Below are 283,352 nucleotides of genomic sequence, written 5' to 3' on the forward strand. Positions count from 1 at the left end.
CTACCCTGGGAGACTCCCTGGAGGAAGAGTCAGGCTTAAGAATGGTGGTGAGTCATCCAGGGAGAGAGGGGAGGAGAGGAATGAGAGCTGAGCGGTGCCTCCAACCCTCACAGCACTGTCCCCCACTGGCTCCACACACAGCTGGCCCCACCACACACACACACACACACACACACACATTGGCCACACAGATTCCAGACCTGCAGCACTTACAGGCTGTTTACCTCCTGTGCCCGTTTCTTCACCAGTGAAGTCCCTGTCCTGCAATGTGGAGCTCCCAGCCCTCACGTGACTTCTCCAACAGGAGACCCGCAAAGGCAAACTGGTGGGTAGGTGGGCTGGCATCTTCCTCCCCCAAATGGCCGCTCACCTCCGTTTACACCACAGCTGGGAGTGCAAGGTCTCAGCCAAAGCAGGTGTCACTTCTGCCTGCTGTTCGGTGCTGAGTGAAAATGTCTTAGGGTATGGTCACAGGGTCCCACCCCTCAGGGTCAGCGACACTCAGGCTGGCCTCTGCTCCCAGCAGGGCCATTCCCCACCAGGGAGAGGCCTGAACCTACTGTTCACACATCACCCCCAGGCCACCTGCTCCCCCCATTATCTTCATCAAGCCAGCTTGGGACCCCGCATTGCCGACAGCCCTCCAGACACCCCAGGGGAGGGACTGTCCTCCGGCCTGGGCTCAACAAGCATGTGTTAGGACGAGAAGGATCAGACCTGAGAAACATGGCCTTCAAACCTCACACTGCTGGTACGGTGCACCTGCCTGCCCATAAAAACCAACACATACATGCAGTTTGCATATGGTGAGTCTCTGCAGGCATGTGTACATTACTGTATATAAAATATTCACCAAAAAGCCAGGTATGGTGGCTGTGGTCCTAGCACTTGAAAGCCTGAGGCAGGATCGCTGTGAGTTTTAGGTCAACCTGGTCTTCACAGTATGTGCCAGGCCAACCGTGTCACAGGGCGAGATTCTGTCTCAAAGAAACAAGCAAAACCAAAGGCATGTGCCTCGGCAGTGCACAGGTTGAGAGACCGAATTAAGTAGGGTGACCAGGGAATGAAGAGACACAGACACACGGACACAGAAAAGCCAAGATCTAGGGCACTGAGCTCTGGTGGAAGAAGCCACAGCACCCCAGAAGCTTGACTTTTCTTTTGTAGACAATTGAACAGGGAGGCTGGTTATTGTCTATACATGAACACGGAGGCAGGGTTATTACATACAACTGAACAAGGAGGCGGGGTTATTAGGAGGCAGGGTTATTACACACACATGAACAAGGAGGCGGGGTTATTACACACAGCTGAACGAGGAAGCAGGTCTGCTAATTTCTGTAGGAGTGGTCTTCAGATGGTAAACATGGAGGTTGCAGAGAAAGTATGGTAGGTATTTTCTGCACACACTGCCAACATTCACTCTGGAGCCCGAGGTAGGCTTTGCCGTCCCTCTGAGCCTCATGCCAGAGAAGAATTTGCCATTCCCATGTGACCGAAGCATTGGTCCTTGACATGTAACCCATGTCCAACAATACACATTTCACTCAGGACTTCACCTGCTTCTGCAGCCTCCAGCCTACGGAGGTGACGCTAGGTAGGGACTTGAAGATTGTTAGTTACATAGCAAGTTTGAGGATGGACTGGGGTATATAAAACCCTGTCTCTGCTCTCCCAACAGCAAAATAAAAATAATAGGAATAAAAATTCATCACGATTAGCATTAGGAGACTATCACTGGGCTGGAATGGTGACTCATCAGTTGAGAATATGGTGTAAAGGCTACATGAAGAATCTGGAGTTTGAAGCCTGGCTCTGGGGTAAATGATTGCTGGAGAGCCTAGAGTTAATATCCCACAGTGGGTAACCAGTAGGCAGTATTCAGTGCCTAGTAGGTTCTGACACACAATAGGTGTTGGTGAACAGAAAAGGTGGGGCACAGTAGGTGTTGGGCACACAGTAGGTGTTGGGCGCACAGTACGTGTTGGGCGCACAGTAGGTGTCCAGCTCTTGGGAGACATTATACTTGTCCTTCATGCACAGTGGCTATGATGACCCATCTGACCCATCGTAAGCATAAAGCAGCAGATGGGAACACCACTGCTAAGCTCTGGAACATCCCAGCAGGAGCCACAGTCACAGTGGGGTGTGCCCTTTCCCTCACGTGACCTGTTGATAGTCTAGGAAAAAAAATAGTGCAAGAACCGTTTCTACCTACCGCATTTTGCTTCACACAACAGTAAAGTCGTCCAGACAGTATGAAGTTGGGGACATCTGTGAGAACACTGCCCCTGAGCAAAGCAGAACCTGACTGTCCAAAGACTCAGGTCCTAGGTGGGGGCTACATGGATGTTTTTACCCACATTCATTGCGATCCGAGATGCCAGTGTACACTAGGGAACCAGAGTTGACAAGCGGGCTGGTCCTGCCCATCCCCATCTCCAGCAGACCCAAAGCCTCGAACACATCCACACAGATCTGTCCTTCTCCCAAGCCTTCCCACGCTCACCCACTGAGCTCTGGCCTCAGGCTGCAGAAGCAGGGAATTCAGGGAACACAGGATGGTCTCCAGAGAGGCACGTCTTGTAGGTCCTCTGCTAAACCCACAGGGGCAGAGGGAGGAACTACATCCTGAGCCCCGGGGCCAGAGTCCTCTACTGCACGCAGCACTGGCCCAGTGGCTAATGTACCAAGCAAACCTGTTCCACAGCTGGCCACCCCTGCCCCAGAATCTGACCCCTCTCTCTTCCTGTCTGCCCTGGGGCTCCAGAGGGGCGAGGATCTCCTCAGCAGGCAGGGTGCTGACCCGGCACCTCAGCCCCAGCTCAGTAGCAGGAAGCTTGAGAGGCCCAGAAGCCAGTAAATGAGATACGAGAGATTAGAAGCCTTGCTGCCTGATCAGAAGCTGCCTGAAGTTAGAGGACAAGTTCCTGGAAGAAGAAGGAAGTTGCACAGTAAATAATGTCAAACGCGGTACTGCCCAGGCCCCAGCTGACAGGAGCCAGGCTGCCAGGCTGCCCTGTGAGCAAGGGAGCGTGGCCAGGCCGCCACGTGGGCAGAGAGCTAGGGAGCTGGCCTGGAGGGAGGGGTAGGACCCAGAAGGGAGGAGCGGGCCTGGAAAGAAACAGGTGTCAGGGAATACCAAAAGCTTAGTCTGCTGCCTCCTGGAACTTGAGGCACCCGGGAAGGTGGGCGCCCTCACAGCCTCTAAATGCAGCTGGCAGGGGTCAGGAGGTGGGCTTCTCTCAAACCCTGCAGGGGAGCAGAGGCTGCAGTACTCAGTGCCCAAACCGGTCACGACATCCAGCCTCTCAGGGAGACCCTGAGTGGGGGGAACTGGGCTGTCTCAAGTACCTCCCCATGCTCCCCTCTGCCCCCATCCCAATCTGAGATTCCTGGAGGCTGGCTGCCTCCCAACCACACACAAGAGCAATAGCCCCCACAATCCCCCAGGGTGCCCTCCCCTCTTCCAACCCTTTGTCTCTGTTGGGTTCCCAGGTTCCAAAGCTGCCCCTCAAGTTCTCTTTAAGGCAGATCCTGATGGTTTTGTCCCAGGGGACCTCCAAGGACAGGTACATCAGCCAGATGCTGCAGTTCCAAGACATCTAATCTCAGTCTTTGTGACATCTGGGGAGCGGATGGTGCTGGAGGTGGCCAGAGGGGACCTGGGCATGAAATGGAGCTGGCTCATAGCAGGAAGTAACGGCAGGCCTGATCATGAGCTGGTCATGACTGTAACATGTGACCACTTCCCTGACTGGAAAAGTAACACTCATGACCACCTCTCCAGTTGGGCTGAGAGAGTTCACATGGTGAGATGGTCTCCTCACTGGCCTGGCAGGAAAGCTCAAAAGTCTCTGTAAGGCCACCTCTGTCTTGCCCACTCCTGTCATGGGACCTTCCCTCTTCCATGAGTTCTTCCTTACCGCTCCTTATAAGTCCATGTCCCTCTGTCCCTCCGATATGCTTGCCCCTCATCTGCACACCATCACTCTTCTTAGATGCAGGACAATGAGTCCAGAAGCTCCAAGCTCCGAGCAGGTTGGGTGACTGTGGATTGTCCGGCTCCCTAGCTCACCAAGAGCCAAGAACGTCTCCAGCCCCTTTTAGAATCTCATTGTCATTGCTGGCTGTATGTGTGGGGCTCCCAATCTGCCCAGCACCTCTGAGTCCCCTGCACTGGTTTTGGTGTCCCTGGCCTCCACGGCCCACTCATCATCTCTGGTTGTTCTCTAGATCCATCTGAACTGCTCTTCCTTTGGGTCCAGTCCCCTCCGATCCCCACCTTGTGTCCTATAGCCTGTCATACAAGCCCTGTAGCCTGTCAGTCATACAAGCCAGGGCAGGACACGATGGCCATCTTGAGACCCATAGGACAAGTGGAGGCTCCAGAGAAGGGACCAGACAGCTCTCCTCCACACTGCCGCTCCTCCAAAGGGGCAAGCCCAGCAGGTGGTGGATACGTGTACACACACTGAAGATGCACACAGCACCGTGTCCCCTGGCAGAAACCCACGTCCACGAAGTGCTGAGGGGAACTTCATAAAGCCAGGCAGATTTCTAAGAGTTCAAGGACAGCCTGGTCTACCTTGAGAGTTCCAGGGTAGCCAGAGCTACGTAAAGAGACCTTATCTCAATAAATAAATACATAGATAAACAAATAAATAAAACAAAATAAATAAATGCCTTACAAGGTAAGAGCAAACCCTGTGGGGAGGGCGTGCATTTCCCGGCTAGGAGAGTAGGTTGCAACATTTACAAGCTAATCACTGGCTGCCTGGTCCTCAGGAAGACAGACCCTTTCCTTAAAGGGAGTACAAATGGCCCAAACACAAAGCAAGGTCCTGAAAGTCCCAAGGACACACACAGCACAGGCCTGCCTGCCCAGAGGGCTGGAGTAAGTCTGGTGACGCAAGCAAGCGTCTGTTTGTCTGTCTGTCCAGATAAACAGGCAGCAGGGAAGTGGGAGAGCACACCACTTCCATCCCTTGGGGAGAGGGCTTACGAGGTAGCCCACGCTGACTCACTGGCTCCACCCCCAAGGCCTGTGCGCCACAGAAGTGAAGGTTCCTGGAGCCAGGAACAAGGATGCTCCCAGCAGCACAGCTCACAAAGCTAAACAGACACAGCTGAGGGTATCTTGACTGGAACTGCATTCTAGGGCCTGCGAGACAGCTCAGTCAGTAAAGGCGATTGCTACCAAGCCAGAAGAGTTGAGTTCAAGACCCAGCGCCCATGGGGGAGAAGGTGAGAACTGACACCCTATAGCTTAGGTCTGGAGCAGAAAGGTATGCGGCCACCACAAAACAGGAAGGACAACTGAAAGGCGGATGGCTCTCAGGAAGATTGTGCCAAACTACAAGAATTTCACATACACAGTTCCAAATCCAACAACAATCCACTCCCCTGAGAGAAACACGGCATGCTGGCAAAACAGGCGGCAGTCAGAGGGAGAGAGTGGATGGGAAGGAAGTTTCTAGAACCCCGGCCGTGGTCTGTCTTTCTTTCTTTCTTTTTTTTTCTTTTTTTTTTTTTTTTTTTTTTTTTTGTTGGTTTTTCGAGACAGGGTTTCTCTGTGGTTTTGGAGCCTGTCCTGGAACTAGCTCTTGTAGACCAGGCTGGTCTCAAACTCACAGAGATCCGCCTGCCTCTGCCTCCCGAGTGCTGGGATTAAAGGTCTTTCTTTCTTTCTTTCAGATAGAGTTTCACTCTGCCACCCATGTTGACCTCAGACTCATGGGAATCCTGCTGCCTCAGCCACTGCTCAAGTGCTGGGAATGCAGGCCTAAGCCACCACCACAGCGAGTTTCACTGTCCCCTTCTTGATGGGAGTGGCCACAACACGGAGTTCATTTGCTGTTCAGATTTGTTTGTGACATGGCACAGATATGCCTCGTTTGCTTTTCTGTGAGAGAGTTCGATTTCATCACTGCAAAAGGAAAACAGGAGACTCTGTGCTGAGCCCTGGGATCCGGCCATATCCAGCTCTCACACAGCCCGTGTCGAGGCGAGCTGGTGCAAAGGGGACAGGCGTTCCTGGCCTCATGGAACCAAAGCCCACTGTAGCCTGTCTGCATAGCAAGCCTGCCTGCGGTACCCCTCCTCAGTCCCCACCCTCAGGGCACAGCACTGGGTTTGCTCAGCTGTCTCAAGGCAAAAACCTTCCAACCAGTGGGGTCTTCTCAGAGGGGAGGTACAAGGACTTGGAGAAACTGCTTTCCCGTTCCCAATTTTTCATGAAAACAGGAGGCTATGGTATAATGGGGCTACATGGGCCAAGTACTTGCTCACTGCTCACCAGCCAGCAGCCCCCATTCTTCTAGCACCTGCCCTTACCCCTCCCCCTGCTGGGAATGGTGACGTCCTGGTCTCTCAGGGTGGTGGGACTGGGTTGGACCAGTGCCGTATAGAGGGGTGGGTAGAGTGGATGGGAAAGACACTTCCCCGTGTTTACTGGGGCCCAGCTGCTATCTACGGCTCCAATCTGCTGCCTCTCTTTATCTCTGAGGGACCGCCCGGGTTCCCAGCAGCCTCCCCGCTGCTCACTTCCTGCCAGTGGCCCAGTATTACAGGAATAAGCACACGCAGCACACTGAACTAACCCAGCATGTGAGAGAGTGTGTGTGTGTGTGTGTGTGTGTGTGTGTGCACGTGCGCTCATACCCCACAGCCTGCACCAACCTGGCCAGGTGCCAGGGAGTCAAAGGTACCCCCAGAGGAAGCTCTCCCCCAGAAATCCTGACGTGAGCCTCTGAGAATCCTCCCTCAAGTGGCTGGAGGGGGGGGCTGATCATGCTCTCCAGATTGTCCTCAGAGACGGGACAGACCTTGTTCTCCGTGTGCACAGCCAGTGACCAAGATCAAGGACCACTGAACCAAGTGTCTCTCCCTTCCTGTCAGCCACTCAGCTGCCACCAGCATGACTTGACCTCAGGGACACACATATACGCAGGTTGCCCCAGGTGTCCCTCCTTCACCTGCCTCTCAGCTGTCATTCACCAAGTCCCAGAACTGGGCACTGGGCTAGGCACACAGTGCATGACACAAAAAGCCCCAGGTGGCCTTTTGGGTTTAGTGCATCAGCTGCACAGAGCAAGCAAGAGAAACATGCACCCATAGCCATGGACAGAGGGAAGAAAGGAACTGTGCGGACCCCAGAAAGAGGGCCCACTCCCTCCCTTGTTGAACTGAGCCAGGGGCCTTCCTGGTGGAGGAGTACTTCAGCTGAAACCCAGAGATTGAGGAGGTGGTGACCAGAGCCATGTGCTGATAGCTGGGTGGTCCCGACAGAGGGGACACAGGCCTGAGACTGCAGGAGGAAGCACACTTGGGGACCAGAGGCTGCAGTGCTAGTGAGAAGCCCCAGAAAAAAAGCTACATCAAGAGTCTGGCTGGATGAGGGGTAGCTGGAGAGAGGGCTGTGTTGGTGATTACTGTGTTGCCAGTCTTGTGAGCACAGGGGCCTGAGCGCCGTCCCTGCATCTGTGTGAAAAGCTATAATCGCAGCCAGCTTTGAAATCCCCGCTCTGGGACAGGGGCAGACAGGACATATTCCAAGGGCTGTCAGGCTAGCCAGCCTACCCTAGTCGGTGAGTCTCAGGTCCGGGGGAGAGACTCTGTCTCAAAAATAAGGTGGACGGCACCAGAGGAAAAACACATGAAGTTGACCTCTGACCTCCATGTGGACGTGCACACCTGTGCACGGATGCACCTGCACATGAACACCAAATAAAAGGTCCCACGAGGGAAGGCACTCAGGCCATTTTGCCCGGTGTACTGGCTGTGAGGAGAGGAGACCTGGTGACCTCTGCCATGGGGGACTCTTTAGTGTTAACTACTGCATACAGGCCACAGTTAGAGAGGACAAGGGATGGGGTCAGCCTGGGGACATGGGAAAAGTCAGAACCCAAAAGGAGCTGGTGTAGTAAGAGATTCCCTACCCCTCCCAGGGAGGGTGGCTGGTCCTCGGCTGTCCCCAGTGATGCAGTCTACAAATGATACAGTCGAAGAGTTAAAAGGCAGGAAAGGTCTGGAACACGACCAGTAGCAGCAGGGAAACCTCCAACATGGCAGACAGGATCAGCAGGTAAAGGAAGGCGTTTTCTGGAGGTAGAGGGCACATGCATGCTCCCTCTGTAGAACAGAGTGGCCAAACCCCCAGTGTAAAGCTAGGACAGTTGCCTAGCCCAGAACTGTTGTGTCCCATGTCCCGATCCAGCCTTGCCCATGAGCGGGATGCCAAACTGTGGGAGAACAAAGCTGCCAGCTTTTGTTTCAAGTCAGGAGGTTGAGGAAGAGGATGGCCATGCTGGAAATTTGCCACTTTTATTACCTAGTTATGATCCCCTCTTCCTGCTGCCTGCTTAGCAGGGGGCCTGTGTACCTCCTGATCTCTCACCAGGACGACTCAAACCTCAGGTACAGTGAGGGAAGCCTGCAAACGTGTACACACAGAGATGCACACAGACCCATGCATAATCATGCACATGCTAGCATACACAATCCATTCAGATACACACACACACACACACACACACACAATCCATACGGATACACACTCAGAAACATACACACAACACACACACACAACGGAGAGAAACACACACACACAGAGATTCCCAGTCTCCTCCAAACACTCCTGGTTGTACACATATCCGGGCACCAACCAGGAAGACCTGGCCATAGAAACTGTTTGCCTCTGTAAGGAGACAGACTCAGTTGCGAGAGACAAAAGCTAGTGGTCCAGCTGTGTCCACTGGGTGGGGTCCTCAAGCCTTGTGCCCTGTTCCTCTTCCCCATAGCTGCTTAACGATGGACAGGGAGCCCCCTTAGGACGGCCTTGCAGCCTCTGAGAGGGTTACAAGCAGGTGGTCATTCTCTAGTTCTAGTCAAAGGGAGGTGGCTGCTCTTTTGTCCCATCTCTCCCCTGAGAGCTCCTGTGACTGCTCCCAGCCCATTCACCCCCCTTCCCACGGAGTCTTCGCTCCCGCCCCCCACTTCCCAGCAGAAGGGCTGGAGCCAGACAATGAGATAAGGGCTTGTTTTCTACGGCCTGGAATTCGGGAATTAGGCAGAGCTTGTGGGTCAGGGCCAGAGCACCCCGCTATGGGGAGGGAGGAGCCTTTCTACTAGGTGCAAGTCCCTGGGGCCCCAGGCCTACAGGGACTTGACCTCTGCACCCTTTGAGGACGGCTCTGCTAGGAGCTGGGGAGAGGGGAAGAGTTGCTTAGAGTTGGCTCTGTCCCTGCAGGTGGCCTCTGAGCCTCATGGCCACTCCTCCTCACTCCTCCAGCCCCCAGGACTTCCAACAGGGTCTGCTCCCTTACTGTGGCCCATGCTGCCCCTTCCCTGTCACCCTCCCCTACTCCATCACCTGCTTAGTACACTTCCCTGTCTTCAAAGACTATTGCTTCCTCCAGGAAGCCTGCCTGGCGGCAGACCCAGCAGGAGGATGGCGAAGTGACAGAGAGGGGGCAGGGTCAGCATCTGAGACAGGCTGGAATCCCTGAGGGGTACCTTGTTAGACTGATCTGTGAGGCCCACTCAGACCAGTTTGCTCTCAACGCACCACAGACAGACAAGTAGGGCTGAGTTCCCAATCTCCCTGTATGAGGGGGTCACCCTTTGGTCCTGGTGAGTCAGTGAAGCACCGAGCTCCGCAGTCTTGCAGCTCCAACATTAGGGTAAAGAGCAGAGTCTCCGTGAGCCAGGCACAGGGTCAGTACAGCCTCCCAACCGCCCTTCCTGGGTAAACTGGCACACAGCTGGGAGTGGAGTGGGGGAATCTTCTTTTCCTTGCGATTTTGTTTTTGGTTTTTTTTTTTTTTTTTTTTTTTTTTTTTTTTTTTTTGAGACAGGGTTTCTCTGTAGTTTTAGAGCCTGTCCTAGAACTAGCTCTTGTAGACCAGGCTAGTCTTGAACTCACAAAGATCCGCCTGCCTCTGCCTCCTGAGTGCTGGGATTAAAGGCGTGTGCCACCACCGCCCGGCTGCGATTGTTTTCCCGGCTGCGATTGTTTTCTTTTTTCTGAGACAGAGTCTTTGAGTCCCGTGTAGGCTGGCCTGGAACTCTCAACCATCCTCCTGCCTCAGCCTCCCACAGGACTGGGATTACAGGCATGAGCCACCACATCTACCTTTTGCAGTGCTGGGAATCAACCCAGGGGTCTCCTACTTGCTGGTAGGTGGCTCTGTCACAGCGTTCTTGGGCATGACTTCCATGGAAGCAATGGTGTAGGAAGGAGGGGGATTCCTAGATACCTCTGTGGCTGCTCCAGGTGAAGACAATCCTTGTGTCCCCTGCCTGGAATCTAGCTAGTGCTTGGTAAAACCACACTGAAGGCTGATCATGGTGGCGTATTCCTGTAATCCCAGCACTTGGGGACTGTGCAGAATGAGATCTATGCGTGAGAAGAAACAAGCTACCTTAATACAGGCACTAGAGAGACGGCTCAACACTAAAACACGCATACCACTCTTGCACAGAGCCTGAGTTTGGGTACCAGCACCCACACCTGTAACTCCGGCTCCAGGGTGTCCAAAGCCCTCTTCTGGACCCAATGGGTGACTTCATGTGTACACACAACTTTAAAGGTTTTAAATTCATTTTATCAAAAAGGAGAGCGAGGGGGAGAGCGAGCTGGATAAGTACCGCATTGGGTAGAGTGTTTGCCTAGTATGCACCAAGTCCTAATTCAGTTCCCAACACAGCATAATCTGGGCATGGTGCTACACACCCGTCACCCCAAACTGGTCAATCAGAAGTTCAAGGTCACCTAGGTTACACAGTGAGTTCAGAATGAGCCTGGGATACATGAGACCCTGTTTCAGAAGGGAAAAATTAAATACTCCAACGGTGGAAAGCTACTCTTTAGGGTCAACATGGTACCACATGTGATTCCTGGACATCAGGGACTGCCAGCAGCGTCTGCAGTCTGTTTCCTCTGGTGTGAAACAGGGGCCCTGAGGGGCTGGAGAGATGGCTCGGCGGTATTCCAGGCTAGTTAGTGGCAGGGATGCTTAACTAAGTTAAATCTGCAGTGTCGGGAGCAGGGCCAGGTACACGCTGAAAGGCACTGCATAAAAGATTACCCTTGCCCAGCAGTGGTGGTGCATGCCTTTAACCCCAGCACTTGGGAGGCAGAGGCAGGTGAATTTCTGTGAGTTCAAGGCCATCCTGGTCCACGAGAGCTAGTTACAGGACAGGCTCCAGAGCTCTTTCCAAAGAGAAACCCTACCTCGAAAAACCAAAATAAATAAATAAATAAATAAATAAATAAAAATTACCCCTTCAGCAAAGCTCCCAAATTCTCAGGCTGCACAGCGAACATGAACTACAATTCCCAGCATGCTGCAGGAGTCACAATGTTTAGCGTTGCAGAGAGGACTCCAACTCCCAGAGTGCCCCCGGCCTTCCCAGCTCCTGTCTGCACGGGGTCAAAGTAGCCCCAGCCTCTCGGATCCCCCGCACTCCCGGAAGAAAGTGTCCACCGCTCCTGCGGGAGAGGAAGGCGAGTTTCACAGCCATGCTCCGCAGAGTGGCCCGGACCGTGGTCCCGGGGCTCAAGGTGCCCTGGGCGCGGTGGTCTAGGAACTGGGCGGGGGTCCCAGACCAGGTGGTAGACCTGCGCAGCGACACGGTGACCCGGCCAGGGCCGGCCATGAGGCGCGCCATGGCCGAGGCGGTCGTGGGAGACGACGATTACGGCGAAGACCCTACGGTCCTCGGTGAGCCGGGAGAGCAAGCCCGGGGCAGGGGTCGTTGAGGTGACCCCGGGGCGCTGTCCGCGGTGCTGAAGGGAGGACAGCGTGGACGCAGAGCTGTGCCTGGTGGCATTTGAGGATGCACCTATGCTCCCTGTGCCCCTGCTCGTTTTCTGGGAGAGCCTTGGTAATGCAGATTCTTGGGCTCCACGTTGGACTCAGGGAGCCAGAATCTGCATTTTAACAGGGCCACCGGGTGGCTTCTGTCCACTGTCACCCAACTCCCCAGATGGGTGTTGTCCAATCTGGCAAAGAAAGGCCCTGAGGTGGCCAGAGAGGAGCTCAAGAACCCACGTCAGGAACAGGGAAGAACCAGGGTTTGAGGCAGGCCTGACTGAAGGAATTACTCTCTTTCATTCACTGACTGACTTCACCAAGACAAAACCAAATGGGGGGGGGAGGGGTTCTGAGCTTGCTGCACCTTCCCAGGGGCAAAGTTTCATAGCCTAGGGAGTGCTTTAGGGAGACAGCAAACCAAAGCCCACCCGGGGTCGGTAGGCACTGTTAAAGTGACCTCTAGTGTTGCTGGGGTGTGTGGGTCCAGACATAAACCGCAGATCACCGCTTTGATCCCCGGAGGCCTGTTTGTGGGCCCAGGGATTATTGTGGCTGTTACCAGGAACTTCAAAGATGTTGAGCTTCTCTGCTCAGCCCACACCTGGGGTGTAAACAGGTCCCCACATCAAGGCTGGGGAAGTGCTGGCCTTGGGAGTCTGGGCAGACAGATGTCTTTTGAACCTCAGGGGGGCTAGGGCTGGGAGGAGGAGAGTGGCAGCATTCAGGGTGCAGGGAGACACCTGTGTCTTCTGGGGACAGGATCTAGATTGGGAAGCCACCACAGACTTTAGACAGGCCTTGCGCTCGCTCACTAGATGCACCCTTTATGCCCTGCCAGCTCCCCAGAGACTCCTCCGTGGTGCTGTGCAGAGGAAGTCTGCAGGGAAACCGCAGGGCCTCACCTGCTGGGGCTGATGGGAAAAGAAGAAAAACAGGTGTGAGGTGGGGTGGGAAAGGAGGCCCAAACCACAAGGGAGTTTCGGTGGCCTGGGGCAGGGCACTGCGGCCCAGGAGGAGGTAGCACACAGAGGATTGACAGAGGGCCGGCCCTCTCTGGACATGGCACGTGGTTACCTGACCACAGACTACACAGATGGTGGATGGGCTCCAAGCTCTGCCCCTAAGACCCCAGGCTCTCGTCTGAGCAAATTCACTTTCTTTTGGAGGGAGTGGCTTACAACAAGGTCTTGCTGTGCGGCTCAGGCTGCCCTCAAGCCGCTGTCCTACTTCAGCAGAGTGCTGAGTGACGGGGTACGCCATCACACCCAGTATCGGGTGCACATTGAACTGGACCAGGGCACAGCGGCTCTGAGCAATTGTTGATAGGCATTCTGGCCCCGCCCTCCCTTCTCTCTTCTCAGAACTGCAGGAGAAGGCTGCAAAGCTGCTTGGGGTGGAACAGACCCTGTTTGTGCCAACCAACACCATGGCCAACCTCATCTCTGGTGAGTGTCCGCCCACCCTCGGAGCTGGGGTCTGCAGCTCTCTGGTAGACACGTCCCTGGGTTTCTTTTGGGTGCAGCCAGTGAGCACCCGGGCAGAAGGCAATGGGAGGAGTAAGGTCTGCAAGTCTCTGCCACTCCCAGCTCTTCCTCCTGGGTGCTGCTAGTGCCCAGAGCTGCCCGATCCAGGGCCAGCACCCCAGCACTCTCCCCTGTTGGAAGTGTCCTGTAGTGGGCCACGGTGCTCTGATGCAGTGTTAGCGCGCAGCATTCACGGTGAAGCCCCGCCAGAGTTGTGCAGCACCCCAACCTTTTTAACACACGACAGGGAAGCGTCTAGAGGGGTGCTGCTTCCTAACTGACAGTCTAAGCTCACTGGGGCTCCAGGTTCAGCCTGACCACACTGAGCAGGGGCAGTAGGACCCTCTTGGACCCAATTCCAAGTCCTGCCCTCCTCCCATCTATCTCAGTGATGGGTCACTGCCGGCGCCGGGGTTCCCAGGTCCTCCTTGGGCAGGAATGCCACCTCCACGTCTATGAGCAGGGCGGGGTGGCTCAGGTAAGGACCAGGCACCACTCCCCTGGGACTTTGGACATCCTCCCGCCAGTCAGGATGCCAGGGTAGGAACCTGCTTCCCAGGCATCAGGCAGAGAGGAGAAAGGGAAAGGCACAGGGAAGCAATCAAGAGGGATGGGAGGGAGGGCCTGGGCCCAGATTTGCTCATCTGCCTCGGTGCCTTACTGTCCCCTAGTGGGAAGATGGAGCACTAGCACTCCAGAAAGAAGTTTTTGAACTTTTCTAAGCAGCAAGGGGCAGGCAGCCTCCCCAGCTAGGACGCTGTGTGCTCAGAACAAAGACTCTGGGCCCAGAGGTGGCCCCTGCTGCAGAGGAAACTTCCTGTCTGGAGGTACCACTCGACCCATATGATCCAGTGTCCTCTCCTGCCTGCAGATCGCTGGGGTGCATTCCCAGCCCCTCCCAGACATGCCCCATGGCACCTTGGACCTGAACGAGCTGGAGAGGGCACTCTCTCGGGGTTTCAGGAACTCCTACCATCCAGTCTGTGAGCTTGTGTGTCTGGAGAACACACATAGCAGCGCAGGGGGCCGGGTCCTTCCCATCGACTACCTCTGCCAGGTAGGCTCCTGCCCAGCTGGGCCCCGTGCCAGGGCACTCTTGACTTCCTGTGCCCTTTGAACTGTCCCTGTCCCTAGGGATGAATCCCCTCTGACACATGCTATGGGTGCCCCTCAGGGACCTGACTGTCATAGGTCCTAGGTTGAAAATGGCCAGGATTTATAACTCTGGCTTCAGGATCCTGTTCTACCTGGGGATAGAAAAGTTCACATGGGTGGCATATGGTGACTCCTCAGGTCCCAAATACACAGAGCCACCAGGCTTCTGACTCTAGACCCCTTGTGGTTCCTCAAGAGCTCTGGGGAGACTGAGAGATGACTCAGTGGTTAAGAATGGTTGCTGCTCTTCCAGAGGACCTGAGCTTGGCTAGATCAAACCACCTGTAACTCCAGCTGGAGGGCATCTGTACCCTCTTTTAGCCTCCATAGGCACACCGCCGCACATGGCGTATACCCACATACATACACCTAAAATAAAAATAAATCTTAAGGCGGCTGGAGAGAGGGCTCAGTGGTTAAAAGCACTGGCTGCTCTTGCAGAGGACCTGAATTTGATTCCCAGCGCCCACATCAGATAGCTCACAACCATCTGAAACTCCTGGGACTTCAGTGCCTCCGGTTTCCACAGGAGTTTGCAATCATGCAAATATCCACGTGAAGAAGCATCCTAGACTAATTCACAATAGGAATAATAATTTTAAAAAATCTTAGCGCCTTTAATCCCAGCACTCGGGAGGCGGAGGCAGGCGGATCTCTGTGAGTTCAAGGCCAGCCTGGTCTACAAGAGCTAGTTCCAGGACAGGAACCAAAAGCTACGGAGAAACCCTGTCTCGAAAAATCCAAAAAATAAAAAATCTTAGGATGCCAAGCCCAGATGCCCTCCCTACCTGGCCCCTCTGACCTTTGCTCCCAGGTGCGCCTCCTGGCCCACGCCTACGGAGCACAGGTCCACCTGGATGGGGCGCGACTGATGAATGCAGCTGTGGCTCTGCGTGTGCCTCCCGCCCGCCTGGTGGAGCACTGTGACTCTGTATCCTTCTGCTTCTCTAAGGTAGGCAGACCTTCTCGAGGCAGATGGGGTGTGGGTACCCTACTGAGGATACAGCTGGACCCCTGAGCCTAACAGACCCGCTGGCCCTGGGCTGCGCAGCCCCCACCTTCCCCACCTCCAGGATGGGCTCCAGGTTCTCTCCTCTCTTCCCTTAGGGTCTTGGTGCACCAGTCGGGGCGCTGGTCGGTGGAGCCAAAGACTTCATTGAGGAAGCCTGGCGCCTCCGCAAAACCCTGGGTGGAGGCATGCGCCAGGCTGGAGTACTGGCTGCGGCTGCCATGGTGGGACTGGCTGAGGCAGAGGAGGTGCTGCCAAGGGATCATGAGAATGCCAGGAGATTCGCTAAAGGTGCCTGGACCAGTCCCCGCCCCACTCCCTTTCTCTCCCTACCGTCTGGGCCTAGATGTCCCCAGCAGCAGAGCTAGGCCCCAGCAGATCTGCACCCCAAAGCCTCTATTGAGCTTCTAGGATGGGCCCTGGGCCCTCCTGCCTCACCAGGCCCTACTCCATGGGCACTCTCGGGCACTCACACAGGGATGCAGCCAGCTGAGTCAGGAACCAAGACAGACCGGAGCCTCCAATGTGGGTCTTCCGTGCATTTTTTAAAAATTTCAAAACAATCCTATGATGTCCCCACATCTGAGACCCAGAGAAGTGGAAAAGCAGGATCCAACTCATGTTCTCAAATGCCACATCAGCACTCAGGCTCTATTTCCCCACAAGATAATTAATTGGGCTGCTCTCCTGCCTTCCCTGAGGGGCGGTTCCAGCGGCAGCCGAGGCTGGGCCCCCGGGGTTGGGGTACTCACCGCTGTGTCTGGCTCCAGGACTCCGGGACCTGGCATCACCCATTTGCTCCGTGGATCCCGACACTGTGGAGACCAACATGGTGCTGGTGCAGGTGGCGGGGCAGCCTCCTGCAGAGCTGTGCCAGCGCCTACAGGCTGTGAGTGCTGAGGAGGTGGCTCAGACTGGCCGTGCTGTGAGCGTGCTGCTCTTTCCCTGGACAGAACACGCCGTGCGGGCCGTGTGGCACCGGGATGTGTCTGCTCAGGACACGGAACTGGCGCTGAGGAAGTGGGAATTTGTGCTGAGGCAGTTGAGGCCCTGAGGTCAGGGGACCAGGAACCCTGTGCCCTGGCTAGGATTGAAGTGTGGAGTAAGCTGGTCCAAGCCATTAGCCTAGTGGAGGCCTGCCCTTCTGGGGGATGACGACACCACTCCGGCCTCTGAATTCCTCCACTGACACTCATGTGATGGCCTCATCCAGTCAGGAACAACCAGGCACGGGCTGGGATAAGAAGGGGCTGAATATCAAGAGAAGGGAATGAATTCAGGAAGCAGACCTGGGGCTGGGACATGCAGCGTGACTGCCTGGTGTGTGTAAGCCCCAGATCTAGTCCCAGCACTGTATAAACAGGTGTGTTGACTCACACCTGTAATCTTAGCAAGCTGAGAAATTAGAAGTTCAAGGTTGGACTGGAGAGATGTCTCAGGGGTTAAGAGCACTGGCTGCTCTTCCAGAGTTCCCAGCAACCACATGGTGGCTCACAACCATCTGTAATGAGATATGGCACCCTCTTCTGGCCTGCAGCCATACATGCAGGCAGAGCACTGTATAGATAATACTTTTTAAAAAAAATTTCCAAGTCATTCTCAGATACAGAGTTTGATCCAACCCTGGGCTACATGAAACAGATCCTGTGTGACTGGCATAGTTATTAGAGATGGACTGTAAAATAATCACTGTGTGCTGTGATTACCATTAATGAATAAACTGCTTTGGGCCTGGGCAGAACTTAGATAGGTGGGGAAAACTAAATGGAATGCTGGGAGGAAGAAGGCGGAGTCAGGGAGCCCCCATGGAACCACTGCCAGAGTCAGACATGCCGAAACTTTGCTGGGAAGCCACAGCCACGTGACGATACACAGATTAATAGTAATGGGTTAAATTAAGATGTAAGAGTTAGTCAATAAGAAGCTAGAGCTAATGGGCCAAGCAGTGTTATAATTAATATAGTTTCTGTGTGGTTATTTTGGTTCTGGGCAGCCAGGATGAACAAGTGACCCTTCCCCCAATAAAATAAAGTATTGAAGGAGCTGTATTTGTACTTTTATGTCCCAGCTAAATACATAACAGAAGCAACAGGTTCAATTCCCAGCACCCACACAGTGGCTCACAACCATCTCCAATTCCAATACCAGGGGATCTGACACCCTCTTCTGGCCCCCACTGGCACTAGGCACGCATATAATGCATAGACATATATGCAGACAAAACACTCATATACATAAAAAATAATTTCAGTATTGGAGCTGGAGAGATGGTTTAGCAGTTAAGGGCACTGGCTGCTCTTTTAGAGACTCTGGGTTAGATTCCCAGCACCCACATGGCTGCTCACAACTATAACTCCAGTTCCAGGTAGAGGCAGCTAAGAAGCTGCCATTGTGTGCAGGACGATGGAGGCACAGGTGGGGACATCAGCGTGGTGGACAGTTTGGGCTGCAGAGAAGCTGCTGTGGTGTGCAGGATGATCCAAGGCGCAGGCAGGGACATCAACGTGGTAGACAGTTTGGGCTGCAGAGAAGCCGCCATGGTGTGCAGGACAATCAGAGGTGCAGGCGGGGACATCAGCGTGGTGGACAGTTTGGGCAGCAGCGAGTACACTGGAAAAGAGGAGGAGCCTGCAGCAGAGGACTGTCTGTCTTTCCCCTCACCCCTTAGAAGACTCCAGATATCTCTGGGCCTGGTGTTGGGGTCCCCAAGGCCCCAGAGCTTGTCTCCTGAGGTGCTGGTATAGCACGAAGCCCGTGCCTTCTCCTTTATTCTCCCACACGCCTTCAGGGACAGGCAATAAGCACCAATCCACTGCTGGACAAGAACTTCCACAGACAAGCTAGTGCCTTAAGCCAGCAGGAATCCCTCACTAGTTCTCAGAGTTTCTGGGATTAGGGACTGGAGGGTTAGTTTAAACTCTGTTTGGCCTTCCCAATCATTGAATGATCTGCATGGGTCATCTGTCTCCATGGTGGCTGGTTGGTACCCGTGCCTTATACCCGTCTGCCTGGGCAAGCCTCTTCTCACCCAGCCTCACTGTGGTCGGCTCCCCTGGCACCAGCGACTGAGAGACTGAGACAGGACCTGCCAGGTGTCGTCTGCTTCTCCCCGTGTGCCCCCAGGAGTGAGGGGAAAGCCCATCTCCCAACCATCTGGAGGCTGCTGTTATAATGTGTGGACGCTGGCTGGGGTGAGGTCTGCATCCAGGAGACACTGAATCCTTATGGAGGCATCAGAGGAGAGATGGCCAGAGGCAGCCATGGCATGGCAGAGGGCAGGGAAGAGGAGAACATTTGCAGGCAGGGTAGTGAGCCCTGTGCTGCCATGGGGCTTCCTAGCTGGCCCACGTTTGGCTGCAGGAACTGAGGCACACTCACACGGAAGGGTGAGTCCGCTGTCTGGGGGGCTTGGCTGGCTCTTGTCTATGTGGGCAAGCTCCCCACTTGTCTCTCTTCTCTCCATGTAAGACACATGGTACCCCTGGAGCCTGCTGTCTGCTCGCATCAGCTCTGAGCTGCTAACGCCTCCCTGGGCAGCACAGTCCAGCTGCCCAGTGAACTGTGAAACAGGACACAAACCCTTGGGCCAGTTACTAAGGAGACTGCCCTGTCAGAGCAAAGGCCTCGGCTAGCTTCAGTAAGTCCATGCCCACGTACACAGGCGCATCCCCTCAGGCAATTGTGGAGGTCTTTGCAGCCACGGTGTGAGTCTTCGCCAGTGTCACCTGGGACCCTAAAGCCACCACACCAGTGGGGCTGGACTTCACAAGCTAACTTCCAGCAGGCAGACACCTCAGCAAATGGTCACAAAGCCCAGCAGGGAGAGGCGGTAACTTTGCTCTAGCTCCCCGTGAGCCAGCCCACACCCTGCTAGGAAGGAGGCAGTTACAGCTGCAGGGCATGACAGACTGCACACACACACGCACATGCACACACACACGCAGGATGTCTGTGACATGCATGCACACACGCATGCAGGGCACGTTACTGATGGCCAGAAACATGCACACTGGTGTGTATTCTCCCTTCTACACAATGAGGAATGAGTATCTGTTACCTATTTTGAAGAATCCTAGGCTGGCCCTGGTGATGCATACCAGAAATCTCAGCACCAGAGAGGCTGCGACAGGAGGCATGGAGTTCAGGCCTACTTAGTAAGGCTTTGTCCCTGTGCCTCCCCCCCCCCCAATAATACACATTGCAGCTGGTTTATTCGGACACTTGGCAGTGCTCTTACATGGAATGGCAAAAACCAGAACACAAACTGGGAGGGAAGTTGTCATCAGCCCCAGTCCTCCGCCCTCAATGGTCACATTAAACCCTGCAAAGGACTCCCCTGCTCCCTGCAAGCTTCCCACATCTGTAGAAGCAATCAGTGGCTTGGGGACACTGCTAAGACCAAGCCTTGAAAAGCACTCCCTTCCTTAATACACATCCCAGACTCAGGAAGAGCTGCACCAGGATCAGGGCTGTTTGGGGCTGCGCAGCCCCTAACCTACAGCTGTCCACCGTCCAGTAAATAAACACAGGTCTACCCCCTCTTACGTGGCCAGAGGTGATTCAGCTCCCACCTCTGTTGTCCCAGTCAGGGAGTGGGCTGCAGAGGCCTGTGAGCTGACCCATCCAGCTGCAGCCAAATCCCCAGGCCGAGCTTCTGCCTCCAGAAGTTCCTCTATGCAGGCAACCCAGGGGCAAGCCAGGCATGGCCCCAGCTCACCCAGCTGTGGCCAGTCTCAGACATGCTCCTGGCTGGTGCTGTAAAGAGGAAGTCCCAGGCCAGCAGGGCAGCAGCCCCTCTTCTTCCCTCCCTCCCCCCATCAGAACAAGGACTGAGACTTGACCATCCACCCTGCCTGGAAGCACTCGTAAGTGACCCACTTGGTGGCTGGACAATGAACCTAGACTATACCCTCCCACCCAGCCCTAAGCCTCCTCCCCATCAGCCTCCCCTTGGGAGAGGGAACAAAGCAGAATCCAAGGGGTCCGGCCAAACTGCAGTATCACCGGGATCTGCCGTCTGTTCTTGGGTTTTCTGGCCTCAGTTTCCCACTCTGTGACGGGAGATGAGTGATTACCGTGTTTCAGACTGGGGGGGGTGTAGCGGTACGGAAGCCCTTGGCCAGCTCCTGACAGAATAGGTCTGTGTCTCAGCTCCCAAGGGCTGGAATGGGCTACACCCCTCAGAGCAAGAGTACCCCCTGGACACCCAGAACCCTGAGGCACCCCACCAGGGCAGTGCCTCTCCTTCTGCCCCCCTCTTGTCCAGCTGGAGTGAAGGTGGGTACTTCCCCAACACGCCATCCCCCGGGACACCTTCCCCGGCTAGGATTCCAGCAAATGCCAAGGGTGCCTGAGCCTTCCTGCTCCCCACCTCCCTGCCACACTGGAACTCAGATGACCACAGATTGGGGCGTTCCTGGGCGTTGGCGCAGGCTGAGGAACCGGGCAGCTATGAGCAAGAGCGCACCGCTGAGCACCTCCGAGGCGCAGGAGCCCCAGGCCAGGGCCAGCGACCAGCCGAAGCTGATGTGCACGCCCTGGACGTGCTGCGCGCCGTACACGCGGGCCGTCTTCACGAAGGCCAGGTGTGAGTAGCTGATGTAGATGCTGACTCCTGCCAGGGTCAGGGCACCTGGGGAGAGAGGCCCAGCAAGACTGCTCAGTGCGGCACCAGCAGACCCAGCATTAGCTCTCCATTACCCCCCTCAAACACCACCCTGTTCATAGGAGTTCCGATCCAGCCCTCCATCCTGAGACCTCACCAGACAAACCCCCGTGTAAACAGTCCCAGGACTCAGTTATGCCAGAAAAGGCACAGCTCTGTGGCCCACACTATCTGGCCTCGGTTTACCCTGGTGTCGGGGTGTGGCAGGAGTGGTTGGATTTCCAACTGCCTGCAGCCAAAGCCACGGGTTTAATCTGGGGAAGGCTGAATTTAGTGTGTTGCAGTGTGGGAGAGGCAGGGATGGGGCACGGGATTGGAACGGCCCCACTCTCCGGCTTCCCCAGGCGCCCACGCAGCTGTTGCCCATCTCACCTGCAGCTCCCAGCTCCCTGGAATGGCGACCTGTCTCCCAGCCTGACCCCTCTTACAGCCTGTTTCTCAGTCGGTCCCTGACGCCTCGGCTGACAGCTACAGATCCCTCTACCTCCGCTCCCACATCCGGACTCAGGGGACCCCAACACCCTCCTCTCATTTCCCTGAGGGCGAAGTACACTCTGCTCAGGACAGGTGTGGTCAGCCTCCCCTAGAAGCTGCCTTCTGACTCTCTTTGCCTCATCCACGTCATCAAGGAAAATGCAGAGGCTTCCCCATGACAGCATGGAGTTTCCCAGTCAGAATCCCCAACCCCATTACTGTTGCCAGTGGCTTCCTGGGTCTTCTTAATTGGATTTTGCACTCAGTCTCCTGGGTCAAGGCTGTCACAGATATTTTGATTACCCTGATTTCGTTCTCTAGAGACCTGGGTCTGAACATTTGCCTGTCTCATTAGTTTGTGGCTTTGGGTTCCCCATGTCAGGCCCAATCCACTCTTAACAAAGGTCTCCTGAAGAGCCCAGTGTCCCCTGGAGGGAAGCTGGCTTGTCTGGGAGATCTCACCATTGTGATCACAGCCACGACAGTACAACAGACCAGCACAGGCCTGAGCCCAGCAATAGAGGCTGCTGCAGATGGACCCCTACGGGGCCACCTGCTCACTTTGATGACAGCTAGCCTAGGGTTGCTATAGCAAACCTACACCAAGAAGCACTCAAGGGGTCCTGAGCATCAGTATCTTTCTGGCTCTGGAAGCCTTGGGGGTCTAACCTGCTGATGAAGTGGCCCTCAGCAGCCACCAGGGAGCTCTTGGCCTGATGCTAGTTATAGCCTGGGACTAGGAGAGTCAGAGCCAAGGAGGATACGCCCCTGCTCGCCTTGCTCCACTTCCACCCTCACCTAGTAGGAGAGAGGAGCAGATGGGGTCAAGACCCGCACCCCTCTTCTTGCACCTGCCCACAGAGCTAGTCCTGCAGTTACCATGGAGATGCTGAAGTCTCCCAGGCCAAGAAGCTCCACCCTGGTGCAGAAACCCCGCCCCTGGGCCAGCCCTAGGGTATCCCTGCTGGGGTGGGGTGGGTGGGTGGAGGCTCTCCAATGCTCAGAGGGGAATAGGAACCAAGGCAGACCTCTGACTCACCCCCTAGCAAGAAGTAGCAGCCGGTGAGCAGCAGCAGAGGGATGCTCTGGGACAGGGAGCTGAGCAAGCCGCAGACCCAGCCACATACGATGAGGATGAGGCTCAGAGGCAGGACTACCATGACGGTGCGGTGCAGCGCTGTGGGGAGAGGAGGCTCGGGGCAGGCAGAGGAGGAGCCAGAGACAGCCATGCCTTCACCTGCTCGGGTCCCCAGAAGGGTTGAGCATCTCCACAGTAACAGGAGACTCTTCCAGTGGCCATCCCTCTCTGAAGCCAGGCTGAGAGAGGCTCTGCCAATGCCCTCCCCACCCCACCCTCAGGCCTCTCAGGGGTGGAAGGTTGTCTACGGCCATCCAACTAGAAGGCTGACTTGTGGGCCCTGTGAGATTTCATCACTCTCTGAGCCGCTCGCGTCCTCACTGAAAGGGAACTGAAGTATGAGGAGGAGTGGGCAGACTGGGATTCCGGCATCTGTGGTCAGGAGGCTGTGATGGCCAGACCCTTCGGGTCCCCGAGGCCTCAGAAGCAGTTGGATGGGCTGGGGGGAGGTGGCTGGGATAGGGTGGTTTGGTCCCAGACCTTGAGAGCAGAGATGGCACCAGCCCAGGACTCACAGAGAAGATGCTGTAAGGAGGGAGAAGTCTCCAAGCTGTCACTGGAAAACGGGTCAATCAGCGGCACACAGCTGTTCTGCCCTGAAAGTCAAGGTACAAATGGGTGCTGGGCAACACGGGTGCCATAGCCTTGAAATCTTATTTAATTCTTGACTGGCAGCTGGACCCCAGCCTCTGGTGTTCTTCCTTTGACCTCCATGGAGACACCTAGACCTGGGCTAAGAAGTACAAACTGTCAAATTCCTCAGAAGCAAGGTGCAGAGCCCTGGTTCACCTGACCAGTTATCCTCCAATGACACCTTCCCGCCAGGCCCCAGAAGAAACCTTTTAGGAACTTAAGGAAGCATAGGCCAGCCCCCCTCTACTTCCCACCCATGGCCATAATGGCAGAACTCTGTCTTTGGGCTTCCTCAAATCCTCGCAGCCCAGCTGTCACCCAGCAATTTGAGGGGCGACTGTGATGGGGTTGGGACTGAGAGACTCCCTGAGGAGCAGACCAAGATGCCACAGAGGCTTAGGAGGAGGGAGTTACAGGGGCAGGAGGGCGGGAATGGCCGTGGATCAGGTGGGAGGAAAGGGAACGGGAGGGCCGGGCAAGTCTCCAGGAGCGGCTCACCTTCGCAGGTGCGCCAGAGCCCAGAATGCGAGGAGAGCTGCAGCGGCGCGCCGCCACGGGAGCCGCCGGTGTTCGCCACCTCCAGGATGTACCAGTAGTCGCTGGCGACCGCAGCTGCCAGCAGTGCAAAGCTGAGCAGGGCGCCAAGGGCTGCGCTCAGGAACAAGGCGGCCAGAAGGGCCATACCGGCAAGAGCAGGTCAGCCGCCGGGTAGGGATGCAGGGTCCAGCGGAAATCGGATCTACGGATGGGCTGTGGCGGGTGAGGGAGCCAGGGACAAGGAGAACTATGGGTTGGGGCAGTCAGGGTTCAGGACAGAATTGATCCAGGCTAATGAGGGTTTAGGCGGTGGGAGTAGAAGTCTCAGCAGGAGAGGGCGTGGGAGGGGTGACGAAGGGCAGGCTGACTAGGAGCAGAGGTGGGTGGAGGGCAGAAGCGGGCAGGGGGGGGGGGGGGACGCTGTCCGAGGTTCTTCAGCTACTGAGGCTTTCCTGCCACTGTGACTGGCCAAGTAGGCAAGGAAATGGATGTACCTTTCTGTGCTGGCCAGGCAGTAAGAGAAGAGAAGGGGAAATCTAATGTCGTGGCAGAGCTGGGGACAAAGCTGGGTTCAAATCCCAATGTTGCCACAAACTGGTCGACACAAGCCCACCCCGTGGTTGGTGCTAATAGGACCAGAGGTCAGCCTGAGACTGCCCCCAGGAGGATGAGCAGCCGCGGCCAGTGCCTGGACCACTGCACCAATCACCAATAGCTCCTAGAATGGCGGGATTGGGGTGGGGTGCAGACAGGCCCGGGTGGGCACATTTAGGGACGACTCGGGATGTGCCGCATCTCAACTTCAAGTCCTGATTTTCATCAATTCTGAGGATTAGTGGGATAAGCTCCCCACAGCAGGGAGAAAAAGCATTGTTTCTGTGCAACTTGCTTACAGGGCATACACACACCTACAGGAAATGCACCTACAGGACATTCATTCACAGGGCACTAAACCACAGGGCACACACCGGGTACACACCGGGCACACACCTACAGGACACTCATTCACAGGGCGCACACCTACAGGACACTCATTCACAGGGCACACACCTACAGGGTACTCACAGAGAACACACAGGGCGCACACCTACAGGACACTCATTCACAGGGCGTACACCTACAGGACACTCATTCACAGGGCGCACACCTATATAAACACCCCTGGGATGGCCAGAGCTGCAGACACAGGAGCTGCGTGACTCAGGTCAGCCAAGCCCTTACTTGGACTGTTTAGAGATACATATTTCTCTATTAAGCTTTTGGCTTGAAGAACATATCCTCAGATAAAAGCAATCTTACCAAAGTTATTAAAACAATATTCCCAGGGCTGGAGAGATGGCTCAGTGGTTAAGAGCATTGCCTGCTCTTCCAAAGGACCCGAGTTCGATTCCCAGCAACCACATGGTGGCTCACAACCATCTGTAAAGAGGTCTGGCGCCCTCTTCTGGCCTTCAGGCATACACACAGACAGAAAATTGTATACATAATAAATAAATAATAAAAAAAAACAATATTCCCAGTGGAATTCAGACAGAGCACAGAATTCTTCCAGTATTTTGTGAGCTGTTCTTTCTGCGTGCACACCAGGCCATCCCTGCCTGCATCTGCTGTGTGACACCCCTGCAGCTGGCCCTGTCCTGTAGACACCCCTGTTCTGGCATGATGACTGGGAAAGACTGAGAACCCAGTGGGTGCTCAGAGAGCAGCAGCCTTCCCAAGGCAGAAGGAGAAGGGAGACTCTCCCGCCCAACCCAAACTCTGATTACAGCCGAGGAGGAAGCACAAATCATGCAAACTTGAGGCCCCTTAGCTGTCATCCCACAGGGCAACGATACAGCAGGAACCAGTCTTGCTTTCTGTCTGACAAAGGCTTCTTTTCTAGAAAATGTCGTTTTATGGACACGGTGGTCCTGTCTCCCTCCCATCGAGCCCCCTGCCTTTGAGCTGCTTTGCAAAGGTTCATGCTCCTGCTCCATCTCAGGTAGGCAACAGCCATGCCCGGGCCACTGCTACCCCGGGGAAGTGACAGTAAGAGGCACCCACAGCATCCCTGAACTATTTCCCTCAAGCTGAAGGGGCTGGAAGCACCCTGCTGGGCAGTCCATACCCACTTCACTTCTAACCCTGGGTTCTGTGCAGCGGAAGTCACTGATTGTCTTCAGGGCAGCAGGCACTGGCCCCTGAAGGACGGCTCTAATGAATCTTGCCAGCGTACTTTCCCAACTGGACCCAAGAGACACCGGGCACAGTCTGAAAAGGTGCTGCTTTAGAACGACCCAATATTTGTTACTTGTCTCATCAAATGTGTAAGCCATAGAAGGCAGGCCATGCGCCGGCCTCTGGCTGCCAGAGACTCTTCGAAGCCAGCAAGATCCATCATCGCAGACATCAGACAGGTGGGCTTCTGGGGGAAGACGTCCAATCTTGAGTAACAAAAGCAAGGCTGTATCCAAGCCTCTTAACTAGGTCACATTCACAGCTGGAACAGGAGTCTGTTTCTAGGGGTAGCCATCTGGCTGATGAGCCTCCTGCCCCAGGCTAACTCTGACTGTTGTCTTCAGCCTGAGTTTGGAGAAGCAATCAGAACTGTCAGCTAAATGACCCTCCAGCAGCTGGGCATCAGCTACACGATAGCTTATTTTACTGAGCTTGGCAAACATCCTCCCTCAGAAGAACCTCAAATTACTGCCCAACGGGCCCATTCTGCAGGATGCAGCTGGCTAAGCCCAGAAGATGCAAAGGCTAGAAACACAGCTTTTCATCTTCCTTAGATAAACAAGACTGCAGCTAAGCCTCTGCTCACACACGCTAAGGAAGCACTTGGCTGGATCCATTGAGATGTGACCACAACCAGGGGACAGTAACTGGGATGGGCGGTCCCAAACCAAGTGGAACCCACAGGTCTGTGAGGCGCCACTTGCTGAGCTGGCCAGAGGAACTGGAAGAGTTAGAGAACAGAGCCAACAGCACAGGTGTGAGAGGCCAGGACCCACGTCTAGACAGCTGCCCAGGGAGCCTGCCGCCAGCCAGGGCTTTGCTGTGGGAAAGATGTTTCTAGCACCTCCTTGGTATTCAGAAAGCGAGTAGGAACTTTGTAAGCTGACTTCAGGAGATGGGGTCTGATCCCTCCCTGCTGAGATCTGATGAGCCCCATCGACTGTGCCAGTGGGCAGGAACTATGTAGGTGTGCGGGCTCCAGAGACAGAAGGTGCTCAGTGCTGAGAGAAGTGGGGCTGGCCACCCACCAGGCTGTGCTTGCCCGTGGCCTTCATGAGCTCTCACACCTTGCGTTAGCTCTGCTCCCCTCTACTCTCCAATTTCTGTGTGGTGAGGTGGGAACAGACAGAGACCCAGCTCCTACTGTGTGTCACAGTCCCCTTATTTGCACAGAGCTGTCCTAAGGCCTCGGGGAGGTCACCAGAATGGATGTCTTGATGTGTGGAAATATTCTGATGAAAGCACTCGAAGGGAGGAGTTTCCTGTGCTCACAGCTCAAGGTGCAGTCCGGCAGGTCGGGAAACGGAAAATGATGAACCTGATGCTCAGCTCTCCAGGACCCCACATCAGTTAGTGTGATCACAATGATGCCCAAAGGCCCATCACCTCCTGGCCGACTCCAGACCTGCCAGGTGGATAACACAACCATCGCACCTTCCTTGCAGGGGCTTCATTAGGAAAACAAAAGCCTACCGACTGGAATCACGCTGTAACCCCAGTGCCTTTACAACTGTCCAGCTCTGCAGCTCAAGCAGGGACTGCAGCTTAAACACCACTGAATTTATAAGCTCCGAGTGCAGCGGTACCTGGGAGGTAGGGCAGCAGGATCGAGTTCAATAATGCCACAAAAAAACAAACAAGCCATTTTCCCAAGACAGAGTTTGCAATCCGCTTTTTGATGATTTTATTCCATTACCCTGCGGTAGAAAACTCACATCACAGGACAGATGAATCTCCAGCACAACACATCACCACACCTATGGCACACAGTCGTGCTAGCTACCAGTATGGAGACGCCAAGACCAGACCCCCCCCCCCCCCCCCCCCCCCCGCCATAGGTCCTGTTACTGGAGACTGCCTGCCTCCTCACCCACTCCTTTCCTCACTGCTTCAGTCCAGGTGACAACAGAGCAAAGCGAAAATATCAAGAGAGGCAGGCACACGGGCTGAGCCACTTCCCAGCTTTAAAATACCAGCTGGGACACGTGGCTCCAATGTGGCATGTCACTCGGGCCCAGGTCTCCAGCAAAGGCTCACTGCCAGGCAGCCAGCTGCTCAATGGAGTGGCGGATGGTCTTTGCGGTTTCTTCAAATTCTTTCTGCTTGCTGTTGGTCTCCTTTGCCTGCAATAATGAACATACACATTGGCCTGGAGTGGCCTAGGGGGAGGGGCTTGTCAGACAAGAGTGAAGCCCTCGTTCCATTACCAGCGTGACAAAATTAAGTACAATAATTACTAAAAGGAATGTTACTATTTGTGTATAGCTTGAAATTGAACCTAGGGTCTTATGCATAATAAGCAAATACCCCCAAGTTCTGTCTTGCTTTATTTTTTTAAGAAATAGGGATTCATGTTGCCCAGGATAGCCTCTAATTTACAATCCCCCTCCTTCACCCAACCAAATTAGTGGAGACTGCGCCCTAGAATTGTCCCCTATACCACCAAGCCAGGGTTAAAGAGAACTTAATTTAAAAATACTAAACTGACAACAAAAAGTCCTGGAAAATGGCTGTGCTCCTTGTGGTGGGCACTCCATAGCCCCACAGGGAGCTGCAGAGGGCTCGGGTAACGAGCACTGGCTGGTCTTCGGAGGACCCAGATTGGATTCCCGGTACCATAGGTAGCTCCAGTTCTAGTGAAGCCAACGCTCTCTCTGACCTCCACAAGCAAAACACCCCCCCACACACACACACATAAAATAAAGTCTAAATAAATAAATGGCAGTGCAGGCCTTTAATCCCAGCCCTTGGGAGACAGAGTCAGGTGGCTCTCGGAGGGTAAGGCCAGTCTGGTCTAAACAGAGAGTCCCAGTGCAGTCAGGGCTACGTGGTGAAGCCTTATCTCAAAAACAAAAAAACAAAAAAACAAAAAAAAAAAAAAAGCCCAAAATAACCCAAAACCAACAAAAAACAAAGGTTGAGTTGGAGAGACAGTTCCGAAGTTAGGACACTGGGTGGTGTCTTTTCTTCTGAGTGCCTTTCTCTTGACTCTGTGCCCAACTTGTATTAAATATCTTTATTAAACACAACTCTACTTCAGAAAAAAAAAAATCAGTAACAAAAATGAATACTAGGGAGTAGGAGCTGCATCCCCAGAGTGTCTGAGCATGCTCCAATCAATCCCTCCTCCTGACAACAAACTGTCACCAGCTATTTCATAACGACCTCCACCAAGGAACACAGCTTACGAACTGAAGAGAAACTTCATAACCATCACAGCAGGTCCTAGCCTCTGCCTTGCAACACAGAACAATGCCAGGACCAGGGCCAGGGCTAGGGCCAGCTAGCAGCTGGCCTTCCAGCATCAGGGTCAGGGCAGAGCATCTGGCTCTTTCTCAGTGCTCTGCCAGTAAGCCCCTCCCAGAATCTTCCCCCTAAAAGGCTGCCAAGTGTAACACATAAGGACACGGGCTACCTGGTGAAATTTGAACGTCAGATAAGCAGTGAACCATCTAAGCAAACTATGGTGTGTTCGCACGGACTCTGGCCAACTGAACTCTTCAGGCTTGGCTGCACGGGAGCCTCCTCCCTGTGGATTCACGATGCCACCTGCCCTCCCAGGGACTCCACATGAATGGACAAGCAGCAAAGCTCAGCTGGTCCTCTGCTTCTGCCCCCTTAGCCAACTCTACCCACACTGCTGCCACCACAGGAGGGTCAGCCTGTCCCCACAGCTTCCCGCAATGGTTGCCACTCAGGGGAGGTGATCCTACTCAGGTCTTCTGACTGCACAGCCCCTGTCTATCTAGCTGCACATGCTCCCCAGGGGTGGGAGCACTTCCTGAGGCAGGGCCTGCAGGGCTTTGGGGGAAGTGGCTTTGTTCTCTGTCCTTACTCTCAACCATACATACAATTTTGTTCTTGGCTCTTTCTTTCTCCAGTTTCAAGAATTCACTGAGGGTTAGTTCTTCAAACTGCTTCTTGACAGTCAGGAAGGCACACCCAGGCGAGTGCTTTTTATGCTCCTCTCTAGAAAAATCAATAAACCATCATGTCAGAAGAGCCAGTGGCTGTGCATCACTGACAGCCCATCTCCCATCATCATGGCTGTCCTTGGCACACCCTGCTCTGTATCAGGTCCAAAATGTATCCCAGGAACACCCCGCACAACCTAGCTTCTCTTCTGGAGTCTTTAGCAATCAGTACAAAACGTTGTATGATTCAAATTCAGAAGAAAAGCTGGAGAAATGGCTCATGGTTAATAGCACTGGCTGGTTTCCCAGAACCTGGGTTTGGATCCCAGCACCTGAAGGGACTGTAGCCAGCCTGATCCTGGCAAACATGGCTCTGGCAGGACTTGCCCTTCTCCCCCATCCCTCTGCCTTGCTAAAATCCATTAGATTACATCTCTAAAGCTGGCCCCCAAGCTATTCCCTCATTTAACCACTTCCTCCTCCGAGGCAGACCACCGAAGTCCAGCTATCAAAAGTCCCCTCTGGCTCCCCTAATTAACTTCCCAATTTTAAACCCCTCATCCTAACACCGAGTGCCCCTTTACCTTTATAAACTGTGCCCGACAGTCTCCTCCCTATCCAGGCAGTCCTTTGTCCCGCGCAGATACCCCTGCCCTCTGCCTTTGCCCCTTTCCCTTCTCCCTCTTTTCTATCTCCTCACCACTACATCCTAGCCCTTTCTAACACAGACCTCCCCAGGCGGTGGTGGCGTACACCTTTAATCCCAGCAGAGACAGGAGGATCTGAGTCCAGGGCCCGCCTGGTCTATAGAGTGAGTTCCAGGACAAGCTCCAAAGCTACAGAGAAACCCTGTCTCAAAAAACCAAAAAAAGAAACAAACAAAAAACCCCTGCAAGGTCATTTGCTGTTTTTCTGCCTAGTCAGAAAGCAGCCACTGTAACTTCTCTTCTGTTTAATAAAGGAGCTCCGTGAAAACAGGTGGTATGGGTGTGGTCTGTGCCTAATCCAGGGTCTAGGAAGACCCTGTTGTGTGGGAGTCCCCTTCAGCTCTCACCATCTGTAACTCCAGTTCCAGGGATTTGCCCTCTGAAGGTACCAGGCACATACATGGTGTACAGACATACATGCAGGCGAAACAATCATATGCACAAATTTAAAAATTAAAAAAATAAATAAAAATTAAATAAAAGGAATTGCATGTCAAATCCCTTTAAAATCTGGGCCATCCAAATGGCTCAGGAGGTGGGGATGCTTGCTGCCAAACCTGCTCGCGTTCAATCCCAGGGACCCACACAGTAGAAGCAGAGAACTGACTCCCCAAAGTTGTCCTGACACCCACACTCACCATGACACCAGCATCCAAACACACATGAAACAAAACATAAAGTAATAATAATATATACAAAAATCTGTGGCTGGAGAGGGGATAGCGGTTAGGAGTCCTTGCTGCTCTTCTGCAGAGCCTGTCTTTAGTTCCCAGCACACCACATATCTCGTAACTGACTATAACTCCAGCTCCTAGGGCTCTGACGCCCACACCCAGAACAGAAACTAAGACACACATGTGTGCGCTAACCAAAACCAAACAAAACAAAAAAAACAAATCTTAAAATATCTCCTGCGGGCCAGGCAGTGGTGGTGCACGCCTTTAACCCCAGCACTCGGGAGGTAGAGGCAGGTGGATCTCTGTGAGTTTGAAGCCATCCTGGTATTTGGAAGGAGCTCCTGGATAACCAGAGCTACATACCCCTCAAATATACAAATATCTCAGCAGACAAAAACCATCCAAGTTGGCAGTACTAGAAAAACTTAGGCAGAAACTGAAAATTCAAGACTAGTCTGAGCTATGTAACAGGTTCAAGAACAGTTTGGAACACACAGCAAGTTAGAAGACCATGCTCTCCTCCTACTAAATTAAAATGTTTTTTGTTTTTACCCCAACTCCAGTTCAACTCAAAAGGTTCCCAATGGAACCAGGGCACCAGGAAATCCATTGCGAGTAACCTGCTGAGACTTACAGAGGGTTGTCATCTGGTTCCCAGCCTTCCAACTCCTTAAAGCAGAAAAAACACTGGGCCAAGTCAGGCTCATTGTCGGTAGGGCAGTGGATGAAGCCAGCTTCCGCCATCTGAAAACGACAGCACAGCTCGTGAGTACAATCAACAGCCTGGCTTTAATCCTATCATTCCCAGAAGTCGTTCCGGGCCGAGAGCTGGGGCGGCCTCTTTGGAGAGAGTGGAAAGAGGCCGTGTCTACGGGACCTAACGACAGTGGGGCCCACAGCCTTAGCGGCTCAGACAGAAGGAGAAGGATGGGGAGAAGTGGGGCGGCCTCGCCGAGGACAAGGCAGTTGTCCCGTGTCCTGGGCAGAGCAAAGCAGCTTAGCCCACAGTGCGAAGCGAGGGTGGGGCTCCTGACCCGGGGCCCAACCCTTCCCGCCGTCAGGCCCGGGCAGGAGTCGCTCCAAAGCTGGGGCACTGGCGTCCCGAGGCGGGGCGAGCTCACCCGCTCCGGGGTGCAGGAGCAGCCCTCCAGGAACGGCCAGTTCTTGAAGGTGGACACGCGGTGGTTCATGAGATACAGCTGCCAGGTCGGGGGCAGAGCCGGAGCGGCCATGACGCTGCCCCTGCAGCCGCCGCCGTGAACCACCGCCCGGACGCCGGAGAGCACGATTCAAACCCCGCGGGCGGCGGCCGCCGTAGAGCACGCCGGGAGCGCCCCGCCTCCCCGTCGCGACGCGCGGCCTTCTGGGAGTGGGCGGGCGAGGGAGCCGTACAGGCCACGCCCTCTACGCGGCCTGAGCCGCCTTCTGGGCGCGGAAGGCGCGCGCGCGGCGAGCCGAGAAGGCCCCGCCCCTTGAGCGGCGGCGCGGGGCCTTCTGGGAGTGGCCGGCGCGGGGCGTGCTGGGAGTTGTGTCCTCTGCGGCTCTGGCTGCTTGCTGGTCTGCCCGGGAAGTGTGAGCCGCCACTGCTCCGCTGCCTTCCGTTCGCTCTGCGGGCTGTCTGTCCTGCCTGCAGCCCACTTTCTCTTTGCAGGCTCCGGCTAGATAGATACGTCCACAGCCCCCCCAGCTCATCCCGGAACGGAGAAGAGACCATCGGCTAGGCTCAGACTAAAGGGGAGCGGCCACACACGTCCACAGCGAGTCCGGGCGCAGAGCAAAGCTATGGCTTCCTGAATACGACTGCTGGCTGAGCTTGGTGCTGATGACGCGGCCTGGCAGCAGGCCCCTTTACAGTGTTTCTGTTCCGGTTAGGCCGCCTGAGGTTGCAGTGGCTTCTAAGGAGCTGCTGGCTGGGCAAGTCCGGAGACACAGACCTCTGGTCTACAGGTTAACCTCTGTAGGCCCCCTGCCAGTGGAGCGATGTGGGCCCCTCACAGATGGTGAAGGAGTACAGGACCCCCATATGTACGACCAGACAGCAAAAGCGGTGTTTGTCAGGCTCCAAAGAGACCTGGGACAAGTACCACCTGTGGCTGCTCCCGGTTCTCCTCTCCCTACCCTGAACCCAGGGGCTGAGCTGAGCGTCCCCTAGCTTCTCTTTTCAGCCGCATGCTCTCTTGGTCCTAGGCCCTCTGTTCCTCCCTTGCCCTCTCTTCCTCTCTCACTCTCTCCTTGTCCATGGCCAGGTTCAATCTGGACTCTTCCAGATGTTCCCTGAGCGGTCGTGTCCTCATTTTCACTCATGTTTAAAGGTCTCAGGCACTGCTGTATGTCACGAGCCGTCGTGGGCCACGACACAAATGCAGCAGATGGTAACTGATAATTCAGATGCCCACCCACCAGATGAGTAATTCTCTGATGGAGAGAACCCTATGCAAGCAAGGCTTTCGGGACCATTGGCTCTGGAAACCACCTGACTTATGTGTGTAAATTCACATGTGCAAAAACAGCTGTGGAATCTCCCCATTGCCACGCATTTTCATGTAGTTTGTACATGTCATCTCATAATTGCATCTCAGTCTTATGGGCACATCTATCTGTGGGTAAGTCAGGAAAAAGACTTCTCATTAAACTGTATAATTTTGATATATAGAAAATATACTAGGATATGCTTCATAGCCAATCTATTATTCCATGAGGACTGTAGGACACTTAGGCCCTGCTTTTTATCACCGGTTCAGACTGGCATAGAGAAAAGAGCAATTTCTCAGTCCCAAGACAAGTCACATACAATTTATCGATTCAAAACCTCAAGAGCAAATTCAAACTAGACTCCTCATCTTCATAAAATCTCGTAGTTAATAGCTTTGATTTAGTTCACAGAGCATTGCCTTTTCCCTCATTTCTTTCTTTTTGGTTGGGGAAAGGCAGGTTGAGACAGAGGCTTGTTGTGTGGCCTAGGCTGGCCTCAGATTCTGTTTTCCTGCCTCAGCCTCTCTAGGGCTACAATTATCGACCTTCAATATCATACCCAACTGGAGTTAAAACAGGGAAAATCCTAGTCGGGGTCCCATGTGGCCCAGGCTGACCTGGAAGTCACAATATACCTAAACTCCTGATCCTCCTGCCACCGTTTCCCGGGTGCTGGGATTATAGGCATGCACCACCATACTGCGGTTCTGCAGTACCAGGACTGAGTACAGGGCCTCGTGCATGCTAGGCAAGCACTCTAGCAATGGAGCTATCTTTGTAGCCCAAGTCAAATGTGTTTATATGTGGGATTTGTTTTTGATTATGTGCGTGTGAGAGACAGAGGTGTTAGCGCACACTCCTAAACATAAATGTGGAGGCCAGAGGAGTTCACTAGGTATCCGCTCTGTCACTCTCTATCTTATTCCCTTGAGACAAAGTCTCTCACTGAACCTGGAGCTGGCCTGGCAGCCAGGAAGCCCCATGATCCTCCTGTCTTGACCCCACAGTGCTGGCTTAGGGATACAAACGTGGCCATCCCTGGATTTTAACACATGTGCTAGGAATCCAAACCCAGGTAAGAACACAGTGAGTGCTCTTACTGAGCTATCTCTTCAGCCCTCAGTCAAATGCTTTTAGCATCACAATTAAAATTTCTTGAATTTTATACTTATTTTAGCAAAACATTTGCCTGTAGGTGGAGATTTTCATCAGGCCTCAATTAGCTCTGTTCTGCCAGCTGCTTCCTGAATAACTACTCAGAGACTTATTAAGTGCTTGGCCAATAGCTCAGGCTTATTACTAACTAGCTCTTACAATTTAAACACATTTCTATTACTCTATGAGCTGTCACGAATCTCGTGACTTTTACCTCTCCTGCATGCCCTGTCCTCTTTTCATCTGTCAGGCAACTCCTCTGACTCTGCTCTTCTTCCCAGAATTATCTGCCCAAAAATCCTGCCTAAAATGGTCGATCAGGGGGGCTGGAGAGATGGCTCAGTGGTTGGGGGCATTGCCTGCTCTTCCAAGGGTCCTGAGTTCAATTCCCAGCAACCACATGGTGGCTCACAGCCATCTGTGGTGGGGTCTGGTGCCCTCTTCTGGCCTGCAGGAATACATGTAGATAGGGTGCTGTATACATAATAAATAAATAAATATAAAAAAAAAAAAATGGTCGATCAGCTTTTTTTTTGGTTTTGTTTTTGTTTGTTTTTCAAGACAAGGTTTCTCTGTGAGTCCTCAAACTCACAGAGATCACCTCCTGGCAGCCAGTCAGCTTTTTATTCATGATGAGAGCATATTTACAGCATACAATGATTGTTGAGCAGCCTTCGCCAGGTGCAATTGCACTGTTATCTGATAGGTTTTATTCGTCTCTGACAGCAACCACCATTCTAAGCTGGGTAAGAAGATGGCAGGCTGGGTTTCTTTCTCATCTTAATCATAAGAAAATTATGAGGAATTTTGTGACACAGAGTTGGGAAAGGAAAACAGATTAGCTAAGGGTCAACTGGGGTCAGAAGAAAGGGCCAGGTGTGCCGGTGCTGTCAGTCAGGCCACTTTGACGTCCCAAGAGTCCCTGTTCTCTAAAACTGCATAGTGTCACAACACTGTGAGGTCAAAGCATTTGGGTCTTTGCTCACCTGAAAGTGTAAAACACCTGAGCGACTTATAATTTGTGTCTGTGCAAAAGGTGCTTATTAATTTTAAATTTTTAGACCAGGCTAGCCTCAGACTTAGAGATCCACCTGCCTGTGCCTCCTGAGTGCTGGTCATTTGCCATCGTCACCTGACTTCCTCGGCTCTTCTACAGTTAAGCAACCCTTGCTAGCCAGACCTGCCTGTCCTTCACCATACTTTTTTTTTTAGACTTAATAGGTGTTTTGCCTACAGGTATGTTGTTGTTCCTTTGCAGAACTACAGCTCCCAGCGTTCTCCTGGACCACGAACACATTTCCCAGAAGCCTTTGCATTCCTCGTTAAAAAGCAAGGGTCGCTACGACCTCTCTTTTTCCCGCCTCTCCTGTTGTGTCAGCACACCTTTACCTGCCCGTTGTTACCCCTCCCCCATTAAAAGTGCACCCACGTGGGACCTCCTTGTGTCTGTGTTTTCTTCCCTGTGTAACGTCTTTACCCTCTAACCCGCAGACAAGAAAGCCAGTCAGAAATTAGGAACATATGTTGCAATGCCCACAGAGGCCAGAAGAGGGTGCTGTGTCTACATGTGTGTATGCAGTGCCCGCAGAGGCCAGAACAGGAGTTAGATAGTTGTGAGCTGCCATGTAAGTTCTGGGTACTGAACCCAGGCCCCTGCAAGAGCAGCAAGTGCTCTCTTCACCACTGAGCCATGGCTCCTGTCCTATTCCAAGATGATTTTTGGTTTTGTTTTGTTTTTCAAGATAGGGTTTCTCTGTGTATCCCTGACTGTCCTGAAACTCATTCTGTAGACCAGGTTGGCCTCCATCTCGGAGATGGGACTGCCTCTGCCTCCCAAACTTAAGTGCTGGGAATAAACGCATGGGCCACTACTGCCAGGCTGTTTGGGTTTTTTCGGTCAGTGAGAGAGCTGTGTAAAGGTTTGTGATGGTCAAGGTCTGGCCAGGCATTCCTACCCCCACCCCGATTATTCAGTAACCAGCTTCAAACCTCCCAACCCTTGTCAGTCACTTATGTAAGGGGACCTGTCTACGCAGCCCCGTCTGCTGACCCACCCGTTCCTGCTCTAGCCAGGTTATTTGAGGGGTAAGTGGAGACTTGGAGCTACTGGGAAAAATCTGGAAGGTGCCTGAGTCCAGGTGAAATCAGATTCTGGAGTTAACTTACAGGCAACTACTGGATGCTAGGCAACCAGACAGACCCAAGGGAGGTCCAGCCTTCCCAGGCAGAGTCAGAGCAATTCAATAGGGCCTCCCTGCTAAAAAAAAAAAAAAAAAAAAAAAAAACCAAAGCTTTCAAACAAAACCCCCAACAGTCCTAAGTGCACATGAAGGGCCAGTGGCCAGGGCAGGACAACTGGGGGGAACCAGGAAAAAGACCATTATCATGTAGGGGCCTAGTCAGCGGGTCAGCTCTCCACCATTTTCAAAGCAAGGAGACCAAGGAATGGTAAACCCTTCAGTCTTAAATAATTTCATAAAAACCTAGCCAGCTGATGGTATCATATGCCTTTAATCCCAGCACTTGGGAGGCAGAGACAGGCGGATCTCTGTGAGTTCGAGGCCAGCCTGGTCTACAAGAGCTAGTTCCAGGACAGGCTCCAAAGCTACAGAGAAACCGTCTTGAAAAAAAAAAAACAACAAAAAACTAAAGAAAAAGATAAATAAAATAATCTGCTGCCTGGCCTGTTGTAACCGGCTGCTGGACACAGACACTGTCTCTCCCGGCCTGTGAAGACGAGGCCTTCAGTCAGCCCCCAGGCCTTCCGCTGGCTTCTTTTAAACCAATAACTTCTTGGGGGGGGGGATTTTTTTTTATTTTAAAAATAATACCTTTAATTTTAAAAAACTATTGTTATTATTAGTGTGTGTGCTTGTCTATGTCCATGGCACCTGTGTGGGAGCCAGAGGAGTTTCTGAGAGCTGGTTCTCTCCTTCCATCTTGGTTTTTTTTTTTTTTTTTTTTGGTTTTTCGAGACAGGGTTTCTCTGTGGTTTTGGAGCCTCTCCTGGAACTAGCTCTTGTAGACCAGGCTGGTCTCGAACTCACAGAGATCCGCCTGCCTCTGCCTCCCGAGTGCTGGGATTAAAGGCGTGCGCCACCACCGCCCGGCTCTCCTTCCATCTTGGGATCCAGGCTCGGGACTCACATGGTCAGTCTCGTTCAGCAAGTGCTTTTACCGGCTGAGCCATCTTGCCAGCCCTTCTTGGATTTTGGAGTTTTGCTAGGGAGCCCTGAATGGCCTAAAGTTCACTATGCTGAGCTTACTGCTTCTCCTGCCTCTGCCCGTCTGCTGGGATTACCAGCAAATATCCTCCCAGCCCTCTTCTCTATCTTTGTTTTTACACGCAGCATCTTGTATATAAACGAGCATTCATTTATGTTTTCTCTCGCCCGTCTTTGGGGATAGCCTAGGGAGCGGCTCCCAGGCCATGTGAGCAATACCCAGGAATGTGGTAGACATCAGGGAGCCCTCGGGCGCGTGAGTCACCTCCTTTGCAACTCCAGAGTGGATTCTGGTCACAGCCCTCATATTCCCACACTGACGTCCCCGGTCCTCCTTCAACTCTTACTGTAAAGAATTCAGACAAAGCAAACACTCCTCCACGTCTTCCCGGCACCACGCCACCCAGAGCACAGAAACCTTCCCCGTGAATCTTACTAGACTTCTCCTTGTCTATTCATTGCTCTGTTTACATATAGAAATTCTCCCAAGGAGGCAGAGGCAAGCTGACCTCTGTGAGTTCGAGGCCATCCTGGTGGAGGCCAGGCAGGGCTACACAGTGAAACCCTCTCAAAACCATAAAGAGATGACAGATGGGACACATGGAAGCCCGTGACTGTGTGGCCTCGTGGATGACATTCTGAGACTGTGCTGCATTGCGTGGTTGACATCTCACTTTCTGTCACTAAGAATGTGTCTTGATTTCCTTTTTTCTTTTCCCCTTGGTATTTCGAGACAGGATTTCTCTGTGTAGCCCTGGTGGTTCTGAACTCACTATGTAGACCAGGCTGGCCTCGAACTCACAGGGATCTGCCTGCCTCTGCCTCCCGAGTGCTGGGACTAAAGACATGCACCACCATCATATTTTGATTTTCTGTGGCACATGAAGATTCTCCAGTGGTCTTGTGGTAGGTGCCACTCAGACGTTCGGGTGCTCAGTGACTTAGGACCCCCTGTGAACTGAAATTACCCCAAACAAAAGAAGCATCTAATAGATCTGACCTCCTCCAGCATCGTGGCTTAGCCTAGCCTCCCTTAAAGCTGCTCAGAAAGCCAGGCATGGTGGCTGGAGAGATGACTCAGCTGTGAAGAGCGCTTCCTGTGAGGTTGTGGGGAAAAGGGAACACTTCTGAATTGCTGGCGGGAATGCAAGCTGGTACAACCCCTTTGGAAGTCAGTGTGATTTCTCAGAAAATTAGGAAACAACCTTCCTCAAGACCCAGTAATACCACTTTTGGATATATATCCAAAGTATGCTCAATTGTGCCACAAGGACATGTGCTCAACTACGTTCATAGCAGCTTTGTTTGCCATAGGCAGAACCTGGAAACAACCTAAATGCCCCTCGACTGAAGAATGGATAAGGAAAACGTGGCACATTTACACAATGGAGTACTACACAGCAGAAAAAAAAAAACAACAACTTGAATTTTGCAGGAAAATGGATGGAGCTAGAAAACGTTATTTTGAGTGAGGTAATCCAGACACAGAAAGACAATTATCACATGTAATTACTCATAGGTTGTTTTTAAACATAAAGCAAAGAAAACCAGCCTACAAACCACAATCCAGAGAACTTAGACAACAATGAGGACACTAAGAGAGACTTACATAGATCTAATCTACATGGGAAGTAGAAAGTATAAAAAGACATGATCTCCTGAGTAAATTGGAAGCATGGGGACCTTGAGGGAGGACTGAAGGGTGAAGGGGAGAGGCAGGGAGGGGAGCAGAGAAAAATATAGAGCTCAATAAAAATCAATAATAAAAAAAAGTGCTTCCTGCTCTTTCAGGGGACGAGTTCTTCCAAGCACCCCTGCCAAGCAGGTCACTATGCAGCCCGGACTGGCTTCAAACTGGCTGTGCTCCTTATGCCTCAGTCTCCCCGGTGGTGGGGTCACAGGCATGCACGCCCATGTTTGCATTTAAGACTTGTGTGGAAATAGGAAAGATTCATATTTGAGCCACAAGGCTCGGCTCAAAAGAACCATACAGGAGCTGCAAGGCCTGCTCCAAACTTATTGAAGCAGTAAATAAACCGAGACCAGACACAGCCACGTGCAGTAGCCCCAGGAATAAAGCTCTGTGAGTTGCTACCCATACCGCAGGGGTGTTTCAGGGACACAGTTGCCCGAGAGGCAACCACACTCCTGTGGGTGACCCAGGAAACTCACCGGGTCACTAGGCTTGGTGGGGTCATCTTTGTTTTGCTGGTGGTGGTGCCCTTTCTGGGGTGAGGAGACATCTGTCCATATGGCCTCAGGAGCAGTCACATGATACAATGATGCCTGAACAAAAGCAGACAGAACTGAAAGTAAACAGCGGGGCAGCAGGGAGCACTGTCCCCAGTGGGTGACAGAAGGCAGCGGGGCTTAGCTTGTCCGCCCAAAAGGGAACTGGCTCACACAAGGCAATGATTCTGAGAGAAAGAACGTGCGGATTGTCCACTCTGCGTGAGCCTCCAGTGTAGCAGAGAAGGGTGAGAAGGGATTACAGAGAGTACGGGTTCGTTTCTTCCAGCTGTCAGGATATGAGATGCCATAGCTAGCGTCAGCAGTCAACTTCACGCAAGTCTAGACACATGCCCGGGTAGGGAAACTCGGTGGAGGAATTGCCCCCATCAGAGCACCTTGTGGCCTCCTCTGTGGGATTCTGTCTTAAATGCAACGTAAAAGCGAACTAGACAGAGAGAACCAGAGTCTAAATTAGATGTGTATCCAAAGACCCTCTTGCCGCTACAGCTCCTGGCATGCCCCACCATGTCCGGTTTGGGGAAGCTTTGAAAACGAAGCAGAAACACCCACATCAGAAGTTCCAGTGGCCACGGGGCAGGCTGCAGGAGTCAGGTCTGGCAGAGCCTGTCGCACACGGGTCTTCGTGCAGGTGGCCTCTCTGGGATCGCTGCAGGTCTAAGTAAATCCTTGTGTTCGTCTGTACAGCAGGCACAAGCACGGGCTTCTTATTACTGTCATCTTCATGTATGTGTAGGTGTGTAGCTGAGGTATACACACATAACAGTCAAAGGGTAATCTGGAGGCGCTGTTTCCTTCCACATGGGTCCCCAGGGCCAAATACAGGCTGTCAATGCGGTGCCAGCACTCTCCCCTGCTAGGCCATCTCAGCAGCCCTTTTTCTTTCTGAGACAGGGCCTTGCTAGTAGCCCAGGCTGACCTTGAACTCACATGCAATCCTCCTGCCTCTGTGTTAGGATTCAGGTGAACATGACCACTCTGGGTATGACTCTTTATCTCTCTGTCTCCCCCCCTCCCCCCGCTCCTTTATTTTTTCCTTGTTAATACCAGGGATTGAACCCAGGATCCTATGCATGCTGGTCAAGCATTCTACCATTGAGCTGTGGGACCCAGTGGTTGGTTGGTCTCTCTTCATTCCTTCTCCAGACCCTGCCCTCTTTTGTAGTGGGAGATAGGGGCTGAGTGACAGCCCCAGCCCCAGCCAGTTCACACTGATACCGCAAAATGCATAGCCAGCAAGCCAGAAGCGGACTGTCACGCCCTGTCAGCGGCAGCAGGGCAGACTTGGCCAGGTGGTGGCTGTGTGCATGTCCCAGTGCCAATCTGCAGGCCTTCCTGGAGCTCCATCCGGGTGGGGGAGACGAAGCAGAGGTGTGTTCACAGCAGGGTGTTAGGTGGCAGTCAGCTCTTTTCTGGAGGTTTTCTGAGGCACACACAGGATGGAGACCAGGTATCCTCAGAGCGTCGGGAAGATTGTTTTCAAAATGATCTGCAGCAAGAAGAGAAGATGGGAAAGCCCAGGGCTGATGGCTACCCGGCCGAAGAACATCTGCAGGTGCTACGCCTTTGACCCCAACACTCAGGAGGCAGAGGCAGGTGGATCTCTGAGTCCCAGGCCAGCCAGGCTACATAGTGAGACCCTGTTTTGAAAGAAAAAAGAAAGCAAAGCAAGTCTATGTAGGTTACTTAGAAAGATCCTGTCTCAAAATTTAAAAGTAGGGGACTAAGAGGCAGCTCAGCTGGTGAAGTATGCGACAAGCATGAGGGCCTGCATTCAGTGTCCCAGTGCCCACAGAAAGGCCGGTATAGTGCACACACGTGACCCCAGTGCTGGGGGGAAGGGCAGAGACAGCTGGGTCCCTGGAACTCATTGGCCAGCAAGTCTAGCAAAGCTCTGGTTCAGGGAGATGCCCTGTCTCAAAAAATAAGAATAACTGAGGAAGATACAGCATGTCAATTTCTGCCCCCCAACACGTGTACACACTCACAGGTTCAGTTCCCAGCACCCCAAAATAAAACCAAGCTAATCAACTCCATTCCCTACTACAAAAGAGGGAAAAGAAAAAAAGATTATTGTCTGTCAGAATCGTGGCAACAATTTTCTCTTTATTCTTTGCCTTTCTTATTTTTTGATTTTTGAGACAGGGTTTCTCTATGTAGCCCAGGATATCCTGAAACTCGCTCTGTAGACCAGGCTGGCCTCAAACACAGAGATCCACCCGCCTCTGCCTCCTGAGTGCTGGGATTAAAGGTGTGTGCCACCACCGCCCAGCCGGCTTTCCTAAACACAGGCCAGTGGCTTCCCTCTGCCCTGTCACCCTGGTCATAGCAATGCAGAATTCCCACCTGGCAGATCCCTCCACACTGTGGGGATAAAGTGGGCTACAGAAAGTCCAAGATGGGTCCTCAACCTCTGGATGCCAAGGTAAGCCAAGCCCCCCACATAGCCTTGATCCCCACCTGGGTGAGTTCATCATCCTCCCGGGTCAGGTTCTCTATGATGTCAAAGTGATCCATACCACGCAGCCGCTGGAAAGAGGCCTTCCACCCCACGCGGCACAGCGTCTAGACGGGAATGAGAGGTGTAGTAGGCCTAAGAGTCCGGCTGGGAGAGGTAGGGCTCTCGGGGTCCAGGGTATGGCAGGTTCATTTGAATGCATTTGTTGAATGAATGACCGTCTTTGAGTCCAGTTAGATAAAATACGCCGATTTATCATTGCCCTGGGGATCGTACCAGAGCCTTGCGCATGCTTGGCAAGTATGTCACCACCGAGTAGCATATTGCCTTTCGTTTTAAAACTTGAAACAGGGTCCAAGTTAGTCAGGCTGGCCTTGAGTTCACTTTACAGCACATCCAGACCTCATGGTCCTCTTGCCTCAACCTCCGGAGTAACTGTTATCAGGGTGTGTACCACCAAGCCCAGCTCATTTGGGCAGAATAACAAGGAAGACGACATCACATGACCCTCAACCAGCCGCCATTAGCTAGCCATTGGCAGTACCTCATAGAACTCCCTGGACTGTCGGTGGAATTCTGGGGACTCATGCTGACCCACAACTACCAGCACAGGACAGGCCGCACCCACAGGCCTCGCTGGAGTCACCTCCAAGCGCCGAAGTGGGCTGTTTCTCTGAGCATCTTCCCTGGGGGAGAAAGAGTGGAGGAGTCAGGATACGGGGGACACAGGCCTCAGGCTGGGGCTGGACATGGGCAGAGGGCAGACAACTCACAGGGTCATGTGCAGAGGGGCATTCTGGGAGGTAGCTATGATGGGCTCCAGGTCATAGATCCCGCTCACCAGGAGAAAGCCTGTGTAGGTGAGAAGTTCAAGCCAGGGGCCAAGCCCAGAGAGATGGACCCACCCACCCTCCAGGTCAGCACCCTAAGTCACTAGCCTTTCAAGCAATTGCTCAACCCTCCACCCTTCCAGCGAGGGGAAGAGTTGCCTGATCAGGTCCCAGATCCTCAGAAACCTTAAGGGATGGATGCCAGCCAGGGCTACGTGATATCCTGTTTTGACAAACAGTAAGAAACCTTGGAGGTTGGGCACGACGCCATGCTTCGTCCAGCTGGCAAGGAGCACCATGGCAGCCAGGTGAGCTCCTGCAGAGTGTCCACAGACGTAGATTCCCCTGGGTCAGACGGAGAGCCTGGTTACATCCACTTCCCTACGGCAACAGGAGTCCCAGGCTGCACCCGGCTCCACAGCTGCCCTCCTGTGGTCCACCAAGGGCATCAGCAACAATACCTACTCGTTGCTCGGATACCGCCTCTGCAGAAACACAACGCTGCGGGTCACCTGGTCCACCATCCGGTCCAGTGTGCCTGAGCAGAGGAAAATTCAGGGTGAGAATCCACCAGGGGCTCTACCCTCACAAAGCTCTGGCCCCCAAATCTCCAGAAGCTACCTTTGGGTGCAATGTCATAAGCCACTACAGCCACGACCACCCCTTGGGCTGTCAGCGGGTTCACCATGAAGGCCGAGATGTCCTTACTGTGGAAAGACAGAGATGGAGGCTGGAGAGCAGGCTCTTCCAGGACAAAGGTTTAGTTCCTAGTTCCCACCTGGAGGTATACAAACATCTGTAACTCCAGTCCCCTCTCCTAGCTCTGCATCCATCAGGCATGTACGCGGGGCACATACATATATGAAGGCAAGACACTCAACACTATATAATAAATAATAAGAAGAAACAAATGTCAAGGAGTGTGTATGTAATGTTATACTTGGGAAGGAGAGGCAGGAGGATCAGGAGTCCAAGGTCGGAGGATCAGGAGTCCAAGGTCATCCTCAGGTACTTACCGAGTTTGAGGCTAGCCTTGGCTACTTGAGACATAGTCTCAAAAAACCCAAACAATATAAAAAGAAAGATAAAGGCTGGGTAGTGATAGTGCAGGCCTTTAATCCCAGCACTGGGGAGGCAGAGGCAAGCAGATCTCTGTGAGTTTGAGGAAAGCCTGGTCTACAAAAGCGAGTTCCAGGACAGGCTCCAAAAGCTACAGAGAAACCCTGTCTCAGAAAAAAAAAAAAGCTAAGGAAGTGACAGCTGGAGGTGACTTGACCATGATGCTGCTTCCCTGCGGTCCTGAACACACCATGTGGCTGGTTTCCCATGCACTCAGGACACTGTGTGCTGAGAGAAAAGAACAGGCTGCCCTTACTCTGTCATGCTAGCCACAGGAGCCTGGGGACTTTAACCTCGAGCTGGCTCTGTCTGTTGGGAAGGAGAGACAGTGTTCCCTCTCTTAGCAAGTTGTGAGCACCGGAGGTTAAAGGTGTAGTGAGTGTTAAATAGAACAAAACAGTGATGAATAACTGAAAAAATAAAAAACTGAGCCTGCTGTGGGAGGGGCGGGATAGATCCGAAGAAGAAGACGGACATCTGTGAGCCTGCTAGGGGAAGGGATAGATGCAATGGCGAGCATCTATAGGATAGTCCTGAGAACAGCAATGCCCTCCATGATCCTCAGTGCCCGTCTTCCCAATGCCAGAGCACCTACTGTGTGCACACAGTATGTGTGTGTAATTGTGTGTATCCCATGTATGCCAGGCTGGCCTCAAACTCTCTACATAGCTGAGGAGAACCTGGAACTTCTGGTCGTCCGTCCTCCACCACCGGATGGCTGGGATCACCAGTATGTACTGCCACGCTCAGTGTGATTCAGTGCTGGCGAAGGAACACAGGGTTTAGCGCACACCACAGGAATTCTACTGATCCAGCTACATCCCAAGTTCTTGCTTTGTGTCTTCTGAGACAAGGCTGGCCTCAAACTTGCAGGAATCCTCCTGCCTCAGCTTCCCTGTTCTTAGTTTCCAAAGCACTGATATTTTGTGTCCTATTGGTCCCAAACAAACCTGTGTAGTTGGTCACTCTGACATCTTTGACAAGTTGACCAGACACACTTTTCAGTACATGTAGAGACTTGAATTCTATCTCCTGAAAATGTATGACCAAATCCTGCACCCAGGAGCTCAGGCTATGGTCTTACAGGGAAATAGCATCTTTGAGACAGAACTGGTAATCTTGGTTTATTTAAAAAAAAAAAAAAACTTAGCAGAGATGGACTGGAGATATGGCTCAGCAGTAAAGAACACTGGCTGCTCTTACAGAGGGCCTGGGTTCAGTGTCCAGCACCCACATGGCAGCTCACAACCACCTGTAACTCCAGCTCCAGGAGATTGATGCCCTCTTCTGGCTTCCTTGGGTACTGCAAGCATGTGGTGCACAGACATACATGCACACAAACATGCATAAACAGCTGCGCAGTGGTGGTACGCGCCTTTAATTCCAGCACTCAGGACGCAGAGGCAGGCAGATCTCTGAGTTCAAGATCTGATTTACAGAATGAGCTTCAAGACAGCCAGGTATACACAGAGAAACCCTGTCTTGAACCTCCACTACCCAAAAAAGATGTATCACTTATTTTTATGCATGAGTGTGTGTATGTGCACATGAGTACAGTTCCTGTGGATGCCAGAAGAGGGCATCAGATCCCCTGGAGCTGTTGGGTGCTGGGAACCAAACTCAGGTCCTCTGGAAGAGCAGTAAGCACTCTTTAACGCCAAAGCCATGTGCCCAGCCCTAACGCTGTCTTTAAGAGGAGAGGGAGCTCTGGGACACAGGCATCAAAGACCATGTGAAGGCAAAAGCAGAAGCTGGAGACACAGCCATAGCAGAGGAACACTGCACCTCCAGGCTGACCCCGGAGCACCATCGCTCTGACTTCCTACCTCACAGAGGTGAGAGGTCACACTTCTCATCTTGCAGGTGGACCTCATGGTAATGTGTCACAGCAGCACGGGAACACCAATTCCCTGTTACCCAGATCCCACTCACCTTCCGCTCTGCCAGTATCCTCCATGAAAGAACAGGAAGAGGGGGAAAGCTGTAACAAAAGGCAGGGGGCGCTGGTGAGCCGGATACCCGGCTGCCTTTGCTGGGGACCAGGAGCCCTGCCCATCTCACCCTTGGAATCCTCATCAGGAAAGTAGATGTCCATTTTATCCCCCTCGCCATCGCCATAGGGGACATCCAGCTGATTTCTCCTGGTGGCCCGGGCTTTCCTGGTGGCTGGAGATGCAGACAAGCTGTTGTCAGTTAAGCCCCGCCCAGCAATTCCTAGGCGGCTGTGATAATTGGTCAGTTGAGGCTCTCCCAGCCCTGACTTGTGGTCACCTGCAGACCCGTGGTCCCCGCAGCCACTGTTTCCCTGTATTCTTGTTACATACACCACCAGAGAGCACACAACTGTCTAAGCCTTTGGAAAAGCTGGGGCTGGAGAGGTGGCTGCCCTGGCAGAGGGATTGAATTTCACTCCCAGCACCCACACTGACACTGAGGAACTCATCTGTGGCTCCAGCTCTGGGGCACTGGACACCTCTGGCCTCCTCGGGTCAGAGTCTACACAACGTGGAAGACTATTGGACCCACATCCCCCACCCCGACTTTTGTTTTGTTTTGTTTTTTTGTTTTCGAGACAGGTTTCTCTGTGTAGCTTTGGAGCCTGTCCTGGAACTCTGTAGACCAGGCTGGCCTTAAACTCACAGGGATCCACCTGGGACTAAAAGCGTGCGCCACCACCACCCTGCAACAACCCCCTTTTCTGAGTAAACAATGTTTTATCGACAGCACTGGGTTAGTTAAATATCTAAATTATCCCTACCTCACACCACAAAGATCAACTCCAGATATGTCAAATAAAAACCGACTTTTAGAAAGCCCCAAAGGAGCTGGAGAGATGGCTTAGCAGGTAAAGGAGCTTGTCACCAAGTCTGAAGATCTGAGCTCAGTCTCTGGGACCCATGGTGCGAGGAGAGAAACGGTTCCTGGAAGTTGTCCTCTGCTGCACACACGCTACAGCACATACATGCCTTCACACACCTCACACACTCCTTAGAGGATGACGGCAGAACAGGTCTTCATGACCCTGAAGTCAACAAAGGCCACACACACCCAGGACCCCGGGAATAATATTCAGAAAAGAAATAAGAGATTTGGCTGTGATCTGCCAGCACTTGGGAGGCCAAGGCAGGAGGGTCTGAAAGCCAGCCTGGGCTACACTGAAAGAAAGACTCTTTCCCAATGAAACAAAGTATTTCCTCATGTAAAGAGCCAGCAGAGGTCACAGATCCTATATGGAGGGTCACGGTCATATTGCTGTGTCCCCGCTGCTCTGGCCACGGCTCCTCGGCTGCTGAAGACTCTCCCTCCACCGCCTATCCACATCAGGGCCCCTCTCCCATCAGCACTGAGACTTCTTGGTGGGCTCTGCCTTCTCTTGTCCGCAGAAGGCAGTGACAGCCCTCTCTACTCTTCCTGCTTCTCCCTGGACCCCTGTAGCCAGCCGCCAGTGTGCACCTGTCACAACGGGCACCCCACGTGGGCACTCCCTCACTGAGATCCATCCTTGGCCCTCTATGGGTTATACTGGGCTGCCATAACAACACGCCCTACCCCAGAACTTCACTCTCCCCAGTTCTGGAGGGTGGAGGTCTAGCAGTTGGTGTGTGGTCAGGACCCTCTCTCCTTGGGCTGCAGTCCTGCAGGCAAGGCTTCACTGTCTCTGGGACGGTCCCATGCCCAGGCTGTCGCAAACCACCCTGCTGAAAACAGCCTTGTCCATATGTGTTGACCCTGGGAACAGCACCCACAGGAAGTGTCACTTCTAGGTCAGAGGGTGGACTTGCTTGTCATCAGGAGGATCCTGCCAGTACCCTCCATAGAAGCTTCCAGCAAGAGAACTCTGTGTGCCTCGGGGTCATCAGCACGGCAGCCAATCAAAAGTTAGCGATTTCAGTAAGAGCCCTTATAGCTTGCCTGACTGGGTTAGATTACATAGTGCTAAAACTACATTTTTTGTTGTTGTTGTTCAAGACAGGGTTTCTCTATGTATCCCTGGCTGTCCTGAGGCTAGTCCAGGCTGGCCTTGAGCTCACAGAGGCTCAAGAGATCTGCTTGCCTCTGCCCTAGCCTGCTGGGATTAAAGGTGTGCACAGCACCGCCCGGCTGAAACCATACTTTTGTTCTCAGCTGAAGAGAAGAAACAAAACCACTGTAGGTAAATGGTGTTAGCTCACAGAAATCTCAGACATTCAAAACACCACTGGCCAGGGAACAAGAAACTGCCCCTGGCCAGGGAGTGGTCACGCATGCCTTTAATCTCAGTCTGGTCTACAGAGCAAGTTCTAGGACAGTCAGGGCTGTTGTACAAAGAAACAAAACAAAAACAAAAAAATAATAAAGAAAAGAAACCAAAATAAAAGAAGGAAGGAAGGAAGGAAGGGCCTCTGACTGGGACATTGTTCAGCGAAGTGCTGGGGAACAATCTTTTTGTACACTGAACATGTGTTTTAACAACGAATAGCTAGGCAGGTAGAGGTTGGGCAGCACTTTTGGACAAAAAGAGAGCATGGGGAAGAAGAAGGGCAAAGTCACCAGCCAGACACAGAGGAAGCAGATGAACATGCCATGCTGAAAAAAGTACTACCACATGGTAGAGCGTAGATAAGAAATATGGGTTAACTTAAGTCGTAACAACTACTTAGTGACAAGCCTAAGCTATTGGTCGAGCATTTATAATTAATAATAAGGCTCTATGTGGTTATTTGGGAGCTGGTTGCTGGGACAGAGAAAGTCTGCCTACAGAGGGCAGGGGGTCATAAAGGTCAGGTGATGTACAGCCACCCCCAGAGTGTGAATACCACCTGAACCCCTAGGTGGGCACACCAGAGGGCTTTAGCAAGACATCTCAGAATAACAAAGCCAGAACTGAACTTTAATTATCCAAAACCCAAAGTGTCAAAATTCTTACAGATAAAACCCCAGTCTAGAAATCATAGAATGTCGCTAAGCTGAGTTCTGTGTTAGCGGGCTAACTAGTGGACGTGGAGGCCAGAAGCCGTGCAGATGAAAAGGGTGCCTCAAACTTCCAATCCTCCTACCTCCACATTCCGATCCGCTTGCTGAGAGCATCGGAGGCATACCACACCGCGGCTTTGTTTCGCATTTTTAAGACCCATTCCTCGGGCTGACCTGGAACTCACTATGTAACCCAGGCTGGCCTCGAACCTCCTGCTTCAGCCTCTTGATTGATTGCTAGGATTCTAGGTTTTTTGTTTTTTTTAAGATTTATTTTTTTTACTTATGTGTGTATATGTGCATCTGTGTGTACACACCTCTGCATGTGTCTGTGATGCCAGAGGAGGGTCTCAGAGCCCCTGTGTGCCACCTAACATGGGGGCAGGGAACCAAACTCTGGTCTAATGCAAGATCAGGACAACCACTGAGCCATCTTTCCAGGCCTGGGATTCTGGTTTGTTTTGACTTTTTACTTCATTTAGCAAGTGTTTGGGTTGTTTTTTTTAACTAAATTTATTTTATGTGTATGAGTATTTTGCCTACATGTATTCCTATGTACCATGTGCATGTCTGGTGCCCAAGAGAGGCCAGAAGAGGGTGTCAGATCCTCTGGAACTGGAGTTACAGACAACTGTGAGCTGCCATGTGGGTGCTGGGAATTGAACCCCGGTCCTCTGGAAGAGCAGTCAGTGCTTTTAACCACTGGGCCATCTCTCCAGCCCCTGCAAACATGTTTAAATGGAAGCAACAGCCATGAATTGTAATGGACTCTCTATATTTGTGTTTGTTATTGAGTGCAGAAGAGGGAGCCCTGGGGTTTGAACACATGGGCAGGGGCTCGACCACCAAGCCCTTGTTATAGAGGCTGGGAACAAATAATCAAAACACCAATTGTAGCTGGTTGTCACCTATAGTCACGGGAAGGTGAAGGCAGGAGGAGAGGAGCAAGCGCAGCGTCGTCCTTGACAAGTGTACAGAAGGAGGCCTGAGGCTCAGACTCAAAGAATATTTAGTCAAATCCAAGGACCACACAGAAAGGCTAGAGGAGCAGGGAAGAGAGGCAGAACAGTAGGGGGAGGAAAGGACAGGACGGAGGAGCTCTAAGATAGGAGGGAGGGAAGGAGTGAAGGAGGGCCCTCCCCTCCCCTCACTCTGTGTGACACCCTTCACAGAGCAGCACAGGCCCGTGTCAAGAGGCCCAGGCATGCTTGTGGTGCCCAGACATGCATGCAGGCAAAACACCCACATGCATAAAATAAAAATAAAATATATTTTAAAAAATAAAATCAATCTTTAAATAGTAACCACAAAAAGGATTTGCAGAAGGAACTGGAGGGAGAGGCTGGATTCAGGCACCTGCCCTCCCACTAAAAACCTTAGGAAAGACCAGCAAGATGGCTCAGCCGGCAAAGGAGCATGCCGCTATAGCAGTGATTCTCAACCTGTGGGTCGCAACCCCTTCAGGGACCACATATGGGGTATTTACATCATAATTCATAATAATGCAAAATTACAGTTATGAAGTAGCAATGGAAGACTTTCACAGTTGGGGGTCACCGTCACATGAGGAACTGTATTAGAGGGCGCAGCTTCAGGAAGGTGGAGAACCACTGTACTACAGTGTGGTAAGGAACCTGCATTTGCCGCTGGCCCACGGCGAGCAAATAACAAAAAGTCAAAGCAAAACTTGCAGAAAACACCCAGCCTGGTGAACGCTCATGGGGCACTCCCAAGAGCCAAAGTTAGAAACCACTAGAGAGTGTGTAGATCAAATTGTGGGGCACAGTGGAATATTCCCGTACCCAAGGGTCGCAAACCTGTTACCTGCCGCGACATGGAACCATCTGAGACAAGACCTAACTAATGTACCCTCTGTTAGGGAGGCAGCTTCAGGGGGGAGGTGCCGGGGGCTGGAGGAGCCAGGATGGGGAGCCACTGCTGACGGACAGGGTACAGGGTTTCCTCTACTGATGACTAAAACATCTTTGAACTAAAGCTAGACATGTTCGTTTGTAGTTCTTGTGCTTGAGAAGCTGAGGCGGAAGAATTTCAGAGTTCAAGGCTGACCGGGCTACACACCAGCACATCCAAGGCTATAAAGCAATAATAATGAAGGAAAAATTGGGGCTAGTGTTTTCTTCATCTTATCGCAGAGGGAAAATCCTAATTGTAAGGTAAGGCCTACGAATCAGTCAAGGGGGAGAGCCTGCTGTCAATCATAAAGCCCCACCTAGCTATTCACGGAGCTGATTGGTCCTTTGAGAGCCAAGGCACGCCTTGAGCTACAGGGAGCAGGAAGTGTACCAAGCAGCAAGTTAAGGCTTCTGGCAGCTAAGCCCAGGCTGCTGATATATCCAATGTCTCCCTGCCCACCCAGAAGACAAGCAGCGTTTGTGTACGGCACACCTGAGTCCTACTGTGGCCACTCAGCCTACAGACCAGGTTCTCTGAGGTGGCTGGAGAATGGTTTCCAGTTTTTCCCCAACAGCGTGAGATTACACCCCTCTTCCATGTCCTCTTTCCTCACAATGAGATAACCGCTGAGCCTCGCAGGCAGCTCTGAGGAAGCCTTGGGATAGCCTAGAAACTCAGCTGAGGGAAGTGGTTTCTGGTTAGTAGCTGAGCGGGCAATTTGACCTCATCGGGCAGGGAAGTGGAGCATACCTGTCAGACATAAATTATAAGAAGGCAGAGAGAGAGAGTTGGCTTCTATCAACACAGTAATTAAGAGCAACATTTCAATGCAAAAGCCTGTTGGCTTTGGCCTGGTTTTGTTGCTGAGGCTAGGAGCATGTAGAAGTAGCTGAGGATGCCCAGTGCTCCCATTACCAATGACATAGGACGGGATTACAGGTATAGATTTAAAAATAAAAAAGTAGGGCCAGTGTGATGTCTTAGCAGGGAAAAGCCGCCTGCTGTCAGTCAAGACTGACCACCTGTCCCATCCCACATGGCAGAACAGAATGAGAACAGAGCATGTTGCCCTCTGACCTCCACATGGTACTTGTGCCCACATATATACACTCAAAACAAATGCACCCTACAGTGGTGGTACATGCCTTTGATCTCTGTGCATTCGAGGCTAGCCTGGTCTACAAAGGGAATTCCAGGACAGCCAGAGATGTTATGCAAACTCTGTGTCGAAAAACCAAAATAATAATAATAATAATAAATAATCCTTTTTTGAAAAAGACATTTTAAAAAATGCCAGGGCCTAGGGACTGGCTCAGATGGTAAATGTGCTTGTCTTGGAAGCACAAAGAGGGCAAAAGAGGAAACAAAACTGAAACCCAAGCCCTGCTAGGACAGGGCTCACTGTATAGCCCTAGCTGGCCTTGAACTCACGACCCAGACCACACTGGCCTTGCACTCACAGAGATCTGCCTGGCGTGCTGGAATTAAGGGTGTGCACCACCAGGGCAGCCCTGCTAGCATCTCTTGACAGCTGACCACAGAGGCCTGTGTGCAAGTACTGGCTACTCTGAACTCTGACCTTTGGCTGGTGATGTCCTTCCTCCACCCCTGCTGGCCTTTTTACCCCTCTAGACAAGACAGGCAAATGGATTTGCTCTAACCCCATTTATTAACTGAGCCGGCCACAGCGAGGACCCTTCAGAGCCCAACCCAGGAAACAGCTCCAACCCACACTAAAAGGACAAGAGAGAACATGTGGATTGAACCCCAAAAGCCTGATCCTGCCCCAGTTATCTCCATTGAGGAAACTGCCCAGGGCAGGGTTCTGAGACCAGGCAGTCGGCCAGCATCCAGTTCCCCGTTTGAGTGAACAGCTAGCTGCCCCCACATCCAAGTTCCCCTCTGAGTGGACAGCTAGCGGCCTTCACATTCCAGTTCTCCATCTGAGCAGAGAGACAGCCTCTGCCCTCCAGCTCCTCAGCACCACAGCACTCTGGGGCAGAGGAAGACCTCACAAGCACAGGCCCCAAACTCGGATTGCTCTAAAGGAAACCAAAGTTCAGTTTCCTTTCCTTCCTCCCCTCTCCCTTCCTTCCCATCTTCCTAGACATGGTCTCCTGTATCCCAGTCTGGCCTGGAATTCTCTATGGCACTGAGGATAGCCTTGAACCTCTGCCGGCCTCCTGGGCTAGAACCACAGGCATGCATGACCATGCAGGTTCATGTGCCACTGAGAATTGAACCCCGGGCTCTGTGCACGCTGGGCAAGAGTCCTACCCCCCAGTCTTCCTCCAGCACCCCCGCTGCTTTCTGTACAGAGCAACGATATGACCTGGGCATAGTGATTGGCACCTGCAACCCAGCACTCAGGAGGCCAAGTTCAAGACCAGCCTGGGTTACATAGTATATTGGAGGCCAACCTAGGCTACACAGAAAGACCCTGTCTCAAAGAAAATAAAACAATCAAATTAAAAACTGCTGGTTGGTGGTGGAGCATGCCTTTAATCCCAGCACTTGGAAGGCCGAGGCAGGAGGACCTCTGAGTTTGAGGTCAGCCTGGTCCATAGAGAGAGTTCCAGGACAGTCAGGGTTGCTACACAGAGAAACTTGGTCTTGAAGAACAAAACCAAAAAGAAAAAAAAAGAAGAAAATTTAAAAAATAGCAACAATAGCTTGCTTTTTTTCCTCTTTTCAGCTTCCATTTCTGTGCCAAGCCTAACCCAGCCTTGTAGAGCAGAGCTCTCGGCCTTCCGAGGGCTGCAACCCTTTAACACACTTCCATGAAATCCTTTCATTGCTACTTCATAATGTAAGACTTTAAGACAATTCTGAAGCCATTTCTGACAATTCTGAATCCTCTCAGCCTCCGTGCCATAGTGCTTCCCCTCCTCCCCTGGGAACCAAGGACTTAACAGCTACACATGCACGTACTCAGTTCCTGAACAATTACCCATATACGTATGTTTTGATTCAGTCCCCTGGGAAACGGGTCAAAATGACCTCTTACCTCATCTGATCTGGCAACCACTCTCCAGCCAATTATTGGTAATAGCCCTTTTGAATAAGCCAATCATAATAGTCAAAGAACTACCCCCCTTGCTTCTGTGGCCTTCTCCTTTAAAAGTAGCCTATGCCATCATATTCGAGGTCTCTCGGCTTCCCGAATGCTGAGGGACCCTGTCATGACAGAATCAATAAAATCCTCATGCTTTTGCATCGGCTGTGGTGTGTGAGGTGGTCTTTGGGGGTGACTCCTCCTCGGTGTTTGGATGCTAGAGTCCAACAATAACCGTCATCTTGCTACCATCTATTATGAGCTATAACGTAAATATTCAATATTTCCAATGATCTTAGGTAACCCCTGTTCATGACCCACAAGTTGAGAACCTCTGCTTTAGAGCCTGGAAGCCCTTGCCAACCAGGAGGGAGAGGAGACTGTGTCTCATAAAGCCTGGCCTCACCCAGGCCTCTCTGCCTCCAGCTCTGTCCCCACCTCCTGCCCCAGCAGAGGGGGCTGGTACAAGGGAAGTGTCCCTCAGTGCTCAGTATCCGCAGAGGGGTCCCGCAGTACCCTGGATTCCAGTCTCCACGAAGGCGTTGACAACATCCTCTGCTTTCATCCGGACGACCCACCTGCTGGGGGAGTACTGCTTCTCCAGCTCCTGTGGGCAAGACGGGGCTTGTGAGACGCCCACTCTCAGCTGGGCATGTCGACACACCCCACCCCCCGACAGACGTTCCCCTCAGCTCTTCTGCCCTGAAAAGATCCTCTGTAATATGCTCAGCTTCCTCCAAGTCTTTTCTTTTCGTTTTTTGGTTTTTCAAGACAAGGTTTCTCTGTAGCTTTGGAGCCTGTCTTGGAACTTGCTCCAGTAGACCAGGTTGGCCTCGAACTCACAGAGATTCGCCTGCCTCTGCCTCCAGAGGGCTGGGATTAAAGGCGTGCTCCACCACCGCCTGGCTCTTCAAGTCTTTTCAGCTTCTACTCCCCACGCCCTCCACCTGCTGTCCCCAATTAGGTATTTCAGAGGAGCACCTAAGGTGCCCTTAGGTTCGTGATAAAGGGGCACCCCGAAGGCAGCCATGCCTTTAGCCAGCTAACAGCCTTAATGAGAGATGAGGTCTATAAAGGTGTTCAGTTAACAACACTGGGGAGCGGCACAGTCCTGCAGAAACTGCAGAAACTGAGGCCAAGCAGCTCCGTGGCCATTGGTTCTGGGGTCAAATGGCACGACTCCATTTTCCTGGGAGGACAGTGTTCTGATGACAGGTAGACACAGGGTCACAGGGACAGAGGTGAGTGGGAGAGAAGAAACCAAAGGTCAGTTTGCAAATAACTAACCAGCCAGATGGCTAAACATGGGGTGTGGGGAGGCTAGGCAGCTGGGGGACCACAGTGGAGGGCTAGGCAGCCGGGGCATGGTGATGCTCACCTGTAATCCCAGCACTGTGGAGGCAGAGGCGGGAGGAGCAATGCAACTTTGAGGATAGCCTACAACTAGCAAGTTCCCGGGTAGCCAGGACCTGGCCTATAAATAGTAAAAAGAAGGGATGTGGATCAGTGGCAGCACCATGAGTTAACACAGGGAGTAAGGAGGAGACTGATCCCAGCTAAAGGACCCTGAGCCAACACCATGGGGCTCTATTTGGAAGACAGTGTGCTGGGGCTGACCCTCGTCAGCTTTCATTGCTTACTGGCTGTCTCTAGTCTCGGTATCCTCATCGGTATAACGGGGATCAGCACCCCCATTACAGGGCTAAGAGGGAGAAGGTAGAGAATAAGAGAAATAACATTGACCACTCAAACACAGTGGCCTCCTCCTGTTGAGTGGCACTCATGGTCAGAGGTCTTCTGAGCTGTAGAACCCTCTCATTCAGGTCGATACCCGTTGGATGTTAGGGCTCCACTTGGCACCCCAACTATTATCATCTTTATATGTAGCCGGAGCTGGCCTTGAACTCCTATCTTCTGACTCGACCTCCCAAGTGTGAGATTATACCCACATGCCAAAATCTTTTTTTTTTATTTTTAAATCAGTGTTATATATGTGTGTATGTGTGTGAATGTATGTATGTGTGTGTGTGTGTGTGTGTGTGTGAATGTGTATGTGTGTGGTATGTGTACATGACTGCAGGTTTCTCAGAGCAGCCTCCTGGAGCTGGAAGTTGTGAGCCATCTGATGTGGATGCTGGGAGTCTGACTCAGGTCCTCAGGAAGAGCAGGGCATACTGAGTATCTCTCTAGCCCCTTGCTGTCATTTTTACTACTAGTATTTATGACTAATACTATTTATCTGTTTGTTTTGTTTTTTGTTTTCTTTTTGTTTGTTTGTTTTCAAGACAGGGTTTATCTGTGTGCCCCTGGATCTTGCTCTGTGGTCCAGGCTGTCCTTGAATTCACTGAGATCCTGCCAGCCTCACTGCCTCTCCAGTGCTGGGATTAACAGTGTGCGCCACCACCGCCCGACTGTTTTGTTTTTTCAAGACAGGATTTCTGTGTAGCCCTGGTTGACCTGGAACTTGCTTTGTACACCAGGTTGACCTCCAACATAGAGATTAATCTGCCTCTGCCTGGGATCAAAGGTGTGGGCACCACGGGGCTGACAGATAGTTGTGAGAAGGGCAACAAACAGTGTCCCTAACTTTCAACAGATTCTGAGATGACTGTGACCCAAACAAAAACTTTGTTTAAATAATACACCCTAACCAGTCAAGAAATCATAACGGAATAGGAATTATCGAATGCCAAAATGTGCCGTCATGTTTTGTGTATGCAATTAGTAACTCTTGCAATAATCCAGGGTAACCAAACACAAACACAGTGCAAAGAACGCTTCTAGTGGCTGGAGAGATGGCTCAGCAGTTAAGAGGACTGACTCTTCTTCCAGAGGTCCTGAGTTCAATTCCCAGCAACCACATGGTGGCTCACAACCATCTACAATTTGATCTGGTGCCCTCTTCAGGGGTACAGGTACACATGCAGGCAGAGTATTGTATTCATAATAAATAAATAATTTTTTTTTTTTTTGGTTTTTCGAGACAGGGTTTCTCTGTGGCTTTGGAGCCTGTCCTGGAACTAGCTCTGTAGACCAGGCTGGTCTCGAACTCACAGAGATCTGCCTGCCTCTGTCTCCCGAGTGCTGGGATTAAAGGCGTGCGCCACCATCGCCCGGCAAATAAATAAATCTTAAAAAAAAAAAAAGCTTCTAGGCATGCTAAGTGAGCCACAAAGACTTTTAGCTGAAATTAAAGGAATATTCTGAAGACGCTTAATACTGTCTGTCCCTGAAGATGCCTGTCTTGCTAGCGACTCACAGTAAGGACCCCCAATTTTTAACATCTTCCAGACTGGTTACATAAATATAGACCCACATTACACAACCTCAGAATAAGTTTCAAACCCTCAGTGCCTTAGTTCTGCAGGACTGAATTTAGTTTTCGCTATCTTGTCTTCTAACCTAGGTTAACAGGCTAAACCTGCCCTGATAGGAGAAAATGAAGAAATCTGGCGCTCAAGCCTTGCAAATCTGATAGGTGGGCACCAGTCCGGGTTCTGGGCGGCTGTTCATCACCTACCTCTGCAGACAGGGTCTTCCAGGTCGCCTCCCCCGCGGAAAGCACAGGGGCTGCCATAGCCGGGTGAGTGCCGAAAGCTCCAAGCTCCTCGCGACGCCCTGACTAAAAGAGAGGGGGCGGGGCTACATGCGCCTTGGTTTCGCCAAACTCCTACCCTCGGCTGCGATTGGTCGACTCATTCATTTTTAAAGGAAGGCGCGAACTGGTGGACATTTCCCATTCTCGGACCCCAGAAGCTAAGGGTTGCTTGCACAGCCGCCATGAATTACATCAATCTGCCCACCGTGCTGCCCGTCTCCCCCAGCAAGACCCGGGGGCAGATCCAGGTACGGGGTCCGGTTGGGTATGTGGGGGTCGGGGTGGTGGCTGGTGGCTGGCCCGGGCGTACGCGAGCAGGGACCCCCTAAGATGACTTCTCTCCTAGGTGATCCTCGGGCCCATGTTCTCAGGAAAAAGGTACTGCATGGGCCTCCGGGGCGGATGGGCCTCCCCCTGTCTGCAGACCCTGGCTCTTCGCTCTCGTCTCCCCTCCTACGGACCTGGCTTGGCCGCAAACTCCGCCGCCCAACCTCTGTGCTCGCCTTCCCGCCCAAATTCCTGGATGTCTGCCTCCTTCCCGCCCAAGCCACAGCCCCTTTTCCGGGCTTCTTCTGTCCTTGCTGAGGCGAATCACATCTGGGTACCATAGAGACCCCCAGCCCACATCCCCAAAAGCCCGCTGGACAACCCCGTGTGACCGCGGTGGTGGCTGGGAGGAGCCTGGACCCCCTTTCCGCCAGTTTCCGCATTCATCCCCTCCCCTGTAAGCTCTCCCGAAGCCACGGAGCCCAATTTGCTCTGAGATGAGGGTCCCTCCTCTGGGAGTCCCACCTGGAGTAAGTCTGCACTGCTCGCAGTTTCTTGGTTTTAGTTTTTTGGGTATTTTTTTTGTTTTTGACTCAACATTTTTCTATGACCCTGACTGGCCTGGGGCTTGCGCTATAAACCAGGCTGGCCCTCGAACTTTGAGATCCCCCTGCCTCAGGGGTGCCCACCATACCAGACACCCCCACTGTTCTTGAATGGCCTGGTGTCACCTGAGTTTTGTCCCTTGCTCGGAGGGTAGGCCCAGAGGCAAGCGCTTTGGCGTTTCTTTGAAAAAGCTCTGTGAAGTTCATTCATAAAACTGTTAAGTTTGTTCAGAACAGCTGGGGGTAAGTCCGGGCTAGGGTAAGGGTCGGGGTGGCCTTACTAAGTGGTGGCAGCAAATCGCCTTTTGCATGGGCCTCACCTGCCCTGGTACCGCTTGCAGCACGGAGCTGATGAGACGCGTCCGGCGCTTCCAGATCGCCCAGAATAAATGCCTGGTCATCAAGTATGCCAAAGACACACGCTACAGCAGCAGCTTCTGTACGCATGACCGGTCAGTCCCATCCCGTGCTGCAGAAACCCCTAAGGCATGGGACATTCTGTCAGATGTATGGGGGGAGGGAGCTTTTCCAGAACCTTCTTAGGGATGGGATGATACCGGCCTCTAAGGGACAGGGGGATGAGAATTGAGAATGACCAGTGCCCAAATGAACATTGTGCAGGGAGAACCTGGTTTCCACTTGGGTAGATGCTGCGCCCTGCAGCCCTCATGATTGACCTCACGGGAATTTTCTCCCTGCCATCGGGTGTCCATCCCCACTAAGAACTGTATGCCAGAACACTGGACACTACCCTTTGCAGCCGAAGGGTGGGTGGGAGCTTCATAAAGTGGTGGCGAGCCTGGGGATTGGTGTCCTGAGACACTCTTTGCTGAGTGTCCTGGGCTCACCCCAGAGCCAACGCTGACCACGAGGCTGGAGCTGCAGGCCAGGGTTGCTGTAGGCTGGGCCGAGGTTGAGCAGCCTCTTGTAGGGCAGGTTTCTGAAGCAGAACAGGAAGTGGAATGTCCAGGACTTGGAACTGGGGCTGGAATTCAAGCCATGCTTCCACCAGGCTTTATGCTGTGATCTTTACTTCCTCGTGTGTGTGACCACGGTGTCTACCACACAGGATGGGATGAATATCCCAGAAAGCACGGGGGTGGGTGACCCAGGCAGTTCATTGCCGTCCTCTGGTCTGCTCTACTGGGGGAGGAGGGAGCACAGCAGAGTGCGCAGGACAGCCTCAGGACAGGTCTTCACCTTCTTTTCACTCAGCTTTGTGAGTTTCAAACTCACAAAGGTTGGTTGGGCTTTGTTTGTTTTGAGTTTTGGTTTTCTGAGGCAGGACCTCTCTACAGAGCCCTGGCTTTCCTAGAACTCACAGAGATCCGCCTGCCTCCACCTCCCTAATGCTGGGATTAAAGGCGTGCACCAACACGCCTGGACTTCATGCTTTCATAGCAAGCCCTTTACCCTTGAGACATCTCAAACCCGTTTTTGATTCGTTTGCTTTTAAAAATGCTCTTTGGTTTTTTGAAACAGGTTTTTCTGTACAGCTCTGGCTGTCCTGGAATTCACTCTGTAGACCAGGCCGGCCTCAAATTCACAGAGATCCCACCTGCCTCTGCCCCCGAGTGTGGGATTAAAGGCGTGGGCCATCCCTACTCTGCTAGTTTTAAAACCTTTTTATCTTGTTTGTGTATGGGCGTTTTGCTTGCAGGTAGGTTTGCGTTCTGCTTGCTTGCCTGATGCCTGAAGGAGGTCAGAAAAGGGCATCAGATTCCTTGGGACAGGAGTTATAGATGGTTGTGAGCCGCCATGTGGGTGCCAGGGATTGAGCCTAGGTCCTCTGCAAGGAAAACAAATACTCTTAACTACAGAGCCCTCTCTCCAATCTGTTTATTGAGACATTGTCTCATTATGCAGCCTAGGTGGGCCTTTTAACTTGTGACCCTTCCTCCTCTTCCAGGAATTACACACATCCAGCTCCCCCCCCCTTAATACTAGGATTGTAGACAAATTCTGCCACGCCCAGTTTCCCAGATCTTGAAGATTGTGAGGTTGTAACTGAGGCCAGAAGGTGTTTAAATCTGTCTGCCTGCCACTGCACAGTGCTTGTCTGTGTTTGGGGAAACAGCTTTTTCTGCGTTTGTTTTGAAAGTGAGGTAGACACAGGGAAGAGGGCAGGCATTGGACACAGCCCAGCATTCCTCTCTTTAGAAAGCTAGCAGACAGCGAGGGTGGGTTCCCGGTGTCCTTTAAAGGCATTCTGGAGCATTTCCAAACTGGCTCTCTGAGGCCTGGGTGGGTTCTTCCTTGACGGGAAGCGGTCTGGGCCACAAGGCCTGTAATCTCTGTCAGCAGGTGGTCATGTGACACGGAGTGTCCTTTAATCTGTGGAGGGCAATGAATGGATGGGGGATCCAGGGGGCCACTCTGCTGTCTGGCTTCCAAGCTCGCACACCGTTCCGGACACTGAGACCAGAACACTTCTTGTCTAGTTGCTGCTCATAGGCTAACACACAAACCTGTTACAGCTTTCCTGTGTGCTGGGCTCTCTTGTGGGACCAGAGAGATAGACATCTCAGTGGTTAAGGGCGCTTACTCTTGCCAAGGGCCCCGGTTCAGTTCCTGGCACCCTCAGGGTGGCTCCAGTTCCAAGGGAACCTACACCCTCTTCACCAGATGTGCCCCTGATACACAGGCATAAATGCAGGAAAAACACTAACAGACATAACTAAAATCTTAAACTTTTGCCAAGTGTGGTGCACACCTTTAATCGCAGCCCTTAGTAGACAGAGGTAGGCTGATCTCTGTGTTTGAGGGCAGCCTGGTCTACAGAGTGTCCAAATATCTCAAATACCTTTTGGCACTGACAACAGAACTCTAGGCGTGAGTTACCAGGTGCTCCACAACTGGGCTGTAGTCCAGAATCTCCCTAAAATTTTAAATTACATCTTACCGTGTCAATGATATAGGTCGGTGATATCCCAGTTTGTTTTGAATTTTAAATAAATAAAACCAGTTTTTGCTGCTCAGTGTATTGTGGACCCTGGGGACTGTCCCTCCTAAAGACCTTAGCTGGAGTTGTGGCTCGGTAGTTGGGGGTTTCTGCAGCACACATACCTGGTTCCCTGGAGGATTAGTTTTTGAGGTTTTGTTTTGGGTTCAGGGTTTGTTGTTGTTGCTGCTGAAACATTTCGTAGACCAGGCTGATCTGGAACTCACTTGCCCAGGCCTCCCGAGCTCCTGAGTGCTTCAGTTGCAGGGATGGATGCATTACCGCACACACTTTAGGCCATGGGTTAGAATCTTGTGGCACTGGCTTGCTTAGTGCCCTCCTGTTGGCAGAGGCCCAGCCGGACTCCTTGGGCATGGCCTTGCATGGCCTTTTCTTCTCATTCTTGGTGGGTCACCCTACAACCTAGGTCAGGCTCCTGATGACCAGTTTGCCTGTGCATCCTGTTTCCCATTCTAACCAAAGAAGAGATTTATTTCTTTTTTTAAAAAGATAAGCATTGAAATCCCACCTGTATCTCCAAAGAAAACTTTGGAATTTTTGTTGAGCTTGGCTGTTAATTTCCAGTTAAGGGAGGTAGCCTGTATTAAGTGGTTCCCCGCCCCTCCCCCATAGAAACAATACCACAGGTTGCTCTGCCGGACCACGGTATCACCCTCTCCCCTGCATCTGGGGCTTAGGGATGCTCTGCTGATGGCCTTGCTCATCCTCTGGCCCTTCTCTTCCCAGGAACACCATGGATGCACTGCCGGCCTGCCTGCTCCGGGATGTGGCCCAGGAGGCCCTGGGCGTGGCTGTCATTGGCATCGACGAAGGGCAGTTTGTAAGTGAGCTCAAGCTTCAAAGCGTAACTCATACCCACACCCCCAACTCCTTCCCTGATTCTGAAGTTTCTCTTTCATCTTTGGGAAGGTCGGGAGTCTAGCATGTCCTTGCTGGTGTGTGAATTCCCTTGACCATGTGCCATGTAGAGTATCTTCTCCCAGAAAGGCTTGGGATAGAGCTGGGGGAGAGCTCCACTCTGGCTTGACCTCTGCAGTGGCTGGGCCTCCAGTCCATTAACACCGGCCTTGGCTGGGTCTGGGGGTTTGTCTGTATGGTTTTTATTTCTAAAAGATATTGCTCTACTTCTTTCTGGCCAACTGCATCCATGTTTGTTTGTTTTCCAGGGTATCCTCTGACTGGGGTGGGAGTTGTCTTTTGTGGTCTTAATTTCCCTCCCAGGCTTTGAAAGTTTGGACTAGAAGTCCCTGTCTGAACGCCTGAGCAGGGCTGAGGATGTTCCAGCGTGCGTAAGGCCCTGGCTTCTGTCCCCTGTCATCCTACTGCATGACGGGGCGTGCTAACAAGCCTACAATTCTAGCACCAGAGACAGGCATGGGGATCAGTTCACAGTATCCTTGGCTGTATAACCAGTTTGAGGTCAACCTGGGCTTCGTGGAGGCCTGTAAACCAAAAGGGTCTGGCTGCAGTCGAGGCTTAACAAATGTGCGCTTGACTCCAAAACTCAACACCCTCAATGGTTTCAGAAATATTCGTTGGCGGGTAAGGGGTGCTGTAGAGTCTCCTGTGTTGGGAGACTAAGGTAGGAAGAGGATCAGGAGTTCAAGGCCAGCCTCAGCTACAGGATAAGACCTTGTCTGAAATAATCTAAAATCGGGCCAGTGAGACGGTTCAGTGGGGAAAGGAGCGGCTCAATGGGAAAAGGAGCTTGCTGCATAAGCCTGGAGGCCTGAGTCCCTGGAACCCACGAAACGGTAAAAGCAGAGAACCACCTCCACAGAGTTGTCCTGTCACACATGGGTTAAGGCACACGTGAGAGGACACACACACACACACATAATCATGTGTAGACAGATAAATGGACCGGAGAGAAGCCTCAGTCCCTCAGTCATTGAGATCACTTGCTGGCTTTGCAGGTGACCTAAGTTTGGTTCCCAGCAGGCACACTGGACAGCTGTCTGCTTATAACTCTAGCCCAGAAGATCTGAGACTCCTGACCTATGTGGGCACCTGCATGCACGCACACACGCATGTGCCCTCACATAGACACACATAACTTAGCATTTTTTAAATAGTTGTCAAATAGAGATGGAATGTACCTCCCTAGCATGCAACCAGGTGACATAATAAACTACTCAGTAGGAAATAATTTCTCCCTGTCCTGTGGCTCCTGAAGGCTCGCTCACAAAGCTGAATGGATGTTCTGCAGGCTAGACTTTGCTGTGGCTCTCTGGCTGCCTGCTACTCTCACATTCTACTGTGGAGGAGGCCAGGCTGACTGGGGGGTGGGGGTCCCAGTCTGCTCCCTGTACACCCCTGATCCCCACCTCAGAGTGAGGCAGCTCTGGCTGCGATGCTCCCCTGTACCAGCCCTCCCTCCCCATGCTCCGGGACAGCTCTGAGTTCATCCCACCGTGAGATGCATGCCCAGCGGTTGGCATCCGTCCATCACCTGGACATGCCAGATCTGCTATTGTCCTCAGAGGGAAACCCTGAAGCACAGCCTTGCAGACATTGCCTGAGAGTCAGGACAGGGTACGGCCGCTCCCCTCAGGCCTGCTGCAGTAACCTGCAATTAGCTCCGCTCTCCTGGTGTTCCCAGAGGCCCAGGTCTGGCCCCAGTGTACCAGTTACCCCAGTCTGTTCCCTTCCTAACCTATAAGAGAGATTTATTTATGTGCTCCTCCCACTTAGGATTAAGAAAAAATTAATGTGGTGGATACTTTGCTTTTTTTAAAAGATTTATTTATTTATATATGTATTTTATGCATGAGAGCTCTATCTGTATATATGCCTACGTGCCAGAAGAGGGCATCAGAACCCTTTATAGATGACTTCTGAGTCACCATGTGGTTGGGGGAATTTGAACTTGGAACCTCAGGAAGAACAGCCAGTACTCTTAACCACTGAGCCATCTCTCCAGCCTGATGCTTTGAATTTGGAGATGGGGCCTTGTGGTCCAGGCTGGATTAGACTCAGCCTCCTGAGTGTTGGGATTAGAGCCCTGGACCTCATGACGGCTTCAGTGAGTGTTCATTGTGCAGGCTATATATAAATACCACAGCTATTCCATTCTACCCCCAGCTGCCAGGGCCCTGCTCGTTACAGAATTCAGGATCTCCCCATTCCTTCTGTGTCCTTGCCTTGGACAGTGGGTCGAGGGTTGTCTAAGGCCATTGAAGTCACAGCTGAGAATATAGAACCTCCCATGTGTTCATTCGCCAGGGCCAAGTCCCACAGGCTTCTTGGCAAGAGTAGAAGCTACGCGTCCTTAAGAACTTTGTGTTTCATTTCTGTTTGATACAAGCAACGACAGGCACACACTAGGAAAAGGAAGTTTCCACAACAGCGTCTTTGAACCAGAGACCACTGAAACCTGTCGCGGGGCAAACAGTAGTCACGGAACAGGGGGACTCTAGAGGGGACAGGGCTCCCTTGGGTCCTTTGGACCAGGAGGACCAGGAAACTTCAGGAACCTGCACCCTTAGTGGTGGGAGAGGCCTGGAAGGAGGGTGGTACCTCCTGACTGGTTCCCTTTGGCAGAGACTGAGCTGTGTTTTGTTGATGCTCAGATGTGACTGGGGAGGGGTCTATACCCATGGTGGCTAGGGTACCTTGCCTGATGTTGGCCCAGGAGATTATATTCAGCCCGTGTGAGTGCCAGCCCTGCCTGGATGCTTCTAATTATAAGCATGTTTTTATAGAGCAGCCCTTGTCACATGCTGTGACTATTGTGGGAATAGCTAGGTCCAGGGACCAATCACATCCATTCCAAGTCCCTGCCCTTCAGCTGTGGCATTCTAGGCTCTGGAGACAAAACTGGAACTTCCAGCTCACCTGTGTTGTTGGACTACAACTGGGAGGGACTAAGGAGGAGGAAGACGCGGCGGGGGGGGGGGGGGGGGAGGTGGAGTGGGGGGGTCAAAAGTAGGGTCTGAAGAACCAGGCACTGTGGCAGCACTTAGAAGGCTGAGGCTAGCCTGAGCTACACAGTAACAATTAATCAAAAAAAAAAAAAAGGATGGGGAGAGAATTTGGTTGATAAGGCACAGGTCCTAGCCCCCTGTAAAACACTGGTTATAGCCAAGTGTCCATAATCTTAGTATTAGGGAGGCAGGGGCAGGCAGGTGCTGTCCAGCCAGCCTAGCTGAATCGTTGAGCTCTCAATTCGGTGAGAGACCCTGTCTCAAACACAAGGTAGAAAAGGCAGGCGTGGTAGCATATACCTTCAATCTTGAGAGGCAGAGGCAAGTAGATCTCTGAGTTCAAGGGTAGCCTGGTCTACATAGCTTGAACAGGAGACAGCAAGATCAGGTGTTGAACAGGACAAGGGCCACCTACAGCTGTGTCAGGAGCAAGTTGGGCAAACTGCACACATGCCTCTTGCTTCCCGTTGCCAAGAACCATCCCCCCCCCCGCCCCCCGAGACAGGGTTTCTTTGTATTTCCCCAGCTAGGACAGGGAACTTGCTCTGTAGACCAGGCTGGTCTTGAACTCAGCCTGTCTCTGCCTCTCGAGTACTGGGATTAAAGGAATGTGCCACCACTGCCCAGCAAAGGGCAGATTTTTTTTTTTTTAATGCGCTGTACGTTGTGCCCATAGAGGCCAGAAGAGGGCAATGGGCTCCTGGAACTGGAATTGATAGATGGTGTGAGTGACCACATGGCTGCTGGCAACTGAACCAAGTCCTTTACAAGAGCAGCAAGTGCTCTTACCTGCTGAGCTGCCCAGCCCTCCCTGGAAATCTGTTTTATTTATTTATTTATTGTTTTTGTTTTTGTTTTTCGAGACAGGGTTTCTCTATAGCTTTGGAGCCTATCCTGGAACTCCCTTTGTAGACCGGGCTGGCCTCGAACTCACAGAGATCCTCCTGCCTCTGCCTCCCAAGTGCTGGGATGGAAATCTGTTTTAAACATAAGTCAAAATGGGCTTTAGGCACAGGCTTTGTTCACTGACAGTTCGAGAAGGCAGGAACCCATGATTGGCCAGTTCCTTCAGAGGACTGTAAGGGAAGCTGTGGCCTCTCCGTTCATAGAGGCCTCTGTTGGGTGCCAAAGTCAGCTGGCAAGTCTTGGGTAGCATGCTGCTGAGCCATACAAAGGGACTGGGTAGCAGTGGGCATGCAGGTGGGCATTTCATGGCAATGGTGGCATGGCCTGGTCTCCAGTTCTGGGCTGACCTGCCTAATCAGGCCCATCAGGGTGTCCAGGAAGCCCCTGCGCAGGGTAGCTGCCTCACTTCCTCCAACTTTTTCAGTTCCCTGACATCGTGGAATTCTGTGAACTGATGGCCAATGCAGGCAAGACAGTGATTGTGGCAGCACTAGATGGAACCTTCCAGAGAAAGGTAAGGTGTCTGACCCAGGCCTGGCAGTGGGTCCTGGAGGGAGGTAGGGCTCTGGAGCGTGGTACAATCCACAAGATGTCCCCAGAAGCAGGCATGTTCAGAATAGTTGCCTGGTGGGTACTCTGAGCGGGCCAAGGGGTTGAGAGCATGAGGGTGTGGCTTTCTAGAAAAGCAGGATCCGGATGATGTATCCTGAATCATAGGGTTTAAGGGAGAAGTTGGGGCTGGCAAGAGCTCAGGCTGTGACATGCATATCTTGCAAAGCGTGCAGACCTGCGTTTGATCCTTGGAACCCTCTTTTTAAAAATGCCAGGCGAGGTGATGAGCATTTATTACCCTACCACTGGGAGGCAGAAACAGGCAGATTTCTGCTCACTGGCAAGCTCCAAGCCAGCGAGAGAAACCATTTCCAAATAACAAAAGCAACCAAGGTGGGCGGTGCTGGAGGAACAGCCCCTAAGGCTGCTCTCTGGCCCCTGCACACGAGCACACGTGAATGCAGGCAGAAAGGGAACTGCTTGGCAAAATGACCAAACATGCCTGCTGTCCTGTGTGTAGGCTTTCGGCAGCATCTTGAACCTAGTGCCCCTGGCCGAGAGCGTGGTGAAGCTGACTGCTGTGTGTATGGAGTGCTTCCGGGAAGCTGCCTACACCAAGAGGCTGGGCACGGAGAAGGAGGTATCCTCACGCTTCTGTCCGTGGATCGGGGCGGGCTAGGGCTCAGTCCCACCCTCACGCATCCCTTCCATGGCCTGTCCCCAGGTGGAGGTGATAGGCGGCGCAGACAAGTACCACTCCGTGTGCCGCCTGTGCTACTTTAAGAAGTCCCCTGTGAAGCCGGCCCCCGGACCAGACAACAAAGAGAACTTCCCTGTGCTGGGACAGCCTGGAGAGGCCTCAGCTGTCAGGAAGCTCTTTGCCCCTCACCAAGTCCTACAGCACAACTCTGCCAACTGAGAGGACCTGGGGCTGGAACTGCCTCACAATAGATACTGCCCTGGACAGGCTCAGCTGCTATCGCAGCCTCTTTTACTTCCCTCTGGGTTGCTGAGGTGCTTCAGCTCAGCGGGGAGACAGCACGCCTGCTGGGTCCTTAGGGCTTGACATTCAGCCAGAGGTGAAGACGGAGCCACATGGTTGTTGTGACATTGGTGGTGCTGGCTTCTTCCTCCTTGGTGGCTTTCACTGCTGAGTTTCAGTCTCGCGGAGCCCCGCCCCTTACCAAGGCTCCAGCCCTCCCTTTGTGCTCCCACAATGGCCCCCAGAGCCAGTATACAGTGGCATTGGTCTTGCCCTGCTCAGAGCCCCAGCCCCATGACTCAGGGCTCTTAGAGCTGTGCTTCTTATGCTATAGTGTAAAATAATTATTAAAGTTTGCTACTTGAGAGCTTATTTCTCTTTAACCTGGGTTTCCCCGAATCTTGCAGTCAGAGCCTGTATGACTTGGGGGCAGGAATTTCTTCTGCCTGGTTGGTTTCAGTACAGACATGGAAAAGGAACCAGGGAAAGCCCAGGGGATGGTGTTTGTTGCTGGCTCTGGGGGGTCAGGTTTTGTGAACAGGCGCTGTAATCTGGGCTGAGAAAATCACACGCCTTGTAAAGTGGGCTGTAGTAACTCCCTTGAAGGCCAAAGACCTGGGTCTAAGACGCGAACGTGTGTCCCTTCCCTAGTGCTGTGCCCAGCTTCAGACCATGCTCTAGAGGGAAGGCCTACAGCTCAGAGCCTGGCATAGCACCCTGTTAGTTTATGCTTCAGATTTTGAAAGACACCATCAGAACCCACTACTGATGGCCTCATCATTGCACAAAAGCCAAGAGTTGCCTCAAGGGCACGCTGCTTCCTGATAGAGATGGGTCCACTCTGACACGTCCCAGAAACTTATCAAGACCCAACCTCCTGCACTGTGCCCTTCACTTCTGATGGGAAACATCTGCTCTGGAGGGGGCATTCAGGAACCCCGCCCTGTGCACCCCTCGGGGGGGGGGGGGGGGGGCAGCAGAACCCAGACAAGCTATCTAGAAGAACCAGTCTATATGCTGACACTTGCTATTAGGGTGCAGTAGAAGGCAGTGTGGAGAATGAGACCCCATCAGGAGAAGCTGCCACCCCATGCTCAGGGCACACGTCCTGGTTGGACGTGATGGTTTACAGCTTATTCCCAACACTCAAGAGACAGAGGCAGGTGGATCTGAGTCCCAGGACAGACAGCCAGATCTACACAGTGAGACCCTGGTCTAGCCAAGCATGGCCGGTGCTTTGGAGTCCGGTAAATTTTGAGGTCAGCTTGGGCTATGCAGATACTATGAAAAGCTGGGGTGTAGCTCAGTTGCAGAGCAAGAAGTCCAGGGTTTGAAACCAAGTGCTGGGGGGAAGGTCAGAGCTTCATCCTTGGCTACATAAATCTGAGGCCTTTTCTCAAAACAGTATCAATCAAAGTGTATTTCTATCCCTAGCTTTTGGTGCCATCAAGGACAGCACACTGAGAAAAAAACATTTATTTCACATCCGGACTAGTCTACAGAACCTGAGGGCAGGGCCATCCCCACCAAGTCTCAATACATTCAGTGCAGGGGTTCCTGCCCTCCTCCTAGGATCTAATAACTGCTGGGGGATATTTACATAAAGCTCCTCCCTCCTGCCAGGGGCGGGAGCAAGAAGGAAGTGATATCCAGTCCCCAGCCTGCTCCACTGCTGTCAGGCAAGCAGCCTAGGGACAGCTGGCCCAGTGGTGACCCCAGAAGACAGCAGAGAGGAAGCTGGGTAGTGAACCTGAGTGAGGAAGTGGAGAGCCTAGGGCCAGCACTCCAAGGAGATCGATGCATGGACCCCCAACCTTGTCTTTGGAGGAAAAAAAAAGATAGTTGGGGCTCCTGTGGCCACAAGCTGAGCTCAGACTTCCAGCTGAGGGGAAACTGGCATATGCCAAAAACAGCATGTAGCGGGCACCTGCTCCTGGCTGAGGTTGGGGTTCAGGGTTATCAAAAGTAACAAGAGCTGGGCACACAGCTTGACAGTGGCACTGGGTAAGCAAATTCAAGGCCCTGGGCGCCATCCCCAGTCCTGGGGGTTGGTGGTGGCGCCCCTTCGGGCACAGGCACTTCAGGTGTGCTCTGGCTGCAGCTAGAATACAGAAAAGCGCGGGCTCTTTGGCTGTCAACTGGAACCGGCAAGGGACTGCAGTTCCGGCAACAAACCTCGAGAAAAGTCCAGGGGAGGGGGCGGCCCCCATGGCTGCTCAGTACACAGGGGGAGGCTGGTAGCCCTCAGTGGTCTCCACGTTCTGGGTGAAGGGTGGCTGCTGGTAGTTTTCCACGGAGGCACTGGGGTAGGAGGAGTAGGCTGTGTTGGGGTCTGGGGTAGGGTCCACATAGTTCTGGATGAAGGCATCCACTCCCACCTTGTAGCGTTGGTAGGCCAGAGAGGCCAGCACACCCTGCAGGGGAAGATGCAAGGAGTGGGCAGGGCAAGGGGACCTGGCTCTTCATGGAAACTTCTGAAGCTGCCCTCCCCAGCCCACCTACCCAGGAGAAGATGGAGAAGAAGCTGAAGGTGATGGCTGCCCGTGCCGAGTCTGCTTGCACCCGCACGTCTTCAGAACTGGTGGCTGCCCACTGGTTGGTTAGGAAGCAGAAACCAACGAACCACAGGAAAGTCCAGAGAGCTGGGGAGACAATGAGGGAAGAGTGGGCCCCAGAACATGTCTCCTGGGCCCCTGGGAATCCCGTCTGTCCCCAGGGACTCAAGGAAGGGACTCAAGGAAGGGACTCAAGGAAGGAGCCTCCCAAGGCTTTGTGCTGTGTAACCTACAGAAGCAGAGGGAAATGAGGGCTTAGGGGTGAGTGCTAAAGAGGATGGATGAGTCCAGAAACCTGATGCCATCCTCACCCTTATGCCAACACTCTTGGGTTTCTGAAGTCTGAATGTCTTGGGTGCCATCCCAGGGTACAGGGGACTCGGGAGAAGCCACAAGTGAGGTCCATGATCCTGAGCTGCTGTCAGCAACCCCTCCCGACAGCACCAAGGTCCCTCGTTGTGAAGCCTTGGCGTGCCAGTGCCACAGGCATACCTGAGAAGAGCAGGTCACCGATGACCAGGTACTTGCGATCAGTAGCATTGCTTATCTGGGAGAAAAGGGCGTCGACCACGAGGAAGAAGGCTGATGCCAGGAAGGCCAGCACCCCAATGGCACTGCCATAGCGGCAGGCATCCTCGTTCTTGTTGAACACACAGTATAACTGCTGAGAATCGTGAGTGTTGCTGTAGCCCTCACCGAAGATGCAGGAGAACACGATCAAGGCCAGAACCTGAGGGGGGGAGGGCACTGGTGGGAGGGCGCAGACATCTGTGGGCACATCCTGCTCAGACAGACCCCTCTCGGTGCCCTCGATGAGGATCCTAGCAGGGCAGCAGCTAGCTCTTGTCTCTCTACTGATGCCCATATGGAGACCAGTGTTTCAACCCCTCTGGACTCCTGGAGTAAGGAGATGGGCAGGCTGTGGCCAGGGTGTCCACAGGTCCTCCCCATCAGGGGCCAGAGGGTAGACTGGGCTATTGTGGGAAAGGGTTACCCTCCTTCCCCTCAAACACTGAGATCCGCCTCTCTGCCTCCAGCGCTGGGATGAGGGTGTGTGCCACCAACGCCAGGCTGTTTTTGTTTGTTTGTTTGGGTTGTTTGTTTGGCGTTGAGGGTCACATTTAGTCCAGGCTGGACTCTGTGTAACCCGGGATGATCTTGACTCCTGGTCCTCCAGCTTCCACCTCCCAAATGCTGGGATTACAGTCATGCACTACCATGCTTGCTTGGGGTTCCCCCAACCCTATCCCATCCTCATTGCTGTCAATTCAAACCTAGGGCCTCATACATGCAAGGCATGTGTACCACATGTTGCTGGTGGTGTTTGTGTGTTTATTTGTTTTGTTTTTTGAGACAGGGTTTCTCTGTGTAACAGCCCTGGCTATCCTGGAACTCATCATGTAGACCAGGCTGGCTTCAAACTCACAGAGATCCACCTGCCTCTCCCTCCCAAGTGCTAGGATTAAGGCCTGTATGACCATGCCCGGCTTTTGTTTGTTTTGAGAGAGGGTCTCACTGTGTGGCCCTGGCTGTTCTGGAACTCAGAATCTGCTTCTGCTTTCAGAGCAGAGTGCGGTGATTAAAGGCACGAGCCACCACGCCTGCTCCTTTTTGGCTGTTAAGATAGAGTCTCAGACCGGAGAGCCAGCTCATCAGTCAAGAGCACTAACTGCTCTTGCAGAGGACCTGGATTTGGTTCTCAGCACCCACACTGGGACTCATAACCGCGTGCAACTCCAGTTCCGGGTGAACAGATGACCATTTTCTGACCTCTGTGGATACCAACCATGCACATGGTATGTATCTTCATCCGCACACGCAAACGCACACAAAAAATACAAGATCTCACTCTGGCTTGAGCTGGCCTGAAGCCTATGACAATCCTTCTGCCTCAGCCCCCTCAGTGCTGAGATTACAGTGCTGAGATCACATCCCATCTGAATGAGCATTAAAAGGTGGTGTAAAACAAGAGTTCCATCCAACCCTCACCCCAAGACCTTGTCCCAAGTCAACTCTATAGCATTAAACAACATCTTCCAGACCATCCTTCAACAGCAGAGCTCGGGCCCCTCCAAGACTCCCCTAGTGCAAATGACTCCCCAGCCCGCCAGCCTTCCCCCTACAAGGCCTTGCTGGCTAACCCTTCCGCCTTTGGCATGCTGGCTGCTCCCCTCCAGAGAACCACAGTCTAGAATCCAGTCCCACACTTGTTCTCTCAGAACAAGGTTCTTGGGGTGGTCAGAGCCAAAGGTCTTGTGGGTCAGGCTTAGACCTCTCGCAGGAGCCAGGTCTGAGGAGGGAAAATCACCAGCAGTAACTGTCCAGTTTGGGAAACAGCCCCTTTGGAATCGCCCTAGTCATTTTGCCTCCTTCCCGCACCTCAAGGCCACTGCTAAGAGCCCACCTCAACCCGGCAGCCGGAGCTGTCTGTGGGCACGAGGCAGCCTCCAAACTCCTGGGGCCAGAGCAATCCGATTCTCCCAGAACGCTCTCTATAGGGCTGTAAAACCGAAGTCACAAGCCCCGCCTCCAGCTGGAGATGAAGCCGGAACTCCAGGATCGGGCGCACAGTCTGGGTCAAGACTCCTGGCACTGCCATCCTGAGTGACAGGGCACAACCCGGGACACAGTCGACTGGACTCCACCGCTAGGCTGGGAGGCTCGGGGAGCCATGGCACCTCCAAGACTCAGGGCCCAGATCCTCTGGGAGCAGTAGGCCCACCCTCAATCCCGCAACGAAAGCCTCAGCTTTCAGTGTTTTCGTCCCACGAAAGGGACACCCGCCTTACGCGCCTGGTACCAGAGGGCTTGCCCGGCTTCTGGGGAGAGACTCCATGCTGGGTTGGTTAGCTGGCCTGTTGCTAGCCTCTGAGCGGGAAGGAAATCCTACTTCAGGGCGCCACGCCACCCCCCTCCTTGCACCCCACGTGGCCTCAGAAAGTCCCTTCCAGGTGAATTCCCCACGCCGGGAAGCGCGGCGTGCAGGCCACCTGCTGTGGCGTGGCCCCCGGAGCCCCACCCACTGCCAGCAGGGCGACGGGCCCGTCCCCGCAGAGCACCTCCGGGGACATCCCGCACCGGGGTGGCCGGGACGAGTCGATGAGAAGAGATCCGGAGCCACGCAGTGGGACAGGAGACAGGGCGCACGGCCTGGAGGGGACGGAGACGCGACGGGGTGCGGGGCCCGCGCTCTCCGCCAGGCCTGGGACGTGCGGCCGCAGCCACCTGTCGCGCTCGGTAGGCGGCGGCCCACGGGGCCTGGTGGCCGGGGCGCGCGGCTCCGGATCCCCCCTGGCCGACTCACCATGCTCACGATGCGCGTCACCACCTGAGGCTGCGACACGAAGCGCCTCAGGTCGAAGGAGCCGCCCGCGTTGGCCGCGCCGTAGGCCCCGCTCTCCATGTCGCCTTCGCCGCCGAGCCGCGGATGGCCGAAAACCAACCGGACCGCCCCGCCCCGTTCTGGCCCCTGGGGGCGTGGCCGGCCGCCGAAGGAGGGCGTGGCCAGCCGCCGGGGATTCGCTGCTGCGGGGTGTCACTCAGCGCCTGCTGCGCCTTGCCAGGTGGCAGGAACTTGGAGCTGCGCCTGCGGTGGCGCCGGGGTGGGGCAGAAGGGAGGAAAAGCTCACCTCTGGGAGGTCTCAACAAGAAAGGTTCAGAGAGACCCCTGGGAGAGAAACTCTTGGGTGGCCGGTCCCCACCTTACACCTACACCTGGCTTCTGGTCCACTCTAGAAAAATTCTCCAGACACCCAAATCCCACCAACCCAGAACCTAGGCTCATAAACGTTCAGATGGTCTCAAGATCCTGCTTCAAAACACACAAGTGCAACAGAGAGAGAGAGAGAGAGAGAGAGAGAGAGAGAGAGAGAAGAGGAGAGGGGGAAGAGGGGAGAGGAGAGAGGAGAGAGGGGAATGTAATTATGTAATTTTAAAAATTAAATAAGATCATTGGTTTACAGAACCCAGCTCCTCTTCCCCGCAAAAAATAGCATTTAGACAGGGAACCAAGTGCTTTTTCTGTGAAGCGGTTGTATGCTTACATTGGCAACACAAATGGGCTGCCAAGGCAATCGTGGCTGTTGAGAGGTGTAGAGGGCTGAGGAGTAACTAGGCAGACACAAACTAGAATCAGGACAAGATGGCACTACCATGGTCACTTCAATGGGTAAGGAGTAATGAGGACATTGGCACCTCTGTAATGAGGGGGCTGGACAGTAAAGGAAGTTGGGGCAGAAACCTGGCCCACCAGAAGGGGTGCATTGGGGAGAAAACAGGAATGGGCACAGTAGGAGTTGGGCTTCCCACGCTTACACAGAGGGTGGCAATTGGCTGGTGAGTGAACACAGGGCACTCCTGGCTGTCTAACTCCTAAAATCTGCACACACACCCTGAGTGTTTGCCGAAGGAATCCCGGTGGTGGCAGGACTCTCCCACACCTCCTTCCTTCCTTTTCTTTTCTTTCTAGATTAAAAAAATAATAATAAATTTAGCCGGATTGTGGTACACGCCTTTAATCCCAACACTCGGGCAGCAGAGGCAGGCGGATCTCTGTGAGTTCGAGGCCAGCCTGGTCTACAAAGCGAGTTTCAGGACAGCCAGAGCTGTTGTTACACAGAGAGACCCTGTCTTGAAAAGCAAACAACAAACAAATAAATCTTTTTCCATTACATTTATTTGTTTTGTGCCTGGCGTGGGGGTGGGTGGCAGATGACACGGTACAGGTGACAGAGAGGGATTCTTGCAGGAGACAGAGCTCTCCTTCCGCCTTGTGGGTCCCTGGGGTTGAGTTTAGGCTGTCAGGCTTGGCAGCAAGCACCTTTACCCATCTCGCAAGCCTCTTTTTAGATTCTGTTGTTGTTGTTGTTTTAATTTCGAGACAGAGTCCTACTATGCATCCTGGCTGTCCCAGAACTCATTATGTAGACCACGCTGGTCTCTAACTCACAGGAATCCTGCTGTTGCTGCCTCCCAAGTGCTGGAATCAAAGGTGTGCACCATCACACTCAGCCAGCACCTCAATTTTTGTTTCCATTTCTTTGTTTGATTGCTTGGTTCTTTGAGATCTGACTCATGTACCAAGATTGGCCTTAAACTCTTTCTTCTACCTCCCAAATTCTGGGATTACAGGTGTGAGCCACCACACACAGAAACCATTTACTGTTACCAAATTGTCAGTGACCCCCTCTTCAGTTACACCACCCTCAGTGGGGAGGAGCTGGGCTCCAGTGTGCCCACGAGCAAGCACACCCACGCGGTTACTCGTATTGTTCTCGTAGCAAGAGCCGCCAACAGCAACTCAAGGCAGGAATCCCCTACACAATACAAGTTTACTTCTTTGGGCCTTATACACTATAATGCTCTAGATTTCAGGGCCCCTTTTGTGGTGCAATACTTTTGGTACCCTGATCTGCATTCACTCCCCTTTCTGTCCCCTCTCCCTGGGTTCTTTTTCACTGCAGTGGTGAATTCTTGTGTAGGCAGGGAGGCAAGCCTGGGGACTCTGTCTTCCGGTTACAACCTGATGACAAGGGAGTCCACAGTCCAGGTCACGCAGACTCACCCAATCTTACGGTTTCAAGAGCATCAGTGAGCTTCTTACTCATGCCACTAAAGGCATTGAATCACCAAGAGGTTACTCGCTGGCCCCTGGTCACACGGTCAGCAGGAGCTAGGTAGGCCTCTGTACTCCCATTTTATAGAGGAAAACAATGAGTCTCAGAGAGGTGACATACCCTCCCGAGAGTCTAACCTCTGGATAGTCTTGGGAGGAGGAACCAGGAGCTCCAACAGGGGCCAAGCTGAGATGTTCAAGGAGACAGAACTGACTACCACCCAAAGATCTGCTCAGAGATCTGTGGTACCTGGAGTCAGACCACACAGAGGCCCTGGCCACTGTACATGTCAGAGATGTGAAGGCTTAGAGAGGGGAACTTGGGAGGCCTCACCTTTGCAGAAAGGTTGGCTGGTGGGACCGCTGTGGGGGGCTATGCAGGCTAGAAGCCCCTGGCTCACTCTGGTCCCTCGAGGCTTCATGAGACCCATAGGGAAGTCCCCCACCAGAAGTCGGCTGAGAGCCCTGGTTAGGGTGGGGTGTGAAAGGAACATGCTAGACACTGTAGGCTTTTGGTTTTAATAAGCAGCTTCAGGCTGGGTCCTTGCTGTATCTCGATGACAACCCGTCTCACAAGACTAACCTGCTGTTCCCACTTAGGACCCTGGCTGTTGAAGGGGGTGGTCGGCCTCTCGCCCAACATCAGGCTCCCGTGGTTATTACCTGGTTGACCTCAGCATCCCGTAACTAATGGCGGCAATGGAGACCAGGCTGCCGGCCAGAATGCAGGTGGGTGTCAGGGGCAGCTCCCCTGTGGGGTGGGAAGGAGTGTGGGTTGGGCTCCTGCTAGGCCAGGGGCAAAGGAGGCATGCAGCATCCTCAGGCCCATCGTGCCCTGGGCAGTGGCCAGGTCCAGCCTTTCCCCAGCCCTGGCCACCTTCCTGGACACACTGCAGCTCCCCCCAGCCCGGTCTGGAAGGGCCTTCTCACCTGGGGGCAGCAGCACGCGGGCGCTACTCTCAACACTGACACCATTTGTAGCTTCGCAATGGAACCAGCCAAACATCTGGGACAGGGGGATGGAGAAGTTGGCAGGCTTCCCGTGGAGGGGTCTCTGTTGTGCGTGTATACGCCCATCATTCCCGACCAAACGGTAGATGATGGGTGGACTGCCTGAGGATGCCAGGCAGGACAGCTCCGCCGTGGGGTCTGAGTTCCCATCACGCAGGGTGAAGTCAGCCTGCAGCTGGGACACGGGCTCTGACAGGGAGGGAAAGACAGGGCAGCACAGGTGAGATGCAGAAACTTTCAGACGCCCAATGCATCCTTCTCTTTATCTGTCAAAGGAACCCAGAGACGTAGCTGTGACTGCCACCTTCCCCTGGCAGCTGGCCAGATTGCCCTCTGTCCTGCTTGTCTAGGCTAATAGGTGGCTTGCAGCATATACTATACAATTCCATTTTAAAATATTTTTTAAAAAAATCATTTGGGCCAGGTGGTGGTGGTGGTACACGGCTTTAATCCCAGCACTCGGGAGGCAGAGACAGGCGGATCTCTGTGAGTTCCAGCGAGTCCCTGGACAGGCTCCAAAAAGCTACAGAGAAACCCTGTCTCAACAAACAAACAAAGAAACAAAGAGGAACAATGATATAACAAAATTTGCCCAGCAATGGTGGCACACACCTTTAATCTCCACACTCAGGAGGCAGAGACAGGCAGATCTCTGTGAAATAGAGGCTTCCCTGGTCTACAGCGTGAGTTCCAGGACAGCCAGGACTACACAGAGAAACCCTGGCTGGAAAAAAAAAACAACAATTTTTTGTTTGTTTGTTTGTTTTCTTTTTCGAGACAGGGTTTCTTTGTGTAGCCCTGACTGTCCTGGAACTCACTCTGTAGCCCAGGTTGGCCTTGAACTCAGAGATCCCACAGCCTCTGCCTCCTGAGCACTGGTATTAAAGGCGTGCACCACCACAGCCTGACATCATTGGGTAATTTTAAAAATTGTTTTGGACTAAACTCCTGCAGGGACCAGGCTAAAAATAAAAATGGTCTCATAAGAGCTAGGTTCCACATCACCAAGCTAACACCGAGTAGACAGCAATTCAGGATTCTCAGGCAGCCCGCTTTCTAAGTTCTTAGTGACCTGGCAGCACACGCCTGAAATCCTAGCCCTCAGGAATCTAAGAGAGAATAAATAAATAAATAAATAAATAAATAAATAAATAAGGATACGGGGCTAGAAAGATGTCTCAGCAGCTGAGACTGCTTCCTGCTCTTGTAGAGGACCCAGTAGGTTCCCAGCACCCTTAGTGTATGGCTCACAACCATTGTAAGTCTGACTCCAGGGGGCCTGATGACTCTGGCCTCCAAAGACACCTTAAACACCACACACAAAGCCAGGCGGTGGTGGCACACGCCTTTAATCTCAGCACTCGGGAGGCAGAGGCAGGCAGATCTCTGTGAGTTCGAGGCCAGCCCGGTTTACAAGAGCTAGTTCCAGGAAAGGCTCCAAAGCTACAGAGAAACCCTGTCTCAAAAAACCAAAAAAACCAAAAACAAAAAAACACAAAAAACAAAACAACTACACACAATAAACAGGCCATGGTGGCACACGCCTTTAAGCCCAGCACTTGGGAGGCAGAGGCAGGCGGATCTCTGAGTTTGAGGCCAACCTGGTTTACATAGTGAGTTCCAGAACAACTAGAGCTATGTAGAGAGACCCTGCCTCAAAAATAAACAAACAAAAATCTTTTAATTAAAAAATAAGAAACAAACAAACAAAAACAGTTGGAAACACCCGTTAATTTAAGGCCAGCCTGGACTACACTGCAAATTCCAGGTCAACCTGGGCTACAACGGAGACTTTACCAGCACCGGGGATGGGGGCCACAGAGGTAGCTGGATCTCTGAGTTCAAGGCCAGTTTGGTCTACAGAGTGAGTTTCAGGACAGCCAGGGATACACAGAGAAACCCTGTCTCAAGAAAAAGAAAAGAAAAAAGAAAGAAGGAAAAGAAAAGAAACAAAAGATAAAAGTGCTTGCTGCTTTCAAAGACCCTAGTCTGGTTCTCGGCTCCAACAAGGTGGCCCACAACTATCTGTAACTACACTTTCAGGGGCCCTGACGACCTCCTCTGGCCTCCATGGCACTACACATATGTGGAGCACAGACATAGAGGCAAAGCACTCATATCCATAAAATATGAATAAATCTGTAAGCTCGGCTGGGGATGTAGCTCAGTGATTGGGCGCTCACCTTGCCCAACAGGCCTCTGGCCTAGCTATTAAAGGTGAGAACTGTGGCACAGGATGGCAAGCTCCTTCAGACACAGGCCACCGCTTAGAAGAATGGAGGAGCTGGGGTCTTCAGGACTCCGCTGAGCAACCCTGCTGACCAGAAGCTAACTGTCCCATGCCTGCACTTAGCCCCATCAGTGCCAAGTGTCACCTCCCTTGCACCTTCCTAAGCCCACCCCCCTCCCCGGGGTGTCCTGTTATCTTGCTTCACAGGCAAAGCAATTGAGACCCAGACACGGAGAGACATGTTCGAGACCCCACAGCCAGCTCATAAAGCAATCCCAGCCTTCCACATGCTGGGCTTCAGACTTTGGGCGCCTGCTTTTAGGCTCTTGGCCTTGGTGTTTTTGGAGGGTGAGGATGCTGGACTCGTGGAGGCCAGCAATACTTCCTCGTTCCTATTAACAGAGAGTGACGGCTTGGGTGGAAAGGGAAGAAAGAAAGGTCTTCGGGGGGGAGGTAGCGTGGGAGATGAAAGCAGATGTGGTCACTACGGGTTGTCTAAGCAACACCCTCGACCTCAGAGAACGTTGACTTCCACAATGGCAGTGAGGAACCTGACTGCCTCCCCACGGGTGTGGATGAGACAATTAACAGCAATGCCTTTATGAGCAGCTCCAGTCAGACCCACTGAACCTTCTGGCCCCTGCCGGGAGACTGTGCTCTCTGGTCACCCACGGACTGGGCACAGCCTTGGAGGCAAGCAGTCTGCTCTGCCCTCTGTCCCCACTCTGCCGCCTTCTCCTGTCTCCCCCCATCCCAAAGTCCACCATCCCATCCCCCATCCCCTCTACGGATCCACATCCCACCAGCCTCACCAGCCTGCACCCTCTGTACTCACTGGTCCACAGCTCCCAGTACATTTGCAGCTGGCTGCTGGGCCCATAGGTGCCCAGATCAGAGGACGCTCGGCAGGAGTAGGTGAGCAGGTCTGGGCTGGACTTGAGCGTGATGTTGATGTTGAAGGAGGCTGGCTTGTCATCACGCACAACCCTTGTTGCCACCAGGACCCCTCGGCTAGCCATGAGAGAGTAAGTGATGGGCCGGGGAGCCTCAGGGCTGTCGCAGGTTATAAGCACCCGGCGGCTTTGAGGGTAAACTTCCAGCACTTTGTAGGCAATGGTGATGTCTGGGAGGTGAGCAAGTCAGGGAAAGAAAGAAACCAAGATGGACCAAGTACTTTAAAATTATGGTTTGATAATTCTTCAAAAAGTTAAATAGTTGGAGCTGGACAGAAGACCCAGAGGTCAAGAGCAGTCCTAGGAGATTTGGGTTTTGGTTTCCGGCTCGCATCAGTCAACTTACAACCACCGGTAACTTCAGGGCTGGGGGATGGACATTCTCTCCTGGCCTCCAAGGGCACCTGCTCAAAGGTGGCTCACCAAAACTCATGCAGATACATACACACATAAGCAAATAAATTTTAAAATTTTTAAATGATTTATTTATTTTTATTTTGTGTGCATTGGTGTTTTGCCTGCCTGCATGTCTGTCTGTGTGAGGTTGTCAGATCCCCTGGAGCTGGAGTTACAGTCAGCTGTGAGCTGCCATGTGGGTGCTGGAAATTGAACCCAGGTCCTCTGGAAGAGCAGCCAGGGCTCTTAACCCACTGAGCCATCGCTCCAGCCCCACAAATAGGTTTTTTTTTAAAGAAGTGTAAACATAGGGGTTGAGAGTGTATCTCAGTGGTAGAATACAAGACTAGCTATCATTTCTAAGACCCTGAGTTCAGTCTCCAGCACCATAACAAAGGTGGGGGAAGTTAAAAGAATTAGTGACGGCTCAGCAGGTATTCTCCAGGACACATCCCAACAGTATCAAAGACAGACTTGGACGGATCCATCACACACATGTCAGGGCAGCTCCGGTCACAGCTACCCAGAGGGGGAAACACCTGCAAATCCTAACAGTGGAACATGGTCTGTGCAGGGGGTATGATCTGATCTGAGGATAAACAAGGCTCTAGAGGCGTCATGCCACGGCAGAGCCTGAGCCAGGCATGGGCAAGGTCCTCAGTCTCATTTCCAGTGAGGTCAAGAGGAAGAAATGAGCCCCACCCATTTCTCGATGCCATAGCGCCAATATGACATGACTCCGTGCCATGGAGTCAGATGGGAGGGAAACTGCTGTGTAAGTACACTTTGGGGGCTGGGGAGACGGCTCAGTGGTTAAGAATGCTTGCCGCTCAGAGTCACACAGTGGCTCACAACTGCCTGTAACTCCACTCCCAGAGGGAATCCAAGCCCTCTGCTGGGTTCTGTGCGTATTGCATGCATTGGTGCACAGACACACACACAGACATAGACACACACACACACACATGCACACGCGCGTGCACACACACACACACACACACACACACACACGGGGGGGGGTGGGGAGAGAAGGCGTGGTCTCAGCCTTTGAGAGGCAGAAGCAGGCAGATCTCTGTGAGTTTAAGGCCAGCCTTGTGTACATAGTTTACATAGTTCCAGGACAGTCAGAACTACACAGCGAAACCTGTCTCAAAGAAGAAGAGGAGGAGATAATTAACATCAGAGACTCCCGACCAGATAGGTTGCTCTTGCTCTACTAGGCCTGGACACTGTACAGTACCCGTGGGCCACACAGCTTTAATCCCTGTACTCAGGAGGCAGAGTCAGGTGAATCTCTGAGTTCAAGGCCAGCCTGGTCAACAGAGTGAGTTCCAGGACAGCTAGAGAAACCCTGCCTTGAAACCTCCACCCTCTGCAAGAAAATAGAAGAAAAACTCCCGTGGAGAGGCTCCAAGCCCAGGACTCCCCAAGTTTCTGACCACTGTACCCACTTTCTTTCAGATCCTAATTTCTGCCTCAGGGGAACTTGTGTCTACTGCACTTCAGCTGAGTGCTGAGGCCAGGGACCCCATTCCACACCCCACAGCAGGGAGTGACCGGCTGGGACAAGAGCAGCCCCTGGAAAGAAGACAAGTTCTGGAGACACCTGCCCCAACCTGTGTTTTGGTTTTATGAGACAGGGTTTCCAGTCCTGGCTGTCCTGGAACTCACTCTGTAGACCAGGCTGGCTTCAAACTCACAGAGATTCGCCAGCCTCTGTCTCCCAAGTGCTGGGATTAAAGGCGTGTGCCAGCACTGCCTGACTTTCCAGTAGCTTTTTAAACATCGTGAGGAGGTTTTTTGTTTTTCGGATTTTTTAATCAAAATAGATTTCTATTTTGGGATATCAGACCTAACGCCACTGCCAGACCTTCTCTGGTCTCCATCTGGCAGACTTTTAACAAGACTCCTGTCATTTGACCTTTGGGGATAACAGGTCTTATCAGTGTGTAAGGAAGGTGTTTGGAGCTAGACTCTGTCTCACTGGGTGGGAAAAGAGTTGAGGGCCCAACTGTGGTTACATGTTTGTTTGTTTTTCTGCTCCCTTCATGAAGAGCAATGAGCTTGACTTATAAAAGTGAAAAGAAAAAACGGTCCCTCTCATTTCCATTTTGGCGGCCTGGAATAGAAGCTTGGTTTGCATACGTGGGGAAGACAGCACAGTTGGTGTCCTGAGGTGGAAATAGAAAAGATCCCTCTCTATATGCGCCTGCTGCGGTGGCAGCTGCTGGGTTCTGTCGTTTTGTTCTGCTTTTGTTTGTTGAGACAGGGTCTCACTATGATGCCCTGGCTGTCCTGAAACTCACCATGTAAACCACACTGGCTCAGAACTCAGCTGCCTCCCAAGTGCTAGAATTAAAGGTGTGCCACCAGGACTGGTACCACCTCCCTCCCCCTTTTCTTTTAAAGATAGGGTCTTACTGTAGCCCAGGCTTGCCTCCACCTTGCTGAGGATGACCTTGCCCCTCTGAGCCTCCTGCCTCTAACTCCCAGGGATGATGGTCGTGGACCCGCATGTCCACGATGCTCTTGATTCTAACAGCACAGAGTTCTCGTTCACTTTCGCCCTCTGTCCCTGCAGGAAGAGTGGCTTCTCTTTCTGTACCTGTTTTACCCTTGTGGCCGGCAACAGTGCCAGCAACCAAACGTCCTCTGAGAAGATTTGTGAAGGAACAAAGGATCAGTCAGCCTTCAGAAGCCTCCTCTGCAGGACCCCACCAGCAGAGCTGAGCAGAGGCCATGGGCTGAGGGGACAGGAAGGCAGCGTTGCCTCTGCCCAGGTACTTTCCTGAGAACCAGACACCAGCTCTTTTTTTAGCTATGACACTAATAACCTTTTTCTTTTTTACAGAAATGAGGAAATGGTAGTTTGGTCTGTGCCTCATCCGACTGAGACCTTCGTCAACACCACCCTGCACCCTTTCTTAAGCAGAACAGAAGGGGATGCCCAGGGACGCAAGGCGGCAAACAAGGCATGGAGGTGACTGCCTGCCTCACCCCGAGGGGCACAGAGATGAGGCTGAGTGCCAAGGGAAGGTCCAGGTAGGAGGGGCAGGGGAGGAAGCGAAGAGAAAGATGGAATAGGCCAGGGACTGTGGTCTTTCCCTGACTCCCTTTCCTCCCTGGCTCTGTTCCTGGGCTGTTGGGGAGGAAAAGAGGAGAGAGGAGGGGGCAGGGAAGGAGAAAGAGAAGGGGGAGACAAAAAAGGGGAGGAATAGAAGGGAGTCAGAAAGACATGTATATATATATATATATATATATATATATATATATATTACAGACTATACATGCATATATATCACACACTATATATGTATATACTATACACTATATATGTGTATACATTACACATGATACACATATATTTCACACACATATATACATGTAGTATATACATGTATATACTACAACCATACTTATATATTATACACTATACATGTATATATTACATGCCATACATGTATATATTAGATACCATACATGTATATATTATGCACCACACATGTATATATTACACACTATACATGCATATACATTATACACTAGATATGTATATATTACACACTATACATATATTATACACATATGCATGTGCACACTCCCCCCCATATATTAAGAAAGAGAGAGAGAACAGTCACTCTCAGCTGCTTCCAGAACAAGAAAACTTAATGTCTAAGTCCTCCCTCCCCTCCCTACTCCCCTCCTAGAAAGAACACCCTAGAATTTCCTGGCCTTCTCTGGATCCCACCCATCAAGCAGAGCTGTGGGCCTTGGGGCAGGGGAATTCTCCTCCCTGTGAGGACCTGGGGCCTTGTGACTGGAACACAGCTGCTGAGGACCCCTCCTCTTCACACTCTGCAAACTTCCTCCTCTCTCCATGCGCCCCAGAGGCCTCCTAATGGCCTCACCCAGTCCTGCAGGGGTGGAGCCAGAGTTATCCATCTGGGTCCCCCCTCACCCCTTCCTCACCATTAGTAACCTCTTTCCTGTCAAGACACCTGCCACAAGTGTGCACCTCCGGCCAAGGTGCCCCCAGCTAGATCCTTCCCCCTGCAGTGTGGGGGCTACTCACCTTCTGTTGGCTCCCCTGAGAAGCTGCAGGCAGCTGTAAAAGAGGAGAGGGGTAAGCGAAGCTGGGCAGAGGAGGGAGACAGCCCAGACAGCTCCCTGCCCAGGCTGAGCCCTAATAGCAAGGCCTCTGGAACCAGATGGTGGCTCTGGTCATGACTGCATGTCTTATTTTACTTCATACAGGCTCTCTCCTATATTCCAGGCTGGCCTTGAACTCACTATCTCCCTGAGGGTAGCCTAGAACTCCTGATCTTCCTGTCTCCACTTCCTGAGTGCTGGGATTTCCGGCATGCACCTGGCTTGAAAGGAAACTCTTCTGCACAGTCTCACACTTGGAATCCCCAGGGCAGGCAAGTTAATGGGAATCGGAATCAGGAGAGATGACCGTGCAAGCATGGTGACCCAAGTTCGGGTCCCTGGTTGGGCCGACCGAAAAAGGTGGGTGTGGGGCGTGTTTCAACCGCAGTGTTGGGGGAGCAGCTAGCCAGTCTAGCTGAAACTGCAAGCTTTAGGACAGTGAGAGCCTTTGCCTCCAAAACTAAGGCAGGGAAGAGATTGAAGAAGACATGCTCTTAATGCTCAATGTCTGGTTTCCATAAGCAACCACACTGGCAACTATAAACACACACACCCACACACCCACACACACACACCAGTGGAGTCAAGGTAATGACCTGCGTGGTCATACATGCGTGTGTCATCTATGGGGCTGATGTCAGCATCCTGCTCAGCCCCCTCCCCAACACACACACACACACACACACACACACACACACACGCACGCACGTACACATCCACCTTCTCTCCCTCTGGTGCGTCTGCCTTCAGTTCTTTCTCTGGACTCTCAGACACCCCATTCCCTGAGCCCTACTTCCTCAAGGCCCTTCCCTTGGTGTCTGCAGGAGACTCACCCAGCACAGCCAAGAAGTGCAACGGAAGGAGCCTCATGCTTCTGCGGGAGTGGGGCTGTGTGGGGCCTCCGCTCAGGCTTCCTCAACTGCCCTCTCCACCCTAAGGCCCCTGGATGCTCTTTGGGAGGCTGCCTGCAGCTTGGAGATAATTTGAAGGTTGTGGCTATCCAGGAGGCCCCCAGATACCCTGCAGGGCTGGCTCCAGAGGTGTCTGTGTCCTCCCTGGTACCTGTGGGGGAGGGAGTGAGGCTGTGTCTACTGAGTTCCAGATGGTATTCAAACAAAGGCCTTTCTTTATCAAGGAACTTTTATTTTATTTTATTACTTTTTTTGTTTTTGTTTTTCGAGACAAGGGTTTTTCTGTGTAGCCTTGGATATCCTGGAACTCATTCTGTAGAACAGGTTGGCCTCGAACTTACCAAGATCCACCTGCCTCAGCCTCCCAAGTGATTAAAGGTGTGTGCCACCACTGCCTGCCCTATCCAGGAACTTTGTAAAAAAAAAATTATGATTTATTTTTCTTCTGTGTACACTGCTGTTTTGCCTGCACGTACATCTTTGTGAGAGTGTTGGATCCCCTGGAACTGGAGCTATAAAAAGCTGTGAGCTGCCATGTGGTTGCTGGGAATCGAACCTGGGTTCTTTGGAAGAGTAGCCAGTGCTTCCAACTACTGAGCTCTCTAGCCTCACCAATAAGGGGTTTTCTTTATCAAGGAGCCTTGGGGTGGTCACCTGCTAGGAGACAGGGAGGAGAGGTGCTTTGGTCCACGTCTATTGATTTGTATCTGACCCCACTGACAGGGTACCTGGTACAGGTGCTGTGCTCTGTATTGGCTGAATGAGTTCCCAGCGACCCAGAGTGGATGAGGTTCTCCCTCACCTGAGAGTATGGGGCTGTGTGCCTAAGGCTGTCCTTAAAGGAATCCAGAGAAAGGCAAAGTCTCCCCTTAAGGACCCAAACTCAGGCTAACCTGAACAAAAGAGAGTAGGCCATGCTACCAATCCTAAGGCCACAGCAGGGCCAGACCCACTGGGTCTGAGAGACACAGGGCACCAAGGAAGCAGATGATATGAGCACTAGAACATGCTACCCCACGAGAGGCTGCTCATATCTGCCCACCCATGCTGTGGGCTCCTCGCCCCAGTCCAGGCCCGGGCCTGCGGACCAGTCTGTGGCTTTCTGGGCATGCTCAGTAACTTCTGAGCAAACACCCACTTTGGCGGTTTCATTACAGTTGAGGTCCCCCGCTGCCAGGTCACCTCCTGTGTCAGTAGATGCTCTACAGAGCCTGGCTGGCAACCGCACTCAAGTCCCGCTCTGCCCCCTGGGAAGGCACCCTGGATCTAGGAGGGCCCCTCCAGCCTGGTCCCCTCTGTGGAGGCCTGGTTTTATCAGGAAGCTGTCTGAGCAGAGGGAAAAGCCATGGGAAGAGCCAGCAAAGGTATCAGGTCACCTGGACACCCACCCACTGTGCTCCTCACAGTGAGGTCCTTCCTGCCAACCGCCTTGAGTCAGTTCTCCACCGAGTACCCACAGCCTGGCATCTCCCCCAGGGCTGGAGCCTGCATCCCATGCCCACCTCTTCAAGTTTTTCCAGTGGGAGCTGAGGAGGGTGAGAACATTTTGACTTAGTTTCCAACAAAACCCCTTTTATTTAAAAATTAGTTTTTTAAAAAATACTTATTTACATTTTATGAGTATGCATGTACGCCTGAGTGCATGTATGTCTACCACGCGTGTGCAGGAGCCTGTGGCAGTCAGAAGGTGTCGGAGCCCCTGGTGCTGGAGCACAGGTGGTTGTGAGCCAACAATGGGTGCTGGGAATCGAACACAGGTCTTCTGCAAGAGCAGCAAGTGCTCTTGACGGCTGGGCCACCTCTCCAGTCCCTATCTCTTTACATTTGAGGCAGGGTCTCCCGACCATGGTCCTTGGCTAGCAGTGCAGACACATTTCAGTGCCCCTGGTACCCATCACCCAAGCCCTGGCACACACCGGAAAGGTGCCACCTGGGTCTCCTGCACCATGACCGTCTTCTCAGCGTCCCAACTGCCCCAAGCCTGGACCATGTAGTCCCCACTGCATGCCTTCCTCAGCTCCCTGCACCTGCCCATCTCCTGCTCACATACTCTCTTTCCCCAAAGCCGTACCTGGGAGGACATCAACAAGACTTCCCTCCGAGGTGCCATTGCCAGAGGGCCCCTGGTTAGCTTTCTGGTTGCCAGCAGGTCTCAAGCTCCCTTCCTACCCCCCACACTGTGTCTTTTGGGGCACAACTTCACAATGTTTTGTTTAGTTTTATGTCAATGTTATTTTTAGGTGGTTTTTTATTGTTTATTTGTCTGTTTGAGGCAGGGTCTTACTTTGTAAGCTGTCCTGGAACTTACTAAGTAGACCAGGCTGAACTTGAACCTACAAAGACTCCTATCTGCCTCCAGAGTGCTGGGATTAAAGGTATATACCACCATGCCTGGCTTTTTTTTTTTTTTTGTATATTTGACACAACTTCTACTCTATTTCCTGGCTGATCTGTAACTCATTATGTAGACCAGGCTAGTCTCAAACTTAAGGCTATCCTTCTGTCTCTGCCTCTTGAGCACTTGGCATGGGCTACCATGCTGGACCAGTTTTGTCTTTGAGACAGGATCTTGCTCTGTAGTCTAGGCTAACCTCAACCTCATAATCTCCTGCCTCAGCTTTCAAGTGTTGGAGTTGTGTGAACCTTGAGCCTGGCTGCAAAAACAACAAATACCCAGGTGGTGGTGCACACCTTAAATCCCAGCACTCAGGAGGCAGAGGCAGGGGGATCTTTGGGTTTGAGGCCAGCCTGGTCTACAGAGTGAGTTCTAGGACAGTCAGAGTTACATAGAGAAATCCTGTCTCAAAAACAAAAAATAAAAACCAAACAAAATGAAAACACACACACACACACAAAAAAAACCCCACAAATAAACAAAGAACTACAAAGATGAGAAGTGAACTAGAAGGACCCACTGTGGCTGGCCTTACAGCTCATGGTTTAGAGAGGCAGGGACAAGAGTCTGTTTCCCACCGACTTTGCTACAGCTGCCGTTTAAAAAGCTGTTAATGAAGATGTCACTTTTTACCTGGACAGCTTGTGAATTCCCTCCCACTGATCACCAGAGCCTGCCTGTGCCCCTCCTGGTCTTGTTGCCCTAGAAACAGTACCCTAAACCCTGTCCTGCCCTGTCTTTGTGTCCCGGGAACGGAGGCAGCATCTTCCAAGAACACCTCCTACAGTGCATTCTCTGCACGTCTCGGAGTGTAGGCCGGTACACACCACCTAGACCCTGGCACTTAGAAGCACTTAATTGGTTTTGGGAGGGGGAGGTCATGTGATGGCCAGGCAAGCAAGGCAAGGTCAGCCACAGGAGGATCTGAACTGCCAAGTCTTCAGTGGTCACCTGAGAAGACTCCAGTCTCCAGGGCAGAAGTCCAGGCAGGAGCTACAGGCTCCTCAGCTGGGTGAATGGCCCATGCCTGTCACCCTAGTGCTTGGGAAGCAGAGGCAGGAGGATCAGGAGTTCCGGGCTGCACGCTGGCCCTGCCTTTGCAGCACCCTTGAACATACCACCTTCCAGGGCCACCTGCACAGCACTCTGCACAGGTCTCAAAGTGCAAGCCTGCACCTGCCCGGAGCACCTGGAGGGGAGGAACCGTCACCCCTCAGAGGCTCAGTCAGTTCACAGGAAGGCCTAGAGAGAGAACAATGTTTGGCAGGGGTGTGGTTGTGAACCCTGAGCTGCTTGCTTTCCCCAAGGGACCCAGATGTCACTCAACTTCAGCAAGTTACTCTCAGGATCAGGCCTGACCCAGACCTCATTCTGGTTTAGTGTGTCTTGGAGGCCACGTAACTGGCTCAAGCTCCGGCCTGGCCACTTGCTGAGCACAGGTGGGTGGTACAATGTGGGGTGCATGGAAAAGCCCTCAGTGCCCGGAAGCCTGTTCCAGACCAGGGCTTGCAGCGTCATGGAGAGAGGTATACAAACACTTCTGAGAACCCCTTCCTAAGAAATTTGAATGCTTCTAAAAAAAAAGTACATAAAATTTTATCCATGAGTTGATATATATACCATTATGTACACTATAAAACACTCAATAAAACATCTGAAGGGATTAGACAAAATAAAACAGAGGTAGACATTCTCATCTTCTTCCTGCTGACCTGAGGATGAAGCCTGGGGCCAGCAGCTGTAGGCAGTGGCTCCTGAGACTAGGGATCCTCGGTAACGGATGGGAGTGGAGGCGCTGGAGGAAGCTGTGGCAGAACCGGGGGTGGGGTGGGTTGTGGGGCGATCGGCGCTACATCTCTGTGCGGCTAGGGAAGTGAAATCTGGCGACAGGAACCGAGGCACTGGGGGCTCCGGAGCTCGAGGAGCTCAGCCTGGTGGAGGGTCCCAGCCGGGGTGTCCTGGGGCCGGGTGAACCTGGGCACGGGAATCCGGGGCAGAAGGACCGCGGACGCGAAGCTAGAGAGCGAGGGCGAGGGGACTCGGGCTCCGGGCTCAGCTCGGGCAGCAGCCGTGACAAGTCGTCCACCAAGTGCCACTTCTCCTGGACCTGCTGCAGGTAAAAATTAAGGGACCAGCTGTTAGCTCGAAGCAAACCGCAGCCAGAAGCCACGCCCACAACGCAGTCTGAGGAGGTTCTCAAGGTAGTCAGAGGCCACCCCGAAGTCCGGCCCCTAATTTAGGACCAGGCAGCACCACGGCCCCGCCTCCAACAGGCCCAGTCCCTCCTCAGACCACGCCCACAACCTAAGGCTCCGCTTCGACCCAAGGCCACGCCTCCACCGAAGTAGGCTGCCAGTCAAGCTCCACACTCCCCAAAGATTTGTCAGAAGCACAGTCACTTACCCACACCAGCTGCTTCCGCAGCCCTTGGATGGCTCTGGCGTTCGCCCGGGACTGGGAAACGCACACGGTCAGGACGAGGCTTGAAGCAGATAGAAGTGCAGGTCAGTCACCTTCCAGGCCACAGTCGTCGCTGCCTGACTTCCTTCCCCGTCCCCCAGTCTCTATCTTTGAGACAGGGTCTTGCCATGAAGCCCAGGCTGTCCTGGAGCTCACTCTGTAAGCAGGGTGGCCTCAAATTCACAGCCATCCTCCTGCCTCAGCCTCCCGAGTGCTGGGATCGCCGATGTGCACCACCACACCGGATTTACCCTTTCAGTCCCAAAGCTCTGTGCACGCTGTGTTATCTGAAGACTCCCCTTCTTCCCACAGCCCCTCCCTCGCTCTAAGAGCGCCAGCATGGTGAGGCTGCTTCGCCAGGGGCCATGCAGTCCTCATGGCGTCCTAGGAGCCCAGAAGGCCTACAGTATGCCCTCAGGTCACCTGTCTTGGAGCCAGTTTCCCTGGTTCCTGCACCCCAGGACACTGTCTGGAGATGCCCAGGTGTACACCACCCCTGGGGAAGGAAAGCTAACTGGATTTTCCCCTTGGTCCCTGCTGTCTGGAGTCACCTGAGCAGAATGAGGAGAGGGAAGCTGAAGGCGTGGGAGCTGAGGTACCGGAGGGCACGCTGGCCAGGAAGTGGGAGCTGGAGGGTCACCAGTTCTGGCACCACCTGCCAGGGGGCTGAATAGTTGGTGAACAGGCCACAGTCCCAGGAGGAGTGGGTGCTGGAGAGATGGGAACGGACAGGTTTGTGAGGGTCTGGGGTAGGAGTTGCTGGACCAGCTTCCCAGCCGCCAGCCCCATCACCTGCTGATCACGTAGGCCAGAGGGACTGCAGCCAAGAGCAAGCCCAGGAGCAACACCAGTTGGAAGAAGAAGGTGGAACTGGAGGCTCGGAACAGCCTTGGGGACGCCCTGGAGTTCCTCAGGAGAGTGTACTGGAGGTGGGCGAGATAACAGGACTTACCAGGGTGTTTTGTGGACCATGGAGTCTGAGGTCCCGGGAAGGGAAGGCAGAATCAGATTGCAGCAGCCCCTCGGGTGCCTGTCCCAAGCTCCCACCTTCTTGATGTAGAAGGTGAGAAAGAGGAAGACACTGTTGAGGAGCGGCAGCAGGGGGCAGTAGAAGAGGCCCATCCAGGTGACAGTCTGCGCAGCCACGATGTCCAGCACATTCTTGGGCACCAGGAACTCCTCCCGGTCCAGCCAAGTCCAGAACCAGCCTGAGAAGCGCTCCACTAACAGCCTGGGGTGGGGAATGCAGGATGGGGTAGGATCTGGGTCCACTCCCGGGGCGGGAAGGGAATGCTAGCCATGCGGGTCTTCCCTATGGGCCATCGCACCCTGCATCCTTACTCATGGGGACAGACCTGGCTCACGCTTGGCAGTGGCCTCTAGCTGTCCCCTGCGGTGCCCCCCATGTAGCTCACCTCCGAGGCAGGCTGATCAGGAAGGCGAAGGCCACGGTGAGCAGGAAGTTGAAGATGATTAATTTATATAACTCTTCACCCACGGAGTTCTCCCAGCACTGAGGTGCAGAGGAAAGAGACCCATCACTGTTCCCACGTTCCTCCGAACTCTCTTCCCGCAACCATCGCTTGTCAGGGTTGGGATGGGTTGGTGGCTGGGGTGAACTCCCAAAGCCAGGAGAGCTATGCACCTCTGGGGTGTGGTGCAGGGCGCCCCCTGGGGGCACGCCATACTCCGCCTCCAGCTACTCACAAAAGCGAGATCCGGGCAAGAACAAGGACTGAAAGGGACCGGACTCCCGAGTTTGAGGTGGGGCTTTGTGGGGGAAGAATGGGTGGCCACCTGGTATTCGCAGGCGTTGTAGCCGTAGGTCTCGCAGCTGGTCTTGTTTCTGCCTATGCACAGCACAGTCTGACCCAGCGAGAAGGAGAACATCCCCAGGCTGGCCAGCTTCAGTACCACGCACCTGAGGGCGGGCGGGGGATGCATCAGAGGTGGGTGGGGGTCATAGAGTTGCCTGGTATCTGAAACCTGGCGACTCAACCCCGCCTCCTTCCAGCCTGCTTCATCTCCCGCGGGTGTTTTTCAAAATGAGTTCCTCAAGCCTGACTCTACATGGTTCACGGGGAATGGATCCTGCCTCCTAAGTCAGTGTGGGAAATACTGTCCCAGTCAGTTCTTCCTGCTGCCAGATTTATGGTTTATTTATGGTCCTGCAGAAGAAAGTCTACGCCTTCCTGGGTCCTCTGAGCCTCAGTTCAGGAGACACCTTCCTCTTCCTTATTGTTTACTTTGTAGCCCTGGTTGACCAGGAACTCACTATGTAGTCCAGGGTAGCCTCAAAGTTGCAGAGGTCTGTCTGCCTGTGAGCGCTAGTATTAAAGACATGCACCACCATACCTGGCCTCTCTCTCTCCGTCTCTGTGTTGAGTACACTCACATGCATGTGGAGCCCCGAGCTTGACGTTAGGTGTCTCCCTCTGTTGCTCTCTACTTACATTTTAAACATTTTATTTTTTGTCTGTTTATTTCTTTGAGACAGGGTCTCCCTATGTGGCCCCGGCTGGCCTGGGACTTGTGCTGTGAACCCAGTTGGCCTCAAACTCAAAGAGACCTGCCTGTCTCTGACTCCAGAGTGCTCTTTTTATTTTTAAAACTGTGTGTTCAGTGATGGCCAGAGGCATTGGAACTCCTCGGAGTCAGGGTTACAGGCTGTTGTGAGCACCATGTGGGTACTGGGAATGAGACTGGAGACTTCTGGGAGACTTGGACCTGGTCTCCAGCCTCCACTTTATTTGTGGCAGGGTCTTTCGCTGAACCTGAAGCTTAGTGTTTCAAGTCAGACTGGCCAGGGCGCAGCTACCCATCTCACCCACCGCAACACTGGGCGTGGGATGTGGGGTGTGACGAGCACGTGCCACCACACCCAGCTTTTACATGGGTGCTGGAGCTGAGCTCTGGCCCCTCTTTCATGCCAAGCACACGCTCCATGGCTATGCTATCTCCCAGTCCCACTGCTCAGCGTCTTAGGCTTCAGTAACAAATGCCATGTGTAGCTTCTTCATATGTCAGGGCCACACCGGTCTGATGGCCTGAAGCCATCACACACCTGCAACTTGGACAATTACAATGTATGTGTGGATAGAACAGCTGGGAACAGAGGGTCTCCAGTTCAACAGGGGCTGAGGGACAAGGGTGGCTGGGTGCTTATTTCTTAATCTTTTACCCTTTGGAATACCTTTGTTTTTCTTTCTTCCTTTCTTTCTTTTTTTGTTTTTTTGAGACAGGGTTTTTCTGTAACTTTGGAACCTGTCCTGGAACTAGCTCTTGTAGACCAGGCTGGCCTCAAACTCACGAGATCTGCCTGCCTCTGCCTCCCGAGTGCTGGGATTAAAGGCTATTTTTCTTTCTTAAACAGCAACAACAACAACAAGGTAAGTCTGGTATAGTGGTGGCACAGATCTTTAATTCCAGCACTTGGGAGGTAGAGGCAGGTGGATCTCTGTGAGTTCGAGGCCAGCCTGGTCTACATAGTGAGACCCTGTCTCAAAAAACAACAGACAAAAATCTCAAGGTAAGTTTTCTCTCTCTCTCTCTCTCTCTCTCTCTTTCTTTCTTTTTTTGTTCTTTGAGACATGGTTTCTCTGTGTATCTCTGCCTGTCCTGGAACTTTCTCTGTAGACCAGGCTGGCCTTCTGCTTTCCAAGGCTGGATTGTGTACTCCAGGTTTGCTGGCCCAAAAGTTTCCAGCTGATTCTCCTGTCTCTCTCCCATCTCAACAAAGGAGTGCTGTGGTTACAGATGTGTGCCACCACATCTGGCTTTGTACATGTGTTCCAGGGATCCAAGCCCAGATTGCCAGGCTGCATGGCATGTGCTTTTTCACACAGAGCCATCCTGCCAGCCCTTAAGATTTTGATGGTTATTTTTTTTTTTTTTTTTTGGTTTTTCGAGACAGGGTTTCTCTGTGGCTTTGGAGCCTGTCCTGGAACTAGCTCTGTAGACCAGGCTGGTCTCGAACTCACAGAGATCCGCCTGCCTCTGCCTCCCGAGTGCTGGGATTAAAGGCGTGCGCCACCACCGCCCGGCTTGGTTATTTATTTTTTTTTTTTTTGATGGTTTTGACAGCTTCTTGCTGCGTAGCCCAGGTTAGCTTTGAGCTTATGATCCCGCCTGCCTCTGCCCCTCAAGTGCTAGGGCTATGCCACGGTGCCTGGCACAGTTTGGAGTTGTTTTCCATGTATGTTTCAAATCAAATCAGAATTGACCACGAGGGAAGCAGAGGGGAAAAGAAGGCGAGACCCAGAGAGGTGAGAGGAGAGAGGAGAGAGGAGAGAGGAGAGAGGAGAGGAGAGAAGAGAGAGAGAGAGGAGAGAGAGAGGGGAGGAGAGAAGAGAGAGAGAGGAGAGAGAGAGAGAGGAGTGAGAGGGGAGAGGGTAGAGAGGAGAGAGAGAGGGGAGAGGGTAGAGAGAGGAGAGGGGAGAGGGGAGAGAGGAGAGACAGAGAGAGAGAGAGAGACAGAGAGAGAGAGAGAGAGAGAGAGAGGGGAGAGGGGAGAGGGGAGGAGAGAGGTGAGAGGAGAGAGGCACTAGTGAAGTGGGCAAGGCACACGGAGGTCCCGTGGGGAATGCTCAGAGCAGGGCTCGCAGTGGAATAGGGACACAGTGGCAGAGCTAGGAGGATGAGAGCAACCTTGGCCAGGACACCTCGGCAGTGAGTGACGGTCATCAAGGGAAGGAGCCCAGCCCTCCAGGTTCACAAGAGCTGTGTCTCAAATTGCCAGACTTTGCGTGTCTTCACAGCTGATCAAAGAGCATCCCCACCCCTCCGAAGGGCCCTCTGCTCCCTTCAGGGGAAGCCGCAGGTTTGGGACCTGAGACTGAATTTTCTAGAAGCACTGCCCACCCCACCCCTTTGGTGTAATGGTAAATAGGAGAGTCCCCCGGTTCAGGACTCCTACGAACCACAGGCTGCAGCCCCTGGTACTCACCAGATTAGGGTGAGGTTGACCTCAGTGCTGGGAGGGAAGTTCTCCAGCTGGATCAGGACCGTGAACAGTTGGGGACCCAGGAAGTTGACCAGGGCAATGACTCCAGGAGGCAGGTACTGCAGCACCAGGAAAAGGGACTCCTGTCGGGAGCAGGAGGGGTGGTCAGGGGTCTGCGGGCGCAGGGCCTTGGCCTGAGCCTCAGTTTTTTCGTCTGCAAAGTGGGATCACCTGTCTCCTCTCACGGTTCAAAACAGGAAAGCAAGAAAGCAAACCATAAAGAGAGGAAAATATGGGGTCTAGAGAGATGGCTCAGAGGTTAGGAGCACTGGCTGCTCTTCCTGAGTTCAATTCCCAGCACTCACACGGCAGCTCACAACTGTCTTTAACCCCAGTTCCAGGGGATCTAACACCCTCATACTTTTTCATACATACAGGCCAAATATCAATGCACATAAATAAGTTAATTGAAAAGGCATAATAAACAGATCTTTTTAAAAAAGGAAGGACTATACTGCCCCACACCTCCTTGTTGTCCTGTGAGTACTTGGTGGCCCAGAAGATGGCGCTGATGGCTCCAACCACTAGAAGTGCAATGAGGACATTGGTACGCAGGTGGGTGAGCAGGTGGCAGGCCTTCTGGGTGCGGGTCTGCTGTTGAGCCAGCTCCAGGCGGCGGCCCTCTTCCAGCTCCACCTGAGGGCAGAGGGGAGGGGCCCTGAAGCATTTCACACACACACACACACACACATCCCTACCTTTTGTAGCTGGGCTTTTTTACACTGTGTGTGTGTGTGTGTGTTTATGCCATGGTGCACACATGGAAGTCATAGCACAACCTGTAGGATCCAGAGAGAAACTGCAAGTCGGGGGGCTTCAGAACAGGGCCATCTACCTGAAAAGCCGTCCTGCCAACCCCTTGTCTTGTCTCACAATCTTGACTGGCCTGGCACTTATAAAAACTGTAGCTTAGATTAGTGACGAACTCATGGCAATCCTTCTGCCTCAGCTTCCTGAGTGCTAGGGTCACAGACATATACATCATATCTAGACATATTTACATATTTATCTGTTTTCTGTCAGGGTCTCACTATGTATCCTTGACTGACCTAGAGCTTCTCAAGTAATTCAGGCTGACCTTGAATTCACAGTGATCCCCCTGCCTCCACCTCCCAAGTGGAAGGATTACCACTAGGCCTGGCTCACACATTCTTACAGCATTTGCATGTTCTCCTACACAGCTGGTTCACACAGTCATCTGACCACGCCTGTTCACGCTTGCATGCCCCTCACCCGCCACTTTCATCACAACACACACAGACACGCACACACAGACACACGCACACATACATACACAGATACGCACACACAGACACACACAGACACGCGCACAGAGACACACGCATACATACATACACAGATACGCACACACAGACACACGCACACATACATACACAGATACGCACACACAGACACACACAGACAAGCGCACAGAGACAACGCACACACACATACACAGATACACGCACACACACAGACACACATACACAGAGACACACGCACACATACATACACAGATATGCACACACAGACATGCGCGCACACACACACACACTCTGCCTCCCACACACCTTCAGTTCATTGCTGATTTCATGTTTCTTGATGGTGGCAGCTTCCCACACCCGGATGCAGAAGTCCCAAGATGAGAAGACTTTGGCGCTGAGGGGTGCCCTGTATCCCTGGCCCAGGAGTGGCTGCTGTGGCAGTCCCTGTACCATCCTGGGGGACGGAAGAAGGATTGCTGTGGGAGTTCCTCCACTCGCCACCCTTGGCTGTGGCTTGGCTGGGATTCAGGCCTCAGAAAGCTGGTGCAGGGATCCCTGTAGCTCGGCACCCCCCTCGTAGTACGGGAGGAGGACTGGGGGCCAGGTGAGCCTTGTTGCACAGGGATCTATCTGTCTGCCAACTTTGCCCCAGGAAGGATGGCCAAGGATGGAGGCCTGTAGGAGACGTGGGGTCTTTGCTCACCGCTGCAGTGTCCCACAGAAGCAGAGGAGCAGGCAAGCCATTGGAGTGAGGAGGTAGGCCAGGCGGATGCTGTATGCTGAGTTGCGCTCTGGCTCTGCCCGGTAGGCACCATAGAAGAGATAGGTGTTGTTGAAGGCCTGGGGACACAGCGAGGGCGTGTGAACGCAGGTTGGGCCCTGTTCTGAGTGCTTGTCCTACAAGGAAGGACAAGATCTCCCTATGTAGCCCAGGCTGGCCTTGAGCATGTGATCCTCCTGCCTCAGCCTCCCAAGTGTTGTGTTTGCAGGTATTTACCACTGTGCCTGTATCCTTACTTTACAGGCACTAAAAGAAGCTAGGTGACTTGCTCAGGTCATACAGATTTGGGTCCAGGACTTCAGTGGCCTCCAGGAATTGGTGTGTGTGTGTGTGTGTGTGTTTATTTATCTCAGAGGTCTGGACACTTTTCCCATCTGTCTCTTGCTCCAAGCTGCGCTCCATGGCTCATGGGCCCGTCACTATGTCTCTATATCTGGGCTGGCCGTTCTGTGTAAGCCAAAATGTCTCTTGAGGATCAGTCCTTTCTGACTAGCGTCTCCCAGATGCCCTAGCGCACAGCCACACAGACAACAGAGACCCCACTTACCCTGCCAGTTAAAATATTCCAAAGTGGGTTGTGGAACTTCGGAATGCCGCTCTGGGACAGGTGGCTGCCGGAGCACTGGAGGCCTGCTGAGTAGGAAGAGGGGACCAACAGAACAGGGTCCCCCAGACACACGTGACACTCAACCTTCCAACTCCACTGCATCTGCCTAACACTGAGGCTGTATGTGCAGAAGGTAGTGTCAAGCAGAGTCCAAGGCTAGCCCACGCAGCATGCCCAGGCTGAGGTGCACAGGGTCAGGGCAATCCCAACACTCACTCAGTTTCAAGGCAGGGCCTGGCTCAGGGTGGTGGAGCCAGACCAGGGGCAGCAGGACGAAACTGGCGGTCATCAGCAGGGTCAGCAGGTTGAGCAGCAGCAGGAAGCGAAGGAAAGTGAAGTATGACTGGATCCCGGTCCCGAAGAGGCCTATGGGAGAAAAGTCAGGAGGGACAGGCCCCCACATGGAGACTCCCAGGGCTGTGTGAAGTTGGGACCAGCCCATGGCAATGCAATGTTGGGGTTTCTGTGCAGTATCTCCAATAACACTCTGTGAGCTGACACCCATCAAGGTGTGCACGGGAGGAATTTGAGGGGACGTACAAGGATGGAGGGGCTGACTAGGGAGGTGGGATGTGAGGGTCGGTATGGGATCCTACCCCCAATCTCGTAGAGTGCTCCCTCCCAAAGCCCGAAGCCATGAGCCAGCTTCTGCGCTGCCTCCCTGAGGTGCTGTCGGGCCACCTGCCCTCTGCGACACCACCGCTGCCGGCAGGAGGTCTTCACCCCCTCGGGCTCCCGCAGTTCCCTAGGGGAGCGAGGTGATGGGGGCGCCCTTGAGTCATCCCTCTGACAGGTACATCCTCGGGGGCTGCCCCCACCCCCATCGCCGCTCAGCCAGAATCTACCGGATGAAGCGCCTGTCGGCCATGGCGTAGGGCAGCATCCGTACCGGCGCCCGGGAGGCGCACAGCCGCTCCACTTCTTCCTCCCACAGCTCCTCAGTTGCCGCAAGGGATCCAGGCCGTCGGGGGGCCGGTCCTGACTGCACCGACCACTGGCGGAACATCTCAGCGGGCGCGCGGGACAAACAAGCACGATCCTTGCTCGCAGGAGGATCGAGGGGCTCCGGGTGGTGAGCTTCGCCTTGGCCCTGCCTTGGCTCAAGTGAAAAGAAGCCCACTCCACCTCCGACCAAGGCCTAGGTCTCCCAGCCTGTCAAATGAGGATGAGGGTCTCCAGGATGAGAGAGAGGAAAGAGAGAGAGAGAGAGAGAGAGAGAAGCCGCCGGCAAAAGCGAAGGCTGACTGTCACAAACCTTAAACCTTAAGCTTTGGAAAAACACAATCCCTACTCTTTTTCATGTGTAGATTGACAGATAGGAAGTCACCCCTGTCCTGAACCCCAACAGCTCTTAGAATCCCCTTCCTGCAACACCCCAGCTCTGAATGTGCTAGGGCTCCTTCTGTGTGTTCTTTCTTGCTTAGCCTCCTGCTCTGGTCTTCTTAAGGGACCCAGAATAGGAGGCGTGGGTACATCTCCAACGGCGAGAAAAGGAGGAACCCCCAAACCACCCCAGAGGAAGCCGTAGACTCGGTCCAGCCCCGAGACCTCAATTCTTTCCCCTCTCACCGTCTTTTTCTCCACACATCAGGTAGCTCACGAAGGGGCAAGGGACCAAGCTCCCCAAGAAGCTCCCTCGTGCGACCAGCTCTGGACCAGACAGGGCTGTGAGGGAGTGGGGTGGGGTCACGTGGCAGTACCCCCCCTCCGGGGGCAGTGTCTCCTCCCTCCACCCACTCCCGCCTTCCCCGCAGTTTCCTCTGCCTCTGTGTGCACTTCCTGCACCGGAGCAGGAGGGCACAGGTGAGAGGTGCTTGGTGGGCACCGCGTGTACCTACCTGCTCCCTTCCCCTCCCCTTCGCGCCCAGTCCTAGAGGAACCGTTATCTGCCGTCTGCAGTCGCCACGGAGAGCAGAGAGCGTGATAATGACATGTGAAGGGCCCCACAACACCCAGCTGCTGGCTCTCTAGAACCTGGCCTTATTTCTTTTCTTTTTTGTTATTCCAAGGCAGGGTCTCTTTACATCGTTAGGATTGTCCTGAAACTCACCGCGTAGACCAGGCTGGCCTTGAACTCACAGAGGTACCTGCCCAAGGCTGGGGTTAAAGGCCTGCACTCTTACTCCCGGCTGGGAGTATTTCTGAACTTGCTGCTCTCACGGCAGGCACTGCCCTCCCTTTATGGTATGCTCTGGCGCCAAGCCCAGCTTAAGTGCTCAGGAAGCGACTCTGAGCCGTCACCGACTAGACCTTGAGGAGTCTTGGCCAGTTCCCAGTTCTGAGAGCTCCAGCCTCTCCTCCCTGTTCACCTCCTTTAAGGCCTTCTCATCTTAGCTCTGGATTCCCTGGGCCTCCCAGCGTCCCTAAGCAGTGGCTCTGTTATTCCACAAAGTTCATGCAGGAAGGCTCCCCAGGAAATGGCTTTCAAGCTGGGCCAGAAGCCGTGCAAGATTCAGTGTTCAGTGCAAGGGGGAGCTAAGGACGGTAGAGTCTGCAGGCCAGGATGCCCCACCCAGCCCCACAGGGACAGTTGCTGAGAATTGTCACTACCCCTTCCACTCCCCAGATCAACCAGACCCTTTTATATCAGGCGTCACCACATCACTGTACCCCACACGCTTTTGTGGGGGCAGGGGCTCATTTTCCGTTTTATTTCCTTCTCATAATCACCCTGCCTGTGATGGGGGAAGGGGCTCTATGGAGCATTCTGGTGGCCAAGTGCCCTGTTCCAGCCGGTGACACCGGGAGGCTGGTGGAACTTTCGCAGCCTCAATTTCCTCGTCTGTGAAATAGAAAGGCTAGCATTTGGGACGGAGGGTACCGGAAGCGGCTTGAACTCTAGCTTCAGAAATAGACACCACGCCCAGGGCAAAGGAGGCGGTAACCCCTTTCCTCAGCCGGAGATGGGGAGCAGTGAACCGAGGCTTGGAGGAGGGGATTACCAATCCCTCGTGGAGTGGCTGAGGACTGGTAAGTAACCTTGGGACGTGAGTGGGCTTGGAAATACCACCCATTTAGAAACTTGGAGAAACCGAGTCCTACAAAAATTAGGGGCTCCACCTAGGGATCTTATCTATCCAAATACTCGGCCGCGCCCACTTTGCTCAGACTTCAGGGTGGAGTCCGAAGCTGGCGAGCACTGGGCACTGTTTTGGATGGGCGGGACCTACTCGCAGGCGGGAGCAGGTCATGTGACTTGCTGGGCCCGCTGCCACGTGGGCGGGTGGTGGGGCTACCTCCAGCTGCCAGCCTGGGAACCTTCAAAGGTTGCCCCCTGGACCTTAATTACTGTCTGTTAATGACGTCTGCCGGTCGAGCCGAGACTGCGCGGTTGCCCGCGGCGGGTACGCGCACAGGTGAGCCACTTGGGGGAGCGGGGCTCCTCCGGTCCAGCTGGGCGCCTGGACCCGGGTGCAGGGTCACAGTTCGGCTGCGGGGGCGGCTGCCCCCGCCGGTGTGTGTGTGTGACACCTTGGCTGCGGGTTCCTGGGAGCTGCGGCTGCCGGCCTCTCCCGGACTGGCTCAGGGCACAGGATGGAACTGCGTCCCGGAACTGCGCGCACCTGGCCGGCCCCGGGCGGGACTGAAGACCCGAGGCCCGAGCAGATCCGGACTCTGGGCCTGGAGCCTCAGAGAACTTCCAGCAACTTGTGGAGAAGAGGTGTGGGGTGGCCTGGGGTGGCTTGAGCCTGAGAAGTCTTGTGGCCAGGAAGGGGACCGGGAAACTAAGCGGGCACCACCTTGCCTGGCTGCTTTCCATTCGGGCGGTGCCATCCCTTGACTGGCTCCAGGCTGGAGCAGCGCAGGCGGGGGCGTGCCTGGCGTGAATCGGGGTTTCGTGGGGACTCTCGGCCGTCGGGGGAGCTCTCCGAAAACTGCGAGTTCCCTAAGTGAAGACGGAGAGGGTTTGCTGACAGAGCTGAGCCTGCCTTCTGGTGGGGGAGATCCTGCGGGAGTCAGGGGATTGGTTACTCTTTCCGCCGCGCCCTCCCTTAGGGCCTTAGGTCAGGAGGACAATGAGCCCCTTACAACGCTCTGGTTACTATTGTGCCCGGTGACAGAGCCGGACAAAGGGCGCTTGTGTGGGCTCAGCTCCCTCCTCCAGCTTTACGCTGCGTTGGGAATGTAGGGAGGCACTGCACTCTCCCGTGGGAGCGTCCAGATCCGAGCGTTGGGGGTGGGCTTCAAAGTGTCCTGTGTGTGGAGTGGGCGGTGCTAGGGGCAGGGCTTTGCGGCTGCCGGGCAGCGCTTCCTGCGCAAAAGAGCACTTTGGGGTCATAGGGCGGGCACAGGGAAGTCCTCTAAACTTCCCAGCCTCTTCTCTGAGAGAGTTGAAGCCCTAGGGCCACTCCTGAGAACTGACCTGTAGGGGTAGTGTTCACAGACCTCTCCCTTTTCCCCGGGACTAGTGACATCTAGGAAGCCAATGGGGGAAATGCGCCTCACCCTTCCTTCCTGTTTGCTTTCCTTCCCCATAGCCGGTTACTGGTGAGAATGCCATTTGGGGCCATTTGTTTAACCAAGTGTTTAGCTGTCGATGGGGGGCAGGGTGGAGATTCCTGTAGTGAGTAAGTGTGTGTGTGTGTGTGTGTGTGTGTGTGTGTGTGTGACTTAAGTATGGGCCCCCAGGGAACGGGTGCCAGGCATTGAAAGCTGGTTTTGTTTCAACAGATGGCCTGTTTGGGTTCCCATAGGCTGCATCTAGTCTCTGAGCTCCCTTAGGGCTGCAGCTGGGCTGAGGGTGTACCACAGCCATGGCTCAGCCACTGACTTTAGTCCTCAATGTCCCAGAGACCACGGGGGATGAAGAGTAAGTACCCTGGTGCTGGTGGTCTGGGATGATTCACCCCGTCTGATGTGAAGTCTTCTGGGAGTGGGGGAGGACAGGAGCATGGGTTCCCACACGCCCCCCTCCCCGGCAGCCTGGAACCCAGCCCCTATGAAGAGAGCGAAGTGCACGACTCCTTCCACCGGCTCATTCAAGAGCAGAGTCTTCTGGTCGCCGAGGAGGGGCTGGAGCTGCTGCCCCTGGCTCCAGGTGAGCTCAGCCCTGCACTGTGACCTGGTGTGGGCAGGACCTGGGACTATCTGCCCTACATGTTACAGGCCCGGGTGAGGCAGCTGCAGTGTCTCCGTCCTTCCTAGACAGAGGTTACCAGACCCTCCCGAGGCCTGAAGGTGCCCCCACCCACAGCACGGCCACTCTCCGCATCTTGGCCAGCATGCCTAGTCGTACCATTGGTGAGTGGGACCCTCTGTCCTTGCTCTGACTTTGACGCCAGCCTAGGTGTCTGAGCCTAGTTCCTCTGGGCTCCCAGCCTCCCTGTGGCTGGGGCCTGGAGCTCCGCACAGCCCTGTGACACACTCAGCCCAGCTGGATTCTAAACATAACGGCGTTTGTCATGGGGTAAAAATAGGCTCTTGGGGCCAGACAATGGCACATGCCTTTAATCCCAGCACTCAGGAGGCAGAGGAGGTGGATCTCTGAGTTTGAGGCCAGCCTGGTCTACGGAGTTCTAGGACAGCCAGGTTACACAGAGAAACTATCTCAAAAACAAACAAACAAAGGCTCTTGGGTTTCTGGTAAAGGCATTTTCCCCAGCCCTGGGAAAGGCTAAAGGACAGGGAGGCCTGGTGCTAAGAACTGTCCAGAGGGATGTGAGGCCGGTCCAGCCTCTGCCATCTGCTACCCTGCCACCTGTTTTTCAAGGTCGCAGCCGCGGGGCCATCATCTCCGAGTACTACAACCGCACAGTGAGGCTGCGGCGCAGGAGTAGCCGGCCCCTGCTGGGGAACATGGTGCACTCTGCCCGGCCCAGCCTTCGCCTGTATGACCTGGAGCTGGACCACACCATCTTGGAGGAGGATGGTAAGTGAACGACCTAGCCTGCTACCTGAGGGCTGTATTAGGCCAATGCTCTACCACCCGTCTGTGACTCCAGCCCTTGCTGAGTGAAGACAGGGTCAAGTCCTGCCCATAGGCCTTGAATTCAGACCCTCCTGCTTCTGAAGGTCATTTATGTTTTGATTCGGAGTTAGGGAACTTCCCCCCCTGGGCTGGCCTGCCTGCCTGTTTTGTGGGGCCGGAAGTGTGGCAACAGGTTTCTTTTCCTGTTGTGATAAATTGCTGTGCCAGAAGCAGCATAACAGAGCCAGGGCTTCCTCAGCTCACAGTTCGCACTGTGGTACAGGGTGGTGGGGTTGTCAAGGTGGCAGGAGCTTGAAGCAGCTGGTCCCCGGCATCCACAGTCGAGAATGAATGCCTGCTGGGGCTCAGCTCGTTTCCTCATTTTATATTGTCCAGGGTCCCCTATCCAGGGAACATTCTTGTCACAGTTAAGGTGTGGCTTCCCACATTGATTAAAGTAACAGCATAACTCTTCACAGGCGTGCCCAGGGACCCACTTCAGGTGATTCTAGAGTCTGTCAAGTTGACACTTAACACTGACTTCACAGCGGCCATGAGAGGAGGCAGTGTTAACCTGTCCCCATTCCCTTGTGGCTTTGCTTATCTGTTAAAACAGGCTTATGACTCCTAATATGAGGGAGAACACCTGAGATTTAAAAAAAAGCATTATTTATTTATTATGTATATAGTGTTCTGTCTGCATGTTTGCAAGTAGGTCAGAAAGGGTACCAGATCCCATTATAGATGGTTGTGAGATACCATGTGGTTGCTGGGAATTGAACTCAGGACCTCTAGAAGAGAGCCAGTGCTCTTAACCTCTGAGCCATCTCTCCAGCCCCCCCTCCCCCACTCTTTATAAGGAGTCCCAGGGTACCTTGATCAGGTCAGACCCTGCCCTCCATTCTACGAGGACTGATCACAGCTGGGAAGCACTGGCCTCAGGGATGCCAGGATCTGGTGGGGATGAGAGAAGGGGCTCCTGAATTCGAGGGGTAGGAGAACGAGGGGTGAGGGTCCTGGAGGGTTGTGCTGGGTTGCTGGCTGTCAGCAGGAAGGATGCTGGGCACTGAGGGACCTTCTTCCTCTGGGCAGAGAAGCGGAGCCTGCTAGTGAAGGAGCTTCAGGGTCTGTCGGTGGCCCAGCGGGACCACATGGTCCGGAACATGCCTTTGAGCCTGGGTGAGAAGCGCTGGCTTCGGTGAGTGCCCCATGCCCCAGCGGGCCTCCCTGAGCCAGGAGGCAGCCACAGTCCTCTGTAATCTAGGCATTTATGGTCTAGGCATTGTCTTTGTCCCCAGAGAGAATAGTTGGAGCCCAAAGGGAAAGAGGAGGGGCCAGCAGGACCGAGGTGGGGCCTTCTCCTGCTGCAGCAGGCTCAGATACAGCTGCATTCTGGTAAGAGCTCTGAACTGTGAGGTCTGCTGTGGGTGTGGCTGACTGTGGTGGGGGACACCCTATCCTGTTGCTGTCCTACCAAGGGACTTTTAGCTCTACTTTTTTCCTGGGGCTGGGCATGATCTGGGTGGACCGGCCCTCAGAACTGACCTGCAGCTGTTCCTCCAGGCTCTGCACAGCCTGGGGCTGGTGCTGGTCTCAGGACTGTATGCTGCCAGGCCATGGCGCTATGCTCTGAAGCAGATTGGCGGCCAGTTTGGTTCCAGCGTCCTCTCCTACTTCGTCTTCCTCAAGACCTTATTGGCCTTCAATGTGCTGATGTTGCTGCCTTTGCTGGGCTTCCTCGTGGGTGTGCAAGCTGCCTTCCCGCCTGACCCACCAGACCTGGTCCCTACCTGCTCTGGTCTAGAACTCCTCACAGGCAGGGTAAGGTCTTCAGCTCCCGCCGTGCCCTCCTGTGCCCACCGTGTCTCAGTGTCCTTGGTGGGCTCCTGCCTGTTCCTAGATGTCCCTATGAGTGGCTTCCCCTCAGGGAAGGCTAGGGCAGTTGCATTGGTTCTCAACCTGTGAGTCGCAACAACCCCTTTCGGGATTGCATATCAGGTGTCCTGATTATCAGATATTTACATCACAATTCATAATAGTAGCAAAATTAAAGTTGTGGTGTATCGACGAATTAATTTTATGGCTGGGGGTCACCACAACATGAACCGAATTAAAGGATCACAGCATCAGGGAGGCTGAGAACCGCTGGGCTTGGTGGGAAGGGAGGATCCCTGACTCTGCTTGACCTCCTGACAGGGCTGCTTCACGCACACCGTCATGTACTACGGCTACTACAGTAACAGCACGCTGAGCCAGTCATGTGACTCCTCACAGGACAGTGGCCGGTGCAGCCCCAGGTCGGGCAGCCTGCCCTATAACATGCCGCTGGCCTACCTCTTCACGGTGGGGGCCGCCTTCTTTATTACCTGCATCACTCTGGTGTACAGGTACTGACCTCAACCACGTGGCCCTCGCTCTGAGCCCCATCCTTGCGCCCATTACCTAGTTTCTTGTCTGCCCACCCACCTGTCCGTCTCCCCACATCTACCTACTCATGTTCCCACCGATCAATCCATCTACCCACCTTCTAGGCATCTCTCTTGATTAGTTTTTTCTCCTATATACCTGTTCATCCACTCACACCCACTCATTCATCTGTGCACCCATCAACCTGCCTGTCCATCTGTCCACCCACTTACCTATCTAACCATCCTCATCCCCCATTTATTAGTGCTTTCTTCTGTCAGTCCATCCATCCACCCATCCATCCACCCACCCATCCACCTACCTACTCATCTGCCCGTCTACCCGTCCCTCCTGTTCACTTCCTGCCTGTCTCTGCTGCTTGCTAGCATGTCCCACTCCTTCGGGGAAAGCTACCGGGTTGGCAGCACCAAAGGCATCCATGCTCTTACGGTCTTCTGCTCCTGGGACTACAAGGTGACTCAGAAGCGGGCCTCCCGTGTGCAGCAGGACAGCATCTGCACCCAGCTGAAGGTAAGCAGCTACCTACCCAGACCTAGCCCTGCAGACCTGGCCTGGATGCTCTCCAGATACTGCACTGGTGTCTGCAAGCTGGTGGTCCTCCCCACAGTGTCCAGGCAGGTCTGATGCTCCTGCCCCCTCGAGCTCCAGGGACACGAAGGGGCTGGAGTTACAGAAACTGCTCTAGTGTGCTTAGGCTTGGGCCAGGAGGACAGGGCTCCCTCTCTGTGTGACACTCTGTCCTCCTATCCCAAAGCATCAGCTGCAGCTAAGAACGACTTCTCAATAGTCATTTAATCACTGCGGTAGCCAGGGGCTTAGGACTACAGGGGAAACTGCAGCATTGAGCTCAGATCTTCGTGCAAGGTTCAAGGTCCCAGGGCCAACTGGGCTTCATGGGAATGCTCTACCTTTCTGGGTTTCGTGCTGCTGTGACTCATGGGAGTTCCTACTGGGGACAGGTGTCCTCATCCTGGGGGCTCTGGTTGTAATGGGGCGAAGGCCACAGGCTAGGCACTGAGGATATCTGGAGACTAGGCTATGGCGAAGGGATGAGAAAGGGCCCCAAGGCGGCAGCCATCCTGCTTTCGCTGAGTCTCAGCAGAGGCAGGCATGGCCTGGGCCTCTCTAGGGAAGGGAGGGACTTGGGCAACCTGCCTTGTGTGTTGGGATCCAGTGATAGGACATGCTACCTGGCATCTGCAGGAGCTGCTGGCTGTGTGGCAACTGCAGAAGCACCCCCAGAGTGCATGCGGGCAGCTGTGGCAGGCTGCCATGCTAGCTCTGGGAGGGCTGCTGTGTCTGGGCACCACGGTGGGCTGTGCAGCGGCTGTCTTCACCTTCTCAGAGGTCATGATGCAGGTAAGGCAAGGGACAGACTGTCCCGGGGCTGAGACTCCCACAGCCCCGCTAGGCCCATGGTTCTCATGCTCCTTCTTGGCTCCTGTGTCTTTGGAACTGAAGCCTGGGGCAAGCTGCATGTCTCGGAGGGAGGTGCTACGTGCATGTTGTTCCCATCTTCCAGCCAGACCCTTCCTGTAGTGCCTGCTCCCACAGGACAACTGTGAACATGTCCCCATGTGTCTTTTCTGACCGAGTCCTCTCTCTGTCCTCATAGCGTGGCCAGGGGGTGGAGCTGCTGGCCCTGCCCCTGATAGTCAGTGCCCTTAATCTGGGTGCCTCCTACCTGTTCTGTGGCCTGGCCACTCTGGAGCGACATGACTCCCCTGTGTTGGAGGTATACATGGCCATCTGCAGGTATGTGGCCTGGAGCATGAGCTGGTGGGTAGGGCTTCTTGGAGCATCCCCTGAGCCTTCACAACCTCTCCCTGTACAGGAGTCTCATCCTGAAGACGGCTGTCCTGTGCGTGCTTTGCTATCACTGGCTGGGCCGCAGGGTGGCTACACTGCAGGACGGCTGCTGGGAGAACTTTGTGGGCCAGGAGCTGTACCGTTTCCTGGTGGTGGATTTCATCTTCACGCTCTTGGACTCCCTTTTCGGGGAGCTGGTGTGGAGGTGAGGAGGCTCCACCTAGCCCTCCCACCCTGCCCTCAGTCTGTCAGGGACAGGAAGGGAAAGTTGAGTGTGCCCGCTACCCCCACCAGCCCGTGAGGGTGGTGGGTGCCAGGATGTCGGGTAGTTTCAGATCGGAAAATGGTTTCAGTGTTGCTCAGAGACAGGAAGAGAGAGGGGAGGGAGTGTTGTTAGAATGTCATGTCGTGGGGTCTGGCTTTCTGAGTGCTCTTTGAGTCCTTTTGTGTTTTCTTTGAGAATACAGGGCTTTAATGGTAGTTGAAAAGCAAGGTACCCTTTTTCAAACTTTTTTTTTTTTTTTGGTTCTTCGAGACAAGGTTTCTCTGTAGCTTTGGAGCCTGTCCTGGAACTAGCTCTTGTAGTCCAGGCTGGTCTCGAACTCACAGAGATCCGCCTGCCTCTGCCTCCTGAGTGCTGGGATTAAAGGCGTGCAGCATCACCGCCCGGCTCAAACTTTTCTTATACATTTATTGTGTTTTTGTGCATGTGTGCTGGGGAATGTGGAGATCGGTTCTCTCTCCTAACCATGTGGGTCTTGGGGATTGAGCTCAGGGCATTGGGTTTGGCAGTAAGCATGTTTACCTACCTGCCTAGCCATTTTACCAGCCCCCCCCCCCCCCTTTTCATTAGAGGTAAATCTTGATGAGTTGCCTCTGCTGGCTTGAACTTCCTTCTTTCTCACCTTTCTGAGCAGCTGAGCTGCCCGACCCACAAGTCCTTGTTTGTTTGTTTTGAGATAAGGTCTCTAAGTAGTCCCAGCTGGCCTGGAGTTACCTACACAGACCAAGCTGGCCTCAAACTCAGAAATCCCCCTGCCTCAGCTTCCTGAGAATTATTTCAGTCATGCACCACCTTGTGCATTCCAGTTTGTTTTGTTTTAAAGCACTACAACACTCGATGCTCTTGAGATTGTGTCTCTTAGAGAAGGGGCTCGGAGGAGCTTGAGTCCTTCTAGGCCCAGATGGCCCTGTCTCTCTTGACATTTGCTGGGTGCTGGCTTGCACTGGTGCAGGTGGCCCCTGCCTGGTGCCCTGGGGATAAGGGTCTCCCTGCCCATCTCTCAGGGACTCCTCTGTCCAGGCTCATCTCCGAGAAGAAGCTCAAGAGGAGGCAGAAGCCCGAGTTTGATATTGCTAGGAATGTTCTGGACCTGATTTATGGGCAGACGCTGACCTGGTGAGAGTTTCTCATCTGTATCCCGCTGGCTGTCGGCCACCACCTTCATTCCCTGGGCCACAGCAGCAGCTTTTTGGTTCTGGGTGGGTGGCTTAGGTTGGGAAGACACTTACTGGCCCTGCCTGTTGCCACCATCCCTAGGCTGGGTGTCCTGTTCTCACCGCTCCTGCCCGCAGTGCAGATACTCCGGCTGCTGTTCCTTTTCTATGTCAAAAAGGTAATGTGAGCCAAGAGTCGTGGCAGGCACTTGTAATCCCAGAATTCCCAGCAGTTGGGAGGCAGAGGCAGGCAGTCTCTTGATGGCCAGCCTGGTTTACAAAGCAAGTTCCAGAACAGCTGAGACTTAAAAAAAAAAAAAAAAAAAAAAAAGGAAAGACAGTAACTTGGGCCTGCTGCTACCCTGGGCTGCCCCTCCCTGACAGTCCTATCTTAGGCAGGCTGGAGACATCTGCTGGTTCCCCAGTCCTTTGGGAGTGACTCTGAGTCCTTCTCAGTTGGTGTGCTCAGGGGCTGACAGCCGGGACCTTGGTCCCACTGGCTCTGGCCCCCTTGTGGCCCTCCACACTGGGGCTGGTGTAGTCACCAGCTGATGTGGGCAGCACAGATCTGGAGTGCAATCTCTGCCTGTCCTGACTAGGAACTTACACCGCTCACAGGGGGTGCCTGGATGCTTTTCTCCCTGTGACGCTAGACCAGTCAGGCTGATGAGCCATATTAATCATACTCTTAGAAGAAGAGGAGGGGGAAAGGTGCTTGGGGGAAGGGCATGGTGATCTTTCAGAGTGAAAATCAGTCTTTGTCCCTAGGCAAGCCTGATGGCCAACTGCCAGGCCCCTCGCAGGCCCTGGCTGGCATCACACATGAGCACCGTCTTCCTCACCCTGCTCTGCTTCCCGTCGTTCCTGGGCGCAGCTGTTTTTCTCTGCTATGCTGTCTGGCAGTGAGTGGAGACCTGGTTCTTTGGCTCTGGGGTGACACAGGAACACGTTGTCCTAGCTGAGAGTGGGACTGCTGCCTCAGGGTCTCTTGTCCCTCTCTTCTCCAGGGTGAAGCCCTCAAGCACTTGTGGCCCCTTCCGAACTCTGAATACCATGTATGAGGCAGGCACGGTCTGGGTGCGTCGTCTGGAGCGTGCTGGCTCCAGGGGCTCCTGGCTGCCCTGGCTGCACCACCTCCTGGTGGAGAATACTTTCTTCCTTTTCCTGGTGTCGGCCCTGTTACTGTGAGTTCGCAGGTGGGGGCTGGCCTGAGGTGGTGCCCTAAGCTGCTCTGGCCTAGCCTTCAGCCTGAGCCCCCATTTCCTCAGGGCTGTCATCTACCTCAACATCCAGGTGGTGAAAGGGCAAAGGAAGGTCATTTGCCTGCTCAAGGAACAGATCCGGAATGTAAGTCCTGCCTGTGTGGTTTCTGGGTCTGGTCACCTGTCCACTAGCTTCTGGGGTTCCCCTTGGCACACCTGTGCTTGTTCTATTGCTTTTAGAGATAGGATTTCCCTCTGTACCCCGGTTGTCCTGTATACTGAGGATGACGTTGGATTTATGGTCTCTATCTTGTTTGTGTGGTACCAGGCATTGCACCCAGGACCCTCTGTGTGCTAGGCAAGCACTCCACCAGCTGAGCTACATTTCCAATTCTTTTTTTTTTTGATAGGGTTTCTCTGTGTAGTCCTGTCCTAGAACTCGCTTTGTAGACCAGGCTGACCTCAAACTCAAGAGGTCTACCTGCCTCTGCCTCCTGAGTGCTGGAATTAAAGGTGTGCATTCTGACTAAATTTTTAGATTTTATTTTTAGTCATTGTGTGTGGAGTTGGTTCTCCCACTTCTTTGTGGGTTCTGCTGTCGTAAGCCACCTTTTCCGGGTGACTTCTGGGCTTCTTGCCGCAGCAGGGAGCTTTTCTGCAGATCCATCTCCACCGCCCTGGTTTTTGTTTTTGAGATAGGGTCTTATTTTAATCTCAAAGTGATCCTCCTGTCCAAGGTGCTTGAGTACTGAGACTAGTGGGAGCCACTTCTCTTGACTGGGTTAAGCAGAGAGCAGGCAGGAAGTGGTCAGGCCTGGGGATGGAGTTGGCAGGTAGCCTGCTGTCTGCTTTAGGTGTGGGAAATACTGGGCTCACACGCTTTTCTCACGACCTAGGTATCTCTCTGTATGCACATGGGCTGTCAGATGGGGATCAGGACTAAAAACATTGTTAAGGAGACAGTATAAGACAGGTGTGGTGCATGCCTGAAATCGCAGCAACTGAGCTGGTTTAAGGTCATCCCCAGTTAGCTGAATCTGAGACCAGCCTGGGCTTCATGAGACCCTTTCTCAAGGGAAAAAGAAAGGGGGTGGGATAGGAAGACAATCTGTCTAGGGCAGAGGCGGAACCTGTGTAAGTCTAGCTCATGGCTTTCTTCTCTTTACCTTCATTGCCAGGCTTGGATCACAAATATCCTTTTCTCTTTGACCTTTTTGATTTTTGAGGCATGGCTTTACCATGTAGCCCCTGCCTAACATGGATTTTGTTCCAAAGCCAAAGCCTAGGCCTCCCTCACAGAGATCTGCCTGCCTCTACCTCCTGGGATAGAAGGTAGACCTCTTAACTCTGTTCCTTGTGATGTTGAACTTCCTACATGAGCTCCACAGAAGTCCAGAACAGGCCAACTCTAGGGTGGAGGGATGAACAACTCTGTCGTCTCATGCTGTGCTCTGGCCTTTCCAGGAGGGAGAGGACAAAATCTTCCTGATCAACAAGCTTCACTCTGTTTACGAGGGGGAGCAGAACAGGTGATGGAGAGGCCCATGGGAGGGGCAGGAGGGTGGTGTGAAGTGGCACTGCCCCATTGCAGTGGTGAGGTACTCTGGGGCTCCAGGAGTCAGCTCCTGGCTTGCCTCACCCTCTGCCTTCACTGTCCCCACTGCCTCAGTTAGAGGTGGGATGGGGGCTGCTGAGATACAGGGGTTTCTCGGGGATGGAGAGCCACTTCTGGGCATTACTAAGGTGTATGGGTGGTGTTTTGCTTGCATGTATATCTGTGCACCACATGTGTGCCTGCAGTGGTCAAGGGGGCATCGGATCCCCTGGAACTGGAGTTAAACTACCATGTGGATGCTGGGAATGGAACCTGGGTTCCGTGGAAGCGTACAGTGCCTTTGAAGTCTGAGCCATCTCTCCAGTTCCAAAGACCAGTTTAGTTTTACAATGACCCCGTTTCTCCCTGCTGAGTGGGACACGTCCACACAGAGGTCCACCCATTCCCACCAGGCTGAGGCTGTCCCCCAGGCTATGTCCACAGGTCCTCCCTCAGCTGCAGACCAGTGAGGCCAAGGCACTGAAGGCCTCTCAGAACTCCTACTCCTCATGGGCCTCAGGCTATCTTGTAGGGGAACCTGAGGTCAGACACAGCCCAGCCTCTATGCCTTGTAGAGATAGTAGGTGTGTATGTGCTATTTTGAGCCCCAGTATTGATGACAGGCCTTTACTGAGGGGACTGTTATCTCAAGCTGTTCCACACAAGGTCACCGATTGTTCAGAGTTTGAACCACAAGTGACCAGTTCATGTGACCCAGCACATTCCTGGATTGTAATCCCGCAAGTTATTCAGGCTACTCTGTCAGCTTGGCCCTCACTGTTCTAGAGCCTTCAACCTGGAAGGCCTGACATGAAACATCAGGGCTCAGAGCATCCACTGAGCCCAGCCACACAGGTTAGAGGGGCTTTCTCATTGGTTGGGTCACCCTGATTCTCCTTTCTGGCAGGCCTGGCAGAACTGAGGAGGCCACTACATCTGCCCAGTTTGTGGATGGAGGGGACAGTCACCATGACCCTGCAGGCAGAGACTTGGACACAGCACTAGAGTAACTTTCCTTGTCACCAACTCCTCGAGGTGATGGCCGAGCAAGGATGTGGGGCTACTCTGTCCTACCTGGGACTCCCTTCCCCTAGGTTCTTCAATTTATTTATTTTGAAGACAGGATCTATCGACACAGCCTTGGCTGTCCTGAGTTCACTATGTAGAACAGGCTAGCCTTGATCTGCCTGCCAAGTACTGGAATCAAAGGCACGTGCCACCACACCTGGCTTTACCCAACTTTTTTTTTTTATTCTAATTAAATGGGTTTTGCAATCTGGATTTGTGTTTTGGGATAGGCTCGTGACCTGCTCCTGCCAGGTACGTGTAGGTGCTTGGGACCCACAAGCCTTCCATGGGAACCTCAGGACTTGGGGCTCAGTCAAGGTCATCTTCTAGCAAAGGGGAAGTGGCTACATTTTCCTGAGCAAGACCCTGGCTATGTGCCCAGAGTGAAAAACTGATCAATGGTGATGTTATGTGGCAAAGGAAGGGAGCATATTTAGAGAAGGACTCCCGTATTTAGGGATGACTCAATGCTATGGGTTAAGAAGCCCCTTGGTAGAGGGAGGGACCATCAGCACCCAGTCTAAGGTGGATGGTTTGGGGTGAGATGCCCTGGGTGAACTGAGCTACAGGAGCTTGTAGGTTTTACTCCTGAGACTCAACAGCCATAGATAGCATCCTTCAAGTCTGAATGACCTTCAGTAGGTGCAGTTTTTTTTGGGAGTCACCCTGGGTCAGGACAAAATAGCAGTGCTGGGCCCACTTGTCCCCACGGAATCAAGTCCATGCTGGGCACCAGCCATCCCCCAGTTGGTCCAGTGCCACCCTAAGGCCAGCCCCATGGGTGTCTCAGCTGTCACAGCTGGATGGCACTGTGTCTCCAGTCCCCGTGGGCCCTGCATTAAATGAAGATATCAGTTCTGTCTCACAAAGTCAGGATGCACCACTGAGAACATACCCAGGGAGTTTTCACAGAATCACCAGTGCTGCCTTCCGTGGGGTGTTTCACAAGGATCCAGGCAATGCCTGAGAGCAGCAGAGGCTGTCAGCACCCCAGCTGACCATGCTTTTTGTCTACAACCTCCATTCCTTACCTCGGGATGGGGCTCTAGGGTTCCTGGGAGTGCTTAGCATCAGGGGCTCTACCACAAAGCCACCCCCCACTGGTGTTTTGTAGGAAAGGAAGGGAAGATGAGTTTCCTGTAATTGGCAAATGCAATTACAGACTGGGAAACTGTAAACTTCTGTTTAGCAGGTCGTAGCGTTTCACGGTGAATACAGAGCTCATGTAGCCCATGCTAGGCAAAGATAACTGCAGTCCTGATTCTCTCGCCTGCACTCCTAATGCTGGCATTGCAGCTGTGCGTTCCTGTCACCTCTGCTTCTTGACCTTGGCTGCACAGGGGAGCACACAGGCTTTGAAGCCACCTGGGCCTCTGCTCTCCTTAAGGAATACTCAGACCAAGCACTATGATTTTGAAGGTTTCTGGGTGCAATCTAACACCATCTGTCATAGGTGGACACCTAAGCTGAAGGCTGTTCACAAGGATGGATGGGGTTGACAGATGAGCTTGTGAGGACGTCTGTATCAGCAGTGACTCCGAGAAGCACTGGCTCACAAGGGCACTTGTCACCCTGGCCACACAGAAGCTTCTCAGGATAACCCTTGCTGCCAACGTCTGTCTGCTTCATTCAACGCAGGCCCCACAGTAGCTCCCACCATGGCTTGGGTCCCAGTCGGGCTTGCCCACCTCCACGGGCATTCTCTTCTGTCAGGCACACCACCTTGGCTGGGCATCCTGCCTTCTGCTGTCACTGCTGTGCCACAGTCTCGTCAGAACAGTGTGGTGCTAGGGCAGCTCCAAACCTACTGCTTCCTGGATCTGACATAAGGCCTACTTCATCCAATCCAATCCCATGAGGTTTCTTCCATTGGTTCTCATTCTGGTCCTCATCAAAAATCCAACGTGGCTTCGATGCCAGGCCGGGTGCCACCTCCACAAACCTGTTCACTCCCTGGCTGTCTCGAAGGCACTGGAAGGCTGATAACAGCACCTGACTGACACAGGAGGCTCCTCTAAGCCACTGCTTCTTTACCTACAGGAGACAAAAACAGCAGCTCCAAGGCTAGCCGTAGTCTGCTCTTCTGCCGAAGTTCTGATCAGCTGAGCTGGAGGTTGCTGGAAGGCCAAGGGCAGCTTGAAATCCCGAGTCTCACTCTTCCCTCTGGATTCCCATGAGGCCAGGACCCCATGGGTGATTTCCTTAGCAGAGCTACCAGCTCTCCTCCTCAGCACATGGTGGGCCAACAATAGCGTGTGAGAGCTGACCTAGTGCCATCCATGAGCCCTAGGGCAACAATGCCGCTGTTTTGTGCATTTTAGCCAATAGGTTTTGGGGCAGAGATCAATAAAACACTTGGAAAGCACATTCATGCCCCCCTTTTTTTTCTGAGTTGGGAGCTTGTTGCGTGGCCTGTGGACCCAGGCAATGCTACTCCTCAGCCTCCTGGGTACTGGGACTACAGGTACATAACCACCGTGATTTTTCCAGATAGCACTGGGGATGGAGCCCAGTACCCTGTGCCTACACACAAAAGCCCTGCCAGTGAGCTACATCCCAGCCTCTCTGGTTTCTTTTTAAATGCCTGTACTGGACATGTGACAATGAGTATGGGTGGCAGTTCTGGGAAAACCTGTAGCCCCTGGCTCTACCCGCTGCTTGCCTGGGTTATACTGGTCTTCAAATGCATCCAATACAGTCAGGCCAGTGGGACTTAGAAACTGTTACGTCTCTCAGTGGCTACTGACAGAATCCACATATTCTTAGCAAAACCAAAGCAATGCTTCAAGTCAAACAGACAAGACTGAGTTTAGCCAGGAATGAATGCAAACTCAGCAGAAAGTGAAAAAGGAAGTCCCTGCCTCTCACAGATAGATAATGACCCAGCAAGAATGAATAGCCAAGAAAAACCGCAGTTTATTAAGACTCAACAAAGCGCTGTATTTTTAAAAGCAACCTCTGGTGTGCGTCCAACCACCACATTCCATGAGGAGGGGCACTAAGCGCCACAAATGCTTTTTCTTTTAATCTTAGAGACATTTTAAATTCAAAAGATTCAAAAAAAAATGAAAAAAGAAAAAAAAGGGGGGGGCATAAAGATTGAAAACATCCTTTACTTCATCCCCAATTTTAAAACATTAGTAGGAGTTTTTCTATAACTCAGTGCTAAATGGCAGCACAGTAAGCGTAGGTCTGGAGCACACGCACGCACACGCACGTATTTGATATACATACATCAAATATCTAGGACGCACGTGATGGTGATGAGATGCAGTCACTCTGAGGAGTCTGTTCCGGGGGATACACGATGAACTCAGTTGTGCATAGCTCATGATCCTCTAGAGAACCAGCGTTTCTCTGCGGTCCTGCAGGACTTGCTTTCTTCCTTGTTTTGATAAAACCATTAAAAAGCTAATTAAAAAATGTAATGCACAGGTTTCCTTACCACATAGGCAGGGAGTACAATGTTCATACATTTTTTAAAACATACTTGAGGGTGTGTTATTTCATTGTCTTTCTTCCTTGCAAAACAATCAAAACATTGATCATCTTTAAAACATAAAGCAATTTTTAATATATAAAGCACTCTTCAAACATCTATTTCTTTTGAGTCCATTATTTGGTAAATATGTAACTGCTACACATTAGAGATTAGGTATTTTTCTTCTTTGTGTTTTTTTTTTGTTTTTTTTCTTTTTCTTTTTTTTGTTTTCTTTCTTTTTCTTTTTTTTTAAATAACATCTTCAGTGCTAGGAGTTGGGTTTAAAAATACATGAAATGGTGTGGAGCTGCCCCCGGGAGCCCTGGCTTTCCTGAGAGCTAGCCGGCAAGTGCAAGACAGAGACCACAATGCCTCATCTCCTTGAGGAAGGGTGAAGACAATTGATAGAGTCCATGATGGCTGGAGGGAACAGCACGCCCCATCCCAGAGCTCTGAAGTAACACATCTGTATTCTGAAAATAGGTTTTTGTTTGTTTGCTTGTTTTTTTTTCCTTTTTTAAAGATGGAAGTCTTTTTTTTTATTCCTTTTAAATTTTTTAATTTTTTTTTTAATTTTATTTTAAAGTCTGAAGGAGAAAAAAGGTCTGTAAACAGGTGGGAGCCCAAAGCACAGCTCCTCCAAAAGCAGTCACAACCCATGTCCAAGTGCTTGTTCCCGCTCCTTGCGGGACACCCATTCTCTACAAGTATCTATGGCCACAGTTCAACAACAGTTTTGTTTTTCTCTTTAACTTTATATTCCAGATGGGAAATGGTGCAATACTCTGGTAATAATCTTCTTGCATTAGTCCACAATGAAAAGCTGCTAAAGGTAGATAGACATATTATTCTCCAGAGATATACACTGTAACTTTAAATGCAATAACAGAGTCCTTGAGTAAACATTTACACATGAATTGTCACCAGCCCTGTCCCACGTTCTCTTTACTGTTTAGGATTAGCTGAAGGAAGGGCAGGGACACCTCAGTGCAAAGTTAGAAGCGAACAACAATGAGAACATTTGACCAATGCACAAAAAAAAAAAAAAAGCATATACTGAATAAAAGGGAAACCCACAGTTAAATCCCTCACTCACTCTCAAACACACATACAATAAACGCTAACCGTGCAAGCACGCACACGCACTGTTCCACAAGCACACACGCACATGTAGGCTATGACGTGGACATTTCCTAGAGCCTGTTTCTGTGCACAGATGTCAACGTGGAAGTGTTCACATTTAGGTATTGGCCTGCTGGGTTCAAGTATTTGCATGTCTGATATGTCTTTTTTTTTTAACTTTTTAAAAATAATTTTTTGGGATAAAAAAAATGACATGAAAAAGTAATGAAACAAGGGTAAATGTGCATAGGCGGATCCAGGGGGACAGAGCATTAGCCACGCCTCAGCTCTGTGCCTGCACAACGCAGCTGCCCGCCCGCCCGCCCGCCGCCTCTGGTAATGTGCATAATCGTCACAGGCTCACTTTAAATAGGCTTCAAGTCTCCCCACCCCGCCATAAAATAACCCTTTCCAGCCCACAGTCTGAAAAGTGCCCTTCATGATAAAACTATTCTAAGCAGCTTTTATACTTAAAACGCAAAATGACAACACACCGTACAAACATAAGACGACATAAAATAAAAAGCTATGAGGAACATCCTGTCGTTAGCACGTGACACTGACCAAACGCAGCCCGCACTGTCTTCAACAGTTCGCAAGGGCTGAGGCCAAGGTTCATCTTCAGAACTGGACAGAGGTACTCGAAGGGGCAGCTCATCCATCAGCTGGAGCCTCAGAGCCGTGCCTGGCATGGTCAGCTCTCTCCTCCCCGATGAAGGTGACCCCTAGATGGACTCGCCGCTGAGCAGGTCCCCAGGCAGCAAAGTGTTGAGAGGCGTGGGGCTGCCAATCACCCTGGCATCATCAGCACTGGGAGGGCCCCAGAGACTGCTGGAGTACTGGGGCACCCCACCCCACAGCAGTTCACTGCTGCCTTTGCTGCTCAGGCACGGGGTGTTCCAGTGGGCAGTGTCGCTGCGCACAAGGCCATGGGTGCTGCCCGAGGAGCCCAGCCTGGGCTGGCTGCCCCCGCTGCTAGATTGCCAGCTGGAGGTGGGTGGGAGGGCTTGGCCTTGGGCCAGGAACCGGTTCACTTCTTCTTCACCAGCGAACTCAGCCAAGATGGTGGTGTTTCCCAGTACACACCTAGAAGGCAAGAGGCTGGGTAAGTGTGTCATTCTGAGTCCTGAGTCTGTGCTACCAGGAAAAACAGACAGAAATATCATGCCACAGGCTATCATGACGACCTAGCCTTGTGGCCTTATTGTCACTGTTAACTCTAAGCTAGATAATGAATTTGGCAGCCATGGAGGATTGATGTGTAGAGTACATGTTTAAGTGTGCTGTATGGTGGGGGTGGGGGGTTCAGCTGGCATCAGTGTCCCCCATCTCTGGTGATACTCCAGAGCAGGTCTTTTTGTATTCTGCATGGAAAGCACCCTCAAGTGGGCAGTGGGCTGCTGTAGTCCTGGAGCCTGGGTAACTAGAGGCTCCTTTTGAACTTTTCCAAGGGAACACAAAACAAACCCAGTGACTCTGTGGAGACACAGGAAGAAGATGGCTGTCTACAAGCTGAAGAGCTAAGCCAGAGGAGTCAAGTCTGTCCATATTTTTTGATCTTGGATTTCCAAGATCAGGGCTAGGAAAGGACAGAGTTCTGCCCAGGGCACCACCTGTGCAGCAGTGTGGGGTGGCACCACAACACTCGCTCCCCCATCCAACAACACTGGGCACTGGTGGCTACTCAGCAGTGAGAGTACTAAGGAAAAAAACATACATGTGCAGAGACTTTTGGGCCTTGGCGGCTTCTTCCTTGGAGCTGTAACGGACCACAGCATTGCCTTGGGTCAGATTCAGGTGGAATGTGATGAGAGGCCCATGCTGCAAACACAGTGTCCGCAGTGTAGAACCATCAATCTGAGGAGGAAGCAAAGGGCAGAACATGCGTTCCTTCAAGCTCTTGCTGTGTTCTGCAATAGCAGTATGGAAACTGGGTGAACTGCATACCAGACTTCCACTGACAGGCTAGTGACAGCAACTACCACTGGAAGGTGCCTTTGCCGCCAGGCATCTGCAATGTGGGCTACTCCAGTCAGAGGCAAGGGCCAAAGTTCCAAAGTTCCATTTTGAGTTCTGCAGTTTGCAAAAGGTATAGCAGCAGCCTGGTAGTCTTGAGGTGACAGGCTAGTTCTGTGACAGAGAATGGTGCCTACAAGCTGAATATGCCTGAGGTGGCCAAATCCCCTTGAATGTATGTGTAAGATGAATGTTCTCTTTATAAAAGTATGTTTTTCAGCTTTTGAAGGGCAACTAAGTCACCAGGAGCATGGCTGAGAGAAGTGCCTGGCTGTGTCTGCCCACACTTACCTGTCATTCATACTTGCCTCAGCGACTCTAGGCTCTGAAGGAAGATGCCTGCCTGACCACAGGTACCTGCTCCAGGGGTAGAGCAGATACCTTTTGGCCATAAGCAACTACTCATGGGTATGACATGACAGCCCCCGACCTGGCTGCACTTTTACCTGGGGTGTGAGGTTGCGCAGAACGAGCCAGCTGCTTGTTCTTCCTGAGGTGTCAGTACTCCAAGCAGAACCTGTGTAACAAGTCCATGGATCAAGAATTCAACCCACAGGCCATGTTTCCAGTCTGACCTAAAACATACCCAATCTCATAACCACAGTAGATTTCACCCATGGCCCATGAAAACCCTGCTGCCAGCCTAGGAGGCTTGTCTTTTTCTGTTTGTGCCATAGGGGTAGGTGTGACAGGGTACCTGAGAGTCACTTGGAAAGTTCTACTCTACCTTGTGCTGTTCCAGCCGCAGGCAGCACACTCAAGTTCTGCTTGTTATAGAAATGCACAGCAGGGCAGGACAGCGCTAAAGACCGGACACTGCTCTTCATCTCCACAGCTGACTGCTGCCAATGGTGCCCAGTGACTGCACACGTGATGCAAACGAGGTGGAGGGACTCTACAGAGCTGCACAGCACTTCTGAGGGACCTTCATTCTGGTATAAAGCCTTTCTATTTCTATGGAATCTTGTGAAGAAATTAAGACCCCTGTGCTGACTGAGGTGGGTGGAAAGCCTAGAATGAATTGTCTAAGGACACAGTCCATGTGGTATATGCCCTATAGGTTTATGATGCTCAAGCTCTTTCTTAACCTCTCAGGCTCCAGGGATCTGATAATAGGCCTGGGATAAAACAGGTGCATTCCTAAAGCATGTATGGAGCAGCTTCTCTTACCCTGTACCCTGTCAACAGGAGGTGCAGTGCTTACCCGAGGAGTAGGAGCTGGTCCAGCCTAGGGGGCTGGTGCCCCACGTAGAGGAAGGCTTGGGATTGGCTAAGCCTGGAGGTGGCCTGGTGGGTGCAGTAGTGTTTCTGGGTACCTTCCACAACTCATGAGACAGAGAGGCTTGTGTGTGAGAGGCTGGGCCCGAGGACCATGTTGATTTAATGTCTGACAGTTTACCTGGAAGGAGAAAAAGAGAGACTGTGCACTGCGCACACCCAGACAAGTGAGTGCGGCTGTGGAGTGATGCAGTCTTGCAGAAGGGAGGGCAGCAGTGACAGAGCACGATGTGCCTTCTGTCTCAAGCTTCCCTGCCTCTGGGTGGCCCAAGCCAGCCTCATGGGCTGATGGGACAGCTATCATTTCTGCTATGAAATACTGTGTGTGCCCTGTGCAGACTTGGCTGACACTTTATCAGTTTGCTAACCTTTGCTATGAAGAAAATAGAGTACTGAAGATTAATCTTTTTTATTTATTAAATTTTGTATTTGCTTGAGACAGGGTCTTCCCAGGTAGATGTTTGTGAGTTCAAGGCCTGTCTACAGAACAAGTTCCAGGACAGGCTCCAATCCAAAGCTACTAAGAAACTCTGCATTAAAAAACAAACAAACAGGGCTGGAGAGATGGCTCAGAGGTTAAGAGCATTGCCTACTCTTCCAAAGGTCCTGAGTTCAATTCCCAGCAACCACATGGTGGCTCACAACCATCTGTGATGGGGTCTAGTGCCCTCTTCTGGTCTGCTAGCATACAAACAGAATATTGTATTTATAATAAATAAATAAATAAATAACAAACAAACAAAAAACACACATACACAAAAAAAGGAGAGAGGGTCTTCCTATGTAGCCCAGGTTGGCCTTGAGCTTGTGGTAATCCTGCTGCCTTTGCCTCCCAAGTGCTAGGCTTACAGGCGTACATGCATAAATATACCTGATTATTTGGTGTTAGGAATGGAGCCCAGGGATTAGTGAATGCTAGGCAAGCAGTCTATCAACTGAGCTACACCCAGACCTCCCAAATTCAATCTTTAATCAGCAAGCTGTGCTGGGATGGTCATGGTGTACACAGATGCTTCTTGTACAGTCTCTAGGAGTATTAGTACCCAGTCAGAGTAATGCTCCTTCTGAAAGACAGACAGACACTTTCCTCACAACCACTACGATCTCCCAAGTGTCTAGAGATCTCTTTATCTACCTCCACAGGTGTCTCCACAGCTTCTGGATTGAGATGCAACACCAGGTGGGGATGCAGTAACTGGAACTCATTGGGAGAAACACAAAAAGCAATGGACACCACCAGCCCCAGTTCCTTCATCTGCTCAAGCTCAACTGAACAGCCACTAAGACACATTTGCAATACAGATGTGCCCTTACCCTGGGGCTGGCTAATGGGAGGACCACAGCCTCACAGTGAATACAGGCTAGACACACTGGAAACCAAATGCTATCAAGAAAGGTGATTTTTGCCTTTTTTCTTTAGCTACTTCCCAGTGGAGGTATAAAAGGTTTAAGCACACTTCTTTGTCAAATCAGAAGGAGTGCGAACAATCCAGCATCACTGGCTTTGCATTCTTAGCATGATGTTGGAGCACATCAACACTGCTTTCCTCCCCAGGTCCACGTGGGGTGTTACGGGAATCCCCAGAGAGCAGAGGCCTCAGGAGCACTTTCCTGCAGCAGCTCTGTGCAGCAAAGTATATCATACCAGTTTAAAATTTGGATGAGATTTGATGGGATAGCGAGACAGTGTGTGTGTTTCTTAAGGAAAGTTTTATAAAGCCTGGTGTGGTTGCATGCCTTTATTTACAGCATTAGGGAAGCAGAGGCAGGGGGATCTGTTTGAGTTCAAAGTCAGTCAGCTATATAGAGAAACTCTAAATTTTTTTTTAAGATTTATTTATTATGTACATAATGTTCAGCCTCCACGTATGCCTGCAGGCCAGAAGAGGGTACCAGATCTCATTATAGATGGCTGTGAGCCACCATGTGGTTTCTGGGAATTGAACTCAGGACCTCTGGAAGAGCAGCCAGTGCTCTTAACTTCTGAGCCATCTCTCTAGCCCAACTCTAAATTTTTTTTAAAAAAAATGTAATAAACAGTTCTTGGGGCTGGAGAGATGGTTCAGAGATGAAAGAGCACTGCCTGCTCTTCCAGAGGTTCTGAGTTTAATTCCCAGCATCCACATGGTGGCTCACAGCCATCTATACTGAGATCCATTCTCCGCTTTCTTTTACTCCAGAAGAAATGCTTTATTGAGGAGCTGTGAGGTCTGCAGTGTCACAAGAGTGTTTCAGACACCACAATGACAGGTCAGCTGAACATGGGTGCACCTTGGAGCTGGGGCTCACAGTGGGACGGCTGCAGTTAAGCACAAACCTACACTGCTGCCTGCCTGTGCATATTCAAAGAGTCACAGACCTTTGTCACTGTGGGGAGAAAGCAGCAGCTGAGCTACTCAGGTGGGACCTACAAATCACGTGTTCTTCATCACTCCATGAGGAGACATTATCACCCCCATTCTGCAAGTGAGGATACACATTCCCACTGCTGAGATGGTCAAGTCCCTGCCTTCTTTATCATATGTGGCCTCCCTATAGGCATGCAGTGATCCAGCACAATCAGATGATGCCTCTCCATGAGCCTGGAGACCCACCCACAGAAGGCAGGGTGATGGCCCTCCTCACCTCCACTCTTGAGGAGGTAGCGATTCACATCCTGGATGGTGGTGTTGATGGTGGGTCCAGTAGGGACACTGCCAGGAGTGACATCAGGGTCATTCTCGGGATCAATATTCTGAAGTCCTTTCCATGGAACTCCGGGATGAAATTCTGTTCATGGAAAGCAAAATGAGGATGCATACCAGGGTACATCTGCATCTACTGTTGCCTGAGAGAGTGTGCAGTCTTACCTGGGGGCCAGCTGATGCTGGAGCCGTTTGAGATTTTATCACTGTCAGATTTGGCACGTGACCAGCTATGGGGAACAGCTACGGGAGGACTGGCTGGTGACTCACTGTTCTGGATTAAATCGTACCGGCCATAGGAGTCATCAATGGAGGACTTACCTGGAGGCCCAATGCTTAGACCTCCAGGGATAGCACCTACAGAACAGGACCAGAAACCAAGTGAACATTCTGTCAAAGACCCCTGGGGATACATTGCAGTCTTCCCTTCCAGGTCCAGTACCTCACTCACCCCTTGCAGTCACATGGACTGTCAGCCTTAAGCTGTCCAGGGTTCTTTAAGAACTGTCGGTTGGCCCAAATATGGTCTTTAGATGACTACATTTTTTGTGGTGCTAAGCACATAACCTAGGGCATTGCATATGCTCAGCCAAGCTTCTACCCGAGAAGCACTGATGAACCCATTATTATTTTTTGTTTCTTGAGACAGGGTTTCTCTGCACAGCCCTGGCTGTCCTGGGACTTATTCTGTAGACCAGGCTAGCCTCAAACTCACTAAAATTCACCTGTCTCTGCCTCCCCAGTGTTGGGATTAAAGGGGTGCGCCACCACCACCTGGTTGTTGTTGTTCTCATCATTGTTACTTTTCAGTGTGGGGAATCTAATCCAAGGTTTCATATGTGCTAGGGAAGTACTCTACTACTGAACTTTATTTTTTTGAGATGGTATCACATAGTCTGGATTGGCCTTGAACTTCCTATGTAGTGAAGAATGATCCTAAACTCCTAATCTTACTGCTTCTAGTTCCCCAAATACTGGGGTTATAGCTGTGTGGCACTATAAACTATTTTAGTTTGTCAAGTTGGAAGGTTTGTTTCTTTTTAAGATATGGTCAGTCTAATACTGGCTTTGAACTTGCTGTATATACTGGATCTCCCTATTTCTACCTCTCTAGTGCTAAGATCACAGGCATATACCACCAAGCTTGGTTTACATGGTGCTGTACACTTTATCCCAGATTTCTTGCAATCCATGCAAACACTCTACCAACTGAGCTATTGCCATAACACAGAAAAGTATAAAAATTTTTGATTTGTGTGTGTACACCCATGTGCTTGCTCAGAGGCCAGAGGTGTCCTTGTACATGGTCTCTCACTGAACCTGGAGCTAAGCTAGTGGTCAGCAAGTCCAAGGTACCCTCCCATCTGCTCCAGGAATCACTGGGGTTACAGGTATATGCAACCACACAGGATCTCATGCTTCTGCAGCAAGTGCTCCTACCTGCTGAGCCAACTCCCCAGCGACGACACTCTCCTCCCCACTTTTAAGAGACTTGTCCAGGCAGGTTTGAAAACTTGGGCTCAAGTGATCATACTGTCTTGACCACTTGACTAAATTCATGTCACGTACCCAGTGAATATTAATGACTCTATCTATCTATCTATCTATCTATCTATCTATCTATCTATCTATCTATCCAGCCTTTCTTTACAGCCCTGGCTGTCCTGGAACTCACTATGTAGACCAGACTGGCCTCAAATTCAGAGATCTTCCTGCCTCTGCCTCCAAGAGCTATTATTAAAGGCATATGCCAATATGCCTTTTGTGCTCTGGCTATAAATATAGATTCTTGGATGACCACTGACTGAGTTACACTCCTAGCTACATTGTAAATCTTTTTTTTTATGATTTATTTATTTGTTTATTAAGTATACAGTGTTCTGGCATGCATGCCTGCAGGCCAGAAGAGGGCACCAGATCTCAGTACAGATGGTTGTGACCCACCATGTGGTTGCTGGGAATTGAACTCAAGTTCTTTGGAAGAGCAGTTAGTGCTCTTAATCTCGGAGCCACTTCTCCAGCCCCCGTTGTAAATCCTTTTTTTTTTTAATATTTATTTATTTATTATGTATACAACATTCTGTCTGTGTGTGTCTGCAGACCAGAAAAGGGCAGCAGACCTCATTACAGATGGTTGTGAGCCATCATGTGGTTGCCAGGAATTGAACTCATGACCTTTGGAAGAGCAGGCAATGCTCTTAACCACTGAGCCACCTCTCCAGCCCCCCTCCCCCCGTTGTAAATGTTATATGGAAAAAATATTTTTTTTGAGATAGATCTCATGAAATACAGACTGGCCTCCAACTTATAAGTAGCCAAGGATGGCCTTGAACACCTGGTTCTCCTGCTTCTACCTCCCAACAGCTGGGATTACAGGCGTGCACAGAACACCCCTATCCCCTTAAGCTAGAAATCTTTATACCTTGGGAAGCTGCCCACTGTAAGTTTTTCTGGGGACAAATCAGAGTCTTCCTGGTATCTCTACACCGCCTCTTTCTGCAGGGGTGCTCTTAATATGCAAGAAGAAAGTGGACACTGATTTATAGATAATAAACCAAAATTGACAAGGCCAGGTAAAGGGCACAGATGTTACATGGAGATTTTCTTGCTAAATTAACCATTAGGGGATTTAATTTTCTTTTTAGATTATTTTCTATCTTTTGTTCCTTTCCAGTTCAGGGGATAGAACCCAGGTCCTCAAGTGTTTGAGGTTAGTTCCCTGCCACTGAGCTACACCCTAACCCACTGTAGGCTAACCTGCTGATTAGCAGTTTTCTTTCTCTTTTCTGAGTATTTCTTTTTGTGTTTTACTTTCTGAAAGATGATTATTTTTAGTACTATTTTATGTATTTGTATATCCAGGCTTGGGTATATGTGAGTGTAGGTACCCATAGGTGCCACACAGCTTTAGTTACAAGCAGCTGTAAGCTATGCAATACAGGCGATAGAACTCAGCTCAGGTCTTCTGGAAGTGCAGTACCTGCTCGTGCTGAGTCATCTCTCCAGGCCCCATGGGAGTTACAAGGACTCTGACCTAGCCTCTTTTTTTTTTTTAATTTTTATTTTTTTGGTTTTTTGAGTCAGGATTTCTCTGTAGCTTTAGAGCCTGTCCTGGAACTCACTCTGTAGATCAGGCTGACCTTGAACTCACAGAGATCCACCTGCCTCTGCCTCCCAAGTGCAGGGATTAAAGGCAAGCGCCACTGACCTATCTTCTTTGGTATGTTTGGAACTAACATCTGACGGTTGATCTTGCTGGTAGACCTTGCCGGTCCTGTGTGATGGTAACTGCCTTTCTTCTGCTTTTGGAGCTGCATTCATAGAACTGCACAGAATCAACATGTGCTACTTCAGGCTACCCCATCACTAAGTCAACTACAACCTGCGGTGGGGTGGGCACTTACCCAGGACATACATACCATGCTTGCTAGGGTTCTGGTCCAGGGGAGAAGCAGCACTAGACAAGTTACCCATGGAGTTGGGATGTGTCCACTGAGGGAGGCGTGACTGGGACTGAGATGAGTCCTTCACAGACAAACCACTGCTCATTTCTATACTGTTGACATTCATGTTTGGGTTCAATCCAGCTGAAAACACAGGCATTATTAGTATTTTGCTTTTTCCCTGAAGATCTCACTTTGACAGCCCTGGAGGGTCACCCTCTACCTTTAGGCACAGCCATACACTTCCATTGTAAATCCACTCCCTGCTTCTATAGTTTTTTGGAGACAAGGTCTCATTATGTAGTCCCTCATTGGTCTCCAACTAAGAGTTAACTGACCCTGGCTCTAGCCATGAGTCCAATGCCTACATCCCCCCGCCCCTTTTTTTGAGATAAGATCTTAACATGTAGCCTCTAATTTGTATCTTCTATCTTCTTACTTCTGGCTCCTAAATGCTGAGATTACAGGAGTACACCTGGCTCAACTATATTTATTAAGTATAAACTATATATTTAACTATTTATACTTATAACTATATAATTATGAATATTTTAATATAGAAATCTTTTAATATATATTTAACATAGCTATATTAATTATATATATGTGTGTATGTGTGAATATTTGAGTGTGCATGTATGCCTGTATATCACTTACATGCTTGGTGCCCACAGAGGCCAGAAGAAGTCAGATGCCCTTTAACTGGCATTACAGATAGTTTATAAGCCACTATGTAGGTGCTGGGAATCAGGCCCAGTCCTCTGGAAGAAGAGCCAGTGTTCTTAATCACTGAGCTGTCTCTCCAGTCACTCCTGAATTAAGGTGAGCATGCTACTAGTCTTCAGGGCACATGGCTCACAAGCCTCCCATGCTGTCTTGGTGCTGGATACCAGGGTTCTGAGGTCCAGACAGGGCATGTCAGGTGAGTCCATAGCACCATGTGGGAACTACCAGATCAAGCAAATTGCCTCCAAGTCCTGACACACCACCTAAAGCTGGTTGGGACAACGCGAGCCTGCAGAAGTCAGCACTAATGAAGCTTATGAGTTAAACAGTAAACAACTTTTCAGGAGCTCTGTGAGTGTGGGTGCTGCTGTCTACCTACCTCTGGAATGGTGAGCTAATGTTTGGGGGGATCGGGCAAGAAGAGCACTATGCTAGGATAATAAGGATTACTCACTGAACTTTTGCCTGGGTCTCAATTTTAAATTTCTCCCTCTCCCTCTATTCCCCCCCCCTTTCTTTCTTTCTTCCTTCCTTCCTTCCTTCCTTAAGACAGGGTTTCTCTGTGTACCCCTGGCTGTCCTGGAACTTACCCTGTAGACCAGGCTGGCCCTGAACTCACAGGCTGCTTCCCAAGTGCTGGGATTAACTACTGCCCAGTTTATTTCTTTGTTTTGAGGGAGGGTCTTGGAACATGACCTGGCTACCCTGTTATTTGCTATACAGCCCAGCCTAATCTTTAACTGACAGCAGTCCTCCTGCCTCAGCTTCTTAATGCTGAGATCATGTTTTTTTTTTTTTTTTTTTTTTTTTAAGATAGGGTTTCTCTGTAACTTTGGAGTCTGTCCTGGAAGTAGCTTTTGTAGACCAAGCTGGCGTTGAACTCATGCTTCTACCTCCTGAGTGCTAGGATTAAAGGTGTGTGTGAACACAGGTGTATTCATCTTTAGTTTATCATGGTGACAGTGAACCTTTCCTTCTTGAGAGTTCTTAAGGTCACTGGGTTACTGTTCCTGTTGACACGATTAAGTCCATCAGGCAAGAGACACTGCAGCCCACACTGTCTGCATGGGAGAAGGGGGAGACCCTAGAGTAACATGGGTTTCTGGTTTCCTGCCACAGGATGTTCAGTTCCTAAGTGGCTCTTCAGCATCAGTGCTGTTATGGCAAAAAGCCAGGAGCCAACAAGACAGACAATTTTGCAGGTAAAGTTTCCTATAGCTAATAAGCTGCCTATTTTATTTATTTATTTTTTATTTATTTATTTATTTTTTCCGAGACAGGGTTTCTCTGTGGCTTTGGAGCCTGTCCTGGAACTAGCTCTGTAGACCAGGCTGGTCTCGAACTCACAGAGATCCACCTGCCTCTGCCTCCCGAGTGCTGGGATTAAAGGCGTGTGCCACCATCGCCCGGCTAAGCTGCCTATTTTAAACATATTATATCACATATATTAAATATAACTGTAAGTTCAATACCTTAACATTTTTATCAAAATAAATCTTTATCCAGTTTCAAAGATTCACTGCATACATGATTCCTAGAAATAAAGTCTCAGCAGGTTGGGGGACAGGTACACCAGGATCTGAGACACTGTGGATGGTGAACTGAGTGGCATTTTCAACACAAGTCTACCAGCACGTGCAAAACACACACACACACTCACACGCGCTCTCTCTCTCTCTCTCTCTCTCTCTCTCTCTCTCTCTTCATTCTGTTGAGCACTCTCTAAGCCAGGCTGGCCTCAAACCTAAGTCTATGTAACTGGATCAACAGCATTAGTACTAGGATCACAGGTATGAGTCACCATGTCCAACCAAAGAACTACATATTATTAACTCATGAAATCTTTAAAACAGCTCTGTGTGATAAATACTTCTACTTCATATGGACAGGGAAATTGAGGTGATGAGCAACCAGGCAAACTGTACACATTAGCTGTGGGTAGAAACTGGGACTGAGGAGGTCTAAGTCCTAACTCGGGTCTTAACCAAAGGAGACTTGTGCTTCTGCCACTAAAGGGACAATAATGGACAAGACAGTAACAGAGGATACATTCTAGCTTAGTAACCTTCTACTTCATTATAAAGGAGTATATTTATTACATCTATTACCTGTCAAGTAGGAAGACATGACATACCATTCTCTGTAAAAATATGCATCAGCATTCTAAAGAGGGAGGAAGGTCACTGGCAGCTATCCACTGCTATCCAGCTGGCCTTTGCCCCTTTGGAGATGTATATTTGAAGCTACTAATTCCCCTTGACCCATGTCCACAGATTCTTCCAGATATCAGCAAACAATCCTGAAATGTTTCTCCTAGATCCCCAGTTAGTACCAGGAAGTCTCCGGCATCAAGTGTGTTCTGACAGGTCAGGTTCTGTGTGCTGGCACTTCCCACACACCTGTACTATAGGAGTGCATGCCAGCAACCAGGCTATGGAGGGTCTGCTTTATCAGTGTGAACATTATGACCAGAGACAGATGTCTCTCTTTAGCTGAGGCTAGAAAAGAACAATGGAGACCTGTAATCTTAGTACTTGAGAGGTGGAGGCAGGAGGACTGCTCAGAGGTTTAGTTAGCCTGGGCTACAGCTTGAGATGGCGTCTCAAAGAAAAAAAACCAAAAATAGTAAAGAGGATAAACCAGGCCAGCCTGTGGTGGCACATGCCTTTAGTCCCAGCACTTGGAAGGCAGAGGCAGGTGAAACTGTTAGTTCGAGACCAGCCTGGTGTACAGAGTGAGTTCCAGGACAGCCAGGGCTACACAGGGAAACCCTGTTTCAGAAAACCAAACAATAACAAGCCAGAATGAACTTAACGGTTTTCATAGCCCCACTCTTCAACCCCAGCACCATGGGTCAAACTAGGCCCTTGTTATGCAATTCAGGCTGGTCTTGAACTCATGATAATGCTGCTCCTGCCTCCCAAGTGTTTGGACTATAGGTGAGTGCTACCACATAGGGCCTCCCTGGTACTATTAAGTACCTGTGGCAGGGTGAACTTATATTATGCTGAAGGCAGTATTGCTCCCTCAAGATGAAGTCTTAGGAGGTTCACTTCCGGATTCTGCCTCTGATGTGGTGTTTTAGCATTGCCAAGCCATTCAGCTTACTGTATAGCCATCCTGGTTATCATAGGAGGGGCTTGAGGACTCCTGAACCTGGCGTAGCTTTTACACCCACAGAAGACTCACCAAGAGGATAAGGAGCAAAGGTGTTGGGTGAAGACTGCTGCTCTTTGGTCTGCAGGTCGGGAAGGCCGGGAGTCTGGGGGTGAGGGGGGAAGCTATCCATGGCCGATTTGCCTGCAGAAGGGTGCAGAGACAGGTGTGGCGGGGGTGGTGGTGGTGGAGGCTGCTTTACAAGCAGGGCCTGTGCCAGCTGGCGCTGGTGCTGCTGGATCTGCTGCTGCAGATTAGTGATTGTGCGCGCAACCTGGCAGGTGGAAACATATATATACACTGCACGTTAGCCAGGGTTGGCCAGAGTCCACGGATGACCTACAGACTGGGTTTAGCTGTACCTCAGCCTCTACCAGCTGGGTCAGCCTCATCCCAAACCTAGCTAGTCCTGGACTTTCCACAGAGGAGGTTCAACTAGAGAAAAGCCAACATTAAGATAAGAGTTCATCCACTGGGGTTTCTTCTAGAATTAGAGCTAATGGCAACAGTCAGTCCAAGTGACACCTACTTGCTGCTCCTGCTGTCTCATGGGTCCGGAAACATTCCGCTGGGCCTGTAACATCTGCTGCTGGATTTGTAAACGTTGGTATGCCTATTGACAGAAAAATTAAGCATTGTAAGAAACCATCAAAACAAGAGAGTCAATCTCCTTAACATTCAGGAAATAGAAAAAGGAATTTTTAGGAGGATCTAGACTAAAGGCTAGGTCAGCTAGATGAAGTGGCAGAACACTACAAAGCTCAGTCCAGTTGTGCATGAGCCAGCATGAAGCACTTGGGTGACCGACTGCTGGACAAGCTGGGAAAAATGAGCACAACCCTCTGGCTGACGCAGAAAGTCTTCTCACTTGATTATCTCAAATGCTGGCTGAGTGCTGCTTATTTTTCTGCACAACATATTTTGGGAGACGTCTCTGATGTGGGAAGGTCATATTTCTATCTGTTGCTTTCATTGGTCAATTAAAGAAAACTGCTTGGCCCTGATAGGTAGAAAATTAGGTAGGCGGAGTAAACAGAACAGAATGCTGGGAGGAAGAGGAAGTGAGCTCAGAGGCCATGCTCCCCCTCTCCCGGGCAGACGCGATGGCTCCGACCCAGGATGGACATAGGCTAGAATATTCCCAGTAAACGCACCTTGGGGTGCTACACACATTATTAGAAATGGGCTAGTCCAGGTGCAAGAGTTAGCAGAGAAGAGGCTAGATATAATGGGCCAAGCAGTGTTTAAAAGAATACAGTTTGTGTGTTGTTATTTCGGAGCATAAGCTAGCCAGGTGACCAGGAGCTGGGGCGGCAGGAACGCAGCCTGCAGCTCCTTCAATACGTCTCGATTAGAAGACTCCTATAGGAACTTCCAAATCAAACACCCTGGATTCCCAAGGCCTCTGTGAGGTCCAAATACAGTCACCCATATTGGGGTGGGCTTTTTAGTGATCCAGCTGCCCAAGTCACCCATGCTCCTGTTAAATAAAGCCAATAAACTCACTGGGTCACCAATCTAGACTTAGGCGGAACAACCGTTTCTTTAATTTGTTGTTGGTGCTCATTTGATCCTTTCTCTCCAGGAAAAGTCATTCAGAAGACTTGGTTAAAACAGAACCCAATGGAGGTGGTACTGTTAAAAATGCCTCAGGAGGTCCACGTAAGGTTTTCACGTAAGAATTCTCTAGAAGTTCTAAAACTGTAGCAAGTAATAAACTTCATTTTTCTAACTTTTCTGGAAAAAAAATTATGACTAGACTAGTACTAGGTGTAAGCCAGTATATTTCTTCCAACTTACTCACACAGGAGAAACCCTCCAGGAAACAAAGGCTGTGTGTATACCAGGTGCAAGCCAGCCTTTTCCTGTACCTTCCATACCATGGGGGAAAACCCTATAGGGAAATACACTGTGTGTGTCAACCCCAAACCCAGCTCTGGCCAGTGGCAGTGCAGCAGGCTCTGCAGTGTTACTCAGACACAAGCTGTGCAGCTTCCAGGAACCCTTTCCTGCCTTGGGTGAAGGAGCCTCCTGCTACTGCTGTCAGTCCAGGAAACAGCATGACTTCATAGGTGTGTTGCCCACTTCGGGAAGGCTTCCCTGCCAGGAACCATGGGCATGTGACTCCCTTAGTTAGGGGTCTGTGTTGGTTTGAAAGAAAATGGCTGCAAAAGGGAATGGCACTATGAGGAGGCGTGGCTTTGTTGGAGGAAGTGTGTCACTGTGAGGGTAGGTTTTGAGGTTTCATATATGCTCAAGCCACACCCAGTGTCTCAGACTACTTCATGATATAGGACTCTGAGCTACTTCCCCAGTACCATGTCTGCCTGTACGCTACCATGCTTCCCACCAGTGCGGGCAATTGAACCTGGGTTCTTTGGAAGAACAGTCAGTGCTCTTAACTGCAGAGCCATCCCTCCAGCCCCTAAACTACACAATTTGTAAGAACTCCTGGGTCATATTAGCTGATCTCAACTGAGGTTCTGTGAGACCTGTATTTGAACAGGCCAAAGCACATGTTCCAGGTATGGCAGTAACTTTTCTCCCCTATGATCCCATGATGGTGTTTGTGTATCCCCTTCTTGGGAGAAATGAGGAAAACATTATTTTGTGTTCTGTGGCTCAGAGGAGAAAATTTTGACAGACCAAAGGAACAGATAGGCCAGGCTATGACATTTACAAAGCTTAGGAACAATAACACCCTTAAGCAACGCATTCCTGACTCATGAACAGTCACAAAAGAGTGCAATATGGAGAGTGTGACAGCAACTCCACCTACAAGGTGTTTCTGCCGTTCCTAGACTAGGACCTTTCTACTTACCAGCTGCAGCTGATAGAGCTGGTTCAACATCGTCATATGCTGAGGGTTAATTGGCGAGGTTAATAGTGCAGGGCTGAGACCAATGTTTTTTGCTGCAAACTGCAAAAGCTGTGCTTGAACCTGTTTAACAGAAAATATATCATTAACCACCATCTATATGGAAACATTCACTTATCTGTGTAACTTTGTTTTAGGACACAAACTGGTTAACTGACATTATATTTGACAGCTGAACTTGAGAGGCCATCAGAACATTTTATGGACATATAAACATTAGTAGTGAACATGCTCAAATTACAGAAGAAAGTCTAGAACTAATGTATTTTTTTTCAGCTGTATGTGGTGGTGCACGCCTTTAATCCCAGTATTTGGGAGGCAGAGGTAGAGGCAGGTGGATCTCTGTGAATTCAAGACCAGCCTGTTCTACATAGTGAATGAGTTCCAGGACATTTAGGGCTACATAGTGAAACACTGTCTCAATAAATAATTATAATTTTTTTTCTTTCTTGAGACAGGATCTCATGTTGCTCAGGCTAGCCTCAAACTGGCTATGTAATGGATGGCCTTGGATTCCTCCTGATCAACTTTTGCCTCTACCTGCTGAATTCTGGGATTATAGGCAAGGGCTACCATGCCAAGCCAGCTTCCAGAAGATTTCTTCCTCTAAAGACTTTAGCCCTACATTTACTTTCCATGGCTTGAGGCCAGTCCTATTAGAGGTTATGTTCTGCCAAAGGGAAACTTTAAGATTGGGAGGGGGGACGATATTAATCCAGTTTTCTGCTGCCTCAGTAGGGGAGGAACAAGTTGCTACACCCTCACTAATACATGTAACTTATTTTTCTACCAAGTTCCAGTCATCTATTCACTGTATCCACTGTTCTTCTCCACAGGTCAACATTGTCTTTCTATGTTTAAAGGTCAGGATAAATATCTCCCAAATTCCAAGACTGCTCTTGCAGAGGACCTGGGTTTGATTTCCAGCACCCACATGATGGCTTCTAACTGTTTGTTACTCCAGGTCTAGGGGATATGACACTCTCTTTTGGCCTCCAGGGGTACCTGGCATACATATGATATCAAGACATAACATACAGGCACAACACTTATGCATATAAAATTAAAAAGAATCTCTTTAAGTTTGTGGGTGTTGTGGTGCATACCTTTTTAAGAGGTTAAGACAAGCAGATGGATCTCTGTTAGTTCAAGGCCAGCCTGGTCTACATAAAGATCCAGTCTTATATATACTCCATCTCAAAAAAAAAAAAGGGACACTGTGCTGGCTAGTTATTATATCAACTTGACACAAGCTAGAGTCATCAGAGAGGAAGGAGATTCAACTGAGAAAACGACTCCATAAGATTGGGTTGTAGGCAAGCTGTACTACATTTTCCATTAGTGATTGATGGGAAAAGGAGAACCCAGGCCATGGTGGGTTGTGCCACTCCTGGGCTGGTAGTCCTGGATGAGTAGGCTGAGCATGGCAAGCAGCACCCCTCCATGGTCTCTGTATCAACTCCTGCCTCCAGGTTTCTACACTGACTTCTTTCAATCATCAACAGTGATGTGGAAGTGTAAGTCAAATAATCCCTTTTCTCCCCAACTTGCTTTTGGTTAGGGTGTTTCATCGCAGCAATGACAACTCTAACTAGGACATATATCATGAAAACAACAAACAAATCCCCCTCCAAAAGAAAAAAAAAATCTCACCAGGCAAAAAGGATCAGCTAGTAAATAGTTAACATAATTACCAATCTACAGCAAACACTCTTTTTTCTTTTCGAGACAGGGTTTCTGTGTAACCCTGGCTGTCCTGGAACTCGATCTGTAGACCAGGCTGGCCTCAAACTCAAGAGACACTCCCCCTGCTCTGCCTCCCCACCCTCCCAACACTACTCTGCCTCCCAAGTGCTGGATTAAAAGTGTGCACCACCACACCAATGCAGTGCATTCTAATATATAATCCCAACTGTCATCTCACTAAAGCACTGCTGTCCTGGTTATCCTGGTGGCCTCTTCTTGATGTCCCATGCCAACAGCAGTTTGCTTGTCTTTGCATTCCAAATGGCCCAAGAATACCATCAGGTTATCACAGTAATCTCCTTAAACCAAGAAGACCATCAGGTTATCACAGTAATCTCCTTAAACCAAGAAGACCATCAGGTTATCACAGCAATCTCCTTAAACCAAGAAGACCATCAGGTTATCACAGCAATCTCCTTAAACCAAGAAGACCATCAGGTTATCACAGTAATCTCCTTAAACCAAGAATACCACCAGGTTATCACAGTAATCTCCTTAAACCAAGCACAGCACGCAGAGTTTATTGGGTCAGACCTGAGGGGATAGAAACTGAGGCACTTGAGCACGGAGGCTGGGCTGGGAGGAATTAAGAGGCTGCACTGGCGGCTGCTGCATGGTCCTGGCTTGTGCTGCTCCGCTATTGCCAAACACACCCAGATTGCCACTCGGGATCTGCAGGAGACAGAACAGCTTTTAGGGGTAGGTAGGCTGGGGAAGGGTGAAACAATAGGTTTCACACCATGAATGCCAATGTTTTTCTGTTTCTCACTCCTTCAACCTGATCCTTAACTGCACTCTGAATGAGTGCAATTTGTACAGATTATAGAGGATGAAAAATCAGCCTAGGAAGCTATGATTTTAAATCATAGGACACACACATATCAGTGCATCTTAAAGCGTCTCCAAACAAGGCTATCAGTTAAAGAGATAATTAAGAATGTTTCAAAAATAACAGTAATAAGACGTGGTCTGAGTGACACACTCCCTTCCCTATGAACTCCCTGTGTTCAGTCAGGCACAAAGTGCAGTGATCATGGTGAAACAGGTGGAGGAGGAGTCTATTTCAATGGGAAATGTGGCCGTTCAGTTACTTCAACAAACCCCAAGGCTGGATCAGTTAGCAGAGTCAGAGAGTTAACCTGTTATCCAATACAATGAATATCATTGGCGTGTGTTCTGCATACTGCAGCATGAGCCACCTGGCTGACAGGTTGGAGCAGGATGGCTGTCTTTGTTGGAAAGTCGACTGAGAGGGACTAGGCAACAGTTTGCTATGCCTGTGCTTTGCCCTGAGAGAGTGGGTTTCTAGGGTTCAGACTTGTCACTAACCTTCGCCAAGGAGCTGCTAAGAGCCGACAGGTCCATGACAATCCTTCAGGGACCACAAATACTCTAGGGACTGCTTAGCTTCTTAACAGGCACTCGGTTCTCTCAGTTCCTTTCGTACATAAACACAAGCGGGAAAGACAGCCAGGAGCTCTGCTAAGCTCACAGACGTCCCGTTTCTGGGGAGAGACCCCATGGTGAAGACTCTTGGTAACACACCAGCACTTTATCCAGTACCAAGTTAGTTCTGAGTGCAGACAGGAACTCAAATACACTTTAGTCCAGTATAAAAACAATCCTGAATCATTCCTATGGAGTAGCTAAATTCCAGGAATTACCACTCAGTTCTGAGCTTCCCTGAGCACACCAAGGGCAGTCCTAAGGGCATTTCAGTTGTTTCCCTATTCCCTCATGTCTTAATATCCGAGCATCACCTGAAAACAATAGTTTATTCTCTAATAGTTTAAAAAAGTCAGGAGAATGAATGCAGACACTGCCCACTCTTTCCCAACAGCCTTACCTGTCTAGAAGAGTTCAAGTTTTGCATGCCCAGCCCTGAGGCAATCCCACCCAGGGCCTGACTGGGGAGTGCACTGTTGGAAAGGGGGAGCTTCAGGCTTGGGGAAGGCAAAAACGGTGAAGTCGTGGGCTCTTCCACGAGGCCGCCATCCTGATTGGAGAAAGAAAGGGTGAGCTGTGTGCGGTGCCCACCAGCACGCAGAGCACCAACAGTTTCCCACGGAAATAGTGAGGAGGGGATGGATGGATAAAAAATTGAACGATAAAAAATGTGTAGATAATGAGGAAATGGAGGACATGGGCAAAAGGAAGAAGGGAAAGAAAGAGAGAAACAGGATTAAGACACTGCTGTTGCTCAGATACTGACAAACACACATTTTAGCTTCTCACATTCTCCCCATGCTACCCACCGCCCTGGTCTGGTTGCAGGGGGAGGAACAGACTCCAAGAGCACAGGTCCCTAGGGGGCCCAAATCCCACCTCCACACAGCACTTGGCTTACTCAATCTCATTAACAGAGGAGCCTAGTGACTTTAGCTTCTCTGAGGTTACACTGAAGTGCCCCGCTCTGCGAACCTAACATCTCATCTAACAGCTCAACCAACCTGCAGGCTACTCCACACCTTAAAGAGCTCAGGTCCCAATTACACTTCCAGATTCAGCAAATAAAAATTAATATAGTACACATATAGAATCTCAGCACCCTGAGGCTGAGCCAGGAGGATAATGAGTTTGAGACCAGCCAATAATTTGAAGTTTCAGATAAACAAGTAATTTTTAGTGTAAATACGCTCTGACCATGCCTGCCACAGCTCATCTGCCTGTGAGTAGCATGAGGAGACTCTGGGAACAGCAAGTCCCGTCAGGGTGTCAAGGGCCCCTCAGAGAAGAGAACTGAGATGGAATTTGGACTCCAGTGCCAGTGAGGCACAGACTCTACCCCTAAGCTAACACTCCCAGAAAGTCCCCCTTTACTTGGAAGCAAGGTCTTGTTCATAATATAAGGTGTCTTTGAACTTGAGATCCTCCTGCCTCAGTTTTTTGAGTAGCTGGGGTTACTAGTGCCACCAAGCCTCATTTTTTTTTAAAAAAAAAAAAAATACTTTTCTTACTTCAGTTTTATTTTCAGGATTCAATATTTAAGTTGAATTAAATGTGAGGTATTCTCCTTTTGGGATCATACCTCTTTGAAGCACGGACATCCTCCCATGATAATACTAAAGGGGGACAGAGCTTTGACTGGATTGAAAACACCCTGGGAGTTTCTCATGGGTACTTAATGTGGCCACTGGCAAGAAGGGTACCCAACCAAATCTACCACTTCTTTTCTAAGGTTAAACCTGCTACGTATCTACATAACAGAATAGATAATTGTCAAGTTAATTAGTAATAAAAAGAGCCAGTTTTCAATTCCATCACTCTTCAGGCCTTATGATAGCATGTGTAATACAACAGTACCTCTGAGTTAAACACTCTTACATGTTAGGAAAACTGAGGAAAATCCAATTAAATGTCTTAACTTCCCATCTAACTGGCTTTAAGGACACAGCTCAAATAAAATGACTTCTTGTTGAAGGCAGACACAAGACAGACGCTTAGATCCATACCTTGTCAAGGAAGGTGGGGCGGTCCATGGAAGACTCTTTGGAGATTGGTGGGCGGCAGCCGAGGGGTTTGGTGACCATTCCATTGTAGTCGGTCATTCCCAGTGCACGTTTGTCCATATCCACCTTCTTTTCCAGCAGAGCGCCTGGGGTACAACATATAGAGAGCAACGCTGAAAACAAAGGAGCACAGGATTGGTGGTGGCGATGGGTTCAGGAAGGAGGTGGCCCCTTGGTTGCCAGCAAGGAGCAGAGGCATCATGAGCCTGAGCTGCTCCCCAGCCCCACGACCACCCTGCACACCTATGATTGGGCCCTGCTCCTGTCCACTCTAGCCACAGTGCCCTCTGCCAGTCCCTAGGAAGCTCAGTCATCTATCACTCTCTTCCTCAGGATGAACTTCCCCTGCTTCCCAGGTCTTCAATGTACTTGCTTCCTTTCTCCAAGCTACCATTCTCAAGGGCCTTCCCAATGGTATGACTTGAGTGAACCCCCACATCGTCGCTGCTAGCTGTCAGGGAGCTCTTGGCCTGGTGAGCTGTGTCTGGGTTACTTTAACTGTAGTATCCACGTCTAAGCGGGTACGTGACTACTTCTACTTGCCTGGTCTCCCTGCCTTACTACACTATGCACAACACGATTTGGCATTTTTATATAAATGTGCTACTGTCTGTCTCTCTCATTCATGAGTTCTATACTCACTCATTGTATCATGTTTATGGTCACTTGTGGACCCCTGTAGGTGGGCAGAAAACTTGACTTTGTTGACAAGGTCCAATTCAGGGGGACAAGTCAGCGCGTTGCCTCCTTGTTGGACCTGACACTGAAAAGCAACTCTGGTGCATTTGGTGCTACGCCCTTCAGCTGTGTGTGTTTGTTGATTCTGGAATTAAAACTATTCCCTAATGTAGCACTATGTGGTGACCCTAACACAGGAAAGCTAGCTGTGCCGTGCAGAGAAAGTGCACGCGCCAGGTCATTTTCTTTCAGATGTGAGCTGAACATTGTGGATTTTGCGTTCAGTGTTAACAATATCAGAGGGAAGCAGAGGAAAATGATTTCATTGTCTGAGGTTACCATCCACAGCATGGGCTACTGACAGATGAACAAACAGGCAGGTGTAGTGACACTGGCAACACGCTCAGCAGTAAAGGAGCTTACTATGCACATGTGTTGACCTGAGTTTGATCCCCAGAATCCGAGTAAAAGTTGAAGGAGAGAAGTGACTCCACAAAAACTGTCTTCTGACCTCCACACATGTACTACTGCATGTGTTCACAGACACTTCATACATCTACACAATTAAAAAACATGGATAATGGGCAGTACAGCTGTAGTCTGAGTACAAAACAAAAAACCAAAAAACAAAATCAAACCAAACAACCAACCAAACAACAACAAAAAACCCATCACAGCCACATTACCCACGGCCAGGAGATACTATATCCTAATTAACTCACATTTCATTACAAAAACATGTTAAATAAAGTGTCTGAAACATAAACACGCATAAAACAAGGGTAGCTATGGCTAATAGGCTTTGTGGGGCCCTCCCTGGTTTACCCCAAAAGAGGGCTTTGTATTGGCTAAGGAAATGCTAGTCACGGCTTTAGAAAATGTAATTGCCAGGAATATAAAAATATAGGTTGTCTGCTCTTTCCCTTGTCCTCCAGCACAGGCCTCTGCGCTCCGACTTCAGTACTGGGTGCAGACCTGATCTGGTCTTGAGAATGACTGGATAATGTGGACGACAGTGGCGCACTGATGCCTTTACATTATTCTGGCTTGGGCTACGCAGTCCTGGTTGCTACCAGTGAAACTACTGGCTATGTAAAAGCAGGTAGTGTGCTGTCCCTGGCTGCTGGACTCTTCTTTGGGATCCTACCAGGCCTTGGTGCTTACCAGCTGGGGTGGTTTGAAAGAAAATGGCCCCCAAAGGGAATGGCACTATTAGGAGGAATGGCTATGTTAGAGTAGGTGTGGTCTTATTGGAGGAAGTGTGTCACTGTGGAGATGGTCTTTGAGGTCCCATATATGCTCAAGCCATGCCCAGAGAGACAGATCACTTCTTGCTGCCTGCATATCAAGATGTAGAACTCTCGGCTCCTCCAGCACCATGTTTGCATGTATTTTGCCATGTCATACTATGCTAATGATAATGGACTAAACCTCTGAAATGTAAGCCACCCCAACTAAATTTTTTCCTTTATAGGAACTGGTATGGACATGGTGTCTCTTCATAGCTACAGAAATCTCAGGAACCCAAGGAATGTGTGGGTCTTCCTAGCTTTATCTGGGACACTGGCTGGCTTATGGGGATGAGATTCCACAACTCTGGGGAATCTATGCCTTCACGTTTAATCTCAGGTGCCAATTTGCTGAAGGTTGCCAAACTTGGAATCAGTATGTCAGGTTCATCCCTTCTTTAGCTCATGAAGAACTAAAACTCTCCAAACTGCCACATTTATAATGTATGAAGAAAAAATGCAGCGTATTTACAGACTTTGACATTTTACACAGCATAGACTGAGCATGGTCAGGAGAAGATGACCTGTTAGTGTTGTAGTGTTCGGAGGCAGCCAATGTCTGACCTGAGCAAACGTTGCCTTCATAGTTGTAGTGTTCGGAGGCGTTAAGGGTCTAACCTGAGCACATGTTGCCTTCATGCAGTTTCATGCTTATGTGATGATGGCTCTCCTTTCTGGACTAGTAGGTAAGGGGTAAAACGTCAGGTATCAACACTGGGGGGCCCCAGAACTACATGTTCTGCCCAGAAATGTGTGAAATCTCTTAGTGATATTTGTGATGTGGGATCTTTTTTATAGGTCTGCTATGAAATTATGTTACAGTGAAATATCAGTGACAATAAAGTTTGCTATTAACACACTAAAAATGTAGACTATATATATCTTTTTACTTTTTTTTTCTTTTTTTTGAGACAGGGTGTCACCAGTAACTCTGATAGAGATCTGCCTGCCTCTGCCCCTCCTGAATGCTAGGATTAAAAACATATGATACCACATCCAACTAAAAATAGACAATATTTTACAGAAAACTGATAAACATTAATCTTTTGGTAGCTTAAGAATAGATTGCTTGTTCCTGACTGGTACTTGTGACATGGTGTCTCCTCCAGGCCAAGGATAGATGGGTGTGTTCAGTCTGGCCTGGCATGTCAGCAGCTCACAATGCAGCTGAACACCACCTGTTCCAGACTGAGAATGCTTATATTAGCACAGCAAATCTCGGTGTGCCTCTGAGAGTGGTTTCAGGGATGATCTAAGATGAAGAATGCATTACTTCCTCTATGGATTCATACATAATATGACAACATTATTGGAAAATGCCCAGATAAAGTAGGTTACTAATGTGTGTGTTCTTGGAGCTATGTCTTTCTCAGGTCCTTTCCTGTACTCCTCACTCCTTCCTGCCTATAGGAAGTAAAGAAGGTTGTTCACATGTTTCTGTTAACATGATTGTTTTGTCCAAATGCAAAGGACTGAATTTCCTGAAACTGTTAGCCAACAGAAGTAATTCCTCCCTTTAAGCTGTTTTTGTTACAGCAACAAGAGTTAGCTAATATAAACATGAACCAAAGGTAAATAGCTGCCAACACAGCATACTGTCTCTATAGCTCACCTGGCCCCAAACACTCGCCCTATGATTGGTGCATTCTGTGGTTGCTCTTTCCCTGGACCCTGGATTTGTTTTCAAGTTTAACCATGACTATAAGCAAATGGTTCTACAAAGCAAAACTTCCCAAGAGGCACCTGTTACTTACTCATGGCCTGGTCAAGGTTCATACTGTTGCTCTTCAAGGCCTCTTCAGCTGGCTCTCTCTGGGGGTGAAGCAGAGCTTTCGTTAGTGGTGCACAGACAGACAACCAGAGTAGCTCTGAACAGCTCAGCACTCTTAATGGAGAAAGCACCTACCAATACTAGCTTTTAGAATTGGAAATGTTTTTCTCTGCAGTTGAAGTCAGAGACAGTTTTTTGTTTGTTTGTTTGTTTAAGATAGGGTCTCATCAGGTGTGGCGGCACATGCCTCTAAATTCTATCACCTGGGAGGCAGAGACAGACAGATCTTTGTGAGTTTGAGACCAGCCTCATCTATACAAGTTTCAGGCTACCCAGAGAGACAAAGTGAGACCCTGTCTCTCTGTCTCTGTCTCTCTCTCTCTCTCACACACACACACAAAACCAGAACAAAACAAAAAAGGGACAGTCTCACTGGCTGGCCTGGAACTCTACGGTGTAGACTTTCCCTCTGTCTCCTGAGTGTTATCGTGATGGGACTTGTAAACAGAAAACACTTGTAGCTAAAAATGACTGTACTGAGTCTAGATTGGAGAAGTCAAGAACTTATATGAGTTGGGGATTGCCAGCATACGCCTTTAATCTCAGCAGACAGATTTCTATGCATTTAAAGCTGGCCTACACAGTGGGATCTTGTCTCAAAAAGAAAGAAAGCTTTTATTTAACATGCTAGAAATAAAATGTGGAATCCTAGAAAACTCTGTAAGCACCCCTACACTTGCTTCTGTATAGCACCGAGCAGTGACAACTCAGCAGGATTACAGAGCTGTGACCTCACATGCAGATCTTATCTGTCACTTTGAGTGCCAGGACCTACGTTACCATCAACCTTTTGTAAGTCATCAGTGCCAGTCTCTATCAACCAAACTTTTGTTCAAGAAACAAGAAAGCAATCAGATTCACACTGGTAACTGTCATTCCATCAGTACAGACGGATGTCTGAAGAAAATCAGAGTTGCTTGCTAGGTGCTAGAGAAATGGTTCGGCAGTTAAGAGCTTGCTCTTACAAAGAATTACAGTTCATTTCCCAGCACCACACTGGGTGGCTCACAAATGCCATTAACAACTGCAGTTCTAAGAGATCTGACACTTTTCTGGCTTCTGTAGGCACTGCATGCATACATACAAACCCACAAGCAAACACACATACACACACATGAGAGCACTGCTGCTCCTCCAGAGCACCCCCCCAACAGCAGCCTGCAGCAGTCTAGCTCCAGCTCCAGGAGATGTAGCACCTTCCTGACCTCCAGAGGCATACATGAAAATAAGGGCTGGAGAGATGGGTCAGAGGTTAAGAGACCTTACTGTTCTTGCAGAGGACCTGAGTTCAATTCCTAACACCCACAAGATGGCTCACAATCTACTGTTACTCCAGTTCCAGGGGATCCCATATCTACTACTGGCCTTTGTAGGCTCATAAACTCATATAGGCTCACACACATGTACATAAATTAAACAATAATTTAATCATTAGGAAAAAAAATCTTAAAAAGAATCAAAAAAAGAAAACCAATGTTGCTGGGGATAAGGGTGGGGCATGCTACAACTCCTACAATATTTTCTGGCCCTTCTAGAGAGAGGTTGTCCCACAGGGGAATGTCTCGTCTCAGCTTATACAGTACTAGTGCAAGGCATGAGGCCATTCTGGACCTATTCTTTTTTAGACACAGGAATGACTGAGCGATGAATACTCATTGAGCAGGGATTTGGAAGGAGGCACGTGAAGGGTTTAAGCGTGGAATGGGGGCAATAGTTTGCTATCTGGACTGTCATCACTTGACCTGAGGGACTGAGAGGCATGAGGTATTTCTTCAGGGGACATCTGGGACATCTTAGTTCTGTCTACATACTGGAAACTCGGAAACAATTTGTTAGGATGCCGTGGGGAGGCATGATGCTTTAACTTAGTACTCAGTTTCTTACTGGACCTTTTTATTTACTACATAAAAGAACTAACTCCCATGTAATTATAAATTTTAAGAAAATATGAAATTGTCTAAGTCCATGGAAATTACAAATCATACATAGTGTTTTATTTAGAAAAAGATATTCTTGATGGAAATTGCATGATTCTTTGCTCTACTCATGGCCTAGGCCAAAGGGAACGTAGTAACTAAATAATTAGACAGTAACTTCATCCTGCAAGCATCTCTGCCTCATCACACACCACAGACTGGCTAGGGAACGCTTTCAGGCCACCCACTTGGAGAATGGGAAGGATATCAAGATGCCAGTTACCGGGAAGCCCATGTCTGTGAGTTGTTTGATCAGTCGGCTCATGATCCAGGCCTCATCCTGCTTGCCAGGTGTCTTCATGCCCTGGAAGAGAAGGGACAAGGGGAGAGGCCAAGAGTTACTTTTGATGTGCCACATTAACTGGGTGACAGCCCCAACTCAGTGACTGCAGCCACAGAACCTTGTGAGTGAACTGTGCTGTGCTCTTCAGAGTCCAGCATTATCTCGTAGTGAGCACCATGGGAAACTGTAGCTGCATCTACAGACTGGTTAACGCATGGCATTTATGGACTAACGAAAAGCAGGGTAATTATTTCCCTTTTTATAAAATTATGTTTAATCACAAAATGTATTATTTCCATTGGTCACAGGGAACGTTGCTAAGCGCTGTGCTATGTGAAGTCTACTAAAGATTACACGGTTTTTACCCTTGTTCCAGGGAACAAAAGAGCACATAACAAAGGAAGAACGAGCCTGTGGGCCTTATTAACTACCCATTCTCATCCATATTCTGGCCCTCAGGTGAGAGGAAAGAAGTATGAAGGAAGATGTTAAAGAAAAAAGAGAAAAAAACCAACCTCAAAGAAAATACAGCAGCCCAGAGGCAGGGGATACAAAGGGTGCCATGAGAACTAGGTATACAAGATGATCAGTGCCTAAGTATTCTCCCTAATACCAAACAAAACCAAATTTAAAAACCCTACCCTTCTTGTGAAGAATTTGTTTCACCATGTTTGCTCTCTCCATTCCTTATTTCCTTTCCCTCTAGAGGTCTTTTCTTTTCTCCCTTCTTCCTTTTCAGACAGGGTCTCATGTAGCCCAAGCTGGTCTTAAACTTGCTCTATAGCTGAGAATGACCTTGAATTCTTGATCTTTCTTGTCTTCATTGCCTGAGTGCTGGGTTACAGGTGTGTACTGCCACTCTTTCACCATGGAGGCTGTTGTAACTCCACAGTAGAATGCGCAGCTGCAGCAGCCAGGAGGCGTCTGTTCCCTAACAGGCAGTTTACCTGGACAGCATGCTGCCAGGGTCAGATCCTATCACAGCAGTTTACTACTTGGGGATTTCTGGTCCCATGGCAACTGGATTCCCCAGCCCCACTGTAAAACAGCTTTTCTTCATGTCTGCAATCACCCCTTATCATGAATGTTTTAAAAAACTCTATTTTTAAAAAATAACACATTCATAATTCCTAATTAGAAAAGGGGTAAAGAGAAAAGGTATCTTTCCATACTACCTCATCTGCTTAGAGCCTGATCTCTCCAAGAAGTCTCTCCTTTGAAAATTTCCGAGAACAGGAAACGTGGACCATTGTGCAGAAGCAGCTTCAGGTATACACAACCATTCCTTCATTCATTTCACCACAGGTCAGTGGTCCATGCTATGTATGTTTTTTTTTTATTTTTAAAACTTTTTTTTAATTTATTTAACTTTATTATGTTTGTTGGTGTGAAGGTGTCAGATCTCATGGAACTGCATTTTCAGACAGTTGTGAGCTGCCATGTGGGTGCTGGGAATCGAACCCGGGTCCTCTGGAAGAGCAGTCAGTGCTCTTATCCGCTGAGCCATCTCTCCAGCCCCGCTATGTATGTTTTTATGTATGTTCTGTACCTTGCTTTTTCTCTCAATGATGTTGCTTGCTGATGTTTTCTTAAGTACACATTCATCAAGCATTTGGTTCCTCATGTTAGAATGCACAGAGTCCAACTGGCTGCTGTACTAACACATTCATTTTCATTTTTTGATGACAACAATCTTACAAAAGAACTACAAATGCCCATGACAAATGGCAGTGCTATGTCAATGTGCAGGTGACATTAGTGTACAACTGCCGGCAAGGTGCAGTGAGAACTGATGTCCCACAGTCTGGACAACAGATAAACTTGTATTTCATTTACTTCTGTATTCTATTTTGAGGATTGAGCCCACGGTCAATGGCTAGCCCAGCTCCCAAGGGTGTTTAGTTGACCTCTGGATTTTTCTTAGTCAGAGATGAAAAATGGCACCTCTCAGTATTTTTTGCTATGTTTTTAAAAAATGTCCGTCCATCCATCCATCCATCCATCCATCCATCATGTATACAATATTCTGTCTGCATGTATGTCTGGAGGCCAGAAGGGGGCACCAGATCTCATTACAGATGGTTGTGAGCCACCATGTGGTTACCGGAATTGAACTCAGGACCTTTGGAAGAGCAGGCAATGCTCTTAACCACTGAGCCATCTCTCCATCCCAGCACCTCTCACTATTGGCTCAAGTGGTTTTCTCTGAGTAGGGATGGCCACCCTCTTAAACGTTGGGCAGTACTTTATCATCTGATCATTTTTACACTCTTTGCTCATTTTCATTAGAATATTGGATACTTTTATGTATCAGGGAGATGAATCTTCTTTATCATATAAATGGCATTTCCCCCTACATTCTCCCTCTCTTTTGACTTATAATTAGGGTGCTATCAGTTATGTGCATGCTTTATGATTTTGCTGCAATCCACACACCACCTTCGCCCCCCAAAAATAACTGAAAGAACAAAATTTTATTAATAGGAAAATATTTTTAATCTTTCCAATTTACAGAAAGGATTAGAGTCCCAAGATTACCTGGGAGCGAATCTATCTCTGTACCATTCACTGTATCTGCCTAGTCTACAGTACAGGCCTACTGGCCGCCAGGCCTCTCCAGCAGTGCCTACCTTCTGAAGTCCTTTTTTTGAGGCATTGCTCCAGGAGCTGCAGGATGAGCTGCTTTCTTGAGAGGCAGCGTTATTCCACATGTCCCCATCCTCATCCTCCCACTGGCTGGTGCCCAGGTTCATTTCGTCCCCACCACTGCCCCAGCCTTCTTGCATAGATTTGGAAGCTGGAAGAGAGCAGATAGGAACTTGTCAGACTCACCTGTTCTGAGAAGAAACCTGTGTCACCTGACACAACAGGGATGGTGAAAACCAGAACTATGTTATCTACCTTTTAGCTATTACTTTTCTCTTGGAAAGGCACAGATAAAGTGTAATGTTTAAAATCCAGCTGTGCGGCTCCAAACTTCCTCAACCAACTATACACCAGCTGGATACACAGGGATTCTAAAAATAAGTCCTGGAGCAACCGGAGGGGGATAGTGTACTGGTCTCTCACAAATGCCACTCAAATGTGAACTCCCCACAAGGTCACTGACCTTCTTTTCAGGTCTCATGTCTCAGCCAGAGAAAACCCTGGGTGGTACTTCATCTGAGCCAGTGCTCTCACACCTGGCAACAGGCAGGAGTCAGGAAGACACAGGGATCACATTACAGGAAGCAGGTCTGGGAAGCTCAGCTGCCTGCTTTTCTAACAGCGGTCAAGAAGATGTCCACACTCAAGAGAGAGATCAGAACCAGCCTACTAAATTTTCTGTTCAAGATGTTATTTCTTCCTCTTTTTTTTTTTTTTAAATAGCTTCTATTTATTTATTTAGGTTTCAGAGTTGCCGCACACTGTTTACTTCTTAGAAGAACTAGGCTGAAGTTCAGGCAGTTGCAGGCTGTTTAAGGTGCTAAAACTGAAGGCTGGAAAGAGGCTCAGCAGGAAGAGGGCTTCCTGGCTTCCAGAGGACCTGAGTCTGCTTTCTAGCACCCACTTCGGTGCTTACAACAGCAATTTAATTAACAGCAGCTCCAGGAGATACACCTCTCTTTCCTGGCCTCTGAGATCACCTGCACACACAGACACATACTCACCAACAGAAATAAAAATAAACATTTTTTTAAAAAAAGAAATACCAACAATTTGGGACTGAGAACAAAAGCTCAAAGTGATATCCTACTTCAAAACAACACATACATCTCAACATCCAGAATTTTCTTTTCCCCTAGATTTTTAACAAAAATTAAATAGAGTGGGGCTGGAGAGACGGCTCAGCGGTTAAGAGCATTGCTTGTTCTTCCAAAGGTCCTGAGTTCAAATCCCAGCAACCACATGGTGGCTCACAACCATCTGTAATGAGGTGTGGTGCCCTCTTCTGCCCTGCAGACAGAATATTGTATACATATAAATAAATAAATATTAAAAAAAATTAACTAGAGTGGAATAAATATTTCTAGAACAGTGACAATATGAAACAAATATCCACTTTTAGCAAAGCAGTAAAATACAAAAAACGATGCCCTTTAAGATTCCAGGACAGAGCTGGACTTGGTGGTACACTTTTAATCCCAACTCATGGCGGGCAGAGGCAAGAAGATGTCTGTTGAATGTGAGCCAGCACAATCTACAGAGTAAGTTCCAGGCCAGCCAAGCCTACATAGTGAGACCCTGTCTCAAATCAATCAATCAATCAATCAATCAATCAAGAACATATATCTAACAACAAGCAAAGAAAATAGAATGATTTTTGCAGCCATGGAAATAGGTATTTTACTGTTTCTATTTGTGGTCTTTTTCAGTAATGGGATGTAACCCAGGGCCTGGTAACATACTAAGCAAGTCTTCTACCACCAAACTGCAGCCTATACTCATTTCTGCTCGAGGTTTTTTTTTTTTTTTTTTTTTTTTAAGATTTATTTATTACATATACAACGTTCTGCCTCTTTGTATGTCTGCACGCCAGAAGAGGGTACCAAATCTCATTAACAAATGGCTGTGAGCCACCATGTGATTTCAGGAAACTGAACTAAGGACCTCTGGAAGAACAGTCAGTGCTCTGAGCCATCTCTTCAGCTCCTCAAGTTGTTTTTTAACTACAGACTTGGAAACCCAAATAGATTTTATTTTCAAGATAAAAGCAAAGCAAGAAACATCAGAATACTATACTTTTACATCCTACTCCCAAGAAGAACACAATGACATCATTTATGCATCTTGTTTGGTGAAATGAATTCATATGGGTGTGTATAAAATGGTACAGACAGGTGAATGTCTATTACTGTAATGCTTGTTAACAGAAATGTTTCGGATTTTAGAATAGGCTATGTTAGGGACTAGAAACACAAAAGTCATTTATATTTCGTATATAATTTACATATATTTCCTGACGGAAATTCTATTTATTATCTGTAGTTCTGGAGGTTGAGTTCAGGTAGTCTTGTGCAAGCTAGGCAAAATTACAGGTCCAGCACATGAAGGGAATTTTTAGGTTTTGGTTTTTGTTTTGTTTTGTTTTGTTTTTTTTTGAGATAGGGTTTCTCTGTGTAGCCTTGGCTGTTCTGGAACTACTTGCTCTGGCCCGAGGATTAAAGGCTTGTGCCCCCCACTGCCCAGCTTTTCTGTGTTTTTGTTTTTGTTTTTTTTTGGTATCAGGACCACAGGCAAATAGTTTGCCATTGAGCTACAGCCTGGTAGCAGTAATAGTAGTAACAATAATAATAATTTTGAGACAGGGTCCCTCTCCATAGTCCTGACTGCCTGTCCAAGAACTCGCTATGTAGACCAGACTGGCCTCAGATTCTTGTGTTTTTGATGGGATTAAAGCCATGTGGTAGCATGCCCGGCTCAGCCTGGTGATTCTACAGAGCATTAGGTGATGTGTGATGTTCACTGCCATGTTGCTATATGCCAGCTTTTGCTGATGAGCACTGTGCTCAGGAGCCCCGCAGCCTTAGAGCTGTGAGAGACAACCCTTTCTTTCCTTTGTAAACATGTCATTTTTAGCCTGCCTAGAATTTGACTGATATAACATATGACATAGAATGTGCAATTTTCTACTCAGAGGGTCCTTATACTTGCACATCAAATAATCTTACTCAGAGTGTCATGTTGTTATTCAAAAGTGCCAGATTTTAGAGCATTATGGATATTATACAAAGGAATTTTCTGTGGATTTTATTTTTGAGACATGTATAGTCATGCCTGGCTTTTTATATAGATGCTGGATATTTGAACTCAGGGTCCTTATACTTGCACATCAAATAATCTTACTGATTTGTCTCCACAACCACACAAACAGTTTCTTAACTGCCATGTCCAGGCAAGCAGAAGGCTTATCTTACCTGGTTTGCACAGGGCTGGGGCAGCAGCAGGAGCGCTGGCTCTTCCAAATGGCACCACTGGCTCAGCAGGGTGATCCCATCCACTGCCACTGCTAGGAGGCTTCCCCCATGCTGCTGTGCCATTGTCGACCAGGGGAGATGGGGAGGACGGCTCTCCCCATGAGTTCTCAGCCTTGGAGTGCACACTGGGCATTTCTCCCCAGCCGGATGAAACTGGGAAAGAGGAAGGATACAAGTGAAACTGAGGTCAAACTGCAATCTTCCAATTCAAGTTGAACCCTTGCCACTCAGCACCTCCATGGAGCCCCTGCCCACTTCTGCTGACAGTGACAAGAACATTTCCCAAGACCTACAACACCACATAGTGCATTAGCTCAAAGAGATCTCAAGAGAAGACATCACATACTGTGGTCAGTTCTAAACGTCTGCTTTCAACATGACTATTATTATCTCAATTGTGAAATTTGTTAATTTTCTTACTAAATATCTTTAGTAAGATATGGGATTGGTTCCCAAGATACTCTATTTTATTTATTCTAATAAAATGCAGTCATTCAGATTAATGACAAAAGGACATGTAGCTATAAATCACCTGAAAGTACAAGCTCTCTGCTGAACAACAGTTTAAGCAAACTATCAACAATAACTGCTAAGTTACTGCTGGCAACTGCTATCTGTAATTACACAGAAAATAGTAACAAAAATTGAAGCAGTTTTACAAATTTAAGGGACAATTAAATGAAGACAATTCCCCAGCTGATAATGTGTACTGTGATCCAACAGCAGAGAGGTACTGAGTCAGCAGCTGAAAGAGTGAGCAGTGATTCTCTTGATCTGGTATTCCTCCATGTGCATGTCTCTGGAAGGCCAGACCACAAATTACTAACAGAAGAATCAAGTTAGAATTAAAGTATAAATAGTCAGATCATAGTAATTAATTAACTAGTTAATTAATTTTTGTGAAAAGTTTTGGTTTGTGTTAAAAAAAAATCAGTAGAAAATCCTACAAAACATGTGTATATAGCAAATGTTCATCACATTTACATTTAGCGCCTTGGTGGTAAGTGGGATATTACCTGATTTGAAAAGCAAGCAAGCAGTTTCCCTGGGCTAAGCGGATCTCTGGCAAGACTCACACAGACTCAGGGTCTAGCCCCCAGAAGAAATGTGACAAACTGAAACACATCAACAGTTCTGGTGCAGAAGCACTTCGCCTCACAGCAAATAATTTTAAATGTACAGCCTTAAAATGATGTCCACTGCTTAGTGTTTGTTAGACCAACCCTGACACCTTTTGGTAAAACAGTTGGATGGAACAGGCAGACCAAGTTTTATTTATACTTAAAACACTGATATTAAAATGAAGAAAATTACCCTTCATGGACTGGAGGATGAAGCATAGTGGGAGACTGTTTAAAGCACCCATGAGGCCCTGTGCTCCATCCTAAGCATTCCAAAACACCTTCCATCCCTCACTAAAACCCTCTGAAATTTTCAAATACTATTATTTTTTGCTGAAAGTTTTTCTCTTCGCAGGCGCGTGTTCACTTTTATGGGTATTCTTGGGCCATATTGTATTTCCAATACTGTTACCCATTTGTTTATTTTTAAGTGAAGGCCCTGTAGTGGGAGCCCATGTAGGCGTTCACAGGCTGTCACACACAGGCACCCTTCTCACTTCTGCAGCAGATCAGTCAATCCCCATGCCCTACAAAATACAGCAAAACAAAATCTACCCACCCCACCCATCACTATAAGAAGTTCAGATCACTAAGATCACCTCCCTGTTAAAAACTACTGCACTGGTGCTGAACACTGAATCCCTCCAGCTGGTGACTGGGAGGTAATTTTAGATTCCCGGTGTCTTGCTGATTCACACTGAAGAAGAATAAAGGAAGTCCCTGGAAGGTCTGGACGCTTGCAGCAAGGTCACTGTTCCTTTGCTACTGTTAAGACTTCAGAGATCACCAATCACAGACCTAGGCAGGGACACATTTTCCCACGTATCAGAGTAGTAAATGTTAGAAGTGCCTCTTCCACGATTAACTTACGTGACCTGTCTTTATAAACCTTACAATATTTCTGTCAGAAAAGCAAGCTTTGAAGCAAATAGCAGTGGATGTAAATGCAAAGCCAAGCTTGTAGTTAGCTTCAGTTTTTCCGGACACTGAGAGCCAACCACAGGCTTCTGGTGAGCAGTCTCAAACGTGCTGCAGCTACCACAGGTGACCGAGGATGTAAGAGTGGGCAGTCAGCAGGATGCATAAGGAGTCTGAACAAGCTCCTCAAGTGCTCTCACAGGGAGCTAATATTTAACCTTGGCACCACTGTGTGTCTACAGGCTACAGAAGAAATGTGGCAAATGGAGACTTCTTTTGGGGCTGGACAACAGCTCAGTCTTCCGGAGCCCATGGTGGGCGGGGTCCCTCATCTTGCTTGGATCAACTATATACTGCCCTCCACATGTATCTTTCTCCAATATCAACCTCTCTAAAAATCATCAGAGCATTTAGGTGAACTGACAGTGCTCAGGGATGAAATGGCCTCTGGTAACCAGGCCCAGGGCCAAAGGCCTGCGATCCCAGCACTGGCGGCTGAGGCAGGGTAGTTTCAGGATAGAAAGGATTAGAGTGAGACTCAAAACAAATATATTCCAGACACCTACCCCTCTACGAACAAACAGAACCTAACTCAATCTAGGTCCCACAGCTGCACTTAGAGACCATCTATCGCTGAGGACTTGTATCCTGAACAGTTACATTTATACTTACTGCTTCCTATGCGTCTGCAAGCTATTTAACTGCCTTGAGATACCATGTCCAAGTATACTAGATAATCAGGCTGCCTGACATTTTTCAGAATTTGCTTTAGCATCTTAGAAACATAAATGCTGTGTTTATGCTTTCTTGTTCTTGGCCACTTCTTACAGGAGGTCAAAACAGCAGCCTGGTTTCAATAAGATGTAGCAGCTTCAGGTTCTGTCAGACAGCCTGGCTCAGAATAAGCAATCAGGTCATGTCACAAGGAGAAACACGGTAACGTGCAGTACAGAGCTGTGACTTGGCATCCCATGTCACTATGGCCTGTGAGTGCTCCATAAGCAGTTGGGAATCTGATAAAATGACTGGTACAGAGACATTTCTCCAGGCTATTACTGCTGTTCTAACCCCAAGGTTAGGGGTGAGTCAGGTCCAAACAAGCCAGTTAGCCAAGCTACAAAGAATTTCCTAACAGACATGGATTTTACTGAGACTTCCAGGAAATTACTACCTATGTAAGATCAGGACAAAGCTGTCCTGTTGCATTTACCCTCATTTTGTTAAGACTGGGGAGATCGACACTTTACTTTTAATGACTAGCAATTTAAAAAGCAATTTATAATCCAAACTCTGATATAAATGGGGATCATGTAAAACCAGCACAGGCCAACAGCAAAGCAGTAGAATACCTACCTACAAAATACTAAGCTTATCAACGACAAAAATGTACTCAGCCACTAAAAATGATGTCTTTTGTCTGGACATGAAGAACCTATGACTGTCAGCCAGCTGTTTGTCACTTCTCTGGGGTCAGAGAACAGCCTCACCTGACAAGCTTGCAAAGACACAGGGCTTGGTGATTGGGATTCTGAGTTGACTTGCTTTAGGTCTGAGATATGAATACCACCATGGTAGAAGAGAGGCTGATATTCTACTGCTATACAATATACTAATCTTGACAGTTTCTATGCAGTTAATGACCAGATGGAATAAAACGTAATTTTGTCTTTGTTGGTGGTATCTAAATTCACAGCAGCCTCTATGATACTGTTACAGCTCTAAGAATATACAGACTCTAGAAACTGGAGAGGACACAGGAACTTTGAAATGTGTGTCACACTACAATTTTCTGGTTTTGTATTTGGCAGTCACGTGTGCTTTGACAAAATAGTTCCACAGTGAGTTCTTGTAATCCTAGTATTGGAAAGACAGAAGGATGCAATGTAGTCAAACCAGTAAGACCTAGGAAAATAAGAGACTCTATCTCTCTAAGGTGTTCTTTAGATGATGACTGCGGTTGTCTTCCAGTCTCCATACACATGTTCACACATATTTGCTTGCACACATGGTGAGATTACTCATCATGCTATGAGGACTATGGTGGTGACCCTTCTCATTTTTGGAGACAGGGTTTCAATATGTAACTCTGGCTGTCCTGGAGCTCACTATGTGGACCAAGGTGGCCATTTTAAGCTAACTCTTCCCAGAGTACATTCCGTCTTTACCACACACAGATCACAATGCCGAGACTTGGCTCTACTGGCCTCTCCCACTACACTGTGTTATTTCCGTTTCGAACCAGTTTTTCACATGTAGCTCCGACTAGCCTAGAACTTACATTATGAAGTCCAGGCTGGCCTTAAACTTCTGATCCTTTGCCTCCTGAGGACTGAGGTTAGAGGAATGTGCCATTAAACCATATGCTCCATTCACTGCATTTGCATTTTCAAATACCCCCTTCTTGGCTGTCCGAGAACTCACAGAGATCTATCCCTGCCTCTTGAATGCTGGGATTAAAGATGTGCACTATTCTGCCTGGCTTCCTTCATTTTTCTCTCCATCAATTGCTTTTCCTCATTCAAGTCCTTAAAATTTGAATTCCTAAAAACAGTCATTTATCAGTTAGAGTAAATGGGACCTAAGGGTTGATTCAGCAGTTAAGAGCACTTGCAGTTCTTTCAGAGGATCTGAGTTTAGTTCCCTGCACCCATGTCAGGCAGCTTACAACTGGTCTGTAACTTCTCCAAGAGATTCAATGCCTCTGGTCTCTGGAGCATCTGTACTGATGTAAATACACACCTCCATGTAGACCTATCCCTGCACATAATAAATCAAACCAGGAATTGCATGTTTAAATGTTCAAGCAGCAGTCAGTTAACATAATTAGATTCAGCAGAAACTGGGTCCAGAACTGTTGGCTAGTGTCAAAAGTTACAGTGCTGGGGTCCTCTGGACTGGTACAAGTGCCCTTCACTCTAGTAGAATGCTGCCGCGTAACACCAAGGCTTCTAATAGATAGGACTTTGGCCTTTTCACTAAAAATGTTGATTCACAGAAAAATAAGCACCAACTGGGAAACATCTGGGAACAATCTGTGACCTTTCATTCAGAGACAAAAGGACAGAAGGACCCATTTAGGACTCCTATGTGGCACTGACATTGGAAGGTACAGTCAACTGTGGAGTGTATAGAGTAGTGACAGCAGAGAAGTGAGGACAGAAGGGGACACTGTCCAGGCTTCACATTTAACTGTGACATAATACCCCACTCCCACCCCTCTTCTGTTGTCACCCTTCCCCCTGGCCTACAGGCCCCACAGGGCAGAGGCTTGGTTATTTTGCTATGTTCTATGACTTTAGCAAGAACACTGCCAAACCCAGAGCAGGCCCCACAGGGGCTAAACAATGACCATTTTAGTCACTATTGGGTGTATCACTGTCTGGAAGTCCTTTGGGCATGGTCAGCAATCTGTTCCATCTTCTTACACAGATATCACATCCCTGTTCTCACACCTTCTCTCTCCTCATGGCTAGTATTGGTGCCCTCACACTCCTGGCCACTGAAGTGGCCTGCCTGGGCACTTGTCCTTCTACAGGTTGGAGTATAGATCTTCTTCCCTAGTAAACAAGGGATCTCTCCATTTATATCCATGCTCTTCTCTATCTTCTCCTTTCTATTGACTTTTTTTTTTTTTTTTTTTTTTTGGTTTTTCGAGACAGGGTTTCTCTGTGGCTTTGGAGCCTGTCCTGGAACTAGCTCTGTAGACCAGGCTGGTCTCCAACTCACAGAGATCCGCCTGCCTCTGCCTCCCGAGTGCTGGGATTAAAGGCGTGCGCCACCACCGCCCGGCTCTATTGACTTTTAAATGTGTTCAGTTCTGCCACTTGAAGCATTTTCTTTGTGGGACTGGGGATTGAACCCAAGGGCCTTCAACATGATGGGAAAGTGTTCGTTCACTGAACCACAGTCCTAGCCTCTTAAGTATCTTAAGTCATCCCCTCCCACCCAATCTCCTGCCTGCTGTGTTCTGGAAATGCCAGCTTGTGTCTGGCCACAATGCTGAGCCACTCCTTTGCTTTCCCTGTCACTGTTCCTTTTAAGCATCCCCTCCATTTCACCCTGCCACTATCCCTCTCGGCTGCCATCGCTGCTTGCCTGCTTCCCCATGCAGATTCCCACTGAGTCAATCTTTGTTTTCTAGTAAGAAAAACCAGTTCTACAAAAAGTAAGTCTAGGCCTAAGTTTTCAAGCTCTTCCTACAATTGTTTCCTTTTCCTGCGGCTTCTGCCCTTGAGTCTCTACTCAGGTTGCCTATTACTGTAAGGACTTCTTCAAAATGTCCAACCACTCAAGAATTCCTACCTGTTCTTCCCATTTGTTCCCTGTGTACCACACGGAATGGGAGTAGAGGATGCAAAGAGCTCACAACTTTTCCTGACAGCAGTATGGAGCAAGGCTGCTACTGATGGTGCATTCAGCTCTACTTCAGCAGTGTGACTGGTCAGGGCAGTGTTTTAAGCCAACACCTTTACATTTTTGGTTTTGTTATTTTTTTTTTTTAAAGAAACTACAACCATTTATTTTTGAGGGGATGGGTAACTATGGAGTAATAGTGGAAGTCAGAGAACAACTTGTAAGTTGGTTCTCTCCTTCATCCATATAGGTCCCAGGGATCAAATTCATGCTTTCAAGGCTTGGGGGCAAGTACCTTTATCTGCCGAGACATCTCAAGGCCACTTAAGCCAGTAACTTACATGTGGCAGTCAACCAGTACTCAGCACCGGTTCTAGTGGCCTCTCTAAGCCTCTATGTACTTAGGACACAAGTGGAGGGACACTTTCCTACACAGGGAGCTCAGGATGACCATGAGAAACCTATATATAAGATACCTAGGAGAGCAGACATTTTCCTCTTGTCTTTTATGGTCCATTTAAACACAAGGGATCCCTGGAGAGATAGGTTAGTGAGTAAAGCGGCTGCCATGCAAACATGAAGACTCTAGTTTTGACCGCCTGCAATCCTAGTGCTCAGGAGCTCATGGAGCAATCAATCGTCTAGGTGGACTAGGTGAACCTCAATATATAAGGTGGAATGTGATGGAAAAAAGACACTTAATATCAATCTTTGACCTCTACAAGTACTAATATACATGTATACCTTCCACTTATATGTTCACATGTGTATGAACATGCATATACACACAAATATATTACATATATATGTGCACACACACACACACACACACGAAGTCCATAAAAACTATCATCCCTCACCCCAAACCCCAGCACTCAGGAGGCAGAGGAAGGCAGAATTCTGTGTTTTTGAGGCTAGCCTGATCTACAAGAGCTAGTTCCAGGACAGCCAAGGTTACATAGAGAAACTCTATCTTGAAAAACCACACACACACACACCAAAAAAACCCATACAAACCTAAAACCACCAAAAAACAGCAAACAAGCTCTAAAACCAAACTAAACCAAATTAATAACCCCACATACACAAAACAGGAAGGAAAAGCTAAAACCAGGAACAGAGCTCTACACCTGGGACCTAGTGACATATGTGGATGAGCAGTCCCCAGGACAGAATACCAAGAAGTAACCAGATTTTAACTCTGATCTGAGAAGGGTACATGACACAGCTCACTTATAGAGTGTAGCTCTGGGATAGGCAGGCTGCAGTCTCTGTTAATTGCACACCATGCCACATACTTAGAGCAAGGTTGCTCTGAGGACAGCATCCTTAAGTTCAAGCCTTCCCACAGGACCACTAAAAACACCAGAAATCCTAACTATAGGCCACAGCTCCTGTGGACCAGGTGGACAACTAGCTCTACACTGTCCTCTCAAGGACAGAATTTAAAGCACAACTACAGAACAAGGCTGCTTCAGGCCCTGGCTGTCTAAGGAACAAGATCATGAGGCCAGGAAGTCAATCCTCACTGTATCAGAGGTTTCAGAACACAGTTGTGCCATGATTGGACAGTATTACCTCCCACATCCAGGGAGTGCTGTGGTATAGTTCTCACAAACCACTCAGGCTCATTTTATGCCTGGAGCATAGTACTATGTACCATGGACCAATATTCCAGATAGAAACCTGAGGCTCCTGCTGGTTCTCCAGAGTGCACCTGTATTACCTATGCTTTAACATGAGCTCTTGTTCTCTTAAAACCACTTGAGTTGCCTATGGCTCTGGGTGGATTACCCCAATATCTTCTTTTTCACTTACACAGAGCAGAAACTTCAGACACAATCTTAGTCTGATTTGAAATTTGTCTTTCAAGTGAAATAAAAATACGACTTGGATAATGACTCAAGTTTTACAAATATTGTTTCATTTTCAGTGACAACCTTTAAAACTATTAGTGAAGCTTTTAATGGTTTTGCAGAACCATTAAACCAGATTCTCTGGGACTGACAGCCCATCCCATGAAGCGCCAAGACAATTTCAGGAAAGCCAAGGCTGAGAACAAAAAGACACACTAGTGCAAGGGGTCTGGGGCTTCACTGAAGAGGACTATGCTTCTTTTCTCCCAAATCCCATCAGTGCTGGCCCTGTCGTGTGAAGGTTAGATTACGGTATGGAGTAGACCCAGACTGTTCACACAGCACAGGGAAGAAGGAGCTTGTACCTGTACTAAGAACAAGTAAAGCTTCATCGGCTGGGCAAAAGCCAAAGAAATGCACAGAACCATGAACAAGGGATTTAGACAAAAAGACTATAGCTGCACAGCAGAAAGATCTCAAAGCTGCTCCTATAAAAAAAAGGGGGGGAGTGTCAACTGCCCAATGGTGGTGTCATTATTGATAAAGAACCCAGACAAACAGAGTATAGCACGGCAAAATAAAATTAGCCTGTGATTGCTGGATGGGTGCTGAAAAGGGCCAAACTGGCTAGAAACACTGGCCATACTGAACATACCCCATGCTTCTTTTCTTGGAAAGCCACTGAAGGACCTTGTTTCATTTGTTCACTTGAAAACAGCTACACTGCATAGTCATTTCCTATGAAAAGTATCAGTCCAAGGATTCACACACAGACACACAGTACACACCAGTGGTATAATCAGAGGGCCCCAGATTACCTGGCCCAAGCAGTGGTGACCGATTCAGCTGAGTGCCAGCCTGGTGTGAAGGTGGCGTCTCGGTTTGGTGTGTGGTGCTGCTCGAGGTGGGGGTCGTGGGGGTGACAGGGGTTGTGGTACTGCTCTGGATGACTGGATTGTTTCTGTCCCACATGTTTACAGTTTTATTGTTGTAGGTGCTTGGGTCCCCCCAAGCTGAGGTACCATCATCAATTTCCATTTTGCGTCGGATGGATGGTGGGGAAGGCTCCTCCCAGCCAGTTGCCTCACAGCTGTCCTTCTGCTTGACTGGCAGTGGCCCCCCAATCCACCCTGTCCCTGTCTGCTTAACAGAAGCAGCTCCTCCCCAGTTACTCACATTGTTGTCTTGGGGCTTGTGAGCCCAGTTCTGCTGGGGACCAGGCTTGAGAGACTCCCCCCAATTTGTACCAGGATTCACCTTAGCGTTTGTGCCACTGCCCCAGCCACTGGTCCCAGATCTCGTGGCATCATTCCAACCAGATCCTGACCTATTACCATCAGCATCCCATCCAGATCCATTTTTCTTCCCATCCCCTAGATGTCCAAGAACAGATGATGAATCTGCCCAGTCGCCTGCTCCTGCACTCCAGGCTGGGTTTGCTCTTTGTCCATCTCCCCAGTTTTGGGATTTGGGTTTCTGAGGCTCACCCCAGGAGGGTGATTTGTCCTCTTGGTTTACGGTCCCACTCCAAGCATGGCCACTCTTGGTGGCAGCAGCATTGTTAACAGCAGTAGAGCTTATAGAGTCCCCCCAAACTCCTGGGCCACTTGGCGCTTTGTTGTTGCTGTCTCCCCAGCTCGTGTTTGCTGGCACGGCGGCAGGTGGTGAGCTGACCCACCCCGATACTGAAGAGGTATTTGTACTGTTCATGATGGACCCATCACTCTTCCCCCCTGAGTTTGAAGGCTGAGTAGCTGCATTACCCCAGGCCTCTGTCCCATTGTCATTTTTCCTTTCAGACCTAGGGGACTCTTCAAATTCCCAGGCAGTGTTTTGCTTTACAGGAGTCTGTCCCCATCCAGTATTAGACAGAACTCTTGGGTCAAGATCGTTCCTTGGCAACTGGATGTGCCCTTGGTCTAGAACCCCCTTGTCTCGCCTCCTGCCCTCTCCCGTTCCTTCCCTCCCAGTGCTTCCTTCATTGTGACTGCCAGACCCATCGCTACTTCCTTCACTTGCTGTAGTTCCAGAAGATGTGGCTTTGGCCCATGAGCTCATGTGTTCACTGCCAGGCTGCAAGGCAGGTGTCTGGCTGGCAGCACTGGGACTATCCCACCCTGTTGATCCTTTCCCGTTGATGTCACTACTGGAATGCTGGTTTGGGGGCTTCCCCCACTCCCCATTCACACCATTAGAAGAGCTTCGGCTGGGGTGGCCCCAAGCTCCTGAATGGATATTACCAATGCCATTGTTGCCACTGCCCCTTCCCCAGGCAAGGATACCAGGACCTGTAGGAGGTCCCGAGTCCCAGGCATTCCCTCCATTCCCTTCCTTTTGCACAGCACTGCTGGATCCATTCTGTTTAGCACTTAATGCTGAGTTCACAGTGTCTCCATTCCCCTGATTGAACCCAGAACTGTTATTTCCTGTGGCAGGGTTACCAGGGGACAGTCCCCACACAGAACTGCCCATTCCTTCCCCACCACTTCCATTGCCTTGAGAGACTGATGATCCGTTAGCACCAGGAAGGCCTTGCAAATGGGGCGGGATGATGGCCCCCAGACCAACAGCCATGCCCCAGTTTGGCAGTCCGTTTGTCTGCATTGCATTGATAGGGTTTGGTGAAGAGTTCATGGGGTTAGTGTTATTTGGTCCATCAGTGTTAAGGTTCTGAGGTTGTACGCTGAAAGACACATTCTGAGAAGTGGACGTCTGTGGTTCTGTGCTCTCTTGGGGCAGCAAGTTTCCCCAGGCACCTAGGGTGCCCACTGGGTTCCCATTCTGGCTGCCCATATTCTGACCTATGGCACTGACTGGACTGCAAATACTGGAAGGGTTGCCTGTTGCCACAGTTCCTTCATGCCCGAGTACAGGCCAGGCAGCTGGGTTGGCATTAGGATTAAGGTTGAGATTAATGCCCGCATTGGAGTTGGAAGCACCCCAACAATTTTGACTTCTCCCATCTCCAATCATGTTGTCCATTTTTCCATCTCCACCACCAACAGAGCAGTGAGTCAGGCCAGAGCTGGAGCCTGTGGCTACACCCCACACTCTGGCCACACCTCCATTCCCGTTGGTTCCACCTGCCCCAAGGGCACTCTGATTAGAAGGGCTTTGGACGAGCGCACCATTGGTGCCATTATTGCCATTTGTCTTCTTGGGATGTCCTGTGAAGCTGCCCTGGGCGCTCCCTGTAGCCATGCTACTGTTCTCTGAGCCACAGTTGGAGGCAGAGTCAGTGTCTGTAGGACATTCTGAGGCAGATTCAGTCTCTGTTACTGGGATGGACGGCCACACCTCCTGGTCAGTCCTGTCTATTGTCACTTTATCCCAGCTGCAGTTGGCTTCACTTCTGTACGTGGGCTGCTGTCCCCAGTGGGAATTTTCATAATGCTCTGCCAATCCACTATGACCAAGATCTGAAAAAAGATGAAATCAAACTCAAAATTATATTTTCCTACCATTTGCCAATGAATCAACTAAGAACTCTAAAAACTAGCTCTGGGAAGAAATTTTTTTTTTCTTTTTTAAAATCTCAAGTTCTCAATTCTAAATGACAAATGCCAAAACAACAACTGCCCCCCCCCAAAAAAAAAACGAAGACACAAAAACTCCCAAAGCCTTAAAGGGGCTCAGTGGTAGAGCCCCACAAAAAAAAAAAGCCTAATAACTAATAAACTAATAACAAACTAATAAACCAACAAACCCTTAAGACTTTGCATGTTTTCTTAACAGCTATAGTGATGAAATTATGCTGACTGGACTAAATGAACAAGAAGTAACAACTAAAACTCAAGGATTGTTTAACTCAGCTAATTCTTAGGATTCAATAGTGGTTGAGGCTTGCAGAGGTGTCCTTATAAGGTAAAGGGTAGGTGGGTAGTTACTGCACCTGGTCCCTACCACTACCAGGAAAGGGCAGCAGTTAGTGGGTTAATCTGGATTTGAGAGACAGCATAAACCTCATTTGGGCATGTTACTCCAGAACATAGACCAAGTGACTTGGAAAGCTGCTAGCTTTGTGTGGGGCCTGGAACAGGAGAAGCTCTTCAATAGGTCCAGGCTGCTGTGCAGGCTGCTCTAAAACTTGGACCATATGATCCAGCAGACTTGATGGTAGTACCTGGGGTATCAGTGGCTGATAGGGATGCTGTGTGGGCCTTTGGCAGCCCCTATAGGTGAAACACAGAAGAGACCTTTGGAATTTTGGAGCAAGACTCCACCATCATCTCCAGCCAGTCATTCTCTATTTTCTTTTCCTTTTCTTTCTTTCTTTCTATTTTTTTTTTAATTTGGCTTTTTGAGACAGCGTTTCTCTGTGTAACAGTCCTGACTGTACTAGAACTCACTTTGTAGACTAAGCTGGCCTCAAACTCACTGAGATCCGCCTGCCTCTGCCTCCCGAGTGCTGGGATTAAAGGCGTGCGCCACCACCACCCGGCTCATTCTCCATTTTAAAGACAGTCTTGGCCGGGCGGTGGTCTTTAATCCCAGCACTCAGGAGGCGGAGGCAGGCGGATCTCTGTGAGTTCGAGGCCAGCCTGGTCTACAGAGCTAGTTCTAGGACAGGTTCTAAAGCTACAGAGAAACCCTGTCTCGAAAAACCAAAAAGAAAAAAAAAAAAACCCAAAAAGAAAAAAAAAAAAGACAGTCTTGGCCTGCTATTGGGCCTTTGTGGAAATGGAACGTTTGACCATGTGCCACCAAGTTACTATGTGACTTGAGCTGCCCATTATGAGCTGGGTGTTATCTGACCCACCAAGTCAGAAAGTAGGATGTGCATAGCAGTAATCCATCATCAAATGAAAGAGGTATATACATGATTGAGTCCCAGCACGTCCTGAAGGCACCAGCAAGTTGCATAAGAACCATATGCCCAAATGCCTATGGTTTCTATTCTGGTTAGAATGCTGCCAAGCATGTACCTATAAGCCTCATGGGGTATTCCCTATGACTGGTTGATTAAGGAAGTTTATTATGTTTCTGCATCTCATGCAGGAACCACTCATAAGTGAACAGCTGCAGCATTACAACCCTGAAAAACGGGAAATTTTCACAGTGGGCGGAACTTCAGCAGTGCACACAGTCATGCATTTTGTTTGGAAGGAGAAATGACAACATGTGCAATTGTTCACTGATTCATGGTGGCAGGATGGTCAGGGATTTGAAAAGGGCATGATTGGAAAATTGGTGAGACAAATATCTGGGGAAGAAGTATGCAGCTGGATTTCTTTAAACAGGTGAAGGAACATGAAGATACTGTGTCCCATGTAAGTGCTGATCCAGAGCAGAGGAATTCAGTAGTCAAGTAGATAGAAAGAGTTGTTCTGTGGACAGCGAGCCTCTTTCCTCAGTCATCCGTGTCACTGCCCAATGGGCTCATGAACAAAGTGGCCATGATGGCAGAGGTGAGGACTATGCTTGACAACATAGACTTCCACTCACAAAAGCTAATCTGGCTATAGCTGTTGCTGAGTGCCAACTGTGTCAACAGCTGAAACCAACACTGAGCCCCAGATATGACACCATTCCTCAGAGCTATCAGCAGCAAGCTGGGGGGGGGGGGGGGGCGCAGGTTGACTACACTGGACCACTTCCTTTGTGGAAAGGAAAACACTTTTGTCCTCACTGGAATAGAGAGCTATTCTAATTATGGATTTGCCTTTCCTGCACACAATGCTTCTGCCAAAACTACCATTGTGGGCTTACAGAATGTCTAATCCTCTGAGATGGTATTCCACACAGTGTTGCTTCTGACCAAGGAATTCATTTCACAGTCAGAGAAGAGCGACAGTGGGCCCACAATCATGGAATCCACTGGTCTTACCATGCTCCTTACCATTCTAAAGCAGGTGGCCTGATAGAAAGATGGAACGGCCTTTTGAAGACACAGTTATAGCACCAATTAAGTGGCAGCAGCCCGAGTATATGCTTTGAATCAGCATCCAATATAAAGTGTGGTTTCTCTCATAGCCAGGATCTCAGACTCAGGAATCAAGGGGTGGAAATGGGAATAGTCACATTCACTATCCCTGCTAATGACCTACTAGGGAAATTTTAACTTCCTGTTTTCATGACCTTTAATTCTGCTAATCTAGAAGTTTTGGTTCCAGAGAAGGGAGTGCTCCTGCCAAAAGATACAGCAAACATTCCATTGAATTGGAAGCTGAGACATCCCCCTGGCCACTTTGGACTTCTGATTTAAGTCAACAGGGTAAGAAAGGAGTAACAGTGTCAGGAGGAGTGATTGATTCAGATTATCATGGGGAAAGTAGATTGCATCTCTATAAAGGAGGCAAGAAAGATTATGTCTGAAGTTCATGAGATCCTTTGGAAAGTCTCTTAGTGCTACCATGCCCTGTGATTAAAGTCAATGGAAACTAGAAACAACCCAATCCAGGCAGGATGACAAAGGGCACATGCTGTGAGACAATGGTCTTTTATCCTGTCACTTTTATTATCTCTAACAAAATGCTGATTGGCCAGTAGCCAGGCAGAAGTATAGGCAGGCAACCAGGCAGGAAGTAGAGGCAGGGCAATGAGAACAAGAGAATTCTGGGAAGAGGAAGAGGATGGTCTGCAACCACCACTCAGCGCAGAGGAAGTGACTGCTTTGCCAGGCCAATCAGTTTATAATTAACGTAGGCCTCTGTGTGTTTATTTGGGACTAAACGAATGTGGGACCTGTTGGGACAGAAAACTCGGTCAGCAGACAAACACCTGTCAGGAATAAAGGTATAGTCACTCTTTCAGGGAAAGAACCAAGACCTGCTGAGGTGCCTGCTGAAGGTAGTGGAAATACAGAACAGGTAGTGGAGGAAGGAAGCTATAAATATCAGCTAAGGCTATGCGACCAGTTGCAAAAATGAGGACATGAGTGTTTCTGTTATATTTTAAGAATGTAGATAATTGTGTTTTCTTTTTTCAATTTCTTCCTTCCTTTTTTTCTTTTTTTCCCCTGGTTTTTCAAGACACAGTTTCTCTGTGTAACAGCTATGGCTGTCCTGGAACTCACTCTGTAGATCAGGTTGGTCTGGAACTCAGAGATCCGCCTGCCTCTACCTCCCAAGTGCTGGGATTAAAGATGTATGCTACCACTGCCCGGCCCTTTCCTCAGTTTCTTCTTTTTTTTCCTTTTTCTCTTTTTTTTTTTTTTTTGGTTTTTCGAGACAGGGTTTCTCTGTGGCTGTGGAGCCTGTCCTGGAACTAGCTCTGTAGACCAGGCTGGTCTCGAACTCACAGAGATCCACCTGCCTCTGCCTCCCGAGTGCTGGGATTAAAGGCGTGCGCCACCATCGCCCGGCTTTCCTCAGTTTCTTTATCATGCAATGTAACATCAATTAAGAAAGTATCAGTAGTTATCATATTTAAGTTTTCTAAAAGAATGTTCTGGAGCTGGCGATGGCTTAGTGGTTAAGAGCATTGACTGCACTTCCAGAGGACCCAAGTTCAATTCCCAGCACCCACAACTGTTTGTAACTTCAGCTCCAGGCAACCCAACACCCTCACACAGACATACATGCAGGTAAAACACCAAAGAGCAAAAAATAAAAATAAGCAAAAAAATAAGAATGTTCTTCAAGGGACATTGCCACATTTACTAAAATTTCTAATGTGTTTGTGGTTGTACAAAGGATAGTTAAATCACATGAGGCCTAATTATGGCCTGGTTAAATATATAACGTGATTGTACATGAGATAGTTATATCATTTTAGGCCTAATTATGACGGTTATTGTTTTCATTTGGAAATAAAGAATGGCATGAGATATGATTATGTGTTAAGTTGACAAAGGGTGTACTTGGGATAGCTATTCTTGGTTGTTGACTACATCTGGAATTAACTAAAACTCAAGCAGGTAGGAAGGTGGGTATACCTGGAAGAGACTTTTTCTTTTCTTTTCTATTCTTTCTTCTTTCTTTTTCTTTTTTGGTTTCTTGAGACAAAGTATCTCTGTGTAGCCCTGGATGTCCTAAAACTCACTCTGTAGACCAGGCTGTCCTCAAACTCAAAAGGTCCTCCTACCACTGCCTCCTAAGCACTGAGATTAAAGGCATGTACCCCCACACCTGGCTGAGGGGCATTTTCTCAATGGAAACATCTGAAGTGGGAAGAGACACTTTTCATCTGGATCTTCTCAAGTGCAGCTCTCCACCTTTAATCTGGGCTGCACCGTCTGCAGCAGCCTATATAAAGGACATGGCAGAAGCAAGTGTTTTGTTTTGGTGTACTCTTTAACTACTTGCTCTCTCTAGCAAGTCCATTCCTTCCCTGATATAAGCTTACTTCTTTGGAGTTCTGGTGTATACTGAAGACCAGCTGAGACATGTAGCTTCATAGACTGAACAACTGCTGGATTCCTGGACCTTCCACTGATAAATAGCCATTGCTGGTCTAGGTTCTAAAAAATCCCATTAGTAATTTTCCTTCTGTATGTTCTGGTCTTCTAGAGAGCCCTGACTACACATTCTCCTCATTTTGATGGAGCTCAGGAAGAGTTAAAGCTGCATGTGAATAACTACCATAGTCACTGGAAAGAACATGCTGTGGTCACATCGACCTGTGAAAATAGACAGCTTTGTTGCCTGACACAAAAGTAATATAACTGGGAGTGGTGGGACACTTGGGATCCCAGCACCTGGTCCTCGGGTACTTCAGGTTGTCCTGTGCAGCACAAGAACAGTTTTCTATTTTTGTTTTTCAAGACATATATATATATATATATATATAATTTAAACATATATCAAATGCATATAATAAAATATATAATATGCATAAATCTTAAAAAAATAGAAATATGTATATCTAACATGTATACATTTTACATTTCATGTAAAAACCTATGGGTGAAAGCACTTTGTGTTCCCAATTCCACTGAGGGCAAAATCAAAGCTCGCCTGTCAGCTGCTAGAAGTCTAGGCAATCAATAAGGTGGGACAAAGCAAAATTATGCTGTGAACAATGGTGTCCAAACCAACCATCTGTTGCTTCATGTTTCTGTACAAGAGATGAGGACTTCTAAAGGTTGAGAAGATGAAGAGACAATAAGGAAATGGTGTAGGGGTATGCTTTCTGGAACCATGGGCAGCAGGGTAGGTAATGCCACAGGCTTGGTGCAGCTCTCCCATTTTCTCTACTCTGAACTGAACCCAAGAGCTGCTGCCACACACTGGAATGCCACACACACTCGAGCTGGGGAAAAGCAGCTACTCCAGGCTCAGGGTCTGTTCTGTCTCTCTTGCTTTGGGGTCTGAAGAAATACCTTCAGACAGCACAGCCCACCTCCCAGGAGTTGCCACCTCTTGCACAGTGGCCTCTGGCGAAGGGCTCTGACTCAGCATGATGGCCACCTCTTGTGCAACTGTCAGCTTGCTCCCAGCAACCTGGCTCAAGCTACATGCAGACGCCAACTGTGCCAGCCTGGAATGGACCTGGAGATGTTTTTGCCACCCTGGGGAAGTAGCCCATCTTCTCCCCTTCTAGAAGTAGTGGAGGCATCCATGGACAGGTTCTTTAACCTTTGATGATCTAATTGTAGTGGATACTAAACTGAAATTCCTTCCCCTTTAAATTCTCTCAATTGTCAAAAACATTTTATGTCAGGACTCAGTGACAATTAGCACCAGAGCCACCCCCAATCCTTCCTTTTTACTTTTTGAAATGTAGCCAAAAGAATAACAGCATGTTGCTTAAGTAGGAAACATGCTGATTGCAAATAAACTGGCCCTTCCCTACCACCTTTACATTCCCCCTTGTCCTCCCCTACACCTGCAGACCAGCACTCTAAGATTCTAAGCAAGGTCCATGTCAACTGGCATGAGTCCAAGTTCTTAACTACTTTCCTGTCTCAATCCAAAAAGGGTCTAAGAAATAAATACTGCCACATACAAGTCAGAGCTGCTGTTTATATATGTATAAAGTAGACATGAATACAATTATTGTTCTGCCTAAAGGCAGAATGAAAAGTTTAAAATTTTTTATTATTTTTATGTAATTAAGCATTTAAATAAAAATGTTAAGTTTTATTTTAAAAGATAAGAAAAAAATTTTTAAAGAAAAAAGTTTTCACCTGGTGGTTGTAGCACACGTCTTTAATTTTAGCACCCGAGAGGCAGAGGCAGGCGGATATCTGTGGGTTCAAGACCAGCCTGGTCTACAAGAGCTAGTTCTAGTACAGGCTTCAAAGCTACAGAGAAACCCTGTCTCAAAAACCCAAAAAATTTCAGCAATTGGGAGGCAGATGTAGGCGGATCTCTGAGTTTGAGGTCAACCTGCTCTACAGAGCAGCCAGGGCTACACAGAGAAAACCTGTCTTACCCTCCCCCAAAGAAAAAAGTTCTCATGTGCTTCAAGCTGGAGTTATCCTGAATCTCGAACCTTGCAAAACCAGAGTCTTGACGAGAAGACAACATGGCAGAGCATCTTTAGGAACACACCACTGTGCACACAAACAGCCATGTGCAGGGCAGCTTCTCCTACAGTTGGTTAAACAACACGGATGTAAAAATTCACTTTCTGTTGGGATCTTCACTCACCACCAGCAGCCTACATAAAGAACATCTGGACTGTGGCTGGGAAGGACAGAGGTCCTTGCAAAGCTCACCCTGACCAGGTCAGGGCTTGTGGCCCATGACTTCAGTTTTGTAGGTGTGTCTTCTCTATACCCATGGCTCTAGCAAAGGCTATAGTGTGATTGCCCCTCAGTTGCTTCCTGAGCCCTTTAAGGGCATTTTTAGGCTTCTGTCACTTGTCATTCATTGGGCACACTTATCTGAAAGCTCAGTTTCCATGAGGGAAATCACATACAAAGTTGTATGCAAATTGCATGTTGTGAAATAATAGTTGAAGATGTGTTACATTTGTTTATGCTGTGGAACATTTATTTAATGATGCAAAGATGTGTTGCATTCTTTTATGTCACATTTGTTTAACTCTGTGTTATTTACTTTGCCTGTCTAAAACACCTGATTAGTCTAATCAAAAGCTGAATGGTCAACAGCTAGGCAGGAGAAAGGATAGGCGGGGTTGGCAGAAAGAATAAATAGGAGAAATCTGGGAAGAGAAGACCGAAGATCGTGTAGTAAGAAAAAGAATGGGTCAGCCACACAACCAGATACAGAATAAGAAGGAAAGAAAAGATATACAGAAATAGAGAAAGGTAAAAGCCCAGAGGCAAAAGGTAGACAGAATGATTTAAGAAAAGGTGGTTAGAAACAAGCCAAGCTAAGGACAGGCATTCATAAAAAAGAATAAGTTTCCGTGTGTGCATTTATTCCAGAGCTGGGTGGTGGATCCACAAAGAGGAAAGCCAAAAGAGTAAAAAAACAAAAACAACAAAAACAAACCAACAAAACAAAACAAAAAAAGAAAAACAAAAAACCTCAAAACTATAATTCTGCAGGCACAGAATTAACTCTAATAAGCTTGATGCTAGAAAACAGAGCTTTGAATTGGTAGATTATAACAGTCTGTTTGTACTTTAAACTTGACTAAGTTTCATTGCTACATATTAATGAACATTATAAATATCCAGAAATAATAATAGTAATCATTATTGAGACTAGTTTCTACTATGTAGTCCTGGCTGGAATTATTATGTAGACCAAGCTGGCCTCGAACCACAGAGATCTACCTGCCTTTAACTCTAACAAAGTGCTGGAGTTAATAGCACGCATTACCATGCCTGGCCAGAACTTATTTTTGCATGCAAGTATCAGAAATCTTGGTCTTCCTACAAAGTGGGATAAATGTTGACACTAATAAGCTTCATGTGACAATACACCATCTACAATGAGGCAACAAAGGGAGATGACTGAACCTGGGATATGGAAGGAAAAATGTCTATTACTATTCTCTGGAAACCTGTGACCCAGCAAGCATGAAACTGGTCCTCAGCCACAGCTGCCCAGGTCTGGGCATGTAGTTCAATAGAAGAGTGTTTACAAGGCCATGGGTTTCATTCCCAGTACTGAACGTAAAGGTAACAAATAAGCACAGCCAGGCTGTTCTAGACCATCATGAAACACATGATAGCGGTCACAACTGCTTCACACACATGTCCACTTGCCTGTCAGTTCTAGTGCTGTGGAGCAGAGGGTACCCACTGAGTAGTAGCCTGCAGGAAGCAAATATTCCCACACGTGCAGCAGCTAGCTCTTGGTATTTACTGAGCACTAAAAATGCTGGTAAATCCTGCCACTGGCCCTCAACAGAGCTTACACCAATTCACACTGTTTTCAGTCTCACAAACTGCCTGTGCTGCTTTCAAGTCTGGAGGGGACTGAAGGCTTAGCATATACATCAGCAAATGGTAAAAAGTACCACAAATAGTACAACTATTGTGAGCCGAACAGGGAACATGTCAAAGCTTTGAGAAGAAATGGGGAGGCAGACAGAGGAGAAGAAAAAAGAAGAGGGATTAAGCTTTGATGCAAGTAGAGAACTTCTAAATACACGGGAATGTACTAACACAACTAACCTAGGTTTGGCTTTAGTAAATCATTTGAACCATGAAAAGAGAAGCTCCTAGTCACAGTATGTTACATACCAGTCACAGAGGTGAGAAAGCATGACCGATTGCACTATGTGACACACGGAGTAAATAAGACTGAGAGTTAAAAAAAAATACTTCATAACTGCCTCGAAGATGGGTCTGTGCTCACAATACACCTCAGTCTTAGCAGTCCTGCTACACGGCTGTCATTTCCATTTGCTGACACCTGTTACAGGCAACATGATACAGAGTGTGAAACTGAAACCATCTACCAGGAGGAAGCAGGAACCTTTCCACCTGATAGGAGTCCCAAGTGCCAGGAGTATAAGTGACATGGCAGCTATGGTCTAGAAGGAGAATCTGGCCTGACTGCCATACTGTACCCACAGCCGGTCACCTCCAATTCTTGTGGTTATTCTACAACACCATGTCATCTAACAACACCCACTTTGGACAACTCAACTTCTGTGGACTAGAATGTGAGTTAGAAAGGAAAGGGAACACTCTAGAGAGCAGAGCCCTCCTTTCAGAAGAGTGAAGGACTAGCTCAGCTGGTGACATTACCAGTACTTCTAGGTTTTGACCCACAGTTTAGAGACTCTTCCATTCTTTGAAGTGAGTCATTCAACAGGAAGCTCTGACGCTCTGTAGGCTATTTTCAACTTAGCTGAGAGGTGAGACTCTAATAACTAACTCATCAGCAGAAGATGCAAGTCATGCAGCTCAGGGTTGCGCACTGCAGATGGGCACATGACAGTTCCAAAAGGAGCGATGGAGACAAGGAACAAGAAGCTCTGAACAGAGGGAGACAGTGAAAGGGTGGCCCTTTGCATGGAGCTCTAGGGAAAAATAAGCACAGGCTCTCTGTGAGGTGACTAGGACAGAAAGCAGGTCGTGGAAGGACAGGTACTGATCAGACATAGCTGTGGTGGCAGAAAGACAGGGAGCATGTTAGGAACATGACAGGTATCTGAGGGAGCTGCTAAGTCAGTGAGGTGGTAGGAAGATCCAGTTGGCAGTACTGCCAGACACTGCTGGGGAGAAAACAGAATGAGAAATGAAGAAGTTTGTCTGGGAGTCAAGAGCCAATTTCTCATTTATATTCATTATACAGATTGATCCCATTTTCACACATTTATTTCATTCATAAAGTGAGTTATACTCTAAATCCATACACATACACAAACATATACACAGTGTGGTGACCACACAAATATCTATCTAGATATGTTTCTTGCCTTGTTTGTGTGAATCTATATATTTATAACATCTTTCAAGCCAAGGGTCTCACTCTATTGTCCAGGCTAGCCTCACTAGGACAGCTCAGCCTGAGCAGTGGAGACCACAGGCATATGGAAAGAAAGCCTCAGTACTGGCAAGCAGTGCAGGAGCCAAGTAAGTGTGAGGCCCTGTCTATCCCTAACACTGAAGAAGAAGGAAAAAAGCCCCATTCTTCACAGTTCTTACCTGGTTGGAGTTTGCTGGGATGCAGTTGTGTTCCAGCTCCAGGGAGGGGAGGAGGGCTTGCTCCTGAAGGTCCAGCAGCCTGTGCTGGGCTCACACTGGTCAGAGTCCCTGTAGGCAATGGCTGGCCTCTCTTTAACAGCTGCTTCTGTTCTTGCTGGCGAAAGCGTGGAGGCACCTCCCGAGGCAGGTAGCGGGATGCAGCTGTCTGCTGGCCACAGGCAGATGCACGTTTGCCATTGTTGCTGCTAGAGATAGTGCTGGTGGAAGTACTGGTACCGGCAGGTTGGGGCTGGCTTGAACAGTTCTTAGTAAGTTCTGGCACTGAAACGATCCAAAGGAGAAAAAAAAAATGACCCAAAGGTTTAGTAACCTCTTAAAACTCAAACAAACAAACAAACAAACAAACAACCCCACAGCTCCCAAAGACACAGCGCTCTTGCTGAGTGCATCTCTACGTCACCTACCCTGTGCCTTCTGATAGTAACAATACAATGCTCTGCAGCTTGGGTTACGTCAATGACTAGAGTGAGTACTATGGAGACTCAGAGTGGGCATTTATGGAGACATACCTGCAACACTACAGACTTGTTGACAAGGATATAGGTGACATGTTTTACCAACACTAACAAGCATGTCAATGAAAAAGACAATGTGTGTCAGGTACAAAAAAAATCTAACCCTCAATACTCAGACCTACCTTCATCTTGAATGTGAACTATTATCCAGAATATATAGACGGAAAGTTTCCATGTACTTAATTTTTGACTGTCTTTCCTTCTATGTCTGAATAAAAACTTTGTACAAATGAATAGAAACAATTCTGGAAATCTTTCTATTTTATTTTTATGTGCTGAAGTGTTTTGTCTCTATGTGCAGCAATGTGTGTGCCTGGTGCCCATAGACGCAAGAAGAGGGTGTCAGATCCCCTGGAACTGGAATTACGGGTAGTTGTGTGCTGCTATGTGGGTTTTGGGAATGGAATCTGGGTCCTTTGGAAGAGTAGCCAATGTGCTTGACCACTGATCATTCTCTCAATATCAGGGACAGTAAACTCCTCTAAGTCATAGCTTCTCTAAGACAGCACAAGGATCTGTAAGCTAGTTTTCCTTCCATCAGCAACTCCAGTTAGCCTGAGTCTGGTCTGCCAGCCTGGACTTTATTGTACACTAGGTTACCATTACCATTCAGGGCCTTTCCTATCTTTCTGTTGTTACTTGTGCCTATCAAGAAAGCCACTGACGCTCTTTTTATACTGACTCAGACTAAGTAAAACTCTCTGAGTCCCCTCCCCACTTCTTTTTTCTTCTAGACAGGGTCCTGGAACTCACTTTGGACACCAGGCTGGCCTGGCCTCAAACTCACAGAGATCCTCCTGCCTCTGCCTCCTGAGTGCTGGGATTAAAGGCATGTGCCACCATGCCCAGCTTTAGGGTGCCCTTTCTAGAGCAAATTCCAGTCCTCAGTGCTTCCTGTTAATCCTGTGTTCCTGTGTCAACAATTCACCCAAGGTCTTTCATTTCCAAGCCTCTAATGCATTATTACTCTGCCTTAGCCTCTCATTCCCAGAAGACAAATGTGACTTTCGTACGCAGAAAAAATAGAAACATTCGGGAAAAGCTTCCTGAATTTTTGGCACTACAAAAACACGACCATCACACTGTTCCTTGTGCTTCACATCCGCCAGTTCTACTCTAGGACTGAGACTGTAGTCTCTCACTGTGCGGTTCATCCCTCAAATGCTCACACCAGAGAGAGGCACTGTTTATTTTCTTCTTTCTTAGTGGCATGTGCGTACCTGATGGGCCTCAGGATCAGTGGCTGGGCTGGGAAAAGAGAAGCAAGATGGATGCCCTGAATTTGCCACCCAAGACTTTCTTCAGAGCACAAATGAAAAACTAAAGATTGGGTCTTAGATTAACCTGTTTTACAGATGTTTACATTTATTCCTGCTTTAATATGGCAGATACCAAGAATTTAACAGTCACTCATGTTCCCACAGAGGGTGGAAAAATGCACATTTCTTCAACATCCTTTGAGAACCACCCTTCTCCCTGGATCCCAGTTCTTCCAGCTTCCTTCCAATCTCTCTTCTCCGTGAAGTCAGAGACAGTCTTGGAGAGTCTGTGTAAGCTGCCTCTTCCTGCTCCTAATTTCCCATCCTTCCCTGTCCTCTTTTTTGGTTTGTGGTGTTTTTGTTTGTTCACGGATGCCACACTGTGCAAGTTGAAAATGACTTCCTGGTGCTTAAACCCAAGGCCGCCTTCTGATTTGATGTTCTCACTTCTAGTCGTCAGGGCCAAGCCTTCTCCTATGGTCACAGTGAGAGCCACAAAGATGACTAAGGCACTGACAACAGAGCCACTGAATGAGAACTAGAGTTGTGCTTTCAACTGCCAGTCCAGGTCTCTTCTATTATCCTGTTACCATTTTTAACAAAAGACCAAAGGAGTCAGGAAGATGACTCATCAGGTAAAGGGTCTTGCCACATAAACTTGGTGATATGAGTTCAATTCCTGGAGCCCATGTAAAAGGAAAAGGAGAAAATGGATCACACAAAATTCTCTGATCTCCACTTGAGGCTGTGTCAAACACACCCACCCATCCTATGCAATATCAACTAATTAATGAACTAGACCACAAAGTCAGGGCTATTTTTATTATTGTTAAACCTATTACAGGAAACAAAATTCATGTAAATCAGCCACTTTATTTTCAGTCTAAGCCACCAAAGTTTAAGACCTATGAATACAGAATATTCAGTTCTCCTTGGCTGGCATATCAAGTGTGTCTGATATCCATGAATCCTCCTCTTGCCCTTCACAACTGCTATCTGGCAGGACAAAGACTGGTAGAAATAAAGAAGAATGCTTCTCACAGTTTTGAAGCATGGGAGGAAGAAACCAAAGTAATGAATAGGAGAGACCAATTATGGTCTCCTAACTCTAAACTAGTTACCACCCAGCCCTTCATAGGACAAGTTTGCTGTTTACTACATAGGAACAGACACTATTTGTACTATTAGACTACACACAAGTCTTCTAAAAACAGACTGCAGCCATGCATCCAAGTCTACTGCACACACCTCATATCCTTTGCTGGTCATCACCATGCAATGAAAAGGGGAGGTGGCACTTTTAATGGAGAAAGGCACAGGAAATAGCACATTCCAGAAGCATTAGCTCCTTTCTGGAGACAGTGCCTTCTCTCGATCCCAGCAGTGAGCTCCAGCAACAAGAGTATAGTGATTATTTTATTTATATTTTAATGAATAAAACTTGCCTAAAGATCAGAAGGGCAAAGCTAAGCCACTAGAGGTCAATCAGTGGTGGCACACACTTTTAATCCAGGCAGAAGGATCTCTGTGTGTTCAAGGCCACCCTGGGCTATATAAAATCAATGTAGAAACAAATCCAAGTGGTGGCTCACACCTTTAATCCCAACACGAAAGGGAATATAAAATGGGAGGAGAGAGAGGCTCTGTCTGCTTAGTCTGCAGTCACCCTGCCTTGGGTGCTTTGCCTTTCGGGTTGAACCCCAATATCTGACTCTGGGTTTTTATTATTTGTAGAGAGCCACATGCATCAGGCTGGTCAGAAGGAACTGCCTATCTCTTACCTCTTCTTGGGTACTTTACATCAACAGACTTCACATTTTTGTTCTTCGTCCTGCCCTAGGCCATCCAAGAGTGGACACCCACACTCACACGGCCTCCTCTTTGAAACCCAAATACAACTCCAGTGTTGCTCCAGCTCTGACCTGGCTTTATCTTCAGTTGTCAGCTGGACAGGGCCACTTGGAAGTCATTTATTTCCCTTCAAATGAAAATATCCACGAGTGGAGCACCAAGTCCCTGGGGATGAGTCAAGCATCTCTCTCTATAGGAGAGCACTGAAGCACAACTTATGATTTCTTACCCCAATGAACTAACGACTGAGGAAATAAAGAACTGTAGCCACATGTGGCTACTAAATGCTACATGCACTAACTGCAATATGTTGTGCATATAAGACACAGATTATCCTCAAGGCCAAGGGTGGTGGCATGGGCCTATAATCTCAGGACAGGGGAGTGAAGGCAGAATGGTCAAGAGTTCAAAGTCATCTCAGCTGCATAGCAAGTGTAAGGACAGCCCGAACCACACACCCAGGCTCAAGAGAAACTCTGCTTCAGTCACCTGCATGGTGAGCTAAATGGAGTTTCTTCTCTTTCCTGAGGATCAAACTCAGAGCCTCACAGACGCTAAACAAATACTCTGTCAATGAGGCAAACATTCAGCCCTTTGCATTATGCTTCTGTTAGACAGGAGTGATCTAAAAAATGGTGATGTGCTCCTTAAGAAGTTTGAGCAGGTTTCTCAGAAATATATTACATTTAATGATTTATTCTCTTAAAGGTTGAAACAACTCTGTACTACACAGTGAGTTACTAGCATGTTGTTTTACATATGGAAAAATGTCACCTACAATATGTTCCACCAGCGAACAGATTGAGGCTCCTGACCTAGGTGCTAATTTTCAGAGAGTTTCCAACTGCCCGAGGGCTAACACCTTGGGCTGGTCATCTGGGACCCAAAGTAGTAAGGAGGCCAGCCAACAGTTCTGAACCGGGGCAAGCTCATCTGCTGGGCCTTTTTATGTGATATGCTGATCAAAGTCTCTCTGGTTTAAGCCACTATTTCTTGGCTCTCTGAAAGTACCTAGCCACATGGGGCTACATGCTTTTTTTCAGACCTAAATTTCTGATTCTATCCCTACTCCCAAGAAATAGGATGTCAAGACCACCCTCTTCTTCAAATAAATGAATCTAGGGTCACATTACAAAAGAACAGTTATAGGCTGGAGAGATGGCTCAGAGGTTAAGAGCATTGCCTGTTCTTCCAAAGGTCCTGAGTTCAATTCCCAGCAACCACATGGTGGCTCACAACCATCTGTAAGGGGGTCTGGTGCCCTCTTCTGGCCTGCACGCATACACAAAGACAGAATATTGCATAATAAATAAATAAATAAATAAATACAGTTATTTAAAAAAAAAACTTTCAGTAGGCTAAAAAGTTTAGTTCCTCTGGGGAATCAGTAGTTCACATTTCTTAAGTGAGGGCGACACCTGCTAGCAACATTCTCTGAAAATAATTTTTTAAGAAGCAAATTTTTGTTTTCTGTTAAGGAGTACATCAGCACAGTCACAACTGACCAAGTAGCTCCAAAAACCCCACAGTGTCAAATCCTTCCACAGACCACGCTACAATGACTTAGAAACCCTTTCCAAACTGATAATAGTCTCAGCATCTCTAAGAGCCCAAGGAACACAAATTGTGCCTTAGTCCTGGGGCCACTTAGCTTTGGTTCTAAACATGGTGGGCAAAGCCTCTTCCAGCTCACACAACCCATGCTCACATTCTCTGGTCTTCATGTGGTTCCATCCTTCCTTCTGCTTCACTGTTGGACTTCTATGTTTTATGTCTAACCCTTAGCATGGCTTCCAGTTCCTGGCATTGCTGTGGCCTCAGAGACAAGATGGCACCTGCTGCCTAGTCTTTCCTTCCTAAGTGCCATGGCTGCAGGGAATTCAGTGTAGTGTGCTTGGTCAAACTACTGTCACTGTTTAAAACACAAATCTTCACAACCCATATCTTCATCGCCTTGTGGTCTTCAGAGGAAGAAGTGCTCACACAACAGACATATGAATTATTTATGCAATTGCTGGCCTAGGACTGTATGGAGTATGACAGCTAGGGGGCTGTGTGTGATCCAGCAGACATGAGAAACAATGTTTGGATGTATGTTCCCAATGCATTACCAATTACTGTGAAATGGCATTAAAATTAAATTAAGTATTGCTCTCATTATAGTGGCTACTAGCAACGCGAATAACCTCATTCAAAGAAGATAGGGTGGGGACTGTTCTGTTAAAGCTGAGCAAGTGACACAGCACTAAAGGCCTAGTGGCCTTTCTGGACTCTTATCCACATCCATTTCCACCATGGCAGCAGACTGCAGACAACCAAGGAAGCAAGGGGCTTCTCAAAGCCTGCAGTGCTCTCCTGCCTCTCCACAGTTATCCTAAATTGTGTGAACTCTGGGACAAACAGGGCTTCCTCCATCTCAGACAGAAGCCCATAAACTTGGGTCCCAGGTGTTCTTCTAGGACACAGATATGCTGAGTCCATAGGGCTGTTTGCATTATCTTTATTAAACTGCTAAACTGTGGGTAAAAAGCTAAAATCCCAGGAAATGTAAAATGGTTTAATGTGCCAGAAGAGGGAGCCCATGTCAAAGCACTGAAACAGTGAGAGAAGGCAAGGCTTTGCAAAGTTCATGCTCATGCAGGCCACACTCTCTTCTCTGCTAGTTCCTCAAGAGCTGTGCCAATCTTCTGTTTAAGTTATGGAAAATGTCCTGCCACCAGCCTTAGGCAAAACTTGCTCTCTTAGTGTGTGTGGGTCCTAATTTCTCCCCCCTCTCATCCAGGCTTATTAAGTCTGGTCACCTTTTAGATGTTAGTTTAGCATTACTCAGATTCCTTCCAGTAGCTCTCCACCTACTTCAGATTTCCTTGCCCTCAGTTCTCAACCAACCCTGCAGCCACTGCAGTTAGCAAACTCATACGGAGTAGATAGTGGGATTTATGTCCATCCTCTATAAGACACTTGGGCCTACAAGGACAGTGTTGTTTTTGTTTGTTTGTTTTTCCCTCCTCTCTGAGCCTTGACTGTCCTAAAAGTCAGTGTGTGGACCAGGTTGGCCTTGAACTATAGAGATCTACCTGCCTCTGCCTCCCAAGCTGGGATTAAGTGTGTGTGTCACCATGCTTTGTTCTCTTTTATTTTTAAAAGCAGATAACCTTCCAGTCCTTAAAGAGACAGAAATACTTAATGAAAAGATAACTGTAATTTTGTTCAGACAGAAAGTGTGACATAAGTAAATCACAGGATCCAGAAAAAAAAAATTTTTTTTTGGCTCCCCGTCGGGGAATCGAACCCCGGTCTCCCACGTGACAGGCGGATACTCACCACTATACAAACAAGGAAGGATCCAGAAATTTTATTACATTCACTTGCTTATATAGCCATCTCTCTACTAAAATATTTGAGAAAAAAAGAAACTTACCTAGAACATTCAACAGGTCTTTCTAGTTAGTTAGCTCATGAGCTGACTAATAAATTCCAGTAGCAGAAAGTGACTAATGCAAGCCTGCACTGTGTTAAGAATGTCATCATCCTCATTAAGTCACCACACGTCCAGAAAGAGGACAACGACAGAACAAACAGCACACAGTGCTGAGTCTTTACATGAAGATCAAGAGGCCATCTGAGAATCACAAGTAATATAAAGGGAGACAGCTGATGGGAACAAACACCCCTCGAAGAAGATACATAGATGGCAAATAAGGACATGAAAATAATGTTCAAGACTGTGCTGGAGGGCTGGAGAGATGGCTCAGCGGTTAAGAGCATTGCCTGCTCTTTCAAAGGTCCTGAGTTCAATTCCCAGCAACCACATGGTGGCTCACAACCATCTGTAATGAGGTCTGGTGCCCTCTTCTGGCCTGCAGACATACACACAGACAGAATATTGTATACATAATAAATAAATATTTAAAAAAAAAAAAGACTGTGCTGGATAGTTTTATGTCGACCTAACACAAGCTAAAGTAATCTGAGAGGATGGAGCCTCAATTTTAAAAATGCCTTCATAAGGTCAGGCTGTGGGCAATACTGTAGGGCACGTTCTTAACTAGTCACCAATGGGAAGACCCAGCCCATTGTGGGTGATGCCATCCTTAGGTGGTGGTCTTGGATTCTATAAGTAAGCAGGCTGAGCAAGCCATGAGGAGCAAGCCACTAAGCAACACTCCTCCATCCAGGTTTCTTCCCTGTTTGAGTTCCTGTCCTGTGTTCTTTCAATGATGAACAGTAATGTGGAAGTATAAGCCAAATAAACCCTCCCCCTGCCCCCCACCAACTTGCTTTTTAGTCCTGGTCTTTGATCACAGCAATAGAAACCTCAACTAAATACCACTAGTTCTTAGGAATCATAACAAGGCCCAAACCACATGCTGGTGGAAGATGGAACTGTGAAACTGAACAATAACTTTGGAAAACAGTTTGCTGCCTCTTGAAAAAAATATAATTATTCTCTTCCACATAATTATTCAAGAAAATTCAGCTCCATACTATTTTAAGACCTGAACATAAATGCTCATAAAAGCTGAAAAACAGAAAAAAAACTCAAATGCCCAGGAGCAGGTGACTGGATATGCAAAGTGCTGGTATGCCTGCACAATGAAATACTAGCAGCAAGAAAAGGAATGACCCATTGACACACACAACATAAATGGATCCCCAGGAACTCTGCTGAGCAAGAGCATAATGGCCTAAGATACCATTTATTATACATTATGCTAGGAAGTTAATTCTATGGCAGAAGCAGGCCAGTGTTTGCTCAGGGACAGATGGCCAAGGAGGAAACAGAAGAAACGGGAGTGGAAGGAACAGAGATACTCTTAGGAATTGCTTGATGTCATTTTGAATGGTAGGGATGGTTTCACAGGGGCATAGCAAACTGTCCTCTTTAAATATCTGCAATTTATTGTATTCCAGTGATGTATCAATAAAGGTATTAATACACACACATGAAAAGAGGTCAAACTGGGGGTGGGGTTGGGGCTATTATATTCTCAAATTCTTTCTCAGAAAGCACACTGCCAGCCAGCTCCCTTTCAAAATTAAGTGTAATCTCTAATCTTGGAAGCTGCCTTTATGGTTAAAGTCCCAGCAGCCAGCCAGATTCAGTAGAGAGGTGTCCTACCCTTCAGGCTCACAGAAGCTGAACAGACACAGCGCAGGGACCAGAACTAAGTGTCACCTGCTGAATTCTGGGACCAAGGGGCTTTCTGACTTTAAAATTTAGATTAAGAACTTACATGTCCATGTAGCTGCCCCGAATTTGGGATTTAGCAATATGTTTTAAAAACAGTCTACGTATTAAAAACACCAAAGTCTTAACACACTTTCCTTTGTTCCTACAGGGAAAAATTAACCATTTATTATATCTCCCCCCTTGGGAGAGTAGAATTTTAAAAATCTCTTTAGACATAGAACAACAGAGACAACAAAAGACAAACCTAACCTTTAAAACCTTAAAAGATCTTTGACATAACAATCCTTTTAGTAATTTCTTTCATCTTGTTTGAAAACTACAAAGTGTCTATAAATTCTTTCCAAGAGCAGCAGTTACACAGCTAAGAGACACATAGACTGTGTTTCCGGTTGTGTGGTAGCAGAAACAACATACAATTTGACAATCAGAAACCAAGGTTCTAATTCTGCCACTAACAAGCTGTCATAAATCAATTAACTCCTTGGGATGGCATTTCCTCACTCAGCACTACTGGAGCTGGAAAATCCTGAAGGAGCCTTCAACTCCGAGATTTTAGTAATCTCACAGACAGGCAAATGAAGTGTCATACAATGCAAACTGTACAGTGCTGAGCCCATTGGAGGAAACGAGTGTAAGCCTGAGATTTTTAGTTATTTTATTTCACTATCTAATGCAGGAAACACAGACCTGGTATTTTATAAAAACTCGCTGTTGACTGCTGTATTCAGAGAATTTTCCACTCAGTGAATGTGTGATGTGGGAGTGTCATATATCAATCTGTTGATTTCATTGGTTAAGTAATAAAGAAACTGCTTGGCCCTCATAGGTTAAAAAACAGGTGGGTGGAGTAAACAGAACAGAATGCTGGGAGGAAGAGGAAGTGAGCTCAGACTCAACAGCTCTGCTCTCTGGAGGAGAGGCCACGCTCCCCTCTTCCCGGCAGACGCGATCGATAAAGCTCTGACCCAGGATGGATGTAGGCTAGAATCTTCCCGGTAAGCGCACCGAGGGGTGCTACACATATTATTAGAAATGGGCTAGTCCAGGTGTGAGAGTTAGCCGAGAAGGGGCTAGATATAATGGGCCAAGCAGTGTTTAAATGAATACAATTTGTGTGTTGTTATTTCGGGTAAAGCTAGCCGGTGGTGGGAGCTGGGTGGCGGAATGCAACGCGCAGCTCTTACAACAAATGTGGAATCAAGTTCTTGTTTTGTTTCATCTCCATTAAGTAAGGATGAGACCCATGGTCTCAGAACTCTTCATTCACGTTGATAAAAAGCTTGTGTTTCAAGTGAGCTGCAAGTAACCTGTGACTGAAACCTAACTCCATGCATGGCTACTCAAAGACTACAGCTTCAGATGGCTACACTGATGACAGTGCAGAAAAGGTTCTCTGAGAACTAGTAGTTACAAAGCGAACAGATGTCAGGACGTCAGCCCACAGCCGCACCACTAAGACCGCACCTCAGTGATCTTGTCATCATAATGAACAGCAGAGCACTTGCTTTCATAGGCGACGTGCTTTTCAACTTTTTATAGGAAAACTCATCTATATTTATTTCAAGAATATAAAAACATTAAGCTGAAATCAATCATTTATGAGTAGTACCATGTTACTGTGGTTAATTCTGCCCTATACCTACCAATCAATGAAAAAGGCCCAGAAAATAACAGGCTCACAAAGTTCACATATAAAGCTATTATTATCTATACCCAAATTAAGGCAGGACCCTAAATAAACAGATTGCTGCTCTTTGGACACTGGTTACCAAACAAGGCAGCAGTTAATGTTTTACAACAGGATTTTATCTACCCCATTTCCCTACTGTCAGGAGATCACTAAGGTCTCATTAGGGCAGGAGGAGATTCGGGTATTAGCTGTCCTTCAGTCACTAGTACAAAGATAACGAGCAGGAGAATTTACCAGGAAATTTTTGTCTATGGACAGGCTTAGTAGAAAGTTTTCTTACTTTCTTCCTTTCCTTTTTCCCTCTCCTTCAGTCCCCTCCCACTTTTCTTTCTTTCTTTCTTTTTTTCAAGACAGGGTTTCTCTGTGTAACCACTCAGACTATCCCAGAACTTGCTCTGTGGACCAAGCTGGCCTCAAACTCACAGAGATCAACTGGCCTGTGCCTACAGAGTACTGGGATTAAAGGTGTGCAGCACCACCATCCAGGTGGCAGGAAGGTTTTTCAACAGTTTAGTGTTTGGGTATAAGAGGAGTATAAACTGTGGAATGCATTGGATTCTGCGTACTTAAATGAATACCTAACGAGATAAGAGGGATGGTCAATAAACATTACAGCGCAGGATGGACACATTTCTTAGGATTGTGTGTGTGTAGTATGTGTGCATGTAATGCAGAAAGAAGAGAAACTGATATTAGCTGTCTTCTATCATTATTTACCTACTTTTTGAGACAGGGTCTCTCAATGAACTTGGAGCTAATCAACTGGCAAAATTAGGCCAGAGAATCCCAGGAACCTTCCTATCTTCAATTCCCCAGAGATGGAATTACAGGCATATCCCATCTCACCCAGTTTTTTTTTTTTTTTTTTACGCAGTGTTGGCATCTGAACTTAAGTCCTTATGCTTGTTTAACAAGCACTTTACCAACTGAACTATTGTGATCTCCCCTCACCCTTTAGGCAAGGTCTCCATTCTGCAGCCAAGGTTAACCTTGAACTCATTACCCTTCAGTTTTACAATGTTTTCTGTAAGGAAGGCATTAATGTAGAGCATTAATTAGGGATAGAGATCAAGTATGCCCAGAGGGTGAAAAATACTGGAAGAAGGCAAAAGTGGACTCACTATTTGCAAGCAGAGCCCCAGAGAGGAGAAGCAGTGTTCCTGTCTACAAAGAATATAGGGTTCCTCCTTGTACAATCTGGGGCAGGATGTCAGAGAAAGGATGTTCTAGACCGCCAATAAAGAGATTGTAGGCCAGGACTTGAAAGATGGCTTAGAGAGGACCAGGGTTTGATTCTAGTCACCCACACGGCAGCTCACAACTGTCTGAAAGTCTTGTTCTAGGGGACTGAACATTCTCTTTTCCAGTCTCTGTGGACATACACACAGGCACAGGCCCAATTTCAGTTATGATTTTACAAAGACTTTCTAGAAACCACAATTTTAAATTTATAAGGAGGAGAAGTGTGTCCCAAGGTCCACCCCTGTCTGGAGTGCTGCTGTCCTTCTCTGACCACTTTCCTGACATGGGCTGCTCTGAAGCCCACTGGCTGCAGAGACAGGAGAAGGTGGGCAAGGGTCTGTTATGTGATGTTCCACACTCTCCTTGCTTTGTGATGAACTTTGTACCTTTAAAATACTACTAGCCCTGGTTACAACAACAGCAACAAGGAGACTCACTAATGCCAGGGCCTAGAATAGCAGAAAGGCAGTAGCTGAGTGAGGGGTCTAGGAAGCAAGAAGAAACAAGCAGATGCAGCCCCTGCACTGTGTATTGCCAGGCCATGACAGGAAACAAACACAGCATTGGCAGGGTACAAAAGCAAACCGGTCTTATGTGAGCACAAATGTCCTCACTAAATCAGCTGTGTTGTCTAACACCAGTGCCTAACTAAGTGAGTGTCACCTCACAGCAGCTGATTCTGATGGGGCTGATTAATGGTGGAATCTGAGAAAAGTTGGAAACCTGATGCTGCGAATCATCATTAGAAAACAATCTAGGTTGGAGAGATGACTTGGTGAGTAAGAGCACTGGCTGCTCTTTCAGAGGAAATGGGCAAGTTCCCAGCACCCACACGGCAGCTCACAACCACTCTCCAATTCCAAGGGACCCAAGTACCCTCTTCTGCTTCCACAAGTGCCAGGCACACATATGGAGCATATGTAAACATGCAGGCAATATAATCATACATTTAAAATAGAAATAATTAATTGACTAAAAAGAAAATTATGGAGAAGTACTTTAGATTGTTTTATTTATAAGAACACAAACAACTGTTTTTTTAAATTTTATTTCTTATATTTTATTTTTAAGCATTTTCTTTGTTATTTATTATATATACAGTATTCTGTCTGCATGTACACCTGCAGGCCAGAAGAGGGCATCAGATCTCATTACAGATGGTTGTGAGCCACCATGTGGTTTCTGGGAATTGAACAGGAGAACAGTCAGTGATCTTAACCTCTGAGCCATCTCTCCAGCCCCAAACAACTGTTTTTTAGGACAAACCCAAAGGGTAGTTGGCCCAGCCATTCAGAAGAGATAACAGAGCCCAGCTGTCAGCCACTCGCCAGCACAGTAACACAAAGCAGGGATCCCATACAAGGGACAGCACAGTTAGTTCAGTCTTTACACAGTTGTGAGCAGTCAATGTTGGGAAGTAAACAATTAATAAATGACAATGGAAACATATTACAAAAATGGCTTTTTAAAAGTGTGTGTGGGGGGGAGTGAAAGATACAGAAAGAGTTCTATAAATGACGGCTAAGAACCACTGTTTTATCTGAAATCATAAATTCAAATACAGCCACAGCCAAGCCTTTTGGACCCTTCTGAAAATATTCTAACAGAGCAGAAATGTCCTTGTACCCCTGCTGCTTCTGATATTCATGTAACAGTGAATGCATCTCTTGATGCAACTCTAGGAACAGGGTGCAAGGACTAACGCACAGGGTGGGAAGCGCTAGCACCAGTTATTGCCTTTACTACAGTACAATGAAGAACTCAGGTCCTGTTTAGTTATGAAGTAAATTCAAGTAAGATCATACATATAATTTTAACTTTGAAAATTACAAGATACCAACTAGAAGTGAAGTATTGGTATAGACTACAGCTGAGAGAATTCTTATAAAGCCCTTACAATGCCAGCAAGTGTACATGTGCAACTGCATCTCGTCCAAGGGAAGACAGAAAAACTGAGGCACCAGTGAAGTGCAGCATCCCTTCACTGACATCAGTTACGCTCTAAGGATAGGCCCCATTCTGTGTCAGTGCATCTGTCTTTACAACAACTTGACGAGGCAAGAACAATCCATCATTTTTCTCATTTTAAAGATGCAATACCTGAAGCTTAAAGAAGTACACTGTCATGGCTGGAACAGAGTTGGTCTCTGTGACCCATGAGTGTCCCTACTGTGTCAGGTATGAAGTGGAGGGCTTGGGGGTACAGCTTCCCTGAGCTCATTCTGAACCTCCAGCATACCAAGCATGTCTGAGCCACACTGAGAATTGCCTGTGTTTCTACCAACACTGTTAAGATAAATAGGCAAGTAAGCTCTGGAAAGAAGCCTCTTAACTATCAGCAAGAAAGAAACAGACTAAGTCTACAAGGGAATAGCTGGCAGTAAGGAAGTTCAAGCTTTAAAAAAAATTAGCTTTCTCTGGGTCTTATTCTAAATGAATCATCTTCCTGAATTCATTCCTTATTTGGTGGAAACCAAAAGGAAATTTAAAAGTGTTGTTGAAAACACAGGTATTTTCTAAGCAGTTTTATATTAACCTAATGTCAATGAAATGTAGCTATATAAAACCAGCTATAAATGAAGAGCTTCAAAATGTATAATAAAGGTAGAATCAAAGACAAACTTAGATCCTTTGTTTTAAAGTCACCTTCTGTGGTTTAGGTTTGAAAGCACTAGCTCTTGCAGAGGATCTAGGTTTAATTCTCAACACCCACATGGTGGCTTACAACCATCCCAGTCCTAGAGGCTCCAAGGCCCTCTTCTAGGCTCTGGGGGCACTACATACACTTGGTGCACAGATACATATGCAGGCAAAATATCTGTCTATAAACATAAAATAAATTTTACAAAAGTCACCTTGTTGCAAAGTTTGGTACTTCTATAAAAAGTATCCCCCTCCCAAAATATATATATTACAACCAAACAACTTACCTTTGGTTTTTTGATCAGCAGCCTGAAAAAAAAAAATCAGAAATGCTTTAGAAATGATTGTGTGGAATGCACATATTGATGACAGTTAATTAAGAAGACTTTCATTTTAGGCTTTTCTCTTCCAGTTTCTTTGAGACACGGAGCCGTGACTATCCTAGAACTCACTGTGTTGAGCAGGCTTGCCTCAAACTCAAGGCACATTACTTAAGTGAAAACAAAGATGGGTGGTATAATTTGGTATACATGGAATGAAACAGAAATATGACTATAAGGTTTAATAAGGTTTAAAGAACTCTAAAAGACAGATTTTTAATTATGTATGTATATTTGTGTACATATGCGCACCTAGATGTGTGTGACCTTGCATGTGAGTGCATGTGCCCAAAGGGTCCAGAAAAGGGTACTGGATCCCTGGAACTGGAGTTACAGTAGGTGGCTGGAAACCTCTCAATGTGGGTGGCTATGAATGAACTTGGGTTCTCTGGAAAAGCAGCAAACATTTTTAACTATTGAGACATCTCTCTAGACTGGTTTGTAGAACTTTTTATTTTAACATTTATAAATAGGATTTATAAAGAATATTTACCAAAACTTCAAAAATTATTTCTAGCTTTTCTAATGCTGTCAGTTTCATGACCCCTTCCTGATGTTTTAGTTGGAGCTGCTCTGGGCTGAAGCCTCTTTCAGAAGGCATGAGCATTCTTGACACATCAACTATACAGCCCCTGGAAACAAGACTCTGGTGCGTCTGACTCTTTTAGAAAAGACATTGTGCAGCAGTCACCCTAAACTCACTTCACTAGCCAAGTAGCTATTATTTACTAATTATAGATTTAGCATATTGCTTTAAAACAGTAATAGAATCAAGTGTGGTCACGAGACAGTTATGCTAATGCAGATGCGACACACATGACTGCAAGGGCATGGAGGAAGGAATTCTAGAAATCAAGTGCGGTCACAAGATAGCTTCAATAATGCAGACGTGACACACAACCGCAAGGGCACAGAGGACGGAATTCTGCAAACCTTTTTCTGAGCACCTTCTTTCTTTTTCTTGTCTTCCTGCTTTTTCTTTTTCTTTTCTTCCATCAAACGTTCCTCTTCTCGTGTTTCCTGTTCTTTTACCCTATTAAATATTTAAAAAATGGTATTAGTATGACAACTGATTTAAAAACCTATTAAAACATGAAAAAGCAACCAGGACGGGCGACACAGGACTATTTGGGAAGCTGAGGCAGGAGAATCACAACTGGCCCACAGGGTAAGTCTGAGTCTGATCTGTGAGTGGGAGGGTGCTAAACTGTACAAAAGGACTTGCTTGCTTTGTCTGCGAGAGGCCCTGGGTCTGAGACTCAACACTGGGTAGAGGATAGGGATAGTATCAGTACACAAAGTCTTGGGCTAGACATATACAGAATGGAGTCACTCTGAGAGGATGTCAGAAATGGAGGTTCACCCAGGACTACAGCAATTGCCCTGCCTTTTTTTTTTTTTTTTAAATAAAAAGTATCTCAGCTGTCTAGTTTGTTTGGTCCACATTTGTGGAGAAGCAGACTAGTGCTGAGCATTGTGTGAGAAATATGGAAGAAGGTACACCCTCCATCAGGCTAGTGCTTTTCAAAGTATTGTCTCAACCGACTGTCATCACCTGATTTTAAGTCAGAAATGGAGGATCACCCAGTACTATAGCAATTGCCCTGATTTTTTAAAAAAAATTGTTTTTATTGAGCTATACATTTTTATCCACTCCCTTCCCTTCTACCCCTCTCCTGTGACCACCACACTCCCAATTTACTCAGGAGATCTTGTCTTTTTCTCCTTCCTATGTAGATTCACATATGGCTGTCTTAGGGGTCCTCTTTGTTGTCTAGGGTCAGCGACTATAGGTTGGTTTTCTTTTATGTCTAAAAGCCACTTGTGAGTAAGTACATATTATATTTTCTTTCTGGGTCTGGGTTACCTCACTCAATGTTTTTCTCTAGATACAACCATTGGCCTGCAAATTTAAAAATATTAATTTTTGTCACTGTGTAGTACTCCATTGTGTAAATGTACCACATTTTTCTTATCCATTCTACAGTTGAGAGGCATCTAGGTGTTTCCAGGTTCTGGCTATTACAAATAATGCTGCTATGAACAAGGTTGAGCACATGTCATTATGGTATGATTAAGCATCTGATGGAGAAAGGTCATTGGCTAATAAAGAAACTGCCTTGGCCCATTTGATAGGCCAGCCTTTAGTTGGGTGGAGTAAACAGAACAGAAGGCTGGGAGGAAGAGAAAGTGAGCTCAGACTCGATAGCTCTCCACTCTGGAGCAGATGCGATGAAGCTCCGACCCAAGATGGACGTAGGCTAGAATCTCCCTGGTAAATCACCACCTCGTGGTGCTACACACATTAATAGAAATGGGCCAAGCAGTGTTTATATGAATACAGTTTGTGTGTTGTTATTTCGGGGTATAAGCTAGCCAGGCGGCCAGGAGCAGGGTGGCAGGAATGAAGCCCGCAGCTCCTTCTGCAGAAAGCATCATTTGGACATGCACCCAAAAGTGGTATTGCTGGGTCTTGAGGTAGGTTGTTTCCTAAGTTTCTGAGAAATTGTCATACTGAAATCCAAAGTGGTTGTACAAGTCTGCACTTCCACCAGCAATGGAGAAATATTCCCCTTATCCCAAATCCTCTCCAGTATAAGTTGTCATCAGTATTCTTGATCTTGGCCATTCTGACAGGTGTAAGAGGGAATCTCGAAGTTGTTTTGATTTGCAATTCTCTGATGGCTAAGGATGCTGAGCATTTCCTTAACTGTCTTTCAGCTATTAAAGATTCCTCTGTTGAGAGTTTTCTGTTTAGGTCAGTACCCCATTTTTTATTGGATTATTTGTTCTTTTGATGTCAAGTTTCTTGAGTTCTTTTTATATTTTGGAGATCAGTCCTCTGTCCGATGTAGGATTGGTGAAGATCTTTTCCCATTCTATAGGTTTTGTCTTGCTGACCAATAAAGTGGCCCTATTAACAGAAGCACTGGGCTCTAGACCTGCTGCACTGATGATACCCACCCAATCCATACACCTAACCATCAACAAGTCCAGGACTCCTTTCCATGGATATGTAAGCAACTAACTGATGACTGGCTGGTTGTGACTGGCTTGGGTCTTGCAAGTGCTCCAGTTAAAATACAAGAAGCCTGGAAGTGCTTCCTGCTGTTCAGCTCATCAAATCTACTGCTCAGTGCATGTGCCAGCATGTGGGGCTCCCTTCTAAACCAGATCTTCTTCTGTGGATACTCTATCAGCTTAGGGGCCACATCACTTTCTATAGTTAATTCTTTCACTATGTGGTCGTGGCTGGCCTGAAATTCATTATATAGATCAGACTGGCTTCAAACTCAGAGATCCCCCCTGCCTCTGCCTCCTGAGTGCTGGAATTAAAGGCATGTGTCACCATGCTCAGTTTACAGCTAATCCTTTTATCATGGTTTATTCCTTGAATAAAACACACCCATTTATACCACTGTGAGGTTTCTATATCACTATTGGACCTACACTAATACAGGTGTCAGGCACAGTTAACAGATAAATAGGAGGAATAATGTGCCCAAAAGTCTCAGTCAACCATCGTTTACCCATGCATAGACGTTGCTTTGTATTGAATAATTTTGCATTTTTAAATTTATCAATGTATTTTATGTAACTACATATAAAAAATTTTCAACCTAGAGGCAGATTGTTCATGACAAAATACTATCGCAATAAAATTGATATGGTGGGAATATCTCTCAATATTCTGTTTTCAAAACAGTGATTCCTCAGTCTTTGAATTCCAGTCAGAATTAACTCAGAAAGCTTAAAAACATCCAAAACCAAGACTGCTGCTACTCATCTGGATGGAATCTTTGTGGGCAGGACTCTGGCATCAGCATATGTAAAGCTTTCAGATGATTCCAGAAGCTCTACATATTATGAACCTTGAAAAATGACTATTCGTTGACCTTAGAGATACTCTCCAGGGATGTTTTCATGGTAAAAGTTGTGTTCACACTAAGTCATTCTCCTAAGCATGACCAGGTATGCTCCAACCATGCAGCTTCAGCCACACATCTAGAAGAAAATAAAAATCATGCCAAGGGCAGGTAGGAGTCTGTGTTAGAGAGGTATTCAACAGAAGGAGGAATAAAGGATTTCTGCTTAATTTTATTCATCTGCAAATTAATTAAGGCCAGCTACTCTTCAGACCAGGTAAGCGTTCCCCCTTTACTGCTCCTGTTTACATGACAAAGCACCCCAGAAGCAACCACTTCTTCCCCCAACTCCTACTATATAGCTGCTGGGTTTTTTTTTCATTAATTAAAAAAAAAAATCGACTGATGTGGGAGTGTCATAGATCAATCTGTTGATTTCATTGGTTAAGCAATAAAGAAACTGCATGGCCCTGATAGGTTAAAACATAGGTGGGAGGAGTAAACAGAACAGAATGCTGGGAGGAAGAGGAAGTGAGCTCAGAGAGACGCCATGCTCCCAGATGCGATAGCTCTGCTCTCTGAGGCAGACGCATGAAGCTCAGACCCAGGATGGACTAGGCTAGAATCTTTCCCGGTAAGACTGATGCCACACAGATTATTAGAGATGAGTTGACCGGGATATGAGAATTAGCCTGTAAGGGCTAGAGTTAATGGGCCAAGCAGTGTTTAAAAGAATACAGTGTCCGTGTAATTATTTCGGGGCATAAGCTAGCCAGGCAGCCGGGGTGCTGGGGACGCAGCCCCGCCGCTCCTATTACAACAATCGACAATCTAACCACATTTTTATTTTGTAACCTAAGACATGCCCACTCCTCTCCTGTGTGTTAACGGTGTCATCTCAGAAGCAATGGGCGCTGAAAGTTTCTTGGAAATTCTTAGGAATGCTCTTGCTGGGACTGGGAGCATAGTTTTGCCTTAGCACATCTATGGCTCTGGGTTCAATCCCCAGGTCATCACCCTCCCGTAAAAAGAAAGTGGCTGCAGCTGTAGCTGGTGGGATAAGGGTGTGCACCTGCAAATCCCGAAATTGAGGCCAGTCTCAAACAGCCAAAACAACCCTGAACCAAACCAAAAGATTCACCATGTGCTTACTTTTTATTTTTGGTGAGCCTAGCCTTTAGTGGCTGAGCCATCTCTCCAGCCCATGTGCTTCTCTTTAAAAGTAATAAATGAGATGTATTTACTATTCCTTTTCTTCTGTGTTACTTAATGATCTATTCCAGTCAGTGCGGGGCTTGGTTTTTTCTTGCTGTTTTGGTAATGATGGATGGGGCCTGTCTAAGTGTTACAGCTCTGAGGGAGGAGGCTTTCCCAGTAAGGATGCTACAATTCTGAAGGGAAAGGTATCCTGATAGTCAGGAGCCAAGGAATACCACAAAGTCATGCACAAACCTCACACAAGAGATTTATTGGGAGAGACACAGAGGGAGCAGCAAAGAACTGAGCAGGGGGCAGACTTTACATAGAGTTTCAGTGTGTGTGTGTATTGGTGAGTTTTCTTCAAGCATGTGAATGCAGCCAAGAAGCACATGGAGGTCACTTTTTTACTTTTTGTGGAACCTTTTCCTCCACTTTTGAGGCAGGATCTCACTGTGTTGTCCCCCTGCCCTGGCTGGCTTGAATTTACTATGTAGATTAGACCAGTCTTTAACTCAGAGTGATCCACCTACTCCTGCCTCTCAACTACTGGGATTAAAGATGTGCACTGCCATGCTCAGTGGATTATACAGAGATACACAACTGGTCAAAATGCAGAGAACACTGACAGTGGAGTGCCCATTCCAATGGACACCCCTGCGATGCTGCAACCCCCACCCTGAAGCTCAGAGAACATCATGGAAGAGGAAGCAGCCCAGGACCCCTGCAGATAGATACCACTGCATAGACATGACAGGGCCAATGCGCCATGCACTCTCAACTACATGATACCCTAAACATGCCAACGTGAACAGGGGAAACTACATAAGGTCCTACCCCTAGATGAAGGGCTACAGGTTGTCAATGATGCTAAGAGAAGAAGAATCAGTTTCCTTTATGGACAAGCTCCCACATAGATTGTCCAATCCCAAGAAGTCAGCCCTGGACATCTGTTAATACCAACAATGCTAAATGGACTCAGCAGATTGCATATACATGTGTGTATATATACCCGAATATACACACATAACATGAATATGTATGTAATAATAATAATAAAGAGGAGGTTGTGAATTTGGGAGGGAGGGAGTATGGGAGAAGTTAGAGGAAGGGGTAGCATGAGAGTAATGTAGATGCGGTACTCATATATGACATTCTCAAAAAAACCTAACACATTAAGGCAGAAAGACTTGCAGGTCAATTTGCTCTCAAATAAGTGACATATTCTGTATCATTTTTTTTAATAAAAAGGCTTAGTAGTGATATTATTCCCAATGCCATATGGTTAGCATGTTTCCTCTTTTGGTGCACTCCCCCCTCCTGGCCTCTACTTTCTGTCTTTGTGAATTTGACCATATAACTAGCTTATACAGCTGTGATTCTAACTCCTATGATGTCAGCAATGCTGACTACACTCCGTTAGGCTACTGGCATTTGTAAAAGTGTCTCTTTAAGAAAGGGTGCATGGTGGCGCACTCCTTTAATCCTAGCACTCAGGAGGCAGATGGTTTTCTGTGAGTTCTAGGCCAGCCTAGTCTATATAGTGAGTTTCAGGACAGCCAGAGCTACATAGTGGGACCGTGTGTGTGTGTGTGTGTGTGTGTGTGTGTGTAGCGGGGAGAGGGGTACTGGAGAGATGGCTCAGCAGTTAAGAGCACTGACTGTTCTTACAACGGCCCAGGTGTGATTCCCAGCACTAACTCATAACTGCCTATAACTCCAGTCCCAGAGAATCTGACACCTTCCTCTGTCCTCTGCAGTTACTGCATGCACACAGTGCATGGACATATACACAGGCAAACACCTATATATGTAAAATAAAAATAAAGAAAATTTAAAAAAAGAAAAAAGGGCATGTAGAGGTGAACCTCTAGAAACTGCATTAGCTTCCTTTCTGTTAGACTGATGGCCTGGCTGGTCTAATATGTTAAGTTGAGAATTGATTAGAAGGCACCCTGCTGCTGCATCTCAGTACAGTCCTGGGCAGAATCCTTTTTAGGTCACATGCTTTTTTTCTGCAGATACATATGTGTCTCTTACATCTGAGTTCAGAAACTTCAGAAACTTCTATATACTCTCAGTGGGTTTTGTGCTCACTATTCATGCTTAGCATTTGGCAGATGGATGTTTTCAAGTTAGGTAAATCTGTTTCAGCTCTTTATTTTGTGTGTGTGTGTGTGTGTGTGTGTGTGTGTGTGTGTTGCTGCAGATAAGAATCTAGGTCCTAAACCAGGAGCATTGGTGTACACCTTTAATCCCAGCAGACTCAGAGGCAGCTGGAGGAGGATCTTTGTGAGTTCAAGGCCAGTCCGGTCTACACAGTGAGTTCCAAGACAACCAGAATTACATAATGAGACCCTGTTTCAAAAATTTAAAACAAACAAATGAAAAATCCAGGTCCTGGCATGCTGAGCAAGTACTCCATAGTCAAACTACATGGCCAGACCTTGGTTACTAAGATAAGGTCTTGTGTATAGTCTTAGTCAGCCTGGAACTTGCAATCTTACTGTCTCAGCATCTTGAGTGCTGAATTACAGACAAGCTCTGTGCTGGCTTCCTGAAAATATCTTCCTTTGGTTTTCTTCTTTTTTTCTGAGAATGGATCACATTATATAATTCAAGCTGGCATGAGTTTTGCCATTATCCTTCCTCAGCCTCCTCTATGTTGAGGAACACACTTGTACACCACAATACCTATCTGTCCTTCAGCTTTCTAAAGAGCATACTGAAACTTTCAGATGGTCTTGGATTGACCATGTGTAATTTTCCTTTTTAAGAAGTTATTTTCTAAACCGGGTGGTGGTGGCGCACGCCTTTAATCCCAACACTTGGGAAGCAGAGGCAGGCGATCTCTGTGGATCTGAGGTCAACCTGGTCTACAAAACGTGTCAGTTATACAGAGAAACCCTGTCTAGAATCAAGTTATTTTCTACTAGTGTGCGTGTGTGCATGAGTGCATGCATGTGTGTTTGGCTCTCTTAGGTCCTCCAAATCTATGGATACTTAAACATTTAGGTAACTTTCCCCTTTCTTGAATGCTTCATTCCCAACACCTTGTCATTGTTTTGCATATGCAAACCTGTTCTGTTCCAGCTGCAGGTAGGAAGGCTGTCTCCATTTCCTACAAAATCACACTTCTCTGCTAGACTGAGGAGCTTTGTGTGCATGAATAGATGAGATTGATTTTATTGTGGATTCTGACCTTAGAAACATCAGTCAAGGAGCTGGCTGTTGTGCTAGAACAGCCTCAAATGCCAATCATATTATTCCCTCCTGGTTACCACACCTTTGATCTAGTATTAGGTACAAGAACTTAGCTGCCCAGAACTGCCCCACTGCTGGAGTTGTCCCAGACTATCTTGTACCCTGACTTTAACTTCCTATCCTTATTCCTATTTTTGTTGTGTCCATTCTTACTGAAACTTCTATTTTCTGACTCTTCCACGTCCTTCCAAGCTGTTGTCATTACTTGCCTTCCTTAAGAGACTAAAGTCTCAGGACCATCTTATATATTCCTTAATCTAGTATCACAAGAATGGCATGACCAATGAAAAACATGTTACTAGTTCAGGAAGGCAACAGACTAAGGAAGGAGGGACTGATCATGTAACATGCAGTTCTGGCCTGGAAATACAGCCATAAGTAAGGCACTGCACACACTCAAGGACACACATCTAAATGACTCTTGTACATCACTGTCATCAGTACTGCTCCCTGCCTGACAGTCAGGTCTACAGAACAGCCAGGGAACTCTGTGGCGGTTTTAAAACAGCTTCCTGTCTTCTGTTAGTGCCCTGGTGGTAGCCCTCTCTGTCTCTATGGCCCCAAGAAAAATCTAGAACCATCTAAAATTTACCAAGGACAAAATCTTCCATGAGCACATATTCTTTTCCGATATGATCAAGTAATAATTAGTAAGTTACTATCTCTCTTGTGGAGTTAGTAATATTATAAATTTGAATTTGGGGAGCTTCTGGACCTATGGGACAGTTCTGTAAAAGGCTAGTACGTACTGATTAAACAGGGAGTGGATCAGTGTTTTTTAAAATGTTCTGATGTGTGTGTAGCTCATGTCTGTGTGTGCAGGTGTACATGGCAAATTGCACATGTGTGCATCCTTTCTGGAGGCTGATGAAGGGGTCTTCCTCAATTTCTCCGTTTTCTATTTTGAACCTGGAGCTCACTAGGTTTTGCTAGTCTGACAATCCAGCTTGCTCTTCCTCCAGTAATTTTCTGTTGCCACCTCCTGTGTTGGAATTACAAAGCAGTGCGCGCGTGCGCGCGCGCGCGCACACACACACACACACACACACACACACACAGAGCCAGCTTCACGGTCCTAGAACATTAATTTATTTTATAGCTAGAAACTTACTATGTAACCTAGGCTAGTAGGGAAATTGCTATGGAGACCAGGTTAGCCTCGAATTAGATCACATGTAGCCTGCTTCTACCTCACTAGTGCTAAGTTAAAGGCATGAACCACTCTGCTTAGCTTCATTTGGAGATGGAGGTGCCTTTGTTTCTGATCTCACTGACCTACCTTAACTCACTGTTTTACTCTGTCTGTATCCTCCACTCTGCTGTGTATTTATTTCCACCACCTCCAAACAGTCCATGCCAACTACCAAGTCTCCATCCATCTGAGTTTTACAAAGGATTTAATAGTTTTGTAAAACTGGGACCCTGCTACACATTCCATTTTGCATCCTTCTTGTCCTATTGTATACCTATGATGAAAGAATTCCCCACCCCAGTTGACAATCAAACCCACTCCTTAGTGGCTCCTTACCATACTGTAGTGTGACTGCTGTCATAATGCACTCAATCGTTCCTCCACTCATATACGTTCACTTGATTTTCAGCTTACTGTTACTGCAAAGGAAACCTTGTTCCCCTGCCCAGTTTCTCTTAGGGAAAACAGCATTGCTCTGATTGGCAGGTGCAGCTTCTGTTTCTGTAGTGGGAACTAGGTAAGGAGGAAATGTGATACAGGGCTCTAAGGCTGGCGCCAGGCTGGACATGAAGTATCTGTGAGACAAACAGTGGATGGTGGGATCATGGGGATAGCTTTGGCTTGAGCTAAGAGCTAAGGCATTTAGGAGGCAGAGGCAAGTAGATCTGTGAGTTTGAGGCCAGCCTGGACTACAGAGCGAGTTCCAGGATAGGCCCCAAAGCTACAGAGAAACCCTGTCTCGAAAAACCAAAAGAGTCTGGGATTTCAGTACATATGTTTCCTTTCTTCTTAAACCATCTAACAGTCATGAGATTGGAGGGTGCAGCAGTTAGAAGGGAGGGAAGGAAGAGTTTCTTTTCAAGGCGCTATGGCCACATGTCAGCTGTCTGAAACCACATTTCCCCAGAGAAACAAGTTTGTTTGTTTTTTTTAATTTATTTATTATGTATGCAGTGTTCTGCCAGCATGTATCCCTGCAGGCCAGAAGAGGGCACCAGATCTCATTACAGATGGTTGTGAGCCATCTGGAAATTGAACTCAGGACCTCTGGGAGAGCAGCCAGTGCTCTTAACCTCTGAGCCATCTCTCCATCCTGAGAAACAATGTTTTAAAAAACAAAAGAAATTATGTAGCTGGGAACTCAGCTATTCAATGTAAAACCAATCCAGACAGGAAATGCTCCAGATTTCTTGACTTTTGTTAATTGATTATTCCCTGTATTTATAAAGTAGGAGTCAATAAAAAGACCGGGGTTCGTGTTTCCTCTGGGGGTTAGCTACCCTGAAACCTAAACCATTCCTCATCCTGAGTTTCTTCTACACACATGAACCCACATCCTGGGGTTAGTCTGGCTAGAAAGTTCACTTCATCAAAGCATTATCTATCTCATTCAATTCACTATGTAAGTGAGAAAGGGTACATCATCGTTTAGAAATCTGGGTAGCTGGGTGGTGAGAGGACGTGATGGAACACAGATGACAGGTAGACCTCTGAGTTTGAGGCCAGTCTGGTCTATAAAGGGAGTTCCAAGACAGCCAGGGTTACACAGAGAAACTCTGTCTTGAAAACCAAAAATTAAAAAAAAAAAAAAATTGGCTAATTCAGGAAGAATTTCTTTGCAGTGTTTAGGTTAGAAGGGGCTGGTAAATGTTATCAAACAAACTAAAAAGAGAAGAGGGGAGGAAATGGCATCTTGTCCAGACTAAATTCAACTTCTGTTACCTGCTGTGCTCAGGAAGCCTGTGCTCGACTCTGAGGGCTGTATGAGAGAATGGGTCAAGACAGTCAAAGATCTCGAGAGGGAAAATCTGACTGGAAAGGCCCAGCAGGGCCTGAGTAACACTGAGTACTTGATAGACTTTCCATAGTCCTGGGAGCGAGAGCCATAGGATTGGGTTCCATGGAAATGTCCAGTCACTAACACAGAGTATGGACACAGTGCTTGGACCCATGCACTAAATGATTCTGAAGGACAGGACCAGAAGGCGAGGATCTCTAAGGATCAAAGGGTAACAAGGTGACAGACTCTCTTCCTCTTGAGTGTGAGAGGAACAACCTGTGATTTGCTTCTAACCATCAGAGTACAGCAAAGATCTATGTCACTTCCCTCCCTCCCTATGGACAGAAGCCTGGTTCTAGCAGACTGTCTGAAGTCTCCCTCTTGACCGGGGCTTTGAAGACACAGCTCACTGTTAATCTCACTGCTACAAGGACTTACTTGACTTTTGTCAACTCTGGCCTGAGGAAGCCTTCAGGGGAAACCCAGCCCTGCCTTAACTACTTCTAACCCTCAGAAGCTGTGAAACACTAAATGGGTATTGCTGTAAGCTACAACATCCATAAACTTGTTAGCCAGCATAAGAAAGTAATACAATAAGTAAGAACATCTGAGGCTGACCAAGAAAGCAAGCAAGTCCACAACAGACTCTCTTTTTGCTGATTTACCAGACAAAGACTAAGAAAATACAAAACACAAATAGAGAGGAGCAAGCACAACTATGTGGACTCCCCAAAGAGGAGCTAAAATTTAGGAACTCAACCTGGCTGGAGGTAACTTTCTCATCTCTCTTCTCTCACATTCTGACCAGGGTACAGGTTGCCTCAGAGTTGTGCTGTGGTAGGGGCAGCCAGGCAGCTCAAGTGGACAGAGCCCCTAACCCCACTCTCCACCCCCACCCCCCGTTTCCTCAGCGGAAGAGAAGAAAGAAAGGAGCTAGCTGGGATGGAATAATGCCAGGGAGGAGTCAGCTAGGAAAGGGATTCTCCCCGTTCTGGTACTAGCTGTCACAGCCTGGGCTTACTGCTGGCTCCACTGTCACAGTGGACACAGACAGCACAATCAGGCTGTGAGAAGTGCAGTGCAAGGTCAACACCCTCTCAATCTCACACCCATTCCCCAGTGCCCCAGGTAGTGAGTGAATGGAGGCCTGGAGTCTGTGCGCACAGAGTGTAATGTCAACTATGGTCTGGACCCAACTGTGACCTTTACTTTGGAATGTGGAGAACAGTCAAGAGATCTGAGCAGTAGCCTTCAGCTTTCCAAAGGAACCCTGGATTACTGCCATTTGATGCTAAAATGGGCTTCAGCTCCAAGATTCAGTTGTTAAGATTTACTCCTATGGGACACTTGCTCAACTATGTTCATAGCAGCTTTATTTGTAATAGTCAGAACCTGGAAACACCCTAGATGCCCCTCAACTGAAGTATGGATAAAGATAAATGTAAATGTGGCACATTTACACAATGGAGTATTACTGTGCTGTTAAAAACAATAGTATCAGGAAATTTGAAGGCAAATGTTGAGGGAGGTCCTTCTGCTCCTCCAGCCAATAGCCACTGAAATACCAGCCCATTGGGGTGTGGTCTCTCTCCCTTTAAAAAAGTGACCACTTCCCTTCTCTCTCTCTCTCTCTTACTTCCTGCTCTGCTTCAGGCGACTAGACTCCCTTTCTGGTTGTGCAGAGGGCTGTTGTCTGGGATGATGATCTGTAAGTTTTTTTCCCCTTTAAATAAATAACCATTCTATTAATCATAATTCTAAACTGGTGTGGGATTGTTTTTGACTTATGCCTTCACCTTCAGGCAAATGGATAGAACTAGAAAAAAAAAATTCATCCTGAATGAGGTAACCCAAGCCCAGGAAGGTAAACATGGTATGTTCTCACTCACAAGTGGATATTAACTGTAGAGTAAAGAATAGACATGCTACAGTTCACAGACCCAGAGAGGCTAGGTAACAAGGAGGACTGCGGGGGGTGGGGGGCGGCACATGGATCTGTTTGGGAAGGGGAAATAGAAGAGATCTCTCCTAGTTGGATTGGGGGCAGGTGGGTATAGGAACTTGAGGGATCAGGTTAGGGACAGAGGGGCAGAATGCTGAGTGAGATGGCTGGAAAGGGGGGTTTTATGGGGTTGGGTAGAAGCCTGATGCAAGGGAACCATCTATGAGTCTACAAGGATAGCCCCAGCTAAGAAAGACTCTTGGCAGCAATGAATGCATAGCCTGAACTGGTCATCTCCTATGATCAGATTGGTGACTACACAGGGTGTCATCAGAGAGCCTTCATCCAGTGACTGATGGAGGCAGATTCAGAGACCCATGGCCAAACACTGGGTTGAACTCAGGGAGTCTTGCTGAGGAGAGAGAGGAAGGATTGTAGGAGCTGACGGAGGAGGGTGTCAGGGATATTCAAGGAAAACCCACAGAAATGGCTAGCCTGGCTCATGGGTACTCATAGAGTCTGAACCAACAACCAGTGAGCCTGCATGGCACAGACCTAGGCCCTTTGCATATAAGTGACATATTGTGTAGTTTGTTCTATCTGTGGGACCCCAGCAACAGAAGCAGGGCTGTCCCTGGTGCTTTGACTGGCTTTTAGAACCCATTCCTCATTCTGGATTGCCTTGCTCAGCTTGAACACAGGGGGAGGGGCTTGCTCTCACAGCACTTGATATGCTTTTGCTGATGCTCATGGGAGGCTTGCCCTTTTCTGAGAGAAAATGGAGGAGGAGTGGGAGGAAGGTGGGGAGGTGGGACGGGAGGCTGTAACCAGGATGCAAAATAAATTAAATTAAAACACATATAATCAGAAAAGAAACCTGAGTATATAAATTAAATTAAAAAAATTTATTACCATGGCCTCAACAAAGAAAGATATAGATCCCAGCAGCAACCCTCAGTTTATCCCACTTAAGAAACAATGCCCCAGCCGGGCAGTGGTGGTGCACGCCTTTAATCCCAGCACTCGGGAGGCAGAGGCAGGCGGATCTCTGAGAGTTCGAGGCCAGCCTGGTCTACAAGAGCTAGTTCCAGGACAGGCTCCAAAAGCTACAGAGAAACCCTGTCTCGAAAAACCAAAAAAAAAAAAAAAGAAAAGAAACAATGCCCCCTGCTGCCCACCTTAGACACACATCTCTCTGAAGCTTGACTCCTGGTCACCAACTAAACTGGTTCAACAGTTTTGCTGGCTTTCCTGTCAAATATGGTGATCATCTACACATATCAACACCCTTTCCTTTTGCACTGGTAACTGCACCTCAATTTCCTGCACAGAGCTACTTCAATCCAAAGTCCTTGAGGGGCAGTATCTTCAGGGAAGCACTGGGTGTGTAGCTAATCAGCAGGCAGCAGAAACTGGGCTACAGTGCTTGGACTCAGGGATGGTTAAACACGAGGAGTATCCAGAACTACAGGCTAAAAGCTGCAGTAGGCTTCTCTCAGCTAGAGATCCCAAAATGAAGGCAAAAACCAGAAAGCTGAATTCAGCCTGTATGGGCATGGCCTAAGTCAGAACATATTCCTGAGCCCAGTGGCATAGAGCCTGCCCTCTAAGCTGGGAAGAGCTTGAGCTTCACCAGGCAGTTAAGATGGTAGGGAGGCAGCACGTGGCTGGGAGCATTATCTGCACTGTTGGCAGTCCCCTATCCACCAGGGGCAGGTGCTCAAGTCTCTGGTGTGATGTGGGAGTGTCATATATCAATCTGTTGATTTCATTGGTTAATTAATAAAGAAACTGCTTGGCCTGATAGGTTAGAAAATTAGGTAGGCGGAGTAAACAGAACAGAATGCTGGGAGGAAGTGAGGAAGACGCTCCTCTCCAGGGCAGACGCGATGAAGCCAGCCGCCAGGTCAGACATGCTGAATCTTTCCCGGTAAGACTGGTGCTACACACATTAAGAGAAATGGGTTAACCTAGATGTGAGAATTAGCCAGTAAGAGGCTAGAGCTAATGGGCCAAGCAGTGTTTAAATGAATACAATTTGTGTGTTGTGATTTCGGGTATAAAGCTAGCCGGTGGCCAGGAGCTGGAAGGCGGGAAGCTGCCCTCAGCTCCTTCTACACTGGTGGGGGCTGGCTTTTTGTCTGGGCAGTTCTTGCAGCTACCTCTACCTGACCAAAGTTCATTTTTGTTCTCCCCTAAATAACTTATTTTCTATCACATGTAACTTAATCCTAAAAGCCAGGGTTATCAAAAGTCCATATATTTATCTACATTTATATAATCTAGGCTTGCCCAGAAAGGCTAAGTACTAACCAGATGCAGCATCATTAACTACAATTTGCCTTAAAATCAATCTCATTCAGTAAACATCCTGATCACTAAAAACCTTGGCATTACTCTGTGCGTATGTGTGTGAAGACCAGAGACGTTTTCTTCTATCATTTTCTACCTTGTTTTCATTTGTTTCTTCTTTTTGAGATAGAGTTCCTCACTAAATTTGGAGCTCACTGCCCAAAATAACTAGTCAGCAAGCTCCAAGGACCTACCTGCCTCTCCTCTCATAGTGCATGCACTATACTGTGCTATTCTGCGGGTGCTGGGGAGCTAACTCAGGTCCTACTCTTTTAGAGCTGGCGCTTTACTGACAGTCATCTACCAGGCTGGGGGACATTTATTTGTTTTTGTTCTGTTTTTTTTTTGGGGGGGGGGGATAGATTCTCCTGTAGCCTAGGCTGGCCTCAAACTCCTGATCATCCTGTCACCGTGCCTGGCTTATGTGAATGTTTTTTATATCACAATTAAGTTCAAGAAAGTCTCACTTTTTATTTGTTTACTTAATTTTGAGGCATTATGTAGCTCTAATATGTAGCTCTAGCTGTCCCAGAACTCACAATGTAGACTCTGTTGGCTTTGAACTCACAAGATAGCTGCCTGCCCCTGCCTCCTTAGTGCTGGGATTAACTGTGTGTACTACACCACACCTGGCCTCTAGTCTCAAATTTTAAAATCACAGTATAATTTTAACAACACTCAATTTTCACATACATATTTCAAATATGGTTTAAATAGAAAGGAAACTCACAACTCATTTTTGAGAGGCAGTAGCCTCTGCTGGCTCATCCTGCTGTTCATGCTACAGTGGTTGGTTACTACCAATAAGCTCTCACGGCTTGCTGGGAAATCTGACAATACATACTATATACTCACTCATGATCAGCACTCCCAGCTGCTGAGGTGTTTGGAGGTGGGGAACTCGCTGGTTATTCATTAATTGGCCCCAGTGCCAACTTCTGCTTCTGGCCTGCTCTGTGAAATGGATCTGTGACATTTAACTACTTTTCTTTTCACCAGCTGGCACCATGTTCAGCTTCTCTGGCAGAGGGCTCTGGAGAGAAGTAGACAAGTTTACCTCCCAGCTGGGTGCTCCAAGGCAGGTTCCTGCAAGCACAATGCATAGGGGCTTCCAGGAACTGCTTTCATAGTGCACTGTAGCTCTCTGGCAAATTGGGTCTACATGGCGGGCACCTCAGAGACTTCTCTGCCATACCAGTGATGTGGATGCCAAAAGGATGTCCAGCTTATCTTCCCCACTACTCCAGCCCTGGATATACTTAATGACTCTTCAGGATTGTTTTCCTTATTCAGATGATTACATGTTCGTTTGTTTTCTCTTAACTGAAAGAAACCTTCAAATGACAGCTTATTTCAAAGCCTGCCAATAAACTGAGAGTTTAAAAATACTTTCATACCAATAAACAAAGTCACAGATGTGTTTAAATAATGAATAAATTAAGTCAAGAGTATAAAGCTATAAACTGAATTTAACTACCATCACGTAAAACTGGAATCTCAGACCAACAGGCAGAGTGAAAGGAGCACTGTTGAATTTATGTCATTTCTAAGCTCTAAAACTAGGGATATATGTGGGTTTAGGAACCACTCTCCCTTCATGACTGTGAAAGAGAGGACAAAGCCCAGCACCAAAGCCTCAGGCCGACACTGAAGTGATGAAGCAAGCCTGCAGTAAGCCATCAACATGGGAACAAGACCGAGACCGCCAGTCACCAGTCTCCAGGGGACCTGCCTGTTCAAAGACCCTACAATTCTGTGAACTACAAGAGCTGTTAACACCGACATTCAGCTTCAGGAGTCATTAAGCTAACTGTGCTCAAGCTGGATTCTAATTTGGGAGAGGCAGGAGGCAGACAAGACCTGGGCAGAAATAGCTTGATGACAATCTCCACAAAGGAAAAAATCAAATATAAAAAAAGATGATACCACCCTCCACCCCATCCCTTGATCTAGAAATAGCTAAAGCTGAGTGCTTGCCTTCAAAGTAAGCAAAGGTATATGCTCAGCACAGTGAATAGATATTTCGCTAACAGTCTCTATAATGAAACTTAAACAGAAAAGGTTTCTGTGACTAATTGTAACTGCAGGAAAGAAAACCATTTAGTACCAAAAATACTGACAGTTTCCACTGAAACATGAAATGTAGAAACTCCCAGAAAATACCTGACAAACACTTGTTAAAATTATTATTTTATTTTCAATTCCGCATCAGATTCAGATCAGAGGAGAAACAAGGTCTAAATAGATTTAGAGCACCAGTTCTTGAATGCCCTTTTCACAGGGGTCACATATCAAATATCCTGCATATCAGAGATGTACATTATGATTTATAACAGTAGCAAAATTACAGTTATAAAGTAATTATTGCTAAATGAAGATAAATTTATGGTTGGGGCCACCACAACATGAGGAACTATATTAAAGGGGCAAAGCACCAAGCTGAGAACCACTGATCTAGAGGAAGCATGCAAGACATAATGGTATTTTGTCTTTATTCTTTTGCTCAGCAAACACAAAGCCATATACTCTTTACTGGACTGAACAGATGAGACCAGAGGACCTCTCACTTTATGAAGAATGTTTCCCGCCAGCAACGTATGTCTCTGCTCCTCAAATTCCTACCTGGAAATCACTGCCTTCAAGTGACAACGTAAGCCTGCAGGGACCATGTAACTGACACCAACACAAACAAAAAAGCAAATCTTCCCTGTTATTCTCATAAAATCAGCGTATTATCAGCTGATCACATCCACAAGGAAGCAACAAATAAATGTAGGCTGCTCAGTTCTCTTTCTCCAGGGGCACCACAGTTTCTCCCAAGTGCAATCGGTAAGTTTAAACTGTCACTGTGACTGAAATTTCCTAAGTGACACTGATATAAGTGAGGAGCTTGAAGAAAGATCCAGACAGGGCTAGAGAGGTGGCTTAGAGGTTAAGAGCACTGGTAGCTCTTGCAGAGCTCCTGAGTTCAATTCCAGCAACCACATGAGGCTCACAACCATCTATAATGAAATCTGGTGCCCTCTTCTGGCCTGCAGGCATACATGCAGGCAGAATACTACACAAAATAAATCCAGACAAAAGCACATCTCTGTAAACACATAGTGGCCTCTTGGAGAAGGTGGCACACATCACACACACAAGAGCATGCACAGAAGTCAGGCTTCAAGTTTCTCCACAGGCACCCACTCAGGATTGTTACAATCCTAAAAGGTGCAGTAACTGTCTTCACCACACAGAACTGGTTTGGGCTCTACACAGCAGCTAGGGCCCCAGATCCTGCTGCTCATCAATAGTACTGTGACAAGCTCCCTAACGCCCAGTCATTGCCACTTGTGATTCCTCTACTGCTAAGGTATTCTCTTTAAGGCAACAAAATGACACTCAGCTAAAGCCACAGATGAGGTGGGAAATTGGTATTCTGTTAACTGATACTGACTGCACTGTGCCTCTTGAAGGCCTGGTTTCTGTCCTCAAGGAGCCGTCATCACAGCCATTTAAACAATGGGGTCATCAATGAGATCTCAACATTTTACATCTCTACAACTTTGTCTTTCAGGTAAAGTATAAAAGCTTGGACTGGAGGCTGGAGAGATGCCTCTGCGGTTAAGAGCATTGCCTGTTCTTCCAAAGGTCCTGAGTTCAATTCCCAGCAACCACATGGTGGCTCACAACCATCTATAATGAGGCCTGGTGCCCTCTTCTGGAATGCACGTAGACAGAATATTGTATACATAAAAACAAGCAAACAAACAAAAACTTGGGCTGTAGCTCAGTTGGTAAAGCATTTGACTAGAATACATAAAGCCCTGGGTTTAATCCCATAGCACTGGGTATGGTGACATGTGCCTATAATCCCAGCACTTCAGAGAGGGAGGCAAGAGAAAAAAAAAAAGATCAAATAAAAAATCATCTTCTGCTATACAGTGAGTTCAAGGCAAGTCTGGCCTACACAAACCGTGTCTAGAAAAAAATTATAAACAATTTCCTGGTCCAGAATGATGGGTAAGCAGGTACAGGTGGAGTACTACAAGGCCGGGACCATACTCAATCCCAGAAACCGACCTGGTGGAAGGAAAGAACTGACTCTCGAAAGTCAAGCCGCCCTCTGACCTCGACCTGTATGCTGTAGTAGGCATGCATACATACAAAATAAATTAAATAAAATGTAATTAAAATTTTCCTCAAAAATAAAAATATTACCTCTTTGTTATTTATCTCCACACACACATACTATTAAATAAAATTTAAATATATAGTACCCAACAAGTGATTTGATTCCAGTGTGAAATGTACACTAGAGAGCCTGGGTTAAAATGCTAATTATTTCTGAATCTTGAGCTCTACATAAACTCAGACAAAAGCAAAACAAAGCAAAGGCTGGAGGGAAATGTGTGTTTCTAATGAGACAGTGGCTGGAAGTTCATCAGTAATCCCTGGTGCAAGAGTAGATGCAGGGACAGACAGGTGTAGAATGGGACACTCTTGAGGCTGAATGGTGCAGTGAGAATAAACAGATGTTAGACATCTACCTAGCATGAGGTCACAGGGACACAGTAAACCACCATGCTGATTTATAGACTCAACATGCTGTGATCACTGGGTTGGAGAGAGGGCTCAGTGGTTAAGAACGTGTGTTGTTCTCACAGAGGACAAAGGTTTGATCCCTAACAACTATATCAGGCGGCTTACAAATGCCTGTTAACTCCAGAAACGGGGGTAGGCACCTGAACATACACACAATGAAAAATGCAATTTAAATGTTTTCATGTTATTTACTTTTTTGTGTATGGGTATTTTGTGTACATGTATGTCTATGGATGAACCTGTGCAATACCAACAAAGGCCAGAAGAGGGTGTCAGATCTCTTGGGACTAGAGTTAAAGATGGTAGTCATGTGGGTTCTGAGTCAAACTCTAGGATCCTCTGAAAGAGCAGCCAGGAGCTCTTAATCTTAACCACTGAATTGCCTCTCCAGCCCCTTCTCTCTCTCTCTCTCTCTCTCTCTCTCTCTCTCTCTCTCTCACACACACACACACACACACACACACACACGAGCACACACACACAGATGGGCACACACACATTTTTGAGAAAGATCTCACTAACTAACCCTGGCTGATCTAAAACTTGCTATGTAGACTAGGCTGGCCTCAAACTCAAGAGTTTGCCTACCTCTGTCCCCCACACCTACCCCAAGTGCTTGGATTAAAGGTGTGCACCACCACTACTCAGCATTACAAAAATTTTTATGAGATTTTCATATGCAGAAACTTTGCTATTTTTTATTTTCCAGTTTTCTTCAATTATTTTTTCTCACACAGATGGTACTTTCTTTATAATTACTTCAGATATCAAGAGGAGACTCTACCTTTCTTTCTTAAGCAGTTAAGAGAATACCTGGTGATCACTTGGTATTCCAGGACTAAATGACCTTAACTCTACTCATCCATGGATTTGTGACTCCTTCTTGTCCCCTACTGAAGCCATGTAACAGACGAACTCTACTAACACCTGCACACGTCTGTGGGAACCACACTAACATTCCAATGTCATAAAACTGTAGGGAATGCTATTATTTATTTCCATTTTAAAAATTCTTTATTCTTAGCAGGGCAGTGGTGACACACGCCTTTAATCCCAGCACTCGGGAGGCAGAGGCAGGTGGATCTCCGTGAGTTCGAGGCCAGGCTGGTCTACAAGAGCTAGTGCCAGGACAGGCTCCAAAGCTACAGAGAAACCCTGCCTCGAAACCCCCCCCCCAAAAAATTCTTTATTCTTTTAATCTTTTAAGTGAAATTCACAGTCATCTTGTTATGTTTCAAAAAGAAGAGCATTATGTAGGGCCAGGGAGATGGCTCAGCATGGTTAAGGCTCAGTTCTTGCTACTTAAACCTGATGACCTGAGTTCATCCCCGAAACATACAGAGAAAGGAGAGAACCAACCTCTAAAGTTGTCTTTTGACTTTCTCTATACATGAATCACACACCACACCCACCCTACTCCTTCCCACCACCACACACCTGCTCTCTCTTACACACACAATAATACAGTAATTTTTTTTTTGATTCAGAATTGAACCAAGTGTAGTACCCATGCCTTCGGTTCTAGTCTTCAGGAGGCAGAGAGTGGCAGACAGAGCTCTGTGATTTCAACTCCAGTCTGGTCTATAAAGAAGAGTTCCAGGCCAGCAGAGCTACATACTAAGATCCAATCTCAGAATAAATAGATAAAAATAAAAAAGTAGAACTGCTTTACCCAGGAAGGGCTATAAACTCCTATGATCTCCCAGCACCCAGGTGGTAGAGGCAAACCCTGGACACACAGCAATACTTCATCTTAAAAGCCAAGCCTAGAATTGCTTTAAAGCAAAACTTACTGAAATGAAAGCTCTGTGGGTTTTATTTTTCACTTTTTTTTTTTTTTGACACAGGGTTTCTCTGTATAACAGTCCTTGCTGTCTCAGAACCTGCTTTGTAGACCAGGCTGACCTCAAACTCACCAAGAGCTCCCTGCCTCTTGTCACCACACTGCCCCAAGCAAGTGCTTGGATTAAAGGTGTATATCACCACTACTCAGCTTAATTCCTACATTTATGAACAACCCTCCGTCGCATCCTTCCCTCTCAGTAACATTGTCATTATGTTTGTGTTAGTGAGTAATGAAACCCAGGGCCATGCCCATATCGTAACCAGTGAGCTCTACCCCACTTGGTTTCTTCCACATGTACTCTTTTCTTTCTTTCTTTCCTTCTTTCTCTTTCTTTCTTTCTTTTTTGATTTTCGAGACAGAGTTTCTCTGTAGCTTTTGGTTCCTGTCCTGGAACTAGCTCTTGTAGACCAGGCTGGCCTCGAACTCACAGAGATCCGCCTGCCTCTGCCTCCCGAGTGCTGGGATTAAAGGCGTGCGCCACCACCGTCCCACTCCACATGTACTTTCTATACCCAGTAAGTTCACGTCTGTGTTTCATGATTTTAATATGTTCTTATGTGTAGGACCAGATATTAATTGTATTATCTACTAAATGGTAGGCATCTAGTAAAAGGATCTATTTATCTACTGTCATTTTTCCTTTAAAAACTAGCTAGCTGGGGTTAGAGAGAGGACTCAATGGTTAAGAGGGATTTGCTGCTCTTGCAGAGGACCCAGGTTCAGTTCTTAGCACTTATAGCAGTTAATAATTGCCTGGACCTCCAGTTCCAGGTGATCTGATGTCCTTTATAGTGTCTGTGGACTCATGCGTCAGGTGGTGCAAATATATACACTCAGGTACATACATACATACACACACACACACACACACACACACACACACACACATACCCCTTCTAGATAGTTAAGCACCTAGCTAGGTACAATTTTCAAGAGATGTGCAGGTGTAATTTAAGTCCCTAATCAGTTGACTTCAAGACAGAAGATACCCACACAAATCCTTTGAGCCTGGATTTTGTGAATAGAGGCAGGAGAATAAGTTTAAAGTCTGACGAGGACTTAAAGCAGCTGCTGACTTGAAGGTGAAGAAAGAAGAGAATAGGAAGTGCATTTCTGACAGCCAGAAAGGAAACTATGACCTGCAACTTCAAGGAACTCAACTTTGCTAGCAACATGAATGAGCCAGCAAGAAGAATCTCTGCCCTAAGGACTGTGACCTACAACCTCTAAGCTGTGGTCACTTGCTACAGCACAACAGAAAACCAACACAACTGCCCTGTTTAACCACCCTGGACTTTGGAGGCAAAGTTGAGGACTAAGTAGAAATACTGTTCAGGAGTCTTGTTTTGTTTTTTGAGGCAGGGTCTCACTATATAGATCTATCTGGCCTGGATCTCACTAAGAGGCCAGGCTATCACAAACTGTCATGTGTCACCACACCTAGTCCTGTTCACAAGTTTTAGTAGTCAGGAATAGGAGGAGTCAGGATCATCCTGGTACCTAGAACTGAGTAGACTTTTTAAAATTTATTAATTTATTTGGCTTTTTGAAACAGGGTTTCTCTGTATAGCTTTTAGAGACTGTCCTGGAACTCACTCTGTAGACCATGCTGGACTCCAACTCACAGAGATCTGCTTGCCTCTGCCTCCTGAGTGCTAGGATTAAAGGTGTGTGCCACCACTGCTCAGGCTGGAGATTTTAATATAAAGAACTGTTAACTGTTTAAAGGCGGGTATGTTTAAGGGGTTAAAACATGGCCTGAAAGGGCAGATATTTACTACATACAAGATGAGTGTGTCTGTGAATCTGAAAGGTGCTAAGAACTGCAAAGAGCACCCAACTCTCTGCAGGACTGAAGAGGATGTGGCCCCATAGGGCACACAGAGGCTGGCTCTACAGTCAGAGTGATGAAGGAATCCAGCTGAGGGCACAGGTCTGCACTGGTCCATACAAGAGTCATCTAAGTAGGCAGAGACTTCATGGCAGGTGTGGAGAGCTGCTTTGTAAGTGCGAGAACGAGTTTCCCCACAAACTCCTCTAGACAACTCTTTAAGTAGCTCCATGAGAAGCAAGCACACTAAAGGAGGAAAGAAGTCTCCTCTGTCTATCTCCTCTTTCTGTCCCTGCACTACCTTTTATTGAGACCTAAAATGAAGCCAACTAGCTAAAGTGAAATGTTCACAGTGCTGGCTACACTTAAAGCAGGGCAAGTGAGGCGGTGGTGGTGCATGCCTTTGATCCCAGCACTTGGGAGGCAGAGACAAGGGGATCTGTTAGTTCAAGGCCAGCCTGGTCTATAGAGCAAGTTCCAGGACAACCAGAGAGCTACACACTGAGAAACCCTGTCTTGACCCCACTCCCCAACAAAAAAAAAAGCTTTTTTGGGATATGGATTTGTGAGACTTGGAGCTTAGAAGACAGTCTACTATTGGTAATCTATCCCCAGATGCTGGCTTCTATAAACCCTGAAAGAAGATGCATTTGAACTCAAATAAAGCATCAAAACAATGTTTGCACCCAATGATGTTCTGACCTTCTCCCTTAAATAAGGAGCTGACTTAATTACATATTACAGTTCAACTACAATCCCACTGAATAGTCCCTTCTGTAAAGATAAAACTGTTGAACTAAGTTCCAAATGTACATATAGAACATGGGCGACCAAAGAGCAAAGCAGTTACGCCTGGTTTCCGGTATGCCTGGCTTCCTCTTCCATTGCCCAGCCCATGTTTCCTTTGTCTTCCTCCAGAACCTCAGCTGGCCAGGGCTCTCATGGTGACAAGATGACTCCTCAACAGAGGGGGCAGCAGTGTTTCACTACTCTTCAGTGCCACAGCACAAGTTCTACCATACATCCCAGGGAGTCCCCAATTACAGAGACCCCTTGCCTTACAGCACAGCAACACCTCCATTTCTCCTCTGTCACCAGGATGAAGCATCCTAGGCAGGAGAGCAATCTCCTACTTTTTGGTTCACTGGCATAAAGAGCTCAAAGCGGGTACTGCCTTTATCTTCCAACTCAACAAAACCATTCTTTGACCGCTGATAGAAATATTTATTTCAAGTCCTAGTGCAGTTCAAAGTTGCTAGGATAACAAGATGATATTCTGGGGGAGTTATTAGCGTGAACTAGCAGGACTATTTTCAGGGTTTACCATCATTATCACCTGGAAACAGCACTATGAGCTTGTGCGTAACAGAACAGGGACATAGGGTCTATCTTCCTTTAACACTGCTGGGAAAGGAGGGGTCTGTTCCCATGGAAGGTATTGCTACTTCTAAACTTGCCCTGCCTATTCTGTTTCTTTTTCTCTCTCCTCAATCTTCTGAACATTTGCTATTCTACTTCCCCTCTCTCTTTCCACCATTAGCTCAGTAGCTATTCTTTTTGCTTCTCTCAACTTGAAATTCCATTTAAAAAAATCATGTCCTGCAGAAAATATGTTGGCATTTTTCTTTTCATTTTCTATGAGGAGAGAGTACATAGCTTCTACCATTCTAGATGCTAGGAAGCTAATTCATCATGAACAACAGATGACTTAGAGATCTTAGGCATTATAGAATGGGTAATTTAAATAACATGTCTCAGTTCTAGACGTAAGGTGACCAAGATCAAGAGCAAGCACGACTAGGCTGTGGGGAGGGCCTCTTCTTGGCTTGTAGATGACTATCTTCTCTTTCTGTGCTCACAGGAGGAGAGCAGAGAGAGAAAGGCAACCTTCCTTATGTTATGTCTCTTTGTCCTACAAGGATGTACAGACTATAGGTTCATTCAGAACGCCAACAGTCCACTGTTCACTAAGAAGGGGGAATTGATCCCTATCCTTGAACACTAGAATGTGATTCTATCACTAACCCAGTGTAGGAAAGACTGCCTAGGGCATGGCATCACCAAAGCTTAACACAAGCTACAAGAACTACACACACCTTCAACTGTTTCCAGTGCTCTGGGCTGCTGTCCATCACTGGGTTTTGCTGTCTTACAGTGAGTAACACTTTAGCCTCTCCTTGCTCTTCATTCTTTTCTGTTTTTCTATGCTTCCACTGAGGAAAAATTTTCCTTCTATACAAGGAAACTTCTTTACAATTCTTTCAGCATGTGTCTGCTATAGCAAAGTCTCTCAAGCTTTTCTTAAAGTCTGCCAAGAAGCACCTATAACTTTACCTTTGAAAGGCATTTTTGCCTGATACAAATTTCTAGGTTGGCGGTTATTTTCTTGAGACACTCTTACTGTTCCACTGTGATTTCTATTTGCTCTACAAAGTTGATTTTCAGTCTTTATCACTGCTCCTTTGAGGAGAAAGCATCTTCCTCATTTGGCTGGTTGAGACAGGATCTCCCTATGTTACCCAGGCCTCCTTAATTGCTGAGTACAAGTTTGTCCTACCATGCCTGGCTTACTCCCCTAGCTGATTACAATGTCAAGGTTTTGGCATTTTGTTTTAGTCATCTTCCTCCCCTGTTCAGTCCTCTCTCCTCATTCTGCAGAGATCTACAGTGATTCCTAAATCTTTAAACTTTTGGCTGATAGCTTGCATTTATTTTCAAAGACCTTAGTTATTTTTTAAAAGACTTATTTTTATACGTATAGTGTTTAACCTGAATGTATGTTTGCATACCACATAAAAGCAGCGCCTGTGGAGGCCAGAAGAGGGTGTCAGATCCCTTGAACTAGAGTTACAGCTGCATCCCTAAAGCAAGCTTCTCTTACATTCTAACACACACTGAGAATTTCCAACACCTTCAAACACAGGGACAATCATACACCGGACTTTTCAGTCTTTGGCAGAAGGTTGGTCTATCCAACTCAGAAGAAGCAGAAGTCCAAAAAGAAATTGGCTTTTATGGCAATTCTCTCCAGCAAGCAACAGGGATAATCTTAGAGATTTTCTCAGTTGATCTGTTATAAAACATCAGTAGAGTTCTTTGTAGTCCAAAAGCAAACCTTTCTTCATCTTAATATTCTTTTGGGCTGTGGATGGAACCCAGGGGGTACCACACATGCTAGGCCAGTGTTTCTATCACTAAGTCATGTCCCCAGTCTATTGTTTGAGTATGCTATTACATTTCTCAAATTCTCTTAAATATCAGATTTTAAAGAAATACCAAGCCAGGTGATGGTGGCGCACATCTTTAATCCCAGCACTCAGGAGGAGAGGCAGGTGGATCTCTGAGTTTGAGGCCAGTCTGGTCTACAGAGTAAGTAAGTTGCAGGCCAGCCAGGGCTACGCAGAGAAACCCTGCCTTGAAAAACCAAAAGAAAAGGAAAAAGAAAGACAAGACAAGACCAACTAGAGCCAGTGTGATGGCTCAGGGGATAAGAGTACTTGCAACATATGCCTAATACCTGACTGTATATCACTGTCCTCTGGCCTCTACACAGGTGACATGGCACAAGCATACACACACTAAAACTCCACACAGAGAGAGCAGAATGAGAATGTGAGAGAGACAAACTCATGGCTAATACTGATAAATTATCATTTCTGATTAACTGTGATGGCTATTCTTAGTTGTCAACGTGCCTTCATCTGGAATTAACTAAAGCCCAAATGGCACATCTGTGAATGATTTTTTTCCCCTTAATGAAATAATTTGAAGTGAAAGACCTTCTTTTTGTTTTGTTTTTTTCTGGCTGTCCTGAAACTAGCTCTGTAGACCAAGCTTGTTTCAAACTCACAAAAATCCACCTGTCTCTGTCTCTCAGGTGCTGGGACTAAAGGTGTGCACCACCAACACCCAGGAGAAGACCCTCTTGTAATCCAGATCTTTGAGGTAGGAAGACCCACCTTTAATCTGGGTCACACCTGCTGGCAGCCTGTATAAAGGACAAGGAAGAAGGAAGCTTCTCTCTCTTTGCTTGCTTGACTTGCTCTCACTAACAAGTCTGTCCCTCCAATGGCTCAGTTTGTCAGTGTTCTGGCATCTACTGAAGACCGGCTGAGCCGGGCGGTGGTGGCGCACGCCTTTAATCCCAGCACTTGGGAGGCAGAGGCAGGCGGATCTCTGTGAGTTCGAGACCAGCCTGGTCTACAAGAGCTAGTTCCAGGACAGGCTCCAAAACCACAGAGAAACCCTGTCTCGAAAAACCAAAAAAAAAAAAAAAAAAAAAAAAAAAAAAAAAAAAAAGACCGGCTGAGATGTTCTGCCTCATGGACCTACTGGATTCTTTTTTATTTTTTTAATATTTATTTACTTATTATGTATACAATATTCTGTCTGCAGGCCAGAAGAGGGCACCAGACCTCATTACAGATGGTTGTGAGCCACCATGTGGTTGCTGGGATTTGAACTCAGGACCTTTGGAAGAACAAGCAATGCTCTTAACCACTGAGCCATCTCTCCAGCCCCACCTACTGGATTCTTGAACCGTTCAGTTTGTAGGCAGCCACAGTTGGATTAGCTGGACCATCGTCTATAAGTCATTCTAATAAATCCTCTTTCTGAGAGAGATTAATTTATAAGTTCTGTTCCTCTAGGAAATCCTGACTAATACACTGTTTTACAATAAAACTAAAAATTGAAAGTATTTTGGCTATAATTTTTCATTTTTTGTTTCATAACTAAACTAGTTTCATAAAGTAAGACAGCCAATTCCTTCTAAGTTTTCAGATGACTTACCCAAAAATACAATAACAAACAAAAATACAAACAAATAGTCAATTCTGAAAAGCAGAAATTTAAGGTTTGTTTGGTTGGTTGGTTGTCTTTTGATGCTACTACAAACCAGAATCAGGCCTTGCATGTGCTGAGTGTGTGCTTTAACTATGAGCTACACTCCGTCTTAGGGAGAGGTACTTTATCAATGCCTTTCCTTGTTCTGATTAAGCTTCTGGAGTCTAAAAGTGGCCGACTGCTTGAAAAGATCCTGGATAACACAAAGTTAGTCAAATATTTGTTGATGCTAACTAAATGTTTGTTCTTTCTTTCCTATTAAAAAATTACCTTAAAAATAAAGGGGGTGGGTTTGCAGAGACGACTCAGCAGTTAAGAGCACTAGGTACCCTTCAAGAAGACCTGGGTTCAATTTCTAGTACCCACATGGCAGCTCACAACCTGTAACTCCAGTCCCAGAGAACCCAATGCTCTCTTCTGGCCTCCACAGGGAACAGGCAAGCATGTTATACATAAACATTAATGCAGGCAAAATGCTAATAATACATACATAAACAAAAATATTTTGGGGCCGGAGTGATGGCTCAGTGGTCAAGAGGCTTGTTGCTCTTGCAGAGAACCCACATTCAGTTCCTAACACCAACATGGTGATTCACAATCATTTTTAACTACAGTTCCAGGAGACCAGACACCCTCTTCTAAAATCCAAGGGCATCATCAGGCACACATGTGGTACACATACATACATGAAGGCAAAACACTCATACATATAAAATAACCTTTTTTTAAAGGCTTGTTTGTTTTTACCTTATGCATATGAGTGTCTGCAGTGTGTGTATGTGTGCCATTTGTGTGTATGGTACACACAAAGGCCAGAAGAGGGTGCTGGAGTCTTTGAAACTGGAGTTACAAATGGATTTGAGCCAACATGTGGGTTCTGGGAACTGAAATCAGGTTCTCTGCAAGGAAAGCCAGTGCTCTTAACTGCTCTCCAGTCCCACAAAGACCTTTTGTTGATGCGGGAGCTACTTTTGCTTCAGCCAATAGCTTTTGAGATACCAGCCCACTGGGGTGTGGTATCTATCTCTTTCAAAATAAGCAGTGGCAGCTCTCTAGCTCTCTTGCTTACTTCGGATTCCGCTTATGGCTATCAGACGCTTTTCCTGGTAGTGCAGGAGGCTGTTGTCTAGGACAGTGATCTGTAAGTTTTTTCCCTTTAAATAAATAACCCCTTTATTAATAATAATTCCATATTGGTGTGGTATTGTTTTGTTTTGTGACTTATTCCTTTATTTTGTTAAAGTCAAGTGTGATGGCATAATACCTACAGTCTCAATACTCAAGAAGCAGGCAGAAAGATTGAGAATTTGAGGTAAGCCTGAGCTATGGATTGAGACCCTAAGATAATTAAAATAAACACAACACCCCAAGCCTATCCCATTAAGCTCAGTAACAGCATTTGCCTAGCATCACAAGGTTCCATCTCCAGCACCATCACTTTTTTTTTTTTAAAAAAGGGGGGGGGGTTGCTTTTTCTTCTTAATTTTTTTTTACCAGCATAAAAAATTATTTTCTGATTCTGAGACAGGGATTTGCTTTTTCATGAACCCAAACGTTATAACTATGGAGATTAGGGACCTAGAAAGAGAACAGTGGAACTAAAAAATGAGGCGTTTTTGCTCACTGCACCGTCCCATATCATCCAATGTAAATCATCACAGAGTTCCAGAGCGTGAGTACTCAGTATTTAATTAGACAAGTGATGGAGGAAGGTCACTGACTAATAAAGAAACTGCCTTGGCCCATTTTATAGGTTAGAATGCTGGGAGGAAGAGGAAGTGAGCTCAGACTCGATAGCTCTGCTCTCTGGAGCAGACGCGATGAAGCTCCGACCCAGGATGGACATAGGCTAGAATCTTCCCAGTAAGCGCACCTTGGGGTGCTACACACATTAATAGAAATGGGCCAGGCAGTGTTTAAATGAATACAGTTTGTGTATTGTTATTTCGGGGTATAAGCTAGCGAGGCGGCCAGGAGCCGGGCTGTGGGAAGAGGCCCGCAGCTCTTACTACAGACAAGCAGTATTTACCAAGTGCCTACTATAAGGCAATAAGCTAAGTTTTAATTAAACACAAATCCTGCCTACAAGAGTAATAATCTAAGAAAGGCAAAAAGGCACATATGATTGTTATAAAGAATAAAAAGTTAGGGGGTTGGAGAGATGGCTCAGAGATTAAGAGCATTGCTTCCTCTTCCAAAGGTCCTGAGTTCAATTCCCAGCAACCACATGATGGCTCACAACCATCTGTGATGGGGTCTGGTGCCCTCTTCTGGCCTACAGGCATACACACAGACAGAATATTGTCTATACAATAAATAAATAAATAAATGAATAAATGAATAAATAAATAAATATTTTTTTAAAAAAGTTAAGGTGCCCCAAGAAAGATATTGAAACATTTTGTTACTGGACAAGCCGAGTATACGCTGTGTGTCAACACCATGTTAAAGCCATTCTATTTTTCTTTTGCATGCATCTCTAAAATGGAAGAAACCAAGCTATATGCAGACAAAAAGATACATGTAGTACACACACACACACACACATATACATATAAACATACAGCAACTATGCATTTTCAGGCATCTTATTTACTGCTGAAGTATCGAAGTACAAGATCCTAGAAATTAAGGAGAGGAAGCAGATTTCTCAAACCCTCTCTGGGTTCTCTTTGTGAAATACAAGAAGAGAAACTGAAACATTATGTTCTAATGTTGCAGAACATATCCTAATAGTCTTACCAAGGCTACAATTTCCATCCCAAATAAAGAATAATTTTATATTCCAGCATTTGTGTTTTCAGGGTAAAGAAACTTCCTTTCCCACCTTATGCTAGTCAATTACTATGGCCATGCTCATAAAACAGTACCACTCTGTAGACTTGAGTTACTTCTTTGAAACTACAGTAATACACACAGAGAGAAGGTAATTACAGAGCAGAGGTGTGACTGTGAGAAAGTCCTGATGTATCTTTGCTCTGTGTGGCAAGCACGTGCACACCGCACAGGGTACATCACTAAGCATCTTCTCCAGTTGAGATAGCAAAAGGCACCCAGATTAATCTCTGGGTTACCACACAAGTGACAGATCTAGGAATACAACCCAGGAGTAACACTCAAGACTGTACTTGACAGTGGTTGCCAGAAATTGGTTATCAGCTGATGAGAAAGATAAGGTGAAGCGTTCGTAACTATTCTAAATTAAAGGACTATGTTGAAAGATGCTATCTAAAAATCACCTGGGAGACAAAGTCCTGGGATGAATGTAGGGTGTTTTCAGGGAAGTTTAACTGAGGAAGAAGTGTGTGTAACATCCCATGGGATGTGGTCCTGGACTCAGGAAAGAGGAAGCCGGCTGCTGAACACCAGCATTCTGACTGATGAGGATGTAATGTGACCAGCAGCCTCAAGTTCCCACCACCAAGCCTTCTTCTCTATGATAGATTGTTCCCTCAAAAGACTGAGGCAAAATAACTTTCTCTCTTCCAGGTGCTTCTGTTAGGCCTGTTGTCCCAGCAAAAGGAAGGTAACTAATCTACTATTCCCCCACCCTTCCCCTCTCTTTGTATGACAGTATACTCTATTTTACAAAGAAATGGTAAGAATGCGGTTTCTATTCACAGGTCTTATGGGCCAAGGCTAAAGAAACGCTAGCCACGAGGCGTGGCCTTTGATCCTGGGCGCTGGAAAGGCAGAACGATCTCTATGAATTCAAGGGCAGCCTGGTCTACACAGTAGGACAGCCAGAACAACATAGTGACCAAAAAAAATAATAATAATAATAAAAAAATAAAAACAAAAGATATGACTAGCTCCCATTTTTGTTGAAATTTTCCTTGTGTACAAAGCCCCAAAGTCTCATAACCACAATGCTTTATATATTCTCATATCTGTCCTCTCCCCTCTCTCCTTTCCTGTACAGCCCAAGCTGGCCTCAAACCTATGGCAATCCTTTGACCTCAGTCTTCCAAATTTTGGGATTATAGGGGTGAGCCACCACATATGGCTTTATATTTTCTTTTTTTTTTCTAATTTATTTTAACTTTATTTTATGTGCATTGGTGTAAAGGTGTCAGCTTCCGGGGAGCTGGAGCTACAGGCAGTTGTGAGCTGCCATGTGGGTGCTGGGAACTGAACCCGGGTCCTCTGAAAGAGCAGCCAGTGCTCAACCGTTGAGCCATCTCTGCAGCACAGCTTTATATTTTCAAAAGATCATTTCGCAGGCAGGCGGATCTCTCTGAATTCGAGGCCAGCCTGGTCTACAAGAGCTAGTTCCAGGACAGGTTTCAAAGCTACAGAGAAACTCTGTCTCGAAAAACCACACACACACACACAAAATTTCAGTTGGGCATGGTGGTACATGCCAGTTATTTAGCATTTAGTAGGCTGAGGGTATATGTATGAATTTACAGTCAACTTGGACTACATAGTGAGTTACAGGCCAGCCTGAACTATACAAGATCCTGTCTCAGAAACATAGAAAAACAGATTTTACTCAAAAAAGATAAAATAATATTTGAGGTTATTACTTTCTTAGAAGAATGAAAGATTTTAATGACAGCTACATATTTCAGCTATGAAATATAAGGAAGAAAGGATCACAAGACTGCTGAGATGACTGACCATGTCCACCTGACAGGACCTGCAATCAACTAAGAGACAGGCCCCATTGGGGTGGGTCTGTGAGGGCATTTCTGTAAGAACTGGCTGAGGAGAAGAGACCCTCTTCCAGACTGAAGATGCTTGGCACAAAGGTCCAGGGGAAATCAGTGTGTTTGCTTGCCTGACTGAACTGCTTGCTGGGTTGCGTGCTCTTGCTCTGCAGCTAGTACTATCTTTCACAGACTCCAGCCTCTCTGATTTCTAGCGTGGAATGAAGATCTTAAACACCAATTGGGACACTAATGAGGCATCTATCATAAAAACTGTGGAGCTACTAGGTTCTCATCTTCTCCAGTGTACAGACGGCCACAGCTGAATTGCCCAGCCCCTAATATTCATAGGGATTTTAGTAAACCCTCCTTTATACTGTGTATCAATCATGCATTCTATCAGGTCTGTTCCTCAAGAGACTAGGCTTCCCTAGTCCCCCTTGCTATGGTTTTCTGTCTCTTTAAGAGACAAGCCACACCCACTCCCTCCCCCATCCACTGAGGCAGGCTGATCTTCAGCTTCCTGCCTAAGCTCGCTCTCTTTTCCATCTTCCTCTTGGAGAGGCAGCTTCGCTTCTGCCTCTCTCCCCACTTCTCTGCTTCCCCCTTCTCTGTCTCTTTCTCCTCCTCCTCTTTCTGTCCCCCCCTTTTCCCTTCCCCCTTCATAACCCCCTAAAAAATATTCAACCTCACTCTGCATGTCATGTCTATCCACGTCTCTGTCTCCTGCCTGCTCACCATGTGTCTCCCTGCCTGGGACTAGCCACTGCTTGGGGACCAGCAGCCGTCTCTGCCTGGGACTGGCCGCTCTCAAGGCCCGCTGTCTGCCACCACATGGCCTGCTACCACCTACAGCATTTCTGCTGCCTACTGCCACCGCCGGGGATCTTGAAGCATTTTTTAAAAAATTATAAAACCCCTGCCACTGTAATTTCAGGGAGGCCCAACATTTAAAACATTGCTTCTTCCTTTCCCCCATATAATTCAAAATTTCACTTCAATAGTTATTACCCTGATTGTGAAGATGATTTTACAAGTGAATACTTATCAAAATTTACTGACTAGCATATTTTAAACATACAGACTGAACTTAGGAAGAAAAATCATACACACACACACACACACATATATACATATATGCACATACACACACACTAAACAAAAAGAAAACCTCATGAGGGGAAAGGGACAGAAGGTTTCCATCTTTAAAATAGGCATGATTATTTCAGCACCTCAGTGCCTGCAACTGTTTCCACTGCACCACTATCAGCCACTGGAAGAATCTGCTCATCTTCCTTAGGCTTGTATTTACATTTTGCCAAAACGTAAGCTTTGAAATCCTGATTCATTTACTTTTCTTTGGGTACTGGCAAAAAGACCATCATTTAAACAATGTTTGTCAACTAACATGCTTTACAAATTTTCTTTTGACATTTGTCTGTGCCAAAAGGCACAGAACTAGTTTCCCCAAGACTTGGGATTGAGTCCAAGACTGTCTGGCCTTCGTAAGTCACGCCACTTTTTGGTTTTTCAATTTGAAACACAGCAGGTAAGCAAGAACTGATGTCTGCTGTTTATTAGTACCACTGTCCCTATGAACCATCATGACTTTGTCACACAGAACAACAATACTAAGGCAAACCTAAAACCCAAGCAAAACAGTTTCCCATATCTTTAGCAAAAAAACCAAAAATGTCAGAAAATAAAAAGCATTACCAATTTTAGTATGCACCAAAGTTCCGAGATACAAAACAGTCTGGCTCGCTGAAGACCTACAGTGAATTTTCAGTTGTGACATCACAGTGATTATAATCCATTTATCTCCCAGAGACCCCTTATGCCCATTTTCAGCCAGCCTCTTCTCATGCTAGCCCAGACAACCACTGACATACTTTAAGTCTCTCCAGATTTGACCCTTCTGAAACCATCACAGACATGAATTCTGGCTTCTTGACTGGGTATATTTATATTTTTTTTGGGGGGGGGGGGTTAGAGACAGGATTTCCCTGTAGCTTTGGAGCCTGTCCTGGAACTAGCTCTTTTAAACCAGGCTGGCCTCAAACTCACAGAGATCTGCCTGCCTCTGCCTTCTGAGTGCTGGGATTAAAGGCGTGTACCACCATCTCAGTTCCATTTCTAATTCCTGAGTAGTATTCCTAAGTACACACCACACTTCTTTGTATACTTATCAGTGGACAGTCAACTGGACCATCTCCATCCCTCCATTACTGTCTTCTGGTGACAGCCATTCTAATAGGTGTGAACTGGTGCCTCACTGTAATTTCAATTATTTCCCCAAAGTCTAATGAGACTGAGTATCTTAGTGTATGTCAGCCATCTGGGCATCTTCTCTGATGAAATGCTTGCTAAAATTTCTTCTATTTTAAAGTGGGGTATTTTACTACTAACTTATGCTTATAATGGTTTCTTTTCTTTTTTTTTTTTTCCTAGGCATGGAGTATGCCTTTAATCCCAGCACTTGGGAGGCAGAGATGGGCAGATCTATGTGAGATCAAGGCCAGCCAGGGATGCACAATGAGACATTGTCTCAAAAATAAAAAACTCTTACTCTGCCCAGGCTGGTAGGGAGCTCCTGGGCTCCTGTGCTCTTCCTGCCGTTCTGACAATGACAATTTCAATTACTTAACATGTGTCTCTCCTGAAAATCAAAGTAGCAAACCAAAAATGTAAAGCCCAGCCAAATAAAGAAACAAAAGAGAACATGCTAGTCCCAAAGTCAGATGTTTGATTCTCCTGACCCAGCAAGACTATGAGGCTTATAAAACTCCATTCCTGTGAACTTTCATGTTAAAGGACTGAAAGAAAGATTCGTTGCTGAAGAAAAATGGGTCAAGTGAGGGAAATTGCTTTCCCACTGAGGTTTGAGATTGAATAGGAAGTGGTTGAATTAGACAGAAGAAAGGCAGGCGTCTCCCATTCACATGTGGCTCTTGTATATCAAAGGTTCAGCTTCCTTTGCACTGAATCCATTAACTAAAGCATTTCAGTTTCAAGGTGACACAGATTCTACCTCCTCCTTCACAGAAATGTGCCCCCCCCTTCACCACTTGTATTAAAACTAGAATCCTTGAACGGACTTAAAATTTTCAGTAGTATTAATTTTCAAATAATGCTCTAAGAAAAACTTGCTGCTGTGGCAGAATAAAAATAGCCTACGAGCTCTATATACTGAGACTGGCACCCTCCTGCCTGAGTCATCCTGATGCCACAGTCAGGAATCTAGGGAAAGGAACATTTACACCAGGGCTTTCACATGAGTACTGTTCTTTCTACACGCATCAAAGTCGTTTCATTTAGAGTCCCAAATGACACTGACTGGAGCTGTCAACTTGCAGCCTTATTAGTGACACATGTACCAATGGTTAAGAAATCTTTTATGAATAGGCCAGACACCTGAGATCAAGTATGGGGCATCAAAGATCCCCTAGAAGTTAGAGTCATCCAGTCTGAATGAGGTAGCGGAGGGGCCATGGAGAACTGAAGACGCAGAGGTCTGGCCTCTTGAACTTGGCACTGACCAGCACTCCTGAGCTGGTGCTACTGTGACATCTGCAGCTTCTCACTGGCTACAGACTTTGGCTTGACAGACTGTACTCATCCCACATCCAGGCTGTCCTCTACCTCTGATGTATAGAACTTCAGGACAGCAAACAGGAAAGGCAGTGGGGATAATAAGCTGTGCAAGAAAAACCAATGAAAATTTTGAGCACATCTAAAGGTTAAATTCAGAAACTGATGTGTCTTATACTAACGTAAAATTCACTTAGAAAAATCACAAGTTAGAAGATAAAAATTATTCTGCATTGGGATTTAGCAAATCAAAATTGTGCCATCCAAGACTAAAGAGGCATATGGGGGTTATTTAAATAACTATATCTAGGGACTGGAAGCATAGCTCAGTGAGAAGGCCCTTGTTGGGCATGCATGAGACTCTCAGTTGGGTTCTCAGAACCACAAACATGAATTGACTGAACAAATACATGTAAATTTTTTGATAAGTACCTACAAGTCAATAAAAAGTGATTTCAAGCCAGGCGGTGGAGGTACATACCTCTCACCTTTAATCCCAGCACTCGGAGAGGCAGAGGTAGATGAATCTCTTTGAGTTTGAGCTAGCCTGGTCTACAAGAGCTAGTTCCAGGACAGGCTCCAAAGTTACAGAGAAACCTTGTCTCGAAAAACCAAAAAGTTCAAAAGTCAAGAAATGAATTTTGACAACATCCTTTAAAGATCCTCTGAGTGAGTGAACAATAACATAATCCATATGCGAACCAGGGTGAGCCCTTCCTTAGAATGTGTTCATGGTTCCCATAGGCTTGTATCTAAAGACAGTGGTCCGATGTGTTGACACAACAGATGCAACCGCTACCATTTATTAACCCTAAAACTTTAACGTCTATGAGAAATACCATGTGCTGTTCTTTCTCAATTTTATTTGGGGACATTTGCTGGCAGTGCCAGGGCCTAAGGGAAAAAGAACTACCCATTCCTTCAGGTACCCACACAGAAAAATGATGCAAGAGTCTCCATGATGTCCACCAAGATAGACTCGCCACCCTTCTAGTGCTCCTTGCAACTAGGCTGACTAGTTGAAAACCAGAAGTATTCAATTATCAACTCCCCTCTTTCCCTCATGATTGTTTGTGGAAGCAGCATCTCTGAAGAAATACTTGACTCAGAATTGAAAATATTTATTTATTAGTACTCTAACAGAGAAACTTTTCTAATCACCAACTATAGCAATAATCCCTGAAAGTATAGTTTTACAGATTTATTTTTATTATTATTAATGTGTCTGTGTGAGCATATGCCACATGTGTACAAGCGGCTGTGGAGGCCAGAAGAGGGCATCAGATCCCCTGAAGCTGGAGTTCCTGGAGGCTATCCTCTATAAGTGCTGGAAACAGAACTTTGTTCCTTTGCAAGAGCAACCAGTGTTCTTAACTGTTGAGTCATCTCTTCAACCCCTGGAAAAATTTACCTTAATATTTACAAAATACCATAGAGATTATAGGGATTAAAAAGATGAATAGGTTATTCTTATTAACAAGTAACTCAAGCCTAATAAAGAAATAATTAGCATAATGAAGACTTTTGCACTAATGTGCAACCAGTTAACTAAAGACTTAACAGATGTTAAGTACAGTGACAGCTAAGATTCTCCTTACCTGACTGTGTAAAAGACAACCAATGTCACCTGTTTTAAAGTTTTTTCAGGTAGAATGTGGCAGGTACACTTAGAATCCCAGCACTCAGGAGGTTGAACAATAGTGAGTTCAAGGCTAGCCTGAGTTACACAGTAAGACCTTGTCTCAAAAACAGCAAATAAAAAGTTTCTTCATTCTATTCTAAAGGAGTAAAAAAGGAAAAATTTTTTGTTTGTTTTTAAATCTTTTGTCTCTGTTAAACAAGAATCTACTGTTCCTTAAGTTTATGGAAGTTATGTTTGTCTAATAGAATACTGTAATCTATAAAAACACCCAACAAAACTACTAATATAGCTATACTGTAACATTTATGTGACAACCCAATCTTGCTTCTTTGCAACTTTGAAAATATTTCCCTTTTCTTCCTTTTGGTCAATATTACATGTCATAAAGTTTAAAGAATCTTGGGACGCTATGTAAGTTGTCAGTTAATTTCTTATGCTAAGAAACTCAGAAAACTTGCTTCCACTGATAGCACTCACCATAATAGCAGAATCCCATTCTCACATGGCCCAATGCATGTCTGGGTTTGCTGTGATCCCAAATTTCTACTCCAGGACAGAACCTCACACACACAGTAAGCTCTCTTGCCCCAACTATATCAAACAAGGATGCACTGATATGGCTTCTTGGGGACTTAATTGTAAGCCTTCCAGGCACCCTACAAAGAGCAGGACGCCAAAGGCCTCACTTCTTTTGTCCTCCAAAGTCTTAATATCTTTCACTTCCACCCCATCATTATGTCACCCAGGCTACTTGTCTCACAGAGCCAGTCATTCTGGCCATAATGTGAACACTGCATCTGTTCAGGGGACGCTCCCCACCCACCGCTGGTCACGTCAAGTTCCCCAACAGCCATCAAGAGTTTCCAAACAGGCAAACATGATAGTTCTACCCAGCATTGTCCCTACCAAGCCTCATTATCAACATAAAACTAACATAAAGCTCACTAACAACATAAAAGCTAGGACCAGTGCTCATTAAGTTATTAAGAACTCTGAGTCCCTCTATGTCTCAGCTGTGGTGTTCCCCAAACTTGGTTTGCCCATTGTCTCCTTGCAGAGTTATCACTTTCATCCAAGGAAGTTCCACCTTTCAGGACCAAGACTTTTCAAGTCAAGTTTTGTGTGTCCACACCACCATCATCCCATCAAGCCACTTTCTATTCTGACTGATGGGCACACCCTCAGCATTTCCGAGGGCAGTTCCCTTGAAGTACAAGTTAGTCTGGAGGGAAACTGTTCTTGGGGGTCATGGGAAACTGAGAAATACTGGACTGGACTTCTCTAAGCATCTATTTTGAAACTCATTCTTACAAAGAGGATATGGTAAGTGTATAACTATGTTATACTCCAACCATAGATTTTGGCCAAAATCCTGTATGGGTGTGTGGTTTCCTCCAAACCTTTCTTGACTGCTCTCTTTTTGTAGACCATCCCCAGCAGGTCAACTCTAGGAAGTCCAGGAGAAGAGCCTTCTTTCACTGTAGCTGTGTACACAGAGGCAGCAGAGGGGAACAAGCAGAAGCCCTGGCATTAGAGGACCTGAGGTACCTACCAAGGCTGATGACAGCCAGCAACTCATTCTAAACCAGCTAAGATTCTTCACATCTAGACATGACCGGAACACCCATACTTATTAGCTAACATGAAGAAAATGCTCGGAAAGCATGCTGCCAATATCAGCAGCAGGAGGGGTGAAACAAGGTGCAAAGAATAGAGACTAAGAAACTGTTTTCAAAGCCACCCTATTTCTGTATGAATTTGAATTCTGTCATCTCCTACAAACTGTAGGTTATTGTGGAAATCCCTTCCTCCTCTGTTCTTCCATCTGTTCACCTGTGAAATGGGAGCAATAAATGCAACTACCTTAAAGGAGTATTGTCAAGTATTAATAATATGATCTTGATATGGAGTCACATTGAATGTTTGTTAAGCATTTTTGAAGACTTTGCTTAAATGGAGATCTGACTGACAGAATACTGACCACCTCCCCTATATCAAAACTGTTCTCAATGACTCTGGCACTAGGGCCTATAGAACCACCAATTTCTTTCCTCAAGATATTCCCTGACAGAAGAAACTTTGCTCCAAGTATCAGTCTACAGCCTCCTTCATTGAGAACAAAGCTTATGAAGACTATTCCTTGCACTCTTCCTCATTCCCAGTATTTCCTATTTCATATAGACTGTGAGAAAACAGCACACGACCCAAGGAATACTCCTGCACTCCTCTTCCACAGCTCCTGAACAACTCTTCTGTTAATCTCGTCTCAGCAAGAAGGCAATCCATAAACCTGGCGATGGTGGCGCACGCCTTTAATCCCAGCACTCGGGAGGCAGAGGCAGGCAGATCTCTGTGAGTTCGAGACCAGCCTGGTCTACAGAGCTAGTCTCGAAAAACCAAAAAAAAAGGAAGGCAATCCATGGGGCCTGAGTTGGTCAGCAGCTCCCACTTACAGATCTACCTTAATTCAAGCTTGCTATTTTAACTTGGATTCTCCTACTTAGTTCAAAGAGTAATTAAAAAGAAATGATCTTTGGGAATAAACAGTACACAATACAGGCTCAAGACAACCAAGTAATTTTTGCTGTGAAAGTTTCCTGGCTTTTTAGAATAATCTGACTTGATGCTTTGATACTGGAGGTCCACAGCTCAACCCTTCTGAGGCAGGAAGCATGACTGTACAAAGAATATTCTCTACCAGAAGGTCTAAAGAAGGAAGACAGAGAAGGTCTTCAGATTGAGAAATGAGGCATCTGTTTAGGCGTTTGAAGGCTCCTGGAGGATTATTTAATATACAAAAAGATGATGGCTACAAAGAATGCTATCAGCTTCAATGGCAATGAACTGCTAATTTAAAAAAAAAATTGTTGTGGCAGAAAGGTTTATGAAGAGGCAAATGGAAAGCAAAGCCCATCAGACCAACCTAGCCTGTATTCTGGGGAACTCATCTCCCAAAGAACTCCTCAGTCTTAAGACTATACATGGCCAGGTGAGCTCAAGTGTTTATAATAGGAAAGATGTGTTGCAACAAATAGGAAAAGGGAAGGGAGTGGTGACAACTCCACATTCTAATTCCTAGAGAAAGTATTTGAATTCATTGGCCTGCAAGAGGACTTGACTTCAGAATTCACACTTTTGTCCACTCTTAATCACAACTGTATCATAGCTGGAACTCCAAGAGTCGCAGGATTTTCATGAGCAGGAAGGCTGCTTTCACAAGGCTCCTCCTGCTGTTGTGGTGTGCAGCTGTGGAAGGCAGGCTCAGGAGAGTGTGCACACTGGCTGAGCTGCCTCAGGGATGTTTCATGGCTGGGTGCCCAGATTGTCTAGCTCTGCACACAGCTCTGTAGTGTTTTGAGGGCTACATGGGAGGAATGCATTCTTAAATTAGCAAACAGCTCTCCATCTCTGCATAGATTCTTCAGTCTCTGGAAGCATCTGAGGCCAAGAAGTCACTTTAGCGCAATTCCAAAAATGGCACAAAGTATACGGAGTTACACAGCACCCTGAACATGTAAAACCATGCTATAGCAAAGTGGAGGGTGAAAAATAAACCAAACATGCTCCATTTCTCTGTCCCACATCACTTACATGCATTCTCCGCAAAGCTACACAATCATTTCTGACAAGTAATCTTCGTATTTTTAAATAATTATGTTTTTGAAAAACTGTGTATAACCTGACAATTTATCAACAGGAACACATTTATGTGTTAAAGTCTATTTTTAAAAGGTATATTATTTTATAAGAAACACTCTCCTCACAACAAGTATTTAAAAGTCAATTTGTAAAAATGAAATTTGCATAATCAAACTGGCTTAAAAAAAGTAAATCTGTAAAAAAAAAAAAAAATCTACCCCCAAATATTGACTAGTTCACAGATGACGCTCCACTCTCCTCTCAAAGCTATGATGTCTTCAAACAAGGTGATTAAGATGTTAAGTATTGTTAAGTCCCCTTCACTGAAGCCACTTATCCTGACAGAGGCTTCATCACCTGCTAATCATCTCTCAAGAGACTTCCCTCCTGCTCACCTACACACACAGCAAGGCCTGCTGAAAGAAAGCCTGAATAAGAAGTAAAAGTCTGACTGTCTCAAAGTAATTTCAGTCAAAGGAAACCAAACACAACTGGACAAAACCAGTCACCTGGCTTAGCTCATTTAGAGCCTTCCAAGCCCTGCCTGCTGGGGGCTCTGCCTCTTACTCTCTCCACCCACATCTCTCCTGCTCCGAGGACTGCTGTAAATCCAGCCTCCCCTCGCCACCTCCTTTTCATGCTTTCCTCAAACCAAGTTTTCTCTGCTAGCTTCAACCCCAAATCACCACTGTCTCAGACGCTATTTGTAAATCTAACAGTCTTAGCCTTACAACTGATTTCCTTTCCTATAACATCTACCTACTCAAGTATCACCTTTGCACAGTAAGCCAGACTGAGTTGTAAACAGTCTTCGTGTGCTCAGACACCCCTCCCTCCAGGGATCAAATTCACACTGGAGAAGGTGGCAGTCTACAAAACAGCTCTTCAGCCTCAACATATTAGGTTGTAATGGAGCCAAAGACAAGTAACAAGTCAAATCAAATCACAAAAAAGCAGTTTTACTACTCTCACCCTCCCCCATGTCATCTTGGGTCCAGCAAGAATAATTTCACAGGCAGGACCCCCTTCTCCCCAACTCGTGGATATGAACAGGTGGGGTAATACACTCAATTCTTGCAGAAATTTTATCTTTCACACAAAGCTTCCTTCAATGAAGAAAAAGTCTCTCATCCCACTCCTGACTTCCTCCTGGGCTTAGTTCTGGGTAATAGTATCTGAGAAAGCACACAATTATCTCAGTAAAGGACACTGCTTAACAAAAAAGTGGCAGCAATGAGGAATACTGTCTTTTAAAGTTTCAAGTAGTCTCCAAATGGCTTGGCTGCTTTTTAGCCAATGACGTCAAATGAAACAATGCCTCTTACTCCTGCATAACCAGTACTCCAAAATGCCAAGTCAATTAATTAAGCATAAATATTATCCTGCCACAAAACAATCCTTTATTAAAGTTTATCTGCCACTTGTGACAACCCAACACTAAACATCAAGAGGAGGAACAGCATTTATAAGAGTCCCAACAACCACCAAAACATTTAAACAACAGAATCCCAAGTGGAATCCTTTGCCAATCTCAGGGTCAAAGCTTTAACATTACACCATACTAGCACGAGGGAGGTCAGTGACAGGTTGCTTTGGACAAGGGGCATGATTTAAATCTATAGTATAAAAATCAGATCTATATGATTATATCACAAGTGTAGGATGCATACATTCAACTATTACTTCCTGAACTATTAATTTCTCATTATTCAAAATATGAAATAAAAATAGTCTCTAAGAATCTTTTGAGAAAGGGGTTGAGACAGGGTTCTTTATGTAGCCCTGGCTGTCTTGAAACTGTGTAGACCAGGCTGGCCTCAAATTCACAGAGATCCACTTGCCTCTGCCTCCCTAGTGCTGGTATTAAAGGTGTGTGCCACTATCGCTCGGCTGACTCTTAAGAACCTTATGAGAATGCAAATGTTGAAATATTTCGGCAGAAGAAAAAAAAATCTTTTCAGTATGGGTAAACAAAGTCCCAACTACTGACCTCCTGTGAACAATAAAATCAATTCAGTCAATGTAACAGAACCCTGCATTTTAAAAGCCTCACTGTGCATAAATTTCCTTTAAAAAAAAATCTTAGTAGGTGCCACACTAAAATGTCAAAAGCAAGGCTCACCTCTTCTGTTCTGGAAAAATGTAATTTTCTTCAAGGTGCCCTCTGACAGACAAGTTCAACTGGCTTGGGTTGTCCTATCTAACTCAGTCTCTCATTTCGTAGGGAAGAAAGCCTGCAATCCAGGAATACAACTGTCAGCACCCCACACAGTTCAAACTGTCCTCTAAAGTCACTCGAGTCACGTTCTGAAGGTCTCAATTCATTCATATAGTCATTCCAGTCCAAAGACAGGAAACTGCATAGAATAACACCGTGCCATTCAGCAATGTGGTCATGAGTGGACTGACTGTAATTGGTTCAAGCCGGTTAATGTGCACACTAGATACCCACAAAACAACAACCACCACCCAGAAGCTGGGCAACACAATGGCCCAAACCAGCCAGGAGATTCCGACGTGTAACTCCTTCATGATGCCCAAGCTGGCCATCAACGGTGCACCATTTTGAGTTTTGAATCTGCTCTTCATACCCAGAAGCCAACGAGCAGACCACTCAAATGGAGGTTTCATCTGGCGAAGGCAAAGGTTGGAGCCAACTCAACTAATTACGTACGGAGGCATCAGCACTGTCAGATGTCTCGGAACGCCATAGGTGCAGCAGAGCCCCGCCGGCTCCTCCTCCCAGGGCTCCCGCACAGCATCCCAGCACCATCCTTCATCAGGATTCCTCCAGCTACGCGCCGCGCGCGCGCCAACCGTCTCCTGGCCCGGCCAACGCACAGGGGGGTGGGGTGGGGGACCGCTTGACGTCCACATCTGCAGGTTTTAACCGCTACGGATGCCATTTCGCTACATCTCACCTACTTGGTGAAGGCGCGGACCAAGCATCCCTAAAAGCAGAGGCGGCGTCTGGGCGCTCGGCTTTAGTTATGCTAACGGGGCCGGGGCGGCTGCAGTGGCGGCGGCGGCGGGTCTTCCTCGCACGCAGCACTCCGCAGTGTCCGTTTGCAACACCGTTACATAGAAATCCACCTCATTTCACAACTGCAGGGGGCCCTCGGGGTCGCGTACGGCTCGCTAAACAACGCCACACTGCGGATCGGTGTATGCCACCCTTTGGAAACACACGGTCTGCAGACGACCGTGCAGGGAGACCGAATCTCATCCACTGCATTAGTTTAAGAGGAAGAGAGAGAGCGCGGGGGCACAGCTCAGCGTCCGACCCCAGGGTCCCCCAAGCCCGGTGCTGCACGCCCGGCCCGGCGCTCGCTGCCCGCGCCTCTCCTCCCGCCCGTCAGCCCCGGCCGGCGTCGCACGCGGGTCGCTCGGGGCCGCCGCGCTCCGGCTCGGCCGAACAAAGGGCCCCGAAGACCTCCGGGCGCAGCGGCGGCGGCGCGCTCACCTGGGCTCCGTCCCCGGCGGCGGCTCCGCGGGGCTCCGGCGGCGCGGGCCTGGCGGTGGCGAAGTCGCTCTCGGCCGCCCGGGGCCCTCGGAGGCGTTCCGGCGGTGGGGGCCCGCTCAGTGCCGACGCCGCGGGATCGAGACCCGGCGCGGGCGGCGGGTGGGCGGCGGCACGTCCCGGCAGGTCCAGGTCCAGTGCCCGCGACGCCGCGACGCGCCCCGTTCCTCGGTCTCGGACGCAGTCCGGGTAGGAGGCGGCAACGGCGGCGGGCGGCTGAGCGCGGGGCCGCTCCGCTCCCTCCGCCTCGGGCTCCGGCTCGGGCGGGCCCGCGGCGGCGGCCGCGGGAGCGCGACGGCGCGGGGACGGCCTGTCACGGGGACGGCCGGGGCGGCCGGGCGGCTCTCAGGGCTGCGCAGCGACGCGGTCGGCGACGGCGGCTGCGGCTCCCGGGGCCGTCGCGCTGAGGTGCGGAGCTGCCACCGCGGCCATCTTGTTGCTCTAACTGACAAGAACCCCCCTCCCCCCGCTCCAGCCAGACGCGGCGCTCGCGGCCCCGGCCCCGCCCCGCGTGGGCCTCCAACAGGAAGTCGTACCGGCCCCTGGCACGTGACTCCCACCGTATCTGCATACCGGAGGGCGATCTGGCCAATCAGCTCCCGGATCATGAGCTCCGCCTCCAGGCACCACGCCAGAGCCCATTGGTTCGTCCCAACAAGGCCACGCCTCCTCCTGCTCCCTTAATACCCGCCCGCGCTGTGGTTGCCCAGACCGAGCGGGGAGCGCGCGGGAGTGCGAGCTGCGCGTTCTTCGCGCGCCTCGGACGCGCGCCTCTCCCCGGAGCTGGCTCTCGTTCGCGGTCAGCGCGGAAAGCCTGGCGGAGTGCGTCCTGTGCTCTTTTGCCCCCTCGCCTCTGGGCTCTGTGGCTCCGAGCGCGTTAGCGTGCCCACTAAAGGGACGCAAACTCTGTGCTGCTACGCGGCCGCCGGGTTCTCCGGGTCTGCGCCCGCGGCGTCCCGGCTCTGCGCGGCGTTTTCGCCCGGCGGCGCTGGCCCTCTGTGCAGGGGCGCCCTGAACCTGGCGCACGCACCGGCGCGCGTCCTGCCCGTGCCGTGCACACGCCCTGCAACCTCCCCACGGTGCACACTCGTACGTGCGCGGGCCGCGGCCTAGAAGCCCACTGCGCGCTCCTGGCAGCTGCCTCCGGCCCCCCTCCTTTGCTCAGCGACTCCCCGGGGAGCGCCCCGCTGCGAGCCAAACAATCCCGGCTGCGAAACAACCCCCGGGGGAGACCTGCTTTCCTTGCAGCTCCCACACCCCACCCTGCCGTGCACACTGTCTACCCACCCGGAGGCCCTGGGCTCCCGCTACTACACACCCCGCATTTCCTTCTTGGCTCTCGGTAGCCCGCCGCGGTCCTCCATTCTTTGGCTCCTCCTCGGTATACATAATAATCCGTGGTGGGCTAGGTCCGGTGAAGAGTCCCCTTTTAAGTTTCAGTTCAAGCCACCAGAAGATTTTGAAAGCACCGATTTTTCTCCGTTTTTATGGAAAGGTCGTGGAAGGAGCTAGTTCCTCTCCACCGCCCCCCACCCCTTGCTGCTCTGGAAAATCAGTGATGCTTCTGAAAGTTGTTGGTGCTGTAAGAGGCCATTCCCTGTCTGTGTGTCCCCGCCTGGAAGAAGAGACAACGCTCTGGTACCTTCGCGAGGCGGTTTTGCTGCCGCCAGTGTCATGCTTTGAAATGTTTGCGGATGAAAGGGACACAACAGACTCCCTGCTCTCGTTTCCCTTCAGGGTCCCGCGAGCTCCGTACACTTTCTTCTTTCTGCTATATTCTAAGCCTTCGGATCGCCGGATCCGCTTACTCTCCGAAGTCAGCTTCAAATGCCTGTTGTGTATTTCCCATCCTGAAAACCCACATCCCTTAGAAAGGTCTGACGGCAGACGTGGCTCACACAGTGACTTCTGCCTTTTCTATTCAGCATTTTGTTGACTTCAGTTTAATTCTGGACTGCTGAGAACATGCATCCTTTGTGTTTCTCAAAAGTACAGATATTATCACATGATTCAAGGAGGAGCACAAACAGCATCCTGCAGATAAAAAGCGTTCACTAGGTAGATTGCTAAATCCACAGGAGCCCAGGATCTAGGTGGGCCAACACTGTAAACTTCAGTTATTGGAATATTGAGCTAAAATGACATCACTTTGTCCTTGCTGTCGACTTTGTGATCGTGACCTTTTCTCTCTTCCAGGTTCCTTTGTTACCGTTCCCTCCCCTGTAGTTTAGCCAGGCACGACAAGGGTCTCTTCCTACCTTAGATTTCCAAACACCCATAAAGAAAAGGTGGACTGTATTTTTATTAATTCAAAATTAGACACAAAGTTTGGCATACGGACCTGTGGTGGTAGAATATTTGAGGCTCAGTGGCAGAGTGTTTGCTGAGCCTTCTCAGAGCACTGGGTTCATTCCCCAGTACTGGCACACACGCACGCACACAAGCAGGAAAAATTGAAAAGCACATTATCAGTAATTTCAGTGCTGTGAAGAAGTGGAAACAGGCAGATTCTAGGGGCTTGCTATCTGGCCTGCCTAGTTTGCTTGGTGAGTTTCCAGCCAGGGAGAGACCTGTCTCAAAAACCAAGGTGGCTGGTCATTGTCAGGCCCACCTTTAATCCCAGCAGTCTATCTGAATCCAAGGCCAGCCTTGTTTTACCTAGAGAGTTCCAGACCAGTCAGGGCTACATAGTGAGACAAAAATAAAAATCAAGGCAGATGATGTAGGAGGTTGTGCTCTGACTTCCACATACATGTACACACATGCATATGCACACACAATACACAAAGAAATAGGATTGCCTCCCATGAAGGTATTGAGGAAGGTAGCCTGTCTCCTAGATACCTTCCCAGAGGACATGAGTCCCTAGGGAGGCGAGGGAAGCAGTAATAGGAGATCATGGAAGAACCCGGGAGAGGGCAGCGACAGCAAGCAGCAGGGAAGCACAGTGTTTTCAGGGCCTGCAACAGCCCAGGGATAAGTGACGGGTGGTGGTGACTCGCAGACAGCAGCAGCTCCTGCCACTGAAGGCAAAGTAGAACTTTCAATTGCTAAGGACCTGACCTTCCTGGAAAATACGACAGGTAACTTGGAGAAGAAGGACCAGGTGGATAATGGAAGTGCTGGGTAGGAGCCCAGTGAAGCTGTGTGGACAGAAACTAAGCAAATGGAAGCACGGAGGTCAGACAGACAGGATGCTCTGGACAGATGAGTATTAGACTGTGGAGCGTTTGACAGAATACACACGTTGGATAAGGGAGATGGAGTTAAGTATGGTCTAGCTTCCAGTCTTATTGGGTGGTGGGTAAAGGCTGGAGCGGAGGCCACAGAGTGGATAGTTAGATTCTGAAGCCTTGGATGCACTCAGGTCTGCCCTCAGAGACCCAAGGGTGCAATACAGAACCTAAGATGACTGGCAGATCACAACGAGGAGGTCATCCACAGACAGTCATGAGTGCTTCAGAAAGCCCCAGTGATCTAAGCCCTGTGATGATAGGCAGGTAGCTTGGGGTACTGCCATTTCTTTGCGTTCCACCAAAGTAGTGATCTGGCGGATCTGGTGTAACCCAGGCGAGAGCTAAGGAGATTCAGGTTGCAGGCTTTCTTTAGAGGGAGGAGAGAGATTGGCTGGCAGGCTGGCAGACGTCCATGGGCTTCCTTGCTGCTTTGGTACTCATGGTAGAGCCAGTAGTGAACCGGAACTCATGGTAGAGCCAGTAGTGAACCGGAACTCATGGTAGAGCCAGTAGTGAACCGGAACTCATGGTAGAGCCAGTTGGTGAACAGGGAATGGGGCTTTAAGTCACAGCTGGGGACTCCCAGTTGCTGTCTGAATTTACTCTAGGCCAGCCCCTCTGTTCTTAACACACACTGAGCCAGTGTTTGCAAGAACTCACAAAGACCACAACCAACTAGACATCTGCCTGCCTGAACTGTTGATGGTCTGCAGCAGACAGGCCGTGGCGAAGAGGGCAACAGTTTTGCCTCCTTGTTCTGCATTTCTTCCATGGACCTTTCTCATTGCCCCTTTCCTTTCTCTTTTCTGAGCCTTATACTGTAGCCCAGGCTGCACGGGAGCTCAGTGTGTAGCTCAAACTCATGGCAATCTTTTGTCTCACCCTTTAGAGTGCTGGGATGATAGCCATGACCTACTGTTGTAATAGGAGCAGCGGGGCTGCGACCCCAGCACCCGGCCGCCCACATGGCTAGCTCTAGCTTATGCCCCGAAATAATTACACAGAAACTGTATTCTTTTAAACACTGCCTGGCCCATTAGTTTCAGTTTCTTATTGGCTAGTTCTTACATATCGATCTAACCCATTTCTATTAATCTGTGTAGCCCACGAGCTGGCTTACCAGGAATGATCTTAACCTGCGTCTGCCTGGAGTGGGAGAATCATGGCATGGCGACTCCTTGACTCAGCTTCTTTCTCCCAGCATTCTGTTCTGTTTACTCCTCACACCTATGTTTTAACCTATGAGGGCCAAGCAGTTTCTTTATTTTTTAACCAATGACCTTCCTCCATCAACCTACTATGCCTGTGGGGGGAGGGTGTTTTGTTGTTGTGGTGGTGGTGGTGGAGAGGTAAAGCCTTGTTTTGTAGCTCAGACTTCGAGCTCTTGGTCTAGCCCTCCTGCCTCAGCCCCTGAGGGCTGGGGTTATAGGTGAATACCTCCATGTCCATCTGTACTTTCTTATTTGTAAACAATGTCGCATTCTTTCTTCCTCTCCTGACCCACTGTCGCGACTTCTCACTTCAGGGGATGGCTCCTGTCTTAGTTAGCGTTACTGTTGCTATGATGAAACACCACCACCAAAAGCAAGTTGAGGAGGAAAGGGTTTGCTTGGCTTATCCTTCCACGTCAGCTCTGGTTCTTCCATGCCACCTCCCATCAGCCTCCAGGGTTCTTGTCCTTCAGATAAATACCATTTCAGAGTCAGAATTTAGGGTGAAATTTCTAAACAGGGAGAACAAACACACATAATGAATGGCTTATCCCTTAGGTTAGGGGGAAATAAAGAGAAGGCTGGAAGCAGAGCGTGTCGAGCCAGCAGGCTGGGCCGGAGGGACAGCTCAGGGAAGAGCACTGTGTAGCATGTGTGAATACTTGGGGTCCATCCCCAGTGCCACAGAAACGAAAAGGAGACAGCCCTCAGCCTGGGAGTTGGAACACAGCGTCAAAGTCTGGGGCAGGGAGGTGACAAGATGAAAGCTGTGCTAGGCCGGTGTGAAGATCACATGACCTTTCAAACACTCGCTCACTCGTTCATTCATTCGCTCATCATTTATTCATCCTCTCCATTCGCTCCCTTCTGATTCCATCTGAGCCCCCGTAACTGCCTGTCTCTCCCTCTTCCGTTGCAATCCTATCCCAGCGTTGACACGGTGCCTGGCACACAGTAGGTGTTTAATAACTGCTTGTTGAAGGAAGAACAGAGTGAAGCCTGAGAAGAAAGACATCCACGAAGAAAGAAGTGGTAATGTCTCGGAGAGAGATGAACATGGACTTGACCACTCCTGGGAGGCTAGGCCATCGCGGCCATCGTCACTCCAGGTGATGGATGGGTTCTGGGAATAGCCACGGGAGGACTCGGTGGGGACTGGTTCGCACCCAAGGGAGGCTCAGCCCTCAAGAGGAATCCCTTTTTGCCTTCTGCAGCTCCTGCTTTAGTGCAATGTGTATAAGGACACATGCATGTGTAAATACTTGTGCAGTGATTATGTGTTAGGACGTGCCATGCTGGTTCCTCTTGTGTTTCCTGCCTAGTGTCACACTCCTCCAAAATACAGGACTAGAGAAAGCATGTCGTTGACCAGTTTCGTTTCCTAAAGCAAGCCATATATTTACCTGTTTTTATTTTGTATGTGTGTGTGTGTTTTATCTGCATGTATGTGTGTTACATGTTTGCTTGGTGGCCTCAGAAACCAGAAGAAGATGTCAAAACTGGAGCTACAGAAGGCTGTGATCTGCTGGGTGCTGGGAACTGAATCCAGGTCCTCTGAAGAGCAGCCAGTGCCTTTACTATGGATCCATCTCTCCAGCCTCTTCCTAAAGTCTTTCAAATGTCGCCAGCAAGATGGCTTAGTTGGGCAGAGGCCATCTGCCACCAGGCTTCACCGCCTGAATTCAGTACCATGGTGGAGAGAGAACTGACACTCCCAGGTTGTTCCCTGACCTCCACATGAGTGTCGTGGCGTGTGAATGTGTCACACACATACACACACACTAAATAAATAAAATACACAATTTTAAGGGCCACCAAGATGGCTCAGTGGATAAAGGTGTTTGTCACTAAACCTGATGGCCTGAATTCCATTCTCAGGACCCACTGAGGGAAGGAGAGAACCAACTCCAGAAAGCCATGGCAAGCTCATACCTGACCCGTAACACAAAAATGTGTAAAATAAATAAGTATAATTTAAATATGATTTATAATAAATATAATTAAAACTATTATAAATGCCTAGAAAAAAAGCTTATGCTTTATTTCCCACAAATATCTATTGAGTATTTGTTTCAAATATGTTTACGCAAAGGAAAACAAAGAGGTTTCTCTCGTTTTCCCAGGTAGTATGATGTCAAGCTCACAGGCCGCTGTGCTCCAGCGGGGCTAGATTCTCACTGCTCTATGGTTCTGTGTCCTGTGCTGTCTAGCTGGCGCCACGTGAGCAGAACTGTGTCTGAGTGGGTGCTGTGTGATCTCCGGTGTGTGGCACATTGCAGGCAGTCGATAAACACTTGCTGGATGGACAGATGCCTCTTTTCATCAGGTACCGCTGGCTCGCACTGCATGTGGCATTGAGGTGGAAGTCCCTCAAAATGACATGGGAAGCTGGGCATACCAGTGCACATCCACAGTCCCAGCAGTTGGGAGGTGGAGGCAGAAGAATCAGGAGTCCAAATTCATCCTCAGCTACACCGTGAGTTCTAGGCCCGCCTGTGGGCTATGTCTCAATAGACTTAACAAGGTGCTGGAGAGATGGCTCAGCAGTTAGGAGCACTGGCTGCTCTTCCAGAGGACCCAGAATTGACCCCAGCATCCCACATGGTGGTTCACAACTATCTGTAACTTCAGTTTCAGGAGATCTTATGCCTTCTTCCAGCCTCCATACGCACCAGGCACATATGTACTGCATAGACAAAAATGCAGGCTAAACTCCAAACATATAATGTAATTAAACACACACACACACACACACACACACACACACACAAAACAAGCCTGGTGTGGTGGCACACACTTTTAATCCCAGCACTCAGGAGGCAGAGACAAAAGAATCTCTGATTTCAAGGCCAGCCTGGTCTACCAAGTAAGTTCCAAGATAGCCAAGGCTATTATACAGAGGAACCCTGTCTTGAAAACAAACTAAAATAAAACAAAATAATAACAATAGTAATAGTAATAATAATAATAATAAACACAATGCCAGACAAAGCTGCTGGAAGGGAAGGGTATGCATCTGGAGCAGGACCAGAGTGGCAATGCTGGCTCGAGGGCCCTCACATGGCAAAGTAAAGATGGCAGTTTGGGCCGGGCGATGGTGGCGCACGCCTTTAATCCCAGCACTCGGGAGGCAGAGGCAGGCGGATCTCTGTGAGTTCGAGACCACCCTGGTCTACAGAGCTAGTTCCAGGACAGGCTCCAAAGCCACAGAGAAACCCTGTCTCGAAAAACCAAAAAAAAAAAAAACCAAAAAAAAAAAAAAAGATGGCAGTTTGGGCAGTAGAAGCAGATTTCAGTACAAGTTTGCAGAGTGAGACCAGTTTGACCTCAAACACCCAGAGCTGCAGCACCTATAGAACCAATAGGTTGGCTAATGAGAGCACCAGGGCCGAAATCCTCACTGGCTTGTCTCAGCTGCCCAGGCCCCGCTTTGGTGGGCTGGGGAAAGGGGCAGGTTGACCAGGAGCCAGTCACACTGTGTGCCAGTCTCCCAGGTTGTGAGTGTGTAGTGTATCGTCACCCCCAGGGACAGGTCTTATCCTTAGACCACCGAGGAGGTGCGTGCCCTGTGTGCCTGCTAGCGTGCAGACTTTGTTTTGAAAAGCTGCATCCAGGGAACCATTACTGAGATCTGCCCCGTCGGAGCTGGTTTCAAGGGCCAGTGTCATTTTTTTTGAGAAGAGATGGCAATCGCTCCATCTGCTGAGGGGTCGGTCTGCCTCTCAGGGGGCAGGATTGAGTTCCCTGCACATTTGCTCCTCCAGGTACACCCAGACGTGTACATCCTGCCGTACAGGCATGAAAGTGCACATGCACACGTGGCTAGAGCCAGAGGAAGGGGAAAGAAAAGCCGGAGCCCAGTGACATTCAGAGGTTGCCAGGCTTCTAAATTTGGACTCTAGTGTGATTTGGAGTCAGCCAGCGGTCTCGAAGAGCCTGGGCAAGGTTCCCAGTGACTCCCAAAGTTCCCAGTTGTCAGAGCCTGGGTAGAACAAGACACTGGACCAAGGGGGCGGCTAGATAACCAAGTCCCCACCCCATCCTCTCACCACAACGACCGCTTGCCTGTTTATTTTTCGTTTTTTCTTTCCAAATACAAAATAATATATATTCCATGAAATAATGTAGAAAATATAAAAAACTGGAAAGACGAACAATGCTCCATTGTCCCCAGTCCTGAAAGATGCCTATGTTTGCACTGAAGAGTGTTTCCAGCTGGGTGTGGTGGTATGTAAGTGGCTGGGGCAGGACGGTCAGGAGTTAAAGGCCTGCTGCCTCAGCTTTGTATAAAGTTTACTTCGGACTGGGCTACGTGAAACCCGGCTCTAAACACGAACAAGTGGCTGGAGGTGGTGGCGCACACATTTAGCTTATCACTCAAGAAGCAAGGCAGGCAGAGCTGTCTGAGTTGGAGGCTAGCCTGGTCTACATATTGAGTGCTAGGAGGCAGATCTGTCTGAGCTGGAGGCTAGCCTAGTCTACAAATTGAGTGCTAGGAGGCAGATCTGTCTGAGTTGGAGGCTAGCCTGGTCTACATATTGAGTGCTAGGCCGGCAGGACTGTCTGCTTCCAGACTCACGTCTTGGCAAGATTTTAGAAACCACACAAATAAGGCTAGGGCAATGGTTCCGTGTTTAAACATGGAATGAGGACAGAGTCTGGATTTCCAGCCCCCTCACAAATGCTTGGTAGGTGTGAGGGCCGACAGCCTCCCTGTAATCCCAACACTTGGGAGACAGAGACAGGGGAATCCTAAGAATAAACTGGCTAGCTGGAGAGTAGTTCAATCAGTGCACTCTGGATTCAGGGAGAGCCTCAGGAAGGGAAGACGCCTGACATGAACACCCACACATGTGTGGCCCACGCGTACCTCAAAGGAGGAAAATGCAACACAAGTTTTGGGTTTTTTTGGTTTTTTTCTTTTGTTTTGTTTTTTTCAGGGTAGGATTTCTCTGCGTATCTTTGCCTGTCCTGGAACTCAGTCTGTAGACCAGGCTGTTCTTGAACTCACAGAGATCCGCCTGCCTCTGCCTCCCGAGTACTGGGATTAAAGGCGTGCGCCACCACCGCCCGGCTGAATAAGAAATACTTTACTAGCCAGGAGGTGGTGGTGCACGCCTTCAATCCTGGCACTCAGGAGGCAGAGGCAGGAGGATCTCTGTGAGTTCAAGGCCAGCCTGGTTTACAGAGCGAGTTCCAGAACAGGCTCCAAAGCTGCAGAAATTCTGTCTGGAGGAAAAAAAGGAAGGAAAGAAGGAAGGAAGGAAGGAAGGAAGGAAGGAAAGATAGATATAGATTTCACGGACTGGAGAGATGGCTCAGCAGTTATGAGCATTTATTGTTCTCGCAGAGACCAGAGTTCAGTTCCCAGAACCCAACGTGGCAGCTCACAACCACCTGTAACTCTCATTTTAGGTACTCTAATGCTCTCTTCTGGCCTCTGTGGGCCTCCGGCACAGACATTGCTCATAAACTCATACGAGCAAACACACATACACATAAAATAAATATATCTTAAGATGAGCCAAGTTTCACACTAAAGTATTTCACACTAGCATAACAAATTTATGCAGAAATCTGCATAGCAGGCCTATTGTTTTTCTCAATGGCTTTGCAACTGCTTATATAATGAGCTTCCTCCCAGACCTGGAAACCTGCTGTTGGGACCTGGGCGAACTGACATCATGGAGTGATGCTGCCACTCCACAGCCAAGGTGCTGTTCTCTGAGGGGTCGACACTGTTCTTTCTACAATAATCCAGAGAAACACCTCTCTCTACTTCCCTCCATCCACTTAGCAACCCAACTTTACCCCCGAAGAGCAGGCTGTAGTTTTAGCGAGGACTGTGTTTATCCAAGTTACTTTTGTTAGCCCTCTTGTTCAGTACAGGAAAAATAAGTGAGCCAGCTTTATTGAGAAAGGTCAGATGGAAATGTTCTGCTGTTGGCTTTGAAGGGCCCCGCCACTGAGCAGAGCTGCTGAGGTTCATGAACCTCAAGGACTCTGGAAGGCCATTTGAGTTCTTTTCATCTTTTCTTTTCTCTTTCTTTCTTTCTTTCTTTCCTTCTTTTTTTTGTGTTTTGTTTTGTTTTTTCGAGACAGGATTTCTCTGTAGCTTTGGAGCCTGTCCTGGAACTAGCTCTTCTAGACCAGGCTGGCCTCGAACTCACAGAGATCCGCCTGCCTCTGCCTCCCAAGTGCTGGGATTAAAGGCATGCACCACCACCACCCGGCTTCTCCTTTTCTTTCAAATATTTATTTATGGGTACGTGTGTGCCTGTATCTTTGCACAGAGCCCAGAAGAGGGTGTTGGGTTGCCCTGGAGTGGTGTGAGGAACCGAACTCAGTCCACTGGAAGAGCACTGCATACTCTTGACCCCTGAGCCATTTCTGCAGCTCCAGGCTGTGATTTCTGCTGGTCAGAGCGTGGACTATTCCTCTCCAGAGCTGGAGCCTTGGTCAGGCTTCCTTTCTTGCCGCCCTTCAAAGTCTTCCTTCTGGGACTAGAGAGATGGCTTAGATATTAAAGTGTTTTTGACACAAGGGTCATGACCGGTGTCTGATCCCCCTGACCACCTGTGAAAGCTAGGCATGATAGCATGCTTGTAATCCCAGCACTGAGGAGGGAGAGGCAGGAGGATCCCTGGAGCCTGCTGTCCGGCCACCTAACCAAACCAGCAAGCTCCAGTTCCAGTGGGAGACCTTGCCTGAAAAGGACAAGGTGGAAAGCAATTGAGAGACACCTGACATTGTCAACTTCTGGTCTCCGCACAGGAGTGCGCAGGTGCGCATGCGTGCATACACACACACACACACACACACACACACACCTTCTCCAGCTCTGCAGAGAAGACACTCCACACAACATTAGGAATGGTTCACCCTAGGAAGACCGTAGCCCTTGAAGAGTGCCATCTGACAGGGTACTGTCTGTCAGTGGAGTGGTGATGTGGGACTCAGAGATAACCCCTGTGTCATCCTTGTTCACGAGCCAGCCGAACAGGAGAAAAGATCTCTCCACACCTTGAGGGATCAACTCAGACTCCTTTGTCCCAAGCTTTATGTGGAAAGATCCACTGGGACACAAGCAGGCCTTTGTGCCCTGGTGTCAAACATGGCTCCTAACTGGCAGCCTGCACAATGGGCCTCTGTGTTTGTTCCCAGAAGACAGCACAGATCAGCAGCAATGACACATGTTTTAATGTTTTTTTTTTTCTTTCAAATAAAGCACCAGATCTGACATTTCTGCAGAGTTTTCTTTGGAGAATCTTGCACGTATCACCGAAAGACCTTGTTATGCGTTGTCCTCGTGGCTGTGTGACACTCTCCCACCACTGGAAGGCTGCTGTTCCTTTTGCAGCCCCCCAGCATGCACTGCAAACTGCAGGCATGCCGCAGATATAGGGCAGTGACTATCACAGGTGGTTTCCCTGGGCTGGTCTGCCACCAAGTGCCTGGAGTTCAGCGGGGACCAAGCGAAAGAGCCAGCTGGCAGGAACGATCTGGCTTCCCCATGTGTCTGGCCAGCAGTGGGCTTTGCAAGGCTTAGCCGAGCTTCTGCAGGTTCTTGAGGCCATTGTTGAAAGACCTGCTAAGAGAACACTGGCTGGGCTGGGCACAGCTCTCGCGTCGACTTGCAGCAGGAATATGGGGGCAGGAAGTTTTCAGACACAGTCAGGGCAACAGCAACCTTTTCCTTTGCACCTCAACTCTAACCATCAGTGAGAGGCAGAGAGGGTAGCTGAGCCAGTGCTGTGACTTATCAGTCACTTCTAAAGGAGAGAGAGAGAGAGAGAGAGAGAGAGAGAGAGAGAGAGAGATATTAAAGAATGAATGGACTCCCCATGGAGGCCCGGGATGAGTTGATTGCCTTGATTGTGGAGGCTGTTTGGGCAGAGTTCTTTCTTTATTGAAGTGGGGCTGCTTTCTTTTAACTTCAAGTGAGGTCTGCTGCACTACATGAAGGAGGCTCTTCCTTACTCAAAGCCCACCTGTTTAGAGTCCACTCACATCTGGCAAGGCATGTGGCTCTATGGGCAGTGCTTGCTTAGCATATATGAGACCTGGGGTTTGATCTCTGGCATCCCATAAACAAACTGGGTGGTGGCACGTGCCTTCAAGCCCAGCACTTGAGAAGTGGAGGCAGAAAGGTCAGAAGTTCAAAGTCATCCTTGGCTACCCAGGGCATTCACTACAATATGTAAGTGGTGTTTGGCCATCAACAAATGCCACACTCTAACCACGTCATAGTCACCGAAAACTAAGCAGGGCAATAGAAGGTGGCCGCCCAGTGTTTGTGGATTCTGCAGGGGATTAGTAGGCGCTTTCCTCTGCGGTGTCTCCTCTAGCTGGGGTTCTACGTGTTTCAATCTATGCGTTGGCTGTTTTGTCTCCTAGAGAAGAGCCTCGCGCACAGTAGGGACTCGATGAATCTCTGGGGGAATGAATAAATAGGAGGGATGGCAATGCCCACAGGCTAAGCCTTAAACCACCCAGGAGGGGCTTGTGTGAGGCGGCACAGGTCCCAAGCCTGCTGGCTGGCACATGAAGCTGGCCCTGCTAGCTTACGTCACCCCAAGAGTACACTTATCACTACGGTCTTTGTGGGGTTGTCGACTTTTCTTTTCACACAGCGGCCATGAGACTCTCTGGAAGGTTGGAGCCATTCCTGTTAGCTCCTGGAAGAACAAGAATGAGGAGGACTGAGGAAGTCATAGGACGTCAGATCACCCAGATGGTGGCCCTGACATTTTCATTCCAGTTCGAGATTTAAAATGTTTTAAACGTATTTATTTATTGCGTGTGTGTGTGTGATACATGGTCAGAGGTCAGAAGTGTGTCCGATCCCGTGGAAAGCAGTTGTGAGCTGCCCAGTGTTGGCCTTGGGAACTAAATGTGGGTCCTTTGCAAGTGCAGCAAGCACTCTTACCCACTGTACCATCTCTAGGGTCTCCCAGTCTCAACTCTGAAAACACTTCAGCTTACATTTTTGGGATAATACATTTTTAAGCTGGAGAGCTGGCTCTGTCGGTAAAAAAACAAAAAAACAACTTATGTACACAAAAATAAAATAATATAAACAATAAGATGAGAATAATAGGACTGGAAATAAAACAATAAAAAAGTATTTTCTGATAAAAGTAAAAGAATAATAGGACTGGAGAGATGGCTCAGTGGTTAAGAGCACTGCCTGCTCTTTCAGAGGACTCAGGTTCAACTCTCAGCACCCACATGGCAGCTCACAACTCTCTGTAACTCCAGTTCCAGGGAATCAAACACCCATGGCAAAACACCAATGCAAATAAAATTATTAAAAAATTTAAAAAGGTAAGAATAATAACATATGACCGGTGGTAGTGGCACACACCTTTAATGCCAGCACTCAGGAAGCAGAGGCAGGTGCATCTCTGTGAGTTCAAAGCCAGCCTGGTCTACAGAGCGAGTCCCAGGACAGCCAAGACTGTTTCATAAAGAAACCCTGTTTCAAAAAACAAAAACAAAATAAAACTTTATGTTTTAAAATATCCTTTCACAAAACAATTAAACAGGTGAATGCACATCATTTCAATGTATTTTTATGTAGCTGTTGCATGGTTTTGCAAAGCTGTGGGGGAGGGGAGGAAGTAGAAAGGAAGTAAGAGGGTCTTGATGGGTAAAGGTGCTTGCTATAAGGGTTACACGATAAGAGAAAATGTTTGCTATGGTATGTACATATGTGCATGCACACACACACAAGTAAATATTTTAAAAATAAATAATACATGAAGCATACATAGTAGGGCTTCTTAAACATTTGTTTAAGAACCCTGTTTATCTGAGGAATTTTTATACAGCCTCAGGTATATAAAATAGCTGTATGGTGGGGCTGGAGAGATGGTTCAGTGAGTAAGAGCACTTACTGCTCTTGCAGAGGACCCCGGTTCAGTTCCCAGCCCCTACGAGGTGGTTCACAACTATCTGTATGTCCAGGTGATCTGAGGCTGCCTTCTAGCTTTCGAGGACACTTCATGCATGGTATACAGACATACATGCAGGCAAATGCATGCAATAAAAAAATCTTTAAAAATTATAAATAGATAAAATAGTTACACTAACCAAACATTTACTTAAAATAAACCCCCAAATAAATGCATTTTGAAACAATTGCTCGATGTGCATATAATTTTACTATTGACTCTAATTTTTAAATGTATTTATTTACGTGTATGAGTGTTTTGCCTCCATGCACATTAACTACCAGCACATATAAAAGAAGCTAGAAGAGCCTCCCCACGGCTAGCAGTCGTCTCTGCATGGTGAGATTATTTGTTAATGTGTTTATATTGTGGTGTGCGTGGCAAAGATCCCCTCCCTCTCCCTAAGCTGGTTGTCTCAGGCACGTATACTGCATTGGGAATTTCACCAGCAGACAGCCTCATTTGGTTCTGGGTTCAAGTAAGACGCGTAGGTTTGAGCACCATCCCTGCAGAGGTCCTCGTTCCTGACTAAAATGTCACTCAAGGAGAGGTAGCGAGCAATGATGTCTGGGACCGGGGCTATGGTGTTTAATGGGCTGCGTGGTGGCTAATCTCAATTGTCAAAAGACCTGGGAGATGGAACTCTGACCCAGAATATGATGTGGCCGTTACTCCAAGCTCTCGGAGCCTTGACTTCCTGCCATGGTGGACCATACACTTCAGCTGTGAACCATAACAAAATATCTTTCCCCTAGGTCCCCCTCCCCCAGAATATTTCATCACAGCAATGGGAAAACAAAATGGGCAGGAAGAGGAGGGAGTCACCATGGGGAAGGGTCGGAGAGGAACCAGGCAACTGTGCCCAGGATGCACGGTGGGAGAATGTTCCCAAACCAAGTCAGAAAATCCTGCTCTGTGATGGAAAGGACCGGCTGGAGTCAGTGGGTAGTAGATGATGGTGGTGGCCATCACAGAGCGCTTTAATGGCGACATCTGAGTGTGTGGTGGCAGAGGTAAGCGGTGGGGAGCGGCCTGGCAGAGCTGAGCCCTTGCTGATGCTAATCCTAGAGAAGCTTTGGGGGTAGCTGTGACTGTAGGCATCACTGAGGAAGGCTCCAGAAGAGCCTGGGGCTTAAGGAAATAGACAAGAGGAAGAGCAGGGCCTCTCACCTCTCCAGCCCCAACCCATCCCCAAGAGATGCAGAGAGGAAGTGCAGCAGGGCTAGGCGCAGACTGCAGGCTAAAGGGCATTTTCGTCTCTCACACAAAGTAAGTCTGTACTGGGCTGGGATGTAGGTCAGTTGATAGAGTGACTGCCCAGTGTTCACAGAGCCGGGGTTGGACCCCCAGCACCAAGTAAGCTAGGTGTGATAATGGACATCTGTAATCCCAGCACTGGAAAGGCAGAGACCAGAGAATCCTGGGTGCTCACTGGACAACCAGTCCAGCCAGTGGCTAGGATACAGTTGAGAGCTACTGAGTGACAGCTGACATCAACCTCAGGTCTCCACAGTGCATAAAGGGTACACACATTTGTATGTACATATGCATATACTTGTGTGCACTACACACACACACACACACACACAGACACAGACACACAGACACAGACACACACACACAGATACACACAGACAGACAGACAGACAGACACACACACACACACACACACACACACAGCAGTCCCCTCTGATCGCCTCACATTAGAATGAACTAGTCTTTGTGTACCAAAGGCTCCTTTTACTCCATGAGCCCCGTATTTTTGAAATTGTTGCTTTTTGCTAGTTTGTTTTGTTTTGGGACAGGGTCTCACTGTATAGCCCTGGTTTGCCTGGGACACACTCTGTAGACCAGGCTGGCCTTGAACTCAGTATCTGCCTGCCTCTGCCTCCGAAGGGCTAGGATTAAAGACTTGGGCCACCCTACCCAGCTTTGTTTTACGTTTCTAAAGAATAGGACTCTGTTTTGTTGCCCATGATAATCTTAAATTCAGAAACACCACTGTACTGCATTTATTAATAGAAGATTGAGTTCATTAGTGGGAAACTCCATTGAATACAGTGAGATAAACATGAGCTAAGCTGTGCGCCACGCTGGGTTACACGATTTGTGAGGGGTTCGGAATGAGGTGTTTTGCTTATATTGGGCAGCCATAGTTTTCATCCACTGAGGCTCACCATCTGTCCTCTAAGAATGGGAGTGCAGTCTGAGTGTGGGGGTTCATGTCTGTAAACCCAGCATGGGGGTGCAGGTCTGTAAACCCAGTACTGAGAAGATAAATGTGGGCAGATACCTGAGTTCAAGGCCAGTTTAGTCTACGAAGTGAGTTACAGGCCAGCCAGTGCTACATACTGAAATCTGTCTAAACATAAATAAACAAATAAGTAAATAAATAATAGGGCTGGAGAGATAGCTCACTGGGTGAAGCCGCTTGCAGCCCAGCTTGACAACCTGGGTTTGATCCCCAGGACCCACATGGTGGAAGAGAGAACCAGCTCTCACAAACTCCTCTGACCTCCACACACAAGTTGTGGTATATGTGCCAACATCTACCCACATACACAAAATTAATAAATTGAATTAAAAATGGTTAAAAAGCAAAATAAACAGCAACAACATCAGCAAAAAGAACGAAGGATCGGCTCCCAGGTACAACTGAAATGCCCCGGGCCAGTGCACGAAGTTCCCTAGTGTCAGGTGCTTAGAGAGAGCAGGGAGGAAGGGAAATGGACAAGCTCCTCTTAGTCCAGGACCCTACCCGCCTGCTTATCTGTGAGCCCATCCTGTTCTGAGTGTGCTGTGCCAACGGACAGTCAGCCCTAAACCTCAGATAGGCTCCCTGGTGCCAGGACCCAGAGATGCAAAGGGTCTGGGTGAGAAAGCTCACTACACAGAATTGGATAACGGGCCCCAGAAATGCCCATGTCTCGGGAACTGGAACTGAAAGTCTATGCCTGATGGACGCTTATATTTGACTGCAGTGGCTGCCTCTATCCTGAGCTGTTGGAAAACACATCAAAAGTGGGGGTGTGGGGGGGAGCTGAAGCCAAAAACAAACACGGAGCTTCTTGTGCACACCTGCGTATCGCAGTGAGTTCGAGCAGTGCTGTAAGCGTCTATATTGCGACTTGTGTTTAAATAGTGAGGGTTGTTCTGGAGTTCAAAGTGAGTGTCTGTTTTTCTTTTTTACTTCCAGTAAAACAGTAATTGCAATAGAAACATCAGTCAATAAATAAATAAGTAAATAATGAATAAACCATCAAATACTGCCTTGCCTCTCCACTGACAGTAGGAATAGAAGGTTTGAGCAGATCATCAAAAATAATAAGGATGGTGCCAAGGGAGGAAGGAAGAACACTCTGCACTTGACTGATACTGCCATGGGGGTATGGGGGCTGGGTCACGTCGTCCCTGGACAAGACACAGACAGAAACTGGGAAGGCTGGTTGATGTGAAGGGATGGGGCGGAGGGGGGCTTCCAACCGACTGAGCCCCAGCAAGATGTGGGCTTTACAGACTCAGAGTGAGTCTCCTGAGGGATGAGGTGGAGTGTCTGGTTTTATTGAAAATTGGACTGTGTGAAAGAGGGTCAAATTAAGGGACCTTTCTCAGCAGTTACCTGAGGGACCTCTTCCCTCTAATTACTAAGATTGCGCAGTTAAACCGAGCCCCATTCTTCTGCAGGCTTCTGAGAAGGCAGCCTTCCCTCAGAAGGCTCCGCTAGGCAAAGCGCCAGGCTTACCTCCTGTTGTCTGAAGTGGTTCATCTACATGGAGAACAAGGGGACAGAGCTTTGTCAGGTTAATTGCTACTGGAGAGAAAAAAATAATAATAACAAAATAAAACAACCCTCCCATCTGCTAGGAAAATACATTGGGAAACAGACACATAAGATTTAAAAAAAACTGAAAAAAAAAACCCAATAATTTGTGTGTGTGTGTGGTGTGTGTGTGTGTGTGTGAGAGAGAGAGAAAGAGAGAGAGAGACAGAGAGAGAGGGAGGGAGGGAAGGAGGGAGGGAGGGAGGGAGGGGGAGAGAGAGACAGAGAGAGGGGGGGGGAGGGAGGGAGGGAGGGAGGGAGGGAGGGGGAGAGAGAGACAGAGAGAGCTACTTGCAAGGTGTCACTTTTCTCTTTCTGCCATGTCAGCTCTGGGGCTTGAACTCATGATGCCAGGCTTGGCAGCAGGCACCTTTGCTTCAGCTGCTGAGCCATCTTTCTGGCCCAGATACATAAAACTGCAAATAAATTGGCCAGGCAGTGGTGGCGCATGGCTTTAATCCCACCAGAGCCAGGTGGATCTTTGCATGGTCTATAGAGCAAGTTCCAGGACAGTCAGGGCTACACAGAGAAATGTTGGTCTCAAAACAAAACAAAACAAAACAAAAACTCATAGCCGGGTGATGGTGGTGCATTCCTTTAATCCCAGCACTAGGGAGGCAGAGGCAGAGGGATCTCTGTGAGTTCAAGGCCAGCCTGGTCTACCAGAGCTAGTTCCCAGGACAGGCACCAAGCTACACTGAGAAACCCTGTCTCAACCCCCCCCCCCACCAAAAAAAAGAAATGCTGTCTCAACAAACAAACAAACAAAAAACCCTGCAAATCAATTAATATTTTGGCTACAAATTTTGTTTTTCATGAATCAGAATGGTTAAAGTTGCAGAAACTGGGGCCATAAATGACTCGGGGTAAAAGCACTTACTGTGCCAGCCTGATAACCTGAGCTCACATCCTGGGAAACCACGGAAAAAGCTGGATTCTGCACTGTAGCCCCAATGTTCCAAAATCCTGTGAGGCTGGAGGTGGTCATGGGAGACTCACCCAGCAGCTCATGAGCAGCTCAAGGGCCAGACAGGTGTCTTCCTGTCATGGTCTTGATGGTGACTATAAGATGCGCCTTCATTCCCAGAATGAACGTTTTCAAGAGTCCCCGACGACCTCTCTCCCCCTCTTATGTTTATTCTGTCCAGGCTTTGTTTCTCGCTGGTCCTCTCTTTTTCTCCCTCCTATTCCTCACAGTTTTGGAATACAGTAGGAAGGCGTGGCTTAAGCTGAGGGTCGCTGAGAGCCCCTAGAAAGCACTGATTCACACTTGCTTAGCATAATAATCCCTGCTTTCCTGCGGGCACATTCTGCCTTCTAAGCAAGGAGCCCTGGGGGGCAGCAGCCCCAGCAGAGAGAACTTGACTTTGATATCTTTGGGCCAGACGCGTGATTCCTCCCCACCCCACTCTACCCCACCAGCAGTATCCAGAAGTCTTGAGTTAACGGTTGTCCTCTCTCTGAGGACAGTGGTGGTAAAATCCTGTTTTCTAACGTGTGGTAGGGTGCCAAGGAGGGCCAAATGCCTAGTGACTGCTTCCTGGACGCTCAGCTCTGGGGCTAGAGAGAAGATGGCCTTCTCCTCTTCTTCCAGAGGATCAGGAGAAAATATACTCAGCTCCCCTCCCTCACCCCCAAGACAGACAGGATTTCCCTGTGTGACCCTGGCTGACAGGAGCTCTCTCACATGAGATTGGAGCATGTGCCACCACCACATCCAGCTTCAACTCCTCTTTTATCTGCAAAGCCTTTGCTACAAAGTCCTGGCTGGCTGGGACTAGAGGAGTGGAATGTCAAGCTGAGTTTCAAAAGTACAAACGGAACCTTCAAATACCAAGAAGATAGGTTTTCTTCCCGTTGTCACTCAAGGTGGCAGAGCTGACATGTTCTCCACGTAATGAAGCTCATGCAAGAGGCAGAAGGAATGCAAGGCAGGAAAGAAAGCTAGGTATGGGGACAGCATATTTGAGAAGCGCCAGAGCTGAGGTAGGATGTCTGGATGTCTGTTTGGGCTGGTAAATTTAGCTGACATCCATGTGAGCCTAAGAGAGAACATAAAGGGCTGGAGAGATGGCTCAGAGTGTAAGAGCACTGGCTGCTCGTCCAGAGGTCCCCAGTTCAATTCCCAGCAGCCACATGGTGGCTCACAACCATCTGTAATGAGACCTGGTTCCTTCCTTACCAGCAGTACATTGTATGCTTAATAAATAAATTAAAAAAAAAAATTTAAAAAAGAGAGAGAGAGAATCTAAACCCAGATCTTCTCCATAGCCTAAGCTCGCTCTTGTCAAAGGACCTCACTCATTTGTGTCTGGATTCTCTGAGCCTCTTGGTGAGAGCCTAAGGAGCAGGAAGCTCATGTGGGTCTCTGTGGGGTGACTCTCTGACTGTGGCTGGCTTGTCATCAGACTGTGAAAATTAGTGATCGATTAGAAAAGGTGATGTGTGGAGGCTTGCTACTCTTGCAAAGGACCCAGGTTTCATTCCCAGCATCCACACTGTAATGGAAAAATTAAAAATGCTGCAGGATCCCTGGCGGCAGTAGGCAGCAGAAATGCTGTAGGTCCCCAAGCGGTGGCAGCAGGCCATGTGGTGGCAGGCAGTGGGCCCTGAGAGCAGCCAGCCCCAGGTAGAGACGGCTGCCTGTCCCGGAGCCGTGACTGGTCCCAGGCAGGGAGACACGTGGCGGGCAGGCAAGAGACTGAGACATGGATAGGCACGCCAAGCAGAGTGAGGTTGGATATTTATTCAGGGGGTTATGGAAGGGGAAGGGAGAAGAACAGAGAAAGAGAGAGAGGAGAGAGAAGAGAGAGACAGAAGCGGGGGCAGGAGGGGAGAAGTGGGGAGAGAGAGGCAAGGAACAAGTCTAAGCAAAAAACACCTGGGCATTTTGTAAAGCCTGACCCCGAGAGGGTGTAACCTGCCCATGCCTTTCTAGTCAGCCCAGGAAGGAGCTGGGAGAGCAGATCTGTGGTTATGCTCTTGGCTGGGGTGGTCAGAGGCAAACAGCCAAGCTTGGATGGGTACCTCCCCTGAGAAGCCATGCCCCCCCATACTCTTTCCCCATATAGCTCTGAGACAGAAGACCCTAGGGCCTCTGAGCAAAATTTCCAAGAAGGTTGGAATCAGATTTTTCCAGCCTGGGTTTGTAACACTCCATTTCTTCCCTGTAGACAAGAGTGCCTCAGGGCAGTCCTGCTGAGTGTGAGAGACAGACATTACTGATGGTATAGATTGTGTGTGCTGAGTGTTCCTATGTGAGTGTTAAACAGTGTGTGTGTGTGTGTGTGTGTGTATACATCTGCCCAACAAAAATCACTTACTAGGCTAAAGCAACCCTGAAGAAAGCAAGAACGTGTCCTCGTGTTCTATTCTCCGATGACCCCTTTAAGTATATGACAACAGTTAAAATCCCATTTAGCTTTAATGCTTCCCATTCACAGATTCCATTCTAGCTAATCACAGCGACTTAAAAACATCAGCATTTACTGAAGAGCCCCCCTTTTCCCTGTTCTCAGGGCACTCCGATCCCATCTCTCTTCAGGCCACTGAGCTGACATCGTGATCTCCATGGAATGGAGTGTGGGACCAGGGCCATTGGATGTCAGCAGAGCAAGGTTTCATCAGGTTGGAGAGGAGACTGGGGTGGGCCAGAGGGAGCTGGGACAGGCGAGAGGTGAGACAGGAATGAGGTAGGGTAGGCCTTCTCTCCAGCAGAGATACCCCTTGTTGGGAAGAGCCAAACCTAGAAAGAAAGGAATAGACTCAATGTCCTTCATCGAGTCAGAGACTTGGAAGAGTTCACTGACACAAGGGGAGACAGATAAGAAGGGCTGAAAGTGGAGGCTGGAAGAAGGCAAGAGACAGAACATGAGGGTGGGTCAGAATCAAGCTCCCAAATGCACACACAGGCTGGGTCTGGACCCTTTACCCCCTCCCCACTCCCCTGCACTCTGCTGTAATGGTCTGTCCTGTCCCTTTAAGAGACAAGCCTCGCCCCCTCCCCTTCCCCCTCCACTGAGGCAAGCAGATCTTCCTTCCCTTCCAGCCGGAGTTCTTTCCTTTTGTCTCTCTCCTGAAGAGGCAGCTTCTGCTTCTCTCCCTTCTCCCCACTTCTTCCCTTCCCCCTCCTCTCTCTCTTTCTCTGCTTCTCTCTCTCTCTGCTCGGCTCCCTTTCCCTTCCCCCCCCTTTCCCCTCCATAACCCACTAAATAAATACCCGCTTTCTCTGCCTGGTGTGCCTAATAGGTCTCTGTCTCTCACCCACTGCCGCCACTCAGGAACCTGCAGCGTTTTACCATAACACTCCCCATGTATGTTCATGTGTGTCATACATGTAGCTATGTGTGTGTATGTGTGCAGATCAAAGGTCAACACTGGTTGTCCTCGGTTACCTTCCACCTTATTTTTTGAGTCTCTTGCTGAACCTAGAGCTCACCAGTTTTGGCTAGACTGCCAGGAAGGCACACACCACTTAGTCAACTTTCCTATGGGTCCTGGTGACTGAACCCAGGACCTTTATTTCTGGGAGCTCTTGGTAATGACAAGCCAGTCAACAGAGCCCATGGTTCACAGTTCACTCTCACCAGCAGCCCATGACTCAGAAAGAACCACTATGATCCAAAGATGGCACATGGCAAAGATGGCACATAGCAGGTGTTCAATACATAGACTTTAGGGGATCACGGTAAGTGTAGGGGGGAAATGAAGGCCAAAGGGACGCCTGTGCTTTCAACCCCCAATACTGCCGAAGAACTTTTAACTCTTTCCGGAGCTGAGTGTGTGTTGGTTCTATAGGGCAGCAGGGACACACAGCTTAGCGGACTTGCAGGCAGCCTGAGGGGTCCCCTTCCCCTTAGGGATACCCCTCAGATAAAGCCAGATCCTTGCATACACCACAGAAAAGAATTTGAGGAACAGCCAACAGGAAGCAAAGCCAGTTTATAAAGCAGAGTTAAAGATGGGTCTATGCCTTAGGTTTAAGGGTACAGCATACTTCCAAGCTGTGGGCATGTGCTTCTCCAAAGATTCCTTAAGAGATGTGTCTTTAAAACAGCTCTCTGTAACTTTGTGACTTGCTGAGTTACATTGTTCAAAGAATGTAATTTACACGTGGTGTGGAGGTATGCACCCCTAATCCCAGGACTCAGCAGGCAGAGGCAGAGGCAGAGGCAGATGGATCTACATAGTGAGTTCCAGGCCAGACAGGGTGACTTTGTCTAAAAAAGAAAGAAAAAAAGAGAAGATGTAAGATGTAATTTGCAACATGGCTTAAAGAATAAACAAAGTTTAAAAGTTAAGTAACATCTCAGGGCCGGAGAGTTGGGTTAGTTCAGGGCTCTTGCTGCTGCCACAGAGGACCCATAGAAATTCAGTTCCTAGCACTCAGTCAGATGGCTCACAATTGCCTGTGACTCTAGACTGCACCTAAACTTATGTGCCCATGCCCTATATTCACATGCCCCTCCCACATGCAATGCCCCTCCCACATGTGCATGCTCCCTTCCATATATTCATCAGCAAAAATTAAAAAAATAAAAATTAAGCTGGGTGGTAGTGGCACAGCCTTTAAATCCCAGCACCTAGGAGGTAGAAGCAGGTGGATTGTTGAGTTTGAGGCCAGCCTGGTCTACAGAGCAAGCTCCAGGACAGCCAAAGGGTTACGGAGAGAAACCCTGCCAAAAAAAAAATAAATAAATAAATAAATAAATTAATTAAAATAAATAAGTAAATAAAAATAAAATTACATTAAAAAATTAAGTAACAAATGTGAATGAGGAGATTTACTTATGTCTTTTGTCTGGAAGAATTTCTGTTTGGAGGGACAGAGAGATGGCTCAGTGGTTAAGAGCATCCACTCACTACCTTTGCAGAGGACCCAGCATCTACAAGGGGGCTTACTACTTAGTGCCTGAAACTCCAGCTTCAGGAAATCTAATGCTCTCTCCTCTTCTGGTCTTTTTGGGCACCTGCATGCAAATGCTTACACACACACACACACACACACACACACACACACTAATTTTTTTGGAAATGAAAGCGTAAAGCAGTGTTTTGAGGTGCATTGTTTGGGTTTGGGGAAGAGAGACATAACATGCTGGCTGGCACAGTTAAAGTCAAAGCTGCTAACACTGCAGCCCTAAGTAGGCAAAGTTCATTTTTTAAACCAAACGCTGTTTCAAGTGATGCTTACTAGTTTGTGCGTGTGCATGCGGGTGTGGGGTGTGGGCATGTCGCTGGACTGGTTTGGAGGTCAGAGGGCAACTCTGTGCTCTTATTTGTTATTCTTAACTTGCATGCTGGAGCAGTCTAGGGCTTCTCTCTTCAGGCCATTGGACTTCATCAGTTATGCTGAGGTTTCTTTGCTGTTTAACATCACATTTATTGATTTATTAATTTCTGTCTGTGTCATATCTGCCACAGTGCACATGTGAAGGTCAGAAGGCACCTTGTGGGAGTCAGTTCTCCTCCATCATGTGGGTCCCAGAGATTGAACTCAGGCCTTCAGGATTTGAGGCAAGCGTCTTTACCTGCTGAGCCATCTTGAGGGCACCTGTTGAGATTTCTTGGCTTTCATTCGGCGGGAAAGGCAGGCTAGTTCTCCAAGACTTCTTTTTTCCCTCCTATCTACAAGGAACTTTTTGTTTGCTTTTTAATTCAACAGAGAGATGCTTGTTGGGCCCCCAATATGGAGCAGGCTGTGAGCAGGGAAGGGTAGGAGGGAGGAGGAGGGGGAGGGGGAAGGGAGACGTGGAAAGGGGGAGGGGTATGAAGCCCCAGCCCAGTCCACCAGCACTTGGGAAATCAGCTCCAAGCACTCGAAGGCAGCTGGCCACGTGGAGCAGTTCCCCAGGACTGAGGAAGGGTTCCCATTCCGTCTTTGTGGATTGTTACTTTCTGGCACTCGGTCTGGAACACTTGAGTCCTGTCCTGTGTGGGATACTCTCCATTGTCTGGTCTCAAGAGGAGGAGCCCCGAATAGGAGATGGCGCGACGGTTTGCGTCGTTCTGGCGACGTCTCGGTCTCGGGGAGGTCCGTCCAGCTATCCCTTCAGCAGCCCTCTCTACAGCAGCAGGAGGGGGCCGAGCAGTATGCTAATTCTCACAGGTATGCCACCAGGCCTGACACTTCCCACCCCGCTCTGCGCCTGCTGGGTGAATCCAGGCACCTTGGAGCTCTGCTGACATCATGGAAAATCTTAGCTGCCTGGCCACAGAACACACGCTTGCCAATTAGCAGGGAAGCCCACAGAGGAGAGAAGTGTGAGGCTTGTATTATCCCCGAAGAGACAAAGAGCCATTGCCTGATGCCCGAGAGGTGCTGTCCTGTGCGCAGCCTGGGCAATCCACACCCAAGGTGGCACCAGGGCAGAGTCTCCTCTGACAGGAGGAGGTGGGGGCAGGGACCAGCTACCTGGTTGGGAGGGAGGGGAGGAGGGATGGCAGAGGCGGGGATCTTGCTGGAGAGTGGAAATGACAAATGTCTCCCACTGGGAGCCCTGCCTGCCACCCCGCAGGATCATTCATCTCGGCTGCCAGTGATTTGCATTCCCATAGGGTGGGGGAAGACTCCTGCCCACCACTCCCCAGTTCCCACTCCAGCCAAATCCAGAATGGAGCGGTGGTCCTGGTGACCCCTGGAGTAGCCCCTAAAGCTTTTAAATGATTCCCCAGGGGCACTACTGGAAGTCCTTACCTCTCCAGGAAGCTTACCTATCAATTCAGCACACTGGGGAGGCTGGAGAAGGAAGACGGCTGAGCTTGAGGCCAGCCTACTTAGTGAGTTCCCGGGCAGCCTGAGTTATATCGGGAAACTTTTTCCCTACAATCAAACTAAATAGGCCAAAGCTTGGTAAGGTGATTCCAGACAACCCCAGTCAGGACCCACATGGTAGAAAAGGCCTCCTGAATGTTGTTGTCTGACCGCCACATGTGTGCAATGGCACACGTGCACATATGCGTGTGCACACGGGGTGGGGGAAGAGAGGGGAGGAGAGAGGGCAATTAAATAAATGTAAATTTAAAAGCATCAGGGGTATGCAAAGACCCTTCCGGCTGAGGGATGGAGCACCAGAGGAAGGGGTTCAGAATAATGGCATTTGGAGGAGATGCCATTTGGGTGTACCAAGAAGCCTCATCTTAGGGGCAATGTATTGGGGAAGTGCCATAACTGGTACAGCACGCAGGCTGCTCGCTGGCAAGGCCCACCAGTGCATCCTGTAGCCCTGTAGGCTCCTAGTTCAGGAAGCCCACAGGTGCCTTCCTGTTTCTTACCGAGAGGCCGCCAGCATCTGGAGCACTGGGGAGGGGAGGGGATTGTAATGACTGTGATGGTGCTTCCGGCAGAGGGGAAGCCAGGTGGTGATGCTGGGCAGAGTGGCCTGTTGTCGTATTTTCCTTGTTTCCTGCTTCCTGGTGACTTCATCCTTCCCCAGGCCAGGCACGTACCTGGAGACAGCCAGATGCTCTGATGGGCAGGGCCCTTTAGAAGCAAGTGGTCCATGACAGGAGCTCCTGATTGAGACCTATTCCTTTAGGGGTGAGGCCTATATGTGGGATCTAAGAGTTGGTGGCCTCAGCAGGGCTATCAGGGAGGCTGGGTGCTCCCTGAGGAAGGGGCAGCACAGGGACTCCTGTGCTGCTGGGAGGTCAGCTGATCCTTCCCACAGATCCCTTGCAAGTTGCTGGTTGTGGGGCCGAAGGAGGCTCTCTGTTGCTCTTGCTTAGGAAGGGCTTGGGCCTTCTCATGGAATTCCCTCTTCCTCTGGCCTTCTGCCCACATGTTCTCTCATCACAGCCCCCAGGGACCCGGCACTGCCCTGGATGTCCCCCTGGACCCCTGGCAACTGAGGGCCAGAGGAAAGTTGAGCTTCTGAGCCAAGAGAACGCCCTTCCTTCTTCCTGGACAGGGAGAAACCGGTGTGGTACCAGGGCAGGCACGGGAGCTGTCCGTTCCACATGCCAGCAGTGAGAACAGGCCGTACCCGAGCGAGTTTCCAAACAATAACAAAACTCACGGAAAGCTGGTCTGCTCTTTATTAAACGCCACACACCTTAATACTGACCAAGTCTGATTGACACCAACTGTTTACACTGAAATGTGTTGTGTCACTGTGGAGTCCTAATGTATAAATAAGCTTTCAATTAGCACACTTTAAAAATTATGTATCTTTGGCCCCTGCCATCAGAATGGTTGTTTGCATTCATTTGGAAAGCAATTCCTTATGGTTTCCTTCTAAAAAGGAGGATGGCCCCAAGCTGGAGAGATGGCTCAATGGTTAAGAGCACTTGCTGCTTTTGCAAAGACCAGAATTCGGTTGCCAGCACTCATGCTGGGCAAATCATAACTGCCTCTAACTCCAGCTTCAAAGGATCTGATGCTCTCTTCTGGGCTCTTCGGGATCCTACACACATATCCACACACAAACACACACACACAAATGTATACACAAACAATACATACGCATACAAACATACACACATATACAAACACACATGAAGGCTCACTCCTTTAAGCTCAGCACGGGGGAGGCAGAAACATGTGGACCACCTCTGTGAGTTCCAGGATAGACTGGTCTATACAGCAAGTTATAGGTTGGCCAGAGAAGCACAGTGAAACCCTTTCTGAAAAACAAAACAAAAGCAAATATTTAAAAATATATATTTATTTGTGTGTGCGTGTGTGCCACCTATGTGTATATGTGTGCAGGCTCGGGCACACTCAGATCACACACACACGGAGGTCAGAGGACAACTTTCAGGAGTTGGTTCTCTGCCTTCTGCCTTATTGAAAAAGGGTCTCCCTCGTTTGTGCCCCTGTGCTGTGTACTCTGGGCTGGCCAGGAGTTTTCGGGCAGTTCTTGGTCTCTGTTTCCCATCTGGCAGGAGTGTTGGGGTTATAGATGTGCACCGCGGCACCCTCTTTGTACAGGAGTTCCTGGGACTAAATTCAGGACACGAGGTTTTTGTGGCAAGGGACTTGACGTCCGTCCTCAGGTGTCTTTCCATGCCTTCCCCCAGCAAAATCTCATCCCCTGGCACTTAAACAGCAGCCTGGAAATGAAGTACAATCGCACAGTGCTGGCGCCGTCGAAGAAACCGAGCGTGGCTCCCATCCCATCAATCTGCAGGAGCGTGCATAGCTTTTATTTCTGCTTCAACTTTAAAACAATGAAACAGCACGAACTGTGGCGAGAAATATTTATGTTTGGTAAATGCAAATTTTAGTGCACACATGAAATATTTTATTGAATTTGATTCTTTAAATGAAAATTTATTCTTCTATTAAAATTACTGTTAAAAATCACAAATCAAAGAGAGACCATGACACACTTTAGTGCTTTATTAGTCCCCACAGCTGCTGTGTGGAACTACCGAAAGCTAGGCGGCTGAGATAATAACATTTATTATCTCCCACCTCTAAAGGCTAAGGTGTTTCTTGGAGGGGGGCTAGGAATGTAACCTGAAGCTTGTGCATGCAAGAACCCCACTACTAATCCAGAGCCTGGCCCCTCAGAAGTCTCGGATGAGTTCTGCCCGAAGAACATCATGGTTTTATTAACCCCAAGACTCTAGGGCGAATCCTGATTAGTATTGCCTGCTGTCTTTGACTCACAGCCCCATCCTTCATCTTCACTACAATCTTAAGTTTTTGAAGGCATGGAGTCTGCACTTAAGGTCTCCTTTGTGCCCTTTTGTCTACATGAGAACTTTCGGTGATCATGGGCTAACTTCCCATCAACAAATCCTCAAATTAAAAAAAAAATTAAGTTTAGTTCTAATTATATACATGCATGTATGTGTATGCATAAGTGAGTTCAGGAGGCCGAGGAGTCCGGAAGAGGGTGTTTGACCCCCTGGAGCTAGAGTTACAGGCAGTGGAGAGCTGCCTGATGTGGGTGTTGCAAACCACATCCAAGTCCTCTGCAAGAATAGTATGCACTCTTAATCGCTGGGCCATCTCTCCAGCCCCAAATAGTCAACTTTAATCACTTTTGCAAAGTTCTCTTTTCCATATAGGCAGTGACTGAGGGCTGTGGAAATAGGACCCAGATTTCTTTGAGGCCCATTCAGCCTGAAGAGGAAGGAGGTTGTTGTGGGACAAAACTTTTCCTAGGGAGATGCAACACTCATCTACTTATTCCAGGAAGGGAACCCATGACACACCAAAGCACAAAACTACCCACGTCCAATTTGGTGAGCCAATGAGTTTTATTGGAGTTATTTACAGGAGCAAAAACGACTCAAAGACATCTGTATCTCCAAAGCCCATCCCAGCATGGGTGACAGCTCACAAAGCTGGGAACCTGGAGCTCACTGCCAGCCTGCAGGCAGCTCAGCAGGTTGAAGAGTGTCCTTCCCTGACTCTGATCTAAACCTCTCTCAGCAGCTGGGTGCTTCTTCCAGGGTCTCCTTTGCAGCCCAGCTTCCCTTCCCCTGAGGGGGACTCTCAGCTTTTATTTATTTATTTATTTATTTTTCTTATGCAGGCAGGGAGGGGCCTAGTGAATCTGGTCAGTTTCAGGGACTTCCTGAAGCTATTTTGACTTGTTTACCTTCCTGTCTAAAGAGCTATTCTGCAGGATGGAATGTTTCAGTCTCAGAGGAAACTGTTACATAACAGAGGTCAAAACACAAACTAGACCAGTCTTTTTCAACCTTCCTAATGCTGTGACCCTTTACAGCAGTTCCTCATGTGGTGGTGACCTCAACCATAAAATTATTTTGTTGTTACTTCATATCTGTAAGTTAGCTACTATTATGAATAATAATACAAATACCTGATATATGACCCCTAAAAGAATCGAGACCCACAGATTGAAAACTATCAATCTTGGCTGAATGTGAAGACATAAAGCCAGGTCTGGCAGAAAATGCCTAGGATAAAGGAAATGAGAATGCATTTAAAACAAATCAGAAGTAAGAATGAGTGCATGTTTGCGTGCAGGCATGTGTGTGTGTGCTCTTAATTGCATGCTGTGCCAAGGTTGTTTGAGGCCAGTAAAATATGGTCCCGCTTAGCTCCTATAAGGCCCTTATGTTTGCCCTTGAAAGTGTTCATGGTACAATGCATGTATCTCATATGCACGTGTGTTTTTGTGGGTGCATATGTACGTAGAGGCCAGGGGTCAACACTGGGTATCTTCCTCAAGTGTTCTCTATATTAGATAGTTTGTGTTGCTGTGCTAAAACACCATGACCAAAGAGACTTACGGAAGCTAGAGTTTATCTTGACTCAAAGTTCCTGAGGGAAAGTTCCTAAAGCTGGGGAGGCATGGCTTCTGGTGTCAGAGCAGCTGAGAGATCACCTCTAATACCAATGAGGGAGAGAGCTGACTGACAGTGGGTCAAGGCTATGAACTCTCAAAGCCCATCCCATCCCCAGTGTTGACCGCACTTTCTCCACAATGCTGAGTCCTGAAGGTCCCTGAACTGCCCCATGCAGTGCCATCTACTGGTGACCAAGTGTACAAGTACACAAGGCAACAGAGGACATTTCTTATTTAAACCACAACTTGCTTCGTGAGACATGGTCTCTCACTGAACTTGGGGCTCACTGACTCAGCTAGGCTGGCTGACAGTAATCTTTGAGATTTGTCTGTCCTCCAAGCACTGGAATAATATATACGCACCATCATGTCTAGCTTTCACACTGGTGCGGGGATTAGAACTCAGATCCTTAAGCTGATGTAGGGACCACTTTACCAACTAAGCCACTCCCCACCCCTGTCCCACAATGCATCTCTTTTACCAACCTGATCCAGGGTGACCTAAACGTTGAAGAGTCCGTAAATTCTGGGGTGGGCTGTGGTTTGCACATGGTTTGAGGATGTGGTGGCAGGTGCTTGTAATCCCAGGACTGGGAGGGTTGACATAGGCAGATAGATCCTTGGGTCTTACTGCCCAGCCAGCCTAGCCCATCTGATGAGCTCCAGTTCAGCGAGAGACCCTTTTTTAAAACACAAGATGAACAGTGCTTGAAGAATGACACCCAAGGTTGTCCTCTGGCCTGCGCGCGCGCGCACACACACACACACACACACACACACACACACTGTGAGCAAACAAATAAATAAAGAAATGAATAAGTGAACTTTCAGTATCTACCCAGGGCCGAGGCAGGCAGGGAGGCCCAGAAAGAGCACTGAATTACCTAAGGACAGGCTCAAGACAGCCAGACACAGACAGGAGGAAATGCCGGTGAATGAGATCCACCCCGATATGGACATAAATTACAGCCGAGATTCCATCCCAGTATTTCGATGACATGAACTAGGAGAACAAAGAAGAGAGAAAATTTTAAATGTCAGCAATCAGCTTCTCTGTGGCGTTTATGACATTGTTATTTGTGCTACACGGGCTGGGACACGTGGTTTCTGTGTATTTGGCAGTGCCGTGGACTTCTGGCCACTCTCCTGCTGGGCTTCACACCACGTCGCTGTCACCATGGCCATTTGAGTGGTTTGTCTCAGAGTTGCCAGAAATGGGGAGAGAATCTGTTCCTCCTCTTCTTCTTTTAAAACGTGCTTCCACCTAATCGTGGCAGACCAGGAAGGCTAAAGCTGGGGGAATCATGAGTGGGTTGGCCCCACCAGCTGAGGACCTCTGTGCACCCCCGTGTGGCGTTCTGGGTACCTCCGCTCTCTGAGTCACCCCTTGGATTTGCTTTTGTGTCTGTCTGTGAGCTGTCAGCTCAGTGTTTGAATGAGGACCCGAGTGAGGATTCCTCAGATCCCCGGTAAAAGAGCCAGGTGTGGTGCGCCACACCTGCAATCCCAGTCCTAGGGAGGTGAAACACCATACATAGTAAAAACTCAGAGAGGGAAATTGGGTTTCAACCGGAAGGTCAGAAAAGCAAAACATTCAGCCACTGGCTCTTACCTCTACCTCAGACCGAAATGGCGATCTTGCCTCCAGGAGTCTTAGAATGAGACTGAGCCTGGGAGCTGCTTCCTCCTGTTTTATAATCTTCTCTAGGGCTGGGATTAAAGGCATGCACCACCCAGTTTCTATGGCGGCTAGTGTGCCTACTGGGATTAAAGGTGTGTGTCACCACTGCCTGGTCTGTAAGGCTGACCGGTGGGGCTGTTTTACTCTCTGGTCTTCAGGCAAGCTTTATTTATCAAGATATAAAAGAAACGCCGCTACAGGGAGGTGGAGCCAAGAGGATTCCTGGAGCTTGCTGACTAGGAGGAGCACAATCTACTCAGCAGATTCAGGCTGGTAGGAGACCTTGTCTCCAGTAAAAGGTGAAAGGTACCAGAAGAGCAACACAGGAGGTGGTCCTCAGGTCTCCCTACGTGTTTGGATGTACCTGCACACATGGAACACACATGCACCCCTCCCACACACATTTATTTGCCTCTCTCCCCAAATGTTCATGGGTAGTTGAGGACTGCTTGTGTCAGAAATCTCTTATAAAGCCTGGGCTGGCTTCCCAGAGTCCCAGCTCCTCCTCTACAGGTTGGGGAAGAGGCGTGTGGGGCGTGGTGGCAAACCTGCACAGCTGTAGCCTGGCTGTATTTTGTGTTTATGCCCACCCAGCTTCCTCTAGCCTTCTGAATGGGAAATTCAGAGAGTGGTCTGAGCTCTCGAAGAAGCTTCAGTTCCATGTTGTTTAAATCAAGATGAACGAGGCATGCTGACAGATTGTTGCCCGCAGAAGGCTGTGCAGGGATCAGGGGGGAGACCGGTGGGGTTACTCTCAGCTCTCTAGCAAGGCCACCCCATGGGCTGGTTCCTGCTTTCCCCGAAACTCCTCTTCAGTTTCAAGTTCAGCCGGCTTCTATTGCTGTCTGTGTACTTTTCAGCGTGGCCTTGGCCCCACTCATGAAGAGACGGCTCTCAGAGGGAGCTCCGCTGTTCTCGTTAAAGCACACACCTATGCAAGGACCGTGCAAACTCGGTTCTGTTAAAAAAAAAAAAAAAGAAGAAGAATATTCTGCTTAATTGATTTTCTTAAAAAGTCTATTATGTTGCTGTGAGTCTATTGATCTACGGGCCCACAGAGGGAACGAAGCAGCCTGGTGATCAATAAGGCCGAAGTGTGTCATGGTTTATGTCTTCTGGGCTCATCCATAGGGGAGTGGTGGGGTGCTGATGGGGGATAGGGGAGTTGGGGTGTGGTCAGCCCGATTCCCCAGACAGTGTGGACTGAGCAGCAGCCTTCCTCTGAAGCAGAGATTTACTTCTGTCAGTATAAACATAACAGGTGGAGCCTGGTGACTTTTCTTGCTCTGAAAAACACGAGGAATCGCATCAGTCATGATTTGCAGGGGTCAGAGGGAGAAGGGTTTGGGTTTTTTCTTTGTTGTTGTTGTTGTTTGTTTTTTGGTTTTTGTTTTTCGATTTTTCTAGACAGAGTTTCTCTGTGTAACAGTTCTCTGGCTGTCCTGGAACTCGCCTTGTAGATTGGGCTGGCCTTGAACTTACTGAGATCCAGCAGCCTCTGCCTTCGAAGTGCTAGGATTAAAGGCTTGCGCCACCACCGCCCAGTTTACTCATCTGTTTTTTGGGGGAAGGCTTTTTGAATCCTAATGCTTGGTTCCCCCTTTAGCCATAATCCAGGTAATATTTTGTTACTTGGCTCCCATGCTGGTTCCCCCCCTTTTTTATACCTGTCCCCCGCCCAGCAATTCTGGTCACTTTCATAAGCCCTGGAAGGTTTTGCTGTCTCGGCCATGAATACAAAGTATAGGTAGCTGCAGCAGGGGCTGATAGCTCCAATAGGCTCACGTCGCTGTCTTATCCCTGAGAAATAATAAGGCTGAATGAGATAAGACACCTGCAATAACACTCTCCGCACAGCCAAGGGTAGGCAGGCACACAGTCGCGGCTGTTCCTGCAGAAAGCTCCCTGTGCTTGGAACATGATCTCAGGTGCTATTAATTCCAGAATTTATCATTTGCATTTTGCCCTGAAACCACAGGCTACTGCTGGACACAGATGCCAACTGGTCCTGTCAAACTGAATTGATTTGGGGCCACATGTTTTTGTTTTGTTTTGTCCCCGTCCCCCCCCCCCCCCCGCACACCCCTCGAGGGAGGGGAGTAGCTGTGTTGCTGGCCCTCTTCCCCTCTGAGGAAAGATGAATGATGGGGAGTTGGAGTGTCAACTGCCAGCCAGCAGTAGTTTGAGAGGAGGGCGCTGGGAGCCCTGGAAGGGTTTTCAGAAAGGAGGGAGGCCATCAGCTGAGCAACTATCATCGGCTATAGTGCAGAACTGTATTTCTTTTGGTCATCAAAAGAACAAATAATCCAATAAAAAAAATGGAGTACAGACCTAAACAGAGAACTCACAACAGAGGAATCTAAAATGGCTGAAAGATACTTAAGGGAATGTTCAACATCCTTAGTCATCAGAGAAATGCAAATCAAAACAACTCTGAGATTCCATCTTACACCTGTAAGAATGGCCAAGATTAAAAACCCTGATGACAACTTATGCTGGAGAGGTTGTGAGGTAAAGGGAACACTTCTGCATTGCTGGTGGGAATGCAAGATGGTACAGCCCCTTTGGATGTCAGTATGGTGATTTCTCAGAAAATTAGGAAACAACCTTTCTCAAGACCCAGTAATACCCCTTTTGGGTATATATCCAAAGGATGCTCAATTGTGCCACAAGGACATGTGCTCAACTATGTTCATAGCAGCTTTGTTTGTCATAGCCAGAATCTGGAAACAACCTAAATGCCCTTCAACCAAAGAATGGATAAGGAAAATGTGCTACATTTACATGATGGAGTACTATATAGCAGAAAAAAATGGCAGCTTGAATTTTGCAGGAAAATGGATGAGCTAGAAAAAATCATTCTGAGTGAGGTAACCCAGACCCAGAAAGACAATTATCACATGCACTCACTCATAAGTGTTTTTTGTTTTTGTTTTTTGTTTTTTTTTTGGTTTTTTCGAGACAGGGTTTCTCTGTGGCTTTGGAGCCTGTCCTGGAACTAGCTCTGTAGACCAGGCTTCGTCTCGAACTCACATAGATCCGCCTGTCTCTGCCTCCTGAGTGCTGGGATTAAAGGCGTGCGCCACCATCGCCCGGCCCATAAGTGGTTTTTTAAAAAATTTTATTTAACTTTTTTTCTTGTGAGTTGGTGTAAAGGTGTCAGATTCCCTGGGACTGGAATTACAGACAGTTGTGAGCTGCCATGTGGGTGCTGGGAATTGAACCCGGATCCTCTGAAAGAGGAGCCAGTGCTCTTAACCTCTGAGCCATCTCTCCAGCCCCCTCATAAGTGGTTTTTAAACATAAAGCAAAGAAAGCCAGCCCACAAATCACAATCCCAACAATGAGGACCCTAAGAGAGACATATATAAATCTAATCTACATGGGAAGTAGAAAAAGACAAGATCTGAGTAAATTGGGAGCATGGGGACCTTGGGAGAGGATTGAAGGGGAAGGGAGAAGCAGGGAGAGGAGCAGAGAAAAAATGTAGAGCTCGATAAAAATTAAAAAAAAAAAGATAAAAAAGAACTGTTTTTTTTTTTTTACCTATATTCCCTTTTTTTAAAAATAAGTGTGTGTGTGTGTGTGTGTGTGTACTAGTTTATGTGTCAGTGCACATATACACTCAGGTACATATGTGGAGGCCAGAGGTCAGCATCAGGCATCTTCTTCTGTTGATTTCCACTCTAGTGTTGGAGGCAGTGTCTCTTGTCAGACCTAGAGCTTGCTGAATTGGCTGGACCAGCTGGCCAGTGAACTCTAGGAATCTGCCCGTCTCTGCCTCCCAGGGAAGGTTCCAGTGTGTCCTCTAAAAAGCCTATCACCTAAGCAGCAGACAAAGAGCCATTAAAAAGTCCTGCATGTGCATCTTCCAGCAGGTCGAGTGTATCCACTGCAGAGGGTAGGCTGGGGGCTGGGGAGCTGCAGAGGGCAAGAGGGTAGTGTGGCCAGAGCAGCAGGAATGGCCCTGCCTTGGGATAGCAAGGGATTTCGAGGAGGGAGGGACCGTGCCCTCAGTGTTGGCTGGTGTGTTCAGACTTGTGTATGTAAATGTGTGTAGGTGTTTATTTCATTGCTCCACACAGTTCTTTTTTTTTTTTAATGATTTTATTTATTATGTATACAACAGTCTGCCTCCCTGTATGCCTGGAGGCCAGAAGAGGGCGCCAGATCTCATTACAGATGGTTGTGAGCCACCATGTGGTTGCTGGGAATTGAACTCAGGACCTCTGGAAGAACAGTCAGTGCTCTTAACCGCTGAGCCATCTCTCCAGCCCTCCACATAGTTCTTTTTTTTTTTAATATTTATTTATTTATTATGTGTACAGTATTCTCAGTATTCTGCCTGCATGTATGCCTGCAGGCCAGAAGAGGGCACCAGACCCCATTACAGATGGTTGTGAGCCACCATGTGGTTGCCGGGACTCGAACTCAGGACCTCTGGAAGAGCAGGCGATGCTCTTAACCACTGAGCCACCTCTCCAGCCCTCCACATAGTTCTTAAGCACCAACTCTGAGTAGCTCCCATCCATGCTGGGTGCTGGGACACAGCAGGGGCATATTGGGGACACACAGGAAAAGTGAAAGAGAAGCTGCAGAAAGCTATAGCGGAAAAGACTGAGTTCAAAAGAGAAATCCGGAACCTACGCAGTGGTAGTCCCTGGTACATACAACAAGCGTAAAGCCTTGTGTATTTATTCCACGGAGGCAGCTGAGGCGAGAGGAGGCATGGCTAGAAGGTGCCCAGCTCTCAGGTGTCCATTAGGGCACGGTAGCGTTATTCAGAGAACAGGGCTCCAGAGCGTAAGCCGAGTCCCGCCCCTAGCTTTGCATATAAGAGGAGAATGGTAGCTTCCTCTGAGTGTTGACTGCCTTCTCGGGTGCGGGAGCCCCGGTCCAAGGGTCACCTACTCTGCTCTGAATCACTCCAAACCTGTGTAGCCCGCCTTGGCTGGTTGCTCAGTCTAGGGTTGTGACCCGCCTGGCAGGTCAGTAATTCCAGGGTCCTGGAGAGGCGCTATCTGAAAGACGTGGGCGGGAGAGAGGAAGAAGGCCATGCTAGGTTTGTCAGAGCCTCCGTTTATTTGAGTCATGGTTACAGCTTATATAGCTCCTGGATGAGGAATTGGGGGGGGGGGGGGGGGGGGGGCAGGGGCATGACCAGAGCAGGAAGGTCCAAGCCGGTCACAAGGTCGTTGGCCAGGAGGTTACGGTAGGTCAGGTCACGATTCCTCGGTCAGGAAGTCACAAGTTGACACACCTAGTTCTCTAGATAGTTGGTGTGTGGGGCGGGTTCCGCTAACGGATAGCTCTCTATTAACAGATAATTGGGTGTGGGATAGGCTCTGCCAATTTTGGGAGGAAATGGCTCCTGACAAACCTGGGCTGTCACTCTCCCACTGACAAAGCTGGCAGGATGCCTGTTACCCCTGTATTGGCACATGGGCTCTGCCAGAGGTTCTCGCTGAACTGTGTACTGGAACCCTTGGTGGCCATTCAGAAACATGGTGATCAAGCACCTTCTCCAGGGTGACCAAGTGACCCTCACAAATCTCTAGCGTACCCAAGCTAAGACCTTGGGGACAAACTGTGATAGTCTGCTTTGATAGTCGACTTGCCACCACTTTGAAACTTAGAGTCGTCTGTGAGCTTGTCTATCGGGGCAGGATTGTCTTAGTTAAGCTAATAGATGTTGGGAGGCCCATGTGGCACAGTTCCTTGGGCTGGGGTTCCTGAAGAGACGGGTGCAGGGTTCAGGGGCAGAAGAGACAAGGGCAGAGGGGCAAGAGGTTCTGGAACAGGAAATTTTCCTGTAAGACAAACTATTTCTCAGGCTGTCTAGTAAACAGACGCAAGCCAGGTGCCTCCTCTGGGCGAGGCTAGCTCTGTGCGTGGCCCTCCTGTGTGGCAGGTGTGGGAGTGAAGAGGTGTGGAGCAAAGTGGGTGGGCAGTGGGGAGGATGCTGTGGAGGGGGAATAGTGTGGGCAGTGGGAAGGACGCTGTGGAGGGGACAGGATAGGGTGGGCAGTGGGGAGATGCTGTGGAGGGGGGACAGGATAGGGTGGGCAGTGGGGAGGCCACTGTGGGGGGACAGGATAGGGTGGGCAGTGAGGAGGCCACTGTGGGGGGACAGGATAGGGTGGGCAGTGGGGAGATGCTGTGGAGGGGGCACAGGATAGGGTGGGCAGTGGGGAGGACACTGTAGAGGGGCAGTGGGGAAAGGCTGTGGAGGGGGGATAGGGTGGGCAGTGGAGGGGATACTGTGTGCGGGGGACAGGATAGGATAGGCAGTGGGGGGGATGCTGTGTGCGGGGGACAGGATAGGATAGGCAGTGGGGGGATGCTGTGTGGGGGACAGGATAGGGTGGGCAGTGGAGAGGGCCGTGGGGGATGGGGACAGGATAGGGTGGGCAGTGGAGAGGGCCGTGGGGGATGGGGACAGGATAGGGTGGGCAGTGGAGAGGGCCGTGGGGGATGGGGACAGGATAGGGTGGGCAATGGAGAGGGCCGTGGGGGATGGGGACCCATTCGGGCTTTCCTGTTGGTTCTCTCACTCACACCACACAGGGTGCTGCTCTAGGAGCCAACACTTGATGTCCATGTCTGTCCAACACCAAAGCCCATGTTTGAGACCATACTGCTTTCTTGTTGGGGGCTGTAGACCCCTGACCCCTTGACTTTCTTTGCCTGCCTCAGACCTTTTGCCTTCTGGAGTGAACTGGGCAAAACAACTTGTTTTCCTGTGTTTGTAGCTGCTCTGAGCACGAGACCCTCATGAGTTCCTGATGGCAGGAGAGTGAATTCTGGTGGGGCGTGGCTATCAGTTAAGGATCCCTATATAAGTTTCCCTGGGTCACAATAAAGTTGGCATTCTTGGCATTCTGGTTTCAAGGATGACCCGTGTCCCCGTGCCCCTGTCTGTGTGTTTGTGTGTTTAAATCTCCAGCCTAGTTCCCAGCTTGCATCCAGACACATAGTGCAGGCGCTACACTCTCTGCCTCCCAGGACCTGTGCAAGAGTAGCTCCCTGATTTCTTCACATGTCACTCTGACATGGGGGGGGCAGGTCATCCTACAAAACACAAGACGAGCTCTCTACACAACTCCCATGACTGCTAGCCAAGCTGGGAGGTTGTGTTTGTCTTTTACTCTCCTTGCATTGGTATGCCAAAATGTTGTTGCTTGTGTTTTACTCTTTGGGGGCCCACCAACCAGCACCCAAATAAAGCACACACAAAGGCTTATTATTTCTTATGAATACCTGGCCTTAGCTTGCCTTGTTTCTTGCCAGCTTTCCTTAACTTAAATTATCCCATCTACCTTTTGTCTCTGGGATTTTTCCTTTTCTTACTTTCTTTCCTTCACTCTTACTCTGTGACTGGCTGGGTGTCTGTGTGACTGACCCCTAGAGTCCGGTTCCTCCTTCTCTTTTCTCCTTCTGTTTATCTTCTCTGCCTGCCAGCCCTGCCTATCCTTTTTCCTGCCTCAGTATTGGCCATTCAGCTCTTTATTAGACCATCAAGTGTTTTAGACAGGCAAAGAATCACAGCTTCAAAGAGTTAAACAAATGCAGCATAAACAAAAGCAACACACCTTTACATCATTAAGCAAATGTTCCAGAGCATAAACCAATGTAACACATCTTTAAATAATATTCTACAGCATTTCCCCCTTTTTGTCTAAGTAAAAAAAAAGGTTTTAACTTTTAACATTGTAAAACTATGTACAACAAAAACAGTTATCAGTAAGAATTACATTTACAATGTTCTGTGATGGGGGAGAGTCTTCTGGCTTGTGTTAATTTCATTGGTTAAATAAAGAGACTGCCTTGGCCCTTTAATAGGACATAAAATTAGGTAGGCAGAGTAAACAAAACAGAATGCTGGGAGAAAGAAGCAGATTGAGGAGTCACCATGATTCTCCTACTGGACACAGACGCAGGTTAAGATCTTCCCTGGTAAGACACCTCGTGGTGTTACAGGGCTATTAGAAATGGGTTAGGTCAATATGTAAGAGCTAGCCAATAAGAGGCTGGAACTAATGGGCCAGGCAATGTTTAAAAGAATACAGTTTCTGTGTAATTATTTTGGGGCATAAGCTAGCCATGTGGGCGGCCAGGTGCCGGGGACGCAGCCCCGCTGCTCCTATTTTTACAGAGTGGCGCCCCATGTTGGGCGCCAGGTGAAGGCGTAAGTCGCAAACAATGCCACAGCAGTTTGGAATTATGATTAATAGGGTGATATTTATTTAAAGGGAAAAAACTTACAGATAACTGTCCCAGACAACAGCCCTCTGCACAATCAGGAAGGAGTCTAGTAGCCGGAAACAGAGCAGGAAGCGAAAAGGGGTGAGAAGGGAAGTAGCTGCTTTTTTAAAGAGAGAGAGACCATGCCCCAATGGGCTGGTATCTCAGTGGCTATAGGCTGGAGGAGCGGAAGGACCTCCCGCAACATCCTGCCCATTTGTAGTTAGTGTATTCAGAGAAAATAATACATTATCTATTCTATCTTAGTGAGTCCAAAGTTTTACACCTAACTTACTTTCTTTCATAATTAAAGAAAATGGCAACTATAATTATCTATTCTTCAACTCCATTGAAGACATCAGAAGGAATTAATATTACCTAAGTAAACAGGAAGTGCATTACAAGCAACTTCCAAGACTTTAGAAATGACAGACAGAGACATCTGGCTGCCTGAACAGTCACCCAAAGTTTCTCTGCAATGTTGGAGCATCCATTTTCAGCCTACAGACCTAGAGTATCTGGCAGACTCTTCTGTAAAGCAGGAAATTTGAAGGATTGTTCTGCCTTGTTTTGGCAAAATTTAACAATCTTTTCCTGTGTGACTTGCTTGTCCAGTCTGCACACAATATTGTCAGCAAAGACAAGAGCAATTTATTTTCCCAGTGGCTAATTTTGCAACAATGAAAGCAAATTCCTATGGAGTTTCTTCAATGCTCATCATCCTTTTATGAAGTAAATTGGTGCTGCCAGAAGCAGATGTGTCTCATTGCCATGAAAAGCCCTAAGTTAACAAACATTTTAAATACCAAATTCTGTAGATCTCTGAAGTATCTGAAAACCATTTATCTATCTAAAATATATCCTGTATGATCTAGAAAACATGCCTAACATAGCTACAAATTTGATTATTATAAATGAATGACTACTAACATATTTTTTGATTATCCTAAATGCTTTATAATAATAGCTTTCAAAAACTAGAATTTTACCTTACATTTTTAAATGAACTGCATAGGTACAATACCTTAAACAAGAAACATATAATACAATATGCTGTAACAAAAATAACCTTAAATTTGTATCAATATTGTGTTGAAACAAAATGACCTGAATTTTGTATCAATATATAAAAGTTCATACCAATACAAAATATCTGAAATTAATAGTTGTCTTTTTATCCCATATTCCTATATTTCCCTAAATATGACAAACATCCATGACCCACCAAAGAATCAATGACTACCGACACCCCCAAGTCCTGGGAATGTGAACAGTTTTCTCCAAAATGCTTTCTGCTATCTGTAGGCAAAGCATCTTTAAGGTCCCAAACAGAAAACTGAGAAAATGGTCAAGCCCTAGGAACCAATAGTAACCTTTGTTGATATATATCACCTGTCAAGATTCAGGAGCTCTTTCGTAATCAAACCATATTAACCTGGAGGGAATTCACAATCTCTTGTTTCCTGTGGAAACAAAAATAAAAGTGTTTCTCCAAAGTATTTTTTTGATTCCCCTTTGACAAATACATTTTTTGACTTTTTTAAAGTTAAGGCATTCCTAAATTATCTAGACTGGTTTATTTCAACCGTTCCTCTTTCAACTCCATATCTCTTAGTAGCTGTCCTTTGCTTTTTAGCAATCTCAAAAAATTCAAAATCAACACAATAGGGGGCTGGAGAGATGGTTCAGATGGTTGGGAGCATTGCCTGCTCTTCCAAAGGTCCTGAGTTCAATTCCCAGCAACCACATGGTGGCTCACAGCCATCTGTGGTGAGGTCTGGTGCCCTCTTCTGGCCTGCGGTCATGCACGCAGAGAGAATATTGTATACATAATAAATAAATAAAATATTTAAAAAAAAAATCAACACAATAGCACACAGGATCCAGACTCCCTGTGTACTTCCCATCTTTACCTGGCTTTTTTCTTTTATATTACTTTTGCTCTCTCTTTAAAGACTTTATTTTATTTTTTAAAGCTATTTCTTTTATAACTGTCGATACCTGTTTTCTTTTTTTCTTAAACCTACAACATTGTAAAACACACTGGAACCTATTTAGAGGTGTTTTTTTTTTTCAATCTGGACCTCTTTTACTGTGTATCTTTTAGCCTTTTTTGATCGCATGAACAAAATTTAGACTTTTAAGCTACAGCTGGATCTTCTGTGTGCTCTGGTAGCTGGCTTTGCCCACTTTCTCAGCTTGTTAGAGCAAAGCCTAAAGCTTGTGGCCTGGTCAGAGGTAGATGATCAAGAACCGTATTCACCCTTCCTAGAGCTCTTGCACTGCCTACTTTGTCTTTGTTCCTACTTCAAGAACTAGCTCCTCAAGGGCTTCCCCAGCAGGCAGAAACTTTTAACCACTGAGCCATCTCTCCAGCCCAAGGCAGAAACGTTTAAAGGAGCTGTGTACTTTTCCCCCCGAGCTTTCTCAGGCCCTACATGAAAATACAGCCCCACGTTGGGCACCATATTGTTGTCAAAATGTAGTTGTATTTTCTTTTACTTTAGCCCTACATTGGAATGACAAAATGTTGTTGGTTGTTTTTTTCACTCTTTACATTTTTCTGGGGGGCTGCCACTCAGCTCCCAAATAAATACACGGACGGCTGCTTATTATTGCTTATAAATGCCCAGCCTTAGCTTGGCTTGTTTTAACCAGCTTTTCTTAAATTATCCCAGCTCTCTTTGGCTCTGGACTTTATCCTTCTCTATTTCCGTATACCTTTCTTTACCTCTTTCTTCATAGCTTGCTGTGTAACTGGGTTGCTGACCCCTTGACTCCTCCTCCTTCTCATTCTATCTTGCTCCTTCCCTTCCCAGATTTCTCCTTCTATTTGTACTTTCTGCCTGTCAGCCCCACCTATCCTTTCTCCTGCCTTGCTATTGGTCATTCAGCACTTTATTAGACTATCAGGTGTTTTAGACAGGCAAAGAATCACAGCTTCACAGAGTTAAACAAATGTAGCATAAACAAAATCAACACATCTTTACATTGTTAAACAAATGTTTCAGAACATAAACAAATTTAACATACCTTAAAGTAATATTCTACAATAGGGAGGTAGGATCAGCTAGGTTCACAGGTAGCTAGCACCCCTCTGCCTATCCAGTAGCTGTTGGGGGCTGTAGCTCACCCTTTGGAGGCCTCCTGGGAAGCAGGCCATTGCCAGGTAGGAATGCAAAGCCTTATCTTGGCTATTTGATGAACCCCTCCTCTTTGGACAGAGTAGGGGCCCTAGTCTTGAAGTCTGTGGATAAGTCTTTTAACAAAGACTTAGGCATCCCTGGGAAGTAATGGGCTGGAAGCCCTGTTTTGTTTCTACAGCTGAGCATGGGCAGTTATCCTTTTATTAACTCAGAGCCTTCATCCTGGCCCAACACTGTCCCCTAGTCCCATCAGGGTGGTCCAAACCATCTCTGGTCTGGGTCTCTCCAGGCAGCAACCTTAGGAATAGGAACCCATAGCCTGCAGAGGCCTATCATCCCCCAAATCCAGAGGGTCTCAGGGGTCTCAGCCCTGCTCCTGACAGGGCAGAAAGACAACTCCGCCTCTTCCCAGCAGGGAGCTGACCCTCACAGTGTGTATTTAGACTCAAGGGTGAGGGGTCTGGGGAGCAGTAATGGGTGAACCAGTTTCTGTATTCCTACAGTGCTGGTCAGCAAGACTCAGCTTTGTGTGTTGGCAAGGCCTGCTGGCCTGGAGGGGTCCCTGCCTTCGGGGTGGGTGCTCAGCTCTCTACAGCTGTGCATGGTTGGGGCTGAGCCCCTGTGAGAGGCCAGTGGTCAGGGCAGAGATATTGTTCCCACATCAGCTCTCACCCATCTTCTTGTCTAAGGAGGAGGACACCACCTCTCTACCTTACAGGTGACAGGGAACAGATACTCGGGGGAGTGAAGCTGCTTGTTGGGAGCATGCAGCTGGGTGGGGCTCCTGACTCCTCACTGAAGCTGCCTTGACCTGGCCTAGCTTCCCATTTTGTTCCCAGCTAATGGTCCTGTTTGGGAAGGTTGTAAAGCCTTTCTGAGGTGTGGCGGGGGCGGGGGGGGCTACGCTGGAGAAAGTGGCTCTCTGGGGAAGCAGACTTTGAGCCACATAGCCCAGCACCGTTTCCTATCATTTTCCTGCTTTTTAAATTAAAAAAAAAAATAGTTTAGAAAAATTTCTGTGTATGGGTGTTCTGCCTGTGTGTGTGTACACACACCATTTTCATGCCTGGTGCCTGCAGAAGCCAGAAGGGGACACTGGATCCCCTAGAACTGGAGTTACAGACAGTGGTAAGCCACCATGTGGGTGCTAACTGAACCCAGGTCCTCTGCAAGAGCAGCTAATGTTCGCAACTCCTGAACCATCTCTCTTGTCCCTTTTAAAAAAGTCTCTAAAAAATTTTTGTTTATATGTATTGTGAGTGTATGGTACACGTGTATAGATGCCGTGGAAGGCACGAGAGGGTATCAGATCCCTTAGAGCTAGAGTAACAGGACCCTGTGTGCAGTCTGACCTGAGTATCTGGAATGCAACAAAGGCAGCAAATACTCTTAACTGCTGAGCCATCTTTGTAGCTCCTTAATTCAATGCTTGTCAACTGTTTGGTCACAACAATGAGAAAAATAACTAATACAGCATATGTATTTATATTCATATCTATATACATATTTGCATGTATTTATACTCAATTACACACATATCTATATTCATAGATATGCAATATATATTCATGAATATGTGTAAATTTATATCTATATGGACATATATTATTCATATATATGCACATATATTTACATCTACCTAAATACATAATCATATATATGTATATGTATTTTTATCTACCTACATACATATGTACAGTTATCATATAGGCCTACATTTTTATATCTGTCTAAACACACATATACAGATATTCATGTCTATGTAAACACACGTGTGCACATATGCTTATATCTATACACAATCTTGCATGCATGTACACATGGGTTTATTTTGTTTCTCTCTCCCTGGCTAGGGTATTGGAGGTTTTTTTTTTTTTCTCCACAGGATGACATCACAGTAACTTTCAAAGCTATGCTTTTTTCCCTTTCTAAATTCTTTCCTTCTACCATGGGGGCCTTGGGGATCAAACTCAAGTCCTCAGGCTTGGAGGCAGGTAGGTACCTTTACCGCTGAGCCCTCTTCCGGCCCCTGCTTGAGTTCCTTAAGTGCTGAAGTTCCAGCCACTCACCATGAGGCTGATTCTGCAGCCACATTCTGTTTGAAAAGTGAGAGTGGCTGGTCCTGGCTGCCCTGGCAGTGGTGGCCAGCAGGCACCTGAGAGGGGGCGTCATTGCATCTAGCCTTCCCTTGCTCCTGAAGCCGACTGTGCAGGAAGTCTCTGACATGCCAGACTGGCAAATCGGATGAGAGCGTTTGGAAGATGTCAAACCTGACCCGCACCTATGAGGCTTAAAAATATGGTAATGCAATTAGCAACCTCGACAGCCTAATGAAGCTGCTCTAAGAGACTGATCAGATACCACCCAAGGAAATGCTCAAGAGCCTCTTCAAACTCCCCAAAATATGAAGTGTGTCCTTACAGAGCAAGCGGCAATCCAGCCTCCTTTCTTCAAGCTTCGAGATTAATTAGGGCTTATTTAGTGTGTGAATGAGGGAACAAATGAACTCTCGGATTGAAAGCGCTGAGACCGATTTAAAATTTCCTTTTTACAATCATGAAAGTCTTCATGATATCACCACCAGCAGGCTTTGTATTTGGGGAGGGAGACTGCCCTCCGCTCCCACTACTGCCTAACAAAAGGCCTTTCTTCCCAAGGCTCAGCTTGGGAGCTGGTTGAGGCTCCAGGCAGTTTGGAGGCTCTACCTGCCCTCAAGCGCTTGAACCTAGGACAGAGAGGCCAAGCAGGTGAGGTGGGAGGAAGGGTGTATCTACCTCCTTGGAGGCCTTACTCTCTTCTCAGCCATTTGTGCTGAAGAGACAAGTCGGGGACTGGGGACATGAATAAGTTGGTAAAGTGCTTGCAAGCACAGGGACCTGAGTTGGAGACTCAGAACCCATGTTAAAATAGCAGCAGCAGCAGCAACAACAACAACAACAGCACAAGAAGTCAAGTGTGACAGTACATGATTTAGACCAGAGGAAGCACACACACACACACACACATACACACAGGAGGTAGATGGTAGATGGCTGGAGAGGTGGCTTAGTGGTTAAGAATACTTACTGTTCTCACAGAGGGCTTGAGTTCCCAGCACTGGTGTCAAGAGACCTACCACTACACATAACTCTAGCTTGGTGGGGAAGCAACACCTTCCTTTGGGCTCCACAGGCTCTGTACTCAGGTGTACCAACCTGTACACAATCACACATACACTTAATTAAAAACAAATGGGAAACAACAGAAGACTTTAAAAAGGAAGACAGGTACAGGAGAGGCAGCAGCATGTAGCTGAGGCCTGACAAGCTCCCTTTCCACAGTGACCATTGGGGTAGAGGCAGGACCGACAGCCCAGGCCACTCTCAACCATTTGCACTTCACCAGCCGGTGCTAACGGCACACCAGGACCCCTCCTAGGTGACAGGACCACCGTGCAGCCCGACCCTCCGAGGTGACAGGACCGTAGCAGTAAGGGAAACTTCAGTCTGCCGGCTCCCACAGCCTGCAGCCTAGGGTTGACTCCCTGGATAGTTACAGACTACCATGGTGGATTCTGCTCTGGATTTACTGCAGTCAGGGTACCAATCCACCTCCAAACAGCTCATTGACATCAAAGGTGTTGAGAACATTGTCGTGCCGAACTGAGCCTGGATGTGTCCTTCGCCAGTTCTTCACATTCTTCCAGCATCTGGGAATTGGGGATGTGGCTGTGTGACTACCATGTCACACAGAGGCCACATGCTCTCTGTGACTACCATCTTTGTGTCTCGGTGCGGTCCTCTCCCAGGACTCAGGGTGGGACTGTGCCTGATCAAATGGGCATGATTACTGAGTTGCTGATGGAGAGGGCCAGCAAAGAACAGGTCCAGCAGCCACAGGGCCCCCAACCCGACAGCCCATAAAGAACCGGGAGAGTTGATAGACAGTCCAGATGTTGATGGCAGCATCATGAGACTCCAAACAGGTAGAGGACCTGGCCAGACAGAGCCTGGACCCCTGAACGCTATTTTGTTTTAAGTTCAAGGTCATTTGCTACAAAGTACTTGGGAGCTGGTCAGCTCTCCTGGGTGGTTTAAAACAAAATGACAAGCTGTGCTATCAAGAGAGCAGCCACTCTGTCTGGCTCTCTCAGGGTTGGATAGCAAGGCTATCTGAGATGTGGGATCTGAATCAGGGTACCTGGAGACCCCACCCCATCCCATCTTCGCTGAATGATAACAGATAAATGGTCTAACTACCACACGCTTGAGTTTCCTCACCTGCAGGCAGGAAGTGGTACTGCGCCCTCCTTTCTCTTGTAGAAGGAGGAGAGCAATCATTAAACACCCTGTAGTTCCTGACTGATGGATCCCAGCTTTTGGTCCTGTTCAGAAGGCATAGTCTGCTGTGCTTTACAGATGGCAAAACGGAAGCTGAGAGAAACAAAGAGGAAGAGAGTCATATGGCTAATCAGATGGCCAGCTGGGCTAACCTCCCG

The 283,352-nt window shown here is 48.4% G+C and overlaps 10 protein-coding genes and 1 pseudogene across 26 annotated transcripts; 4 read left to right on the forward strand and 7 right to left on the reverse strand.

Moving 5' to 3' along the window:
• Positions 1–11,411: 11,411 nt before the first annotated feature.
• Positions 11,412–16,977, forward strand: LOC121436203 (probable low-specificity L-threonine aldolase 2). Its single transcript, XM_041635936.1, has 7 exons — positions 11,412–11,726; positions 13,181–13,264; positions 13,732–13,820; positions 14,214–14,399; positions 15,312–15,449; positions 15,605–15,797; positions 16,277–16,977. Exons 1-7 carry the CDS (start codon positions 11,525–11,527, stop codon positions 16,558–16,560), a joined length of 1,176 nt encoding a protein of 391 aa, XP_041491870.1. The 5' UTR covers positions 11,412–11,524; the 3' UTR covers positions 16,561–16,977.
• Positions 16,978–20,896: 3,919 nt separating this feature from the next.
• Tmem235 (transmembrane protein 235) lies at positions 20,897–24,098 on the reverse strand. The gene is made up of 4 exons (XM_041636186.1): positions 23,915–24,098; positions 23,299–23,379; positions 22,685–22,822; positions 20,897–21,138 (listed from the first exon to the last, which is right to left on the reverse strand). Exons 1-4 carry the CDS (start codon positions 24,096–24,098, stop codon positions 20,897–20,899), a joined length of 645 nt encoding a protein of 214 aa, XP_041492120.1.
• Positions 24,099–28,059: 3,961 nt separating this feature from the next.
• Positions 28,060–32,811, reverse strand: Birc5 (baculoviral IAP repeat containing 5). Its single transcript, XM_041636061.1, has 4 exons — positions 32,590–32,811; positions 32,103–32,212; positions 30,022–30,139; positions 28,060–28,293 (listed from the first exon to the last, which is right to left on the reverse strand). Exons 1-4 carry the CDS (start codon positions 32,698–32,700, stop codon positions 28,204–28,206), a joined length of 429 nt encoding a protein of 142 aa, XP_041491995.1. The 5' UTR covers positions 32,701–32,811; the 3' UTR covers positions 28,060–28,203.
• A 7,183-nt stretch (positions 32,812–39,994) lies between these two features.
• On the reverse strand, positions 39,995–58,508 carry Afmid (arylformamidase). Of its 2 annotated transcripts, XM_041635850.1 has the most exons (11): positions 58,420–58,508; positions 55,415–55,505; positions 47,038–47,142; positions 46,909–46,957; positions 44,479–44,564; positions 44,323–44,395; positions 44,105–44,202; positions 43,801–43,879; positions 43,572–43,713; positions 43,030–43,134; positions 39,995–42,058 (listed from the first exon to the last, which is right to left on the reverse strand). In XM_041635850.1, the coding sequence occupies exons 1-11, from the start codon at positions 58,474–58,476 to the stop codon at positions 42,026–42,028; spliced, it is 918 nt and encodes a 305-aa protein (XP_041491784.1). In that variant the 5' UTR covers positions 58,477–58,508; the 3' UTR covers positions 39,995–42,025. The 2 variants fall into 2 exon arrangements, with proteins under 2 accessions (XP_041491784.1, XP_041491785.1); XM_041635851.1 differs by lacking the exon at positions 43,030–43,134.
• A 113-nt stretch (positions 58,509–58,621) lies between these two features.
• Tk1 (thymidine kinase 1) lies at positions 58,622–69,072 on the forward strand. Of its 2 annotated transcripts, XM_041635996.1 has the most exons (7): positions 58,622–58,745; positions 58,844–58,875; positions 59,711–59,821; positions 63,058–63,151; positions 67,588–67,677; positions 68,236–68,355; positions 68,440–69,072. In XM_041635996.1, exons 1-7 carry the CDS (start codon positions 58,680–58,682, stop codon positions 68,632–68,634), a joined length of 708 nt encoding a protein of 235 aa, XP_041491930.1. In that variant the 5' UTR covers positions 58,622–58,679; the 3' UTR covers positions 68,635–69,072. The 2 variants fall into 2 exon arrangements, with proteins under 2 accessions (XP_041491930.1, XP_041491932.1); XM_041635998.1 differs by lacking the exon at positions 59,711–59,821 and having other exon boundaries at positions 58,632–58,745.
• A 1,085-nt stretch (positions 69,073–70,157) lies between these two features.
• Positions 70,158–74,706, reverse strand: Syngr2 (synaptogyrin 2). Of its 2 annotated transcripts, XM_041635561.1 has the most exons (4): positions 74,557–74,706; positions 71,745–71,982; positions 71,200–71,339; positions 70,158–71,111 (listed from the first exon to the last, which is right to left on the reverse strand). In XM_041635561.1, exons 1-4 carry the CDS (start codon positions 74,653–74,655, stop codon positions 70,914–70,916), a joined length of 675 nt encoding a protein of 224 aa, XP_041491495.1. In that variant the 5' UTR covers positions 74,656–74,706; the 3' UTR covers positions 70,158–70,913. The 2 variants fall into 2 exon arrangements, with proteins under 2 accessions (XP_041491495.1, XP_041491496.1); XM_041635562.1 differs by lacking the exon at positions 71,200–71,339.
• Positions 74,707–76,705: 1,999 nt separating this feature from the next.
• Positions 76,706–86,475, reverse strand: CUNH17orf99 (chromosome unknown C17orf99 homolog). The gene is given in 8 exon segments (XM_041635588.1): positions 76,706–76,773; positions 77,201–77,331; positions 77,530–77,623; positions 77,626–77,652; positions 77,797–78,066; positions 80,943–81,230; positions 85,529–85,561; positions 86,439–86,475. Coding segments are annotated over 8 exon segments (948 nt in total).
• A 4,109-nt stretch (positions 86,476–90,584) lies between these two features.
• Tmc8 (transmembrane channel like 8) lies at positions 90,585–100,207 on the reverse strand. Its single transcript, XM_041636019.1, has 15 exons — positions 99,872–100,207; positions 99,623–99,771; positions 99,243–99,392; positions 98,967–99,049; positions 98,342–98,535; positions 97,945–98,092; positions 96,839–97,009; positions 96,317–96,456; positions 93,169–93,292; positions 92,787–92,884; positions 92,419–92,602; positions 92,164–92,294; positions 91,923–92,081; positions 91,315–91,393; positions 90,585–91,021 (listed from the first exon to the last, which is right to left on the reverse strand). Exons 1-15 carry the CDS (start codon positions 100,030–100,032, stop codon positions 90,761–90,763), a joined length of 2,232 nt encoding a protein of 743 aa, XP_041491953.1. The 5' UTR covers positions 100,033–100,207; the 3' UTR covers positions 90,585–90,760.
• Positions 100,208–102,254: 2,047 nt separating this feature from the next.
• Positions 102,255–116,836, forward strand: Tmc6 (transmembrane channel like 6). 9 transcript variants are annotated; one of them, XM_041636068.1, is made up of 20 exons: positions 102,255–102,382; positions 103,698–103,836; positions 103,949–104,064; positions 104,172–104,267; positions 104,737–104,895; positions 106,027–106,132; positions 106,233–106,329; positions 106,498–106,755; positions 107,131–107,321; positions 107,727–107,871; positions 108,565–108,720; positions 108,977–109,116; positions 109,196–109,375; positions 110,474–110,569; positions 110,711–110,786; positions 111,376–111,509; positions 111,615–111,791; positions 111,876–111,954; positions 113,274–113,338; positions 114,311–114,877. In XM_041636068.1, exons 2-20 carry the CDS (start codon positions 103,781–103,783, stop codon positions 114,411–114,413), a joined length of 2,430 nt encoding a protein of 809 aa, XP_041492002.1. In that variant the 5' UTR covers positions 102,255–102,382; positions 103,698–103,780; the 3' UTR covers positions 114,414–114,877. The 9 variants fall into 9 exon arrangements, with proteins under 9 accessions (XP_041492002.1, XP_041492004.1, XP_041492003.1 ...); XM_041636070.1 differs by lacking the exon at positions 102,255–102,382 and adding an exon at positions 102,408–102,687; XM_041636069.1 differs by lacking the exon at positions 102,255–102,382 and adding an exon at positions 102,849–102,961.
• A 1,239-nt stretch (positions 116,837–118,075) lies between these two features.
• Positions 118,076–235,792, reverse strand: Tnrc6c (trinucleotide repeat containing adaptor 6C). Of its 6 annotated transcripts, none has more exons than XM_041635645.1 (22): positions 235,256–235,792; positions 190,500–190,599; positions 189,474–189,495; positions 174,733–175,053; positions 161,591–164,191; positions 152,465–152,677; positions 149,198–149,364; positions 146,508–146,588; positions 144,232–144,289; positions 140,454–140,596; positions 138,848–138,997; positions 137,536–137,673; positions 135,199–135,318; positions 132,907–132,990; positions 132,411–132,651; positions 128,472–128,639; positions 125,218–125,409; positions 124,994–125,137; positions 122,295–122,489; positions 121,537–121,607; positions 120,792–120,931; positions 118,076–120,160 (listed from the first exon to the last, which is right to left on the reverse strand). In XM_041635645.1, the coding sequence occupies exons 2-22, from the start codon at positions 190,560–190,562 to the stop codon at positions 119,800–119,802; spliced, it is 5,673 nt and encodes a 1,890-aa protein (XP_041491579.1). In that variant the 5' UTR covers positions 190,563–190,599; positions 235,256–235,792; the 3' UTR covers positions 118,076–119,799. The 6 variants fall into 6 exon arrangements, with proteins under 6 accessions (XP_041491579.1, XP_041491578.1, XP_041491577.1 ...); XM_041635644.1 differs by having other exon boundaries at positions 138,848–139,021; XM_041635643.1 differs by having other exon boundaries at positions 128,457–128,639; positions 138,848–139,021.
• LOC121436153 lies at positions 142,200–142,879 on the forward strand (annotated as a pseudogene).
• Positions 235,793–283,352: the final 47,560 nt, after the last annotated feature.

The sequence above is a fragment of the Microtus oregoni genome, unplaced genomic scaffold, assembly GCF_018167655.1.
Source record: "Microtus oregoni isolate MIOR12 unplaced genomic scaffold, Mior012 000048F_ref0000485, whole genome shotgun sequence".
NCBI lineage: Eukaryota > Metazoa > Chordata > Mammalia > Rodentia > Cricetidae > Microtus > Microtus oregoni.

Coding starts and splice junctions, on each gene's coding strand:
- Tnrc6c (XM_041635640.1), bottom strand. CDS start 190,562: ATGGAAGAAAAGAAAAAGAAAAAGCAGGAAGACAAGAAAAAGAAAGAA. Junction 152,678..161,590: donor GTCACCACTGCTTGGGCCAG/GTAATCTGGGGC, acceptor CCTCTTTCCCAG/TTTCATCCGGCTGGGGAGAA. Junction 121,608..122,294: donor GACCAGCTCCTACTCCTCGG/GTAAGCACTGCA, acceptor CTTGTTACACAG/GTTCTGCTTGGAGTACTGAC.
- Tk1 (XM_041635996.1), top strand. CDS start 58,680: ATGAATTACATCAATCTGCCCACCGTGCTGCCCGTCTCCCCCAGCAAG. Junction 59,822..63,057: donor AGCTTCTGTACGCATGACCG/GTCAGTCCCATC, acceptor TTCTCTTCCCAG/GAACACCATGGATGCACTGC. Junction 63,152..67,587: donor GCATCGACGAAGGGCAGTTT/GTAAGTGAGCTC, acceptor CAACTTTTTCAG/TTCCCTGACATCGTGGAATT.
- Birc5 (XM_041636061.1), bottom strand. CDS start 32,700: ATGGCCGCTCCGGCTCTGCCCCCGACCTGGCAGCTGTATCTCATGAAC. Junction 30,140..32,102: donor GAACCAGATGACAACCCTCT/GTAAGTCTCAGC, acceptor TGATTTTTCTAG/AGAGGAGCATAAAAAGCACT. Junction 28,294..30,021: donor AAAGAGCCAAGAACAAAATT/GTATGTATGGTT, acceptor TCATTATTGCAG/GCAAAGGAGACCAACAGCAA.
- Afmid (XM_041635850.1), bottom strand. CDS start 58,476: ATGGCAGCCCCTGTGCTTTCCGCGGGGGAGGCGACCTGGAAGACCCTG. Junction 43,714..43,800: donor GCCCCTCTGCACATGACCCT/GTGAGTTGTCTG, acceptor TTTCTCCCCCAG/GGAAGATGCTCAGAGAAACA. Junction 43,135..43,571: donor AGTCCAGGGAGTTCTATGAG/GTACTGCCAATG, acceptor ATTCCCGTCTAG/ACGCTGTGCCGCGTGGGGTG.
- Tmc6 (XM_041636068.1), top strand. CDS start 103,781: ATGGCTCAGCCACTGACTTTAGTCCTCAATGTCCCAGAGACCACGGGG. Junction 110,570..110,710: donor TATGGGCAGACGCTGACCTG/GTGAGAGTTTCT, acceptor CACCATCCCTAG/GCTGGGTGTCCTGTTCTCAC. Junction 113,339..114,310: donor TACGAGGGGGAGCAGAACAG/GTGATGGAGAGG, acceptor CCTTTCTGGCAG/GCCTGGCAGAACTGAGGAGG.
- Tmc8 (XM_041636019.1), bottom strand. CDS start 100,032: ATGTTCCGCCAGTGGTCGGTGCAGTCAGGACCGGCCCCCCGACGGCCT. Junction 98,536..98,966: donor GGAATATTTTAACTGGCAGG/GTAAGTGGGGTC, acceptor CCTTCCTTGTAG/GACAAGCACTCAGAACAGGG. Junction 93,293..96,316: donor GTCAACCTCACCCTAATCTG/GTGAGTACCAGG, acceptor GCCCGCCCTCAG/GTGCGTGGTACTGAAGCTGG.
- LOC121436203 (XM_041635936.1), top strand. CDS start 11,525: ATGCTCCGCAGAGTGGCCCGGACCGTGGTCCCGGGGCTCAAGGTGCCC. Junction 11,727..13,180: donor CGAAGACCCTACGGTCCTCG/GTGAGCCGGGAG, acceptor CTCTCTTCTCAG/AACTGCAGGAGAAGGCTGCA. Junction 13,265..13,731: donor CATGGCCAACCTCATCTCTG/GTGAGTGTCCGC, acceptor CATCTATCTCAG/TGATGGGTCACTGCCGGCGC.
- Tmem235 (XM_041636186.1), bottom strand. CDS start 24,098: ATGGCCCTTCTGGCCGCCTTGTTCCTGAGCGCAGCCCTTGGCGCCCTG. Junction 22,823..23,298: donor CTCCTTACAGCATCTTCTCT/GTGAGTCCTGGG, acceptor CTCTCCCCACAG/CGCTGCACCGCACCGTCATG. Junction 21,139..22,684: donor CTGCTACTTCTTGCTAGGGG/GTGAGTCAGAGG, acceptor CTCTCTCCCCAG/GTGCCCTGACCCTGGCAGGA.
- Syngr2 (XM_041635561.1), bottom strand. CDS start 74,655: ATGGAGAGCGGGGCCTACGGCGCGGCCAACGCGGGCGGCTCCTTCGAC. Junction 71,340..71,744: donor CGGTGACCTGCTCTTCTCAG/GTATGCCTGTGG, acceptor TTGTCTCCCCAG/CTCTCTGGACTTTCCTGTGG. Junction 71,112..71,199: donor TCTTCTCCATCTTCTCCTGG/GTAGGTGGGCTG, acceptor CTTCCCCTGCAG/GGTGTGCTGGCCTCTCTGGC.